Genomic DNA, 288,358 nt, shown 5'->3' with positions numbered 1-288,358 from the left:
TTGATTTCTGACCAAAATCTAGTGTTGTATCTGGTTTTTCCTTGATTTCTGACCAAAGCGCTGACTTCTGCAAGGGACTGCGGCCACAATTTTCCATGTAGAAAGAGAAGAGTGGTGTCTCTGAATAGCTGAAGGTGTGCACTTTTCGTAAATATATAGATTGTGGGGGTATCTCACAGGTAGGGGGGGTTATCACTGAAAAACTGCAGGTAGTGCACATAGAGCACAGCCCCCAAAATTTCAACTGAAATTGCCCTTATGCATTGCCCCTGTTTTGGGGCATTTGGTGGCCACGTCTTTATGTGCACCCATACATATGGGGTATCGTTTTATTCAGGGGAACTTGCAGATTGATGGTTAGTAAGTTTTTGGTAGTTGCCATGGAGATTTTGGGAAGAAATCTAGGTTTGTATCTAGTTTTTCCTTGATTTCTGACCAAAGCGCTGACTTCTGCAAGGGACTGCGGCCACAATTTTCCATGTAGAAAGAGAAGAGTGGTGTCTCTGAATAGCTGAAGGTTTGCACTTTTCGTAAATATATAGATTGTGGGGGTTATCTCACAGGTAGGAGGGGTTAACACTGAAAAACTGCAGGTAGTGCACATAGAGCGCAGCCCCCAAAATTTCAACTGAAATTGCCCTTATGCATTGCCCCTGTTTTGGGGCATTTGGTGGCCACGTCTTTATGTGCACCCATACATATGGGGTATCGTTTTATTCAGGGGAACTTGCAGATTGATGGTTAGTAAGTTTTGGTAGTTGCCATGGAGATTTTGGGGAGAAATCTAGGTTTTTTATCTGGTTTTTCCTTGATTTCTGACCAAAATCTAGTGTTGTATCTGGTTTTTCCTTGATTTCTGACCAAAGCGCTGACTTCTGCAAGGGACTGCGGCCACAATTTTCCATGTAGAAAGAGAAGAGTGGTGTCTCTGAATAGCTGAAGGTGTGCACTTTTCGTAAATATATAGATTGTGGGGGTATCTCACAGGTAGGGGGGGTTATCACTGAAAAACTGCAGGTAGTGCACATAGAGCGCAGCCCCCAAAATTTCAACTGAAATTCCCCTTATGCATTGCCCCTGTTTTGGGGCATTTGGTGGCCACGTCTTTATGTGCACCCATACATATGGGGTATCGTTTTATTCAGGGGAACTTGCAGATTGATGGTTAGTAAGTTTTTGGTAGTTGCCATGGAGATTTTGGGGAGAAATCTAGGTTTGTATCTGGTTTTTCCTTGATTTCTGACCAAAGCGCTAACTTCTGCAAGGGACTGCGGCCACAATTTTCCATGTAGAAAGAGGAGAGTGGCGTCTCTGAATAGCTGAAGGTGTGCACTTTTCAGAAATATATAGTTTGCGGGGGTTATTTCACAGGTATGGGGGTGTTTAGACTAAATAACTGCAGATAGAGCACAGCCCCCCCTTATGCATTGCCCCTGTTTGGGGGCATTTGGTGGCCACGTCTTTATGTGCACCCATACATATGGGGTATCGTTTTATTCAGGGGAACTTGCAGATTGATGGTTAGTAAGTTTTTGGTAGTTGCCATGGAGATTTTGGGGAGAAATTTAGGTTTGTATCTAGTTTTTCCTTGATTTCTGACCAAAGCGCTGACTTCTGCAAGGGACTGCGGCCACAATTTTCCATGTAGAAAGAGAAGAGTGGTGTCTCTGAATAGCTGAAGGTTTGCACTTTTCGTAAATATATAGATTGTGGGGGTATCTCACAGGTAGGGGGGGTTATCACTGAAAAACTGCAGGTAGTGCACATAGAGCGCAGCCCCCAAAATTTCAACTGAAATTCCCCTTATGCATTGCCCCTGTTTTGGGGCATTTGGTGGCCACGTCTTTATGTGCACCCATACATATGGGGTATCGTTTTATTCAGGGGAACTTGCAGATTGATGGTTAGTAAGTTTTTGGTAGTTGCCATGGAGATTTTGGGGAGAAATCTAGGTTTGTATCTGGTTTTTCCTTGATTTCTGACCAAAGCGCTAACTTCTGCAAGGGACTGCGGCCACAATTTTCCATGTAGAAAGAGGAGAGTGGCGTCTCTGAATAGCTGAAGGTGTGCACTTTTCAGAAATATATAGTTTGCGGGGGTTATTTCACAGGTAGGGGGGGTTAACACTGAAAAACTGCAGGTAGTGCACATAGAGCGCAGCCCCCAAAATTTCAACTGAAATTGCCCTTATGCATTGCCCCTGTTTTGGGGCATTTGGTGGCCACGTCTTTATGTGCACCCATACATATGGGGTATCGTTTTATTCAGGGGAACTTGCAGATTGATGGTTAGTAAGTTTTTGGTAGTTGCCATGGAGATTTTGGGGAGAAATCTAGGTTTGTATCTAGTTTTTCCTTGATTTCTGACCAAAGCGCTGACTTCTGCAAGGGACTGCGGCCACAATTTTCCATGTAGAAAGAGAAGAGTGGTGTCTCTGAATAGCTGAAGGTTTGCACTTTTCGTAAATATATAGATTGTGGGGGTTATCTCACAGGTAGGGGGGGTTAACACTGAAAAACTGCAGGTAGTGCACATAGAGCGCAGCCCCCAAAATTTCAACTGAAATTGCCCTTATGCATTGCCCCTGTTTTGGGGCATTTGGTGGCCACGTCTTTATGTGCACCCATACATATGGGGTATCGTTTTATTCAGGGGAACTTGCAGATTGATGGTTAGTAAGTTTTTGGTAGTTGCCATGGAGATTTTGGGGAGAAATCTAGGTTTTTTATCTGGTTTTTCCTTGATTTCTGACCAAAGCGCTGACTTCTGCAAGGGACTGCGGCCACAATTTTCCATGTAGAAAGAGAAGAGTGGTGTCTCTGAATAGCTGAAGGTGTGCACTTTTCAGAAATATATAGTTTGTGGGGGTTATTTCACAGGTAGGGGGGGTTAACACTGAAAAACTGCAGGAAGTGCACATAGAGCGCAGCCCCCACATTTTTAGCTGTAATTGCCCTTGTGCATTGCCCCTGCTTTGGAGTGTTTGGTGCCCATGTCTTTATGTGCACCCATACATATGGGGCATCATTTTATTCAGGAGAAGTTTGTCTTTCAAATATGCCTTTGTTAGAAAATTTTTATGAGATTTTTTTTTGTCAAATCCACATTTGATCATGCGTCCAAGTTTACGTTTTAGAAAAAAAAAAAAAATGTCATAAAAAGTTCCAAATTTCACAATGCACTGACAAAAGGTATTTGGCTTTTGAGTGAAAACTACATTGCACCTAGAAACCTGAAGGTCTGTAGTTTCTAAAGATACCAAACATGAGGGGATATTTTAGATTTACATATAAGTTATGCTGCATTAACTGTTACAAGCGCTTTTCTGCTTTGTTCTGGTGTGATATTGTACTAAGTATTGCCTTAGTTTGGGGGTTACTTCTGGACAGGAACTGTGGGGTACCACCACATATTTGGTATCGTTGGAATTGGGAGTATCAGGGCTTTTACAAACAATAAAAAAAAGTGAGTAAAATTAACTTTTCTATGGAAAAAAACCTCAAAATATACAGAAATTTTTCATAATTTTATTTTTTTTTTACATATTTCACCCAAAATACACATCATATCTCCAGAAAAGTTATAAAATTTGGTATGTATGTCGAAGCCCAATTAGTGACGAAAAAAACGATATATAATTTCCCTAGTTTCGTGGAGGTTTTCCTACCAAAAAACATTGTTAAAGTGAATGAGTACAAAATGCTTAAAAAACGTCTGGCACTGGGGGGAACCGAAATGACGAATTCGGCTGGCACTTAAAGGGTTAATATAAATGAATGAATATACAGCTCCAAGCAAGCCGGCACTCAGTCAGTTCTCCCCTACAGTCGCCGGTGACGTAAAGTGCTCGAGTATTAAGGCAATTGAGGGAAAACGGTTTTGTTCTAGTTAAGGAGGCGAGCCACTTACTTTATGAAACCAACGGGAAATATATTGGATTTTTCCTTTTCGTTTACGCTAAGGCCTCTCTGGGGCTTAACCAGAAATGGGACATTGCTCATAAGGTTAAATATAGTATGTTTTGCAGTGTGTTGTTAATGAAAGCATTTATATGTATTTTATAAGCTTTTAGTTAAGTGACAATAAAGACTATTGTTTGTTGTGTTTGTTTCTGTAACTCAGACCGACAGGTTTCTGTGCTGATTAGATTTCGTGATGGAAAGTGCACAATGGGATTGTGATTAAGGGTTTCAAGGGGATTTATTTAACAGTCAAAGAGCTAAAATAGGAACAAGAAGTAGTCTATATGCAATCTGCCTTATTCTGGTATCTAGCACATGTCTATCCCTAAGGATAAAATATTATTAATATAAGTGTATACGGCAAGCAGGAACTCAGTGAGGCCAGAATGAAAGGAATATAAACATGGGCCTGTCCCTGGGCAAACTGCCAGGCTTACTGCAAAAACATTCGGCCCAACTGGGACTGGTGGCAAAGTGCAAACACACTGGCATTCACTTTGGTGAATTGGATGCAGTAGCGCCAGATGCAGCACTGTTGAGCTAAGGTCCCGAGACCACAATGGCAATGGAATTCTGGGGGAAAATGCTGCATTGTGGGGAAAAAACTTGGCTATTATCTCTGATATTGTTGCCTCTAAAAGCAAGGGCCTGACCAGTAATCCCATATTAGGGGCTCCGGGTGGCCCGAAGTGCAGAGAGGAGGGCAGTGACAGGGCTAGGAGGAAGTAGGAAGTGACGTCAGAGGTAGGGAGAGGAGACACAAGCACAGCGCACAGGAGAAGCGGTGCCATTTTGGAGACTGGCACAGGGTCCCTCTTATCCGTCCTATAGGAGAGGTCCTAATAGTGACAATAGTGACGCTCACTTAGGTTCAGTGATTTTTTGTATGTCACAGTGGGTGGTGGAATACTTATCCTGGGGGCCTATGGCCATGGATTGTTACAGCTGAATAGCCGACTGGTGCAGATCCAGGCTCTTGTCAGGCATGGGTCCCGCAAGAGGGGTGAAAAGTTGGTTACCAGGTTCTCACTTGCCCATCTGTCTCCCTATGGGGTTGGGTGGCCGGCATGCCAGGTAGCCCAGGAAGGAGTATAGCTGTGGTTTTTGGGTAAGCATTCCTTGGATATGCTCTTTTCTCAAAGCTGAAAAAACATATTGGTTGATAAGTTAATACACTGATGATGTTAATGTACATGTATTTTAATCTGTAATTAAAGCTGTGACCTTCTCTATCCCAAAACTGGGGTGTCATTATTTGTGTCTTGGGGGAAAGGGTTCCAGAAATGCGGTAAGTGTAAGGGTAAGTTGGTGGTTATCCTTCCTGCGGAGACTTGACGCTGCCCTTGTCAATATATATACTGTATAGGCACCCCTTCAGGTTCCTGTGTATAGGGTGGTGGCCCTCGAGTGCCTATATAATCAATAGTTTAAAAAAAAAAAAATAGAAACCCACCCCAGGCCCCGCCAGATGTCCCTGGTCACATGCAGCAGCGGAGCTTGGGGGGTGAGGGTTCCCAATGTCATTGCTGGATCGTGGAAGTGACATCTTGCACATAGGAAGTGATGTCATGTGTGAACGTACGTGTGATGTCACTTCCGCAACCTAGAGAGAGCATTTAAGTCCAGTGGCTAGGGTGGCACCGGACCTGAATACAGCACTGCTGCCCAGTAAGTGCCCCAGCACAGCCCAGGTGAATACTATTATAGCCAATCGAGAGGCAGTACTTGGCAGGCAGCAAGATAATGCAAATGTCCACATACAAGGGGGTCATTTATTAGCTCCAAGGAAGTGTGCCTTTCCCTGTACCTTCTTCAACACAGCGCTGTGTAAATTCGGCAGTACTCTAATCAAAAGGGGCAGGTAGGGGAAGGCAAGTAGGTGTCTGCCCTTCCATTCCCTACCCATCCAGTAACTTGTGAGTCCTTCAGTTCCCTTTCTGCTTAATGAAACATCTAAAAGTCTCCATACAGACCAAGATGTAGAGCCATATGGCCTCTTAAGGTCCCCAGACACATGCCAATTCTAGCTGCCGATATGGGTCCCTTAGACCGATTCGGCAGCTAATCAGCCCGTGTATGGGCTCTACCGAGGGGCTTGCCCGACCTGAAATCAGCCAGATATCGATCGGCTCATTGATGTGGTCCCTGAACCGACTTTGCCTATACCCGTCGTTATAATTCCATTGTTTGGCCCCAGGGTCAAACGATCGAATTAGCCTGGATTCTCCCGATATCGCCCACCCGTAGGTGGGGGATATCGGGAGAAGATCCGCTCGCTTGGCAACATCGCCAAGCGAGCGGTTCTGAAGGTGTATGGGGACCTTTAGGCCTTAGCAGAACAAGATATGGGAAACATGTCAAATACTGAATCCACCACAAAAGATTGACCTGAACCCCAAACCTCTACCCTGATATGCAAGAAAATTGCCAACTTCCAGATTAAAGTCACAGGGTTCAGATTCGGTCCCAGCCAGTCGCTCAAATTCAGCTAATTGAAAATCATTTAAAAAAAATTAAAGCTCAGAAGTGGCCGAACCCTCAACTGAAACTCAGATTTGGTTCATCCCTACTTTAAATCCCATCTTGAATTAGGGAAATTCTCATTGAAACATTTAGATTTCAAGTATTAATGAATGATAAAAGGATCTGCTCACTGGGTGAGGGACAAGTTCTATTAGAACCTGGTAAAACTGAAGCGAATACCAGAGAAACAATAAATTACCTTGAGAGCCCTATTTCTAAAGCATCAAAGCTGGAATATTTACGACTTCAATGAACTTCGCCGCTTTCTGTTGATGTTGGAACTGACTAATTACTAAACTTCAAAGAGTTTCCGGCAATGCCGTAGGTATTTTTTGAAGTTCCATTATTTCAGTTGCATTTTAATGACTTCCACCGGAGTATCGAGGGAAACTAAAGTACCGTGACATCTCCCCTCGCTCTGCCAAAGAGACGTTCTTCCTCCTGTCATAGGAAATACAGTTATGGCATCTTGCTGGCTTCCCAGATGTCCCCCTTGTCTATACAGTAAGCTTGATCAGTGCTACCTACTTCCAAGAGGAGATCATGGGGAGGGAAAAGGTCCCCATACACGGGCAGATCCGCTCACTTGGCAATGTTTTCAACCTTTTTTGGGCAAAGGTACACTTGTTTCATGAAAAAAATCACGAGGCACACCACCATTAGAAAATGTTAAAAAATTTAACTCTGTGCCCAGCAGCAGTGCCCCCCTAGTACACTGGTGCCCAGCAGCAGTGCCCCCCTAGTACATTGGTGCCAAGAGCAGTGCCCCCCTAGTACACTGGTGCCCAGCAGCAGTGCCCCCCTAGTACATTGGTGCCAAGAGCAGTGCCCCCCTAGTACATTGGTGCCCAGCAGCAGTGCCCCCCTAGTACATTGGTGCCAAGAGCAGTGCCCCCCTAGTACATTGGTGCCAAGAGCAGTGCCCCCTAGTACATTGGTGCCAAGAGCAGTGCCCCCTAGTACATTGGTGCCCAGCAGCAGTGCCCCCCTAGTACATTGGTGCCCAGCAGCAGTGCCCCCCTAGTACATTGGTGCCCAGCAGCAGTGCCCCCCTAGTACATTGGTGCCAAGAGCAGTGCCCCCCTAGTACATTGGTGCCCAGCAGCAGTGCCCCCCAGTACATTGGTGCCAAGAGCCAGCCCCCCTAGTACATTGGTGCCCAGCAGCAGTGCCCCCATAAGTCAGTGTGCCCCGTGGCCCCCCCTAATACATTGGTGCCCAGCAGCATTTTACTCTTCGGCGGCTTCAGCAGCATCTTCCCCTCACGTGTGCCGCCTCTGCACTTCTGCCTACACGCGACCGCACACAGGCCCTTTTATAACGTTGCGCCCCGTGCGTACTGACGTCACCTGTACACACGGGGCGCAACCAATGACAGGGCCCGGATTTTTTTTTTAAAGTAAAAATTGCGGCCCTGCCTACGGCACACCAGGCAGTGTGCCGCGGAACAGCGGTTGAAAAACACTGGTCTAAGGGACCCATATCGGCAGTTAGAATCGGCCCGTGTATGGGGACCTAAAGCCCCATCCAATGTACAGCAGTATTTCTCTTTACATAGAACAGGTAGGGAAATCTAGCTAACTTTGTAGGGATAGTATGACTATGAAGATTGTCATTCATGCAGGTCATGGTATATCTAGTATAAATAAATCTAAAGCAACTGGACTTGTTTGGTAATCATTGAAGATGTTTCACTACTAGTGATGAGTGAATCTGTCCCATTTCGCTTCGTCAAAAAATTTGCGAATCTTTCAAAAGATTTGTGAAACAGCGAAAATATTGCGTGTAAACAAATAATTGTCACCCACGACTATTCTTTTGACACGCGACTATTTATTTTGATGCCGCGACTATTTATTTTGATGCCGCGACTATTTATTTTGACGCCACGACTATTTATTTTGATGCCGCGACTATTTATTTTGATGCCGCGACTATTTATTTTGACGCCACGACTATTTATTTTGATGCCCGACTATTCTTTGACACCAGCGACTATTCTTTTGAGGCGCGACTATTCTTTTGACGCCGCAACTATTTATTTTGACGCCGCGACTATTTATTTTGATGCCGCGACTATTCTTTTGACGCCGCAACTATTTATTTTGACGCCACAACTATTTATTTTGATGCCGCGACTATTTATTTTGACGCCACGACTATTTATTTTGACGCCGCAACTATTTATTTTGACGCCACGACTATTTATTTTGACACCGCAACTATTTATTTTGACGCCGCGACTATTTATTTTGATGCCGCGACTATTCTTTTGACGCCGCAACTATTTATTTTGACGCCACAACTATTTATTTTGATGCTGCGACTATTCTTTTGACGCTGCGACTATTTATTTTGATGCTGCGACTATTCTTTTGTAGGGATGTAGCGAACCTCAAAAAAAAAGTTCGCGAACCTGTTCGCGAACTTCCGCCGAAAATTGCGAATATTCGCGAACTTTGCGAACCCCATAGACTTCAATGGGAAGGCGAACTTTAAAACCTATAAAAACCATTTCTGCCCAGAAAAGTGATTTTAAAGTTGTTTAAAGGGTGCCACGACCTGGGCAGTGACATGCAGGAGGGGGATCAAGGGCAAAAACCTCTGAAAAATTGACACACGCCGTTTTTCGAAATGATCGGTAATTTTGCGACTTTTTCGTATTTTCCGGCGCTTTCGTAAAGTTATCGTAAGTTTTGCGACTTTTTCGGAGCTTTCGTACCGTTATCGTAAGTTTTGCGACTTTTTCGGATCTTTCGTAACGTTATCGTAAGTTTTGCGACTTTTTCGGAGCTTTCGTAACGTTATCGTAAGTTTTGCGACTTTTTCGGAGCATTCGTACCGTTATCGTAAGTTTTGCGACTTTTTCGGAGCATTCGTACCGTTATCGTAAGTTTTGCGACTTTTTCGGAGCTTTCGTAACGTTATCGTAAGTTTTGCGACTTTTTCGGAGCTTTCGGAACGTTATCGTAAGTTTTGCGACTTTTTCGGAGCATTCGTACCGTTATCGTAAGTTTTGCGATTTTTTCGGTGCCGGCGAACCCAAATTGCGAACATCACGAAAAGTTCGCGAATTTGCGGACTTGCGAACACCCGATGTTCGCGCGAATTAGTTCGCCGGCGAACAGTTCGCTACATCTCTATTCTTTTGACGCTGCGACTATTTATTTTGATGCTGCGACTATTCTTTTGACGCTGCGACTATTTATTTTGATGCTGCGACTATTCTTTTGATGACTATTTATTTTGATGCACGACTATTTATTTTGATGCCACGACTATTCTTTTGACGCCGCGACTATTTATTTTGACGCCACAACTATTTATTTTGATGCTGCGACTTTTCTTTTGACGCTGCGACTATTTATTTTGATGCGCGACTATTCTTTTGACACCTGCGACTATTTATTTTGACGCACAACTATTCTTTTAACACCCGCAACAATTTTTGGATGCGCGGCGAATTTTTCCGCGGCAAATTTTTTCATCCATTCCACAAAACAATCTGCTAATGGCGAAACACGGAAATTTTCCGCAAATCCATGTCTGTCGAAACATTCCGCCCATCACTATTCACTACTGAAGACATCTTTGGTGCATTAGGGATATGTAAGATGTTCTCAAAGCCTGCATTCGGCCGACCGATTCGGTGCATCCCTAGATATGAGTGAAACAGGGCAATAGGGAAAGTGAAACTACTCTACATTTTCAACTTCCTGGTTCTTGCCATGCAAATAGATGATCTATGCACAGATAAATCCCCTGCATGATGGACTTCTGTTTTTTGTAAGCCAAAACAGGAACAAAAATGGGTAATGGGAGTGGGTTGTTTATACAGAGGTCAATGCATCTCTTTAACTGTGATAAGTGTCAAAGCTAAACAATTCTCTGTTATAGGCAGAATTTATTTTCTGCCTAAGTTAATCTTTAGTGATGAGCGAATATGTCCCATTTTGCTTCGCCATAAAATTCGCAAAACAGCAAGAAAATTCAGGAAACCTGCGTCTTTTTTGTCGGCCGTGTTTTTTTTTTTACACAACCGCACCCAATATTGACGCGACCGCGCATTTTTTTGACACGACACGAGTCCCTTTTTTTGGCGCGACCGTGCCCAATTTGCCGTGACCACACCCAATTTGACGAACTACAAAAAAAGAATTCTGGAAACGCATTTGTTGCACAATTTTTTTGTCGCCCGCATCTTTTTTGTCGCCCTCGCTTTTTTTGATGCAACCTCACCTCCTTTTTTGGCGCGACTGCGTCCAATTTGACGCAACCATGCCCAATTTGACGCAACCATGCCCAATTTGACGCGTGACAAAACAAAATTTCCACGAGCCCAATTTTTTGGCACCAAGTTTTTTAGCCAATTAAGAAATGCGGAAATTCGCTGCGAATCCATGCCTGCCGTCATCACTATTCATCTTGAAAGAAGTTGTATAGAGGTGTCTATCTCCCCTTTCGTAACGAAGGCGCTCATTGCAGCAGTTATCCATAGCAACCAATCAGATATTTGCTTTCCCAACTTGTAGCAGACTGCTCAAAACTAATTGCTGATTGGCAGGTAGGGCCCCTCATTGAAGCACCAATCAAAATCAGTCAAATACATTGTATTTGTCCAACAAGTTCAACAAGATCTGTAGAACTTGAGGCGTCCGTTGTCAGTTTTATACGGTTCCTTCTCAATTTGCGCTTCGAGATACATCAGAACATAGCGGGGAGAGAACTTATTAAACTCCCAGAACCTGTGGGCTTTAAGCTAAAGGTCAGCATGACAACTGCTTAGAGACGAGCTCTGAAGGAGTAGAGAGATAATGTTACACCGGCCATTAGGAATGGCAATAAATCCACAAGCGCAGGGGTACTATGTACTAAATAATATTCGTTAATAGCTCATAGGCAATCCTCTGATGAATGTACCCATCAGATATGTCTCTCTACCTGACAGCCGTCGGGAAATGGAAGGAGAATGCCTTGTGAGAGGTAATCATTCAGTCGGGGTGATTGGTTACTTGGAAATGATATTCTTACTGCAGAGGAATTACCCGTGACCCCTAGATCCCATCATCGGCTCAAGGTCTGCAATTTCCCAGTGAACCCAAAGGGCAGGTCTGTTCCCATTCACACTCTTTCCCTTAATGAGCTGCCGGAGCATTAGGGCAGCTCGGTGCCTACAGCTACTGGGATTGGGGGGGGGGCTGCATTCACATCAAGTAGAGATACTGTGGGTCACTATGGCAGAGGGATCTTCCTATTGAAATAGTTGATAGATAATATAGATAATAATAGATGATAATAATGAGTGCGTCAGTGCCACATTTATTTTTTATTAAAGAGATTTTGGCATGTGGTTTCTGCAAGTCCTTTACAATGTATTATATCGTTCCAGTTACTCATGTTTTACTATTGCAAAGCATTCTGGGTAATGGACATGCTGCTGGATCATCAGATCGTAAACTAATGAGCCTATTTTTTTTAGAAACACCATTAGCAGGTTCTCCAGCTTGGGATCCATGCCGGGTGTGCACCCAATGACACTGGGGGGACATTTTGACGCTGCCGTGTAATTACCTGGGGTCCATTAGGTTGGTACTGTGTGAGTTGAAAACCTTCTTTGAACATTGCACTAGTAATGGGCAAATTTCCGTGTTTCGCCATTGCAGATTGTTTCGCAAAATGGGTGACAAAATTCGGCCTGCATAGAAATTTTTTTTTTCACACGCAACATTTTTGCCGTTTTGAGAATTTTCCGCTGTTTTGCAAATCTTACAAGATGGGACAGATTCGCTCATCACTACATTGTACAGGTATAGGAACAGTTATCCAGAATGCTCGAGACCAAGGGTATTCCGGATAAGGGGTCTTTCTGTAATTCGGATCTCCATACCTTATGTCTACTAAAAAATCAATAAAACATTAAATAAACCCAATAGGGCTGTTCTGCCCCCAATAAGGGGTCATTATATCTTAGTTGGGATCAAGTACAGGTACTGTTTTATTATTACAGAGAAAAGGGAATCATTTAACCATTAAATAAACCCAATAGGGCTGTTCTGCCCCCAATAAGGGGTAATTATATCTTAGTTGGGATCAAGTACAGGTACTGTTTTATTATTACAGAGAAAAGGGAATCATTTAACCATTAAATAAACCCAATAGGGCTGTTCTGCTCCAATAAGGGGTAATTATATCTTAGTTGGGATCAAGTACAGGTACTGTTTTATTATTACAGAGAAAAGGGAATCAGTTTTAAAATTCTGAATTATTTTATTAACATGGAGTCTATGGGAGACAGGCTTTCCGTAATTCGGAACTTTCTGGACAATGGGTTCCCGGATAAGGGATCCCATACCTGTACCATTGGCCAAGGTGAATTCTGTTAATCAGATTCAAAGCCTTGATTTCTTTACTCTGCGTTCCCTGTATTTGGCCACACTGTTTGCTGCCTGCCCTGACCTCTTGCCTGTTCTACTTTATGAGCTTTTTTTCTTATCTGTACCTGCCTAGTGTCCCCCCACCATTGCTCCCTAGGCAGCTGCCTACTCCGTACTTTTGGCCCTGATAAGACTAAATCAATAGATTTTCCAATCATTTTATACTGCTTGTTACTTACCCCCTTACATACAAACCAGTTTATATTCTATTGATTGCTTGCAGTATGTGATCCTCCTTCCCTCTTTCCCTCTAGTGATCCCTGGGGTGCCCATGAAATAGTGCTATCCGTCATGGCGTTATTAACCTTAATGGGGCAAGATGCAGCTACAATTCCGCTCATGTGTAAGACGTATAGCCAAAATTGTTGATTCAGAATGAATGAAATGTAAATAAGAGAAGGGCTGGGATGAACATGGATGACTGATGCGCCCCTGCCTTTGTACCAAGGACACATACTGAAACAATTCATTACAGAACTTGCATCCAAATACACTCCGGCACGTTTGCCGGTGCACCTACCCTGTTCTTTTAATGAATGAATCAACTGAACCTCTACCCCAGACCTGGCAGGACTTCCTGGGTTCTCACAGCAGGTACTATCAATAGACAAACCATTTTAACATGTCCCTTCTCATACGCATTAGACTTGGAGCATGTAAGTGACCAGTGACCCGTAGCAACGTGTAGGGAAGAAGAGGCATGACAGCCGTAGGGGTTGTAAAGCCACTCCCAGTGGGGTTGGTGGGCTTAGATGTTGCAAGCAAGGGGGGTATAAAAGGTGACTTTGAGTTTCCCGCTTCCTATTCCATCTTAGGCAGTACAGGAAAATGCCCACCTTCCCTCCCTATACAGGTGCGTTGGTATTGAAGTTTTGTTGGCGGGGTGGTTGAGTCCGGGATCCAATGGTTATGGTAGGAAGGGAGTTGCAAGGTTATTGGTCCCTGGCACGCCTGGCACCTCAGGGGTAAGGAGGTGTATCAGCAAGTGAATTTTTGTTGAGGTGTAGGTGGTTCCAGGCTAGGATGGCAGCTGGCAGCGCTAGTGGCGCAGTTATTGGATTGTTACGGTACATGGTTGTTTGTTGTACAAATGTTCAAGTTATGTTTATCATATGTTCATGATATGTTTAGTATATGTTCATGATATGTTTGATATGTTTATGTTATGCCCTTTGTTCTTTAAATTAAAACTTCAGTTGTTAATAGATGTTCTGCAGCCCTTTTCATCCGAAACTCGTGTCTGTGTATTTTCTGGGATTGGAGGATAAGAGGGTGGGGTCGTATGTTGGTAAGAGGCGGAGCAAGTCCCAACGATGCTCCTGTCAGATGGAGGGGCAATGGCATTTGGAATACTATTAAAATACAGGTATGGGATCCCTTATCCGGAAACTTGTTATCCAGAAAGCTCCAAATTACGGAAAGCCCGTCTCCCATAGACTCCATTTAAATCAAATAATTCCGAATTTTAAAACTGATTTCCCTCTTTTCTGTAATAACAAAACAGTACCTGTACTTGATCCCAACTAAGATATAATTACCCCTTATTGGGGGCAGAACAGCCCTATTGGGTTTATTTAATGGTTAAATGATTCCCTTTTCTCTGTAATAATAAAACAGTACCTTGTACTTGATCCCAACTAAGATATAATTACCCCTTATTGGGGCAGAACAGCCCTATTGGGGTTATTTAATGGTTAAATGATTCCCTTTTCTCTGTAATAATAAAACAGTACCTTGTACTTGATCCCAACTAAGATATAATTACCCCTTATTGGGGCAGAACAGCCCTATTGGGTTTATTTAATGGTTAAATGATTCCCTTTTCTCTGTAATAATAAAACAGTACCTTGTACTTGATCCCAACTAAGATATAATTACCCCTTATTGGGGGCAGAACAGCCCTATTGGGTTTATTTAATGGTTAAATGATTCCCTTTTCTCTGTAATAATAAAACAGTACCTGTACTTGATCCCAACTAAGATATAATTACCCCTTATTGGGGGCAGAACAGCCCTATTGGGTTTATTTAATGGTTAAATGATTCCCTTTTCTCTGTAATAATAAAACAGTACCTTGTACTTGATCCCAACTAAGATATAATTACCCCTTATTGGGGGCAGAACAGCCCTATTGGGTTTATTTAATGGTTAAATGATTCCCTTTTCTCTGTAATAATAAAACAGTACCTGTACTTGATCCCAACTAAGATATAATTACCCCTTATTGGGGTAGAACAGCCCTATTGGGTTTATTTAATGGTTAAATGATTCCCTTTTCTCTGTAATAATAAAACAGTACCTGTACTTGATCCCAACTAAGATATAATTACCCCTTATTGGGGGCAGAACAGCCCTATTGGGTTTATTTAATGGTTAAATGATTCCCTTTTCTCTGTAATAATAAAACAGTACCTTGTACTTGATCCCAACTAAGATATAATTACCCCTTATTGGGGGCAGAACAGCCCTATTGGGTTTATTTAATGGTTAAATGATTCCCTTTTCTCTGTAATAATAAAACAGTACCTGTACTTGATCCCAACTAAGATATAATTACCCCTTATTGGGGGCAGAACAGCCCTATTGGGTTTATTTCATGGTTAAATGATTCCCTTTTCTCTGTAATAATAAAACAGTACCTGTACTTGATCCCAACTAAGATATAATTACCCCTTATTGGGGGCAAAACAGCCCTATTGGGTTTATTTAATGGTTAAATGATTCCCTTTTCTCTGTAATAATAAAACAGTACCTGTACTTGATCCCAACTAAGATATAATTACCCCTTATTGGAGGCAGAACAGCCCTATTGGGTTTAATTAATGTTTTATTGATTTTTTTTAGTAGACTTAAGGTATGGACATCCAAATATATGGAATACCCTTGGTCCCGAACATTCTGGATAATGGGTCCTATACCTGTACTGCAAAACCAGACTTATCCCATGCCTTCCAGAAATATACATTCCCCTATTATATTAGGAAAATCAATGTCAGGTAAAACTGCTGACAGCTGCTAAGCATCCAAGGCGAGTTCTTAAGGGTATTACGTCTCCGAGTTAGAAGGAATGGCTCTGCTGAGGACAAACAAGCTTTAGATTTGAGCAGCCATGCTTTTCATAGAGATTATCCAAAATAATTTGTTGAATAAGCTGATTTAGGGGCACGTTCCCAGAAGCAATATATACTGCTGGAAGGCATTCCAAAAAAATTCACTGCACATATTATTTAATGACTGCCAGCTTGAGCACAACGTATATTTACTTGTAAATGGGATTTATTTTCCATTTATTTTCTATTAAACATATGTGAATGGTGTAAAGCTTATTCTCTGGTGTTCCCAGAATGCTCTTTATCTGCACGTTTGTGTTTATTCATTCCAGAGACCTGCCAGGCTGCTTGCCAAACAGGTATTCCCCATCATTTTCACATTAACGTGAGTGGATTCAAACAATTTGCCGGTGTCTGATACAATCCCACATTTGCTGAGGTTGATAACATGAGGCATATCTGTCTCTCCCTAAGCCAAAATTGAAATTAGACCAATCTATGTTCTTCCAAAGGACCAGAACGTAACTGGATATTCAGGTGGCTTCTTCCGTGAGAACATCTGCAAATGGAGACTTCTAATCCCCCAGCAATGTTTAACTTTTTAGAGACAAAGCAGATTCTATTCACCCCAGCAGAGCTCTCCAGACCCCTATTGCCTTGTACTTAATACTCACAGTTCGTAATATTGGAAAGCTGGCTGTTCCTTTTATTATATGAATCATATGAATCGGTGGTAGTGATGAGCGAATCTGTCCCAACGCAAGAAAATATGCGAAACGGCGAAGAATTTGCGAAACGCATTTGTTTCCCGTGTCTTTTTTGTTGCCCGTGTCTATTTTTTGGTTGCCCGTGTTTTTTTTAACGCGACCGCGCCGTTTTTTGCCGCAACTGCACCCAATTTGACGCGCAATACTCCAGCTAGCTTCTCCAGTGAGAAGAATATTTCAGCATTTTTGGGCACTTTATCCATCTGTACTGTACAGGTCGGCCCATATATGGCTAACTGAATATTCAAAATTGGTTATTGGTGATATCATTGGTCGAAAATCTTATCTGAACTTCCGTTCTCCTTTGGTTTATCTTCTCCTGTCACCATACACCTAAAGGTCCATTTGTTTGTTTGTAGGTATCTACACAGACCACATTTATGGCCCAATGTGATCCTTGCTTGATGTATTTTCATATATAAGAGAAACATCTTAGAATCAAAGACTGGCCACCAAAGTTCTCATACTTTCCTGATCTTGAAGGAGTTGCAGTGCGTGCCTGCATAGTATAGGAGTTACATAGTTACATAGTTAGTTACATAGTTACATAGGGTTGAAAAAAGACCATTGTCCATCAAGTTCAACCCATCCGAGTAAACCCAGCACACAACCTATACTAACCTACTATACACTCACATACATAAACTATATATACAACCACTAGTACTAACTGTAGATATTAGTATCACAATAGCCTTGGATATTCTGCTTGTTCAAAAACTCATCCAGGCCCCTCTTAAAGGCATTAACAGAATCTGCCATTACAACATCACTAGGAAGGGCATTCCCCAACCTCACTGCCCTCACCGTGAAAAACCCCCTACGCTGCTTCAAATGGAAGCTCCTTTCCTCTAATCTCAAGGGGTGACCTCTGGTGCGCTGATTGCAGTGAGTGCCTGCATAGTATAGGAGTTGCAGTGAGTACCTGCATAGTATAGGAGTTGCAGTTTGTGCCTGCATAGTATAGGAGTTGCAGTGAGTGCCTGCATAGTATAGGAGTTGCAGTGAGTGCCTGCATAGTATAGGAGTTGCAGTGAGTACCTGCATAGTATAGGAGTTGCAGTTTGTGCCTGCATAGTATAGGAGTTGCAGTGAGTGCCTGCATAGTATAGGAGTTGCAGTGAGTACCTGCATAGTATAGGAGTTGCAGTGAGTGCCTGCATAGTATAGGAGTTGCAGTGAGTGCCTGCATAGTATAGGAGTTGCAGTTTGTGCCTGCATAGTATAGGAGTTGCAGTGAGTGCCTGCATAGTATAGGAGTTGCAGTGAGTACCTGCATAGTATAGGAGTTGCAGTTTGTGCCTGCATAGTATAGGAGTTGCAGTGAGTGCCTGCATAGTATAGGAGTTGCAGTGAGTACCTGCATAGTATAGGAGTTGCTGTGAGTGCCTGCATAGTATAGGAGTTGCAGTTTGTGCCTGCATAGTATAGGAGTTGCAGTGAGTACCTGCATAGTATAGGAGTTGCAGTGAGTACCTGCATAGTATAGGAGTTGCTGTGAGTACCTGCATAGTATAGGAGTTGCAGTGAGTACCTGCATAGTATAGGAGTTGCTGTGAGTGCCTGCATAGTATAGGAGTTGCAGTGAGTGCCTGCATAGTATAGGAGTTGCAGTGAGTGCCTGCATAGTATAGGAGTTGCAGTGAGTGCCTGCATAGTATAGGAGTTGCAGTGAGTGCCTGCATAGTATAGGAGTTGCAGTGAGTACCTGCATAGTATAGGAGTTGCAGTTTGTGCCTGCATAGTATAGGAGTTGCAGTGAGTGCCTGCATAGTATAGGAGTTGCAGTGAGTACCTGCATAGTATAGGAGTTGCAGTGAGTGCCTGCATAGTATAGGAGTTGCAGTGAGTGCCTGCATAGTATAGGAGTTGCAGTTTGTGCCTGCATAGTATAGGAGTTGCAGTGAGTGCCTGCATAGTATAGGAGTTGCAGTGAGTACCTGCATAGTATAGGAGTTGCAGTTTGTGCCTGCATAGTATAGGAGTTGCAGTGAGTGCCTGCATAGTATAGGAGTTGCAGTGAGTACCTGCATAGTATAGGAGTTGCTGTGAGTGCCTGCATAGTATAGGAGTTGCAGTTTGTGCCTGCATAGTATAGGAGTTGCAGTGAGTACCTGCATAGTATAGGAGTTGCAGTGAGTACCTGCATAGTATAGGAGTTGCTGTGAGTACCTGCATAGTATAGGAGTTGCAGTGAGTACCTGCATAGTATAGGAGTTGCTGTGAGTACCTGCATAGTATAGGAGTTGCAGTGAGTGCCTGCATAGTATAGGAGTTGCAGTGAGTACCTGCATAGTATAGGAGTTGCAGTGAGTGCCTGCATAGTATAGGAGTTGCTGTGAGTACCTGCATAGTATAGGAGTTGCTGTGAGTACCTGCATAGTATAGGAGTTGCAGTGAGTGCCTGCATAGTATAGGAGTTGCAGTGAGTGCCTGCATAGTATAGGAGTTGCAGTGAGTGCCTGCATAGTATAGAAGTTGCTGTGAGTGCCTGCATAGTATAGAAGTTGCTGTGAGTGCCTGCATAGTATAGGAGTTGCTGTGAGTGCCTGCATAGTATAGGAGTTGCTGTGAGTGCCTGCATAGTATAGAAGTTGCTGTGAGTGCCTGCATAGTATAGGAGTTGCAGTGAGTGCCTGCATAGTATAGGAGTTGCAGTGAGTGCCTGCATAGTATAGAAGTTGCTGTGAGTGCCTGCATAGTATAGGAGTTGCAGTGAGTACCTGCATAGTATAGGAGTTGCTGTGAGTGCCTGCATAGTATAGAAGTTGCTGTGAGTGCCTGCATAGTATAGGAGTTGCAGTGAGTACCTGCATAGTATAGGAGTTGCAGTGAGTGCCTGCATAGTATAGGAGTTGCAGTGAGTGCCTGCATAGTATAGGAGTTGCAGTGAGTACCTGCATAGTATAGGAGTTGCAGTGAGTGCCTGCATAGTATAGGAGTTGCAGTGAGTACCTGCATAGTATAGGAGTTGCTGTGAGTGCCTGCATAGTATAGAAGTTGCTGTGAGTGCCTGCATAGTATAGGAGTTGCTGTGAGTGCCTGCATAGTATAGAAGTTGCTGTGAGTGCCTGCATAGTATAGGAGTTGCAGTGAGTACCTGCATAGTATAGGAGTTGCAGTGAGTGCCTGCATAGTATAGGAGTTGCAGTGAGTACCTGCATAGTATAGGAGTTGCAGTGAGTACCTGCATAGTATAGGAGTTGCTGTGAGTGCCTGCATAGTATAGGAGTTGCTGTGAGTGCCTGCATAGTATAGAAGTTGCTGTGAGTGCCTGCATAGTATAGGAGTTGCTGTGAGTGCCTGCATAGTATAGAAGTTGCAGTGAGTACCTGCATAGTATAGGAGTTGCAGTGAGTGCCTGCATAGTATAGGAGTTGCTGTGAGTGCCTGCATAGTATAGGAGTTGCTGTGAGTGCCTGCATAGTATAGGAGTTGCTGTGAGTGCCTGCATAGTATAGAAGTTGCTGTGAGTGCCTGCATAGTATAGGAGTTGCAGTGAGTGCCTGCATAGTATAGGAGTTGCAGTGAGTGCCTGCATAGTATAGGAGTTGCAGTGAGTGCCTGCATAGTATAGAAGTTGCTGTGAGTGCCTGCATAGTATAGGAGTTGCAGTGAGTGCCTGCATAGTATAGGAGTTGCAGTGAGTACCTGCATAGTATAGGAGTTGCAGTGAGTGCCTGCATAGTATAATTCATATTGTGCATTAATAGAGATTTCTGAAAGCATCTGACTAGGGGTGGGGATTTCGGATGTTCTTCATAGTCCAGCAAAAGCAAAAATAAAATAAAAAAAAAATCAAAACATCCCTACTCTAGCAAAACTGTGTAGGGAAAATGTGAAGTATGATGATCTTTTAGATTTATCATGTTTGAAAAGATTCCTAATAAGACTGATGTTGGGTCAGGTGTCCTTTCCTGTAAACAACATAGTAAAATGCTGCTATTCCAGATATAATATCCTCAATAATGAACAGTCAGTGTGACAGGAAGGCAAGAAAAGAAAGAAGGACCGTGTCTGTGTGGGTCCTCCAGGTACACCGGTTTCTTCCTTCACTCCAAAAACATACAGGCAGGTTAATTGACTTTTGACTAAATTGACCATAGTGCGTGGGAATGTGATAGGGACCTTAGATTGTAAGCTCCACTGGGGCAGGGGCTGATGGGAATGTGATAGGGACCTTAGATTGTAAGCTCCACTGGGGCAGGGACTGATGGGAATGTGATAGGGACCTTAGATTGTAAGCTCACTGGGGCAGGGACTGATGGGAATGTGATAGGGACCTTAGATTGTAAGCTCACTGGGGCAGGGACTGATGGGAATGTGATAGGGACCTTAGATTGTAAGCTCACTGGGGCAGGGACTGATGGGAATGTGATAGGGACCTTAGATTGTAAGCTCCACTGGGGCAGGGACTGATGGGAATGTGATAGGGACCTTAGATTGTAAGCTCCACTGGGGCAGGGACTGATGGGAATGTGATAGGGACCTTAGATTGTAAGCTCCACTGGGGCAGGGACTGATGTGAATGATTAATTATTTCTGTAATGCGCTGCGGAATTGTGTTGGTGCTATATATATATAACAGGAAATAAGTAAAATAAAAAATGATTGTCCACCTCTGATTTAAGATTATTTAGTAGTTTTTTTTTATCATTTTTTTATCTACCATTTGTTGTATGGGGTAGGTTATTTGAATGCCTAGATATGGTACAGTGGCCCATTTATAAGAAAATCAATGGATATTGTTTTTTAAGTTTTGTCAGATCTAGCAATTCCCACATTAAGGATTTAGTATTTATTTTTTTTTATTTTTTAGCATGAGATTTGAGCAACATGTGGGGATAGAGGGTATCCTTGCCTTGTACCATTAGTGGTATTAAATGTCCTAGATGGAAACCTGTGACTCTGGCTGAAGGAGCTGAGAAATGGGCCATTAGAACATAATAAACAAACTTATGAAATCTAAAGTTGTATAGAAACTTGGAGAAATATGCCCAGTAGACTCTTGTCAAAAGCCTTCTCTGCAACCAAAGATAGAAGCAAAGAAGGCTTTGACTGTTTGGATTTAATGTAATTTACTTGTATGACTTCAAGTGGTTAAAACTTTTGTGTAAATTTTAACATTTGAATTAAGGAGTGAAATGGGTCTGGAATTTGCTGAGGTGTCCATAGATTTGCTTGGTTTGGGTATAGTTACTACAGTACCTTGCAACATTTTTTTTAGGGAAATGTCTTTGGGAGCTGGGTCACATGTCCATTTAGCTGATATGCTTTTTCCAATAAGTCCCCATTGTTTGGTTAGGAATTGCAAGTTGCCTTCCAGATTAATCAAAGAACTGAACATAGTGAACCTTAATGGCTTATTAATGATTTTATTGACATTTGTGATTTCCCAGATGGCTGTACCACTGGAGTTCAAATAATTCTCTCATTTTGTGGTATCCAGATATGCAGGGATATCTATACTAACAGATGTGTATCTGAGACTTACCAAGATATGGAAGATTTTGGCCCCATAAACCAGTCATTAAGCTGTGACTAGAAATGTAGAGTCAACCGCTATAGTTGGCCTGTATATGATATATATAGTCGGCCATTGTATGGGGCCTTCAGATGGGCCAGTCCAACTAATATCTGACCAAAAATTGGATGTCGATCAGCAGCTTTTAAAAACTCGCCGGGTGAGGAGCAAATCTTGCCCATTGATGAGGTCCATGACCTGATTGCCCTGCATCCCATCATTGAGATTCGATATTGCCCACTTTAAGATGGGATATACTGTATTGGTGAAAGATCCACAACCTCAACAAGCAGTTGGATCTTCTTGTGTATGGCCACCTTTAGATACACAGTCTCTACCAACATAAGCTCTCCTATATTCTTATATAACCAACCGCATCTTTTTTTAGCATAAAAAAAAATATTTGCAGCTCTTCATATTTTGATTTTCTTGTATGAAGCTTGAGATGAGAATGATCTGTAACTTGTACAAATTACCTTCCCAGAAGATAAAACTGAAGAGACCTGATTGCCCACTTCACAGCGGAATATTTCATCTATTATTAAATCATTTTTCTTTCTTAGGATTAATTTCTGACTCAGATACTAAGCTGTTCCTTTTATATTATGAATCAGTGGAGGACGTCTCCCAGCACTGCCACCGCCATCCCACCGATGTTACCTTACTGTTTGAAAACTAATTTTGAAGCCACCATTTCACTAAGGTATTGCCATGCCATGAATATATTGATTTTCTGATGAGGGGCTAGTGTATTGTTACGAATAGGGGGTGGGAAGGTGAGTCCTTGAGGCAGGGGCTGTTACAGGATAGAGCGGGCATAGACTGGACAAGACAGGACGGAGCGGGTGTAGACTTGACACGACAGGACGGAGCGGGCGTAGACTTTACACGACAGGACGGAGCGGGCATAGAATTGACACGACAGGACGGAGCGGGCGTAGACTTGACATGACAGGACGGAGCGGGCATAGACTTGACACGACAGGACGGAGCGGGCATAGACTTGACAAGACAGGACAGAGGGGGCATAGACTTAACAAGACAGGATAGAGCGGGCGTAGACTTGACACGACAGGACGGAGCGGCCGTAGACTTTACACGACAGGACGGAGCGGGCATAGACTTGACACGTCAGGATGGAGCGGGCGTAGACTTGACAAAACAGGACAGAGGGGGCATAGACTTATCAAGACAGGATAGAGCGGGCGTAGACTTTACACGACAGGACAGAGCGGGCGTAGACTTTACACGACAGGACGGAGCGGGCATAGACTTTACACGACAGGACGGAGCAATCGTAGACTTTACACGACAGGACTGAGTGGCCGTAGACTTTACACGACAGGATGGAGCGGGCGTAGACTTTACACGACAGGACGGAGCAATCGTAGACTTGACATGACAGGACTGGGCAGGACAGAGCGGGCGTAGACTTGACATGACAGGACTGGACAGGTGAAGCCAGGAGCGAATGAACTCCCTGGGCTCCCACATACGTAAATGTCTTTGAAAGGTGATTGGAGAAGGAGGTCTCCAATCATCTGCTGCTCTATAATTCCTGCCCTTTTTCCAGAACATGCCCTATCGCTTCCTGACCCATTAGTACAATAGTAATTATATTGGCAAACAATTTGGTTAATTCTAGGCTAATATATTAGAGCTTATATTCAAGAGTATGTAGAGCAGTGGTTCTCAACCTTCCTAATGCCCCAACCCTTTAATACAGTTCCTCATGTTGTGGTGACCCCAACCATAAAATTATTCCTAAGACCATAGGAAATATGTGTTTTCTGATGGTTTTAGGCGACCCCTGTGAAAGGGTTGTTCGACCCCAAAAGGGGTCCAGACCCAGAGGTTGAGAACCGCTGATGTGGAAGGATATTTCACTGGGCGTAGAACAGGTTATTGAGTCCTGAAGATGGTCGGTTATGTAATGTTTTATTTAGATTTGGTGGTTTTCACCCAAAAAATCATGGCCACCGAAGTTGCACAAGCTCTCTAATATAAATGCAATTTATTTGTCAGTGCATCCCAATGGATGTGAAGAAAGGAAAAGGCATTAATTAGTAGTGGCAGAGGAGCCAAATTTGGGCAGATATCAATATGAGCAATCAGTAAATACACTACCCGCTCCACTTTCATAGGCTTATGCTCAGTGAAATTTAAAAAAATCTATACTTACCATATTCAGCTTTCCAAGCCAACGTCAGAATAAATCAAACACAAATATCATAGTCCAGTGGGTTAAACGGGAAGTGAAATATCTTAGACAGACATCGCCACATCTCAATTGCAACAAATTAAATGGTTTCTTGTTTTACAGAGTCTGAAAGCCTGGGGGATCAATTTAAGTGCAATAGTTGGCAATGTCCAAGTAAAAATACATGACTTACAGTGCCTCGTATAAGTACTGTTTGATTTATACGCCATGCTTTCAAGGTGCAAAAGCTAAATCAGACCTTTGTTGGTTGCATACATATTTATATATGTCATTACTTGGTAAAACTATTTTGGCTGCAGTTATAGCTCAAAGTCCTTTGGGGGTAAGTCTCTACCAGTTTTGCCCAACTGGATTCTGCAGTTCTTCTTGGATAAATAGCAAGTTTTGATGTGAACTGTCAATCTTCCCATATTAGACTGAGGTCTGGGCAGGGTCGGGCTGGGGGGGGGTGCAAGGCCCTACCGGTGCCCCCGCCGGCCACGTCCCCTAACCACCCCCCTGCAGGGGCCTCCCTAACCCCCCGCAGGGTGCCTCACCCAATGTCCTCCCCTGAGTGCGCGTAAGTTTAAAGCGGCAGGGGAGGAACGGTTGGGCAGGGGGATCGCCAGAAAGGGTCGGGTCTGGGCTGCCGGGGCCCACTAGGGCTGGGCTCAGTCTGACCCAGTCTCGGGCTTGGCTGGTCTGTTGTAAGATTTTTCCTTTGTAGTTGTTGTGTCCTGCTGGAAGGTGAACCTCCAAACCAGTGTTGGGTATCTTGCAGACTGAAACAAGTTTGCTTTAGAATTGCCCATTGGGCTCCATCATTCTTGCCTGAAATCCCAACTAGTTTCTAGTGATGAGCGATATTTTTCAGCAGGCAGGTCATTGGCGAATTGTTTCGCGAACCTTCTGTGAAATTTAGCCACGGAAAAATTTGTTGCACATCAAAAAAAGTCGCAGTCACTTCAAATTGAGAGCGGTCGCATCAAAACTGGGCACAGTTACATAAAAATGGACAAAAAAGTTGTGCGACAAATGCGTTTCGCGGATTTTTTGCCATTTTGCGAATTTTTTTGTTGTTTCATGAATTTTATGGCAGAGTGAAATGGGACAGATTCGCTCATCACTACTAGTTTCTAGTGATGGGCGAAATGTTTCGCCAGGCATGGATTCGTGGTGAATTTCCGCATTTCGCCATTGGCGGATTGTTTCGCGAAACGGATGAAAATATTTGCCATGGAAAAATTCTCCGCACGTCCAAAAATTGTCGCCGGCATCAAAAAAGAATAGTCGCAGGCGTCAAAAGAATAGCCGCGCAACAAAATAATAGCCGCGGGCGATAAAAGAATAGCCGTGCGACAAAATAATAGCCACGGGCGCCAAAAGAATAGCTGTGCAACAAAATAATAGCTGCGAGTGACAAAAGAATAGTCACGGGCGACAAAATAATATCCCCGCGAAAAAATAATAGCCACGGGCGCCAAAAGAATAGCCGTGCGACAAAATAATAGCTGTGTGACAAAATAATAGCCGAGCGACAAAATAATAGCCACGGGCGACAAAAGAATGGCCGCGGGTGACAAAGTAATAGCCGCGGGCGACAAAAGAATAGTCGTGGGCAACAAAATAATAGCCGCGCGACAAAAGAATAGCCGTGCGACAAAATAATAGCCGCGGGGACAAAATAATAGCAGCGGGCGACAAAAGAATAGCCACGGGTGACAAAAGAATAGTCGTGGGTGACAATTTTTTTTGCCGCACAACATTTTCCCCGATTCGCGAATTTTCCGGCGAAGCGAAACGGAACAGATTCGCTCATCACTACTAGTTTGCAGTACCTGCCAATGAAAAGCATCCCCACGACATGGTGCTATTACCAGTATGCTTCACTGTGGGAGATGGTCTCATCATTGTGATAAGCACTGTTGTTCTTTCTAACACACATAGATTTTTTTTTACTAAATCTGGCCATACGCGCAACGATATGATAGGTCGGATAAAGATAAAATCTGCCCATGTACTTTGTATCTGACGTATCCTTGGAGGACCTACAGTGCATTACTGGGACGTCACTTTCATACAGTTGGCGTCTGCCAACTATTTCATGTTCAGAACCTCCTCCCATTTGTTATCTTTAGGGTTTTATCCTACAATTTCAGGCTGAATGTTAGTTTAAGATTGTCGCATTTAAACAACTGATATCCGAATGTTCCTCGGAAGAAGAATGAAATCTCAAGGCACATTGCCACCTTAAGGCTCAGGTTTGGTGTCAGACCATTTCTTCACCTGCTTGTTGCGCTTGCCTGCATGACTTTTTGTGAATTTCTAAATGGCCTGTGACATGTGTTTTGATCTTAACACTCTTCTATAAATCCTTGGTTTTTGATGTCCCTTTATAAGTTTTTTCCATCGTATGTGTCTCTCCAACTCATTCACAGTAACCATTGGCCTCTTGACTTCTTCTGAATTTTGGTGGATTCAGTGGTTCAGTGGTGGGGATTGGGAAGTGTTTAAAACTTGGGATATTTTTTATAACTCACCCTTGAAGAGTGTTCCTCCAGAACTTAACTTTATCCCTTGATCCCTTGCTTAGTTTTACAGGTCCTAGGACTTCATGATGTTGTTTGTTTAGATATGTTTTCTAACAAACTCTGAGGTCTTCCAGAAACAGGTGTACAGTAGTGATGGGCGAATGGATGGCATGGATTTGCAGCGAATTTCTGTGTTTCACCATTGGTGGATTGTTTCACAAAACGGATGAAAAAATTTGCTGTGTGTCCAAAAATTGTCATGGGTGTCAAAAGAATAGTCGCGCATCAAAATAAATAGTTGTGGGCATCAAAAGAATAGTTGGTTGCACCAAAGCTTATTTAGGGGGTTTACGGCAAAGAGGTTTCCAGCTAGCCAGCACAGGCCATTTTTTTGTAGATCAGTGGGGGGTACTTTATTATAACATACAAGTTTCAGGGAGTCATGTGACAGAAATTACATCACTAATTTCTGTCACATGACTCACTGAAACTTGTATGTTATAATAAAGTACCCCCTGAAGAAAAATATGGATCAGCACTGAATAGTGAATAGTAGTGATGAGCGAATCTGTCCCGCTTCACTTTGCGAAACGCCGAAAATGTCACACATCAAGAAAAAATTGTCGCCTGCGGCGAATTTTTACGCAGCAAATTTTTTCATCCGCGAATCCATGCCTGGCGAAACATTTCGCCCATCACTAGTGAATAGTGAATCTGTCCCGTTACGCTTCGCCGAAAATGTCGCATTTCAAAAAAAATTGTTGCCCGAGGCTATTCTTTTGTCGCCCGCAGCTATTCTTTTGTTGCCTGTGGCTATTCTTTTGTCGCCCGCAGCTATTCTTTTGTTGCCCGTGGCTATTCCTTTGTCGCCCGCAGCTATTCTTTTGTCACGCGGATATTCTTTTGACGCCCGAGAATTTTTCCGTGGCAAAATTTTTCATCCGTTTCGCTAAACAATCGGCCAATGGCGAAACGAAGAAATTTGACGCAAATCCATGCCTGGTGAAACATTTCACCCATCACTAGCACTGAACCATTGAGGCAAAAATTGGTTGACTTTTTGGGAGTTCCATGACTTTTGGCCTCCTGCTTTTATTATAGCCCAGGAACTCCTTGGTGACATAATATCCTTATATTTTACAATAGGGGATACTTTATTCCCTATATCATTTTAGGCAGGCTAAAATATGGCAAAATCTAATGGATGAAAATTTACTCAAGGAACTGTATATTCAACACAATTTTTAATTAGATCTATAAAATTACAGTAATGCCCACAAATAAAACATATTGCATGATGGTAGAAAAATCAACCATTCTTCGGTGCAGATAATCAGCTTTGAATATAAACAAATGGTGCCGAATGCTAAAATGAGGCATTTTGGGCCATTATCTTCATCCATCCCGGTCACCTTGGGACGTTCATGATTTCAGACAATCCCACCTATGGGATTATGGGGCTATGTGATAATATTGATTATACTAACTTTATTTTTTAAGCCCATCAACCAGCAGACACTAAGATTTCCAGTCGGCTTTACCCTGTTGGGTTTGCCGTTGATTTGCGAGGATGTTGTAGACAAGGACAGCTTTTAATGGACTGACATATACAGGAAGGAAAATGCTCCGTTGCACAAGTGGAGAAAGCCACAGAGGGGTCTTCACATGATCATAAATAAAGATAGAGTCAAGCAACGGGTAATAAAATACACTTGTATCAAAACGTCAGGAGTCCTCCGAGCTTATAGCAACCATTACAGGCTCCGAGTCCCTCATGTCTGTCTGTGCCATTTTATCACCAGATATATATCTTTATCCAAACAAAAAGGCTGAAAAAAAAATATCAAACTATCTGAAATATATTGTAAGCTGCTATAAATATATGGGCGCAGAGGTGGCCGGGTAGCCTGGGAATCGTGCAGTAGGTTTGGCTGATGAAGTTATTCCAACCACACTGAAACAGCTCTCGGTCATGATAATCCGACTGTACTGTCCGCTCCGCGAGAAAATGATGATTAAAAGTCGCACCAAGGGAGCGCATGTAGAAGATCAGGCCTGATAGATAGCGCAATGCCTTATATCGAGCAGACAGTAAAAGACACATTGGTGTTTCTGCTTTTTTACTTTAGTTTTTCAGTCCCCAGGACACCGAGCAGTTTAAAGTTATATATGATCAGAGCATATTTAGTCTTCAAGTCCTTGAGTTTATTTTGTTTTTACATTACGGATTTGGGATGTGGAACAACTGCTTCAGCAACACACTGAAACTCCTGAGAGTGTTTAGTTACATAGCTCTGCTCTGGTGAGAACAAAGGCGTGTCCATCATGCTGAACGGTTTGGTCAGATAAGTCACTTCTAACTTCTAGGTTATCCAGGGATAGGCAGGAAGATACTTCCTGACTTCCTTCTGCTTCCTGACTTCCTTCTACTTCCTGACTTCCTTCTGCTTCCTTCTACTTCCTGACTTCCTTCTATTTCCTGACTTCCTTCTGCTTCCTGACTTCCTTCTACTTCCTGACTTCCTTCTGCTTCCTTCTACTTCCTGACTTCCTTCTACTTCCTGACTTCCTTCTACTTCTTTCTGCTTCCTGACTTCCTTCTACTTCCTGACTTCCTTCTACTTCCTGACTTCTTTCTGCTTCCTGACTTCCTTCTCCTTCCTTCTACTTCCTGACTTCCTTCTACTTCCTGACTTCCTTCTACTTCTTTCTGCTTCCTGACTTCCTTCTACTTCCTGACTTCCTTCTACTTCCTGACTTCTTTCTGCTTCCTGACTTCCTTCTCCTTCCTTCTACTTCCTGACTTCCTTCTACTTCCTGACTTCCTTCTACTTCCTGACTTCCTTCTACTTCTTTCTGCTTCCTGACTTCCTTCTACTTCCTGACTTCCTTCTACTTCCTGACTTCTTTCTACTTCCTGACTTCTTTCTTCTTCCTTCTGCTTCCTGACTTCTTTCTGCTTCCTGACTTCCTGACTTCCTTCTACATCCTGACTTCCATCTACGTCCTTCTACTTCCTGACTTCTTTCTGCTTCCTGACTTCCTTCTACTTCCTGACTTCCTTCTGCTTCCTGACTTCCTTCTGCTTCCTGACTTCCTTCTACTTCCTGACTTCTTTCTGCTTCCTGACTTCCTTCTACAACTGCATCTTGATCTGTCCCTGGTTAAAAATTGTACTTAGAATTTGTACTTTCTCCCTTGCTAAAGAGGCTAACAACACTATCTTGGAACTATCTGTTGTATCTGCCATACTGCATACCTCCCAACATTTGAAAAGAGGGACAAAAAGATTTGGCGCGCGCAGCGCGGCAAATTTTTTTGATCACGCCCCCTTTTGTGGCCACGCCCCAATTACCACACCCCATTTAAAAAAAATACCCCTTTTATATAGATCAAATGGCGGGTGCAGACGAAAATGTGCTATACCCTCATACTGAACGACCTAAGGAAAACAATATAGCAGCTCCTACATTAAAATACAAGTATAGAGAGAAGGCAGTCAGTTATAACTAAGTACCAGTTTTGCCCCCCCATACACAGTACCCCCATATACAGTAGCCCCCCCATACACAGTGCCCCCCATACACAGTAGCCTCCCATACACAGTAGCCCCCTATACACAGTAGTCTCCCATACACAGTAGCCCCCAATACACAGTAGTCTCCCATACACAGTAGCCCCCAATACACAGTGCCCCCAATACACAGTAGCCCCCAATACACAGTAGCCCCAAATACACAGTAGCCCCCAATACACAGTAGCCCCCAATACACAGTAGCCCCTAATACACAGTATCCCCCAATACACAGTAGCCCCCAATACACAGTAGCCCCCAATACACAGTAGCCCCCAATACACAGTGCCCCTATACACAGTATCCCCCAATACACAGTAGCCCACAATACACAGTAGCCCCCAATACACAGTGCCCCTATACACAGTAGCCCCCAATACACAGTAGCCCCCAATACACAGTAGCCCCCAATACACAGTGCCCCTATACACAGTAGCCCCCAATACACAGTAGCCCCCCATACACAGTAGCCCCCCCATACACAGTACCTCCCATAGGCGCTTCGTCGGCTGCTTCGTTATGCCTCTCCTTGCGCTGCGCGACAGGCCCTTTTATAAGGTTGCGCCCCGTGCGTAATGACGTCACACCCACAGGCGCAACCTTATAAAAGGGCCTGTCGCGCAGCGCAAGGAGAGGCATAACGAAGCAGCCGACGAAGCAAGAACTTCCGGCTACAGCAAGCGCATCCCGCTGTGCCGGATAGTTCCATGAATGTCCCGCAATGTGGGACATTCATGGAACTATCCGGGACAGCGGGACGCGCCATAAAAAGCGGGACTGTCCCGCGAAAAGCGGGACAGTTGGGGGGTATGATACTGTACATCCTCTTTGGGGCAAGAAATAATAATTACTTTCATGTACCTTAAAGGGGAACTCTGGCTTCCAAACCAAAATTTGTTAAAGAGCCCCACACAACACAGAAACCCCTCATATCCCTATCACTGTAATCTGTTCCTTCAAAAAGTATGAATAAATATAATTTTTATATGCTGCAATCCAGCTGCAAAACAGTTCTTCTCTTTCTGCATCATTTAAAATCCTGGCAGGGGAGGAGGGACTAAAACACTGATGTTACAAATTGTAACAACTTCCCCACAGCTGACAGACAGCATGCAGGAACTACATAACCCACAATGCATTGCACCGTGTTGCTCCTTTCCTTAATGACATCACATGTGCAGGGAATTGTGGGATTGGGAGGATGCAGGCTGAGGACAGGCGACTACTGTTACATTTTATTTGAGTCTCAAAGTAGTCAGCCAGATCAGCAGGGGAACAGGGGGCGGGGCTTAGGGAACTGTTCCAACTCATATTACATTGAAAATCATGAAAAGGGTATTGTTCCATATACCCTTTCCTAAAAACGGACTGCCTACATTTTTGTAATTATCTATCTATCTATCATCTATCTATCTATCTATCTATCTATCTACCTATCACCTATCTATCTATCTATCTATCTATCTATCTACCTATCACCTATCTATCTATGTATCTATCTATCTATCTATCTATCATCTATCTATCTATCTACCTATCTATCTATCTATCTATCATCTATCTATCTATCTATCATTCATCTATCTATCTACCTATCACCTATCACCTATCATCTATCTATCTATCTATCTATGTATCTATCTATCTATCATCTATCTATCTATCATCTATCTATCTATCTATCTATCTATCATCTATCTATCTATCTACCTATAATCTATCTATCTATCTATCTATCTATCATCTATCTATCTATCTATCTATCTATGTATCTATCTATCTATCTATCATCTATCTATCTATCTATCTATGTATCTATCTATCTATCTATCATCTATCTATCTATCTATCTACCTATAATCTATCTATCTATCTATCTATCTATCTATCTATCTATCTATCATCTATCTATCTATCTATCTTTCTATCTATCATTCATCTATCATATTTTTTTCTAAACCTATGACAAATTAAGTCCCATTTTGACATTGTGCACACTTCAACAGGCTTATACAGTATATATATATTTTTTTAGAACTAAATAGCATTAGTTAGAAAGTATAGGCTGCTGAAGTACCATGCACCGGTGAGGAGATTTCTGCTGAAAGCCAGCAAAGTACTGGTTGTTATGGAAACAAAGAAAAATGTCCAGCAATCATACAATAGTGGGGTTTGGGGTTACAAACTTACTGCGCTAGTTAAAAAGCCCGGCGCTGGTAATGAGATATAGAGAGATACCGGGTCCCTCCATTTGTTCCGCGCCACTCAGAGTCCCTTGTCCAACTACTGATGTGGCTGCTCATTTTTTTGCAAATGTACTTAGTTATAATATTTTAGCTTAAATTTGCACCTATACTAACCTGAGCCTAATATATATATATATGCCTATAAACAGGACCAGCACACCATTTCACAGCAATGGGAACGCACGGTGAATGAATAAATAGAAGAATTGCTGTGAAATGGTGTGCTGGTCCTGTTTATAGGTATATACATATTTTGACTTCAGCACCCATCTGTTAAACTGGTGCGGACACACAGCTTGACGTTATATATATATATATATATAAAAGAAAAATATATGCAGGATTTATTATCGGCTCTGATATAAGAAAACCCAGAATTTCCATCTCAAAATCATTAGTGATGAGTGAATTTTTTTGCAAGGCACGGATTTGCAGCGAATTTCCGCATTAGCAAATTGTTTTGCGAAACTTCCACAAAGGTTTGCCATGGAAAAATTTGTCGCAGCAAAATAAGAGTGGTCGTGGGAACTGGGCGTGGCTGCGTGAAAATGGGTGCGGTCATGTAAAAATAGGTTTGGCCACGTCAAAAAAGTCGTGCGACAAAAAATGTCACGTGACAAACTACGTTTGTTCTTGATGTGACCGCTGCTTTTATGATGTGACAGCGACTTTTTTTGATGCGACTGTGACTATTTTGAAGCGACTGTGAATTTTGAATTTTCCATGGCAAGATTTTGCTCCTTGCACAGTGGCTCATAAGCAACATGTTGCTCCCCAACCCCTTGGATGTTGCTCTCAGTGCCCCCAAACCAGGGAGTTATTTTTGAATTACTGGATTGGAGGCAAATTTTGGTTGCATGAAAACTGCCTTCTGTAGGCTGCCAGTCCACATAGGGGCTACCAAATAGCCAATCATAGACCTTATTTGGCACCTCTTGCTTGTGTTGCTCCCCAACTCTTTTTACGTTTGAGCGTGGCTCCCAGGTTGCCGTAGATTAATACTTTAACCTACATATCTCTCTTGGTCCTTGTGTTATGGGACAGAATCAATGCGCAAGTGTCTTATAACATTAGCGGCTTCAACCTGCTTCCTAATCCCCTTTCCATTTAAGAATGTTTCCCTGTAAGAGGGCTTTTCATTGAAAAGAGGCTTAGAGCTGCCCATCTTGATTTACTGTGTCAGTCAGCTGTCATTAAAATGGATTGCAGCTGGCGAAGCTCGACTTCTATGTTTGGCCAGAATGAGTGAGCAGGCAACGTTCTGACTCACCGGCTCCTACTCGCCCGCTGCCCCTTCCGTGTAAGCAGAGACTAATATTGTACATACATCACTACGGACAGAATGCCATAGTGAAAAAAACATTATGTTAGACAATAACAACGTATTCTATTATGTACAGTGACCTTCATACCTGGGAGAATGAAAGAGCTTGCAATGGAAAATGAATATTTCCAATCTTGTAGTCTAATGTCTATGGCCAGGATACATCTCACTTTGCCACCATCATCCTACCCTCATTATAAGGAGGGGTTATACAGTATAGAAGGAGTTTTGGGGCTATAATAATAAGAGGTAGAAGTGACAGCTGTAGGGACGTATTTCATTAGAACCCTAAGGCTGATGACTATTTTTCTTACAACTGCTGAGGAACAACCACACCTTCACCGATATCTTTTTGAGGTCCATGGGCTTCTGTTGTACCAGTGAGCAAATCCACGGTACCTAAGGATTCCCAGGATCTTGGGAATGTAACAATACAATGTAAATTTCTGAATAGTCGGAGGAGTAAGAATCTGGGTAGGCAATGATGGACCTAAGGTAAATGGGATTGTTCTGCCCCCAATAAGGGGTAATTATATCTTAGTTGGGATCAAGTACAGGTACTGTTTTATTATTACAGAGAAAAGGGAATCATTTAACCATTAAATAAACCCAATAGGGCTGTTCTGCCCCAATAAGGGGTAATTATATCTTAGTTGGGATCAAGTACAGGTACTGTTTTATTATTACAGAGAAAAGGGAATCATTTAACCATTAAATAAACCCAATAGGGCTGTTCTGCCCCAATAAGGGGTAATTATATCTTAGTTGGGATCAAGTACAGGTACTGTTTTATTATTACAGAGAAAAGGGAATCATTTAACCATTAAATAACCCAATAGGGCTGTTCTGCCCCCAATAAGGGGTAATTATATCTTAGTTGGGATCAAGTACAGGTACTGTTTTATTATTACAGAGAAAAAGGGAATCATTTAACCATTAAATAAACCCAATAGGGCTGTTCTGCCCCCAATAAGGGGTAATTATATCTTAGTTGGGATCAAGTACAGGTACTGTTTTATTATTACAGAGAAAAAGGGAATCATTTAACCATGAAATAAACCCAATAGGACTGTTCTGCCCCAATAAGGGGTAATTATATCTTAGTTGGGATCAAGTACAGGTACTGTTTTATTATTACAGAGAAAAGGGAATCATTTAACCATTAAATAAACCCAATAGGGCTGTTCTGCCCCCAATAAGGGGTAATTATATCTTAGTTGGGATCAAGTACAGGTACTGTTTTATTATTACGTCTTGATTCAGGACCTGATTATTGTATTGCACTAATTGACATTATATATATATATATATATATATACATACAGGTATAGGACCCGTTATCCCGAATGTTAGGGACCAAGGGTATTCTGCATAAGGGGTCTTTCTGTAATTTGGATCTCCATACCTTAAGTCTACTAAAAAAATCAATAAAACATTAATTAACCCCAATAGGATTGTTTTGCGTCCAATAAGGATTATTTATATCTTAGTTGGGATCAAGTACAGGTACTGTTTTATTATTACAGAGAAAAGGGAATCATTTAACCATTAAATAAACCCAATAGGGCTGTTCTGCCCCCAATAAGGGGTAATTATATCTTAGTTGGGATCAAGTACAGGTACTGTTTTATTATTACAGAGAAAAGGGAATCATTTAACCATTAAATAAACCCAATAGGGCTGTTCTGCCCCCAATAAGGGGTAATTATATCTTAGTTGGGATCAAGTACAGGTACTGTTTTATTATTACAGAGAAAAAGAAAATCATTTGTAAAAATTATTTGCTTATAATGGAGTCTATGGGAGATGACCTTTCTAGATAATGAGTTTCCGGATAAAGGATCCCATACCTGTACAAGAATAAACACAGTAAACAGACACCAGACTTGGATGCTGAACCCCTTTCAATGCTTAAATGATGTAAAAACAATAAGGCACCAAATGCGTAATGTTATAATGAACAATGCGGGAGTTATTGGTAGATATAACCAATAATAATAAAAATGCCAACAATCTATCCAGTATTCTTACCATTCTATCCTAAACGTTCCAACCATTTCATCCCCAATATTTCAACCATATGGACCTGCCTTGTTTTCTATACATTTTCTCCTCATACAATCATCCATTCTACACTGTATCACTATCAGCGCATTCCAGTCAATCAATTGGGAGCTTTAAATCACCCCACCCTGAGCATTTCTAATCACCCCATCCAATTAATTCACCCCACACACTATTCTGTAGATTAAATATTGTCTATTGTACAGTCTAACCATTTTACGTATATTGTGGTAGACACCTACAGCTTTTAAATTGGTTTAAAAGCTATAAAATTTGTGTGCCACATGTACCAGGAGGTAATACGGAGACAGTAGATGGACAACACATAAATGAAGACGGGGACTGTAGTAGATAAGTTCAGTAATCAGAGTTTTGCTTTGATTTTGATTTGTAATATGGCAACCAATCAAAGTGTTGCATTCATTGTTCTACCTGTAGCTCAATGGAAAAAGCAAATTGCTGATTGGTTGCTATGGGTTACTGCCCACGTGCAAATTTGCCCAGTGCTGATTAATGAGCCCCATTATCCTTAATTAAACTTAGTCTAGGCTCAGTGGAACAAGTATAATCTTCATTCCATATACAGCACATTGTAAATTTGGAGGTAGGGAATTAGAACGTTCCAGATTGAGGCTATGGTTGGTAAACTGAAACCTGTGCTTCAGCAAACAGTTGCCCTACGGCTGCCATCTTGCTTTAGTGAATCTGCTATTATATCTTCATCCTGCTAACTGCTGGGTTCTGTCGACTCTCTAACGACTGACCCTGGATCTATTTGAAGGGCTTCTGAGCCATTTTATTGCACATAGTAAACGTATTCGCCTTAATGTAACTGCAGTCCATTCCCAGGTGCATCAGTTCAGTCACAATAGTAATGATTGTTATCAATCTAGATATTAATATTTAGGGCCGGAACTAGGAGGGAGGGAGCAGAGGAACCTGCCTAGGGTGCAACCTGTTGTGATTTATTGCAGTTTTAATGTTCAGATCCATACTTCTAATCCTACCTACCCCTGAACCCTGTGTGTTCCCTAGCAGCCTGGACACTCCTCTCTTAAAGGAGAAGGAAAGGCTAATAAAGAGTTAATCCCAAGCTGCAGGCATACCTTCAGTTCTCTCAATAGTGCCCTTAAGTCTCCCCATATTTCTCCTGTTCAGATGATCAGAAGCCAAACAGGAAGACGCTGAGCAGTGTAAAGAAAGTTCCCATAATGCCTCACTCCTGCACCGAGACCCAGACCAAGGAGCACATTTACAAAAGCACAAACGCTCCGAGCGTATTTTCGCCGAATTTTTCAGGCATCCACATGACTTTTTCGTACACCGCACGACTTTTTCGCACGCCGCACGACGGAAAGGTTTTACTGCTGTTTACAATGGTTCGGTACGAAAATTTCATGACTTTCGGATCACCAATACGATATTATTGTGACTAATACGATTTTTTCGTAAGCATTTTCGGGATATTTGCGATCTTCAGAAATTTTCGTTTCCAATCCGAATTTTTCCCATTCGGGATTCGAATTCGTGGATTAGTAAATCTGCCCCCAAGTGTACATGCTCAGTTAGTAAGACTATGAGTCAGCTTCCTGCTGATTGGCTCAGATCCACATTCCTAAGGGGGGGGTGAGTTCTTAGCATTCTTGAGGGAGGAGGGAGCAGGAGAGGGGAGAGAGCTGTGTGTCTCTGGCAGGGTCGGGCCAAGCCGACCGGGCGCCCTAGGCAACCGGGTCGGCCACCTCGCCCCTGCACCTTCCCGGCACCTTCCCTGCACCTTCCGGTGGCTACGCAATAGTTCATTGCCCCCCACCGCGTATTGACAAACGGCGGGGGCAATGAAAAAGGAGCTAGGGGTAGGCAGGAGAGGTTCCTGCCTGGCGCCCCCCAGTGTTTGCGCCCTAGGCAGCTGCCTCTTCTGCCTACCCCTAGTTCCGGCCCTGGTCTCTGGCACATGAATTACAGACACAAGAAATCTTTTGACAGAGGACTCAGTGCAGTGTTTCTGTGAGTGCTTATGGCTGTATTCACATAGACCTTTCTGATAAAGCTTACTGAGTTTTTACCTTTCTTTCTCCTTTAATAATAATAATAATAATCTTATTTAGCCAACGAACGTTGGTCACCTCTCCCCCCACTTCCCACGTCACCGGATCTGGTTCTTCTCCTCGGTGCCAAGCCTATGCTGCTAGAAAGTTCTCAGAAACATCTCCAGATCTTCCTGAACATTTGATTTGTGCCGAAGCCGTATGTTGCCTCTCTGTGCGCCGAATACGATTCCGCCTGCTCGGTGTCTCGCCTTTTGCTCGGCTCAAAATACCTGAAATACAAGCCTCTTTAATCAATGCTTCTTTTGACACTTTTACTTACCAGTGATTAAATATTTATACCCCAGCTGCTTTCTCCAGTCTTGGTTTAAAGTCAAGGCTGTGAGGAGGATTAATCACACTTTTCCCATGTGAATTTATCAGCTCTGCAATGTTATCAGGATAAGGGGGATGTTTGGTCTTGTTCAGGGCATATGTGTTTATTTGTGTATATATGGGTATGTATATATCTATTTATATATGTACGGTATATATATATATACCCGTTATCCAGAAAGCTCCGAATTACGGAAAGCCTGTCTCCCATAGACTCCATTTTAATCAAATAATTCAGAATTTTAAACTGATTTCCTTTTTCTCTGTAATAATAAAACAGTACCTGTACTTGATCCCAACTAAGATATAATTACCCCTTATTGGGGGCAGAACAGCCCTATTGGGTTTATTTAATGGTTAAATGATTCCCTTTTCTCTGTAATAATAAAACAGTACCTGTACTTGATCCCAACTAAGATATAATTACCCCTTATTGGGGGCAGAACAGCCCTATTGGGTTTATTTCATGGTTAAATGATTCCCTTTTCTCTCTAATAATAAAACAGTACCTGTACTTGATCCCAACTAAGATATAATTACCCCTTATTGGGGGCAGAACAGCCCTATTGGGTTTATTTCATGGTTAAATGATTCCCTTTTCTCTGTAATAATAAAACAGTACCTGTACTTGATCCCAACTAAGATATAATTACCCCTTATTGGGGGCAGAACAGCCCTATTGGGTTTATTTAATGGTTAAATGATTCCCTTTTCTCTGTAATAATAAAACAGTACCTGTACTTGATCCCAACTAAGATATAAATAATCCTTATTGGACGCAAAACAATCCTATTGGGGTTAATTAATGTTTTATTGATTTTTTTAGTAGACTTAAGGTATGGAGATCCAAATTACAGAAAGACCCCTTATGCAGAATACCCTTGGTTCCGAGCATTCTGGATAACGGGTCCTATACCTGTATATATATATAATGTCAATTTGTGCATTCTGATCCAATACAATAATCAGGTCCTGAATCAAGACACGTAAATACCTATAAGAGGGATCAGCACACCCTATCACATCAATTAATTACTTTATTCACCGTGCTGTGTGTATATAATATATATATAGTTCAACAAATAACACAAGCACAGTCACGCAAGGAGAGAACCTTGCCTCGGGCAGATGCACCACACAAGGTACCGGGGGGGCAAAAAGCAGCTCCTAGTCATTTCCATTTATTGCATTCTCTGCACAAGCAATGCTGTCCCCCCTCCCCCCCTCGGACCACCTCTGGCGCTGGAAAGGTAAGAGCAGGGGGGGGGGGCGGCATCGTGAAAGATCAAATGTTTAGCAAGATAAAAGTTTTTATATTCTGCAAGACATCAGAAAAAATAAGTATAACGTTATGGCAGTTTTTTGCACAAAATGCGTTGAAGTCAATGGGCATTTTTATGTTCAGGTTTTCTCCAATATGTTTTGTTGGTGGGGAGGTTGCAGTGAAAATGTTAATATTTTACATATCTCCCAATGTAAAGAGGGACAAAAAGAAGTGTGGCCACACTCATTTTGTGACAACACCCCCTAACACATTTTGTAAAACACTCCCACTCCTGTTTTACAAAATGTATCAGGTTATGTAAAGTTTGAACACATTTCTCTGGGTTTTAGGGTCTTGTTTTATGTGTTATTACAGTTTTGCTATTATTAGTTACAATTGTATCTCAGTGCAGGGGGTGAGTATTCTGAGTTGTGGCTAAAGTTACTTATCTAATTAAGTTTGAGAAACTTTGTATCTTTTTCAGCACTCAGTGCAGGAGATCAAAGGGAAATGAAGGACTTTTCAATAAGAATATGGGACTGTGGGCTGAGCTGTTAAAATCGGGACTGTCCTGCGGAAATCAGGACTGTTGGGAGGTATGTATATATCCTAATAAGTGACCTATTAAAGAATCTATAAAACTGAAAAATAGATATCAGTAAATATTGTCCTTTTACATCTTTCCCCTTGAGCCGCCATTTTGTGATGGGCTGTGTGCTCCCTCAGAGATCAGCTGACAGGAAGTAACTGTAACAGGAAGTAGTGTGGGAGTAAAAGACACCGCTCTGTCCATTCATTGGCTGATGTAACCTAGCATCTATGTGGGCCATTTGTTTGGGCCCTTACAACTTAATAAGGATTTTTTCTATTTAGGATTATCCAATGGCACATACTACCTGAAAAAAATATTTTTTATGAAACATTTTTATGAATTTTAGAAGAAGCACAGTCTCACTTATTGGCTGTTTTATGCAATAATTGTATAGAGAGCTGCAATGTTCAGGGTTATAGTCTTCCTTTTATGTCCATTTATGACCCAAAAAGTTTCTTTCTTTTTCAGATATTCCCTATCACCACCATTTCATTCAATAGAAACAAAAGAACGTGCCTGTGTATACAGGTCTTGGCAATTTGGGGCCAGTAGGCCGAAGTAGAAAAAAAGTAAATATTCTGATAATGTGACTCTTTCCATATACACTAATATAATATATCTAACTATAAAGCGTAGGAACTAAGTCTCATTCCTCCTGGCTCAAGAGAAAGATCAAATAAAGCAAAGCTGCTGGTTCCTATCAATTAGTACGTTAGCCAGAATGTTTATCTTACTATAAATTCCCTCACATCATCCTATCCACCAGAGTCATCTCATTCTATCCATTTAATGTATATTCTATCCCTCAGGTACCGCAGCTGGAGAATCAGAAGGGATAGGGCTGAACCATGGGACATTATGTAGCATCATGGGCAAAGTTTGGCTTTGTGAAGTAGGCAAGCATTCCCACATTTACTATAAATGCACCAATGGGCTCATTTACTGGGTTCAAAAACCAGAAGGAACGTGCTATGTTTCTGCAGTTCCCATTCTGCCCTATTCTGCCCCTAAAGGTGCAGCTCTTTGCACTTCTAAAATGCTGAAGCTTTTCCTTCTCTGGAACACATTGCTGGCCAGTGTGCCCCCATAACACATTGCTGGCCAGTGTGCCCCCATAACACATTGCTGGCCAGTGTGCCCCCATAACACATTGCTGGCCAGTGTGCCCCCATAACACATTGCTGGCCAGTGTGCCCCCATAACACATTGCTGGCCAGTGTGCCCCCATAACACATTGCTGACCAGTGTGCCCCCATAACACATTGCTGGCCAGTGTGCCCCCATAACACATTGCTGGCCAGTGTGCCCCCTTAACACATTGCTGGCCAGTGTGCCCCCTTAACACATTGCTGGCCAGTGTGCCCCCATAACACATTGCTGGCCAGTGTGCCCCCATAACACATTGCTGGCCAGTGTGCCCCCTTAACACATTGCTGGCCAGTGTGCCCCCATAACACATTGCTGGCCAGTGTGCCCCCATAACACATTGCTGGTCAGTGTGCCCCCCCAAACACATTGCTGGCCAGTGTGCCCCCCCAAACACATTGCTGGCCAGTGTGCCCCCATAACACATTGCTGGCCAGTGTGCCCCCATAACACATTGCTGGCCAGTGTGCCCCCCCAAACACATTGCTGGCCAGTGTGCCCCCATAACACATTGCTGGCCAGTGTGCCCCCCCAAACACATTGCTGGCCAGTGTGCCCCCATAACACATTGCTGGCCAGTGTGCCCCCCCAAACACATTGCTGACCAGTGTGCCCCCATAACACATTGCTGGCCAGTGTGCCCCCCAAACACATTGCTGGCCAGTGTGCCCCCAAACACATTGCTGGCCAGTGTGCCCCCCAAACACATTGCTGGCCAGTGTGCCCCCAAACACATTGCTGGCCAGTGTGCCCCCAAACACATTGCTGGCCAGTGTGCCCCCATAACACATTGCTGGCCAGTGTGCCCCCCAAACACATTGCTGGCCAGTGTGCCCCCAAACACATTGCTGGCCAATGTGCCCCCAAACACATTGCTGGCCAGTGTGCCCCCATAACACATTGCTGGCCAGTGTGCCCCCCCAAACACATTGCTGGCCAGTGTGCCCCCAAACACATTGCTGGCCAGTGTGCCCCCCCAAACACATTGCTGACCAGTGTGCCCCCAAACACATTGCTGACCAGTGTGCCCCCATAACACATTGCTGACCAGTGTGCCCCCAAACACATTGCTGACCAGTGTGCCCCCAAACACATTGCTGACCAGTGTGCCCCCATAACACATTGCTGGCCAGTGTGCCCCCATAACACATTGCTGGCCAGTGTGCCCCCCCAAACACATTGCTGGCCAGTGTGCCCCCAAACACATTGCTGGCCAGTGTGCCCCCCCCAAACACATTGCTGACCAGTGTGCCCCCAAACACATTGCTGACCAGTGTGCCCCCATAACACATTGCTGGCCAGTGTGCCCCCCCCAAACACATTGCTGACCAGTGTGCCCCCAAACACATTGCTGACCAGTGTGCCCCCATAACACATTGCTGGCCAGTGTGCCCCCCCATAACACATTGCTGGCCAGTGTGCCCCCCAAACACATTGCTGGCCAGTGTGCCCCCAAACACATTGCTGGCCAGTGTGCCCCCCAAACACATTGCTGGCCAGTGTGCCCCCAAACACATTGCTGGCCAGTGGACTTACCATTAAACTTTTTCCTTCTTTGTAGTCTTCTTTCTTCTCCTCCAGGGTCTTCTTTTGCTTCTCCGGCGGCTTCGGGCCCCTCCGGCGGGATTCTTCCTTAAAGACGCCTTCTCAGTTCTGTCTCCACGCGAAGGGGACAAGGCCCTCTAATATGGCTGCGCCCCGTACTGACATCACACGTACGCACGGGGCGCAACTACCCAGATTATGCCCAATCTTGAGGGGGACAGGGCCTGTAATCGATAAAAGGGGGCCCGAGCTAATAAGTGGGGATCCCAGTGGGTAGGGAATGAGGATAGAGAATTCCCTGAGGAGATCCTGGCCACTAGGGGGTGTTGTCCGCAGGGGACACTGGCCTCTGAGAGCTGTATTGTGAGTAACCCTGTTTCTGTTTTGTTATTCGCAAGAACCCCTGGCGCCCCCTGTCTTTATTTTTCTATACAGCAGCAAATGAGATGCAGTTGGACAAGACCTTCCTCTTCCTCTTCCACTTAGCGAAGGCCCATTCTGGGTAAGAGAGTCCTGTGTAACCCAAGTTCTACTGGTACTAGCCCGGGAAGGCAGATACTGAACAGAAATACAGGTTATGTGTGTACGCAATGCACCAACACGACTTCTAAGTCTACTATGTGACAGCACAGAAGTACATTTTGTACCGATTCACAACCACAAACGACAAAAACCAGGGGATAAAAAAAAAAAAAAAAAAATAGGAGTAGAGAAAATAAAGGAGAAATTGCAGCTGGGTAATTGACGGGTTGTACAGTGTAATCTCTGGATATGACAGGAGGGCTTGTCTCACAGATAAAAACTATCATTCCCAGTGATGTACGACTCCTGTCACTGGCGCTCGGGGGGGTTTGACGGCTGCATCACTGTCTCTTCTGTTTCTATTGGAAAACTTTCTTGGGAGTTACAGAGTATAATAACATGGGAAACTCTGCCCTGATTGGGAAACTTGTACCTTTTGCTTTTTCCTCACTGAACAAAATCGATAATTTTAAGATGTTTAAATAATGGGGTAGACTTCCCCTTTAATCCTAAGTAACTTTCTTATATACACTAAAAAGTTTTTCATTGTTTTTGAATTTCCATGTAAATGTAATCATCTGTCCCTTGCTAGTCTGGCTCAATTTAGCCTTTGGGAGAACTCACCTACATAAAGTAAAGGGCCCAGGTGCACAACCCTAAGGGTGAAGACACACAGAGCTACTAGTAGCAGCTACTTGTCATGGCTACTAAAATAGACAATGCTGATCATTTACTGATAATTGTCTCTACGTGTGTTTTAGCAGAGGCAATTCTCAGTATTGTCTATGGCAGGGGAGTTCAGTAGCCTTGAAAAAGTAGCTGCTACTAAGTAGCTCAGTGTGTCTTCGCCCTAAACACCCTTCAGCTTACAGGAAAAAACTCAGGCCAAATTATTTCGTAATGAGAATAGGGCTGGCACAAAACTGGACCAAAAAACAGATTATTTAAAGAAAAAATATAGGGGCCTGGCGCGTTTTGTGCTTAGAAAAGGGGCACTGAGTGAGAAAAAAGTTGTGGTTGCTTCAAATAAGTCGTGGTTGTGTCAAATAAAAAGGCGCAGTTGCTAGTGATGAGCGAATCTGTCCCGTTTCACTTCGCCATAAAATCCGTGAAACGACAAGAAAATTTGCGTAATGTTGAAAAATCCACAAAACAAATTTGTCACCCGACTTTTTTGTCCCCCGTGTCTTTTTTGACACGACTGCACCCATTTTGCCATGACCCAGCCCGATTTGACGCAAGTGGGCCCATTTTGGTGCGAGTACGGGCATTTTGATGCGAGTATGCCCCATTTTGACGTGAGCACTCCCATTTTAATGTGACCGCACTAATAATGAGAGAATTTTTTCGGCAGTCATGAATTCGCAGCGAATTTCCGCATTTCGCCATTGGCAAATTGTTTCGCAAAACTTCAGTGAAAGTTTGCCACGGGAAAATTCGCTGCACATATAAAAAATGTAGATGTGCGTCAAATTGGGCACGGTCGCTGTAAAAAAGGGTGCAGTTTTGGAAAAAAAAACGCTGGTGACAAAAAAAAAGATGCAGGCGACAAAAATGTGCGAAATGGCGAATATTTTTTTGCCATTTCGTGCATTTTCTTGCTGTGTTGCACATTTTATGCCGAAAAAACGGCACAGATTCGCTCATCACTAGACCACACCCAATTTGCCACAGCCGCAACTTTTTTGGCGCGTGCCGAATTTTTCACAAAACAATGGTGAAATGTGCACATTTGCTGCGAAGCCATGTCTGCCGAAAAAATTCACTCATCACTGGCGCTTGCACAAAAAGAATCTTGGTAGCCGCATTTTGTGAATTTTTTGCTGTTTTTCAAAGCTTAATGGGGCATAATGGGGCATAAAGGGGCATAATGGGGCATAAAGGGGCATAATGGGGCATAAAGGGGCATAATGGGGCATAATGGGGCATAAAGGGGCAGATTCGCTCATCACTAACCACTAAAGCAATATAAAAGTCACCTCTCTCCAGCCATGACTCCAGTTCCCATAATGCATTGCACAGTGTTTTTGATTCTCCTTCTTTATGGATCTGCTGATCAGAAAACATGCAGTGGAATCGTATTTTTGCTTGGAGGGGAGCCCCTACTTCTGCCTTGTTTCAGTTGTATCTGCAGTCAGAATCAGCAGTGAAGAGAAAAGCAAAATTCACATCATTGTTTGGAATGGCGGGGGGGGATGTAGGTTCTGCCAGGTTTGCTAGTGGGTTGCCGGACCCCCATCCTACCCCAGTGTCCCAGGTTTCTGGATGCTGGGATGTCAGATAAGGGGTCTTATAATGGTACTGACCCAGCAGCAAAGTAATAAACAATCTGTGGCGTTGCATACTGGCCGGTATAGAGGTGATTGAGGGCTCAGGGCTGTACATTACAGTATGCGGAAGCCTGACAGGGGCTATAAATCATGGCTGGACTTGGTGTTTGGATGGAGATACAGTGACAGGAATACCGGGAATTCTGCGCTACACGCATGCAGTAAGGCTGAGCCCAGCATCAGTATATGTGCAGCCAGGGGATTGGCTCGGGGAAGCAGAGAAATCATTCTCTATATTTCTCTATATTTGACCTGACAATAGGGTTGATTTACTAAAGTGCGTGACGCACGATTCACTAAAAGTATATTTGCATTAATTTAGACGCGATGCTGTGTGCGTTTTTTAAGTTGCGAAGACTATTTTTGTGCGGTATTCGACGCAACTCGCGCTAATTTACGCGTGTGTGCTACCTGTTGCGCACGCTAATTAGCGAAGCCAAGTGAGCAGATTTTCTCCCGATATCCCCACCTACAGGTGGGCAATATTGGGTGAATTTAGACTAATTTGGTCATTTGGCCCTGGGGCCAAACGATCGATCAAAACAACGGTTATGGGCACCGTCAGTTCCAACTAAATTTTTTAACCTGGCCAATTGATATTAAGGCCAGATGTCGGTCGGGCAGGCCCGTCGTTTGTGCTCCTACATGGGCCAAATCGTTCTAAGGGACTGATATCGGCAGCTACAACCGGCCCCTGTATGGGCACCTTAACTTCCGTTGGCACCTTTCCAATTGTAAATACAATCCATGGCTTGATGGGGGTGGGCTAATGATGTGCGGGGGCAGGGTAGTAAAGACAATAAGCAGAGCGATGTGTGCAGGGCAGATTCAAAGGGATTGGAATGGTAAGATTTTAGAAGGCTTTGGGGCAGATTAAGGGGAGATTGGGCAGAACAAGAGGGTAAAGGTGCCCACACATGTGAAGATCCGCTCGCTTGGCAAGGTCACCAATTCGAACCTGAACGCCGGAATAGGCGCAGTCACTTCGGGGACCACATCAACGAGCCAATGCGGGGACCAACTAAATTTTTTAACCTGCCCCATCGATATCTGGCCAATTTCAGGCCAGATGTCGGTCAGGCAGGCCTGTCGTTTGTGCCCCTACACGGGCGGATTAGCTGCTGAATTGGTCTAAAGGCCCCCATACACGGGCCGATAGAAGCTGCTGATATGGGTCCCTTGTACCGATTCAATTCGATTTACACAAAACTCTGCAGACCAGTCAATTCTATCCAGGATGTGACATCCCTGCAGCAGGATCTTGACCAACTGGCAATCTGGGCAGCTAAGTGGCAGATGAGATTTAATGTGGATAAATGTAAGGTCATGCACCTGGGATGTAAAAATATGCAAGCCCCGTATACCCTTAATGGGACTGCACTAGGCAAATCCCTAATGGAGAAGGACCTTGGAGTCCTTGTAGATAATAAACTTGGCTGTAGCAAGCAATGCCAGGCAGCAGCTGCAAGGGCAAACAAGGTTTTGAGCTGTTTTAAAAGGGGTATAGATTCACGGGAGGAGGGGGTTATTCTTCCCCTTTACAGAGCGCTGGTAAGGCCCCATCTAGAATATGCTGTTCAGTTTTGGTCTCCAGTGCTCAAACGGGACATTACTGAGTTAGAGAGGGTCCAGAGAAGGGCAACTAAGCTGGTAAAGGGTATGGAAAGTCTCAGTTATGAAGAAAGACTGGCCAAGTTGGGTCTGTTTACACTGGAGAAGAGGCGCTTAAGAGGTGACATGATAACTATGTATAAATATATAAAGGGATCATATAATAACCTTTCTAATGTTTTATTTACCAGTAGGTCCTTCCAACGGGCACGAGGGCACCCACTCCGTTTAGAAGAAGGGAGGTTCCATTTAAACATTCGGAAAGGATTTTTTACAGTGAGAGCTGTGAGGTTCTGGAATTCCCTCCCCGAATCAGTCGTGCTGGCTGATACATTATATAGCTTTAAGAAGGGGCTGGATGGATTCTTAGCAAGTGAGGGAATACAGGGGTATGGGAGATAGCTCTCAGTACAAGTGAGGGAATACAGGGGTAGGGGAGATAGCTCTCAGTACAAGTGAGGGAATACAGGGGTAGGGGAGATAGCTCTCAGTACAAGTGAGGGAATACAGGGGTATGGGAGATAGCTCTCAGTACAAGTGAGGGAATACAGGGGTAGGGGAGATAGCTCTCAGTACAAGTGAGGGAATACAGGGGTATGGGAGATAGCTCTCAGTACAAGTGAGGGAATACAGGGGTAGGGGAGATAGCTCTCAGTACAAGTGAGGGAATACAGGGGTATGGGAGATAGCTCTCAGTACAAGTGAGGGAATACAGGGGTAGGGGAGATAGCTCTCAGTACAAGTGAGGGAATACAGGGGTAGGGGAGATAGCTCTCAGTACAAGTGAGGGAATACAGGGGTATGGGAGATAGCTCTCAGTACAAGTGAGGGAATACAGGGGTAGGGGAGATAGCTCTCAGTACAAGTGAGGGAATACAGGGGTATGGGAGATAGCTCTCAGTACAAGTGAGGGAATACAGGGGTAGGGGAGATAGCTCTCAGTACAAGTGAGGGAATACAGGGGTAGGGGAGATAGCTCTCAGTACAAGTGAGGGAATACAGGGGTAGGGGAGATAGCTCTCAGTACAAGTGAGGGAATACAGGGTTAGGGGAGATAGCTCTCAGTACAAGTGAGGGAATACAGGGGTAGGGGGGATAGCTCTCAGTACAAGTGAGGGAATACAGGGGTAGGGGAGATAGCTCTCAGTACAAGTGAGGGAATACAGGGGTATGGGGGATAGCTCTCAGTACAAGTGAGGGAATACAGGGGTAGGGGAGATAGCTCTCAGTACAAGTGAGGGAATACAGGGGTAGGGGAGATAGCTCTCAGTACAAGTGAGGGAATACAGGGGTAGGGGGGATAGCTCTCAGTACAAGTGAGGGAATACAGGGGTATGGGGGATAGCTCTCAGTACAAGTGAGGGAATACAGGGGTAGGGGGGATAGCTCTCAGTACAAGTGAGGGAATACAGGGGTATGGGCGATAGCTCTCAGTACAAGTGAGGGAATACAGGGGTAGGGGAGATAGCTCTCAGTACAAGTGAGGGAATACAGGGGTAGGGGAGATAGCTCTCAGTACAAGTGAGGGAATACAGGGGTAGGGGAGATAGCTCTCAGTACAAGTGAGGGAATACAGGGGTAGGGGAGATAGCTCTCAGTACAAGTGAGGGAATACAGGGGTAGGGGGGATAGCTCTCAGTACAAGTGAGGGAATACAGGGGTAGGGGAGATAGCTCTCAGTACAAGTGAGGGAATACAGGGGTATGGGAGATAGCTCTTAGTACAAGTGAGGGAATACAGGGGTATGGGAGATAGCTCTCAGTACAAGTGAGGGAATACAGGGGTATGGGAGATAGCTCTTAGTACAAGTGAGGGAATACAGGGGTATGGGAGATAGCTCTCAGTACAAGTGAGGGAATACAGGGGTATGGGAGATAGCTCTTAGTACAAGTGAGGGAATACAGGGGTATGGGAGATAGCTCTTAGTACAAGTGAGGGAATACAGGGGTAGGGGGGATAGCTCTCAGTACAAGTGAGGGAATACAGGGGTAGGGGAGATAGCTCTCAGTACAAGTGAGGGAATACAGGGGTATGGGAGATAGCTCTCAGTACAAGTGAGGGAATACAGGGGTATGGGAGATAGCTCTCAGTACAAGTGAGGGAATACAGGGGTATGGGAGATAGCTCTCAGTACAAGTGAGGGAATACAGGGGTATGGGGAGATAGCTCTCAGTACAAGTGAGGGAATACAGGGGTAGGGGAGATAGCTCTCAGTACAAGTGAGGGAATACAGGGGTATGGGAGATAGCTCTTAGTACAAGTGAGGGAATACAGGGTTATGGGAGATAGCTCTCAGTACAAGTGAGGGAATACAGGGTTATGGGAGATAGCTCTTAGTACAAGTGAGGGAATACAGGGGTATGGGAGATAGCTCTCAGTACAAGTGAGGGAATACAGGGGTATGGGAGATAGCTCTCAGTACAAGTGAGGGAATACAGGGGTATGGGAGATAGCTCTCAGTACAAGTGAGGGAATACAGGGGTATGGGGAGATAGCTCTCAGTACAAGTGAGGGAATACAGGGGTAGGGGAGATAGCTCTCAGTACAAGTGAGGGAATACAGGGGTATGGGAGATAGCTCTTAGTACAAGTGAGGGAATACAGGGTTATGGGAGATAGCTCTCAGTACAAGTGAGGGAATACAGGGTTATGGGAGATAGCTCTCAGTACAAGTGAGGGAATACAGGGGTATGGGAGATAGCTCTTAGTACAAGTGAGGGAATACAGGGGTTATGGGAGATAGCTCTCAGTACAAGTGAGGGAATACAGGGGTTATGGGAGATAGCTCTCAGTACAAGTGAGGGAATACAGGGTTATGGGAGATAGCTCTCAGTACAAGTGAGGGAATACAGGGGTAGGGGAGATAGCTCTCAGTACAAGTGAGGGAATACAGGGGTATGGGAGATAGCTCTCAGTACAAGTGAGGGAATACAGGGGTATGGGAGATAGCTCTCAGTACAAGTGAGGGAATACAGGGGTATGGGAGATAGCTCTCAGTACAAGTGAGGGAATACAGGGGTAGGGGGGATAGCTCTCAGTACAAGTGAGGGAATACAGGGGTAGGGGAGATAGCTCTCAGTACAAGTGAGGGAATACAGGGGTAGGGGAGATAGCTCTTAGTACAAGTGAGGGAATACAGGGGTAGGGGAGATAGCTCTCAGTACAAGTGAGGGAATACAGGGGTAGGGGAGATAGCTCTTAGTACTAGTTGATCCAGGGACTGGTCCGATTGCCATCTTTGAGTCAGGAAGGAATTTTTTCCCCTCTGTGGCAAATTAGAGAGGCTTCAGATGGGGTTTTTTGCCTTCCTCTTGATCAACTAGCAGTTAGGCAGGTTATATATAGGCATTATGGTTGAACTTGATGGACGTATGTCTTTTTTCAACCCAACTTACTATGTTACTATGTCACTATGTTACTATGATTCGGCAGCTAATCGGCCCGTGTATGGGCAGAAACGAGCGGCCTGGCCGACCGATATCTGGCCTGAAATTGGACAGATATCGATCGGCCAGGTTAGAAAATCCGGTCGGATCGGGGACCGCATCGGCTCGTTGATGCGGTCCCCGAACCGACTGCCCATGGCCGCAAATGTTTTTTTTTAATGTTTTTTTTAAAGCAACTTCCTACCTGATATCGCCCACCCGTAGGTGGGGATATCGGGTAAAGATACGATGTCGCCAAGCGAGCGGATCTTATAGTGTATGGGAACCTTAAGGGATACAATCGGCCCGTGTATGGGCGCCTTTAGTTTGCAATACTAGCCCCAGGCTATTTTTCTGGCAAGCTCAGGGCAGAGCAAAGGTTAGCCAACATGGGCCAACAGACATCCGCTGCCAAGCATAGGCCACAGCCATGGCCATCTTAAACCCCACATTCACCCAGTTAGATGCCAAGAAACAAGATGGGCATTTCAGCTGATTTATGATTTCGTATGTAGGGAGGGGGATGTAAATTTATTGACATTTCCTGCAATCCGGTACAATTTATCTTGATCTATATTCAAATAAGGAGAGAAAAAATCATCAGACTGATCCGGCAGACAGTAAAAAAGTAATGAATGGCAGTGCAAATGCGGTTTTGATACATGTATTTTATCATTGCCTGCTTGGGAAAATATTGGAAGTGGAAATTAAATATGCACATAAAAGGGCAGAGACGTAATAAAGGCAGCGGGGAAATTCATCATTGACTGCGCTCAGTATGTTACAGGAGAATAATAAGCATGTGCTAAATATATTATAGGTGCCGGGGCCACAGTAAATCATGTGTACATTATTATTATCATCTCGTATGGGGCTTTGAAAGGCTCTGCTGCAAATGAGGTTTTCCAGGCGCCATTCCTGTATTGAGACGCTGGCAGTTTTATATCCAAGGGCCGCGGCATGATGAAAAACAGTTTTTTCCCAATAAAATAAATCCTGCTGTAGATTGCAATGTTATATGCCGGAATTTACTGGGGCCTGAAAGCTGAATGCTCTGCTGAGAATATGCCCTTTACAGGGCTACTATAAACTAAAATGTGCGAGCCATGATGCGCTTAGGACAAGGGTATACCTGTGGTGGAATGGTTCCTACTTACCTCCCTGTGTTGGCTTTTAGGAAATTTAGGGAAATGTGTCTATGGCAGAATGACCAATTTACAGCCATATTTAGCAGGCCACTCCCCCAGTAATATCAGGCCACACACCCCCGGCCAAAAAGTCAATTCCTACTGCTAACATATTGTAAGAACATTATACCAAAGGTTAACAAATAAAATGAGACAAAAACACTCAATAGAACATATAAACAAGACAAAAGAATGACTGACATAGTTGCTTGGGGCGCACTGAGCATGTGCAGTGCCACTGACACTCAAAAGGTAGGGAACTACTATGGACAAACGTGAAAGCCTGGATCATTACTGTAATGAGGCTGGTCAACTGGTTCAGTTTTATTAAATACAGCATTTGGTTTTGGTTTTTAGGCTTTAGCTCTCCTAAGTGCCAGATCGTCAACTGTCAGCTAATAAACACACTGAGCAACTGTTGCAAGGTGCTCTGCCAGTTTAAATCTAGACTGAAAATCAAAAGAGGCCCTGGGGTTTCAAGTAAAGAGAGGGGCCAAAGAGGCTCCCACAGACCCAATAAATAGTGTCTGGCTGTGGCATTTTACAGCAACTCCTATGGTATTTGCCAGTCTGAGCCTCCCCCCACCCATGGTGCATGAAATAGCCTTTGCCCTAAGGGTGACGGTACATGGAGTAATGGAGGTAACAATAGTTGAAAAGTAAATCAGCAGCAGCTTTACCCCTTTTCATGGGTCATGGTTCTTGTTGAGCCAATTCCCTTGGCCAGTAAACTAGAGCCAATGGGTAGGAAAGGAATACTGTCAAGGGAAAACATTTTTAAATGCATGAGTTAATAGGGATGTTCCTGCAGAATTTTGCACTAAAATCTGTCTTTTAAAAGAAAAAAAAAATTTGATATGGTGCTAGATATATTTTTAGTTTCTCAGATGCCCTCAGTCATGTGATTTGTGCTCTGACAAACTTTAGTCACTCTTTTCTGCTGTGATGCAAGTTGGATAGCAAAATAGGTGCTCCCTGACAGCGGCATTGCTACAAATGCCCCCATGCCCCACCTAGTGGTCGATGGTGATAAACTTCAGTCACACGTTGCTGCTGCCCTGCAAGTTGGAGTGATATCCCCCCCCTCCCCCGCAGCCGATCAGCAGAACAATGGGAAGGGAGCAAGATAGCAGCTCCCAGTAGGTATCAGAATAGCACTCAATAGTAAGAAATCCAAGTCTGGCTTGGGACTCCTCCAGTTACATGGGAGTAGGAGAAACAATAGGTTAGCTGAAAGCAGTTCTAATGTGTAGCACTGGCTCCTTCTGAAAGCTTAGACTCAGGCACACTTTACTGCTGCGCTGCAAGTTGGAGTCATATCCCCCCCTCACCCCCAGCAGCCGATCAGCAGAACAATGGGAAGGGAGCAAGATAGCAGCTCCCAGTAGGTATCAGAATAGCACTCAGTAGTAAGAAATCCAAGTCCGGCTTGGGACTCCTCCAGTTACATGGGAGTAGGAGAAACAATAGGTTAGCTGAAAGCAGTTCTAATGTGTAGCGCTGGCTCCTTCTGAAAGCTCAGACTCAGGCACACTTTACTGCTGCGCTGCAAGTTGGAGTGATATCCCCCCCTCCCCCCCCAGCAGCCGATCAGCAGAACAATGGGAAGGGAGCAAGATAGCAGCTCCCAGTAGGTATCAGAATAGCACTCAATAGTAAGAAATCCAAGTCCGGCTTGGGACTCCTCCAGTTACATGGGAGTAGGAGAAACAATAGGTTAGCTGAAAGCAGTTCTAATGTGTAGCGCTGGCTGAAAGCTCAGACTCAGGCACAATGCACTGAGATGGCGCCTACACACCAATATTACAGCTACAAATACATTTGTTGGTTCAAGAATAAAAGTTTAAATGGCAGAGTGAATTATTTTCTATGTAACAGTGTCATTAATAAATAAAAAATAAACCATAAAAATCATGACAGAATCCCTGTCCCTGAGGGTTGTGGGTAATTTAAGCATATTCGTGGCAATCAGAATTCCATGCCCCACACCCTATGCACCCGTGCCCACTCGCTGCAGCAGCAGATAGGAGTGTAACAGCTGCCTAAGACTATACTGCAATCCCAATAGCAGATACTGTGGGGACAATGCAGGACTGTAATCACTGTTGCTACTGTAGATTAAACCAAAGTGGTAATTCATTAATTTCTTAAAGGGATCACAATGCCCCGTTTCAAAAATAAATGCCCTCGTTGAAGTCTAATTAATACATCGTATAATAAGTTTAATCCTGAATATAATGCACTGGGGACAAATTCAGGATTCAGTGCTTCCTCTCGCTGGCTCTCTAACGCTGAATGTTTTTAATTAAAACTCTAATACCCGGCGGTGCTGTATTTGCTACTAAGTCCGCTGAAATATGTCTTCTAAGCCTGACGCACTGGTATTATCACTTGTGTAGGGAAAGGACAGGAAGGTGAGCATTACATACAGTTCAGATGCTGATAGAATAAGGAGCTGTACCATGATTAAACCTTAAATACTACTGTGCTGAATAAATCATAGGAACCGGGGCTCTGGGTTCCAAAGTGCGAGTCTGAGCTTTCAGAAGGAGCCAGAACTACACAATAGAACTGCTTTCAGATAACCTATTGTTTCTCCTACTCACTTGGAGTTTTACTATTGAGTGCTATTCTAATATCTACCACTAGGTGGGGCATGGGAGTATTTTTAGCAATACAGGTGTCAGGGAGCTGCTATCTTGCTACCTTCCTGTTGTTTTGCTGATCAGCTGCTGGTGGGAGGGGAGGTAGCTTCACTTTGCAGCTCAGCAGTAAAATGAGACTGAAGTTTACCATGTAGAGTTTCAAATAGTGATGGGGCAAATTTTTCACCAGACGTGGATTTGCGGCGAATTTCCACATTTCGCCATTGGCCCTTCTTTTTGCTAAACGGGCAACAGTGATGAGCGAATCTGTCCCGTTTCACTTCGCTTCTTGCGAAACGGCAAGAAAATTTGTGAAATGGCGAAAAATTCGCGAAACGCATCTGTTGTACAGTTTTTTTGTCACCTGTGTCTTTTTTTACACGACCGTGCCGTTTTTGGACGCAACCGCACCCAATTTTGACGCGACTGCGCCCAATTTGATGCACAACCAAAAAATTCTGCACCAAGAATTTCCCCCGGCGAATTTTCACGGAAATTTCGCAAACCAATTAGCCATTGCCGAAATGTGGAAATTCGCTGCGAATCCATGCCTGCCGAAAAAATTCGCTCATCACTAATGACCAAAAATTGCTGTCTGCATCAGAACAATTGTCAAACATGGCAAAAAAAATTGTCGCGTGCCTCATTTTTTGACACGCATGACAAATTTGTGACACGCACACCAAAAAAATGGATGCGGGCGACAATTATTGGTCATGCTGTGAACATTTCGCGAGTTTTCCGTCGTTTCGTAAAGCTTTTGAAAGATTCGCTAAGTTTTCGGCAAAACAACACGGGACAGATTCGCTCATTTGTTGCCCGCGTATATTTTTTTTTTGTCACCCACGTCTTTTTGACACAACCGCGCCTTTTTTGATGCGACCGCACCCTTTTTTTGACGCGCCCTTTTTTACGCTGTGAATTTTGCCGCCAGTTTCATGAAAAAATCCACCAATGGCAAAGCGCGTAAATTCGATGCCAAATTATTTCGCCCATCACTGCTCAGGATAGCTATTCCCTTTTTACCCTGTGCAGCCCACCCTTCTAGGGTAGTTAAATCCTCCTTCCCTTCATGATGCCCTAGTTGTTGTATCCAATCAATGAGGGTCAGGCCAGGGTACCCCATTATCCTCGCAATTATCTTTTCCATGGGCAGCAGGACAATACTGGTGACAAATAGTGATGAGCGAATTTTTTTTGACAGGCATGGATTCGCAGCGAATTTCCACATTGGTGAATTGTTTTGCGAAACTTCCGTGAAAATTCGCCGTGGAAAAAATCGTTGCACAGATTTTTTTTTGATGCACGTCAAAAAATTGGGCATCAAAAAAGGCGCGGTCACGACAAAAATTGGGTGCGGTTGCATCAAAAAAAGTGTGGGCGACAAATTAATAGACACGGGCGACAAAAAAGAAGCAGGCGACAGAAAAATCGTGGAACAAGTACGTTTCGCGAATTTTTTGCTATTTCGTGAATTTACTTGCTGTTTCGCGAATTTTATGGCAAAGCAAAACGGGACAGATTTGCTCATCACTAGTGACAAAGGCAGAACAGGTTCCAATAGCCATGATAGGAAAAGGCAGGAGCATTAATCAGCTGTAGAACAAAGACAGTAGAGCAGATAGAAAACCAAAAGATGGAGCTGATGGAGAGAATCTCGTATTTTTGGAGAAGGAATCGAAAGGGTTAAATTCGACATAAGTGGATTCTCAAAGGAATAAACAATGAGATCAGTCTTTGACGTGTAGACTTTGTGTTTCATGTATGAAATAAGCGGGCGACAGTTGGGGACCTGAGGCTGAACCGCCAGTGCGCGGCGTATAATGTGCATCCGAATACGATTCATGTGAAAGAGAAGGCAACGGGCACATTGTCTGTCAGTTTGGAATCAGATTCATATTCTTATAGTCTCTGGTTTGAATACAAATCAGGGGAAGATGCACGCGTATTTATATATATATAGAATTGCACTTAATAATAAATGTTGGTTAATTCTAGGTTTCTGCCTTGGGGAGTCTATAAATAATACATAGGGTGTTGTATTAAATAATCAAATATTGAATAGTCCCAGGATATATATGAAAAGGTGGGTGCGGACATTGCGAGGTTTCATTTGGCATATTTCTTATTAAATAAAATGGCCCCACAATTCCCTTTCCATGTACTGTGCCTGGAGCTCTCACTCACGGGCCGGCGTCTCTCACGTCCATTTGATTGGCTGGGGGCTAAAAAGCTGAATACTATAGAGCACTTAGGGCATTATATGAAATGGGGCCCATTTCCCGTTCTGGATTTCCTTCCATGAGCAGCTGAAGTCATTGGCTGTCTTGGTTTTCTAATTCAAATTATCATCATTAGTTCTGCTACAATGTTAATTATCTGTTTCGTGTATGGACTGATAACAGGTTGGACCTATATGTGAAAATGAGGCCCATTCAGTTCCAGCTTTTCTTCTATGAGAAGCTGAAGTCATTGACTGTCTTGGTTTTCCAGTTCAAATTATCAAACATGAGAGCTGTTACGATGGTAGTTATTGGTCTCATGTATGGACTGATGACAGGTTGGACCTACTGTATATGTGAAAATAAGGCCCATAGAGTTCCAGCTTTCTTTCCATGAGCAGATAAAGTCATTGGCTATCTTGGTTTTTTAGTTGAAATTATGAACATTAGTTCTGCTATATTGTTAATTTGTGGGCCCCATGCATGGACTGATGACAGGTTGGACCTACTGTAAAACGAGGCCCATAGAGTTCCAGCTTTCCTTCCATGAGCAGCTGAAGTCATTGGCTGTCTTGGTTTTCTAATTCAAATTATCAATCATAGTTCTGCTACAATGTTAATTATCTGTCTCATGTATGGACTGATGACAGGTTGGACCTATATGTGAAAATGAGGCCCATTCAGCTTTGGTTCAGGCAATAGCCCCTTCCATGAGCAGATAAAGTCATCAGTTGCCTTGGATTTCCATTTTTAATAATCAATTTTAGTTTAACAACACCAAAGTGGGTTCATGAAATTGTTCATTAGAGGCCCCATGAAGGTACCAATGGTCTTACAGTCTAGTCACTAATGAACAGATTGTAAGACAAGATTGGACCCCGAGAGGCTAGCTTGGCCAGTTCCACCTATGGCTGTTACAGCCACAGACCCCTACCTGATTAAGACATATCTAGATACAACCATCACCTTCAAACCTGCCAGTGCTGAACCCTATCCCATAATATTCTTGCAGAAACAATGTGATTGTACACAATGAGGTTGTGTTGATTTTCTCACCCCCCCTGACTTTTAGGGTGTTAACTTCTTACTAACTGGGAAAACATCCTGAAGACGAATGCACTGTAATGACTGGGTGCAGCAGGAAGCAAAGTGTGGGACCCAGTGGGTACTTGGGAGTTTCCTACTTATTTCAACCCTTCGGGCAGTATTACATGGTTATTACTCCAAATCAGGCACGGAGCAGCTTCCATGCAGGGGTAGAGAAGGCAGTGTGTAGGCTTTTTGAGCCATTTTATACCCCATGGTCCATCAGTGGCTTGGGGTATAGAAGTGTGAATCATACTCTTTCTCATACGCTTTAAACCATCAGTAGTAATATTTCTATGGAATATTCTACCTTCTGTTCCTTCCTCAGGCCGATGGGTATATTCATGTTCTTGGTCCGTGTTCTATAAATATCAGACTCCCGCCACCCTCCCAACACATTTCTTGTTGTTGATGATGGAAAGACATTGTCCAGATCATTCATCCGACACTTTCCTATTCGCCTGAGATATTCCCTGGCACGGAGATTGATGTCTGATCCTAGAGCCTTTATCCAAACATCCACAGCCATGCATTACCCCTAGAAATAAATTTAGTTTTTGGTTCCAGTTTGTTCCAGTCATGCAACCTGGTACCAAATATCTTAGGGGGGGCATTTGTTAACATTCAGATTTTTGTGCTTTTATAATTTATTAAAGCCACAACTAAACTCATTTCCACAACTGTCAGTTATTTATTATCAAAGTTGAAAAAGCATGAATGAAAAAAGATGCCAAAAAACGTGAAAACCGTAATTTCATATAAAAGCCAACGTCAAAAAAACCCCAAAACCATGAAGTAACCATTGAGTGCTATTCTGATACCTACTGGGAGCTGCTATCTTGCTCCCTTCCCATTGTTCTGCTGATCGGCTGCTGGGAGGGGGGGGATATCACTCCAACTTGCAGCGCAGCAGTAAAGTGTGCCTGAGTCTGAGCTTTCAGCCAGCGCTACACATTAGAACTGCTTTCAGCTAACCTATTGTTTCTCCTACTCCCATGTAACTGGAGGAGTCCCAAGCCGGACTTGGATTTCTTACTATTGAGTGCTATTCTGATACCTACTGGGAGCTGCTATCTTGCTCCCTTCCCATTGTTCTGCTGATCGGCTGCTGGGGGTGAGGGGGGGGATATCACTCCAACTTCCAGCACAGCAGTAAAGTGTGCCTGAGTCTGAGCTTTCAGAAGGAGCCAGCGCTACACATTAGAACTGCTTTCAGCTAACCTATTATTTCTCCTACTCCCATGTAACTGGAGGAGTCCCAAGCCGGACTTGGATTTCTTACTATTGAGTGCTATTATGATACCTACTGGGAGCTGCTATCTTGCTCCCTTCCCATTGTTCTGCTGATCGGCTGCTGGGGGGGGGGGGGGATATCACTCCAACTTGCAGCGCAGCAGTAAAGTGTGCCTGAGTCTGAGCTTTCAGAAGGAGTCAGCACTACACATTAGAACTGCTTTCAGCTAACCTATTGTTTCTCCTACTCCCATGTAACTGGAGGAGTCCCAAGCCAGACTTGGATTTCTTACTACTGAGTGCTATTCTGATACCTACTGGGAGCGGCTATCTTGCTCCCTTCCCATTGTTCTGCTGATCAGCTCCTGGGAGGAGGGATATCACTCCAACTTGCAGCACAGCAGTAAAGTGTGCCTGAGTCTGAGCTTTCAGAAGGAGCCAGCGCTACACATTAGAACTGCTTTCAGCTAACCTATTGTTTCTCCTACTCCCATGTAACTGGAGGAGTCCCAAGCCAGACTTGGATTTCTTACTACTGAGTGCTATTCTGATACCTACTGGGAGCGGCTATCTTGCTCCCTTCCCATTGTTCTGCTGATCAGCTCCTGGGAGGAGGGATATCACTCCAACTTGCAGCACAGCAGTAAAGTGTGCCTGAGTCTGAGCTTTCAGAAGGAGCCAGCGCTACACATTAGAACTGCTTTCAGCTAACCTATTGTTTCTCCTACTCCCATGTAACTGGAGGAGTCCCAAGCCGGACTTGGATTTCTTACTATTGAGTGATATTCTGCTGCTATCTTGCTCCCTTCCCATTGTTCTTCTGATTGGCTGCTGGGAGGGAGGGGGGGTTATCACTCCAACTTGCAGCACAGCAGTAAAGTGTGACTGAAGTTTATCAGGGCACAGGTCACATGGCTGTGGCACCCAGGGAAATGAAGAATATGGCTAGCCCCATGTAAAAATTTCAAAAATCTGTTTGTGTTTTTGAAAAACAGATTACAATGCAGGATTCTGCTGGAGAAGCTCTATTAACTGTTTTGAAATAACATGTTTTCCCATGACGTGTTGCTTTAAGGCAGAATCAACAGAAAGAGATCGAAGGCTCTAACTGAGGCTGAGGGCTATAAATAAAATAGAAGGATTAAATCAATGCAAAGCCAGCATTTGTTTTTGGGCATTTCCAACATGGCTGAGTGCCTGGGGGGATCCAGTACTTTATGCTAAGAGCATGTATACATGGGGCGAAAGCTCTGTGTAATTAGGGTTGCCATCTTTTTCTGTTACTGGAGCTGAGGGGCAGGATGTGACCTTCTTTGGAGGTGGGGTATGAGTATATATATATATGGGGTATATAAGGGGCGGGGAAATTGTGGCCTGGGTGGGGTTTTAGGCGGAGCAGAGGGCCCATAGTTATAAATATTGATGAGCAAATCTGTCCCATTTTGCTTCGCCATAAATTTCACGAAATGGCAAGAAAATTCGCGAAACGGTAAAAAATTCACCAAACGCATTTGTTGCATGTTTTTTTTTGTCGCCCCCGTCTATTTTTTGACACTTGCGTCTATTTTTGTCGCCCATGTCTATTTTTTGTCGCCCGTGTCTATTTTTTCTGCCGCCCGCGTTTATTTTTTTTGTTGCCCACGCTTTTTTTGACGTGACCGCGCTTTTTTTATACGACCGTGCCCAATTTGACGCGTCTGCTCCCCTTTTTTTTACACGACCCCGCCAAAATAATATTTCCTGTGACAATTTTTCGCTGTGAATTTTCACGGAAGTCTCGCGAAACAATTCGTCACTGGCAAAATGCACGTGTCTGTTTTTTGTCGCCCGCGTCCATTTTTTTTCTGTCGCCCGCGTCCATTTTTTTTCTGTTGCCTGAGTCTATTTTTTGTCGTCCGTATCTACTTTTTTTACACCTGCGTCTATTTTTTGTTGCCCACGTCTATTTTTTGTCGCCCGAGTCTATTTTTTGTCGCCTGAGTCTATTTTTTGTCGCCCGTATCTACTTTTTTTACGCCTGCGTCTATTTTTTTTCGCCCGCGTCTATTTTTTGTCGCCCGAGTCTATTTTTTGTCACCTGTGTCTTTTTTTTTTCGCCCGTGTTTATTTTTTGTGTCGCCTGCGTTTATTGCTTTTGCCTCCCGCGCTTTTTTTGACACGACCGCACCTTTTTGTTATGCGACCGAGCCCATTTTTTGACACGACCACGCCAAAAAAAATTCCGCCCGACAATTTTTAGCTGCAAATTTTCACGGAAGTCACAAAACAATTCGCCACTTGTGAAATTGAGAAATTCGCTGCAAATCCATGCCTTCGCTCCTCACTAGTTATAATGAGTGATTGGCAGCGGAGAGGGTCAGGGAAGGAGGGCATTACAAATTTAATGGGAAGTACAATACTGGTAAATATGTAGCACTGGTGTCGGCAATAGCTGGGGATTTACTGGTTCGACTGGTCAATCTGGCAACCCTACGCGTAATCTCCGTAGCCTCATTTCCATTCCCCCCACAGCCCCTTTACCACTGCTCTTTGCCCGGCCAAGGAATTCACTATTAGAAGCTGAGCCCCTACTTCATTATAAAGCTTTATGTCGGTGAAGGGGTTAATAAACCTTGGTAACAACAACACCGCATGCAGATTCCTTCCCTCGGATTCCGGTTATTTATCCGTCAGACTCGATGCTCTAAAAATACTATAAATCAAAGGCATTTTCCTGCGGAGAGTATGATGTTTTAATGAACTTCCCCATCTGTTTTGCTTTTATCCCGACTAGGGAGGATTATAAAAGCCGGGGAAGAGGATACAGTGCGCCAGATACTTATACTGCCGCTTTATACGAGGAGCTATCGGAATAAAAAAAAATAAAAAAGTTGCAGAATGCCGTAGGGGCTGTTACGGGGAACAGACTCTGCAGATCAGAAGGAGTTTAAAGGAAAAATGTTATACTGAATAATAGAAAAGTGATAGTGGCGGCGGCGGCGTTATAGGCAGAGATTTACTGCTTATTTACACGTCATTATTGACACCAATTACTTTAGCAGCATAAAGTGCCAGTTTGGTAAACGGCAATATGGGGAATACTGGCATTTAGCAGACTTTTGCACCTGTATAATAGATATTACTGAGCTAATGAGAATGTATAATGTAGATGAATGGTTCGATATTTCCTTGTTGTAAATGCTATACTAGGCGCGGGCTGGCACCTTGTGGGCAAACCACTTGAGCCATGGAGGCCCCGCCCCTCAACAGATAACTTCTCCCATAACCATGTATGTCCGCCAGGGGCGGGCCAAGCCGACCGGGCGCCCTAGGCAACCCGGTCGGCCAACTCCGCCCACCTCCCCGCCCCCCGAACGGCGCGTGCGCGCCAAAGCACAAGAGGCGGTGCAGGGGGGGCGGTGCGATTAGACCGGTCATTGCCTCCGCCGTTAATGACAAGCGGCGGAGGCAATGACGAAGTAGCACTAGGGGTAGGCAGGAGAGGCTCCTACCTGGAGCCCCTCAATCGTTGCGCCCTAGGCAACTGCCTCTTCTGCCTACCCCTAGTTCCGGCCCTGATGTCCGCTTCCTTCCCGCTGCCTCCATAATGTCCCCCCAGGGCAGGCAGCGGGTCTAGGGGTGACCAACAGGTATTCTCTAAGGGGTATATTTATAATGCTGTGTAAAAAGTGGAGTAAAACATCACCATTGATGTTGTTTATAGCAGCCAATCAGATGCTTTGCTTTGATTTTCTAACTGCTGAAATCTAATTGCTGATTGGCTGCCCTGGGCAACATGACCAGTATTGCTTCACTTCACTTTTTACACAGCATGATATATATACCCCTATGTGTCCCCCTAGGCCAGTCCGAGGTTGCGCCCCACATTTCTGGTGAATGACCACTAATTCCCTGTGGGAGACCCAAGGGATCCATTAATGGTTCAGGAAGTCCCAGTCCTGTTTGCTATTCCCTTGGGGAGAGAGATTTCCGAAATTGGTCCATGGATCTGTGATTGCTGTTTCTGTCCATAGATTTATATATATTTATATCCATAAAGCAATTTTGTGTAACGCACTTACCGCACCACAGCGTGCATTCTGGGACACAATCAACATGTTTTTTACCCACAATGCAGAGGTTTTTTTTTATAATGCCAGTGTCATTGCGGTTTCCAGGGGGAGATGTGCCTGATACAATTATGGCTGATGCATCAAATTTGCAGCCAGGGTCGGACCCAATAGGACTGCTGCCCCAGAGGCCCCCACACCCCCCTAGGAGCCCCCACCATGGACAAGCATGACCATGACAATTGTAAATGAGCCATAAAGTCTCCCAAGATGACGTTAAATAAGCTCAGGGTCGGACTGGGGGGGGGGGTGCAGGGGCCCTGCAGGTGTCCCCGCGTCCCCTAACCCCACCCCCACGGGGGCCCCCCTAACCCCCCGCAGGGTCCCCCACTCGACGTCCTCCCCTGAGTGAGCGTAAATTTAACGTGTCAGGGGAGGAACGGTCGGGCAGGGGAAGCTTATACAGGGTCGGGTCTGGGCCGCCGGGGCCCACCGGGATTTTTCCCAAACTCCCAATGGGCCCAGTAGGGCACTGACCAGGTTAAGTCTATGACCCAGTTGAAAGATTTTAGTGTTTTTGTGTTTAAACTCTCACAGAACTCAAGCAACTGCTACAATAAAGCGAGAAGCATGTATCGGACTCTCGCGCCTATTTAAGGGCCAATGTTGGAAGAATTTCAGGCAAGTTTTATAAACAGGACATTTATGGATTGCCTGGGAGCCCAACAGCACAAATGAAGGCCGGAAAGCATATATCGTCTGAAATAAGAGGCCCCAGGGTGCATCACGAGAGAATGTTTCCTGGCACCATTGTTTGTCAAAATTAATAGCAAAATTTTCAGTTTCGTTGCTCATTGTGCTTCCAGCAGTAGCGGCTGCAGAAAAAGCCTCTAATATGAATTAAAGGAATACTGTCACGGGAAACATGTTTATTCAAAGCCCATCAGTTAATAGAGCTTCTCCCGCAGAATCCTGCACTGTAATCTGTTTTTCCCATGGGGCTAGCCATATTCTTCATTTCCCAGGGTGCCACAGCCATGTGACCTGTGCTCTGATAAACTTCAGGCACACTTTACTGCTGCGCTGCAAGTTGGAGTGATATCCCCCCCTCCCCCCCAGCAGCCGATCAGCAGAACAATGGGAAGGGAGCAAGATAGCAGCTCCCAGTAGGTATCAGAATAGCACTCAATAGTAAGAAATCCAAGTCCGGCTTGGGACTCCTCCAGTTACATGGGAGTAGGAGAAACAATAGGTTAGCTGAAAGCAGTTCTAATGTGTAGCGCTGGCTCCTTCTGAAAGCTCAGACTCAGGCACACTTTACTGCTGCGCTGCAAGTTGGAGTGATATCCCCCACTCTCCCAGCAGCCAATCAGCAGAACAATGGGAAGGGAGCCATAAATATACTTTGAAGGCCACATCTGGTCCACCAGTTGGACAATGGCCCTGGCCTACAGCATGAACCCTCTCTGGCTTGGGAATGACAACGTATATGACAATTATTAAGAGGGGCAAATAGATTGCCTGGTGCCTCAATAATGAGATTTAAGCCCAAGGAGTAGGATAATATTTTTTATTTTAGCCCATAGAAAATAAAAACAAGGGTTGCTGAGAATGGTCATGGCATAAGCTTTACCACAAGGAAGGGATCAGCTGGACTCCATGGCATTTTTTACCTTTTAAATTCAGCTATTTCATTAGCATAAGGATTAGTGATTGGTGAAATAATTCACCAGGCATGGATTTGCGGCGACTTTCCGCGTTTTGCCATTGGTGTATTACTTAGTGAAATGGACATCAAAATTGGAAGTGTAAAAATTCGCCACAAGACCAGAAATTGTACATGTAAAAAAAATGACGCATCAAAAAGATTGTCTACGTGCACATTCTTTTTTTTGGGCGTGATATTTTTTGCTGTTTTGCGGATTTTTTCTTCAGGGCAGGGGGAGGAGTCTGCGCAGTTTGCTCCTCTCTCCCCCTCCCTTCTCTTCCTCCCATCTCTCCTCTTTTCCCCTTCCTTCTCCTCCTCCCCCTCCCATCTCTTCCTTCTCCTCCTCCCATCTCTCCTCTTTCCCCCTCCCTTCTCTTTCTCCCAACTGTGCTGTGTAATCTGAGTTACCAGCGGCTAGAGCTGCAGCACAGAAAATACTGAGACCAAGCTAAAATGGCAGCTGCTATCTTAAACAAACAGAGAGAGCTTCTAGGGCTGTTTACTCAGATATGGTAAAGTTTTCTGTAGAATAAATACAGCGTTCTAGGTGGCACTAATGTGGCGAATCTATTGGCAGTAAAATGCCAAAATGCCTTTCCTTCTTCTTTAAGACCCGACCAATTAATACTCCATTACTATCTTTCTTTATCTTTCCACATTATGGAATCCCACATATGTTTATAATTGAATGTATATATATTATTTGACAGAGGCAGACCACTTTGGGTTCCATATACAGTAAAGGCTGCAGGTCCCAGCACTGTATATATATACTGTATATGAAAAACCCAAACGCTAGAAAGTCATTTCACCCATAATATAGAGATGTTTATTATTTGTATGAAAAATTCTTCGTCTTTTCGTGGGGACCAGCAAAATGGCCTTTTAATGCGAAAGTAATGATATTTCTAACTGATGGTATTTCTAAGTGATATCCCATTAAAGTGTTGACAGGTCCGCAGTTAAAATTGCTGGAGAATAAAATTAAAAAATAAAAAATAAAAAAGAACATTCTTGTTTTTTTTTTCTTTTTCTAACTGCTTTCCCTGCAGTTAACTGGAAACAGATGGGCTTGAATAGGCTCAGGGAGGCTGTGTTTCTATGGCAACAAGACCGAAGCATCACTGCAGGCCTCACACTCTTCCACCTCTGATGTGTTAGAAGGCAAAGGGGGGGTTTAAAATGATAAGGTCACGTTACATGGTATCAAAGAAGCTTGTGGATATCAGATACAGTGCTCATGGGGCTAAAATAGCCTCCAAAAAAATAAAATATTGAGTAAGAATGTCATTTTCCAGCCTATATATGTGTATGGCCTATAGGAAACACACATGTTGCTTCTATGTAAAACCCCTCCCACCACTAGATTATATATGCTCCTACCTTGCCTTAATATAGGAACTCCTTTATGGACCTTAGCAGAGTTGGACCGGAGCCCCAGTGGGCCCTGCACCCCCCAGTCTGACCCTGGACCTTAGGATACCAAGGGGGTACAAGGGTGGGGTCCTATGATGACAAGGCTGTTCCAATATACAGGTGTAGAGGGATCTACCATCTGCCAGGATTTACCCCTTGTGTGATCAGTCTAAATTATCAATCCCATAATACAATATGCATCAAGGATTAATGATCTGGAGATGTGTTAGTGTTCCCTGCTGCTACTGGACTCTAGCATCCAGTGAGTTTTTTTTTAAAACCCATCAGTTAATAGAGCTTCTCCAGCAGAATCCTGCATTGTAATCTGTTTTTTAAAAACCCACGGGACTAGCCATATTCTTCATTTCCCAGGGTGCCACAGCCATGTGACCTGTGCTCTGATAAACTTCAGTCCCACTTTACTGCTGCGCTGCAAGTTGGAGTGATATCCCCCCCCTCCCAGCAGCCAATCAGCAGAACAATGGGAAGGGAGCAAGATAGCAGCTCCCAGTAGGTATCAGAATAGCACTCAATAGTAAGAAATCCAAGTCCGGCTTGGGACTCCTCCAGTTACATGGGAGTAGGAGAAACAATAGGTTAGCTGAAAGCAGTTCTAATGTGTAGCGCTGGCTGAAAGCTCAGACTCAGGCACAATGCACTGAGATGGCGCCTACACACCAATATTACAGCTACAAATACATTTGTTGGTTCAAGAATAAAAGTTTAAATGGCAGAGGGAATTATTTGCTATGTAACAGTGTCATTTAGAAATAAAAAGTACCCCATAAAAATCATGACAGAATCCCTTTAAGCCATGATTGTTCCAAGTTACTTGATGCCAGTAAGTTATTCTCAGTCCTGACTTGGGCAGTGCCAGGTTGGCATAACTAAAACACCCAACATACTTCCCATTACTTTCTTTTAAACCACTAATAGCTATGTGGGATAGACTGGTTTTGGCATTGATGAAGGCCACGACTTTAATTAACAATTTACAGTATAAACATGAACAAAATCCATAATAATTTCTTTTAGCCAAATAAGTTTTAGAAACAATATCCAAAACACTTGTCATACCTATCATACCTATCATGTCAGCCATCCAACCCCGTGGGGGCCAATGGGCACGTTAAAATGGGCAACTGATTCACCACATAGGGGACCTGTGCCCACAGAGCATATAACCCATCCCAGTCAGCCACACAGCCGTAATAAACCCGGGCATAAACCCCCAAATGGCGAGCATCCCCCCACTAGCCGTGACACTTAAATACAACACATAATGGCTTATCATTGTATATACAGAGGGGGATTGTGGGATATTGCTTGCAGAGAGCCGCTACCCTACCTGCAGCTCTGTTCCCCTTATGTCACCAGTACACTCCGCCCCTTCCTGCCCATCTGATGATGTCAGAGCTGCTCTGCATCCCCCTAGCCCTGTCAGTGCCACCCTAGGCTTCCATGTCCTGTGCCCTGAGTGCCCAATTCCACCAACTCAGAGCTGCACTCTATAACTTGGCATCTCCTCAACCTTCTTCACTGGGACTTATGTTGAAGGCTGTCTGCTATGACTAAACTGAAAATTGTGATTGGGCAGTCAGTATGGGGTTAGAGAGAACCCTTATTTCTAATCTGGCAGTAGGTACGTAGCCCAACCAGACCCTGGGTGCAGGTAATGAGCAATAAGGAGTTTACTCCTCCAGTTGGCATCATTCAGTTCAGTATGAGTGACCCGTGCACCGTATACTATTGGTACAACTATGTTGGGGGTGAGTAGTGCGGCCACTGTGGGACCCCCGGAGCCGTTCCTGGGAAGGCAACTGCACTATATGGAGGTGCAAGGGGCAGATATTGATGCAACTATGTTAGTGGTCATAAAGGGGAGTCAGTCCCCCAAGGTTCCTTTCAGGGATTTGCCAATGTTTCTTGGAAGACTCTAATCCTGAGTGTTTATCTAGAATCCCTGCCATAAAGCACAAACGTACTGCTGGTCTTTTCCAGAAAGGGAACAGAGACACCAATGTACCAGGATATAAACTCTTCAACACTGACACAAAAGGTGAATATAAATCTTTTTTTTTCCAATACACAAAATGACAAATTATTTTCCGACAACATCATCCCATTCGGTGCATCTAAATGCAGAGGGTGAGCGAGTCCATTCAGAGTGGGTACATTCTGTACTGAATAGGTCACAAGGGTTCTCTGTCTCTGCAGGAATAAATACGGCCCTTTATACTGTATATCCCCCATGTCTTCAGATTAATCACTCAATGTGCTAAATAACCTCTTACAAAACAGCTAGTTAAATATTATCAATGGTACAGTCTGTGGTTCAATGGATAATGGTGTCTTCTTCTTCAAATGGTACTTTTGGGCAGCTTATATAGACTCCTCCAGCCTGACTGCCCACAGCCTTCCTGTAGTGCCATGTAGGCATCCAGCAGGGGGACTGGCCAGACTGTAGGATATTTTAGTGCATGGTTAGTTAGACCATGTGGGGTATTCAGTAACCAGATCAAACCTACACTGAAGTGTTGCAGATCACTGAGTCCTCTTATAGCTCCATTCTAGATAAATATTGTCTTTGACCAGAATATATACAGACTGATGGGGACCATACATGTCCATATTTGGCAAATTTTGACCATATGTTCCAAATGTCTTGGCATATATAGTGTCTCTTGGGGGGGGGGGGCAATATCTGTTATAAAAGCCATATGTTTGGCCTATGGTCGGAAAACTGTAGGTTTTGCAGTGGTGTAACTATAGAGGTAGTAGGCCCCGTGGTTGTGGACAGAGAGGGGTCTGGACCGTGGATTCTGCTTCCTCTATAGCTTTAGTGAACCCCCTTTCCCACAGCTCTCCAACCTGAGAGCTAGCTAGGGATGGGGGGCTTGAGGGAGGAATGGGGGTGTGAGGGAAGGATGGGGGTGTGAGGGAGGGATGGGGGGTGTGAGAGAGGGATGCGGGGCAAGAGGGAGGGATGGGGGCAAGAGGGAGGGATGGGGGGCTTGAGGGAGGGATGGGGTGTGAGGGAGAGATGGGGGGCAAGAGGGAGGGATGGGGGCTTGAGGGAGGGATGGGGGTGTGAGGGAGGGATGGGGGATGTGAGGAAGGGATGGGGGTGTGAAGAAGACAAGGGGGACAAGAGGGAGGGATGGGAGCAAGTGGGAGGGATGGGAGGGGCTGGTAGTTCTTGCATTGCATGCTGGGCTCCTCCCAAGATTTTCTGCAGGGGGGCTCGGCACAGTATTGGAATGCCAACGAGGCTTTGCCAACTTGAACCTGACCTGATGGAGCCAAAGGCAAGATCTGATTAATCTAATAAGACAGACCAAGTAGATAACTAGGCTACTGGGAAGATACCCCATTACCTCCCAAGCAGGACACACACAGCCAATAGAAACATTATATGTATATATTTATTGTAACTTGTACATATGTCTTTTATTTTAACAAATGCATCGGCCTCCCTTTACAGCAGATGTCCTCCTCCCACCAGCAGTTCCCCCAAGAGACACAGACAATATATTGTATTGATACTCCTTGCATATATGTATTTGTTGGATCCCAAACACCTGCTCCTTCCCAGCCTGTTCTACCAACAATAATGCCGCTCCCTGTACCCGGGCGGAGGCCGGAAAGCTTTCAGCCGTCTCCTCTATTCATCCTCGTCGTGCCTAATGTATGCCTTAGCGTATGCCGCAGATGGCCCTATCTCTCCCGAGCAGGAGTTTGTTTATTTCTTATTACCGAGATAGTGTTTTTGTCTGCAGCCAGAACAGCCAGTTTAATTGCTCTCCCCTGTATTTAGCCGAGCCCATAAAATGCATTTGTAGCACATATGTCAGGGGGGGGGGGTTCTCTGCAAATCCCAGTCCCAATTATAATAATCAGGTACATCACCCTGGGAAATTACACCGCCTGCGGCGCGGCACTGTCCCCTTTGATTGAAAGAGTTGAACCAGTATATATGCAAATCATAGCTGGGGCACTAACAACACCGGGGGGGGGGGGGGGGGGGGGTAAAGTCTACGGAGGCGCCCAATAGTTTGTGGGGACATGATGTTTTATACACACAGGGAGTCCATGCAGAAGGTGGGGGTTTAGGAGAGCAGAAGGGTAGAACCAGGGCAGAGGGCCCTATAACCATCTATACCAATATGTCTTTAATATTTTTAAAGGAGAACTAAACCTCCATATGAGGTTTTAACGTTCGGTGCCATTGGGCAGTCCCTCCTGGCCCCTCCAGAACTGCACCATAATTGCTCCTAAAAGACCACCTTCCTCCACTCTACCCCCTACTCCACCATACCTCCTACTCCACTATACCCCCTACTCCACCATACCCCCTACTCCGCCATACCCCCTACTCCGCTATACCCCCTACTCCACCATACCCTCTACTCCACTATACCCCCCACTCCACCATACCCCCTACTCCACTATACCCCCTACTCCACCATACCCCCTACTCCGCTATACCCCCTACTCCGCTATACCCCCTACTCCACTATACCCCCTAATCCGCCATACCCCCTACTCCACTATACCCCCTACTCCGCCATACCCCCTACTCCACTATACCCCCTACTCCACTATACCCCCTACTCCACCATACCCCCTACTCCGCCATACCCCCTACTCCACCATACCCCCTACTCCACTATACCCCCTACTCCACCATACCCCCTACTCCGCTATACCCCCTACTCCGCTATACCCCCTACTCTGCTATACCCCCTACTCCACTATACCCCCTACTCCGCCATACCCCCTACTCCACTATACCCCCTACTCCGCCATACCCCCTACTCCACTATACCCCCTACTCCACCATACCCCCTACTCCGCTATACCCCCTACTCCACCATACCCCCTACTCCACTATACCCCCTACTCCACTATACCCCCTACTCCGCCATACCCCCTACTCCACTATACCCCCTACTCCACTATACCCCCTACTCCGCCATACCCCCTACTCCACTATACCCCCTACTCCACCATACCCCCTACTCCGCTATACTCCCTACTTCACCATACCCCCTACTCCGCTATACCCCCTACTCCGCTATACCCCCTACTCCGCTATACCCCCTACTCCGCTATACCCCCTACTCCACCATACCCCCTACTCCACTATACTCCCTACTCCACCATACCCCCTACTCCACCATACTCCCTACTCCACTATACTCCTTACTCCACCATACTACCTACTCCACCATACTCCCTACTCCACCATACCCCCTACTCCACTATACCCCCTACTCCGCCATACCCCCTACTCCACCATACCCCCTACTCCACCATACCCCCTACTCCACCATACCTGACTTCTTAAACCAGAGCTGAACTGCTGAGGAAGGCTGAACAGGGCCATATAGGAGGATTCTCCTTTATAATATATTTGTTTCTGCTCAGATTAGAGTCCTGCACAAAACCAATTTTTGAGAGCTGGGCCCAACCCGGACCTGCGACCTGCAACCTCCGACCCGGACCAGCAACCCACATTTTTTATTTGCTTTGATTTGCTACCCAACTCGACCCGCTACTGCCTTATCTGCAACCTGATCCATGAACCGGGTCAGAAGTGAGATTTAAAAATATGTTTAAAGAAAAAAAATATAGATAATATAAGATAAGAAATATGAATAAGACCTGAGACCCACTGACCCACATCTATACCCGGAGCCATAAATCCTACACACGACCCGCAGGGTATGCACTTTTCTTGCAAGTAACCCATGGGTACCTGACAGGACTCAGACACCCAACTATTGCACCCATTGTTAAAGACTTAAGGTGCCCATACACCTTCAGATCCGCTCGCTTGGCGATGTCGCCAAGCGAGCGGATCTTCTCCTGATATCCCCCACCTACAGGTGGGTGATATCGGGAGAATCCAGGCTAATTCGATCGTTTGGCCCTAGGGTAAAGGCAAAGTCGGTCCGGGAACCGCATCAATGAGCGGTCCCTGATCCGACTAGATTTTTTAACCTGCCTGATCGATATCTGCCCGATTTCAGGCCAGATATTAGTTGGGCAGGCCCGTCGGTAGTGCCCATACACGATTAGCTGCCGAATTGGTCTAAGGGACCGATATCGCCAGCTAGAATCGGCCCGTGTATGGGGACCTTAACGTGTATTGAGGCCATAGGAGGGAGGGCTGTAAGTTCAATACTCTGCTATGGGGGCTACTATGATCCTGGCTTCCTTTATCTAACATTTATTTTGCTGTTTTTTTCTCTCTACGTCGTTGCGCTTTGGCTCGGGTATGTGCTCGACACTGAGCCGCTGCTGACTCGACTCTTCCCTCAGACAATGGGCTTGCGTCAGAGCACCAAGGGAACGTTCCCTAAAGTTTCCATTTGGGCATTTTTTGCAGACTTGAGTATTTTCTATGTTCCTTTCCGGGCCCCGTGCAGTGGGATACCCATAGGTACGTGCAGCTGGCGGCCATCAAACCCACATCAGGCTTTATTGTGTTTGCCAGAAACAGCATCCAGAATTGCTAATGTCTTTGTCATCGTGTAAGCTCTGTCGCCCGGCTGTGCCTCGCTTGTTATGGATAATGGCACAGCCTGCAAGTGCCGCCAATGATTAATGTTAAGTGGATGCCGGCAAAGCAAGACACATCTCATTGGCAGCTGCCTCGCTCAGTGCAATAGAATTCCTGCTTTCCCGGTGCCATTGCCTGAAATAAACAATTAACATCAGAATTGTGCTGAGTACAGGGGAATACTGGCCGCGTCACGGGATCTTTCTGTATGAGCAAACGTAGGGGGTTGTTCCTGTCCGACTACCCCAAAGTACATGGAAATAGCGAAGGAGACATAGTTGAATTACTCAGTAGTGATGAGTGAATCTGTCCCATTTCGCCATTAAAATTCTCTAAACAACAAGAAAATACGCAAAACAGCAAAAAATCATCGAAGCTCGTTTGTCGGACAACTTTTTTGTCACCCGCATCTTATTTTTGTCGCCCGCCCATTCTGAAGTGACCGCGCACATTTGACGCAACAACGCCCATTAGCGGCGGGACCACACCCTTTTTTTACTCCAATGCACCCAACTTGACGTGTCGGCAAATCAATGCGAATTATACCTTATATGTGAAACTCGTAAAGGGGAACTCCGGCTTCCGAACCAAAATGTGTTAAAGAGCCCCCCACAACAGAAACCCCTAATATCCATATCACTGTAATCTGTTCCTTCAAACAGTAGGAATAAATACAATTTTATATGCTGAAATCCAGCTGCAAAACAGTTCTTCTCTTTTTGCTTCATTTTATATCCTGGCAGGGGAGGAGGGACTAAAACATTGATGCTACAAATTGTAACAACTTCTCCACAGCTTACAGACAGCATGCAGGAACTACATAACCCACAATGCATTGCACTGTAATGTTCCTTTATTGACATCATGTGTGCAGCAGGGAATTGTGGGATTGGGAGGATGCAGGCTGAAGGCAGGCTGAGGACAGGCGAATACTGTTACATTTTATTTGAGTCACAAAGTAGTCAGCCAGATCAGCAGGGGAACAGGGGGCGGGGCTTAGGGAACTGTTCCAAACCAGATTATTACATTATATATCATAAAATGGCTGCATATTTTTTAATTCATGTATATTGCACAGTTTCTGGAAATTGTGTTTACTTTTTAAAAAGTTGTGTTTGGGTGGAGTTCCCCTTTAACATTTTCATCAGATTAATACAAAGGTGAATATGTATAGTTGTTATTTCAGCCTCCGGGTGCAGCTGGCGCCACAGTTTTCCCATTTCTGGAAAGGGAATAGCTTATAAATAAATGTCACTATTTATTGGGCCTTTGGGGGGGACTGTTTGGCAATCTGTGGTTCAGGCAAATGCCAGAGGGGCTGCTGTAAGATGCCATAGACACTCACAATATATTGGGCTGCTGGGGGGGTGTTTGGGCCTATTTTGAATCTCTGTCCAGACCTGCTATTGACCATAAATCAAGTAACATCCCTCATTTATGGTCCCCTGAAAATGTAAAATTGCGGGCTAATTTAACCTAAGCTCCCCTTGGGACTCCACTTAGCACGTGCTCCCAAGGGATTTGCTACACTGTTAAATATTCCTGAATGCTGTATGCAAGGCCAGAACTAGGGGTAGGCAGAAGAGGTACCTGAGGGCACAACAGACCAGGGGTGCTAGGCAGGTCACGTTTTGGGGGGGGGGGGGTAGGGGTGAGATGAGGCTGGGGTACTTAGCTCACCTGGCCATTTTGGCCCACTGTTGCTTGGATGATAAGGAACTTTGTACTTAGTAGCTGTAATGAGTAGGTGGTAAACCCTCTACTAATGCTGCACAGGAGGTTGCCGACAGGTGAAGATCTGGACTCTGCCCCTCCCTGCTTGCAACTCCAGCCTGTCCTTGTTCCCCCATCAGTTACCTGCTGTCACTCATTTGTTTACTTGCCCCCCCCAGTGTCGGACTGGCCCACCAGGATACCAGGAAAACTCCCGGTGGGCCCAGGGGTCAGTGAGCCCTCCTGCTCCTGACCATTTGGCCTGTTTCATGGCCATTCCCTAATTCTGAATGGGAATAAAGTGATGGAAGGATAGATGCTAGCATGTAAATAAAAGAGACTAGGAGAATAAAGAGGTTGGGTGAGGAAAGAAGGAAAAATATTTTGGAAAGCAGGCCTATGGTCTAAGGTTTTCTGGTAGACCCCTGGGTTCCCAATCCGACACTGCCCCCCATGCCCTTCTGGTGGCGTCAGAGTTGGGTAGATCAGGCATGGGTATATAAGTAACGATGGCTTGGGAGAGGCTGACATTCCTGTTGGTTAGACATGTAAGCTAGGACAGGTCCAATAAGATGCCCAAATGCCACCCCGACCCACCTCTCATATATACAGTATTCCTTTACCTGTGTTTTTACATTTTGCCCCCTTCCCCACCACTAGTAAATTAACCCCTTATGTTTTAATAATGACACAGAACACTATTCCATTCATGTTGTCATTTATATATATATAACTATGCAAAATGGTGTTGAGTGCCTCTGGCAACAAATATGGGTTAGATGGTACCGTCACCTGTAGAGGTGAGCAAAATGGCCATACTCCTTGTGCCTAATATTCCATCTACTTTAAGATTGTGAGCTTTTTTGGGTTATCCATATCACTCATGATAATATGATATAATAAGCTATTTGGCTTGTTGATGCCTTTAGCCTCCAGATTCTTTGGAGATCCACTCATTTGATCCATAACCCCAGAGGCTAGTGACACATAAAATACTAATAGTAGTGTGACCAATAGAAGGTCATGTTGGACACTATCCGTGTAAGAAAAAATAAATCTGAGACAATATCAATGTCAAATACTGTCTTTATTTGCCACCAGAAAAAAAGTATATTTTATACCATGCTCACTCAACCACGTGATAGTCTTTTTTGTTTTCTGTGCGTTTCATAGAAATAACGAGATCAGACTGTAAAAAAAAATGAAACCAAGAAATAAAAAAACAAAACAAAAATTAGGTGGGATGATTGTCCATACAGTCAACATCATTCCCCAGAAGTCTTTATCACATGGAACAAAGTGACATTATAGAGGACTTGGTGACCATTATTCCAAGTGTAAAGGACTCTCTCGCGCGGGTTGTAGTCCAGCATGGATATGTGTGAATACTGGTTATGGAATGGGATATCTGTATACTCATACGTAGAAGAATTTGTATAATACGCAAAGTAGATTTTGGCTCCCGCCAAATGAGAATTAGTTACATAGAGGGTGCCGCAAATCATAAACGACTCTCCAGCACTGCGCTTTGGGTAACCCGTGTCCCACGTCTGCAGGATCTCCAAGGTCTGAGGGTCCATCTTGCTGACAACAATGTTCCCAGCATTCTGGTTGGTCGTGTAGACTGCCCAGAGTCCATTTTCGTCTACCATGAAATCAATGTCAGAAAAGCCGCCCCAGGAGTATGGGAATGTGTTGTTATAGCCGGCGTTGCTAAGGCTTCTCTGGACGGAGACGCTTCGTGACCGGAAGTGGTACTTCACCACGATGTTGCTCTGGTACTTGTTGTAGTACAGGGAACCGTTGTAGACGACGTGGCCAGTGCCAGCCCAAGGGTGTGGAAGAAGATGTTGGACAAAGTTCTGGCCTTTGATGAAGTCATTTAGGCTTCGGTATTCTAGGACCCTGCGGCCTTTGTAGTAGCCGTCCATGTACCAAACCTGGAAAAGAAAACAGAAAGGGTCAATGAGTATAAAATGTTTGTGGCCAAATACTCCAGACAGCTTGGAACATCCCAGAATGCCCATGACTTTGCTTTGATTGTGGGATTTTAGTTCTGTTTTCAATTACTTGGATATTGTACAATACACAGACTATGGAATATTATGGTTATGTAGTCAGGCTAGCTGATGGGTAGTCCATTTGACTCAAAAGTTGCCAGATGACCTGCTTGTTGTACTTAAGACCAGTTTCAAGACCAGATTTTGGTGGTTATTTGAGTACCATGATGCTCAGTATTGTCTTAGTCAATAAGGGCTCATTGGGCAGAATTCGAAAATCAGATGCAATATACCATTGGAGATGTAGCCCATAGCCACCAATAAACAGGAACTTCTAGCCTGATGGCCTTCAGCCAAGACCAAATACCAATTTTGCTGGATAAATGCTTAACTTGTTCTTTTTCTAAGGCACATCACACCCTCAACTGGGATGGAACATGGCCACCGTAACAAAGGTTTGGGCCTTCCCTTTAGCTTTAATATTACATTAAACACAATGATCATTTGTAAATGACCTCTACTGGAACCCTCTACTGGAGGTAAAGTTTTTGTATGGGATGGCCAACTGATGGTTTTCCATAGGAGAGCTTTTAACCATATACTTACTGTATATATGGCAGATGGTATCTTTTTGTGGAGGCTAAAGGCTGCCATAAACGGGCCGATTGTAGCTGCTGATATCGATCCCTTGGACCGATTAGGCAGCTTATCGGCCCGTGTAGGGACAGGAATGAGGGGCCTGCCTGACCAACATCTGGCCTGAAATTGGGCAGATATCGATCGGGCAGGTTAAAAGATTTAGTCGGATCAGGGCTCGTTGATGCGGTCCCCGAACAGACTGCCCCAATGGTGCCAATATAAGTCGATTGTTTGGCCCCAGGGGTCTACATTTTCCCCAATATCGCCCACCTGTAGGTGGGATATCGGGAGAAGATCCGCTCACTTGGCGACCTTGCCAAGTGAGCGGATCTTCATGTGTATGGCCACCTTTAGCCTCCCTAAACTTCACCTATGACTCCACCTATAACTCCGGCAAGGAAACCTGGCATGGATTGTCTATGAAGATTCTCATTCATCCAGGCCATGATATACAGTATCTAGTAGAACTAAGTCTAAAACAACTGGAGTTTTTTTCTTGAAAACATTATCTGGATCATATCTTCTTACACCTGTCAGTTTCAGCCAACACCTAACTGAATAAGTTCAATGGAAGCATTGTGATTGGATGTCTGTGACTCTACTACCATCAAGAGTTTAAATACCGGTGAATTCCCTACCAGTCATTTGAACTGAAGAAGCCACTCGGATGAGCGTTGAAACGTTTTCAAGAAAAACTCGAAAAAGTCCAGTTGTTTTAGACTTAATTTCTACTAAATACTGGCATGGATTATATATAGAAGAGCCAAGACAGGATCCAATGGCTATTTTCAAATAATAACTCTAATACAAACCCAAGATGCTCTACCTGATGCCTACAAGAGTTTCACTTATTCCTAAGACACAAGGAAGGTAAATATGTTCTTAATGGTGTCAATCTGAAGGAAACAAATGCCTTTTGCTCAGTTAGAAACCCTCACACAAAGAGAGGTCAGTTTACAATAAGTACCGGAGACTTGAGCATTAATACTACTTAAGATCTTTTGGCTCGACGAGAAGAACATATTGCGCTACGGCGCAGAGCAGTGTCACGGATAATTGTGCCCTGGCATTTAGCTGTAATAGGATTTTCCCCAATATTCAATCCCGTTATCGCTTAGAATTCAGGTTGTTGCAGCCGCAGTATCAGCGGATTTGAACTTGCGCTCGGGACCGATGACATAACAACGAGGAATGAATTGTATTACAGGCTCCGATCGATACTCTTACTGCTTAGAACTGATGGTGCCATCTCTTTCAATGGATTGTGCCCAGCCAAGAATCAATACACTCACACTGGTACTTAGTAATAAGAGTATTGCGTCTGGGTTGACTGGTATAAGGGTGACTGGTATAAGATCTAAGTCGTCTCAGCAGAGAGTTAATAGCAACAAAACATGGGGGCTTTGTTAAAAAACTATGGCAACTGATAAAAGACTTCAATTGACTCCATGACACAATATTATTAATGACTGAGTTATTAATATTAATGGAACAGTCTAAATAAAAGTATTCCCTACCCTCTGTAATGTTTTATTATTACAGAGAAAAGGGAATCATTTAACCATTAAATAAACCCAATAGGGCTGTTCTGCCCCCAATAAGGGGTAATTATATCTTAGTTGGGATCAAGTACAGGTACTGTTTTATTATTACAGAGAAAAGGGAATCATTTAACCATGAAATAAACCCAATAGGGCTGTTCTGCCCCCAATAAGGGGTAATTATATCTTAGTTGGGATCAAGTACAGGTACTGTTTTATTATTACAGAGAAAAGGGAATCATTTAACCATGAAATAAACCCAATAGGGCTGTTCTGCCCCCAATAAGGGGTAATTATATCTTAGTTGGGATCAAGTACAGGTACTGTTTTATTATTACAGAGAAAAGGGAATCATTTAACCATGAAATAAACCCAATAGGGCTGTTCTGCCCCCAATAAGGGGTAATTATATCTTAGTTGGGATCAAGTACAGGTACTGTTTTATTATTACAGAGAAAAGGGAATCATTTAACCATTAAATAAACCCAATAGGGCTGTTCTGCCCCCAATAAGGGGTAATTATATCTTAGTTGGGATCAAGTACAGGTACTGTTTTATTATTACAGAGAAAAGGGAATCATTTAACCATGAAATAAACCCAATAGGGCTGTTCTGCCCCCAATAAGGGGTAATTATATCTTAGTTGGGATCAAGTACAGGTACTGTTTTATTATTACAGAGAAAAGGGAATCATTTAACCATGAAATAAACCCAATAGGGCTGTTCTGCCCCCAATAAGGGGTAATTATATCTTAGTTGGGATCAAGTACAGGTACTGTTTTATTATTACAGAGAAAAGGGAATCATTTAACCATTAAATAAACCCAATAGGACTGTTCTGCCCCCAATAAGGGGTAATTATATCTTAGTTGGGATCAAGTACAGGTACTGTTTTATTATTACAGAGAAAAGGGAATCATTTAACCATGAAATAAACCCAATAGGGCTGTTCTGCCCCAATAAGGGGTAATTATATCTTAGTTGGGATCAAGTACAGGTACTGTTTTATTATTACAGAGAAAAGGGAATCATTTAACCATTAAATAAACCCAATAGGGCTGTTCTGCCCCCAATAAGGGGAAATTATATCTTAGTTGGGATCAAGTACAGGTACTGTTTTATTATTACAGAGTAAAAATCTGAATTATTTGATTAAAAAGGAGTCTATGGGAGAAAGGCTTTCAGTAATTCGGAGCTTTCTGGATAATGGGTTTCCGGATAACGGATCCCAGGGGCCCTGCAGGTGCCCGTGCCCCCCCCCCAAGTGTGTAAATTTAACGCATCAGGGCAGGAGCGGTTGGGCAGGGGGGGCGGGTCTGGGCCATAGGGGCCCACTAGTGCCAGCGCCCACCGGGATTTTTCCCAGTGTCGTGGCCGCCCAATCCAACCCTGATGCCAACCAGCCAATAGGAAGACCTGACAAGGAACTGTTGTTGATATTTGTGACCATTAGAATGTGTCTATTACTCATTTGTAACCCAAGAAGGAACAACGATCATTGAGTTACTAAGTTGAGCTAGCCATACACGAGCCAATAACAGCTGCCAACTTGGCCTCTTCAGACTCTTCAGTCCTAAAGTTCCCAACTACTAAGCACATTGGCTTTAGCCTTTTTATCTGCTCTTAGTGATGAGCGAATTTTTTCGCCAGGCATAGATTCACACCGAATTTCTGCATTTTGCCATTGGCGAATTGTTTCAGGAAACTTCAGCGGAAATTCACTGTGGAAAAATTAGCCGTGCGGAATTTTTTTTTGCCGCGCATCAAATTGGGCGCAGTCATGGCAAAAGGGCATGGTTGTGTCAAATCGGGCGCGGTCGCTACAAAAAAGCACATGTGTCAAAAATTTAGACGCGGGCAACACAAAAAAAATGTGCAAATGCGTTTTGAGAATTTTTTGGTGTTTTGCGACTTTTCCAAAAAGCCGTGGTCGCATCAAAATTGGGTGCGGTTGTGGCAAAAAAGCGTGGGCGCAAAATAGAAGGCAGCGGATGACAAAAATATAGACGCGGGCAACAAAAAAGACGCGGACGACACAAAAAATTGCGCGTTTTGCAGTTTTTTTGCCGTTTTGCAAATTTTATTGCCGTTTCACGAATTTTCTTCCAGTTTTTTTATGGCGAACGCGAAACGGGACAGATTCGCTCATGACTATCTGCTTTACCATAGATTTGGAAGCCCATATACACAAGTCATTAAAATAGTGTGGTGAATGGGTATAACGCTTGCCCGGACATGAGATTAAACCCACTCTAATTGCCAATAATACAATAAACTGAAACATTCAATTCCAAGGAGGAACTTCATTAGGCAACATCAATAAGCTCATAACATCAATTCTATGGCTGCCATTGGACAGTTCCCTAGAAGAACATAATAGGAATAGAGCATCAAACGAGCGGCTTCTGAGGGACACTTCCAATTATTACATTTTCTAAACACAATGTTACTCTGTAATTATTAATCTTGCTAATTGGGACTGGAAATACAAGTGGTCTCTCAAGCTCTTCAAGGGAAACTGTAGCTTTAACCGAGATGCAAGAACATCAAGGCATAAAATCTTCTACTGCGGATTGGAAGATGAACGCGTTCTCTGATGGCGTAATGCTCGTTAGCATATCATTAGGCAGAAATGGCGATAAGGCAAAACAGGGGGAAGATAATTAATGTTCAAGAAGGTGTAATGAATATCTCAGGCAAGAGAAATCTTTCCAATGTCAAAGCTCTTCAGCAGAACTGCCAATGATTCTATATTAGCATGGCAGGTCTAAGATTGGATTTCTGCTTTATATTAATCTATTCCGTGGTTTTTTTCTGGTTATTACTTTTTTCTGCGGAGGAAGTATAACAAAGGGTACATAAATGATGTTTGTAGATACCTTTAGCCCTAATTGTAATTTCCCCATTGGTGCTTGTGTGAACCCTTGGTTATGACTATGAAAGGCTTTTGTGATGTAAAAAAATAGCTGTGAACCATTGATACTGATGGAGCATGGTGGTTCCATCTGTTTATGCACGCGTATTTCTCACAACAGGTGTCCATATGCCTCAAGTATTAACCAATCATTGGCCCTGAATTCTCAAGCGCAGCTTCAGAATCCAGAAGAACAATGAAGTTCTTGATGTCCTTCAGAAACTCATAATTTCTGAATTATTCCATTTGAAATCTAGTTCAAAGGGAACTCAAATGAACTCAAATGAATAAAAAAAAAAACAGTTAATGGATTGATTAGTCTAGTCTCGCAGTTAGAATCATACAGAGGATAACTAGCATGGACAGTGGCGTAATAAATCTTCAAAGGGGCCAGGCTCAGAGTAAAAAACTTACCAGGCCCTCTGCCCTGACGCTTCCCCCACCCTTCCCCCACTCACATATAAATCCCAGCACTCCGCCCACTCTCCTACCTAGGAGCCGGTGTGGAGCGGGGATTTATATGTAAAATGGAGGAACAGACCTTGTGGTCCAAGCCCCCGTGTCTGCTTCCTCTCTTGTTACCACAAGAGTCCCAACATACTAAAGGGCCAAGAGGTTGTTCATACTTACATACTACGTCATAAATAACACCAAATTATAAAACAGATGGATAGAAATGTGGTATAAAATATCAACTTCAGTCATAGCTGTGAACCATTGATACTGATTAGTAGGAACCAGTGAGCATGGTGGTTCCATCTGTTTATGCACTTTGATGCGTATTTCTCACAACAGGTTTCCATATGCCCCAAGTATTATCCAATCATTGGGCCCGAAGTCATACAACTAGAACGTCCCAATTTGGCCCAACGCATTGGTAACCAGATTGTGTAAAGATCAGTGCTTGGCAACCTTGCCAACAAGCAAATCTTGCTGTGTATGCGCAGCTTCAGAACCCAGTAGAACAATGAAGTTCTTGACGTCCTTCAGAAACTCATCATTTTTGAATTATTCCGTTTGAAATCTAGTTGTTACGGCACTCAAATGAATTAAAAAGAAAAACAGTTAATGGATTTATTAGTCTAGTCTCGCAATTAGAATCAAACAGAGGATAACTAGCATAGACAGTGGTGTAACTACTCTGCTCCGAGCCCCCCTGCAAAATAAATCTTCAAAGGGGCCAGGCTCAGAGTAGAAAACTTACCAGGCCCTCTGCCCTGACGCTCCCCCCCCCCTCTCCACCCACTCACATATAAATCCCAGCACCCCGCCCGTTCTCCTACCTAGGAGCCGGTGTGGAGCAGGGATTTATATGTAAAATGGAGGAACAGACCTTGTGGTCTGAGCCCCCATGTCTGCTTCCTCTCCTGTTACCACAACAGTCCCAACATAATAAAGGGCCAAGAGGTTGTTCATACTTACATACTAGTGATGGGCGAAATGTTTTGCAAGGCATGGATTCGCGTCGAATGTCCGCGTTTCGCCATTGGCGGATAGTTTCGCGAAACGAACGGAAAAATTTGCCGTGGAAAAATTCGCCGGACGTCCAAAAATTGTCGCCGGTGTCAAAAAAGAATAGTCGCGTGCGACAAAATAATAGCGTGCGACAAAATAATAGCCGCGCGACAAAATAATAGCCACGGGCGACGAAACAATAGCCGGGCGACAATTTTTTTTGTCGCACAACATTTTCGCCGTTTCGCAAATTTTTCGCCATTTCGTGGATCTTTTGAAAGATTCGCTAATTTTTCGGCCAAGCGAAACAGAACAGATTCGCTCATCACTATTACATACTACATCATAAATAACACCAAAATATAAATCAGATATGGATAGAAATGTGGTAGAAAATATCAACTTCAGTCATAGCTGTGAACATTTGATACTGATTAGTAGGAACCAGATAGCATGGTGGTTCCATCTGTTTATGCACTTTGATGCGTATTTCTCACAACAGGTTTCCATATGCCCCAAGTATTATCCAATCATTGGGCCCGAAGTCACACAACTAGAACATCCCAATGTGGCCCAACGCATTGGTAACCAGATTGTGTAAAGATCAGTGCTTGGCAACCTTGTATGCGCAGCTTCAGAACCCAGTAGAACAATGAAGTTCTTGACGTCCTTCAGAAACTCATCATTTTTGAATTATTCCGTTTGAAATCTAGTTGTTACGGCACTCAAATGAATTTAAAAAAAACCCGTTAATGGAGTCTAGTCTCGCAATTAGTCTGCTTGACCCTCGCAACCACTGAGTATTTAAAAGTATTCATTAATATTAATATCTATTTGTTCTGCCTCGGCAGTATCCTAGTTGGCTGAAACACAATAGCTTATCAGCATTCTCCTGCCATAGACTCCTTCAAGTGTGATTCAGACCTTAAGAAGTCTACAATTTCAATCTGTTGGCGGCGTTCTGGCTTATCTAGAGGGAAACGATAAGAATGCTGAGAGAGCTGATTTCACCGATACCAGCCACTATTGTAGCCATGACACTTTCCTAGACAACTTACTCTGCTGGTAGCGTGCACGTAGCGGCATAATAAACCCTCGGATAACAAATAGGAATATTTAACACTTGGGGTGAAAATATATAAATTCTCAAAAAAGAAAAAAAATGACAACAAAAAAAAAACCCAAGAGGGATTATGTTATTATGATTTTTGGGCAGCGAGGCAGAAAGGAACAGCAAATAATTCAGTGATTAGAATTCAGTAATTCAATGTATTTTACATGTCTGGAATAGGTTTATTTTAAGTCGAAATCCCTCTTTAAATCCTAAAATGAAATCCTTGACAATGCAACTGAAGGGATTAGCCACTATTCTATTCCATAAGGTAGTTTTACCAGTGACAAAAAGCAGCCCCTTTCCTTGCTGAAAGCTCCTCTTTCATATTATGCACCTTCAGGTTTCATGTAATGAACAATGAACTTTTGGGCTCTTCAGTTTTAAGAGCCCAAATGTATGTTCCCAGCTCAGTGGCCCCACAGCAAATATAATTAAGGGCCCCCAAACATGAGTAAGTTGGTCTATTCTACTAAAACATGCCCATTAATTAAGGCTTTCTACATTCCTGACCACCCTTGCAACCGCAGGGTCTGCTTCCTCTGTCTTAATGCCCCTGTCCTAGCTGAAGAGTCAGTTTAAACAGATATTCTGGCCTTAGGCCTATAAAAGGCATTCTGGCAAATATGTTATCATCTACCTTGGAGGTGGAGATACATAGAATCATACAGAGGATAAATAGCATAGACAGTGGTGTAACTACTCTGCTCCGAGCCCCTCTGCAAAATAAATCTTCAAAGGGGCCAGGCCCAGAGTAGAAACTTACCAGGCCCTCTGCCCTGATGCTTCCCCTGACTCCACCCATTCACGTATAAATCCCAGCATCCTGCCCCCTCTCCTAAGTAGGAGCCGGTGTGAAGCGGGGATTTATATGTAAAATGGAGGAACAGACCTTGTGGTCTGGGCCCCCCGTGTCTGCTTCCTCTCTTGATTTATGGGTAGAACTGAGTTTTAAAAGCCAAAATGTATGTTCCCAGCTCAGTGGCCCCACAGCAAATATAATTAAGGGCCCCCAAACATGAGTAAGTTGCCCTATTCTACTAAAACATGCCCATTAATTAAGGCTTTCTACATTCCTGACCACCCTTGCAACCGCAGGGTCTGCTTCCTCTGTCATTACGCCCCTGCCCTAACCTGACTCCACCCATTCACGTATAAATCCCAGCACCCCGTCCCCTCTCCTAAGTAGGAGCCGGTGTGAAGCGGGGATTTATATGTAAAATGGAGGAACAGACCTTGTGGTCCGAGCCCCCCCGAGTCTGCTTCCTCTCTTGTTATGCCCCTGAGCATAGAGTCCCAATATAATAACTGAAGGGCCAAGAGGTTGTTCATACTTACATACTATGTCATAAACCACACCAAAATATAAACCAGATATGGATAGAAATGTGCTTCAGTCACAAAATCTCATACAAATTGTGGCCAACCTTCCTAAGGATGAGAAACCCACAAACACAGAAGAAGGAATCAGGGAATAGAGGAAGGTTCCAAACCCCCAGATAAGTGTGGGGGAAATTGCAATAATTCTTTCTTAATAAGAGGACACTTGATCCTATTGAATTGCTATATTTGTTGGGAAATTGCTGATTTTTCTAACTGGAAATCACTTGTTGTTCAACATTTTAGTGGCCATATTGGATCTGCCATGCGGTTGATTACGTGTGGCCAACCTTGTCATCAGCTCAAGGAGATTTTGGTGCTTGTTAAGTGAAAAACAATTATTTTATGCAGGCAATGTGTCCAAGCCCAAGCCAGGGAAGCTACTAGTGACCTCCTCCATCAGGATACTAAAGTTTCACATTTGTGGTTTACGTGTCCTTTACCGAAAAAAATTATTGGAGGGAATGAAGAAACATAAGAGGTACTTTGATCAGCACCTGGATAACTGGAATAGGAAGCAAGTTCTAAAGATGAACAACAGTCAGACATGGATAGTTATGCCCCAGTGAGGCTAATCAATCAATCTACTGTACAGCGCATCAACCTGCCGTTCCTTTCTTGGTCAACAACTACTGGTATCGTATCAAAGAGAAAAGAAGGTATAAAGATCCATGAATACAGTCACTGAGTTACATCTTTATGTGTAGGAAACCTTCAAAGGCCCTATTGGCCACATACGGGACATCAGAGACTCAACTGTGCACCGTGCCGAGACGTCTGAAGTCTACACAAGTTTCCAGTCCACAGCAGAGCGCTGAAAGGCTTTTTTTCTAAAGGGAACCTAAACCCACTGCAGATATTCACAAGTACTATTCAAGTATGTAATAAATAAATGTATTATTAATAGATTTTGTGGAGACTGGGATGGATATCGATCATAGATACATTCTGTAGGAACACAAATTGCCCTAAATGAGTGTTTTTTTTCCCGTGGACTGTTCCTTTCTTGGCCAACAACTACTGGTATCGTATCAAAGAGAAAGAAAGGTTTAAAGATCCATGAATACAGTCACTGAGTTACATCTTTATATGTAGGAAACCTTCAAAGGCCCTATTGGCCACATCCGGGACATCAGAGACTCAACTGTGCACGGTGCAGAGATGTCTGAAGTCTACACAGGTTTCCAGCCCTTTGGTCACACAGCAGAGCGCTGAAAGGCTTTTTTTTCTAAAGGAAACCTAGACCCACTGCAGATATTCAAGTATTTAATAAATAAATGTATTATTAATAGATTTTGTGGAGACTGGGATAGATACCAATCATAGATACATTCTGTAGGAAATCAAATTGCCCTAACTGTTTTTTTTACGCGAGGGACTTTTTTGTTTAAGAGACTTTTTCCTCACTCACCGAATTTTGGTCAGGGCAAATTTTTGCAGCAAATCTATGCCTGGCAAACACTTTCGCTCATCGCTAATCAAGACCATGCCATGGCACTTTTTTGAAAAGAAGCAATGGCAGGCAAATCTTTTTTTGGGGTGGTGGCACCAAACTGCCTGAAATAGTGCCCCCTTCTATGTCAGGAGCACTTGTTTTGAGCCGTGACAATCGCTTGGCAAACAGTTCCATGAGCACTTGAAGAAAATTGACATAGTGGAACGGGGAATGATTTCAGGCTTTATGGCACATCAACCTGCCGTTCCTTTCTTGGCCAACAACTACTGGTATCGTATCAAAGAGAAAAGAAGGTTTAAAGATCCATGAATACAGTCACTGAGTTACATCTTTATGTGTAGGAAACCTTCAAAGGCCCTATTGGCCACATACGGGACATCAGAGACTCAACTGTGCGCCATGCCGAGACGTCTGAAGTCTACACAGGTTTCCAGCCCTTTGGTCACACAACAGAGCGCTGAAAGGCTTTTTTTCTAAAGGGAACCTAAACCCACTGCAGATATTCACAAGTACTATTCAAGTATGTAATAAATAAATTTATTAATAGATTTTGTGGAGACTGGATGGATATTGATCATAAATACATTCTGTAGGAACTCAAATTGCCCTAAACGAGTGTTTTTTTTTTCCCGTGGAATGAGGAATTATTTCAGGTTTTATGGCGCATCAACCTACCGTTCCTTTCTTGGTCAACAACTACTGGTATTGTATCAAAGAGAAAAGAAGGTTTAAAGATCCATGAATACAGTCACTGAGTTACATCTTTATGTGTAGGAAACCTTCAAAGGCCCTATTGGCCACATACGGGACAACAGAGACTCAACTGTGCCGAGACGCCACAGTGTCTGAAGTCTACACAGGTTTCCAGCCCTTTAGTCACAAAGCAGAGCGCTGAAAGGCCTTTTTTCTAAAGGGAACCTAAACCCACTGCAGATATTCAAGTATTGACAGGCAGGCAAATCATTTTTTGGGGCAGTGGCACCTAATTGCCTGAAATATTGCCCCCTTCTATGTCAGGAGCACTTGTTTCGAACAGTGACAATCGCTTGGCAGACAGTTCCATGAGCGCTTGAAGATAATTGACATAGTGGAACAGGGAATTATTTCCGGCTTTATGGCAGCACCTCCTGAGAGGCTAAAGATGGCTGCCCCATGTGTCACTGCCCAAAGTTCCCATTTCCCAAAGCCCTATTTGGGCTGCTGACAAACCCAATCTGTCTAATTACAAATCTATAACACTCACATATATATTTTATACATCACAAATCACGCGTTTCTGTCTGAATCCCTCAGTCTCATTCCCTATGTCCTGCAAGACTGTAATGGGGACACGCGTGGAGATATTTGCTCCGTCGCGCCATTTAGACCGAATCCTTTAATGACATTAGTTACGCCTGACTTCTCCCACAGGTGATAATGCTGATTAAATAAAAGCAGTCTAAATATTCCCGTCCAGATGCATTTGCGCAGTTAAATGGAGCAGAGTAGATAGGTCGTGGCTGGAATTAAGAATATTTAGTTTCATGGATAATGGAGACATAATTATATGTAAAAATAATGAGCCGGGACTGGCAGCGTGAATGTGTATGGAGGATACGCATTGGGGGGCCTAGTTAGGGTTTTTTTTTCCAACTAGAATAACCTCAAAATATTACCAAATGTTCACTTATTGATTAAAACTATTGAATCTAAAAAATCCCAGTAAAATAAAACCATCAGATGTGTATAGTTCTCATTATTTTCAACAAACTCACTTCAATTTTGTCCAGGCAAACTGCCATATAGATTGTAAGCTCTACGGGGCAGGGACCTCCACCCTCTTGTGTTTTTGACTCTTAACTTATTGCAACTGTACCTTCTATTTATTTGTATTTATTCTTATACTGTGTATTTATCTATTATTATCTTAATAACCCCCTGTTTGTATTAATGGATTCTACTGTACAGCGCTGCGTACATAAGTAGCACTTTATAAATAAAGATAAACATACATATATACATTAACTTCTACAGGAACTCACAAGTTTTTCAAGTTTTGTTTCTGCACATTATATCTACGTATGACTTCTGAAAACCTTGATTTGAATTTGTGGGTTTTAGCTCCAAAAAAATTTGAAAGTGGCAAAATGTTGAACATTAATTAATGAGCCCCATACTGTCTGGTCTATTCCTATGTTTCATTAAGAGTGTCCTCTAGGTGCTTCAGTTAAAGACATTGGGCCTGATTCACTAAAGTTTATCGCACGCTTTTTTGCGGTAAAAAAGACGCGACAATTAGCGCGCGATTCATTACAGCATTACCGCATGCGATAAGTCGCATTTTCGCATGCGGTATTTCTCGCGCTAGTTTTACCGCATACGTTCATTTCCGTGCTGAAAAGAATATGATCGCATGATTCACTATAACTTTTGCGCGCTAAATATCGCATTCGGCTATGCGAAAATTAACACCTACTACAGGCAGGCGAAAAATTATACAAAAGTACAGTAAATGATTTTTTGCAATAAAATATGGACTTACAGTGTTATTTATTCAAGTCTGTGTTTCCCCTAGAGTGACGCAGCCGCCAGTTTGCAGGGAAATGGTCATTTTTAATACAGTAATTTTCTGCAAGTATTGGCGTGTATGGCTAACATGGCGTGCGTTCATTTGCGCGACTATTTATATTTGGCTACAAGCGATGAAATGTTTTGCCAGGCATGGATTCGCAGCGAATTTTTGGACGTGCATTGAATTTTTTTGTGGCGGATTTTTTCATGCGTTTCGCAAAACAATCCGCCAATGGCGAAACGCCTGAAAAAATTTGCCACGCAAAAATTCACCGCACATACAAAATTTTATACAAGCGTCAAAAAATAATAGTCACAGCAACAATTTTTTTGCCCGCACAACATTTTTGCCGTTTCGTGGATCTTTCGAAAGATTTGCTAATTTTCACTAAAGAAACCAGAACACATTTGCTCATCACTAGTGGCTACTATTTATAAGCATCTACTATTTATATGCTACCATTTATATGCTACCATTTATATGCTACCATTTATATGTGGCTAATATTTATATACACCATTTATATGCTACCATTTATATGTGGCTAATATTTATATACACCATTTATATGCGGCGACAATTTTTATACACTATTTCTAAGCTACCATTCATATGCGGCGACTATTCGCGTGCGTAATTTAGCACATATACCAGCAAATACCGCATTGAAATAGTCTTCGCGAGTTAAATAACGCATGCAATATCGCGCGTAAAAAAGCGTGAGTATGCTTATAGTGAATCGTGCGAAAAATCGCCAAAATTAAGACGCGGTAAAAAATTTAACGCACGCTATAAATAGCGCACGTTAAATCGCACTTTAGTGAATCAGGCCCATTAGGTGAAAAGAGAATGGGTCTTCCCTGAAAAGTAAATATACATTCATATTTATCTGTAATACGAAAAGCACAAATTATAGGCATGAGATTCCTAATCTGGAACCCATTATCCAGGAAGATCCAAATTACTGGAAGGTGATCTCCCATATCATTTCCTGTACTTGATCCCAACTAAGATATAATTACCCCTTATTGGGGGCAGAACAGCCCTATTGGGTTTATTTAATGGTTAAATGATTCCCTTTTCTCTGTAATAATAAAACAGTACCTGTACTTGATCCCAACTAAGATATAATTACCCCTTATTGGGGGCAGAACAGCCCTATTGGGTTTATTTAATGGTTAAATGATTCCCTTTTCTCTGTAATAATAAAACAGTACCTGTACTTGATCCCAACTAAGATATAATTACCCCTTATTGGGGCAGAACAGCCCTATTGGGTTTATTTCATGGTTAAATGATTCCCTTTTCTCTGTAATAATAAAACACCTCAGTGACTGCTAATATCCTTATCATTTACAGTAGGGGGTACATTATCCCTTATAATACATGAGTGATACTCAGAGTTCCCTGTATAACTCAGCCTGCAGCCTTGTGCCTTTATATGGGCACAGAACCCCTCAGTGACTGCTAATATCCTTATCATTTACAGTAGGGGGTACATTATCCCTTATAATACATGAGTGATACTCAGAGTTCCCTGTATAACTCAGCCTGCAGCCTTGTGCCTTTATATGGGCACAGAACCCCTCAGTGACTGCTAATATCCTTATCATTTACAGTAGGGGGTACATTATCCCTTATAATACATGAGTGATACTCAGAGTTCCCTGTATAACTCAGCAGCCTTGTGCCTTTATATGGGCACAGAACCCCTCAGTGACTGCTAATATCCTTATCATTTACAGTAGGGGGTACATTATCCCTTATAATACATGAGTGATACTCAGAGTTCCCACATTTATATAACTAAGTCTCCTGCCTTTAGTTATTGCTCCCTGGTGACTACTAATATGTTTGTCATTATGGAGAGTTAATTCCATATAATATTGGCTCTACGTACACCTTCATATACTGAAGCATAACATCACACTTTTATCATGTCAGCGAATACTGCGGGTGTATAATGTCAGCAACCAATCAGCAGTTTGTTTTTAGTATTCTATGTGCAGCACACAGATGAAAGCTGATGCCTGATAGGTGGCTATGGGGTGAGACAGTTATGCTGAATGGTAGGAAATGGGGGGAAAGTTGTTCTGGAAGCTGAGAGGCTGTAAGTCCTTTTCTTGAGTATTTGAGCTGTGTTTTTGTTGACACCATTTCCCATAATGATGTAGAAGTGCCGGCGGTGCCAGTGATACTGCTCCCTCAGTAACTGGGCCGCTTCCATCTCTCTGTCCTGTCATGGGCTTCCGGGGGGCACAGGCACCCATAGAGAGAGACGGATCTAATGAATGAACCCGGGGCAATGCCTATTGGATTAAGCACAACACTGGCTCTGTGCAGCTCGGCTGGGAAAACACCAGATGAAGGAGTCAGGCATTAAAGGGCCAGTAAATACAAAATGACAATTCTTACTTTGCCTTCACGCGCTATTTATCCCCATCCTGCAAGTGTAGAAAATCTGCTCTCAACTCTGCTTTGTTCAGCCTGAAAAACTTAAGGGCATTGTATTCTCTGGTGTAATCGGCTCTTCAGCGTGGCCTTCAGCGCTTCCTGAAAGCCTTTCTGTCCCATTAGTGATAATATTTGCTTTTCTTTCCTTCCCCAGAATATCCTTTCCCCTCTCTCCCTATATTTCTCCATTTCCATTATCCAGTACCACTGTCTCTTCTCACTCCATTAGGTCCCATCAATCCCTTCCTATCTATCTATCATCTATCTGTCTATCATCTATCTGTCTATCATCTATCTATCTATCTATCTATCTATCTATCTATCTATCTATCTATCATCTATCTATCTATCTATCTATCTATCTATCTGTTGTCTACTTATATCCTATATCCCTAGCACTCTCTATGTATCTATCTATCTATCTATCTAGCTTTCTTTCTATCTAGCTTTCTTTCTATCTATCTATCTATCATCTATCTATCTATCTATCTATCTATCTATCTATCTATCTATCTATCTGTTGTCTACTTATATCCTATATCCCTAGCACTCTCTATGTATCTATCTATCTATCTATCTATCTATCTATCTATCTATCTATCTATCTATCTATCATCTATCATCTATCTATCTATCTATCTATCTATCTGTTGTCTACTTATATCCTATATCCCTAGCACTCTCTATGTATCTATCTATCTAGCTTTCTTTCTATCTAGCTTTCTTTCTATCTATCTATCTATCATCTATCTATCTATCTATCTATCTATCTATCTATCTATCTATCTATCTATCTATCTATCTGTTGTCTACTTATATCCTATATCCCTAGCACTCTCTATGTATCTATCTATCTATCTATCTATCTATCTATCTATCTATCTATCTATCATCTATCATCTATCTATCTATCTATCTATCTATCTATCTATCTGTTGTCTACTTATATCCTATATCCCTAGCACTCTCTATGTATCTATCTATCTATCTATCTATCTATCTATCTATCTATCTATCTATCTGTTGTCTACTTATATCCTATATCCCTAGCACTCTCTATGTATCTATCTATCTATCTATCTATCTATCTTTCTATCTATCTTTCTATCTATCTATCTTTCTATCTATCTTTCTATCTATCTATCTATCTATCTATCTAGCTTTCTTTCTATCTATCTATCTATCTATCTATCTATCTATCATCTATCTATCTATCTATCTATCTATCTATCTATCTATCTATCTACCTATCTGTTGTCTACTTATATCCTATATCCCTAGCACTCTCTATCTATCTATCTATCTATCTATCTATCTATCTATCTATCTTTCTATCTATCTATCTATCTATCTATCTATCTATCTATCTATCATCTATCTATCTATCTATCTATCATCTATCTATCATCTATCTATCTATCTATCTATCTATCTATCTATCTATCTATCTGTTGTCCTATATCCCTAGCACTCTCTATGTATCTATCTATCTATCTATCTATCTTTCTATCTATCTTTCTATCTTTCTATCTATCTATCTCTATCTATCTATCTATCTATCTATCTATCTTTCTATCTGTCTATCATCTATCTATCATCCTGTTTTCTCATTTTCACTCTCATACTTATTTTCATACTCTTTCTACATTTCATTCTCTATCTCTCTCTATGTTGACCTTACCCCACCCATTTGCTTGAATGTCTTCCCTTGCCCCCTGTGGTTTCTCACTCTCCCTCCCTAGCAGTTACTGCCAGAGCCAAAGGCCACTGATATTTGCCAATAGTAATAGGTCAATAATATCTGGAGGGCTACAGGTTGTCCATTTCTGGTCCAAAAAATGTTGTTTTTAAGGACACACCTGTCTTGTTGCTCCCAGAAGAAGTTATATCTAAAGCGCAATAAACCCATGGTCCATATCCTCCAATAGTGTGCTTGGCAATTATACTGAATTTTTTCTACTGATTATTTTTGGCACAAGTACAATATAGCAGAATCCTGTTATGTATAACTCACCCTGTTATCAGCACTTGGAGCCATGGTGTCGGTCATCCAAGACCCAAATCTGGACCCTGAGGCACGTACTGTGATTGGGTTACTGACGCCTGTGAGCTTTCCGCAACCTGTATTTAATAGAAACACAAGTGATTAAGCATATCAAAGCCCACGCACGAGAGAAAGGTGACTAAGCTAGGTCTCAAATTTGGTCATTTAGCAGATTGGTCTTGACAAACCTAGTAGACCATTGGCTTGTGTATGCTGGAAAAATCCAGCCAGAAGAGGACTTGGCCCTGCACATAGACAAAGGGTTTGCATTGGCCCCCAATATCGTACTTTCATTAGTCTGGGAAGCAAACACATGGTTCAGCATTATTTGACCCACCAAACTTTGATGCCACATTGTGCAGATTCTTGGCCAACCTAGATCTCCCTGTATAAGCCCACCTTTATGCAACACCTTAATAATACAAAATGGAGAAAAGCAAGTATAAATATATTTCACTTGTAGCTGAATCAAAAAGGCTTTGAACCCTGAAAATGTGAAAAGAGTGAGCAGGTAGATCACCACTTCACATCCATCTTCTTCTCTAATTTCCTTCCAAGTTCATGGCCGTGGTGTAACAACTGGGGCACAAGGGGTGCAACTAGAGTATCTCTGAATTAGGAAACCATCTCTGTGGGGTGGTGCATGGCATGGGGTGTGGCAGGATTTGGGATGGGTGTGGTGGGGTCTGGGTTGGGATGTGGTGGGGTCTGGGATGGGGTGTGGTCTGGGATGGGGTGTGGTGGGGTCTAGGATGGGATGTGGTGGGGTCTGGGATGGGGTGTGGTGGGGTCTGGGATGGGGTGTGGTGGGGTCTGGGATGGGGTGTGATGGGTCTGGCATGGGGCGTGATGGGGTCTGGGATGGGGCATGGTGGGATCTGGGATGGGGCGTGGTGGGGTCTGGGATGGGGCGTGGTGGAGTCTGGGATGGGGTGGGGTCTGGGATGGGGTGTGGTGGGTCTGGGATGGGGTGTGGTGGGTCTGGGATGGGGTGTGTTGGGGTCTGGGATGGGGTGTGGTGGGTCTGAGATGGGGTGTGATGGGGTCTGGGATGGGGCGTGGTGGGATCTGGGATGGGGCGTGGTGGGGTCTGGGATGGGGTGTGGTGGGTCTGAGATGGGGTGTGGTGTGGTCTGGGATGGGGTGTGGTGGGTCTGGGATGGGGTGTGGTGGGTCTGGGATGGGGTGTGGTGGGTCTGAGATGGGGTGTGGTGGGGTCTGGGATGGGGTGTGGTGGGATCTGGGATGGGGCGTGGTGGGGTCTGGGATGGGGTGTGGTGGGTCTGAGATGGGGTGTGGTGTGGTCTGGGATGGGGTGTGGTGGGTCTGGGATGGGGTGTGGTGGGTCTGGGATGGGGTGTGATGGAGTCTGGGATAGGGAGTGGGGTTGTGCATGGCATGGGGTGTGGTGGTGTCTGGGATGGGGTGGAGCCTGGAGTACCAGGGCACATAGGTCTCCAGTGATGCCAAAATCTCATGGGTCATGTAGTTCCCTGGTACTGGGTTCAGGCATTATATGGAAATACTGTGAGTATCACCACCATATTATTAAGCACAGTAAGTACCCAGTTCAGACCTTTATACATTTATACATTTCAAAGCAGTGAATTCATATGTCTTTTATTATCCTTTAACTAATCATTCAGGGGGGGGGCAGTAACAATTATACAGACGTTATTATAGATACAAATGTTGGGTGTCTTGTTACAAAAGAAAATCCATCCTTCTTGCAACAAATCTAAAACTCATCAATATCTCGCCCTTTGAATCAAACATGTAAATAAATAAAGCCCGGCGGCTCGTCGGTTTTGGGGAAAGAAAAATGATTGGGTTGACCCTTGATGTCAACGAGATTTTAGTCAATGGAAGCGCTGTGGAGATTCATCCCGAATGGATCTATATGAAATAGCATGAGCCGATACTTCCAACATGAAAGGCAATAACAAGGCGGAGGGGGGGTGGGAGAAATGTGCCAAGGAACAGACAAAGAGAAATTGTTTGACACAAAGAAATGAGCTGCGAGACGGGCCCTGCATAGCAAACACTCGTATTAATTTCAAATACTGGATCATGTGTTTGTTACATCTTTCCAACACGCTCAGAAGGGAATTAATGACTAGCGAGATCACCGGGGCTTGACCTCATTAGCTTTATCGACAGGGCCGCCATATTAATAATTCCATATTGAAGTAATTAATCATCGGTTGGCTCACCTAGCTTCTGCATGCAGGCGTGTAGCCTGGCCTCCAGGATCATCACCCTTTGCTGTAGCTCCTCGTAATCGTAGGCCCCCATTTCTTCCTGTATCAGTAGGAGGACGTTGGAGAGGTTCCTCACCTCCTCTTTCAGCTGGACGATCATCTTGGTGTCTGACTTATATTGGTCAAGAACTGGAATTAACGGCAAGAGCTGTTTCATCTTATCCTTCAGCTCCTGAGATAAAGAGAATAAAGTTGGCCCAGAGTTATAAGATCCTCAGATTACGGTGTTGCATAAAGAGTGATGGCACATCATTAGTATTGCATTAATTATACATTACCAACAGTAACATAAACAGTGTGGGGCACGGAATAGTGGTGCCTATAAGGTAGATAGGAAATCTAGATGGTGACCATTATATCCCAGCAGCAAACTCAACCACTTTCTTAGGTTCTTTTGGTAATTTAGTTACCAGGGTAAGTTCTGCTCATCAAAAAAAGTAAAATATGGGTCATTTAGTATAACAAAGGCAGAATGCACATAGGTGCCCCCTTCCTGCAGACCTTCAGGGCCCATTATATCTTGTATGTACCAGCTGCTGATTGGTTACTTGACTAGCAAATATATTTTCTCTATGTTTTAGTATGCATTTATACCCAAGTAAAACCTGAGGCAGTGTTAATGGTTATGGTTAAAATGGCCATACACATGGACATTGGCTGCTGACTTGACCAATCCAGAGTGTCTTGTCAGCTTATTGGCCTGGGTATAGGGCCAAAACTTTGGTTTGCCCGACAGATATTTGATCAGGGATTGTTCAGATATCAGTCTATTTTACTTGAAAGATAGAACCAAACAAATCAGGGGAAAGATCTGCTAATGTAGATACCTTGCCAGGTTAGTAGAACTAGTAGCAAACTTTTGCAGTCTAGTTTTGAAGGGCACCTGTCTAAAGGTGGCCATGCACTATAAGATCCGCCCATTTGGCATGGTCACCAATGGATCTTTCCACCATTATGCTCACCCAAGGTGGGAGATATCAGAGTAATCCAGCGGTTCTCAGCCTGTGGGTCGGGACCCCTTTGGGGGTCGAATGACCCTTTCACAGGGGTCGCCTAAGACCATCGGAAAACACATATTTCCGATGGTCTTAGGAATAATTTTATGGTTGGGGGTCACCACAACATGAGGAACTGTATTAAAGGGTCACGGCATTAGGAATTGAGAACCACTGGAGTAATATGATCATTTGGACCTTTTACAACGATGGGAATAGGACCCATCGGAGCCACCCCTGATCCAACGGGAAAATCAAACCTGCCCAATCGAAATCTGCCCAACCAGTGTATGGCCACCTTAATTTGGGGGACAAAGAGGCGTAAGGGAAGTTAGGGAACAGTGGTGGGAGACCCAAGGGTGGCCAAACACATTTCATTGCTTGAGATGCGCTACGTGATGTTAGGGATCATGTTGTGCCTTTCCTGTGGCAGCAACTTAATCACATTCATTTTATTTCCAACCCAAATACCAGTCCCTACGCGGAACCCACGGCACGAGGACGAAGAGACGGGCCATAAAGATATTATATACGACTCCATTAGTATAACGGCTCATAATGTGCAGTGTTCTGGGTAATAAAGGGAAAATCCAAATTTCTTTCCATTACAAAGCCAACAGCTTGTGACTCCAGTGTTATCGGTGCAGATGTTACCGGGGGAGCACGCAAAGTGACAGTCATCTCTTCCCACTCCTGACAAGCTCCGGTTACAAATGCACAAGCGCCGGCCGTACATTCCCCTTCCCTATAATCCCACATTAATGTTATTATTCATTCATATTATTGAGTTACAAAAAAGGCACAAAATGTTGCACTGTTATATTCATTGCATCTATTTCTAATGGAGAATTATCAAAATGGATTTTTCACTTACATGCTTATTATCATCATTTGGTCTGATTATTCATTCAATGAGGAGCCCTGGTTATAATCGTTTATATGCTGCAGAGGAATTGGCTGGCTGACTACTTTGAGACTCAACTAAAATGTAACAGTAGTCGACTGCCCTCAGCCTGCCTTCAGCCTGCATCCTCCCAATCCCACAATTCCCTGCACACGTGATGTCAATAAGGAAAGGAACATCACGGTGCAATGCATTGTGGGTTATGTAGTTCCTGCATGCTGTCTGTCAGCTGTGGAGAATTTGTTACAATTTGTAATATCACTGTTTTAGTCCCTCCTCCCCTGCCAGGATTTCAAATGATGCAGAAAGAGAAGAACTGTTTTGCAGCTGGATTTCAGCATATAAAAATGGTATTTATTCAGACTTTTTGAAGGAACAGATTACAGTGATAGGGATATTAGGGGTTTCTGTGTTGCGTGGGGCTCTTTAACGCATTTTGGTTCATAGCTGGAGTTCCCCATTAAAGAGTGCTACTATGTTCAATGGGAAACATTGCAGGCAAATTTCTCCAAGCGAGGGACAAATCATGGTGCTAATGGTCATTGCCATTAAACATATGAGTGGCAGGCTGCACGGTGGTACTTAATGTAAATTAAGAATGTACCAGTGCATTATACTCTTCTAAATACAGAAGGATCCCCCCAAAACTCTACTAGTCCTGCCCATCTGTTCCACTTCCTGCTGGCTGAATTCTCTGGATGTGCAGGGGGGCTGGCGGCACTCAGCACACTGCACTGTAGGTTAGGAACCAATCAGCAGCTAGGCTAACCTGATAGGGAACTGAAGTCTGTCTTTGCTTGTGTTACTGCAGGGCTGTCATCAGGGTCAGACTGGGGGTGCAGAGCACAATGGGGGTACCGCCCCAGGGGACCCTGCTAAGCCTCCATAACCGCCCGCAGTGGCCCTTGCCCCAAGTCCTTCCCTGAGCGTGATTAAGTTTAACGCATCAGGGGAGGAACACCGTCAGCCGCAGGAGCACCGGCAAGGGTCGGGTCTGGGCTGCTGGGGCCCACTAGGGCCAGGGCCCACCGGGTTTTTTTCCGGTGTCCCGGCGGCCCAGTCCAACCCTGGTTGTGACTGGCTATCCCCCTCCTACTGTGCTACTGGCAGGGACCATTAGGACACCCACCCCTCATTTGAAACATAGACAGTGACCTGAAAGGATCTATAGGGAGCTCCAATAAAGGGGCCATTTTACATATAGTATTCATTTTTAGCCCAAAGTGAAACCAGCACTATATATTATTCATAACTGCCTACAATATTAGAGTGAATTTTTTTTTAATTTATCCATTAAAACTGAAAATGATGACTTGTTAAAGTCATAATTATGAGACAAAAAGTCATAATTGTGTCTTGTTATAGTCATAATTATGAGCTTAAAAGTCATAATTCATCAGATTTTCTTTTGCTGGCCCCAGTGCTCGTCAGTAGGGTTTAACATGGGGTAGAAGTGTGCAGTAGGTGCATAGGGACTCCCATAGGTCGGTCTATAGGGCACGTTGGAATGGAACTGACTTCCTGCTCTCTATGGGGATAACTTGACTGCAGGACAATAGAGGTTACTTTGTCCCCCCAGAAGCCCCTCCCCGAGAGCAAGTAGAGGCCACTCATTTCCAACCCTGAGAAGGAGACATAATTAATGTTGCGCGTATCGCAGTTATAGATTCCTTCCTGTTCCTGTCACATACTCAGTGGCTGCCGGAGTTGAGCTGGGTCCTTAGGGAAAGATGTCTTCCCTTGTAATGTTTATGGCATAATGTCCTGGCCCTCGGAGAAAGAACTCCATGATTATTTAATTCACTTTGCCCGGCATTAGAACAAGCAAATGAATGAAAAAGACACTGTTTAACTTTAAAACTCTAAGCATTGTAATCACCTTTACATTTTATAGACACCCTTTCTCCAAAAGGTAGGTCACAAAAGTGTCATTTCTGACCATCCAATCGGCAGATTCGTGTTTCAGGGAGAACCAATAATTATTCTATCTGTACAATATTAGCTCTAAAGTGGCATTTAGTTTCCTGTAGCATCTGATGTCTAATGAGGTTGAAGGTAGCCTCATTGTTCAATATTTATGGTCAAAGTCATCCCTACACTCACTCCTACACTCACTTTCATGTGATTCACTATACATTTCACACAGGGACTGAGTTTTACCCGCAACTTGCTTGATATCAAGGTTAAAAGTCCCAAATGGTTGCCCTTTTATTGGCCCTCACTGGGATCACTTGGATGACTTGAATGTCTTAATGCCCTATATCAGTGCTGTCCAACTTCTGTGGTGCCAAGGGCCGGAATTTCTCTATCATACATAGTGGAGGGCCGCTAATGGAAGACAGTTTTGACCACTCCCCTTTTTTAAGCCGCAGCCACTTCAAAGCACACCCATCTTATCACAAGAGTTTATAAGACCATACCCACATTAATGGTGGTAGCGCAGCAAGAAACCCAAATGGTTGGTGCTCACTGCGGGGATTTCAACCATCATTCATATGTGTAACAATTATATTATGTCATATTAAGACATACCCTTAAATCCATATGGCTCCTCCTCCCTTGTGGGTAGCACAGTTGGACAGCACTGCCCTATATATATTGAGAATGGGTGTCCTTGTCTATATGCGTTTTATGGACACAGCCGCATTGCAACCCTCCTTCTAATGGTTTAAAATGAAGTGGTGAGCTCAACTTTCCCTTTTTTTGCAATGTTTATGGTCACACTAACTTGTATTTATCTGCTTTGTGGCTTCAGATGACAAAGTTGAGAGTCTCAAAAAGATCAGTATAACGGAACTGCCACTGCCTTGTATGCCTCCCACATCAGTAGAGGAATAGGTCTCATTGGATTGGCATCAAGACCCTTGTTGTTGCCTTAAGACAGGGGTCCTCAAACTACGGCCTGTGAGCCGGATCTGGCCCCCCAGGTTAATATACCCGGCCCCCAGCTGCATCCTCACCCCTGGCAGCAGAGAGAGAGGAGTCAGCGGGGAGCGGGACAGGGAAGCCGAGAGGGAGGATGAACACTTATAGAAACAGGACTAGATAGATGGAAGACTGGGGGGAGCTGGAAGAGGTAGGACTCAGCCGGAGGGTGGACCGATGGAGTGCAGGAGGGTAGACGGATGGACAGAGCACGCAGGGGGGGCAGGTTAGTGGGGGGTGCTAGAAGAGAATGCAGGAGCGGGGGAGCAGGTCATAGTTTGACGACGGGCGGTCCAGCCCTCCAACTGTCTGAGGGACCATGATCTGGCCCCTTGCCTAAGAAGTTTGAGGACCCCTGACTTAAGATATATCTGCTGCAGATCTTCTGCAATCCAGTAGCTGTTCCACTGGGGTTATTTATCAAAGTAGAACTATGCACAGATAGGCATCATTGTCTTGGCTTAAACAGGTAGGCGTAATTGTGTAGGCCATCTGTCTTACATGACTCCTACTGAGCAATGAATAAAGAGTTTCCACTGGTTTTGAGACTGAGGCTCTTAATTACGTTGGGTTTATTTTGCTTTGTATGCTCCACTGGGTTATTGAGTCCTATCTGGAGAAAAGGTCTACATTTATACTTATAACTGAACATATGTTCAATGACATTAGGACACACCTTCTTTATAATAAGGCCATGCCCATTGATTGGAATGTAAAAGGCCTAAGGAAGCTGGTGAAGAAGGGTGTGACCAGGCAATCTAAAGACAATGGAAACTGAAGGAAAACAACACCAAAACGAATAGTGGAAAATTAGTAGACAAAGGAACTGAATTTTTTTAATTTAATGGGGAAGGGATACCATCCTTACTAAGCTGGTCTCCTAAGGAAGGCCATCCAAATACAGAACTATACTTTTCACAATTTCCAAAATTGCAGACTTCTATTAGAAGATGTTATAAAACTGATCTTACATTGCCCAGAACCTTGAGGGCTTCAGCATAAATAATCTTATTTTAGAGTGCTATTTGCAATACAGTGAATTTGCCCTTGCTGTAGCAATAATATATGCAGCGTTTCAGTGGCTGCGTGGGAAGGAGTCTCTGATAATGCCATAAACAAACTGGCACACTGCGCTGCCAGCCTAGGAGTGGCGAGAAATATTGAAAGCAATGTTAATATACAGGGTGCATAATGTTCGCAGATATGGGCATAAATTGAATAGAATGTTTTCCGTCTGGCTGGGAGAAACTGTGACTACGTGGTAAATCTGTAAGCAATTTCATTTTAATAGCAGATACAGCGGAAAGTTTGGTAATGTAACCCATAGCATGAATCATTTAGGGAGCTTCAGTTTGAAAGCAAACGTCTGATTGGTTGCTGTGGAGTAGAGCGTGAGCAGCCTTTGCACCAATTACTACCCCACTAGTGTTTTAATATTTTATGTTATACTTCTTTTCTTTATAATAGTATAATACTATTGTTATCTACTGCAGAAGTAAGGGCAGTGCAGCAGTGATGGGTGGCTTGTCCTGATACAGCAGTGATGGGTGGGTTGACCTGTCCTGATACACCAACATATTGTAATGTATTAGTAAGCTGGAACCAAGAAGTAAAGGTGCCCATACACGGGCCGATTCTAGCTGCTGATATCGGTCCTTTAGACCGATTTGGCAACTTATCGGCCCGTGTATGGGCACTAACGATGGGCCTGCCCAAATGACATCTGGCCTGAAATCGTGCAGATTTAGATTGGGCAGGTTTGATTTTTAGTTGGACTGGGGACCACATTGGCTCGTTGATGCAGCCCCCGAACCGACGGACACCTATACCTGTTGTAGGTAGGGGATATAGGGAGAAGATCCGCTCACTTGGGGAGGTCACCAAGCGAGCGGATCTTAGCGTGTAGGGCACCTTTAGGCTGCTGGCGGTAGTCTGATCCTCCATAAAGAAGGGAACCCCAACTAGTCCTGGTCTTGGTCGATGCCCTTTTGGGGCCCTGTAGCTTTCTCCTGCGGTTCTAGTTGAGAATCTTCTAACTTTAGAGCACGGATAACCAATTACGCGATACAGGCAGGGATCAAACAAAATGGAGTCAAAACCAATCTAAAGTCAAAGGCAGGCTGCAAGGATTGTGGTTGGAAAAACAGGCAGAGGTCAAAACCATAAACACACACACAAAGAGGGCTTAGCAGGATGTGAGACAATCAAAAGCCAGCTTGGGCAAAGGAGGTTGAGAGCAGAGGTTCAAATAAGGTGTTTTGGCACCAAGACATAGAAGAAAGTGAGCAAAAAGTAAGTAAACAAACAACCCTAACCAAGATGGCGCCTAAGGCTTCAAATACACAACGACACATGTCATGAAGGACCCGAGACCTACCAGCTGGCCTGTGCTTTACACATATGTATAAGCTGCTAATCCAAGTATGAAACTTAAGCCTAAAGTAGTGAAAGTGTAGGGCAGCGGTTCTCAACCTGTGGGTTGGGGCCCCTTTGGTGGTCGAACGACCCTTTCACGGGGGTCACCTAAGACCATCGGAAAACACATATTTCCGATGGTCTTAAGAATAATTTTATGGTTGGGGGTCACCACAACATGAGGAACTGTATTAGGAAGGCTGAGAACCACTGTTCTAGGGTTCCCCCTTCCCCACCACTATACAGAAATGCCTTTATATGGGACAAGTATTGTTTTCAGACCCTGTTTATGTCCTAGGTAGAGCCTGTAGAGCATTATAAAAGTATAAAAGTTCTACATGACACTTTTTGGGTTCATGCTTCACTTTATGGTCCAGCAAATGTTCTATCATTCATCCATATATGGTTCCAACAATATCTAGAACAGGAAATAAGTATACACCCCCCCCAATCTCACTTTAAGACCTCCATGAATATACTAGTTGCCAAAAAAGTGGCCTTCAGCCTGGGCACCATTGCTTTGATCCCTCTGTAAGGCTCATCTCAAAGTGGGAACTCTATCTGTAAATTGCTTCTGGGCGAGAAGGCCACAATAACATTTAGCTGAGATCTCTAGCCTACATCTGTCATTTAACTGCCTTCACTGAGCCGTCAAGAGACGCTGGGTATTTGACTTGAGGCCTACGGGCTGGTCAGCCATGGTCCAATAAATGATTGGGTATTATATAGGCTGCTTTCTCTGCACCCTTGCCAGCAGACCGGGACATCAGGACCTCAAAGATGGTGATCAAAAGGGAAAGATGACAAATTGTGATTAAAGAGCAAAATTAATGTCTCCTTATATTAGTCTAGAAGCAAAGAACCCCTCGGGCACAGCTGCCGCCATATAAGAAGCAGAAAGATCAGGCTTCGTACTTTTTTTTTTTGGCTTTACAGAAATCTGTCCCAGAGGACACGACTAATTAAAGTCATGCAACGTAAAGTGACACAGAATGACACCTATTACAAATCTTCTCCAAGCCGCTAATCTTTCCATTCCAACGACCACAAAAGCTCCTACATAAATTAATAACGTGGAGGTGTTGCTGGGACTTCAAGGGCAATGGCAGTGGCACAAGGACGGGTAGGATCACGAGCTACAAACCGGGGAATAATCAAGGCTCTTAGGCGCTAATGGGCAGATAAAGTATTTCCCCCTAGTAATTACTATATTGCACAGGGCTGGTGTATCTTCTCTTCTTGTCTCTTAATGCCCCCAAGAAACAGAGGATAGCCTCAGGAATTTTAATTCTATTACTGATACAGGTATGGGATCCCTTATCCAGAAACCCGTTATCCAGAAAGCTCAGAATTACGGAAAGCCTGTCTCCCATAGACTCCATTTTAATCAAATAATTCAGAATTTTAAAACTGATTTCCTTTTTCTCTGTAGTAATAAAACAGTACCTTGTAATTGATCCCAACTAAGATATAATTACCCCTTATTGGGGGCAGAACAGCCCTATTGGGTTTATTTAATGGTTAAATGATTCCCTTTTCTCTGTAATAATAAAACAGTACCTGTACTTGATCCCAACTAAGATATAATTACCCCTTATTGGGGCAGAACAGCCCTATTGGGTTTATTTCATGGTTAAATGATCCCCTTTTCTCTGTAATAATAAAACAGTACCTGTACTTGATCCCAACTAAGATATAATTACCCCTTATTGGGGCAGAACAGCCCTATTGGGTTTATTTAATGGTTAAATGATTCCCTTTTCTCTGTAATAATAAAACAGTACCTGTACTTGATCCCAACTAAGATATAATTACCCCTTATTGGGGACAAAAAATCCTGTTGGGTTTATTTAATGTTTAAATGCTTTTTTAGTAGACTCAAGGTATAGAGATTCAAAATTTGGAAAGATCCCTTATCTGGAAAGCCCCAGATCCCAAGCACTGTGGATAACAGGTCCCATAGCTGTATAATAAAATAATAAAATTATGTTGTTTCCCAAAGGGGTAAATGGACAATAAATGGAGGTAAATGGGAAGGCCCCCAATATATATGTAGGCAATGTAGACTGATGCATACAGTGGTATTCTAAGTGGTTTTAGAATAGCAATTGGTTGGATTTCTATATCTAGATTTCTATATCAGGTTGCTAGGGTCACAGTTTCACTAGCAACCAGGCAATAGTCTTAAATTCAAAGCAAAAATGAATAGGAGATGGCTTCCATAGAAACATACACCATTAAAAAATAACAATAACAATGAGCATTACAGATCATCAGCTTTTATATTTTGGTTGCTGGGGTCACTAACCCCAACATATCATGTTAAAATTAAGAATGTACCAGTGCATTATGCTTCCCTAAATACTGAAGGGGAATTGATTTATGAAGACATTCCCCCAAAACCCAACTAGCCCCACCCATCTCTGCTGCCTCCTTTCCCAGCCTGGACAGGGGGTCCGGCGGCACTCAGCACACGGCGCCCTAGGCAACCCGGTTGGCTACCTCGCCCCTGCACCGCTACTTCACACCCCCCCCCCGTGTGTTCTGACGCGCATGCGTAGTTTGAGCGGGGGGTGGGGGGGTCGCGGCGCGGTGTGCGATTCAAAGCGGCGCGACGCAAAACTTAACTAGGGGTAGGCAGGAGAGGCTCCTGCCTGGCCCCCCCTCAATCGTTGCGCCCTAGGCAGCTGCCTCTTCTGCCTACCCCTAGTTCCGGCCCTGACTGTTGGATAGGAACCAATCAGCAGCTAGGCTGACCTGAAGCCTGTCTTTGCTTGTGTGACTGCAGGGCTGTGATTGGCTACTCCCCTCCTACTGTCCTTCTGGCAAGGACACGCCCACCTCTCATTTGAAACAGGGACAGGGACCTGAGAGGATCTATAGGGAGCTCCAATAAAGGGGCCTTTTTTTCAAGATAATAATAATTTTCAACCCAAAAGTAAATCCAGCACCATTTATTATTTATTATTGCCTACAGGATTGGAGGGGTTTTTAGTTCTCCCCCGTTATGCCCTGTTGTGCCCCCTGCTCTATCCAAGCCCAGGGTATAAATTCAGCAGATTCCTAGAAAATACAGGCCGGCTGACATCTCTGGGACTTGACTTTACCCAAACTGTGAGACAGTTCTTGCGTCGCTGGGTAGAAAGATGAGACTCTGAGCTTTATGGATGAATGGATATATTTATAGGCCTTTTTTCCCCATCTGTTCCCTCTCTGCCCTCTCTGCAGGCTCCTATCCTTTGCTCACAGTTTACTTCTTTCTATTATACCTGGTTCCATTTTATTATTGTGCTTTCTCCCTCTCTGGGGTTCCGGCTGCATCTCTGATGGTTCTAGTTTGGGGCACCCACTGTTTCTATGAAAGACTGGTACAGCATGACCCGCGGAACAGAGCCGGGCCGCTGAAAGCCGCTTCCATAATGGGAATTATTATCCCAGATACAAAAAGGCATCACTGAATAAGTGAAGTACTCGCTGCTTTTCTGCACTGCTGAGTCTGAGTTAATTCAGCGACTGCCGCCGGAACAGAAAGTACCGAGTGCGTTGCTGGTGAATACCAGTCGTGTGTTGAAGTCGGAACTTCAAGGCTCTGAATGGGGGGGGCGCCATGCTGCGCTAATGTACTGCTTTTGCCTCTGAAATGGCAATATTATAGCGCAGCCATGGGGGCAGCCAGTAGATTTGGGACATGAAACAGAATCTATCCAATGGCGCCAGTCTGGCCTGTAAATGACTTGCTAAAGCTGGGCTGCCATTGTGACTTGGCTGTACTTGTAAATTTGTATATCTGTGACCTGCACCCCTGGTCATTTATGCCCCTGTTCATTTATGCTTTTGATACAACCAGGGTCGGACTGGGGGTGTGTGGGCCCACCGGGGCTGTCAGGATCCCCACACACACCTCCAGGAGACCCCGCCACATGCGCATGACCTCTGCAGGGGCCCCATCTCTCCCCCAAGCCGCATAAGTAGATGTGATTGGGGAGGGAGGCCAGTTGGGATGGGGTCTGGGCCGGCAGGGCCTGTGGGGGTTAGAGGGCCCACCTTTTTTTCCCAGTGTCCCATTGGCCCAGCCCGGCCTTGGATACAACCAAATCCCTGTTCCTGCCCCTATGACACCACCTCCTAACCCTGTTATGTCACCCCCCCATCACATAATGGCTACCCCCCATCCATCCCATAATGGCTACCCCTCATCCATCCCATAATGGATACCCCCTATCCATCACATAATGGCTACCCCCCATCACATAATGGCTACCCCTCATCCATCCCATAATGGCTACCCCCCATCCATCACATAATGGCTACCCCCCATCACATAATGGCTACCCCCCATCCATCACATAATGGCTACCCCCCCAATATATCACATAATGGCTACCCCCCCATATATCACATAATGGCTACCCCTCATCCATCACATAATGGCTACCCCCCATCACATAATGGCTACACCCCATCCATCACATAATGGCTACCCCCCATCCATCACATAATGGCTACCCCTCATCCATCACATAATGGCTACCCCTCATCCATCACATAATGGTTACCCCCCATCCATCACATAATGGCTACCACCTATCACATAATGGGTACCCCCCATCCATCACATAATGGCTACCCCCCATCCATCACATAATGGCTACCCCTCATCCATCACATAATGGCTACCCCCCATCCATCACATAATGGCTACCCCCATCCATCACATAATGGCTACCCCCCATCCATCACATAATGGCTACCCCTCATCCATCACATAATGGCTACCCCCATCCATCACATAATGGCTACCCCTCATCCATCACATAATGGCTACCCCCATCCATCACATAATGGCTACCCCTCATCCATCACATAATGGCTACCCCCCATCCATCACATAATGGCTACCCCCATCCATCACATAATGGCTACCCCCCCGCCATCACATAATGGAAACCCCCTATCACATAATGGAAACCCAAAGTTGTTTGAAATTATGTTTACTTTTCAAAAAGCTTAACTAGTGTTACAAAAAAAGGGAGTGTAAAACCAAGGGAAAGTCCAGCCATTGTAATAATAGAACAAAAACAGTACAACTGTGATATACCCCCAGGCATGCTGGGAAACGGTATAGGCTACAGTATATAATGAAAGAAGCGGGTATTTCCCAAATGAGCCTCATGGTGTTGTTTTTGCAGGATTTTCCGATGAGACGCCCGTCTGTCTCCCTATATAATGCAAATACTCGTAAAACCATCTTCCGTTTTATCTCGTTTTAATTAAAGCTGCATAGGAACGCACTGTACGCCGGCACTTAGCAAATCAATAAAAATAATATGTAATTAGAAGTACAGGAAGCAGAATATAGGAGAAGCGGCAGCACCGCCCCCAGCCCTGGGATACGCGGTATCAGTTTACTGCCTAGGCAATTACTTTGCTCCTTACGGGGCATTAACAGAGACAGGAAGGCACAAAGCTGACAAACGAGCGCAACGCTAAAAAGTAACGAGCTACATGATTATTAGACGCGGCCTGACTTGTCTCATTCTCTCTCCTTCGCTAACTGAGCGCAGCGGGACCGCAGCCTCCTACCCAATGTCTGGCTTTCTTTTTATTGTGTGGCCTCAGCTATTACTGCAAAGTGTCAGCTCTTGTGACAAGGATGAGCACTAGACCTCCGAACAGTAGAAATTTTGGGCAATACCACTTACAGTTATGCTCTGCCACCCCTCACCCCTCCATCTTGACTCTTGATTTGGATCTTCATACCTTTAGTCTACTAAATAATTTAAACATGAAATAAACCCAATAGGGCTGTTCTGCCCCAATAAGGGGTAATTATATCTTAGTTGGGATCAAGTACAGGTACTGTTTTATTATTACAGAGAAAAGGGAATCATTTAACCATTAAATAAACCCAATAGGGCTGTTCTGCCCCAATAAGGGGTAATTATATCTTAGTTGGGATCAAGTACAGGTACTGTTTTATTATTACAGAGAAAAGGGAATCATTTAACCATTAAATAAACCCAATAGAGCTGTTCTGCCCCCAATAAGGGGTAATTATATCTTAGTTGGGATCAAGTACAGGTACTGTTTTATTATTACAGAGACAAGGGAATCATTTAACCATTAAATAAACCCAATAGGGCTGTTCTGCCCCCAATAAGGGGTAATTATATCTTAGTTGGGATCAAGTACAGGTACTGTTTTATTATTACAGAGAAAAGGGAATCATTTAACCATTAAATAAACCCAATAGGGCTGTTCTGCCCCCAATAAGGGGTAATTATATCTTAGTTGGGATCAAGTACAGGTACTGTTTTATTATTACAGAGAAAAAGGGAATCATTTTTAAAAATTAGAATTATCTGCTTAAAATAGAGTCTATGGGAGATGGCCTTTCTGTAATTCGGAACTTTCTGGATAATTGATCCCATAACTGTATTTCTATACTAAACTTACTATCCCAGCCCAGAGGTTCAACAGCCCTATAAAAGTTGTGATCCAGCCATTTAAAGTTTTCCACAGGATTTTCCCATCTTCTGATCTGCTTATGCCATCTTTTGTGTGTCAGTGACACCACACATGCTCAGTGAACTCTGAGCTGTTGAGACATTAAGCTTGGAGTCACCAAAAATCATCAGAACAACATAAGGTGACACCCTGTAATAAGTCCTGTAATGCTACAGGACTTATTAATACTATATGGCAGAATGCACCGAGCTGCAATGTCTTTTAAATTTGAATTAAAATCTTTGTTTCAAGAATTCAGTATTGTGTATATATATATACAGTATATTGTGCGTTAGTCCCTAAACTCAGGTACGTGACAGCAGCACAATATGCAGGGAATCAGCAGAAAAGAAGATGGGGGGCTACTGGGGCATTAAAAAGAAGCTCACAAGATAATGCGTTGCATATGTGAAGGTTTTGGTCTCCTTTGAGTGTTCATGTTTAGATAGAAACAGTCCAGAATTATGGATCTAAAAATAAGGCAGGGCTTACTACAAAATGGGTGGAGCTTGAAGCAAATTGGGGAATGTCTGTCTATAAGGTCCAGACTTTTACAAATAGAAGTCTAATTTAAATTAAGAAGCTAAGATGTTCATGCATGCTCTCATCCTCTCCCAACTAGACTATTGTAACCTGCTACTACCTGGCCTCCCTGAATCCCATCTCTCCCCTCTACAGTCTGTATTAAATACTGCTCCCAGAATTCTCCTTCTCTCATCCAAGAGAGTACAGGCCCCTCCCTTACTGAAGTCCATATCATGGCTTCCCCTAAAGCAAAGAATCATTTCTCCTCATAACCTTTTCACTTCTCACTGCATCTCTCCTCTCGTGTCTCCGTACGCTCCTGGCCGACTCCTCTGTTCCTCACATAGCAACCGCTTGGTTGCGCCCCCAACTACTACTGCCGTTTCCCACCTTGAACCTTTCTGCCACTTATATATCCCAGTGTCACCCACTATAACCTATAGCACTAATACCCTCCTATTTGTGTCCGTAGTTACTCACCCACATAGAGTGTAAGCTCTTTGGGTCAGGAATCTCCTTTCTATTGTCTCTTTTTAATACTTTGTACTTAAAAGTAACTGTGCCAGTTTGGAATTTCAACAGCTATTTGGTTGCTCGGGTCTTGTTTACATTAGCAACCAGGCAGTGGTTTGAATGAGAGAATAGGATATGAATAGAGAGGGACTAAATAGAAAGATAAGAAATAATATTGTAGTCTCACAGAGGAATCGTTTTTTAGTTGCTGGGGGTCAGTGACCCCCATTTGAAAGCTGGAAAGATGTAAAAGATGAAGGCAAATAATTTAAAAACTATAAAAAAAAAATCATGAAGACCAGTTGCAAAGTTGCTGGGAATAGGATTTTCCACCCACATATAACAAAATCTAGAAACATTTCCACATTTAGTGATTAAAGTGAAAGGCTTTACTGAGCCGCTAGGACCAGACGCAATGTCTGTAAGAGAAGAGATTGTTTAAAGCCTGCAACGCGCCGGTTTCATTATAAAACAGTGGGGCTTCCAAAAATAATCCGACGTGTAAAAACTGAAAATTACAGAGAGAGAGGAGAGAATAACCCGGGGCCGTAAGGAGAAGATGGAGAGGAAGCTCTCGCAGAGATAGTTCTAAGTATCCTGAAGAACAGTAATGTCGGAGAGCTGTCAAAGCAAATGTTATATAAAGCAACGGAGACAATGTAGCCCCGAGGAGCATCAGTCTTATTACTTCCATAGGATTGTTATGGAGATACCCCCCCCCCCCAGCCTGCGGAACATTATGTATACGGATAGGGAGCTTCTGAGTGACACGCGAGGCTTATCACTTGTACTTTCTACTTATGTTTCTCTTTCCTTAAGTCTTTCTGTCCTCTCTGATGGTTTTATATCAGCCGGGAGCAGATGTAAGAGTAACGCTGGCTCCCTATCACTATTGCCGGAATCCAGTATGGGGATTTTCAGTTAAAACTGGGTGATACTGAAAACTGAGGGGATTAACTTCTCCTTGAAGCTGGGTGAAACTGAAAACAATGAGGGATTTCTATTGCCGGAATCCTGTATGGGGGCTTCTTATTCTTTTGGGTTTTTTTCTGTCGTTTGTTTGTTGAGGTCACCAAAATATCCAAAATACCGGGATCCCTTTAGGGGTTGAACGACTCTTTCACAGGGGTCGCCTAAGACCATCGGAAAACACATATTTCTGATGGTCTTAGGACTAATTTTATGATTGGGGGTCACCATAACATGAAGAACTGTATTAAAGGGTTGTGGCATTAGGAAGGTTGAGAACCACTGCATTAAGGTGAGTGATATCAGGCCAATTCAGGGTCAAACTGGGCGGAAGTGGCGGAACTACCGGGGGTGCAGAGGGTGCGATAGCACCAAGGCCCGCTCCAGCAGCCATTTTAGGAGCATTGGCACTTATTCTTGGAAAACAATACTATGTTTAAGTTTCAATTAAAACTGGGTGATACTGAAAACAATGAGGGGATTAACTTCCACTTGAAAGGTGTGAAACCGAAAACAATGAGGAGGGTTAACTTTCCCTTGAAGCTGGGTGAAACTGAAAACAATGAGGGGATTAAGTTTCCCTTGAACTGGGTGAAACTGAAAACAATGAGGGGATTAACCTCCCCATGAAGCTGGGTGAAACTGAAAACAATGAGGGGATTAACTTCCACTTGAATGGTGTGAAACCAAAAAACAATAAGAGGATTAACTTCCCCATGAAGCTGGGTGAAACTGAAAACAATGAGGGGATTAACTTCCACTTGAATTGTGTGAAACCAAAAACAATGAGGGGATTAACTTCCACTTGAATGGTGTGAAACCAAAAAACAATAAGAGGATTAACTTCCCCATGAAGCTGGGTGAAACTGAAAACAATGAGGGGATTAACTTCCACTTGAATTGTGTGAAACCAAAAACAATAAGAGGATTAACTTCCCCATGAAGCTGGGTGAAACTGAAAACAATGAGGGGATTAACTTCCACTTGAATTGTGTGAAACCAAAAACAATGAGGGGATTAACTTCCCCTTGAAGCTGGGTGAAAATGAAAACAATAATGTGAATTAACTTCCCCTTGAACTGTGTGAAACTGAAAACAATGAGGGGATTAACTTCCGCTTGAAACTGGGTGAAACTGAAAACAATGAGGGGATTAACTTCCCCTTGAAGCTGGGTGAAACTGAAAACAATGAGGGGATTAACTTCCCCTTGAAGCTGGGTGAAACTGAAAACAATGAGGGAATTAAGTTCCCCTTGAACTTGAAAATGTGCCAAGGACAGGCTGACTATTCTATTCCTCTACTATTCTAAGCCTCCATAGGACTCAATGGTACTCAACAAATCAAACCTGCCAAATTTTTATTTTATAAAAAAAATGTTAACTAAACATTAATAAATCATAAATTATTTTCGAAAAACTTGAATTTTTCTGGGAATAATAACGAAAAATCGCATTCTGGTTAAAACCCATTAGTAAATCTCGAAATTATCTAGAAGTAAGAAAAAATCTGACTCAAAATTGCTTAGTAAATGTGCCCCTTAATCATAGGCTTCATTTCGATACAATTTCAAAAATTTTGCTTACAAAAATGTTTTGATAAATGGGGTATTTTCAACATTCAAGCTATTTTATTACCATTTTTATTTATTTTTCTTCAAATTATTTGATTTAGTTTTTAATATGTAAATAGGAACGACACAAAGCAATTTGGATTGCAATCAAGTTTTTTCTTATAACTTCATGTGATATTATATTTCCAATATGAAAATGTGCCAGCAATGGTGAAATAAAAATATTTTCATTTATGATTCCATTTTAAAAAATATTTAACCAAAGGAAAACTATACCCCCAAACAATGTAGGTCTCTATAAAAATATATTGTTTAAAAAAATATATTGTAAGAAAAATTCGCGAAATGGTGAAAATGTCGTGCGACCAAAAAAATTGTCGCCCACGACGAATCTTTTGTCGCCCGTGGCTATTATTTTGTCGCACGGCTATTGTTTCGTTGCCCGCGGCTATTATTTTGTCGCGCGGCTATTGTTTCATCGCCCGCGGCTATTATTTTGTCGCGCGGCTATTGTTTCATCGCCCGCGGCTATTATTTTGTCGCGCGGCTATTGTTTTGTCGCACGGCTATTATTTCATTTCCCGCGGCTATTATTTTGTCGCGTAGCTATTATTTCGTCGCACAGCTATTATTTTGTCGCGCGGCTATTCTTTTGACGCTGGCGACGATTCTTTTTTGACGCCGGCGACAATTTTTGGACGTGCGGCAAATTGTTCCTCAGCAAATTTTTTCAGTCGTTTTGCGAAACAATCCGCCAATGGCGAAACACGGAAATTCGCCGCGAATCCATGCCTGGCGAAACATTTCGCCCATCACTAGCCATTACTAGTGATGAGCGAATCTGTCCCGTTTCACTTCGCCAATAAATTCATGAATCTTTCAAAAGATTCACGAAACGTCAAAAATGTAGAGCGGAAAAAAAATTGTTGCCCGCGTGCGTCTATTCTTTTGATGCCCACGACTATTCCTGCGACAAATTTTGAAAGGCGCGACTATTCTTGCGACAATTTAGACGTACGACTATTCTTTTGACGCCCGCGACAATTCTTGCAACAAATCTTGGACACGGACTATTCTTGCAACAATTTTTGGACGCACGGCGAATTTTTCCACTGCAAATTTTTTCATCTGTTTCACGAAACAATCTGCCAATGGCGAAACTCGTAAATTCGCAGCGAATCCATGCCTGGCTAAACATCACTAAATGGCGGCTCAAGGGAAAGGATGTAAAAGGCCCATATTTACTGATATATACATTCCAGTTTGGGGAGATTCTTTAATAGGTCACTTAATATGAAATATACTATCTGTTGGTTACGTATTCATTCTGGGGGTGTAGTTTCCCTTTAATAAATCACCTTCCATGTATCCAGTAAGATAAGATGGAAAATGAATAAGAAACCTTATAAAGTCTCCTGGCACTAGCGACAGGTATTGTCAAGTCCAATTCAAGTTTTTTTATAATTATTCTAGTGATGAAGGAAAAAACATAACAATCTCGAACAAAACGGGATTGTTTTGTAATGATTTTTTTTTACCAAGTTTAGAAAAAAGCTCACATTTAAAAAAATCTATACATTTTTTAATTTACCAGTACGTAGCAAGAATTTTTTTTCCATCAAATTTCAAAAAAACTCAAATTAAAAAAATGTATAAATCTGTTTTTTTTTGTTTTTTTAAAAAAAATTTACCCCCATGTAGCACAGGGAGATTGTGTGAATGTTCAAAGTATTTTGAAATATGTAAATACATAAAGAGAAAATATTTGATGGAATATACAATAAAATAAAGGTCTGGGTTTTTATCCAGCTACTGCGTTTGGTGTATTTGCAGTTCTATCAACGCCTATCTATACTGTATGTATATGATAAATATGTATGAACATCTATAAGTACATCAAAGGAGAAGGAAAGTCATTTAGGCATTTTACTGCCAATAGATTCGCCACATTAGTGCCACCTAGAACACCTAGAAAGCTTTACCATACCTGAGTAAAGAGCACTAGAAGCTTTCTCTGTTTGTTTAAGATAGCAGCTGCCATTTTAGCTTGGTCTCAGTAGCTTCCTGCTGCAGCTCTAGCTGTAATAGCTTGGACTATACTTTCCTAAGGGTGAGTTTTATGAATTCTTATGGGAGGGGGAGCAGGAGAGGGGAGAGCGGAGAGAGCTGCGCAGACTCTGGCCCTGGGAATGAAGGATTTTTCTGAGAGAGGAAGTCTGATACCCTAAGAACATGTTTACAAAAAAGGAGACAAGAAATCCTGTGTTTCTTTTGATAGAGGACTCAGTGCAGCGTTTCTGTGAGTGCTTATAGCTGTATTTACAGCTTTCTTACATAGTTTTTACCTTTCCCTCTCCTTTAAAACAAGCAAATCTTTTTTTCCTATTTCCTCTCTGCCGGGTAAGGTTTTCACATGAATAAATCGGTATTTAACGTAGCAGCTGCCTTCTTTCTTACTCAAATTCATGGAACACGGGCAGTTCCCGCTTTCCCTTTAGCTGCATAAATGTAATAATCCTGCAAACTGATGAAGTATTTGAGCGGTGGCAGCTTTACTGCGTGGGAGTAGGGACACCGGGAGGTCAGGACTGAGTTCTGAGAATCCAGTTCCGGAACATGAAATATACAGCAGGTACCGAAACAAAGAGACACATGGTAAAAAGCACAGAGGCTAAAATAAATTGGATGTTGCAAAATATGTATATCATTTATTATTAACAAACTCTCTGTAAATTGGCAATTATTTGTACCTGGAAGCTTTTGGCATTAATATTTCTCTGGCTGTCCGTGGCCCTCAGCTTGGTGTCCAAAACTTTCATTAATGACTCAGTGTTCCGTAAATACTGAAGATCTCTAAATGTCCTCAGGTCCAGAACCTCCATAGACTGAGAAATATTCTGTACCTATTAGGACAAAAAAAAGAAAAACCAAAGACAATTAGAGCTTAAGCTTCAGAGGAACTGTTTGACATGTCACACTGGGAGATTAGTAGCTGCTATTTGTATATGGCTAGAGAGGTTTTCATCATTGTTTTAATCCCCCAGAGAAAACAAATGCTGGAAATTCAGTTTTTTTCCAGTCTTCTGGTCTGACCTCTTCTGTAAGCACAAAAAACCAAATCCAATTGTAGACAAATAAGGTCTAAGGCAGGGGTCCCCAACCTTTCTCACTCATGAGCCACAGTCAAATGTAAAAAGACTTGGAGAGCAACACAAGCATCATAAAAGTTCATGGAGGTGCCAAATAAGGGCTGTGATTGGCTATTAGGCAGCCTCTATGCACCCTATCAGCTTACAGGGGGCTTTATTTGGTAGGAAATATTGTTTTTATTCAACCAAAACTTGCCCCCAAGTCAGGAATTCAAAAATAACTCCCTGGTTTGGGGGCACTGAGAGCAACATCCAAGGGGTTGGGGAGAAACATGTTGCCCCCGAGCCACTGGTTGGGGATCACTGGTCTAAGGTAACCACTCCCAAGGGGGCCAAAGTAATAGGGGCTAAAGGTGGCCATAAGCTATAAGATCCACTTATTTGGTGAGGTCGATCTGAAGGACCCCAATCAGCAGCTTAAATCTGCCCGAGTATGGCCACCTTAACTTTGAACGCCAGTATGGGTGAAATGGTTGGTCAGCTGCTTATATGATCTAGTAAGTATTTTGGAAGCCCAACGTAGCTGACAATTACAGTGACATTTGGGGCGGAACTGTATTTACTTTCTTAGATAATGAAAGATAACTGATAACCAGGGACTGGTCCGATTGCCATCTTGGGGTCAGGAAGGATTTTTTTCCCATCAAATTAGAGAGGCTTCAGATGGGGTTTTTGCCTTCCTCTGGATCAACTAGCAGTTAGGCAGGTTATATATAGGCATTATGGTTGAACGTGATGGACGTATGTCTTTTTTCAACCCAACTTACTGTGTTACTATGATATGGCAATGTTCAATTCAATTTCAATTCAAAATTGAAGGGGTCTTGATCAAATGTTGGATAAGAAATGGAGAGGCTGAAACCTACTGCTATAAAGAGCGAGTGATTGTTGGTGTTACTGGGTGTGTTGAAACAAACGTGAAGTGTGTGAACAGCTTGTGACCCTGAGAATCTCAACTGAACCAGAACCATGGGATTTTGATCTAATGATAGATCAGCATCTGACTGGTTAGTTTAAATTCAATACTGGCAGTCAGGCCTTAGGATAAACTTTGCCATTTTCAAAATTAGATTGAATTCAATTAATGGACAATCCATGATTGATATTGGTCCCACCTCCTTCTCCTCCATATCAACATGCACCTTGGGTAATACCAAGTAGCAATGGACCAAATCCAGGATCCGGTTCAGCATTTGGCCAAGATTTTGCCTTTTTCCTCAAGATTCGGTTTCAGCGAATCCATGATCCCGGCTGAACCAAATCCGAATCCTAAAAATCATGTAACTTTTTGTCACGTAAACACGGAAGTTGAAAATTTCTCGCCACGTGCAGCGCGCACAACAACATTTAACCCTTCCAAAACCTTAGGATTCGGTTCAGTATTCGCCGGAATCCTTTACAAAATCCTTTACAGAATCTGAAAAAGTGCATTTGGTGCATCCCTAATACCAAAAAACAAAAAGAGCAGAGTCTTCCCATACTCCATGCACAATTGCCTCCCTTACTGCTATACAACCTATTATATTGGATATTTCAAAGTGTTTCTCCTCATTTCCCTCTCCTACTAATTTCTTTTACTCTTCCTTTCTTTATTTCTTGCATTTGAAATTGTATGTGGATCTTATTGACCTCATTTGCTACCTAAAATCAAATCATTATTTTTTTTCAAATAAATAAAGATTGAATGGCATGAGTGTACATAATGGTCTGCGGATTTTTCCCAAACATTGCGGCTGTTCCCTTAGGGTGGGCTCAAAGCAGTGAAGAGGGGTCAACCTGAAGGTTCATTAGGGTCAGATTTGGGGTATAGTCTGTTTACTCTTCTTGGGAGCCAAGAACCATAAATAGCCTCTGATGCCCATTTATCTTCCTATGTATGAACTAAAACCATTGTATTCCACATGTCATATATGTTATCTGCTGTTTGAACCGGCCCCCTATTGCATTATTTAACTTAAATGGCCACCACCGTGGCTACATGGCAGCTTATTTATATAAATTATAGTAGCCTTTCTAAAGCAAACACAAATATTTACCAATGTAGAGTAGAGTGCAGTTATCCCTGTGCTCCAGGAGTTCAGAACATCTAGACAAATAATGCATAACTTTGGTATATTTGTATATATTAGTAGGAACCCCAAAAGGACACAAACCCATACCTTGACACAGTGTGCAAAATTTCAAGCACAATGTTTATTTTCCCACAATGCAGGGTTTTTTTGCACCATCATTGCGGATGCGATTGCGCTGTGCCAAAATGGATTAGTCACAAATCAGGTGATTCAATTTACCTAAATAATTTCCATGTCTGCCTGGTACCATTTCTGGTTTACGCTGGGGTAATTGCTGATGTTTAGTGTGCGAATCACGTCTGTGCCCAAATCTTTAGGCACAAGTGCTGCACCTACTGACACGGGGGGCTGAGGTAACCCTGGGGCTACAGTCCGGCCAGGAGGTGGCGGTAACTCCAGGGTGCCCCTGCATCATTGGTGCTATAGCGCCTGGTAGGGAAAGACCAAGCAGAAAGTACAGTATGTCTAATAAAAGCTGTTTTAGGCGCAACTACCTCCGATGAAAGCGTAAGTCACCCGCTGCTCTTTATATCTTCTTCAGCATTCGTTGGCACTACAAAGAGTTTGCTGTGGGTCCCGTAATGTCTATTTCCTCCTGCAGATGCTATGAATTGTTAGCATTTTGTCTGATCTAACTTAAAAGGGCCTCTTCCAACAACTGCACTTTATCAATAAAACTTAACAATACCAGCAGCCATCCACAAAATATGCCGTTCACATTCAATACATTCATTTTGTTTAGCCCCGCCATTTCTTTCTTTCAAAGTACATATTACTCCCTGAGTTTTCTCATAAGCCGAGCTAAAATCTTCTCTTTGAAACCATGGCTGATTCTCTCTGCCCTGCTGCCCGGCCAACTGTACCATTTTAGATAAATCTAACACATTGTTTATGTGTTCCAGCAATCTCGTTAAACACAACACTTCTCTAAAAATCTTGTCACCCATAAAATTGCAAAAAGGCGCAGTGTGTGATCATTCTGATTGCTGCCATTTATTAAAGAAACCAAAGCCGCGCCGTATCGGGAAGCCAAATAGATAGCGGGTAAATGACTGCTGCTCAATTCCAGTTTTCTATTTACAGGGGGAAAGCTTTGTAATACAATGTGTGCCGAGATCCTTCATTTCTTTTCTTCTACTGTTGCAGTGATAAAAAAAAAAAAAAAAGTCAAAGAAATGCCATTATCTGCTATAGTGATGGGAAATAGCTGAGAAGGGAATCCAGACACTACTCCTCTACTAGGGGTCAAGAGAGGGAAAGGGGATCGGCAGAACGGACTCTTTAACAGTTAAAAAATTTTTATCAAAGAAGATTTTCAGTGCACCCGACATTATATCAAAGTGCAAAACTGGGTTCCACTATTGCCGTCTAAAGGGGAACTCCACCCAAACACAACTTTTTTAAAAAAAATAAAATAATTGCAGCCTTTTCATGATGTTTAATGCAATAATTAGAGATGCACCGAACCCAACCCACCCCAATGGATTCAGCTGTATACCAAACCAAATCCTAATTAGTATATGCTAGTTAGGATCAGGAAGGGTAAAAAATCGGCGCGCTGCGCACGCAACTATTTCCCCCCCCCCGACATTTAATCATTCCATTTGGCCGAAACCGAACCCTGCCAAAAAAAACTGAATCCTGGTGGAATACCGAACCAAATCCTGGATTTGGTGCATCCCTAGCAATAATCTGGTTTGGAACAGTTCCCTAAGCCCCACCCCCTGTTCCCCTGTTGATCTGGCCTCAGCCTGCCTTCAGCCTGCATCCTCCCAATCCCACAATTCCCTGCTCACATGATGTCAATAAGGAACATAAACATCACAGTGCACGGCCGTCAAAAGAATAGTCGCACGTCCAAATTGTCGCAAGAATAGTCACAGACATCAAAAGAATAGTTGCACGTAGTGATGAGCGAATCTGTCCCGTTTTGCTTCGCCGAAAAATTCGCGAATCTTTCAAAAGACTCGCAAAACGCCGAAAAATTCACGAAACGGCGAAAATGGCGCACGTGAAAAAAAAATAGTCGCCAGTGGCTATTCTTTTGTCGCGCTGCTATTCTTTTGTCGCCCACGGCTATTCTTTCGTCGTGCGGCTATTATTTTGTCGCCCGCGGCTATTATTTTGTTGCGCAGCTATTATTTCGTCGCGCGCGGCTATTATATCATCGCGCAGCTATTATTTCGCCGCCCGCAGCTATTATTTTGTCGCCCGGGCAACAATTTTTGGACGTGCAGCGAATTTTTTCATCCTTTTCGCGAAACAATCCGCCAATGGCGAAACGCGGAAATTCACTGCGAATCCATGCCTGGTGAAACATTTCGCCCATCACTAGTCGCACGTCCAAATTGTAGCAAGAAAAGTCGCAGGCATCAAAAGAATAGTCGCACTCAAATTGTTGCAAGAATAGTCGCAGGCATCAAAAGAATAGTCGCACTCAAATTGTTGCAAGAATAGTCGCAGGCATCAAAAGAATAGTTGCATGTCCAGTTTGTCGCAAGAATAGACGCAGGCATCAAAAGAATAGTCACAGGCGACAATTTTTTTCCGCGTGTCATTTTCGTTGTTTCGCAAATTTTTCGCCGTTTCGCGAATCTTTTGAAAGATTCGCAAATTTATTGGCGAAACGGGACAGATTCGCTCATCACTAATTGTGGGTTATGTAGTTTACTTTGCCAAAAGATTCGCAAAATGGTGAAAAATCTGCGAAACGCCAATAACGTGGAAATCCATGCCTGCAGAATTATTTCGCCCATCAGTAGTTATTTGACGTTTGTTTCATGTTTCTGCTCAGACTGGGGATTATAGGCCCCTATAATTGCCCCCTGTGTTTGCCTAGGAATGTTCCATTTTAACTCCTTGCTGTAGGGTGGAGCAGCGAGCGGGAAGCCAATAGGTGCTCTGCAGATTCTGGATCTACAGCAGGTAGGGGGGTGACATTAAAGATGAGGGTTGAGTTGTTTGTCATGATTTGTTCAGGTCGGATAAACCTCCATTCCTGTATTTGCCTTCTAACCTTCTAATTCTTCTTTGGGGGGCAGGTAACGAGTCAAGCAGTGGGTTTAGTGTGTGTGTACAGGCCCGGATTTGTGGCGAGGCCACAAAGGCCCAGGCCTAGGGCGGCACAAGCATAGGGGCGGCATGCCGCCCCACCGCAGGCAAATTTTAACATTTTGCTCCCATACGGAGCAATGGGGACTCTCCCCACTGCTCCGTATGGGAGCTTCAACTTTGGCGCTTGCGCATGCTCGTTCGCTCGGCGGGGGAAGGGGGGGTTCATGAATGCGTATTGGCGCGGCGGGGGGGGATAGGGGGCGCCAAATGGGGGCGGCCTCGGGGCGTCCCCACTACAAATCTGGCGCTGTGTGTGTACAGGGTCGGACTGGGCCGCCGGGACACCGGGAAAAATCCGACCTTTGCCGGCGCTCCCCCTACTGACTGTTCCTCCCCGACGCGTTCAATTTATACGCGCTCGGGGAGGACGTCAGGCGGGGGCCCTGCGGGGGGGTTAGGGGGGCCCCTGGGGGGGGTTAGGGGACGCGGCTGGGGCACCTGCAGGGCCCCTGGGGCGGGAGCCCCGGTGGGCCCTCCACCCCCCAGTCCGACCCTGTGTGTGTAGTTGGTTTAAGTCTGCAGAACATGGCTTCCAGTTGTAGCTATCACTAAGCTGTTAAGTACCCCCCTCCACCCCTAAACTCTAAGGGGCCCATTTATCAAAGTCCGAATTTTGGACATTCCAAAAATTTGGATTAAATCTGATAATGTCGAAAATTTTGCAATGTGGTCATATGAAAATATTGTGGTACGATCCGAAAGTTCTGAAATTTTCGTATCTGAATGATCACAAACAGCGTGAAAAACTTTCGGACTTTCAGTGTGTGATTTTGGAAGCCTCCCACAGGACTCAATGGCACTCTGTTAGTAATGAGCGAATCTGTCCCGCTTTGTTTCGCCGAAAAATGTGCAAATCTTTCGAAAGATTCGCACAACAATTCTTTTGACATGCGACTATTCTTTTGATGGCCTCGACAATTATCATGATGCAAATTTTTGGAGGCGCAGTGATTTTTTTAATCCGTTTCGCAAAAGAGTCCGCCAATGGCGAAATGCAGAAAAACGCAGTGAATCCATGCCTGGCGAAACATTTCGCCCATCATTGCACTCTGCAGCTTCAACCTGGCCAAAGGAAAGTCACGATACCGAAGCTTGAATGAATTCCGAAACTTTTGTACTCGTTTCATACTCGTCGCAAAGTACAAAAAAGTTGCGGAAATTAACGAAAAAATTGTAGAAAATACACACAGTTCTAAAACTTAGAAAAAATATGAATTTTTAATAATCGGACCCAATTGTGCTTTGATGAATCGGCCCCTAAGGTACTCCCTCTCTTTTCCTTGGTTTTCCGATAGTGCTGCACAAGAATACAAACCGATTTACCTGATGCCAACCTGAATGTTACAACTCTGCATCAAACCCCATAGAAATGAATCCGTAGGGAAGCCGGAGCTATGGAAGTAATGGAAACTGAAAGACACCGACCCAAGAGAAGCAGAGAAAGGCCTCATTAGCCGACGCCATGCTGAGCGCGTTGGGCTGATAGACAAAGCTCTCGGCAACTAATAGCTGCCACATGAATGGGGGTTGAAGCCGCCGTAGACAAACACTCTCATGATCTGTATTCATGGAGACCCGAGCCATTGCCCTGTGCGCACAATAAGCCCTGTCTCTGTGTTTTACTAACAAATTAGAAGATAAACATTTCTAATTAATAAGCCATCTGTTTCCTTAGTTGGCTGTAAGCAATAGATTATGTTTTATCTGCATTTCTGAAGACACCTCTCATGTTGGGTCCTATGTGGGGTATTGAGTACTTTGTTTTCTCTTAATTGTGGGACCAAGCCTAAATGCATTATCCTACTCCATCCATTCTAATGCTAAGGCTAATGTCCCACAGGGAGATTTACACAAAGGAGCGATTCTATTTCCCACAAATCCAGGTGCCATATTCCCTGCCCACAATTAGAAATTCACATTACATTCAGTGCAATGGGGAAATTGCAGCGACTTCCCACTCAGTGGGTTTTACCTTCAGCGAATAAAGGCTTGGGACCTGTTATCCAGAATGCTTGGGACCTGGGGTTTTCTGGATAAGGATTGTTCTGCCCAATAAGGGGTAATTATATGTTAGTTGGGATCAAGTACAGGTACTGTTTTATTATTACAGAGAAAAGGGAATCATTTAACCATGAAATAAACCCAATAGGGCTGTTCTGCCCCCAATAAGGGGAAATTATATCTTAGTTGGGATCAAGTACAGGTACTGTTTTATTATTACAGAGAAAAGGGAATCATTTAACCATGAAATAAACCCAATAGGGCTGTTCTGCCCCCAATAAGGGGTAATTATATCTTAGTTGGGATCAAGTACAGGTACTGTTTTATTATTACAGAGAAAAGGGAATCATTTAACCATTAAATAAACCCAATAGGGCTGTTCTGCCCCCAATAAGGGGTAATTATATCTTAGTTGGGATCAAGTACAAGAACTGTTTTATTATTACAGAGAAAAGGGAATCATTTAACCATTAAATAAACCCAATAGGGCTGTTCTGCCCCCAATAAGGGGTAATTATATCTTAGTTGGGATCAAGTACAAGTACTGTTTTATTATTACAGAGAAAAGGGAATCATTTAACCATTAAATAAACCCAATAGGGCTGTTCTGCCCCCAATAAGGGGTAATTATATCTTAGTTGGGATCAAGTACAAGTACTGTTTTATTATTACAGAGAAAAGGGAATCATTTAACCATTAAATAAACCCAATAGGGCTGTTCTGCCCCCAATAAGGGGTAATTATATCTTAGTTGGGATCAAGTACAGGTACTGTTTTATTATTACAGAGAAAAGGGAATCATTTAACCATGAAATAAACCCAATAGGGCTGTTCTGCCCCAATAAGGGGTAATTATATCTTAGTTGGGATCAAGTACAGGTACTGTTTTATTATTACAGAGAAAAGGGAATCATTTAACCATTAAATAAACCCAATAGGGCTGTTCTGCCCCCAATAAGGGGTAATTATATCTTAGTTGGGATCAAGTACAAGTACTGTTTTATTATTACAGAGAAAAGGGAATCATTTAACCATTAAATAAACCCAATAGGGCTGTTCTGCCCCCAATAAGGGGTAATTATATCTTAGTTGGGATCAAGTACAAGTACTGTTTTATTATTACAGAGAAAAAGGAAACCATTTTAAAAAATGTGAATTATTTGATTAAAATGGAGTCTAGGGGAGATGGTCTTTCCGTAATTTGGAACTTTCTGGATAATGGGTTTCCGGATAAGGGGTCCGATACCTGTACAAGGTTTAGTTTAGAAAGTTAAATATAAAATAGCTTTTTCCCAGCTGCTGAAGGATGTCAAAGGTGGCAATATATACAGATGTATAATAGAAAACACAGAAATATTTTGGCTACAGAGGGGAAGGATCATGAATCATTCATTGATTTCCCTGGACAGGAGTTACATACCGACTCACTATAAGTCAGTGATCCCGCCATGCCCAGCTACAAAATGAATTCTTTAATGCAGACAGAACAAGTCAGCTGGCTGCTCCGGGAATAAACTGTTACACAGAGAGCGAAAGATCAAATATAAAACAGGGCGTGCTCCCATCGGGGAGATCTGATATAAAGTGTCCCCCCCGTACCCAATACCTACACCTTCAGTTTGCATCTTTTTGAACTGGAATCAGTGGCCTATCCCTTTCATTTCTTTTGTTCTGTATGTACAACTGAGGAGCCAGTGTGGAAAGACTTACACTGTAGTAATACAGAAAGCTTAGCGCCAACGAGTTGTCATTGGGTGAATCGGTATATAATCCAATAACACTCTGTGTAAAGGCCCCCATACAGGGGCCGATAGAAGCTGCCGATATCGGTCCTTTGGACCGATTCGGCAGCTAATCGGCCCATGTATGCGCAGAAACAAGCGGCCTGGCCGACCGATATCTGGCCTGAAATTGGGCAGATATCGATCGGCCAGGTTAGAAAATCCGGACGGATCGGGGACCGCATCGGCTCGTTGATGCGGTCCCGGTCCCCGAACCGACTGCCCATGGCCGCAAATGTAATCCGATCGTTTGGCCCCAGGGCCAAACGATCAGATTATTTTTTTTTAAAGCAACTTCCTACCCAATATCGCCCACCCGTAGGTGGGGATATCGGGTAAAGATCCGCTCGCTTGGCGACATCGCCAACCCACTGTTACATTCAGATCTTAGTTCAGTTGTAGTGATGAGAGAATCTGTTCCGTTTCGCTTCTCAGAAAAATTCGTGAATCTTTCAAAAGATCCGCAAAATGGCAAAAAAAAATTCGTGAAACAACGAAAATGTCGTGCAGCAAAAAAAATTGACGCCCGCAGCTATTCTTTTGTCACGCGGCTATTTTTTCTCGCCTGCGGCTATTATTTTGTTGCCCGCGCCTATTATTTTGTCGCCCACGGCTATTCTTTTGTCACGCGGCTATTATTTTGTCGCCTGCGGCTATTATTTTGTCGCCTGCGGCTATTATTTTGTTGCCCACGCCTATTATTTTGTTGCCTGCGGCTATTATTTTGTTGCCCACGGCGAATTTTTCCGTTTCGCGAAACAATCCGCCAATGCCGAAACGCGGAAATTCACCACGAATCCATGCCTGGTGAAACATTTCGCCCCTCACTATTCAGTTGTAGCCAATTCAATAGTTTCCAAGCTTTTAGTCTCATATATTGTTGGAGACATATAGTTGGGAAAACATCATTTGTCGGTGTATACCAGATGCATGGTCAGTTTTGAAGACAGTTTATAGACAGGACTAGCTCTTTAGGGGAGCTCAGCAGCAATGGGGCAGAATCCTTTTTGGAGAAGGTTTCCCTTAATGGCTATACATTTTCTAGTGGAAATAGGTCAGAATAAACCTAATATGGAGGTTTTTCTGGAAATAGGAATTTCCCTTGCTGTGGGAACTAAGTGGGATCCCCATTCCCCAAACCTTGATCTGTTTTGCTCACATACAGTATATTGAAGATAAGCTTTAGGCAGGACCTCCCCAGCCCATCAGTGCAACTGGGACCATTATAGCTCTTGTCTCTGCCCTGCAGTTGATGGATATTGTAGATAAATGAATGTTCTGCAGTCCTCCAGGGCTTTCAGCAAAAGAACAGTTTTGGGTGCCACAAGCTTATTGCCCAATAAGGATTGCCAACCTATCAGAGCTTGCCTATCTCTGCATGGTCAAAAAAAACCTGTCTGAAGATTTAAGCTGCCGGTTCGAGTCTTCAGACTGATTCGGCAGCTTATCTGCCTGTGTATGGGCACCCCCGACAGGCCCCCTGACCAATATCTGGCCGAAAATCGACCATATGTCATATGCAACCATTTGACCACATTCGGATCGAGGTCCTCATTGGCTCATTGATGCAGTCCTCAATCCTCTAGGGCCAAGGCTGGAACTAGGGGTAGGTAGAAGAGGCACGTGCCTAGGGCGTAACACTTGGCTGGCGCAGGGTACAAATCTCTTCTGCCTACTTACCCCTAGTTCTGCGCCCTACCAGAGAAAGGTGGAGGCAGGACAAGACAGCTTTCTTGAACTCTCCCGAACTCTCGCAAACTCTCGCGAGAGTTTGGGAAAGCTGTCATGCCCTGCCTCTACCTGTTGCCTGTGGGGCACAGTGAATCAATTGCCTTGCCTAGGGCGCAATAATGATTAGTCCCACCCCTGCCTAGGGCGCAATAGTGATTAGTCCCGCCCCTGCCTAGGGCACAATAGTGATTAGTCCCGCCTCTTCCTAGGGCGCAATAGTGATTAGTCCCGCCCCTGCCTAGGGCGCAATAGGGATTAGTCCCACCCCTGCCTAGGGCGCAATAGTGATTAGTCCCACCCCTGCCTAGGGCGCAATAGTGATTAGTCCCGCCCCTGCCTAGGGCTCAATAGTGATTAGTCCCACCCCTGCCTAGGGCGCAATAGTGATTAGTCCCACCCCAGCCTAGGGCGCTATAGTGATTAGTCCCACCCCAGCCTAGGGTGCAAAAGTGATTATTGCCGCCCCTGCCTAGGGCTAAACGATCCCATTAGCACAATATCGCCCACCCAAGGTGGGCATGTCGGGGGGAACGATTCTCTTGTGCCAACCTCGCCAAACGAGTGAATCTTAATGGGTTTTTCATCTTCTGTGGGCCAAAAGGCTATTATTAAAAAAATACATAAAAGAGCTGCCTCTATTCCTTGGAGACCTCTCTGAAAACATGTAGACCACATAGAAAATTAAATGTGCAAGTATCTGGGCCAGACTATGATAAAAGGAATTATCACTTTTAGCGAGAGGAAGGCATTTCACACCCGCATCATATTGTTGTGCCTGAGCTGCAAAGTGACTCAGCCTCCCCACGTCACAAAGGAACAAATTGTGCTTTTATCCGACATTTATTCCAGCATTTCCATGGGGTCCAACTAATGGGAATTCATTAAGCCCACATTAAATACATCTTTTAGCAAGGCTTAATTAGCAGAATTACAGATGCCAACCTGGTAATTAGAATTGTCTGAAAACATTCCCAACCCGGTGCAATAAACAGACTGCACTGTATAATTACGCCGGGTATGTGTGTCCCACGGTAATGAGCGCTTTGTATCACCCTACGCGTAAATATGTGCTGTACTGCGTCCTTCTAATGAGCAACACCATACACCGATAATAAACAAGGCGCGCAATTCCGTTCTGCTTATTCCAACGGAAGGATAATGAACAACCTGCAATATGCTGTAATGATAACGGGAATAGGCAGAAATAATCAGGGCAGATTAATACATAATACAGTGTACACCCGGGGTTGGAAATCAGGAAAACCAGCTGGCTGCTAAAAATGGTTTTCAGCAGCTCAAAAATAATACAATAGGAAATTAGTAGAATGCATGCTGGGCAAACTGAATAATTAACCTAGAGAAATCCCGGTACATTGCTCGCTTGCTTTAAATGGATTGGATCTCTTCATACGCTCAGGGTCAGATTGGGCCGGCGAGACACCGGGATAAAACCCTGTGGGCCCTTGTAAGCCCCCGACCCAGTCTCTCACCCCCCTAGGAATGCATGGGGGTGGAGGAGGCGCACCCATGTTCGGACTGGGCAGCCATGACACCGGGAAAATACCCAGGGGGGCCCAGCAGCCGACCCTGTTGGCAATTCGCTTGCTGCCAAAGTCCTCCCCTGATGCACTCATAAATGCCCATTCAGGGGAGTAAAGTCCAGCAGGGGCCCCTGTGGGAGGGGTTTAGGGGTGCGCAGCGGGGGCTGGGTGCACCTATGGGTTGGGAGGTTTGCCATTGGGGTGGGGTGCTCCCCGAAATGGGCCTGGGACACCCCAGTCCAACACTGTATATACTAGCAAGAAGCCTAATGCAGGGCCAGACTGGGTGAAGTAGAGCCCACCGGGGCTTCTACCTCAGGAACCCCTGCACCCCCCAATGGCTCCCGCCACAGCCTTCACACACCTCCCCAGACCCCTTGACACCCCTCCGAACCCCCCAGGCCCGGATTTGTGAAGAGGCAACAAAGGCCCGGGCCTAGGGCGGCAGAAACCTGAGGGCGGCATGCCGCCCCGCTGCACCAAAATGTTACAATATGTGTTTGGCTTACGGTGCAGGCCTGCTTGCATCCCCCCCGCTCCCCTGCTGTTCGCGCAACCCCCCGTTCTTGCAACCCCCCCCCCCGTTCTCGCATGCGCACCCCCGCTTGTGACGAGCGCACGCATGCGCCTCGGGGGGGGGGCGTGTGACCGGGGGTGGCCCTGCCCCCCCCGAGCGCATGTAAATGAAACTTACCTGCAGCACGTTGGGGGGAGGGAGACAGGAGGATCGTTATAGTTATAGTACATGACATATTTATACACAAGGTATATTTCAGTTAATTATTCCTTAAAAAAAATTATAAAGGGTAAACGAGTAAAAAAAAGAGTAAATGGCTCACAGCTTGCCGAAACATTTACCCTGGAACTGGGGACCCCTGCTCTACGGGATGAAGTGGAACATTGCCTGTGATTCAGGCCTCAATCCCAACATCAGTGTCCAACCAAACTAATGCCCTTGTGGTTAATAGAAATCAAATCCCACCAACAATACTGCAATATCCAGTGTAGTGATCCCCAACCAGTGACTAGTGACTCCTTGGATGTTGTTCCCAGTGGCCTCAAAACAGGTGCTTATTTTTCTTGGGGGCAAGTTTTGGTAGTGCCAGGTGTATTGCCAAACAGAACCTCCTGTAGGCTGCCAGTCCACATAGGGGCTACCAAACAGCCAACCACAGCCCATATTTTGCCCCCCTATGCTTGTGTTGCTCCCCAACTCAACACATTTGAATGTGGCTCACAGGTTAGAAAGGTTTGAGGACCCCAATTCTAGTGAGCACCATCCCATAAAAGTAGGGGCTTTTGCAACTTCAAATGAGATGGAGATAAGAGGAGAAGATGAGATGTTGGACAGGCAGGTGTCCATGTACTTTGTTTGACCATTTAGTGTATAAGGAGCATCTTGCTCATCTCATTTCTATATTTCTATATCTATATATTTCAGAAAAGATTAATAACATTAGGATCGCCTTCCCCCAGTATCTCTCCAATGACCATTTAAACCTCTCTTTGTGGCCATTGGGCCAATCACTTGCATCTGTGTACTCTTAGGGGGTTATGTAATAAAAGGTACAGGTATCGGACCCCTTATCCAGCATCCCATTATCCAGAAAGTTCCGAATTATGGAAAGGTCATCTCCCATAGACTCCATTTTAATCAAATAATTCACATTTTTAAAAACGGTTTCCGTTTTCTCTGTAATAATAAAACAGTACCTGTACTTGATCCCAACTAAGATATAATTACCCCTTATTGGGGGCAGAACAGCCCTATTGGGTTTATTTAATGGTTAAATGATTCCCTTTTCTCTGTAATAATAAAACAGTACCTGTACTTGATCCCAACTAAGATATAATTACCCCTTATTGGGGGCAGAACAGCCCTATTGGGTTTATTTAATGGTTAAATGATTCCCTTTTCTCTGTAATAATAAAACAGTACCTGTACTTGATCCCAACTAAGATATAATTACCCCTTATTGGGGGCAAGAGATCCAAATTCTGGATAATGGGTCCCATATCTGTAATAAGTTTGCCCAGGAGCAGCAACCCATAGCAACCAATCAGCAGGTAGAAATTACTAGTCACCTATTTAAAAGCAAAAGTCTTATTGGTTGCTGTGGGTTACTGGGCACACTTATATTACATATGGGGTAAGTCCCCTCCAATCATGACCTAAAATGTCTCAATTTAGAAGCTTTTCATCAGGTTCAGCACCAAAAGTGCATTTGTTTCATAAATAGAATTTCTGAGTCCTTGGGAATATCTAATAGCTTAAGCCTGAAACAAGTCCTTAGCGCTTCATACGTATATATGGCCTCTCGGGCCTATAATTAAGTGATCCGCTCATTCAGCATGTATAACTGGCATAATATATAACGCATTTATGTCTCTTTTCAAAACAAAAATGGCATATTTCATCTTATTAAAGCTTCAATTATTAATAGCAACTTACAGTTGTAACTTCATAGAAACCACAGTCCTAAATGGTCTATGAAATTATCTTAACGAGATGTAGAAGCATATTCCTGCATCTTCCTATCAAACATCTTTATCTATAGTAGGCAGTATACTCTGATTAATCAAAGCAAACATGGCAAAAAAAAGAGACACCAAATTCAAATAATAATAACATTAGCTGTACTACTCAGTAGGGGGAAACGCATTATAAAAAGAAAAATACAGGGAATAAATATATTTTTATGGATAATGTACCAGCTGCTGTAATTAATGATATCAGAAGTCCAAGGTGACGTCTAATACCCTTATGTCCTACATGAGAGGGGTACATTACCCCCTACAATACACACTGTAGGTTCCTCGGACTTTATCCAGTGACTGCAATAGCTGCAGGTCTGTGTGTGGAAATAAATACATGTTGTCGTGCTCTTGAAGTCCATTGAGAATCCTGCAGCCATCATTCAGCATGACGGCTTTTATTGCTATGCATAGTTTGAATAATGCGACAGAGCGGGATTCTGAACTCATCCTGAACTTTACCTTTGGCCAAATGAGCCCCACCAGCGAGCGCAGCACTATAGGCTCATTAGAAAATCATTTGGATCTTGGCTAACATTTAACATTTCCTCTCTGTGGGGTCTTGCTGGGATTCGTGGGGTTAAAATAAGCTCAAATGGAATAAAAACTATTCTTTATAGCCACAGTCTCATGGTTACTGCACGGTCAACACTCAGGGCTACTAAATCTATCGATTGATCTATCTATCTATCTATCTATCATCTGTCTATCTATCTATTTATCTATATCTATCTATCATCTGTCTATCTATCTATCTATCTATCTATCTATCTATCTATCTATCTTTCTCTCTCTCTATCTATCATCTCTCTATAATCAGTTGTGTTTTATTGACTGCATTATAAACGAATGGTTATTTCATGGTTAAATGATTCCCTTTTCTCTGTAATAATAAAACAGTACCTGTACTTGATTCCAACTAAGATATAATTACCCCTTATTGGGGGCAGAACAGCCCTATTGGGTTTATTTAATGGTTAAATGATTCCCTTTTCTCTGTAATAATAAAACAGTACCTGTACTTGATCCCAACTAAGATATAATTACCCCTTATTGGGGGCAGAACAGCCCTATTGGGTTTATTTAATGGTTAAATGATTCCCTTTTCTCTGTAATAATAAAACAGTACCTGTACTTGATCCCAACTAAGATATAATTACCCCTTATTGGGGGCAGAACAGCCCTATTGGGTTTATTTCATGATTAAATGATTCCCTTTTCTCTGTAATAATAAAACAGTACCTGTATTTGATCCCAACTAAGAAATAATTACCCCTTATTGGGGGCAGAACAGCCCTATTGGGTTTATTTCATGGTTAAATGATTCCCTTTTCTCTGTAATAATAAAACAGTACCTGTACTTGATCCCAACTAAGATATAATTACCCCTTATTGGGGCAGAACAGCCCTATTGGGTTTATTTAATGGTTAAATGATTCCCTTTTCTCTGTAATAATAAAACAGTACCTGTACTTGATCCCAACTAAGACATAATTACCCCTTATTGGGGGCAGAACAGTCCTATTGGTTTAATTAAAAAAAATATTTTTCAGGTTATTTTTTGTTATAGAGATCCAAATTACAGAAAGACCTTTTACCCTGAAAACCCCAGATCCCGAGCATTCTGGGTAACAGGTCCTATACCTGAATGTTTTCCTTCTCTACCTAGGCAGCACTCATGTCATGCTTTGTGTTCAATCTGAAACCTGTTGCTTTTATTCCTACAATCTTCTGAGCTACTAACAAATGCCATTCCCAAGGTATCCCCGTGTATCATTGCCCTAAACAGGGAAAAATCCAAAATAGTTATGTAATTTAATAATAACTGGACCCCAAGAACTAAATGAGTGGGTTGGGACAAGGCAACAAGACTGTTAAAGAGTTAAGGGAGACGTCGGCCCTATGTAAATAACAATAACAATGTTAAAAGCCAATGCCATGGGATGCTCTGAGCAAATAAACAGAAGGCAAACATTATGCCAAATACGCTCCATTAACATTTAACACTGATGCTGAATTAAAAGAGATTATAATGGCTTTTTTTTCTCATGGTCATAGCAGGAATTCTGCCTTAGGCCTCTGCGCAAATAATTATAAAGCCAAAAAAAGTCATTTTCTTGGCATTCCAGTTTCAGATATGTGCCCTATAATACCAGTCTGTCCAACATAAGAGCGACTAAGGGCTTAAGAAATGCCTCACCCCCATTACAAAAATTTATTTTTAGTTTTATTACCTTCTCCATCAACTGACGCAGCTGCCGACTCCGCGGGTCCCTGGAACAGGTGGTTTGTGCCGGGGCCACCACTGTACATATACACTTGCCATCTGGGGCTTGAGCTGATGTGTAAATTTGCCACCCATCTTCAGGACTGGGGAAGAGAGTCTGTCCAAGGAAGATATAGGCAATGATTAAACATGTCAGCCAATGAAAATAAAACACATCCAAAAGGTCATACAATCCCCTATATAGAGAGAGCATCAATATTGAGAAAAATATGTTTCAAAGTTATCCACATGATTCACATTCATAGATTTATCATAGAACATTTAACAATTTTATTCTTGAACCAACAAATGTATTTGTAGCTGTAATATTGGTGTGTAGGCGCCATCTCAGTGCATTGTGCCTGAGTCTGAGCTTTCAGCCAGCGCTACACATTAGAACTGCTTTCAGCTAACCTATTGTTTCTCCTACTCCCATGTAACTGGGGGAGTCCCAAGCCGGACTTGGATTTCTTACTATTGAGTGCTATTCTGATACCTACTGGGAGCTGCTATCTTGCTCCCTTCCCATTGTTCTGCTGATCGGCTGCTGGGAGGGGGGGGGGGGATATCACTCCAACTTGCAGCGCAGCAGTAAAGTGTGACTGAGTCTGAGCTTTCAGAAGGAGCCAGCGCTACACATTAGAACTGCTTTCAGCTAACCTATTGTTTCTCCTACTCCCATGTAACTGGAGGAGTCCCAAGCCGGACTTGGATTTCTTACTATTGAGTGCTATTCTGATACCTACTGGGAGCTGCTATCTTGCTCCCTTCCCATTGTTCTGCTGATCGGCTGCTGGGGGTTTCTTACTATTGAGTGCTATTCTAATATCTACCACTAGGTGGGTGTCAGGGAGCTGTTATCCTGTTACCTTCCCATTGTTCTGTTGATAGGCTGCTGGGGGGGAGGGTAGGGGGTAATATCACTCCAACTTGCAGTGCAGCAGTAAAGAGAGACTTAAGTTTATTATTATGAGTAGGGATGTAGCGAACATCGCCAAAAATGTTCGCGGACCCGTTCGCGGACTTTCGGCAAAACTCGCGAATATTCGCGAACTTTGCGAACCCCATAGACTTCAATGGGAAGGCGAACTTTAAAACCTAGAAAAGCCATTTCTGGCCAGAAAACTGATTTTAAAGTTGTTTAAAGGGTGCCACGACCTGGACAGTGGCATGCAGGAGGGGGATCAAGCAAAAATTTCTCTGAAAAATACTTTGTAAAAAAACCGCCAAAAAATAACGCCAAAAAAAACCGCCAAAAAATAATGAAAAAAAAAACCGCCAAAAAATAATGCCAAAAAAAAAAACGCCAAAAAAAAACGCGGCGAACCCAAAATGGCGAACATCGCCGAAAGTTCGCGAATTTGTGGACTTGCGAACACCCGATGTTCGCGCGAATTAGTTCGCCGGCGAACAGTTCGCTACATCTCTAATTATGAGGCATGGCTGTGGGCACCTGGGAGACCAAGAACATGTCTAGCCCCACATCAAAGGTAAAAAATAAGGATTTCAGTGCAGAATTCTACTGGAGCATCACTCTTAATTGGTGGAAAATATGTTTATTTTCATAACAGAATTTATATCCAATATCCATATCTTGTTTACCCCAACAACACACAAACCATCACTGCCACCAACACACAAACAGAACCACATGGACAGCATTGGATTCATCAGATTTTAGGCCAAAAATACAATCTTCTACTCTCATCTCTGATACAAACAGTTAGATGTTCAACGTGGCCTCCTCCAAACCTTTGATCCCTAGTTCTGCACTTGGGACAATGCCTACAAAGTCCTACATCTATTGGCCACTAATTCCTTTCACTTTCCGGCTGATGACACTCAGTAGGTGAAGTGATTACAAGTCTACCCCTATCAGTTCCAGATTTCCCCATAGAGTACAGTGACCTTTCCATGAGATCACATTTTCTCGCTGTATTGAATCAGGTTAAATATTTACAACCCTGCTTTCTTTCCGTTACACTTTATCTTCCTTTGTTTTACTCGGGTTCAGATTCGCATTTACGCTCGGATTCACCCTACAGCTCAACACTTAACACATTTCATCTTGAGATGTTCATCTAAAAGCCATTTCTGATTTACTCCTCTCTCTGTGTATGCGCCTCGCCAACTGTGAGAGTCAGAGATCCGTCCTCCCAACCGCCCTGCTCTGGGCCCCGTATGGAGAGCAAATGGCTGACGGGGCACTATTTCCCCTCTTCCTCCCATTAGCAGGATTGGAAAGGAGAAAGACCAGTAAAACAACTGAAGATAACTTGAATTACATTGGTGATCAAAAAGTGCATTTTTTTAATGGTTGAGTTTCCAGTCTCTATAATAATGGCTTCTACAGAGAGATGTAACTCTTTCTGGGTCCAAAATGAGAGCAGTTAATGGAATGGGAATGGATAAGCGGCAAATCTTCATCACTGAGACATTGATTTAGTGAATACTTCTTTGTATAAGGGCCATAAAATCTCTAAGTTGGTTGTATAGGATCATAATACAGTCATGATTGTGAATTTTCATTTCTCACTCTGGACATCGGGTCTTAAACCCTACTAACAAAGCAGGCCCAGTCTTGTGCTGCCGGCCAATAGACATATGACTTTACTATTCTTCTGTGGTGGGAGCTGACCCACACTCAACTCCCTCTGCTACATGATGGGCCGGACTCCAAAGTCTATATAATCAAATTATCATCATACTTTGAGACTCAAATAAAATGTAACAGTAGTCGCCTGCCTTCAGCCTGCATCCTCCCAATCCCACAATCCCCTGCACACGTGATTTCAACAAGGAAAGGAACATCCCAGTACGATGCATTGTGGGTTATGTAGTTCCTGCATGCCGTCTGTAAGCTGTGGGGGAGTTGTTACAATTTGTAACATCAATGTTTTAGTCCCTCCTCCCCTGCCAGGATTTTAAATGATGCAGCTGGATTTCAGCATATAAACATGGTATTTATTCCGACTTTTTGAAGGAACAAATTACAAGTATATTAGGGGGTTTTGTGTTGTGTGGGGCTCTTTAACAATTTTTACTTCAGAAGCCGAAGTCTCCCTTTAATAAATTAATGGAGGCCAACAGCACACAGTAAAAAGAGAACAATGTTATATTGTTACCAGTCCCTGTTCCATAGGGCAATATTTCCATTACTTCCATTACTTTCCATTACCCCTTAACTCTGCTCCAGTTCTCATCCCCACTTTGTCCCAGTGTTTCAACCTCTCTCTGTTACCATTTGATTCTGTGCAGAGCTTGACACTCTCCATTTCCATACAATGGTCTATAGCTCAAAGGGAAAGGAGTGTCCACTGAATCTAATGTGATCATGTGATGAATTCCTGCATTCTCATTTTGAGTTTGTGGCACATTTTCTATCTATCTGTAGATTAGCTAACATAGAGTTGGAAAGGCAACACAAAATGCTTGCTTCACCACTTGTGAATACTGCTGTCTTGTGAATACTGCTGTCTTGTGAATACTGCTGGTTTATGAATACTGCTGGCTTGTGAATACTGCTTCACCGCTTGTGAATACTGCTGGTTTTTTAATACTGCTTCACCGCTAGTGAATACTGCTGGCTTGTGAATACTGCTGGCTTGTGAATACTGCTGGTTTATGAATACTGCTGGCTTGTCAATACTGCTTCACCGCTTGTGAATACTGCTGGTTTTTGAATACTGCTTCACCGCTAGTGAATACTGCTGGCTTGTGAATACTGCTGGCTTGTGAATACTGCTGGTTTATGAATACTGCTGGCTTGTGAATACTGCTTCACCGCTTGTGAATACTGCTGGTTTTTGAATACTGCTTCACCGCTAGTGAATACTGCTGGCTTGTGAATACTGCTTCACCGCTTGTGAATACTGCTGGTTTTTGAATACTGCTTCACCGCTAGTGAATACTGCTGGCTTGTGAATACTGCTGGCTTATGAATACTGCTGGCTTGTGAATACTGCTTCACCGCTTGTGAATACTGCTGGTTTTTGAATACTGCTTCACCGCTAGTGAATACTGCTGGCTTGTGAATACTGCTGGCTTGTGAGGTAGCACCCTATCTCCATAGCAGACCATACTACATGGAAACACATAAAGGTGAAATAGAAGCACTTTTACTTTATCTGTGTGAACTTTTAAATTTTCTTTCTCCTCTTGGTCACTATATATTGTAGACTCAACAGCAACCATACTCTGGGGCTATAACAGCTTCAGTGACAGTGACCTTCATTTACAGCCATGTCACAATGGTCCAGGTAAGACATGATGTGTCAGTATTACATCCCAGAGCACTCTGTTAATGCACAGTACAGCTGAATCACACTTGTAAACACAATGTAGGCTTCGCTGAAGTACAACTACACACTTTTCCACCCCCTCTAATGCATTAGAGGGTACAAAGGGATACCTATGCCCATATTGTTTATGGTGTCTGTCTTGGTTCCTGCAAATGCCATGGCTATGAATAATTCCCTATTTGGCTGGGAGATAAAGCCGAGGAATGGTTGCAAAGCCGCCATTTAGCTGCCTGTGTTCCCTTGAATCATTGCTACAGTGCAGTGTAATCCCTCTCCAATACTGTTTTGGATGCCCGCTATCCATTTCTCTCTCATTATCAGCGGATCTGAGGCCTGCAGGCAGAGCAGTCTATGAGGACTGGCGGGTAACAAGACTAGCAGGATCACATGAATGGAATGAGGCCCAGAGGGCAACCAATTAGCGAGTCCCTGAGCTCTGAGCGATGCTTTTCCCATCCGGACACAAGTCCCCTGAGAGCGACAGTAAAGCAACACCAATCTCTGTTCTTCTGTACTACAGCAAGTTGCTATGGAATCCATTTCCTGTCAATCATGTCTGTCCCATTGCTATTCAGATCTGCTGCTTTCCCTACACGCCCCATTGCCCAGGCTGCTTTTTTGCATATGCTCAAAGTTCCCACTTTATCCCACTTTCTGCCTCTATATCTCCACTTCATTTAATCCTTTTTTTTTCTCATATTTTCAATGAATCCCCTCTCCAACATTTAGGTTCTATCATGAGGTACCATTAGGAATCTCCCCGCAGTACTATTCGCAGTTACTACTTTATAATAACAATAGTGCACTACATCAGTCTATAATTGCCTCTATTCAAATATCCAGTGTGGTTCACCTCATTTCCCCTAAATGCCGTCTCTGTCTGCATTCACTGTGCGTATTCTGCTAAACTGCCTATTTTTAACCATGATCTTTTTCCCATTCTCTGCTGCATTTCCTGCACAGTACCCCCACCCGTCCCCATAGGGGACTTCCATATGTCCTGTGTCTGCTCTTCCAAACTGAGAGAGACTGCCAGCTAGACTATTAGATTGTAACCATGGCGACAGCCAGACTGGGGACCAAAGGGACAGAGCCAGACCTTAGTCGGGGTAAGTAGTTTGGGAAAAGGTGGATATAAACTCACAGAGGGAAGGCTGGCAGGGAAGAGGGATAACTAAAGCGGCTAGATTGACAAATAAAGACATTTATGCACACTAATTAGATGGAGAATCATGATTGGATACACAGCAATCTGTTATTATCCTTCTCAGCTGTACCAATGCTCCTCTCTTACTGTCAGCACTAATGACACACAGCGACCAATCAAATATTTGCTTTCATTAGCATGTCTGCACCAGACTGTTAAAAATTAATGTTAATTGGTTGGAAACACCTATGTAGTCAGGGTCGGACTGGGGGGTGCAGGGGCCCTGCAGGTGCGGGCCGCGTCCCCTAACCCCCCCTGCAGGGGCCCCCTAACCCCGCGCAGGGTCCCCCACCCAATTTCCTCCCTAAATTTGACGCATCAGGGGAGGAACGGTCGGCCGGGGGAACGCCTGCAAGGGTCTGGTCTGGGCCGCCGGGCCCACCAGGATCTTTCCCAGTGTCCTGCCGGCCCAGTCCGACCCTGCATGCAGTAGTGAGACACAAGCTTATTGATTATTGCTAGGTGCAGTGTTAGGCACAAAAAAGAGGCATAATTGCACCTATTAAAGGGAAATATACACCTAAAAATTGCAGGTATCAATAAAGATATATACATGATATAAAACATGTTCATATAAATGGAGCCTTTTCGTGAAATATATACTTTTTTATTAGTGTGTACCATTACGAAAAACTGAAAAAAACGACCAACCAGGGGTCACCACACAAGTTGGTTAAATCAGCCAATGAATGGACAGAGCTGTGTTTTTACTCTTATGGTAGTTCCTGTTTCAGTTAATACCTGCACTATTTCCTGTCAAGTGATCTTTGAGGAAGAACATAGAATGTAACAAGATGGCTGCTCAAACCAAGGACATACCTCCCAATGGAAAGAGGGACAAAAATAAATGCGGTGTGCAACTTGGCAATTTTTTACCACGCCCATTTTTGCAACCACACCCCCTAAATACCACTCCCATTTGACTACATTTGGCAGGTTATTTAAAGTTTGAACACATTTCTGGGAGATTTGGTTTCCTGTTTTATGTGTTATTACAGTTTTTCTGAAAAAGGTGAAGTTGGCCCTTTAAGCTGTGAGTCTCTGTTCCCCCAAGAGACCTGTTTAGCTTATTAGTTACAGTTGTACGTCAGTGCAGGGGGGAACTTTTTAAATTTCTGGGCTCTCTGCCAAAAGCTACTTATTTAATTAAATGTGAGAAACAATGTATCTAAGTGCAGGTGACGCTCGTTAAGATTTCTGGGCTCTGCCAAAAGCTATTTTTTAATTAAGTTTAAGAAACATTGTATCTTTTTTAGTTTCAGTGCAGGCAATCAAAGGGAAATGAGGGACTTTTCAGTAAGAATCCAGGACTGCGGTTCAGCTGTCAAAAGAGGGACTGTCCTGCAAAAATCGGGACAGTTGGGAGGTAAGCAAGGGTCACCATACAAATTTGGTTACATCAGCCAATGAACAGACAGAGCGGTGTTTTTACTCCTACACTACTTCCTGTTTAATTAGAACCTGCATTATTTCCTGTCAGGTGATCTTTGAGAGAGAACACAGAATGCAACAAAATGGTGGCTGAAGGTAAAAGATATAAAAGGAAAATATTTACTGACATTTTAGTGTATAAGTAACCTATTAAAGGAGAAGGAAAGGCTAATAAAGAGTTAATCTCAAGCTGCAGGCATGCCTTCAGTTCTCTCAATAGTGCCCTTAAGTCTCCCCATATTTCACCCGTTCAGATGGAAAAAAACCCGCTGAGCTCTGTAAAGAAAGTTCCCATAATGCCTCACTCCTGCACCAAGACCAAGGCTGGTGTACATGCTCAGTTTGTAAGACTGTGAGTCAGCTTCCTGCTGATTGGCTCAGATCCACATTCCTAACGGGGGGAGGGAGTTCTTAGCATTCTTGAGGGAGGGGGAGCAGGAGAGAGGAGAGAGCTTTGTGTCTCTGGCACAGGAAAACAAAGAGACAACAAATCCTGTTTCTTTTGACAGAGGACTCTGTGAGTGCTTATGGCTGTATTTACACAGAACGTTCTGATAAAGCTTACTGAGTTTTTACCTTTCCTTCTCCTTTACCAAAGTTATTCTACATGTTTGCAGTGTAAGCAATGAAGTTGGAATTATGGGAAATAATGTTACACTGTAGAAAAAAAGCACCAGAAGTTCCCTCCGACCGTTTTTCACTTTGCACCTGTTTTGCAAATGAGCCCTATTCTGTATGAGACACACAAAGCTGCCTGTCTCTTCTGCCTAAAACATACATATCGATCACCGTGACACACACGCAGCAATCTGTCGGCTGCTCTCCCTTTCCATGATAAATGCTTCCGTACTAATGAGTGCTGCTGATGATTTCAGTTCCGCAGCCTGAAGAAGATTTAACTTCTAATGAGATAACGAGTTTGGAATCCCAATGGCTCCTCTATGCAGCTCCCTCCCTCGTTAATACTCACCTCATCTATCACTGCAGGCACTTGGCTATGGGGCAGTCAGCAGGATTCATATCTCATGGAGGAACAGCAAATAGGGACGGGGGTGTTTGTGCAGTAGTTTAGTAGGACTTTGCCCCGGCTTAAAGCCCAATGATCTGAATGACAAGCGCATTCAATACAAATGGCCCATACTGTAACCCCTGCCCCCAACACATCCCTTATTTGAAAAATAATTAACATTTTTATTGCAATGATTCCATCTCATTGGGGAACTCATTATTTGGTGTACTTTTTTCCCTATGCTATGTCCCATTTTCTCCTCCTACCCCAATAACCCCTCCCATTGCTTCATATAACCCCTTCATATAACTCCTCCTATTGCTCCATATAACCCCTCCCTATAACTCCTCCTATTGCTCCATATAACCCCTCCCTATAACTCCTCCTATTGCTCCATATAACCCTACCTATAACTCCTCCTATTGCTCCATATAACCCCTCCCTATAACTCCTCCTATTGCTTCATATAACCCCTCCCTATAACTCCTCCTATTGCTCCACATAACCCTCCCTATAACTCCTCCTATTGCTCCATATAACGCTCCCTATAACTCCTCCTATTGCTCCATATAACCCCTCCCTATAACTCCTCCTATTGCTCAATATAACCCCTCCCTATAACTCCTCCTATTGCTCCATATAACCCTCCCTATAACCCCTCCTATTGCTCCATATAACCCTCCCTACAACTCCTCCTATTGCTTCATATAACCCCTCCCTATAACTCCTCCTATTGCTCCATATAACCCCTCCCTATAACTCCTCCTATTGCTCCATATAACCCCTCCCTATAACTCCTCCTATTGCTCCATATAACCCCGCCCTATAACTCCTCCTATTGCTCCATATAACCCCTCCCTATAACTCCTCCTATTGCTTCTCATAACCCTCCCTATAACTCCTCCTATTGCTCCATATAACTCCTCCTATTGCTCCATATAACCCCTTCCTATACCTCCTCCTATTGCTCCATATAACTCCTCCCTATGACTCCTCCTATTGCTCCATATAACTCCTCCTATTGCTCCATATAACCCTCCCTATAACTCCTCCTATTGCTCCATATAACCCCTCCCTATAACTCCTCCTATTGCTCCATATAACCCCTCCCTATAACTCCTCCTATTGCTCCATATAACCCTTCCATATAACTCCACCTATTTGCGCAATATAATTTATCCCATACTTCAGCAGTAATTGTAGCTCTATATAATATCTCCATATAACCCTTTCCCTGCACCCCCCCTGAGCATTCCATTAAAGATAAGCAATAAATAGGGAGTTTATTTATGCACTGTTGTTCTGTTTTTACAAGTGGCGTGAGTTACTGCTCATAAAATAAAGAATAAGAAGCTTTCTGTGTTGGTACCAATTCATAGCTATGCGGAAAATCATTTGTATAAATTTGAAAAGCTCCAATAGTGGGCAATTTTTATTACATTTATAACAATGCTCTTTCATATCCTGGCACTTTGGGGTGTTAGAAATCTGCGTGCTGAACTGAATGGTTCTCCTTGACACAAATGATACTATATTATATAAAGATGAATAATATCCCTTTCAGAAGGTATCATATGAATGCTTAACTTAAGTGACGGCAACTATCTATGTATTTATATAAACTATACGGATTAATCGGGTTTAAATAATGGACCAGAATGCTCTGGACTGGCTGCTGAGCACTGAGAAAAATCTTGCATCATATTTATGTCTAAATCTCCATTACTCCAGTCAACATAAAATCCAAATGAGGCCACTTTCTCTTCAATGTGTTATGAATTTATTTCTGTATTTAAGATTTTCAAAAAGCTTAAATTGTATTCGGGTAAAGTTCCCCTTTAAATTCAGTTGCTAGAAGTATGGGCACAAATATGGCCCCGCGCAGCCGTGTAAAGCCTTCATGTTGTACAATAAAGAGCAGTGTTTTTGTAATAAGCCTTAGACAGTCATAAAGGATAAAGGTCTGGAGAATCCAGTACAATAATCCCCATTTACTGTAATCCCTGGCATTATTTTTCATTTTCTCTCCAGCTATAGACAGACCCTCCAAGGCGTTCCGCCCACTAGGTACCTGATAACCGATACAGCAATTGTCAATAAATAGAATCCCATTAATCTTCAGAGCGAGTTCAGCAACCTCTGACACGATCAGTAAGGCTTCCTTTCTATTTCCCAACATGAAATCATTTAGAGTGCTAGCTGTGTGTCTATTCTTTCATTTATATAAATAAATATCATGTGAATGTAGGGAAAAACATGCACAGAAATCCTAATGCTGGGTACGGAATAGATGAAATGTAACATAGAAATGTCATATGTCAGAGCTGGAAGCCAATCAGATACAAGGCTGTATGTATAAAGGTCTCAGTAGCAGAGAGAGAAAGGTTATATTCCCCATTAAAGGTCTCAGGGGAGACCTCACCTTAAATACTGTGTTCAGTTATTAATAAAAAACTGTGCAAATTAAAAATCAGTAAAAAAAAAAGCTTCAAGATCTTAAGAAGGTTAGAGGGGTTATGAAAGAAATGTTTCATTTTATCAAGGGGGTTGACAGGGTTCAAGTATTTTCTATCAGCAAATCGAGGTTAGATACAGAGCGCACCAAATGGAGCTGAAGGGAGGAACGACTGAAATAGACCGTAAGTAAAAACTTGTTTTATAGAAAGAGTAAAAAATATATGGAAAAGCCTTCCGGTAGGTACGGTGAGGACTAATTCATTCAACATGCAGGGGATAAATAGAAGGCGAGATTATGGACTTAAATCAGAATTAAGCATTTAATGGACCAGCTGGATTTTTTGCTGCCATTGAATTCTGTGTTCTGTGCCAATAAAGGCATGATGGGAGTTACACAGCAACGGGGGGTAAAGTGCCGAAATCAGGATGAGCATTTAAGACATTGGACATGCAAAGAGACCCATTATGATGACATGAGCATTTTAATAATCAGCATTTACTTATTCTTGTTGTCAACAAACAGTAGGAAAGTGTCCTGAAACACCACTTATCTATTTCTTTTATGTGCAGGTAATGCAGGAGAGCCTAAAGCAAAATTAGAGATAATAGCCTCTGGGAAGGGACTGGGGCTGTGGGATAGCAGGTATAGTAGGGAGAGATGGTGCCTATAGTAGCAGTGGGGGGATAATAGCCTCTGGGAAGGGACTGGGGCTGTGGGATAGCAGGTATAGTAGGGAGAGATGGTGCCTATAGTAGCAGTGGGGGATAATAGCCTCTGGGAAGGGACTGGGGCTGTGGGATAGCAGGTATAGTAGGGAGAGATGGTGCCTATAGTAGCAGTGGGATAATAGCCTCTGGGAAGGGACTGGGGCTGTGGGATAGCAGGTATAGTAGGGAGAGATGGTGCCTATAGTAGCAGTGGGGGGATAATAGCCTCTGGGAAGGGACTGGGGCTGTGGGATAGCAGGTATAGTAGGGAGAGATGGTGCCTATAGTAGCAGTGGGGGGATAATAGCCTCTGGGAAGGGACTGGGGCTGTGGGATAGCAGGTATAGTAGGGAGAGATGGTGCCTATAGTAGCAGTGGGGGGATAATAGCCTCTGGGAAGGGACTGGGGCTGTGGGATAGCAGGTATAGTAGGGAGAGATGGTGCCTATAGTAGCAGTGGGGGATAATAGCCTCTGGGAAGGGACTGGGGCTGTGGGATAGCAGGTATAGTAGGGAGAGATGGTGCCTATAGTAGCAGTGGGGGGATAATAGCCTCTGGGAAGGGACTGGGGCTGTGGGATAGCAGGTATAGTAGGGAGAGATGGTGCCTATAGTAGCAGTGGGGGGATAATAGCCTCTGGGAAGGGACTGGGGCTGTGGGATAGCAGGTATAGTAGGGAGAGATGGTGCCTATAGCAGCAGTGGGGGGATAATAGCCTCTGGGAAGGGACTGGGGCTGTGGGATAGCAGGTATAGTAGGGAGAGATGGTGCCTATAGTAGCAGTGGGGGGATAATAGCCTCTGGGAAGGGACTGGGGCTGTGGGATAGCAGGTATAATAGGGAGAGATGGTGCCTATAGTAGCAGTGGGGGATAATAGCCTCTGGGAAGGGACTGGGGCTGTGGGATAGCAGGTATAGTAGGGAGAGATGGTGCCTATAGTAGCAGTGAGGATAATAGCCTCTGGGAAGGGACTGGGGCTGTGGGATAGCAGGTATAGTAGGGAGAGATGGTGCCTATAGTAGCAGTGGGGGGACAATAGCCTCTGGGAAGGGACTGGGGCTGTGGGATAGCAGGTATAGTAGGGAGAGATGGTGCCTATAGTAGCAGTGGGGGGATAATAGCCTCTGGGAAGGGACTGGGGCTGTGGGATAGCAGGTATAGTAGGGAGAGATGGTGCCTATAGTAGCAGTGGGGGGGATAATAGCCTCTGGGAAGGGACTGGGGCTGTGGGATAGCAGGTATAGTAGGGAGAGATGGTGCCTATAGTAGCAGTGGGGGGATAATAGCCTCTGGGAAGGGACTGGGGCTGTGGGATAGCAGGTATAATAGGGAGAGATGGTGCCTATAGTAGCAGTGGGGGGATAATAGCCTCTGGGAAGGGACTGTGGCTGTGGGATAGCAGGTATAGTAGGGAGAGATGGTGCCTATAGTAGCAGTGGGATAATAGCCTCTGGGAAGGGACTGGGGCTGTGGGATAGCAGGTATAGTAGGGAGAGATGGTGCCTATAGTAGCAGTGGGATAATAGCCTCTGGGAAGGGACTGGGGCTGTGGGATAGCAGGTATAGTAGGGAGAGATGGTGCCTATAGTAGCAGTGGGGGGATAATAGCCTCTGGGAAGGGACTGGGGCTGTGGGATAGCAGGTATAATAGGGAGAGATGGTGCCTATAGTAGCAGAGGCCCTGTACTACCAAAGATGGTACTGCATTGTACACTGTCCACCTCCAGTAGTTCTTAAAACAATATTCATTATTGATTCCATTTTTATATATTTGTCTTGTCCATTTCCTTCTACAACAGAATTTATGTTTCTCATTTTCATTCCCCAATAATCTTTCTCCATTGACATGCCCATTAGGCAACTTGCTGCTGAATGGATACAGCCCAGTAGGGCTATTGCTGACAATGCGAAAGCAGCCAGAGATATAAGAGTATCCTGAAAACCTTGGAGCAGCTTTATATTCCCGTTCGTTAATGCAGCTTTCTTGCCCATAGGAGACTTGCCCTTGCCCAGATGCCCATAGGGCACAAAATTTTTTATAAACTTCCCAAACACTTATGGTCCCCTTTTTGGAAAGCAGAGCCAACATGTCCATACGTCCAGTTCTATCTGCCCTGCGGGTGCATTTCTTATTAAGGTGCTGCTACAATGTTCCGCCAATCAGCAAAGCTTCTCGTGATTTTCAATATAAAATATAGCCTATCATGCTATGGCCCATATCCCACGCAGATTCCTGTTGCCGCTGAAGTAGTTAATGGCGACGCCTGCCCTCCCCTCTTTTCACAGCTCCTATAAAAGTGGAGATAGGGCTAGCAGCCAAAGATATTTATAGAGCCAGCTTGTGCTGTGCGGGGCGCTGGATAAAACCTTACCGCTCGCTTTCTCTCAGACAGTCACTATTGAGCTAAATACCAAGACTACCCAGAATCCTTTGTGCTTCGAGAACTTTTTGCTGAATATAGCCAATATTTATTTAATGGAGGGTGCAAACTCAACCAACCTCACAGTTCCTGCTTAATGGCACTGAATCCCAATGTCGATCCCCACAAAAAGCTTTAGAACCCATTGGTTGAGTGCTAGCTTATAAGGTTTCTTCCATAAACAGTTGCAAGCCTTACCACAGACAGCTACTGCTCTATAATGTAGTAAGAACCTACTATAAGTGAGTCTCATTCATGAACTAGATGCACCCAACAGGAGATAATGTGCCTATGGTGGACAAAAGAGGTGCCAACCTGTATTAGGACAGTGGCCCAGTTGCCCCCATGTGAAAAAGCCAGCAGAGGAGATTGTCTGGCTATTCGCTTCTGAAATGTGGCCAGTGTTGCATTTCTACATGATTACTATAGGGGGTGGTAACTGGCAAAATGCTAGAAATTGCCCAACAGTGATCCCCAACCAGCGGATCAGGAGTAACATGTTGCTCCCCAACCCCTTGGATGTTTCTCCCAGTGGCCTCAAAGCAGGAGCTTATTTCTGAATTCCTGGCTTGGAGGCAAGTTTTGATTGCATAATAAACAGTAGTACTGCCAAACAGAGCCTCCTGTAGGCTGCCAGTCCCCATAGGGGCTACCATATAGCCAATCACAGCCCTTATTTGGTAACTCTAGGAACCTTTTTTATGCTTGTGTTGCTTCCCAACTCTTTTTAGATTTGGTAGTGGCTCCTAGGCAAAAAAAAGTTGGGGACCCATACCTTGGGTTCTCCATGTCAAGAAAACATGGATAATCCAGATTATTTTTTCTTTCCTTGTCCCAAATTTGACCAAAAACCAAGAAGAATGTCACCTTGGGCCCTGTTTCCCTAAGAATCCAATGAATTGCTAGACAGATCCATAATCTGAGTCACAGGAACCCTGTTTAACCTCAGAAGGATAAGATCTACCATTCCAATATTGAGAGCATATCACTTAATGAGAGTTAGCCCCGCTCTGTATTCATGAGTCTCACACGCATTAGAATTAGAGCTAACTAATTAAATGGAGGTTTGGGGTTTTTCATATCGAAGATACAGCCAAAAATCTGCCTCATTCAGCCAGACAGAATTACTCGTTAGTAAGAGTCTTAATTACTGCAAGTTAAGAGTTCATTGAAGGCCATCTCGTGGTTATGCCTAGAGAGAAGGGGGTGAGTGGCTGGGCAGTGAGAGGGGGCACGTGTAGATAGAAGGGTAATGTGGGGAAACATATTGGGTAATGGAAAGTACAAACAAAAGGGACAATAAGGGATAATAAAAAAGAGAATAAATAATAGAGTAAGGTCACAGTGTATAGTAGGGAACCATTGGCTACAGAAGAACTAAACCAATGAAGGACCCTTATCCTGTTGGTCCTTCTACTCCAACTGTAATGTGGGGAAACATATTGGGTAATGGAAAGTACAAAAGAAAAGGGAGAATAAGGGATAATAAAAAAGAGAATAAATAATAGAGTAAGGTCACAGTGTATAGTAGGGAACCATTGGCTACAGAAGAACTAAACCAATGAAGGACCCTTATCCTGTTGGTCCTTCTACTCCAACTGTAATGTGGGGAAACATATTGGGTAATGGAAAGTACAAAAGAAAAGGGAGAATAAGGGATAATAAAAAAGAGAATAAATAATAGAGTAAGGTCACAGTGTATAGTAGGGAACCATTGGCTACAGAAGAACTAAACCAATGAAGGACCCTTATCCTGTTGGTCCTTCTACTCCAACTGTAATGTGGGGAAACATATTGGGTAATGGAAAGTACAAAAGAAAAGGGAGAATAAGGGATAATAAAAAAGAGAATAAATAATAGAGTAAGGTCACAGTGTATAGTAGGGAACCATTGGCTACAGAAGAACTAAACCAATGAAGGACCCTTATCTTGCTGGTCTTTCTACTCCAACTGTCCACAGTGTTGGTTTCAGTGTAGTAACTATCTGCCCTTCATCCCCTGGATATCTGCCCTTCATCCCCTGGATATCTGCCCTTCATCCCCTGGGCTAAAGCACCCCTTAAGATACTATGAAATTGTGTAACATGATAGATATCTGTAGGATCTTCTCCTACCCTACAGGTACCCTACAGGTATTGCCCAGCAACTTGCAGTCCAACAGCTTCTATTTGGTTGAAGGTTGGCCGCCCCTGGTCATTGTTCTTCAAGCTAATCCCCAACTCTGGCAATAAATGTCCATGAATAAAAAAAAATAAACCCAGGGGCTCATTCTAATTTGGCATGGACGTTACTGCTGGATTCCTGCTGAAGCTGGTCAGCCCCAAGAGACTGGCTTTTATACTTAATCCTAATTATATTTATATTATTTATAATTATTTATATATATATATATATAATTATATTTATTTATGAATGTTTATTACATTGGGAAGCCTCTATGACACCTGTAGGAACCTGAGGAGCATCAAAGGGCTTGGTCTATTGGCCGGCTCATTGCCTGTAGTGCAGTAGTAATCTCCTTACCTATCCGCCAGTTAGGCTTACTCACAGTTTAGCCTGTAAACTGATTTTTATTGAAACAAATTTATTTGAATATCAATACAGATTTGGTACAACAAAAATACTATTTACTCCCAAGCACAATATGCCCTTTAAAAGCTTCCCACCTGCTGCTGCTGCTGCCTATAGACAGAGCCAGGGGCTGCCCTCCCTGCATCCGACATCCAGCCTGGCAGATGCGGCTCAGCCGACAGTTTAACCATTAGTTTGATTGCGATGCTGAGATCAATACACAGCCAGCAATTTAACCCTTCCTTTGTCCAAGGGATTATATATAGAAAGCACTTAACCTTTTTCATCACCCAATGGTCCTTCCATAAAAAAACACCTAAAACGTAACTGCCCCTATAAACATATAAATGGGATCCAATCAGCAAATCCAGGGGAAAGAAAGGGGAAAAGAAAGGGGATAAGATTTCCCATTTCCCCCAAAATAGTGCAAACATAGGATAAGGATTTCATTCCTCAGATCTTACGTTTATACAGGGATTTCCATCCAGCAGGGAAAGCCTAAATTGCATCTCTTTGCAGAGATGTAATACATATACACTATAAAGGAAGGGGAGTCAAGGTAACAACTTCATTGGTCCTGCAGAGCTTGCACTCTAACATACAGATTACACAGATACAATACAGGGAGAGGGAACCATTGGGAGAAGGGAATCCTGCCCTGCAGAGCTTACACTCTAATATACAGAGGGGCACAGATACAATACAGGGAGAGGGAACCATTGGGAGAAGGGAATCCTGCCCTGCAGAGCTTACACTCTAATATACAGAGGGGCACAGATACAATACAGGGAGAGGGAACCATTGGGAGAAGGGAATCCTGCCCTGCAGAGCTTACACTCTAATATACAGAGGGGCACTGATACAATACAGGGAGAGGGAACCATTGGGAGAAGGGAATCCTGCCCTGCAGAGCTTACACTCTAATATACAGAGGGACACAGATACAATACAGGGAGAGGGAACCATTGGGAGAAGGGAATCCTGCCCTGCAGAGCTTATACACTAATATACAGAGGGACACAGATACAATACAGGGAGAGGGAACCATTGGGAGAAGGGAATCCTGCCCTGCAGAGCTTACACTCTAATATACAGATTACACAGATACAATACAGGGAGAGGGAACCATTGGGAGAAGGGAATCCTGCCCTGCAGAGCTTACACTCTAATATACAGAGGGACACAGATACAATACAGGGAGAGGGAACCATTGGGAGAAGGGAATCCTGCCCTGCAGAGCTTACACTCTAATATACAGAGGGACACAGATACAATAAAGGGAGAGGGAACCATTGGGAGAAGGGAATCCTGCCCTGCAGAGCTTACACTCTAATATACAGAGGGACACAGATACAATACAGGGAGAGGGAACCATTTGGAGAAGGGAATCCTGCCCTGCAGAGCTAACACTCTAATATACAGAGGGACACAGATACAATACAGGGAGAGGGAACCATTGGGAGAAGGGAATCCTGCCCTGCAGAGCTTACACTCTAATATACAGAGGGACACAGATACAATACAGGGAGAGGGAACCATTGGGAGAAGGGAATCCTGCCCTGCAGAGCTTACACTCTAATATACAGAGGGACACAGATACAATACAGGGAGAGGGAACCATTGGGAGAAGGGAATCCTGCCCTGCAGAGCTTACACTCTAATATACAGAGGGACACAGATACAATACAGGGTGAGTGAACTATTGGGAGAAGGGAATCCTGCCCTGCAGAGCTTGCGCTTTAATATATAGAAGGGCACAGATACATTAAAGAGAGAAGATGAACGGTTGATTATAGAGAAGCTTGCCCTCCAAAGCTAACCTTCTTACAGACAAGCAGGTGAATAAATGGTAGAAGGGAATCCTGTCCTGATAAGCTCACACTTTAATATAGACAGTGGCACAAATAAAAAAAAAAGTCCTATTATACCATAACACACCAAGGAACCCAGTAATAACTCCTGCAGAGCTTGCAATCTATAATCTAAGGAGAAACAAAAATCACTAGGAACATAATCCTCTCCAAGACTGAGAGAGAGTGTGAAGCATAGGCAGGTAGAACCCTGTCCTGTTAATTAACGGAGCACTGGAAGGGAGGATTTGCTCTGCAGAGCTTACACTCTAAAATATATCAACAGTGGGAATCATGTTACAATAATAATTCTAATAATTATTATCACTATATTGCATATATATATATAAAATACTAGGTGCTAGGGAGCTGCACACCAAAAGCACTGATGATACCTGGGTGCCTGTGCAAAAGATAATACATATGCCTGTATATATATATATATATATATGTGTATATACCGTATGTATGTGTATATAGGTGTGAGTATATATGTGCAGGGAAAAAACCTTTACACATGATTTGCCTACACTGCATGTTCTTATCCAGCCCATAAATACCAATATTAGGGCAGACTTATCATTATAATGATCCCAGAGTTCCCTGGAGTTTCCATTAGCCAACATCATACAATGGGGGGGGGGGGGGGGGGGGGGGACAGTTTATCACACACATATGTTTCCTTTAGGTGTGTCTGGGTGTATATACCTACACATCTATCTATATACTTCCCTGAACTCTATATCTATCTATCTATCTATCTATCTATCTATCTATCTCTCATCTATGTATCTATCTATCTTTCATCTATCTATTAGACACACAAATACTTACAGAAATGCCCCTGGAGCTCACACAAATACACATGGCTTAGTTCTATTTCTACAGGCGGGAAGTTCCAGACCCCCAAGAACTTGCAATCTAAACTTGAGGTACTCCCCTGCAGCTATCGCTATGAAGGATCTTCCCACTGGAATGGAAACAAATGGAAGAAGGAAAAGAAGACTCACAATTTTCTCCGAAGTGCCAGCTCTGGTGCCGTTGAGACCGACGAGGGAGGGCAATGTCTGTGACATCCAGTTGGTGACCATTGCCATAGTGCTGAGCACGGCCCCGATTTTCAATAAAGGGACCGTCATTGTGCCAGGAGGGCCACCATGCTCATGGGGTGGGCATCGTCACTGCCACCACCCCCCCTGTGTGTCCCTGGGCACCTGTGTGTGTGAGTGCCAAACACCGGCAGGCATTAAGGTGCCCCGGGGAGAGAGAGCTCGGCTGCACTGCAGCTACTGTAGCCTGAGTCAGACCTGGGCATGGAGTGAGGGGAGGATGAGAGAGGGAGACGAGAGAGCCTGTTACTCCCCTCCTTCTGTCTCTCTCTCTCTCTGTTCTCTTCCTCCTTTCTCCCCCTCCCTCTCTCTGTCCCTGCCTGAGACTCTTCTATGTGTGTGTGTAGCCAGGCAAACTGGTTATCTATCTATCTATCTATCTATCCATTTATCTATCTATCTGTCTACCCGTCATCCTATCTATCTCTCAATCATCTATCTATCCATTTATCTATCTATCTGTCTACCCGTCATCCTATCTATCTCTCAATCATCTATCTATCAATCTACCTATCTGTCATCTATCTTTCTATCATCTATAATTATCCATATCTATCCATTTATCTATCATCGATCATATCTATCTATCTATCATCTATCTAGCTATCATCATATCTTCCTATATCTATCTGTCTATCTGTCATTCTATCTATCTCTCAATCATCTACCTATCAGTCATCTATATCTATCTTTCTATCATCTATATTTATCTATATCTATCCATTTTTCTATCAATCATATCTATCTTTCTATCTATTATCATCTATCCATCCATCATGGATGTATATCCATCTATCATCTGTAATCTATCTATCTATCCATTATCTATCCTTACACTACCTCTTCTGTCTAATCATTTGGCCATTAATGTTCCAATCCATCACTGACTCTGGCTGGTAACACTCCCTATCTATCTATCTATCTATCTATCTATCTATCTATCTATCTATCTATCTATCTATCTATCTATCATCTATTATCTATCTATCTATATATCATCTATCTATCTATATATCATCTATCTATCTATCTATCTATCTATCTATCTATCTATCTATCATCTATCTATCTATATATCTAGATATCATCTATCTGTCTATCTATCTATCTATCTATCTATCTATATATCATCTATCTATCTATCTATCTATCATCGATCTATCTATCTATCTATCTATCTATCTATATATCTATCTATATATCATCTATCTATATATCTATCTATCTATCTATCATCTATCTATCTATCTATCTATCTATATTTATATCTATATATCATCTATCTATCTATCTATCTATATATCATCTATCTATCTATCTATCATCTATCTATCTATCTATCTATCTATCTATCTATATATCTATCTATCATCTATCAATCTATCTATCTATCTACTATATATCACTTTATACTAAAATACCTGATGCATGTAACTGTATAAGCACCTGTGGCTTCTTGTTGTGGAAGAACATTTAAGTCGTCATTTCTCTACCTCTCACTGACCTACAACTTTTAGCCTCATTAAGGCTGACAGAGGATGCTGGGAATGGTAGTTCAATAACAGCTGGGGAACACTGAGGGCTCTTTTCCCATAAGCCATGCAGTCTGATTAATCTACATTCATTCCAATGATGTCTATCCATCTGCAGGGGCTGCCAGTTTAGGGCCCCCTTTGAGTACTAAAGTATTGAACCGCGGAGGGGGCTTCTCATTACTTGTGCCCCCCCCCCCCACTCTATCTGGTTGTGCCGCTCCCTCCATCACTCTTCTGTCCATACATGATCACAGCGACTGTTATGGACAGAGGCAAAGCCATGAATATGTATGTTATTCCCCAGAGGAGCAATAGAAGAATGAGTTTGCTGCAGATATGAGCAGGGTGTTAGCCGGGGGCCTTCCCTATATTAATATCACAGGGGAGAGTGGGATTGGATTGAAATTCCTTACATACATACATATATAGGGTGTGAAATATATTTCATTCTCTGCCAATGTTTTCTTCCATCAGAGCCTCCAACTTGTTGACCATTTGTTTGCTAATCACTCGCCTGAGCTCATAGTAACACAGAACTCTACAAACAGAACCATAAGGAGGAAATAAACCAGCGGCAAATCAGTGATCCATTCAGCCTCTCATGGGGAAAAATTCCTTCCTAACCCATAAATGACAATCAGGAGTCTCCCTGGATAAGTTATTACTGTATATGGTTATATTTACCCTTTCTTTTTAGTAACAGCGCCAACAATGAATTGTTCATTACCAGTTCCCCAGATAACCAGATAACCCGACTGCCCCTAGTAACACCTTGTCACCTACATAGCTCTTTCATATCACTTTTCAGTCTCAGAAGCTGCCATAATGCTTGTTATTTTTAGCTGTATTGCTTTGTGCTTACCACTAGATGGAACCCACACTCCACCAAAGTGCTCTCAGTTCTCTAAGCAGATTTATAGACTGTCCCGGCAGCCTTCTACATTGTCATGTCACCCTCAATAAATACCCTTAGTGAGTGGGTCTGTATGGAGGTGCTTGGGCCAAACCCGTGTCTATAGCAGTTGGCATAATGAAATGAAATGTCTAATTGGTTGTTATGGGTTATTGTACATGTGGGAATATGCCTGTGTTACTAAATGAGAGCAATTTTCTCCTATACTCCTATGCCACAATAACAAACCACCTAATTTAGCAGAATGGCGCCCCCTGGGAACAGTGAGTGGCAGTGAGCTTAGAACTCTATGGGCATGTTATGGAATTAAGCCAGGGCGATTATAATGTGGATTTAATTCCTTTACTGAATGGCTGCCAATATAGGGGCATCCTCAAATGATAAAAATACAATATGATTTTAGTTACTCTTTGCTTTTACTTCTTTCTTCCCATGCTTTAAAGCAATAATCATTTAGATAATGATTTCCCCCTATACATTTATAAAACCTTAGAAATGCATAAACAAAATGCATATATCTATATATCTATATATCTTTATATATATATATATATATATATACAGTGGAGGAAATAATTATTTGACCCCTCACTGATTTTGTAAGTTTGTCCAATGACAAAGAAATGAAAAGTCTCAGAACAGTATCATTTCAATGGTAGGTTTATTTTAACAGTGGCAGATAGCACATCAAAAGGAAAATCGAAAAAACAACTTTAAATAAAAGATAGCAACTGATTTGCATTTCATTGAGTGAAATAAGTTTTTGAACCCCTACCAACCATTAAGAGTTCTGGCTCCCACAGAGTGGTTAGACACTTCTACTCAATTAGTCAACCTCATTAAGGACACCTGTCTTAACTAGTCACCTGTATAAAAGACACCTGTCCACAGAATCAATCAATCAAGCAGACTCCAAACTCTCCAACATGGGAAAGACCAAAGAGCTGTCCAAGGATGTCAGAGACAAAATTGTAGACCTGCACAAGGCTGGAATGGGCTACAAAACCATTAGCAAGAAGCTGGGAGAGAAGGTGACAACTGTTGGTGCGATTGTTCGAAAATGGAAGGAGCACAAAATGACCATCAATCGACCTCGCTCTGGGGCTCCACGCAAGATCTCATCTCGTGGGGTGTCAATGATTCTGAGAAAGGTGAAAAAGCATCCTAGAACTACACGGGAGGAGTTAGTTAATGACCTCAAATTAGCAGGGACCACAGTCACCAAGAAAACCATTGGAAACACATTACACCGCAATGGATTAAAATCCTGCAGGGCTCGCAAGGTCCCCCTGCTCAAGAAGGCACATGTGCAGGCCCGTCTGAAGTTTGCCAATGAACACCTGAATGATTCTGTGAGTGACTGGGAGAAGGTGCTGTGGTCTGATGAGACCAAAATAGAGCTCTTTGGCATTAACTCAACTCGCTGTGTTTGGAGGAAGAAAAATGCTGCCTATGACCCCCAAAACACCGTCCCCCCCGTCAAGCATGGGGTGGAAACATTTTGCTTTGGGGGTGTTTTTCTGCTAAGGGCACAGGACAACTTATTCGCATTAACGGGAAAATGGACGGAGCCATGTATCGTGAAATCCTGAACGACAACCTCCTTCCCTCTGCCAGGAAACTGAAAATGGGTCGTGGATGGGTGTTCCAGCACGACAATGACCCAAAACATACAGCAAAGGCAACAAAGGAGTGGCTCAAGAAGAAGCACATTAAGGTCATGGAGTGGCCTAGTCAGTCTCCGGACCTTAATCCAATAGAAAACCTATGGAGGGAGCTCAAGCTCAGAGTTGCACAGAGACAGCCTCGAAACCTTAGGGATTTAGAGAGGATCTGCAAAGAGGAGTGGGACCAACATTCCTCCTAAAATGTGCGCAAACTTGGTCATCAATTACAAGAAACGTTTGACCTCTGTGCTTGCAAACAAGGGTTTTTCCACTAAGTATTAAGTCTTTTTTTGTTAGAGGGTTCAAAAACTTATTTCACTCAATGAAATTCAAATCAGTTGCTATCTTTTATTTAAAGTTATTTTTTCGATTTTCCTTTTGATGTGCTATCTGCCACTGTTAAAATAAACCTACCATTGAAATGATACTGTTCTGAGACTTTTCATTTCTTTGTCATTGGACAAACTTACAAAATCAGTGAGGGGTCAAATAATTATTTCCTCCACTGTATATATATATATATATATATATATATATATCTATATATATATATATATATATATATATATATATATATATATATATATATATATATATATATATATATATATATATATATATATAAATATATATATACAGGTATCGGACCCCTTATCCGGAAACCCCTTATCCAGAAAGCTCCGAATTACGTAATGCCCGTTTCCCATAGACTCCATTTTAATCAAATAATTCAGAATTTTAAAACTGATTTCCTTTTTCTATGTAGAAATAAAACAGAACCTTGTAATTGATCCCAACTAAGATATAATTACCCCTTATTGGGGGCAGAACAGCCCTATTGGGTTTATTTAATGTTTTATTGATTTTTTAGTAGACTTAAGGTATTGAGATCCAAATTACGGAAAGACCCCTTATCCGGAATACGTTTGGTCCCAAGCATTCTGGATAATGGGTCCTATACCTGTATATGTTTGTATATGTAATATAAATAATTCAGAACACTAATCTGACATTGTTTTAGTGTGCAATAATTATTAAATAACAAATAGGATTTAGATATAAATAATTATAATAAATACAACAATAATAGGAAAATATACCCTAGGAATGGGAGCTGCCATACTAGTTGCTCCAATGAGCATAACACTTTACGAACGCGCGGCCCGCAGCCCAGTTTAGTTGAGGATTGTGAGATGGGAATAGGAATGGCAACAATGCCAATGTTTGGGAAATGCCAGTGTGGCAGGGAAGCCATTTTACCCAAAGAGATACCCACTACCACTCACTATGCAGCATTTACTGGCCCGCTGTTGGAAAGCCAGCAGCTCAATGTGGGCGGCTCAGCAGAACTGGAAAAAACATCGAAACTATTTTACATTCCCTTTTTTGTGTGTAAATATATAGGGCAGGTATGTCCAAGTGGTAACCCGCAGAGGCACCTTCCCCGACCCACAGCCCTGAGGGGGGCAGGAACATCAAACAGCTGTCAAGCTAAATTCATACGGCAACTGTCAGAATCTTCCCCTCTGCCTGCCCCGACCCCACGCAGCTTCTTTCATCATTTAAAGTATAGAGAAGAGGGGGGAATCCATGTGGGGCAGAGGATTGGAGAAACGGAAGGGGGAAGACAATGCAAAAAAATAGAAATATAAGGGGAGCACTGGAGACAAATCAAATGGAAAGAAGAAAAGATGTTTACAAAGGCTGGAAAGGAAGGTGGCAGGGATGGAAACTGGGAAAATGGGGTGGCAGAAAATGTAAGGAGGGAAAGGGGAGAAGGAAAAAGACTGGGGAAATGATTCCCTTTTCCCTGTAATAATAAAACAGTACCTGTACTTGATCCCAACTAAGATATAATTACCCCTTATTGGGGGAAGAACAGCCCTATTGGATTTATTTAATGGTTAAATGATTCCCTTTTCTCTGTAATAATAAAACAGTACCTGTACTTGATCCCAACTAAGATATAATTACCCCTTATTGGGGCAGAACAGCCCTATTGGGTTTATTTAATGGTTAAATGATTCCCTTTTCTCTGTAATAATAAAACAGTACCTGTACTTGATCCCAACTAAGATATAATTACCCCTTATTGGGGGCAGAACAGCCCTATTGGGTTTATTTCATGGTTAAATGATTCCCTTTTCTCTGTAATAATAAAACAGTACCTGTACTTGATCCCAACTAAGATATAATTACCCCTTATTGGGGGCAGAACAGCCCTATTGGGTTTATTTAATGGTTAAATGATTCCCTTTTCTCTGTAATAATAAAACAGTACCTGTACTTGATCCCAACTAAGATATAATTACCCCTTATTGGGGGCAGAACAGCCCTATTGGGTTTATTTCATGGTTAAATGATTCCCTTTTCTCTGTAATAATAAAACAGTACCTGTACTTGATCCCAACTAAGATATAATTACCCCTTATTGGGGGCAGAACAGCCCTATTGGGTTTATTTAATGGTTAAATGATTCCCTTTTCTCTGTAATAATAAAACAGTACCTGTACTTGATCCCAACTAAGATATAATTACCCCTTATTGGGGGCAGAACAGCCCTTTTGGGTTTATTTAATGGTTAAATGATTCCCTTTTCTCTGTAATAATAAAACAGAACCTGTACTTGATCCCAACTAAGATATAATTACCCCTTATTGGGGGCAGAACAGCCCTATTGGGTTTATTTAATGGTTAAATGATTCCCTTTTCTCTGTAATAATAAAACAGAACCTGTACTTGATCCCAACTAAGATATAATTACCCCTTATTGGGGGCAGAACAGCCCTATTGGGTTTATTTCATGGTTAAATGATTCCCTTTTCTCTGTAATAATAAAACAGTACCTGTACTTGATCCCAACTAAGATATAATTACCCCTTATTGGGGGCAGAACAGCCCTATTGGGTTTATTTAATGGTTAAATGATTCCCTTTTCTCTGTAATAATAAAACAGTCCAGAACAGAACAGCAGGGGGAGCTCCTGTTACACGATCAGAATACTGACAGTATAAAACTGCTACTATTATGAAAATGAAAAGAAAACAAATATTAATCATTATTCCAATAAGTGTGGGTTGTTGTGTGAGTGGGTTTACGTCCCCTTGCAATAGAATTAGCTAAACGTGGGTATATTTGTAACAATTAATCTCCACCACCCCACAGGAATTATTTAAACGCTATGGAAACCTGCATAGGAAAAATATTAAGAAAAAAATGTTGTCACCAGCACTAAATCTCTCCAAAGCTATTAAGGTCCCAATCCTGCATAAATAAACCCAAATCTAAATGTTTTACGGTACATTAGAGTATGAAATATTTATATATATGTGACTGATTCTTTCCCTTTCTCAGTCTGTCTCCCCGGGCAACGTCCCAAGGGTGTGATTGAAGGAGCAGTAATGGTTGTCTGAAAGTCAAGTTCTGACTTTAACGAATGTAAATTCCTAAAGTAACTAAAGGAGCCCACACTTCTGAGTGGAACATAAGGCTGAGCCCCCCAGGAGAGTCAGCCGCTGAGTCTGGGAGTAACTGATCTACAGGGAGGCCATAAGGATAATGACAGGACTGGTTACACAGATACCTGGTAACAGGGTTGGACTGGGGGGTATAGAGCCCACTGGGGGTATAACTTCAGGGCTCCCCCACCCCGGTCACAATCTCAAGTACCAATCCCAACACCCCCGCCCCCAGGGTCGGACTGGGGGGTGCAGGGCCCACCGGGCTAACGCCCCAGGGGCCCTTCAGGTGCCCCCACCAGGCGTGTCCTCCACACCCCATAGGGGCCCCCGATGAGCCTCCCTAACCCCCCCACAGGGGCCCCCGGCCAACGTCCTCCCCTGAGCACGCTTAAGCTTAACGTGTCAGGGGAGGAACACCGTCGGTGGGGAGAGCACCAGCAAGGGTCGGGTCTGGGCCGTCGGGGCCCACTGGGTTTTTTCCCGGTGTCCCAGTGGCCCAGTCCCACCCTGGGTGCACCCACAGTTGAAGAGGAGCGGCTCTGGGTTGGCAGGGCCCACCAGGTTTTTTCCCTATTGTCCCACTGGCCCAGGCCAAAACTGTCTGGTGACTCTTCAGCAATGCCAGAAACTGAGTTTTCTCTGTTGTCACTTTTGGCTACTTGTGCCACCTAGTGGCAGACTGTAGACTCTGTTTATAAATGTGTTAAAGGAAAAGTAACACTAAAATTTTTAAAGTGAAAAAGCTATTCTACCCTGCACCAATAACTGCCCTATCATGCAAACCCCTTAGTATTTTGAATGCTTTAAAAGAAAATGCCCGTTAAAACTTGGCTTTTAGCACCTCTCAGCCCTCCCTGCTTCCCGATTTGAACCCAACACATTTGCCCGTATTTGCCCCAAAGCAGGCAATAGCTCCGGGGTTCCCCAAACACCCCGCATCAGCATTCTAATATTCTAAATATATGGCCCCTACATCGCTTGCACATTTAACTGCGGAAGTGCTATCAACCGGACTTCAGTGCAATTGTATCCTATTTGGGCACTTGCATCAGAAGCAACGACTGGCTGCAATTCTGGGAAAACATGCTGCATTGTGGGACTAAAACATGGACATTGTACTTGAAATTAGCGCTTTGCTCACTGCCCTTGTGTGCTGGACCATCCCAATTCACAGCCAAAGCAAGTAGTGCAGGCACTAGTATATATATATATATATAAACAGCTATCTCTTCTTCTATCTCTGAATCAATGGCTCTGAATTACAGGGTTGTATGTGTGCCATTAAACCTATCTATCTATCTATCTATCTATCTATCTATCTATCTATCTATCTATCTATCTATCTATCTATCTATCATCTATCTATCATCTATCTATCCATTTATCTATCTAGCTATCTATCCATCCAATATATCAGCACTATAGAAAGAAGAATATTACTAATAACAATAATAATAAATGCCCTCCATGCACACCCTTACTCCCTCAATCCCAGCACCACTCCTGCTCCCCTCCGGCTCCATCTTGCCTCCCCATTCCCCAGGTGACGTCACACACAGGTTCCAGGCAGGAGAGGGCTAGCGGGTCAGGCTCCTATTCTCATACATGGGCTGTGGTTACTGTATCCCAGGCGCTGGGCAGTGAGTGCTGCAGGCAGTGCTAATGAGAGCTAATGGGAGCGCACAGGGCTGGGGAAGGAATAACAGTTGCACGGTGCCCCCAGAATGTACAGGTGAGAGAGAGACACTGTGTGACTGTGCGCTCCCCCCATACAGAGCTACCCTGAGGGTCTTCAACCGCATATACACATATATATATATATACATATATAGAGAGAGAGAGAGAGAGTAATACAAACACTAAAAAAATATAAAGCGCAATATGTGATTGGTTGGAGGAATGAGATATCCAACTCCCAGAAACTAACCATTACTAACCAGTCACTGGGGAGGGAATACAAACTGGAAAGGCTACAGAAGCACAAATAGAAACAGATCCTGTACAGACTGAGTGCCCACAGCTTGGAGATCAAACCAGGACGGCACTGACAGACCTACATACCCAGGGTTGGTACCCACAGAATACCCGCCAGGGTTTCATCCCCCAAATTTGGCTCCCTAGTGACATCATTTCCTGTGACATCTGTCCAACCAGACCCATGCAGGACTCTCCCCAGGTAGAGCAGACTGTGCCACCTATATCACAGTGCCCCAAATACACCACACTGGGGGGCACCCATTTCCAGAGACTCTTCCATCACATCCTGGACTTCACTTCCATAGAAGAAGAGAAGAAACTCTTCAAAGGGGAGAAAAGGCACCGACAGTAACAATGTTACCCATCATCAGTGTATGATACCCATACACTGATCCCCTATCCCCACCCATTACACCCCCAATACCCATATACTGACCCCCTAACCCCACCCATTACACCCCCCAATACCCATATACTGACCCCCTAACCCCACCCATTACACCCCCAATACCCATATACTGACCCCCTAACCCCACCCATTACACACACCCCAATTCCCATATACTGCTTCCTAACCACGCTCATTACACCCCCTCAATTCCCATATACTGGCCCCTTATCCCCACCCATTACACCCTCCCCTATTCCCAAATACTGACTCCCTAACCCCACCTATTACACCCCCCATTTCCATATACTGACCCCCTAACCCCACCCATTACACTCTTCCCCACTTGCTTTGGCCTTGCTAAATGTATTCTATCCTGCCAATAAAGCTCATTTAATTTGATTTGAGAGAGAGACAGAAAGACAGAACTTATAACTGGGTTTCCATAGAGAGCAGAATATGCTTCCTTTGTCTTGGGCAAAGCAGTAACATGAGGTTTGTTAGCAAAATGCCTTGAGGTCCCCTGATGCCGACATTTAACCCCACCCCTGTCAAAACCAGTGAGCTGTTCTTAAAGAGCAGGTTGTAATTGCTTTAGGACAAGTTCATTTATATGATTGGGGGGGGAGTATATGCCTTGTGCCAAGATGACTGGAGCTCAGCCATGCGTAGGAAAACCAGTGTATACTCACCTCTAACAATGCACTGCCACGCTATGATGCCATGAATATAACATGGGCATTGCTATTAGGCCACGTTGTGCCCATAACTAGGGGGTCAGTGCATGGGCGTCCACAGAAGGGGGCAAGAGGGGGCACTTGCCCCCCCCTGGAAAAGTAGCAAAAAAAACCTCAGTCGGACTTCTGACTTGCCGGCTGCAGCATCTCCCCGGCACTTCCCACTCGTGACGTCAGAGGCAGCGCCACCTGATAGCAGCGCCACCTACAGCCGGCAGACAGTCCAGCGGCAGCTGTCTGAGGAGGGTCCATAGGCGCTTACATGGCACAGGGTTATGTTGGCTTTGAGTGCAGCTGCTCAACCCTCATAAAATAAACCACTGTCTCCTGTGAATGTTTCCCACACCGATGTTGTTTCCATACAGGTTGGAACTGGCCAGTGAGTCCAAACACAGGACTGTAATTTTAGAGGCGATCCCGGGATATTATTAGTTATATTACATATGTGCAACACTATATACTGTTCTACTCCAGTTGCCCTCTGTCTACATGTACATGTGCAGCACTATCGCTGCTCCTATCCAGTTGCCCCGCTAAGAGAGAGCCTGCCCACCCCAAGCATTCCTACACATACACACTCCCATGCCTCCCCCCCAAATCCCAAACAAATGAAAGGGTGCCCCGCCTCCGGCCGCACAACTGGACGCATCACACCGGCCGCTCCCTGAAGCCCTTTCTGTAGCTCCTGTAGCCGCTCGGTACGACCCTCACACCCACCCCAGTTCCATAAGCGCAGCTCCACTCGCAGCCCCTCTATCTGTACACATCTGCACCGTCCATGCCCCCTATTACTACAACCTTCAACTCCTCTCCCCGTTTCTCATGTGGCACTGTGAGGAGGCGGGCTTTTCCCTAGCAGGTACAGGCGCTGGACACGCCTCTAAGTGACTTCAAACTGTCCCCGCCCACATTCTGGTCACGTGACTGTGACATCACAACCTCCTGAAAGCCGCTCCAGTCTGGCACCCAGTGAGAGTTTACATCAGGGGGCTTAAACTCAATTTACCTGGGGGCCGCAGGAGGCAAAGTCAGGATGAGGCTGGGCCGCATAAGGGATTTCACAAAAAATTGGCTTTCAAGGGATAATGCAAGGCACGGCGGGCGGGAGCTGCTGATTGCGGAAATGACGTTATGCCATCATAACAGTTATTATGGGAAGACGTTCTGTGTGCACAATTAGCTCCTTACGTCTTCCCATAATAACCGTTATGATGGCATAACGTAATTTCCGCAATCAGCAGCTCCTGCCCGCCGTGCCTTGCATTATCCCTTGAATCGCAATAAAAATCGCGATCCATTCATTGCTTTTGAGAAGGCGTTGGTGCGGGCCACAAAATATTGTACCGAGGGCCGCAAATGGCCCGCGGGCCGCCAGTTTGAGACCCCTGGTTTACATCATGTATATGTATATATATATATATATTTGTCTGTTGCAGGATGATGCTAGCTTACTTGCCCCCCCTTGGAAAATTTTCTGCGGACGCCCATGGGTCAGTGTAGCCTTAGGAGCTCTACAGGCAGCAGTGGAGCATTGAGCTACGGACTCCGGCCCCGGGGGAGCTGCCCTTTCCCACAATGTGACATTTAGTTATTAACGGCTCCCGTATCCACAGCAAATTCGTGTGAGTGAGGGGGACTGTATTGCGGAGACACCCAATACTCTCCATCTATACATGTGCTTGTCTGAAGCAACTGAATTCCCATTTCCTCTGCAATAAACCCCACCTCCACTTGCTCAAAGCTTTGGACATTTTTAGGGTATAAGTCTCTGCGGTAGTAGTCTTGGGGCTACTACCGCAGGGGCCCCGCACCCCCTAAAGATAGCTTTATACTTGGATCTGCCCTATCAGTGCTCAGCGATCCACTGGCCGCGCTCGTTACGGTTGAATTAACAGAAATTAAAGCTAAAGGAAGGCTCCTTTCCCTTTAAAGATAATTTGCTCTCCACTAAAGGTCACGCTGTAACATGTAACATTTTCCATGTTTCAATAAAACTTGAGACTTTCCGCAATGGCAAAACCGAGCCGAGAACGATAAGGTCAAACGCAACTGCTTCTCCGGCAGCGCGGAAACTCGCAAAGTGCAGCACGAAACGATCTCAGCCTCCATCACTGAGTCATTTTAAATGTTATTCGTATTGGTCCTTTCAAATGTAACTAGGTCACCCTGTGGTTCTAGGGGTACCCACAAATAAGCACTCACCCCGAATCTCCCCCTAACTGGCCTTCAGGCTGGGCCCCCTTAGCCCATAACAAGGTTACAGATATATAGAAACATTGGGGTAACAGTCACCCTGCTATAGTTCCAGGGGTACCCAGGGCACAAATAAGCACTCACCCCGAATCTCCCCCTAACTGGCCTTCAGGCTGGGCCCCCTTAGCCCATAACAAGGTTACAGATATATAGAAACATTGGGGTAACAGTCACCCTGCTATAGTTCCAGGGGTACCCAGGGCACAAATAAGCACTCACCCCGAATCTCCCCCTAACTGGCCTTCAGGCTGGGCCCCCTTAGCCCATAACAAGGTTACAGATATATAGAAACATTGGGGTAACAGTCACCCTACTATAGTTCCAGGGGTACCCAGGGCACAAATAAGCACTCACCCCAAATCCCCCCCTAACTGGCCTTCAGGCTGGGCCCCCTTAGCCCATAACAAGGTTACAGATATATAGAAACATTGGGGTAACAGTCACCCTGCTATAGTTCCAGGGGTACCCAGGGCACAAATAAGCACTCACCCCAAATCCCCCCCTAACTGGCCTTCAGGCTGAGCCCCCTTAGCTCATAACAAGGTTACAGATATATAGAAATATTGGGGTAACAGTCACCCTGCTATAGTTCCAGGGGTACCCAGGGCACAAATAAGCACTCACCCCAAATCCCCCCCTAACTGGCCTTCAGGCTGGGCCCCCTTAGCCCATAACAAGGTTACAGATATATAGAAACATTGGGGTAACAGTCACCCTACTATAGTTCCAGGGGTACCCAGGGCACAAATAAGCACTCACCCCAAATTTTTAAGTAGATAGACAATAGATAGATTTATGTACGTTTGTATTAAACTGTTTGTTTTCAAATTTTCCTTAGAAAATAACCCCCACTTTAACCCCTAAATGCCAGGTGCTGCTACTGATCACTCTTGTGTGCAAACAGTTAATCTCTCTGTCAGTTCGGTTTCCCTATCAAAGCAGGCTATTGGTGTCTGTGACAGATAATTCTATAGATAATTCCTCATCAAGTCTCCGGCATGAATCAGTAAATGGCTGCAGGTGTCTGCGCGGCTGAATATATAATCTATAATAATAATTACGCCGCTGCCAGAAAAGGTACAAGAAAACCAGGAGCTGGAAGCGAAATGTGCAGCTCCCATTGTCAGCACCTTGCTATCATTTTGCCAAGCTCCCTGTAAGAGACTACTTGTGGCGTGATGCGAGAATGGGGTGAATAAGGGGGACCCTGCAATGGGCTGCTGGAGAAAGTGCTGGTATTGCCTGCCACCTAGTGGTAACATTTGCAAGCGCATCTGCATTTACTGAACAGGGGTTGAAAGGTTTGGTGGGAAGAATTCCAGTATAATAAAATAAAAATAATAAAATAATTAGTAAAATATATTAGTAAAATATATATTTAATGTATTATATACTGTATATACACCTTTATAGTGCAAACTAGGGATGCTGGTTTGCAGCTTTGGCTAAAAAAGTCAACATGATGAGTGGTAAACGCTTTCCCTATTGTTCCAGTGTATAGGTCTCATTAGATTGTAATTGAAATGTAAAAGCAAAAGGTGTAAGTGCAGTGCAAGAGCAGAATGGTTACAGGTTGTATTATACACAGGAGCTAGGAATAGTCTGTAAAATATATAGTGGATATTATACCCCCTGCTATCATTTATAAGGCTCTGAATTCTACAACCTGTCCCAGACAATCTTAGGGTTGCCACCTTTTTATTCTTGTAATACCAGCCTTTGGAGTAGGCAGAAATATAAAATAGGGTGGGGCAATGATGTCACAGGGCGGGGATGTGGGTGGAGTGGGTGGGTAAATGGACAGGATAGGTGGTTGGGGTATAGGCGGGTCTGTACTTATAAGTCAGATTGCACCAATTAGATTTCCTAATGAGAAACCACAAGAATGTGCCAAAAAAGCAGCACGAAATATGTGCAATTCTGTGCCTAGGGTAGTAACTGGGCCACTAAATCCAAAACTCACTTAATAAACAACACCCCCCCCCCCCCCCCAGTTCAGTCTCTATTCCAGGCATATGCACATCATGTCAGTGGGTTGCTATGGGGGCTGAATTCTCTGATATTTAAATGAATCTCATTCTCATAAAGCATTATGGCTTCTGTTACTTATTGGGGGCTTGTGTGGGCTACGGCACCGCGCGGCGCTGTGCAGATGGGCTGTGATAAAGTCTGTTCCTGCGCTTGTTGGTGCCGCGCGTCTAACTGTACGAAATGTCCCTGGCACAAAAAATGTTTCAATGTTGCCAATATATAAATGTCAACCCACAACCAACCTGCTTCTGATTTAAGAGAAGATAATGATGGGCATCGAGAATATTCCTGGGAGAAATGAGTTGTTTTTTCAACTTTGGGCTGTGGGATAGCAGGTATAGTAGGGAGAGATGGTGCCTATAGTAGCAGTGGGGGGGATAATAGCCTCTGGGAAGGGACTGGGGTTGTGGGATAGCAGGTATAGTAGGGAGAGATGGTGCCTATAGTAGCAGTGGGGGGATAATAGCCTCTGGGAAGGGACTGGGGCTGTGGGATAGCAGGTATAGTAGGGAGAGATGGTGCCTATAGTAGCAGTGGGATAATAGCCTCTGGGAAGGGACTGGGGCTGTGGGATAGCAGGTATAGTAGGGGGAGATGGTGCCTATAGTAGCAGTGGGGGGATAATAGCCTCTGGGAAGGGACTGGGGCTGTGGGATAGCAGGTATAGTAGGGAGAGATGGTGCCTATAGTAGCAGTGGGATAATAGCCTCTGGGAAGGGACTGGGGCTGTGGGATAGCAGGTATAGTAGGGGGAGATGGTGCCTATAGTAGCAGTGGGGGGATAATAGCCTCTGGGAAGGGACTGGGGCTGTGGGATAGCAGGTATAGTAGGGAGAGATGGTGCCTATAGTAGCAGTGGGGGGATAATAGCCTCTGGGAAGGGACTGGGGTTGTGGGATAGCAGGTATTGTAGGGAGAGATGGTGCCTATAGTAGCAGTGGGGGGATAATAGCCTCTGGGAAGGGACTGGGGTTGTGGGATAGCAGGTATAGTAGGGAGAGATGGTGCCTATAGTAGCAGTGGGATAATAGCCTCTGGGAAGGGACTGGGGCTGTGGGATAGCAGGTATAGTAGGGAGAGATGGTGCCTATAGTAGCAGTGGGGGGATAATAGCCTCTGGGAAGGGACTGGGGCTGGGGGATAGCAGGTATAGTAGGGAGAGATGGTGCCTATAGTAGCAGTGGGGGGATAATAGCCTCTGGGAAGGGGGGGCTGTGGGATAGCAGGTATAGTAGGGAGAGATGGTGCCTATAGTAGCAGTGGGGGGATAATAGCCTCTGGGAAGGGGGGGCTGTGGGATAGCAGGTATAGTAGGGAGAGATGGTGCCTATAGTAGCAGTGGGGGGATAATAGCCTCTGGGAAGGGACTGGGGCTGTGGGATAGCAGGTATAGTAGGGAGAGATGGTGCCTATAGTAGCAGTGGGGGGATAATAGCCTCTGGGAAGGGACTGGGGCTGTGGGATAGCAGGTATAGTAGGGAAAGATGGTGCCTATAGTAGCAGTGGGGGGATAATAGCCTCTGGGAAGGGACTGGGGCTGTGGGATAGCAGGTATAGTAGGGAGAGATGGTGCCTATAGTAGCAGTGGGGGGATAATAGCCTCTGGGAAGGGACTGGGGCTGTGGGATAGCAGGTATAGTAGGGAAAGATGGTGCCTATAGTAGCAGTGGGGGGATAATAGCCTCTGGGAAGGGACTGGGGCTGTGGGATAGCAGGTATAGTAGGGAGAGATGGTGCCTATAGTAGCAGTGGGGGGGATAATAGCCTCTGGGAAGGGACTGGGGCTGTGGGATAGCAGGTATAGTAGGGAAAGATGGTGCCTATAGTAGCAGTGGGGGGATAATAGCCTCTGGGAAGGGACTGGGGCTGTGGGATAGCAGGTATAGTAGGGAGAGATGGTGCCTATAGTAGCAGTGGGGGGGATAATAGCCTCTGGGAAGGGACTGTGGCTGTGGGATAGCAGGTATAGTAGGGAAAGATGGTGCCTATAGTAGCAGTGGGGGGATAATAGCCTCTGGGAAGGGACTGGGGCTGTGGGATAGCAGGTATAGTAGGGAAAGATGGTGCCTATAGTAGCAGTGGGGGGATAATAGCCTCTGGGAAGGGACTGGGGCTGTGGGATAGCAGGTATAGTAGGGAGAGATGGTGGCCTATAGTAGCAGTGGGGGGGGGATAATAGCCTCTGGGAAGGGACTGGGGCTGTGGGATAGCAGGTATAGTAGGGAGAGATGGTGCCTATAGTAGCAGTGGGGGGATAATAGCCTCTGGGAAGGGGGGGCTGTGGGATAGCAGGTATAGTAGGGAGAGATGGTGCCTATAGTAGCAGTGGGGGGATAATAGCCTCTGGGAAGGGACTGGGGCTGTGGGATAGCAGGTATAGTAGGGAGAGATGGTGCCTATAGTAGCAGTGGGGGGATAATAGCCTCTGGGAAGGGACTGGGGCTGTGGGATAGCAGGTATAGTAGGGAAAGATGGTGCCTATAGTAGCAGTGGGGGGATAATAGCCTCTGGGAAGGGACTGGGGCTGTGGGATAGCAGGTATAGTAGGGAGAGATGGTGCCTATAGTAGCAGTGGGGGGATAATAGCCTCTGGGAAGGGACTGGGGCTGTGGGATAGCAGGTATAGTAGGGAAAGATGGTGCCTATAGTAGCAGTGGGGGGATAATAGCCTCTGGGAAGGGACTGGGGCTGTGGGATAGCAGGTATAGTAGGGAGAGATGGTGCCTATAGTAGCAGTGGGGGGATAATAGCCTCTGGGAAGGGACTGGGGCTGTGGGATAGCAGGTATAGTAGGGAGAGATGGTGCCTATAGTAGCAGTGGGGGATAATAGCCTCTGGGAAGGGACTGGGGCTGTGGGATAGCAGGTATAGTAGGGAGAGATGGTGCCTATAGTAGCAGTGGGGATAATAGCCTCTGGGAAGGGACTGGGGCTGTGGGATAGCAGGTATAGTAGGGAGAGATGGTGCCTATAGTAGCAGTGGGGGGATAATAGCCTCTGGGAAGGGACTGGGGCTGTGGGATAGCAGGTATAGTAGGGAGAGATGGTGCCTATAGTAGCAGTGGGGGGATAATAGCCTCTGGGAAGGGACTGTGGCTGTGGGATAGCAGGTATAGTAGGGAGAGATGGTGCCTATAGTAGCAGTGGGGAGATAATAGCCTCTGGGAAGGGACTGGGGCTGTGGGATAGCAGGTATAGTAGGGAGAGATGGTGCCTATAGTAGCAGTGGGGGGATAATAGCCTCTGGGAAGGGACTGGTTATAGTGGGTACAGTAGGTATAGCAGGTATAGTAGGAGAAACTCAGCAACAGTAACAGTGTAACCCAATATTTGGTCCTCGGGTGATGTTGAATTATAACTACCAGCAGCCATACACAGGAAAGGAGTACAGAGCCCTATAGACAGAACAGTTTTCCTTTATTTATTTAACAAGATCCCCTGAATTCCCCTCTATATCAGTTATTTTGACCCTTTCTGTGACTGTCAGTCCCTGATTGCTGCTGTCGGTGTTTATACATAGATATTTCCAGGGTAAAGAGGCAGCGGAAAAACCCAGATTTGGCAGCAGTAGAAAAGTTCAGCTGCAGAAAACCTACGGCCAAATACAAATCTGTTTGGAGGAACTTTATCCACAGTAAGCGCCTATTGTAGTCACATGGTGTGAGCGACTGCCCAATCCTGCTGGGATACTAATCAATCATTAGGGATCATTATTACTCATCTGTGTCATCACTGTCTGTGGATCAATACAAACTGTGCAGCCAACAGATTTATAGACATTAATCTTGTCTCTTATATCTCATAGTGTAATTTTGTTATAGTGAATTGTTATTGGTACTTAGTATTATTTATAGCACAACACTGCGGGCTGAGTTATACAGGGATCTCTGAGTGTATTATAAGGGATAATGTACCCCCTACTGTAAATGATAAGGATATTAGAAGTCACTGAGGGGTTCTGTGCCCCCCATATAAAGGCACAAGGCTGCAGGCTGAGTTATACAGGGAACTCTGAGTATCACTCATGTATTATAAGGGATAATGTACCCCCTACTGTAAATGATAAGGATATTAGCAGTCACTGAGGGGTTCTGTGCCCATATAAAGGCACAAGGCTGCAGGCTGAGTTATACAGGGAACTCTGAGTATCACTCATGTATTATAAGGGATAATGTACCCCCTACTGTAAATGATAAGGATATTAGCAGTCACTGAGGGGTTCTGTGCCCATATAAAGGCACAAGGCTGCAGGCTGAGTTATACAGGGAACTCTGAGTATCACTCATGTATTATAAGGGATAATGTACCCCCTACTGTAAATGATAAGGATATTAGCAGTCACTGAGGGGTTCTGTGCCCATATAAAGGCACAAGGCTGCAGGCTGAGTTATACAGGGAACTCTGAGTATCACTCATGTATTATAAGGGATAATGTACCCCCTACTGTAAATGATAAGGATATTAGCAGTCACTGAGGGGTTCTGTGCCCATATAAAGGCACAAGGATACAGGCTGAGTTATACAGGGAACTCTGAGTATCACTCAGTGGCGTAGCGAGGGGGGTGCCGAGGGGGCCATGGCCCCGGGCGGCGTATCAGAAGGGGCGGCGGCGGCTCCTTCTCTCTTACAGGTAACAGGCGCTTTTATAAGGTTGCGCCCGTGCGTATGACGTCACACGTCAGCGACGAGGCGCAACCTTATAGAAGCGCCTGTTACCTGTAAGAGAAAAGGAGCCGCCGCCGATGGTCTGTTGGGGGTATGTACTATGGGGGAAATTGGGGGCACTGTGTGGGGGCTACTGTCTATGGGGAAATTGGGGCACTTTCCATGGGGGGGGGGGGGCCAGGTCTTTGTGGGGTATTGTGTATGGGGGGCACTTCCTATTGGGGGCACTGTGTATGGGGCAATTGGGGCTCTGTGTATGAGGGCACTTTCTATTGGGGGGCAAGGTCTTTGGGGGGTATTGTCTATGGGGACACTGTGTATGGGGCAATTGGGGCACTGTGTATGGGGTCACTTCCTATTGGGGGCACTTTGTATGGGGCAATTGGGGGCACTGTTTATGGGGGCACTGTGTATGGGGGCACTTTCTATTGGGGGAACTGTGTATGGGGCAATTGGGGCACTGTGTATGGGGACACTTTCTGTGGGGGGGGCAAGGTCTTTGGGGGGTACTGTCTATGGGGGAACTGTGTATGGGGAAATTGGGGCACTGTGTATGGGGGCACTTCCTATTGGGGGCACTGTCTAAGGGCAATTGGGGGCACTGTGTGGAGGGGGCTGTCTATGGGGACACTGTGTATGGGGCAATTGGAGGCACTGTCTATGGGGAAATTGGGGCACTTTCTATGGGCAATTGGAGGCAATGTGTGTGGGGGGCACTGTGTATGGGGCAATTGGGGGCACTGTGTATGGGGGTACTGTCTATGGGGCAGTTGTATGGGGGGACCGTGGCCAGAATAGTGTTAGGGGGCACTGTGGTAGGGTGACCCTAATACTTTTTATGTCTGTGTGTCCTGTACTGATGGGAGGGGCCCCGTGATTTCTGATGGCGGCCCTGCCACCATGGGCAGCCACGGACGCACAGCTGAATCCACTTTTGACAATTATGACATGCGCACCGCATTTCAAATTCAATAAAAAAAAAAAAAAAATTTAATGCTGCTTTTTTTATTTTGTCTATTTTTTTTAAGAATAACTAAATAGAGGGGCGGCAAATTTCCGGTCGGCCCCAGGCGACGAAAGCCCATGCTACGCCACTGGTATCACTCATGTATTATAAGGGATAATGTACCCCCTACTGTAAATGATAAGGATATTAGCAGTCACTGAGGGGTTCTGTGCCCATATAAAGGCACAAGGCTGCAGGCTGAGTTATACAGGGAACTCTGAGTATCACTCATGTATTATAAGGGATAATGTACCCCCTACTGTAAATGATAAGGATATTAGCAGTCACTGAGGGGTTCTGTGCCCATATAAAGGCACAAGGCTGCAGGCTGAGTTATACAGGGAACTCTGAGTATCACTCATGTATTATAAGGGATAATGTACCCCCTACTGTAAATGATAAGGATATTAGCAGTCACTGGGGGGTTCTGTGCCCATATAAAGGCACAAGGCTGCAGGCCGAGTTATACAGGGAACTCTGAGTATCACTCATGTATTATAAGGGATAATGTACCCCCTACTGTAAATGATAAGGATATTAGCAGTTACTGAGGGGTTCTGTGCCCATATAAAGGCACAAGGCTGCAGGCTGAGTTATACAGGGAACAACCCCAACCCTGACAGTCTCACCTCATAGTTTAACCCTTCCATCCCCTTTACCAGTTTAGTTGCAGTCTCTGCACTCTCTCCAGCTCATTAATATCCTTCTTAAGGACTGGAGCCCAAAACTGCACTGCATACTCAAGGTGAGGCCTTACCAGGGACCTATAAAGGGGCAAAAATATGTTCTCATCCCTTGACTCAATGCCCTTTTTTATACAAGACAGCACTTTATTTGCTTTAGTAGCCACAGAATGACACTGCCTGGAATTAGACAACTTGTTATCTACAAAAACCCCTAGATCCTTCTCCATTAAGGATCCCCCCAACACACTACCATTCAGTAGATAGTTTGCGTTTATATTATTTCTACCAAAGTGCATAACTTTGCACTTATCAACATTGAACCTCATTTTCCAGTTTGCTGCCCAGTTTTCCAATTTCATCAAATCTCTCTGCAAAGCGGCAGCATCCTGCATGGAACTTATAGTTTTGCACAATTTTGTGTCATCAGCAAAAATAGAAACAGTACTGTCTATGCCCACCTCCAGGTCATTAATAAACAAGTTAAAAAGCAAAGGCCCAAGGACTGACCCCTGCGGTACTCCACTAACCACACTGGCCCAATTAGAAAATGTTCCATTTACCCCACTCTTTGTACTCTATCCTTCAGCCAGTTCTCTATCCAATTACAAATATTATGTTCTAGGCCAATATTCCTTAATTTGATCATTAACCTTCTGTGAGGTACTGTATCAAACGCTTTAGCAAAGTCCAAGTAGATCCCATCCACTGCCATTCCAGCATCAAGGTTCCTACTCACCTCCTCATAAAAGGCAATTAAATTAAATTATGATTAGTACTATTACTGTTTAGAATGTATGTATGTATGTATATCTTTATTTATAAAGCGCTACTTATGTACGCAGCGCTGTACAGTAGAATCCATTAATACAAACAGGGGGTTAATAAGATAATAATGGATAAATACAAAGTATAACAATAAATACAAATAAATACAACATACAGTTGCAATAATTTAAGAGTCAAAGACACAAGAAGATGGAGGTCCCTGCCCCGTAGAGCTTACAATCTATTTGGTATCTATAATGCAATTTAGTTTAAAATCATCAGTTTGTGCATCGTGTAACTTCCTTGTTTGTTTTATATTTGTGCGTCTTTAAATATGAATAATAAATTGTGTAAATAAAACTAACATTTATATTTGGATAGTGATTTCAGCCGGACGCCATGCAGACGTGGCGGTTACTAAGCAACTTGATCAAAATACGTTAGAGAAAATGCAACTGTAGTTCATGGCAGTAAGCATTAGAGGGCACTATTGCTCCATGACTGGCACCATAAGGCATAGAATTCCTGCTCAACCAATAGGAGTGTCAGTATAAAGAGCTGCAATTAGCCTGTGAGGCCAGTATCTATGTAATAACCGGCCAAATGAATGTAGCCATGAGTTCTCTTTCTAATTAAAGCCAATAAACCAATGTGAAGCAGCCCTAAATCTTTCCCCTGCAGCTCCTGATCATTAACAGGGCAATGGCCGCACAAAAAAGCACCATGTCTCTCAGGGGTTAATATAGGAAAATGTGGAAAGGTCGCTCCATCTCTGGTAACCCTAGCAACCCAACATTAACCCAAACCAACAACCTCATTGCATGGCTCTGCACTTGGATAGGAACTACAGGGGATCTGTAGACTTTAGGGTGATGTGGATGGGGAGGGCCATGGTTGGACTGGGGGGTGAAGGGCCCACCGGGGCTCCCGCCCCAGAGGCCCTGCAGGTGTCCGCACTAGCCCCCCCCAGGGGCACCCCTGACCCCCCTTGCAGGGCCCCCCACCTGACATCCTACCCCGAGCACGCGTCAGGGGAGGAGCGGCTTGGCAGGGGGAGGCCGGCAAGGGTCGGGTCTGGGCCGCTGGGGCCCACTAGAGCTGAGGCCCACCGGGATTTTTCCAGTCCGACCCTGGGGAGAGCTAGGCAGGGTCGGACTGAGGGGTGCAGGGCCCACCGGGGCTCCCGCCCCAGGAGCCCTGCAGGTGCCCCCATCATCCGCATCCTGCGCACCCCTAACCCCCCCCCGCAGAGCCCCCCTAACCCCCCCGACGTCCTCCCCTGAGCGGCCCAGTCCAACCCTGGGGGTATGTTGTTAATGGAGCGGGTTTAGTTCCCCTTTAAATTGGTGACCTAAGTATTAAAAAAAAAAAAAGCTGTCACTTGTGGAAAATATTAGGGAAACGCCACACAAAATGTTCAACTTCCATGTTTATGTGACAAAAATATATCTAGAAGGCTGATACTGTATTTAGTAGAACTGTCCCTAATCTGTTAAACCTTTAACCTGTCATTCGCATTAGCCCCATTGCTTATGAGAGATTTTGGGGCTTATTTACTAGCATCGGGCAAATTTGCACAGAAACCAATCAGAGCTTGACATTCATTATTCTGTTGCTGATTGGTTGCTACGGGTTGCCACACTGCTGGAAATGTGCCCGCTGTTAGTAAATGAACCCCCTTATCTGCTGATGCCCAGACTGATCATAGCGCTCAAGCCAAGGGCTCCTGGGGCTCATTAGATATTCCTGCGCCTCTCCTCTCTCCGACGCACAAATACTTGAAAATTCTCTCTTGCCGGTGGGGGTTGGGGAAGGGGAAATTATTGCCCAGACGTTAGTCAATGATTTGTCATTAGTCGCAGACCTTGAGGGACATGAGAGAGACCCCGGGATGTGGGCACTAGAGGTGCATGTGTAGCTAATGGATAAAGGGATAACACTAGAAATATCTATGATTCCGACTGCCTTTGCCATGACAACAGTCGTGTCTGTGCGGCACAGAAAGTATCTCGGACTCCATGGAATATTTATTTGCCGAGAGCCATTAATCACTATGCAGGAGGTGCTCCCGGGGGGGGACATTATTCCTCATACCCTCTCCCCCCGCAGGGCACAAGGAACATATCAATTCTGCAGGGTCTCATTCCGACACCTTCCAGCGCCATGGTGACCAATATGGAACGGTTCTTTTTTGGTACCGGGATGATTGAGGAGCATAAGGGATGGCACTGATAGAGGCCAAGGGACGGGTCTAACTCCTTGTCGTATATCCAAGCTGCAGATCCATACATCATACATTTAATGCTATTGCCCGGCGGCAGGATATTCACCTACGTCGGCACTACTTTGTCTTTTTACAGCAGGGCTGTGATATTACCTTCAAGTTGGGTGTCTTCAACATGGACTGGATGAGCCCCACAGCAAATTCAATTTAGGGCCCCAAAACACTGAAAAGTTGACATATTCTATAGTGATGAGCAAATCTGTTCCGTTTCGCTTCGCCGAAAAATTTGCGAATCTTTCAAAAGATCAGCGAAAAGGCGAAAAAAATTTGTCGCCCGCGGATATTATTTTGTTGCACGGCTATTGTTTAGTCGCCCGCGGCTTTTATTTCGTCGCGCGGCTATTGTTTCGTTGCCCGCGGCTATTATTTCGTCGCGCGGCTATTGTTTTGTCGCCCGCGGCTATTATTTCATCGCGCGGCTATTGTTTCGTCGCCCGTGGCTATTATTTCGTCGCGCGGCTATTGTTTTGTCGCCCGCGGCTATTATTTTGTCGCACGGCTATTGTTTCGTCGCCCGCGACTATTATTTCATCGCGCGGCTATTGTTTTGTCCCCCGCGACTATTATTTCATTGCGCGGCTATTGTTTCGCCGCCCACGGCTATTCTTTTGTTGCGCGGCTATTGTTTCGTCGCCTGCGGCTATTATTTCGCCGCACGGCTATTGTTTCGTCGCCCGCAGCTATTCTTTTGTCGCACGGCTATTGTTTCGTCGCCCGCGGCTATTATTTCGTCGCAAATTTTTTCGCGCCGTTTTTTTTTCATCCGTTTCGCGAAAACAATCAGCCAATGGAGGTGTGTTATGCTGAGGCTGTACACAGTAATTCTAGGTGATTAAAAACAATGGACTCACTTACGGCATATTGGTACTATGACCCCTTCTTTCATCTAATCAGTCATCCCATTTACAAATGAAGTGCAATGTGCAATTCTAGCATCATTGTGTTGCCCGCAATTGTTTTCGATGCATCAAAACAAATGCAGTTGCTGTCGCGCACGTTCAGAATTGGCAAAGTAGGGACTGCGTCATTTCTGGAGCTCATCGTTATACTAATGTGTGATTCGTTCTTCTGGAGTCGGTACCAGCCAAGGTGGGGGCTTCAGGGTTCCCCTGCGTCAATAGGCGCACTTGGGTGGGATGCAGAAGAGGAGACAGAACCAATGAAACTTTTGGGCAGTGCAAGGAGTGTCTTTGGACCTTTAAAGAATGGTGTCAGTGCACACAAGCACTACATTTAGGATAATGGTTGACTTTATCATCTCAAGCCTCCCCATAGAGGTTCAACCTTTGCTTAGAGACCCCTGTAGCTAATAGTAAGGTTACAGATATAGAAAAACATCAGTGTGTAAGTCATTTAGTTTTCAACCCTTAAGGTCCCCATACACGTTAAGATTCTTACGAGTGGGCGATATCAGGGAACGTTTAGGCTAAATTCAATTGTTTGGCCCTGGGGCCAAATGATCAAATTATATAGGCGGCAATGGGGCAGTCGGTTCGGAGACCGCATCAACAAGCCATGCGGTCCCCGATCCGACTGAATCATTTATCCTGGCCGATCGATATCTGCCCAATTTCAGGCCAGATATCGGTCGGACAGGCCACTCGTTTCTGCAACTTCATGGGCCGATAAGCTGATGAAGGGACTGATATCGGCAGCTACTATCGGCCCATGTATGGGGACCTTTATTCTTACTCAAACAGAACTTTAAGCTGGGCTTTCAAGAGGAAAGCAAATAGGAATTGTCCCAAAATTCTCACCCTAACTGGTCTTCAGACTAAGTCCCCCGCCCCCCACCCACCCACAGCCACTGCTCCCAGCACCCCAAGTGGGGCAGCGCCATAGTTTGGGAATACTGGTCTAGGACCAGAGGAATGTAGGCAAGGCCAGATTGATGGGGTCTGCTGGACCCAAGCACAAAGAAATGACTGCTTTAAATGGGGTTTAGCTGTTTTTTAAACTTCTTGTATTATTCAGTATATGTAAGTAAATAAAAGCTGGGCTCACTCGCTGTATAAAACCCACATCTTGGTTCGCTGAGCAGAATCAGATGAGACATCTCAGGGCACAGCTGCCTCTTTCATAATGTGACATCGGATCAGCCGCAAAACTGCCCTATAATTATGGCTAAGTGACTGCCACGTAAATATGCAGTTTGATGGCAGAAAATCACCAACCGGTCCCTCTGCTCCGCCCATTTAACTGTACGTTTGCTTGGTGCTTTTTTTTTTTTGGCTTTTCGTTTGTTTGTTGCATTTTATTAATTCCTAAGTTTGCTGACTATATTTCCCTGCTTGTACATGGCCTTTACTCACTGCCCTCACAGCTTTATAAGGCACAGCCATGGCTCCTTATTGGGCAGAATCAAGCGCCTATGTTAGTCGGTGGCACCCTAAAGACTAAATGCTGCCTACATTGCTAAAACCTGTGCAAAAAGATTGTAAAATCACAACTAGGGACTTGCACAGGTCTAATAAGGTAGACACACAGGTAGACACACAGCCAACCCAGCCTGCAGACATTTGGATCAGCAACCTGTATTTTAACTTGATCAGATCCATTACTAGATACTAGTTATGCCACCTAAACCCCTACCCACAGGCCACCATAAACCAGGAGTAATGTCACTGTGGACCATAAGGGACAACAGATAATTCAGTGAAAATAAAACCACATTTTAATGGCTCAAAGATTCTTTCAAAACATAACACATAACAAATTCAGATATATACTATACCAAACAGTGGCAAGGTGCATCCTAGGGCCTCTCCTAACGCGTTTCGCACATAGTGCTTCATCAGAGGAGGTCAGTGGAGGGACCAGTGCAAACAATCCCTTCTCTCCTGCCCCCCCCCCCGGCCCACTTACATTGCACCTCCCATAAATGTAGGCGTATGTTTCTCGCTAAAGGGGGAACACCCTGCATACTTATTCTATGGGATTCTTCTCAAGCACAATAGCTAATTATACCTCTAGGAGACTAGTTCCCAAATTAGGGGGCCGCCCAAAAGCAAGTGACTGGGAAAGCACAGCCTGAATGCCATTTTACATGAGATTTGGAGATAATGCCCATTTGTTCTCTTTGATACACACGAAAGCCCAGTTTAAATGGTGGTTATGGTGAGATTTAGGGTTACAGCCTAATTGCTGTTCTAGATATTTGTGGAACTGTGCCTGTACAACTGATACTCCAATGATTCCTATAGCTGTCATCTTGTTATGTGCTGAGGGGGTGTCCGGAATTTGGATCTTCAAAGGGGTCTTGAACTGAAAAAATCCAACAACTGCTCTTGGGTTGGTCGCACTAGACTTTGGGAGTTGTCGCCTGTTTTACAAACACAGGAGTGGAGAGCTAAAACCTCTAGATAAAAACATTTTTTTGTGGTATCAGATGCTAGAGGACCCCTGTCTTCCACTTTCAAAAAAAAACCCGTAAACGTTGTAGTGTTGCAAACAGGGTTGGCCGATGGGCACCGGGTACCCTGTGGGCCCTTTTGACCCAGACTCGATCGCCTCCAGCCCCTCCCCCCGCTGATCTCCCTACCCTGATTATAATGAAGATAAGTATAATGAAGATAAGTATAATGTACGTGTGGTCGGGGGCAAGTGGGTTGGCTGGGGGGTGTGGGCGCCACAGCAAGGGGTCCCCTTGGGTGGCAAAAATGTATTCAGTCCAAAACCATACAAGAAAGAGGCAATGTTTCAGGGGCCTTATGGGCATTTATCAAGGCAGTCCAACTGTAGGAAGCTTAGTCATTTTTGAGACCCCAAAAAACCAATATTTAGTCATTTTTAGTATGATATACAGAACCCAAATGTTGCACATATTGTGCCCCAGTGGAAACAGTGGGTTCCCAGAAAATGAAGCTGCTTACAGAGAGTTTTTATGAGCCCAAGCAACAAAAACACTTGAGCAAAGGCAGCAAAGTAGATTTCCAGAAAACACTGCTAGTTTCCTAGTCCTAGCTAACTAGCAGTTAGGCAGATTATATATAGGCATTATGGTTGAACGTGATGGACGTACGTCTTTTTTCAACCTAATTTACTATGTTACTATATTACTATGTTACTGGGATGTAGGTAGGGATGTGAGCCCTTTTAATAGTGGTAAAAAAGACTTTGGGAAACTGATAATGTGAATACTGTGCCCTCCAGGGCCCGTCTGAACTCCTAGGGTTGGATAATCATCCCTGGCCATTTCACATAATTCATTACATCAATACATTAATGTCATTAATAACATTATATATTCACATTGTAGATATTCACATACTTAATAAGTCCAGTGATTTTGTTTACAGCCTAGATAGCAATGCAGTGAATGGTAAAGAGAAAATATACTTTCCTTTGGACGTGAACTTATTCAGTTGGGCTTATTTAGAAAAGGTGAATAAACAATTATGTAGAGGACGGGACAGTGTTGCTCATCACTAGTAAGGGCTGTGACAGACGGGGAGATTAGTCATGGCAACTAAACTCCCCGAAACGCCATCCAACTGGCTAGAATGTAAATCGCCAGTGGGATGGCATAAGGCATAAGCGGCGTGGCTATTTGCCAAAATGACCGAAGTTGCCTTGAGAGGAAAATTTGGCAATTTCGGCACCGCGTATGCCATCCCACCGGCGATTTACATTCTAGCCAATGGGATGGCATTTCGGGGAGTTTATTTGCCCATGACAAGGATGTGCCGACTAATCTCCCCGTCTGTCACAGCCCTAAAAATTGTTGGTGGCTGAGCCACACAAGCATGAAAAAAGTTCTTTGGGGGCCAAATAAGGGTTGTGATTGGTTATTTGGTAGCCCCATGTGGCCTGCTGGCCTGCAGGAAGCTCTGCTTGGGGTAAAACTGTGCTTCCAAAAGCCAGAAATGCAAAATTGGGCACCTAATTTGAGGCCACTGGGGGCAACATGAAAGGGGTTGATGAGTAAAATGTTGCTTAGGAGCCACTGGTTGGGGGGTCACTGTATTACTACAGCAGAGCCAAACAAACACAATTTATGGATTCTATTGACTCGTTGAGGCTAGATCTCTCTAATCTTGTTTCTTCTGCAATTTAACAACAGCTGGGCAGCTAGAAGTAACCCCTCCGCAGTTATTGTACTGCTAAAGTCATTCTCCAAATGCTTATTTAATGCTCTCGGGGGCCGCGCCGCTTCTTGTCCTGAATATTCTTTCTTTCTTTTTTTTACACTTTGGATACATTGCACTTGTCAAAATTCACAAAGATGTCTTTGTCCTCTACAAATTCGAGAGAGATTTTCTTACGACGAACAAATGTTTTCCGAAGTAAGCAAGAGGATTCTGATTGTCTTTGCAACATCAGAGGGAAAAGAGAAAAAGGAATAAAACATACTTCTGGATTCGCTCCCGGTGGCATTTTCTGAGGAAAATAAAACGCTTGAACAGATGCCACAAAGTTTCTAAGCTAAAAGCAACATGACAATAACAAAATCCCGACAACAAACGCAGCACAGTATAAAGAATGAATACGGGGGTGAGAACAGAGAGACCCTTTGCTCGGGGTGAAGCTTCTCCTGAAAGAGATACCACCTGCAAAGGCGCAAAGGAAACAAAATATGTAGTGGGGAAATGATGAACATACTAAAGGCAAACTAGATATTTTGGTCTAGATCTGGTTTCCAAATAGTGTGGATTGCCCTACCCCCAGGGAACCAGCAGCAATGGTTATTGGGGCTCATCCTTAACGTTGAGATTAGAGATAATGCCTATTTATTCTTTGAGATGCTCCTGGAAGTGTAATAGGGTGGAATTTTGTGGTAAAGACTTAAGGTCCCCATACACGGGCCAATTCTAGCTGCCGATATCTGTCCCTTAGACCAATTCAGCAGCTAATAGCCTGTGTATGGGCACTACCAATATCTGGCCTGAAATTGGGCAGATCTCGATCGGGCAGGTTAAAAAATCTAGTCGGATCGGGGACAACATCGGCTCGTTGATGCGGTCCCCGGACCGACTTTTCCTATACCCGGTTGGTTAGGAAGACATCTGAGAAGAACTTGCACTCCTAAAACATGAAAGCCCAGCTTGAAGGCCATTTAGGGTGAAATCTGGGTAAATATGTATTTGCTACCCTAGATATTCCTGCAACTGTGGCTGAATTAATGGTACTTTATTCCCATATAACTAATTACATCATGGGCTAAAGATGGCCCTGACCAAAGGTTTGACCTACAAGAGGGGCTAGAACCAAAATAAATCAGACAGCAAGATAATGAGGCCACTATGATTTTTACTTAAGGGTAATGGCACACAGGGTTATATTTTGGGCACTTTCCCCAGAGTATTTTTGGCAACTCTTGGATAGAAAAGCAGTGCTTCTCATCACTATTTAGTTTTAAGAGTGCCTGTGTGTATGTAATGCTGCCCAATACCTTCTAACTAACTGTTTTCAACAGTTTCTTCATAACCCAAATCTCCTTTTTGCCAAGGAAAGGAATGACCGGATCTAAAAAACCCAATTTGGTTGAGACAAGATGGTGTGTATCCTTGGCGGCAATGCTTTGACACCCACCATACCTGAGCCTTTAGGTTTCATAGGGTTGGACTGGGCTGGCAGGGCATTGGGAGAAAACCAGCCCTTTTTATTATTATTAACATTTATTTATAAAGCACCAACATATCCCGCAGCGCTGTACAATAAGTGGGTTTCATACATTGGACATACAGAGTAACATATAAAGCAATCAATAACCAATACAAGAGGTTAAGGGAGCCCTGCCCAAAAGGGCTTACAATCTACAGGGAGGGCCCCACAACCCAGGACCACTGCCATGGCTGAGATCTTAGGGTCTGGGGGAGAGGGAGGGTACAAGTGGGGGAGTTTATGAAGGGCATCAGGGTGGTGGGTGCCTAAAGTGGTGGCTCTGGTGGGCCCTGGACACCCCAGTCCAACACTGACGTCTTACTAATAGGTCATGATTATAGGTCAATAATTAGAGCTTTACAGAATTAACAAACAACTTATTGCCCACCTCTTTGAAACAAAACATCTGGACGGTTGCTATAGGTTACAAGACCTGCTTCAATCTTTGTGGTATTTATTACACTACCCCAGTCCCAATGAGTATATCCTAGTATGACACCTCAAGGGCAAGTAAGTGTAAGAGAAATTAATGGAATGAATTCCCTTATTCCCAGCTATGGAACCACATCTAAAATAAACAGTTGCTCCCCTATATTACATGGGAGATCAATTCTTTATGCCCTTTCAGACCAGCGCAGACGAGCAGATGCACCAACCCGTTAACAATGTCAACAATATCTCTTAAAAGAGCAATGCAGGTTTGAATCAAATTAAGGAGTCTATCCCATATGTCAATTAAGGAGCATAAAGAGAGGCAACGCCGCAATTGACATGGACAGCTGTTTTTTATTCGAGCACCATGACAACCATTAACAAAAGAAATCGTTATAACATCATCGTTAGAGAAACAAAAAGCACCGGTGAATTCATGCATCATTTTAATGGAGATGGAGGACATGGCTATAAGCCACGGTATTGAGCTTAACCTCTCATATCCCCAAAATCCCCCAGTGGGTCCATAAAAAAAACAAAAAAAGACACCATGGATGGACCAGGAGTACACATGGATTATCTGTCAGTAATGGGGGGTTGCAAATATAAGATCCAAACCAACATACATAGGGGGTACTGTATAGGGGGATCTGATACAAGCCCTTCACTATAAATATAGAACAGAACATCGAACCATTAGGCACCCCCTGGGCAGTAAGGAGGGCAACATGGATGAGTAGGGCAGGATCAACTGATTTTCTTTATAAGAGAAGTAGATACAGGTAAATCCATCTTACTGTTACCAGGGTCGGAATGGCCTCCCAGAATGCCATTAGATATCCCAATATGCCCCATTCTTGGGCAGTTCTCATCAGCCCCTTCTTATTCCGCTATAGACCAACATTAGCATTCAACACAATCTATAACTCACTGAGTTTGGGCCTCTGATTTCAGGTTTCCTGGTGAGTCCTAGAAGGACCAGTCCAACACTGTCTAAGTTCTAAACATCAAACACTGGGACCCACAGTTCTGATTCTGAGTGGGGCAATGCTAAAGTCTATAGTCTGCCTACTGCAGATACCAATTACAGCAGCAGAACCGCATTGACAAAAGGGAAATCGGATAGGGACGGAGGCTATATCCAATTGGCAGCATATACTGTACCTAATGAAAATTATACACCAAAAATGAGTTCCTAACAAACATTTAGTTTATACCATATTGAGTGGCCTATTCTTACCAAACTTGGATATATATATCAGTAAATATTGCCCTTTTACATATTGAGACACCATTTTGTGATGGGCTGTGCGCTCCCTCAGAGATCAGCTGACAGGAAGTAATGCAGCTCTAACTGTAACAGGAAGTAGTGTGGGAGCAATTGGCAGAACTCTGTCCATTCATTGGCTGATGTTTGTTTGTGTGCATCGTGAATCATGTGATCCCAGGGGGGCGGCCCTTAGTACTTAGTAAGAATTACCCAATGGCACATACTACTAAATTGGTATAGTTTTATGAAAATGGTTTATTTAGATGAAGCAGGGGTTTACATATGAGCTGTGTTTATGCTATATATTTTATATATATGTTTGAGGGTATAGTTTTTCTAAAATTATCTTTCACAAAAGGCAACAGACATTTACAAATGTAAATATATATACAACAGATGCCCTCACATACAGAGTACTATACACAAAGTTCCACACACAAAACAACTGGTATTTTATATATACAGTACATACATCTATATATATATATATATATACAAGCCACAACCTCATGACTCACTGAAACCTGTATATTGTGACTAATAATGTGCCCCCATAGCAGCACAAAGCCCAGCAAGGGATACATTATCCCCTCTATAAACCAAACTGAGCATTGGTAACAATATCCTGTAATAAAGGAACAATATGGGATAGTTATAATAAGACAAATTTCTATAAATAAGCCAGCTCCATTGCAGAATGTATTGATTCGGAGCCGCAGCGATGATACGGAGGAAGAATAATAGTCTAAATGAAGACTTGAATGACATGAACTCAATGACTTCTGTGCCATGGCGTTTAGACAGATGCTCGCACTGCTTGAAAAGAATAGGAACCGACTATAAATAAAGCTTGTCTAATCCCAAAGCAGCTTCATATCTGATACACAACCTCCTGGTGAGTGAATGTTGATTCTGTTTTCCAATATTGGATAGGGAGTACATATACAGTGGAGTTGTAGCTTACTTGGTGTGGCCTGGGTATAATGTTGGGTGTCTTGGGTCTAAACCACATGATTTTCCATCAGTAATTTGGGGATTAATGCTCAGTATAGCACAGACTATCAGATCCAGAAAAGCCATTTATTAATAGCCTGGCTTATCAAAACGGAAGTGAGTGTTGCTACAAACAGCAGATTCTAATTCAGAAGGCAGTAAGGACTGGGCGCCACAGAGCACAACAGTGGGGAAGTGCAAATAATGCATTTTAATGCAAGTACCCTTAATAAAGTGGCTTTAGGCGCAACTCACTGCAGGATAAAGGAAAACGTTCCCCTTTGCGCTTCTGGACAACAATGCGCCCTATTGCCCTGCCTTACCAGGAATAATGGAGAATAAGGCATTGCTTTTCTACCCCTTGCCCCAAGGCCTAAAATTGAATACTCCCTAGAGCAGTCCTGGCAGCGCCCTACCCGCCAATGGCAGCAGGGTTGAACTGGGGGGGGGTGCAGGGCCCACCAAATCTACTGCCCCAGGGGCCCCACACCCTCGAGGTGTTCCATGCCACTTCCCCTGCACGTCCCCTGCACACCCCACATTGGCCCATGCCCCCACCACCCACCCGACTTCCAAGAGCGAAATTTACTTTCAATGTGTCAGAGTAGGGACACCGGTGGCTGGGGGAGCGACAACAGGTATTGGGTCTGGGCCGCTGGAGCCCATCGGGTTTTTTCCCAGTGCCCTGCCAGCCCAGTCTGACCCTGAATAGCAGGGTTCATTCACAAAAGCTATTTGCAAAGCACACAACTGGACACAAACCTTGAGCACACACTGATACTACTCATATACTATGTCCACAGTGGGCAACTGTAATGATGCTGATATTCTGGAAACAGACTCTTTGGGTAAAATACATGGCAAATGGCATACCAGTTGCAAATCATTGAGTTTGTGAATGAACCCTGGCAGCCCAGGTTTTGACATAGTGGTACAATTAGCTTATTATGGATTAAAACACCTAGCGATTCTATTTAAGATAAGGCCCCGTTTACCAGCAATGCTGTACCATATTGCAAAAGGGACAGTATACACCTAAACATTCTAACATTCTGCCTATTTTTTTAATTGTAAAAAATCCATATTTTTCTAGTTTTGCCTTTTAACAGCTCATTATTAGGGACGTCCCCATGGACTGGTAATTACTTTTATTAGCTCTTCTGAAGTTCTGTGAGATCAGGAAGTGACAAGTCAAACTGGGGTTAGATATTTCTTTATTAAACCAAAGGGGAAAATGGATGTTTAGTACAGGCCCTATTCATGGAGCTAAAAGGGGGTGCGTACTGTTTCTTTAACAATGGGAAAATAATCAATTATTTCTAACGTCAGATCCCAGCAGCCCCGGCCTGGAGTTTAGCACTGATTGAACTTAGTGTTTACATGAGTGCACTCTGCATTTATTCTGATTTGGAATATAATGATATAACTGTAAAGCAATTTCCCAAAATGGCACAGAATTTGAAAAAGCCATGATATGTGCATCAGCCTGCCATCTGCTCTCATCTTATAGGAAAATGATAGGATTCGCGCGCTGAATACCAACTCCCCTAAGAGATATAACACAGTGATGTAGTTTATGGAAAGAGACACACACACACAGCAAGGCGCACCCATCACCCATGTTTTTGCTAAGGGAGTTCTTCTAAATATATATCCAACATTTTTTGCAATTTTTTTTTTTCATCAAAACACATCTGAACTGTGCTGGGATTCTAAAGGTTGTCATACACTGATTTAAGCTGCCAGTTCAGGTCCTTTTGCTCATGTATGTGCCCTCCAATGGGCCGTCCCTACCAAAAACCACCCTGATGTCTATTGGGCAGGTTGGATTTTACCAGTCCGGATCAAGGACTGCATTGGCTCATTGATGCTCTGAGGCTCGTATTTTCCCTGGGGCCAAACGATTGGATTAGCATGATATTCAGGTCCTTCTGCTCATGTATGTGCCACTCAATAGTAAAAAGTTTGGCTTAACCAAGTCATGACTCCTCAAGCTATACAATAGCTTATCTGAAAGCAGTTGTGTAGCACTGGCTCCCTCTGAAAGCTCCCCCCAGCAGCCGATCAGCAGAACAATGGGAAGGGAGCAAGATAGCAGCTCCCAGTAGGTATCAGAATAGCACTCAATAGTAAGAAATCCAAGTCCGGCTTGGGACTCCTTCAGTTACATGGGAGTAGGAGAAACAATAGGTTAGCTGAAAGCAGTTCTAATGTGTAGCGCTGGCTCCTTCTGAAAGCTCAGACTCAGGCACACTTTACTGCTGCGCTGCAAGTTGGAGTCATATCCCCCCCCTCACCCCCAGCAGCCGATCAGCAGAACAATGGGAAGGGAGCAAGATAGCAGCTCCCAGTAGGTATCAGAATAGCACTCAATAGTAAGAAATCCAAGTCCGGCTTGGGACTCCTCCAATTACATGGGAGTAGGAGAAACAATAGGTTAACTGAAAGCAGTTCTAATGTGTAGCACTGGCTCCTTCTGAAAGCTCAGACTCAGATTTAGAATAATATATATTATTAAGTACTTTCTAAACTCTTCATATTGTACTAATTGGGAAGTCTTCTACTGAAAAGCAAAGCTGACCTGACGTAGGAATCTCTTCTCCATCGAGGTTGATAGTGATAGAAAAATCCACGGCCCATGGGAACAAGCCCTGATTAGATGTGTATCAGAGTGTCCACATACAGTACATAGGATAATAAGCTGCCCATTCAGATCAACACTCCGATTGGCATCTAATCAGAACTTGTTCACATGGGCCAAACATTTTATCAGGCCTTTCCCCCATGTTATATAATCATTGATCCAGAGTGACTGGTGCACAATGTGGATCTTCTATCAACCTCAACAGAGGAGAAAAGCTTCCAAAAAGTCCAAAAATTCTGCTTGTCCCATGGCTACCTTTAGTGTAATGGAGCTTCAGACAGCACTGAAGCATAGTAAGCATCAAACCGGCCAAACATGCCTTGGTGCCAAAGGATAGGGAAGAGACTAGATTGTTTATCAAAAAAGCACTATACATATTAATATTTATGATTCACAGGATCCAAGGAATTATGTACTTAGTACGGGAGGATTATGTCAAGCCAATTGAGTGTAAAATTTTTGACATGGTAACTAAACTGCTGGATGGGCATGACGAAGTCAGATGTGTATTTTCTCACCATGCCTCCCCGGGGTCAGAAGGAGTTGCAGAACCTCCATTATGAATGCAAATCCTCTTTACATTGAGTTCCATGGGGCAAGTTAGACCTGAAATAACTACTATAAATATGGACGGTGTGTATATATATATATATTTTTTTTTTCCGATGAAAATGGCAACCAAATGAGTTGCATCAAATTGTTGAATAATCATGTGTCACAGCCAGTGGGATGCAATTTTACACTTGACCAATCAGACCCGAGCAGATGGAGCGGAGGCTGCATTATGCAGAAGACCGTAAGCTGATTAGCAAGCCGCACGGTACTGGAATGAACTCAAAGGCAGGGGAAAGGGTTGGACAAAAGGGGCAGGTGAGGCCTAGATAATGGTGTATATTCCAAGGAAGGGCTATTCAGTTTCTAAACTACGGGTACGGGCAGCCTTTTACCAACCCCATGGGTGCAAATGCTGGAGGCAAAGTGATTGGTGATGCAAGGTGCAGAGGACAAGACTTTAACACACCAGGGAGGCCTGAGACAGTCGCTGGGTGTTGAGTAGAGGGCTCCCCAGCAGGTCTGGACTGAGAATCAAAATAGCCCTGGCATTCCAACTACACAGAAGCCCAAACAGCCCCCCACCAGCCCAATAAATAGTGAGTGTCTATGGCACCTTACAGCAGCCCCTCTGGCATTTGCCTGAACCCACAGATTGCCAGTCCGGGCCTGATTTTCAGTACACAGAGGCCCAAACAGCCCCCCATAGGCCCAATAAATAGTGAGTGTCTATGGCACCTTACAGCAGCCCCTCTGGCATTTGCCTGAACCCACAGATTGCCAGTCCGGGCCTGATTTTCAGTACACAGAGGCCCAAACAGCCCCCCATAGGCCCAATAAATAGTGAGTGTCTATGGCACCTTACAGCAGCCCCTCTGGCATTTGCCTGAACCCACAGATTGCCAGTCCGGGCCTGATTTTCAGTACACAGAGGCCCAAACAGCCCCCCCATAGGCCCAATAAATAGTGAGTGTCTATGGCACATTACAGCAGCCCCTCTGGCATTTGCCTGAACCCACAGATTGCCAGTCTGGGCCTGATTTTCAGTACACAGAGGCCCAAACAGCCCCCCATAGGCCCAATAAATAGTGAGTGTCTATGGCACCTTACAGCAGCCCCTCTGGCATTTGCCTGAACCCACAGATTGCCAGTCTGGGCCTGATTTTCAGTACACAGAGGCCCAAACAGCCCCCCATAGGCCCAATAAATAGTGAGTGTCTATGGCACCTTACAGCAGCCCCTCTGGCATTTGCCTGAACCCACAGATTGCCAGTCCGGGCCTTGTGGCCTCTGGTGCTCTCTATCAGTTGGGGATGTTCCTATGAGCTGCAGATATAATGCAGATATCATTCTTTCCTCAAGGAACCCTGATTTCTTGGAAGCCCAGGGCAATCTCTTCTCTACCCAAAAACCAGTCCTGCTTATAGCATCCACAAATAGGAAAAAAAAAGAGTGACAGCTTGCCGTTGGATTCCTCGGCTAACTAGAAGAGTGCGAGGTGAGGGCCGATGCGGAACGCGTTTCCAGACAGTCAATCCACTACTGGCAGATATCATAAAACCCTTTCTTGGCAGCCTCCGCTAAAGTAAATCTGTAGTTCGTCAGATTGCTATTGACTTTGTATATCCATTGTTGCGTGGAGAAGTGGAAGGTTTCCAGGTCCGTGTGTAGAGCAATGCAAATGTGCAGGGCATCTGCGCGGGTGGGAACTCGGAACCGACTCCATGAAGGCAAGATTCCCTGAGCATCTCAGGAGGGTGTATTTCTCTTTATAGTCATATTTGTATGTGTTGAAAGAGTATATTGGTTTCTAGGCATCTCCAGGCAGCAGTGCAATAAATGTACAATAAAGAATAAAAAGCAATGGATCCTGCCCTGTGTGTTGCGAATATATATCTACATCTGTGCAGGTAAGCAAGGACTGCTGCTATTAGCCAGGAAGCAGAGGCGGTCAAGTGAGTACCAGGAAATACATTCCCCCGACAAGCACAAAACCTCTGCACTTTCTATTGCTTTCAGGTGTAAAGTTTTTTTTATATTAAAAGCGTCTTGTCTGTGACTGGACTGTTACTGTAGGTGAATGGGGTGGGGGTTAGATGTAAATAGGGCAAGCCTGAAAAATGGGTTTGAGTTGACATGTTTGGTAACTGCACTGGGGCACTTTGGCGCCTGTAGGGAAACCATGGGGTTAAATTCCGCAGGAAGTTCTAGTTCTGTCACCATTGGCCGTGGGGGTTGGACAAATTTCCCTTATTGGCCTAGGGATTTTGTGACTATTTTTTCCTGCCTTTGGTCAATATAATGGGAGGTAACACATGGATCTTGCTCTTCCTGGACTCCATCCTAGCAGGAGGTGGATCTGCCATAGGCCCTGACATGGAGGTGGGTCTTAGTGAGTCCATGTCAAGCCCAAGGTAACCCAAGCCTTAGATAAACTAGGTAAAGGGCACCCTGTGAACGGGGTATAGACAGTGGATAGTAGATTCCATCTTAGCACACTTCTAGGAGTTGTGAATTAGACAGAGGGTACGGGCAGGATCTGGTCCACCAAGGAGAAGAACTGTGGTGGTGGGACTCTTAGGTGATACCCTGTCTAAGTGAAGGGACACTCAACTGGAAAGGGACTATATCTAATTCCACTGAAGTAGGTCCATTTCACTAAAAGTGTCTCTCTACTTCTGATACTTCTCTCCAACATACCTATACCCATAAATCAACCCCATTTGCACACAAGGTGCACAGTATAGGGTACAGGAGAACAATGAAAGTATGGGGGATCTAGAGCAAAAATAATGAATTGATGTAAATTACTGAAAGTGATCCTCTGAGCACTTTAATTCTCAATTTTTAGTGGTTTCTAAGATATTTGCCATTTTACACTACTAATACCAGGCTTTCTGCTCAGCATCTTTCTGTGAGGGTCAGACACCCTATCTGTCTATGCACTTCCAGTACAGTCAGTTAACCCTAGGATTGCAGACTCTCTCTTTCAGAGACAGCTGTTGAACCAAAATCCTGGCATTAGCGGTATAAAACTGCTAATATCTCAGAAACGGCTACAAATAAAAAAAATTAATGCCAATTGCAAAAGTGCTTAGCACAGTTTACTGCATGGTGGTTAATAAAAAACAAGGCTGTCTCAGCTATAGTGTCCTTGTTTAGCACAGAAATGAGATTAGCAAGTCCCCAGCCAAAAAGGGCAAGTCCCCAGCTTAAAGTGGCATAGCGCTACATAGGCTTTTCAATCATTGTATGAGAGCAAAAAAGCCTGTCCGCGGTCAGATCGATCGCACGGAAACCACATTGCCTGAACTTTCAACAGGGTTAATGTGGGCTCAGAGCGCTGACGGAATCTGCTGTGTTGTCATTTTATTTCTCGAAATAGGCGCTTATAGATGAGGAATGAGCAGCACTTTGTAGTTTAATGTGGGTTATTTGTTCAGTTAACCCCCAATCCCGCCGCTTAGAATCCAAACCTGCCCTGGAATAACCTGATATAATGAGCGGTGCTGGGAAAATCCATTGGATGAAGTCTGAGCGGAAAGTTAGGTAACACTCAAACACTGAAATTCCTAACACAATCTAAATGCTACCTTGTTGCTAGGGTTGTTGACCCTGGCAACAATTGTTTTATTAGTAATCACCAGTGCAGAAGTGAGCTCAATACCAGCTCCCCCAATACATTATTATTTTTATTTGCAGGTTTATAAATCTAAGTAAAAGCCGCAGGGGTCACTCAGAGGGACTTGCCAATCTATATTAATATACTAGGTTTATATTGTGCTTACAGCAGCATTACTTTTAGCCAGTATCCTGATTTAAGCTGTACTGGAAATGAGTCTTGGTGACAATGGTGTCAAATCAGGTCCTTCACAGAACCCCTCAGTGACTTCTAATATCCTTATCATTTACAGTAGGGGGTACATTATCCCTTATAATACATGAGTGATACTCAGAGTTCCCTGTATAACTCAGCCTGCAGCCTTGTGCCTTTATATGGGCACAGAACCCCTCAGTGACTGCTAATATCCTTATCATTTACAGTAGGGGGTACATTACCCCTTATAATACATGAGTGATACTCAGAGTTCCCTGTATAACTCAGCCTTTTGCCTTTTGCCTTTATATGGGCACAGAACCCCTCAGTGACTGCTAATATCCTTATCATTTACAGTAGGGGGTACATTATCCCTTATAATACATGAGTGATACTCAGAGTTCCCTGTATAACTCAGCCTGCAGCCTTGTGCCTTTATATGGTCACAGAACCCCTCAGTGACTGCTAATATCCTTATCATTTACAGTAGGGGGTACATCATCTCTTATAATACATGAGTGATACTCAGAGTTCCCTGTATAACTCAGCCTGCAGCCTTGTGCCTTTATATGGGCACAGAACCCCTCAGTGACTGCTAATATCCTTATCATTTACAGTAGGGGGTACATTATCCCTTATAATACATGAGTGATACTCAGAGTTCCCTGTATAACTCAGCCTGCAGCCTTGTGCCTTTATATGGTCACAGAACCCCTCAGTGACTGCTAATATCCTTATCATTTACAGTAGGGGGTACATCATCTCTTATAATACATGAGTGATACTCAGAGTTCCCTGTATAACTCAGCCTGCAGCCTTGTGCCTTTATATGGGCACAGAACCCCTCAGTGACTGCTAATATCCTTATCATTTACAGTAGGGGGTACATTATCCCTTATAATACATGAGTGATACTCAGAGTTCCCTGTATAACTCAGCCTGCAGCCTTGTGCCTTTATATGGGCACAGAACCCCTCAGTGACTGCTAATATCCTTATCATTTACAGTACGGGGGTACATTATCTCTTCCATACCCCTGTATGGACTTCTAATTGCCTTACATTTTACAGCAGGGGGTACATTCTACTCCAGCCTTATGCCTTTCTCAGGTCACAGAACTCCTCCATAACTTATATCCTTATATTTTCCAGCATGAGGCTCATTGTGACTTATATATAAATAATGCAGAGAGAAGATACAATGCTTGATAGTAACACAGACCCCTTACAGTGACAGAATACATAGAAATCTCCTTATAGTGTTACAGTGACGATGGTAAGTGCTCTGTGACCCCCATCTCCCACATGGCAGATACATGCTATTTATCAACACGGCTTTGCCTTCCTTTTATTTATCCCTGAAGCAGACAGTGAAGTATGAGGGCAATGCTTATTGTAAGTACAAGGCCAGCCCTGGGTAAACTGGCCCCCCTGGAGGAAAATGAAAATGACTCTACTAACCAACACAAAAGACAAGAATAGAATATAGATATTCCGCAGGTGAGCATATGTGTACTCTTCCCGCATTCGTTTTCTTTATCGTTATCGTATCATTGTATAGTAAGAACTCAATATGAGGATTGTGTGGGAATAATCAAGATCGTGACTTTGCTGGGGAATTATTCACACTAATACGTATTTGCATGGGAATTGGGGTTTGGCCTTCCCCCATACATTTTAATAGCCATAGCTAGAGGCCACAAGAAATGACCCCCCTACAAGGTTAACCATGGCCTATAGGTGCTAGAGAGGTTCTCATACGTTCAGGGTGGTCTTGCAATTAGTATAAAAGGCAAAATCATAGCCTTGTTAGTTCTCTAGGACTCCTCTGCAGGTCTGGACTGGGATTCAATAGGCCCTGGCATTTCAAGCACACAGAGGCCCAAACAGTCCCCCACTGACCCAATAAATAGTGAGTGTCTATGGCACCTTACAGCAGCCCCTCTGGCATTTGCCTGAACCCACAGATTGCCAGTCTGGGCCTGATTTTCAGTACCCAGAGGCCCAAACAGCCCCCCATAGGCCCAATAAATAGTGAGTGTCTATGGCACCTTACAGCAGCCCCTCTGGCATTTGCCTGAACCCACAGATTGCCAGTCTGGGCCTGATTTTCAGTACCCAGAGGCCCAAACAGCCCCCCATAGGCCCAATAAATAGTGACTGTCTATGGCATCTTACAGCAGCCCCTCTGGCATTTGCCTGAACCCACAGATTGCCAGTCCGGGCCTGATTTTCAGTACACAGAGACCCAAACAGCCCCCCATAGGCCCAATAAATAGTGAGTGTCTATGGCACCTTACAGCAGCCCCTCTGGCATTTGCCTGAACCCACAGATTGCCAGTCCGGGCCTGATTTTCAGTACACAGAGGCCCAAACAGCCCCCCCATAGGCCCAATAAATAGTGAGTGTCTATGGCACCTTACAGCAGCCCCTCTGGCATTTGCCTGAACCCACAGATTGCCAGTCCGGGCCTGATTTTCAGTACACAGAGGCCCAAACAGCCCCCATAGGCCCAATAAGTAGTGACTGTCTATGGCATCTTACAGCAGCCCCTCTGGCATTTGCCTGAACCCACAGATTGCCAGTCTGGGCCTGATTTTCAGTACACAGAGGCCCAAACAGCCCCCATAGGCCCAATAAGTAGTGACTGTCTATGGCATCTTACAGCAGCCCCTCTGGCATTTGCCTGAACCCACAGATTGCCAGTCCGGGCCTGATTTTCAGTACACAGAGGCCCAAACAGCCCCCCCATAGGCCCAATAAATAGTGAGTGTCTATGGCACCTTACAGCAGCCCCTCTGGCATTTGCCTGAACCCACAGATTGCCAGTCTGGGCCTGATTTTCAGTACACAGAGGCCCAAACAGACCCCCATAGGCCCAATAAATAGTGAGTGTCTATGGCATCTTACAGCAGCCCCTCTGGCATTTGCCTGAACCCAAAGCCCTCACCGTGAGGAACCCCCTGAGCTGCTTCAAATGAAAGTTCTGTTTCCACCAGTATAGAAACCAAAATGCATAGGCTCAAGGCAGAGGAGAATCCAATGGAAGCTCCACCTTGGGAAGTTTGTACCTGAACTAATAGCTCTGCATTATAACAAACTGAAGAAAGGAAAGGGCTTTATTTTAATTGCATCACAGACTCAAAGTCATTAGACAGTGTAGGACTCACGTACAATGAGGGGCCTTGACGTGGCACGTGAGCTTACATATTTTGGCCAAAGTGTGGTACTAACACCTCATTTTTTGTAAAAATTATTTTTAAAGGCAAACTAAGCGCTGGCAAACTTTCTTTCTCTTTGTGTATAATTAATGGCTTTTTATCGTTTCTAGCAGCTGGTCAACTCCAGATTGTGGGTTAGACCGAGCGCTGGTGATTTCTTTCTGTGTTTTGTGAAGAAAGGAAATATATGTCTCAGCCCATGATATACACTACCCGGTAGCCATAATTCTTAATCAACTGAAGGATTCTTGAAAGTGTTCCAACACATCTGATGGATTTCCAGGGGCATTTCTTACCCCAGAACTGCCCTAAGGCGGTTCTTGTGATGCCACCCCCCCCCAGCACTCATGTTTCATGTGCCAGAGGGTGTCCGGGGGCAATTGCGCTACCTGCACTAGCAGAGCCGAATTTCCGGTATATAAATCACCTGAGGCAAGTGTCTCAACCCGCCTTATGGCAGCAGCGCCCCTGGTGGCTCCTTCAGTTTAGTTGAGCTCCTCAGGAGTGGATTAAGATACCCAGAAATTCCCTACTTCTCATGACAACAACCCCCTCGGCTGCAGGACTAAGAGTGGAACAGCAATCATAACACACAGACATGTCTTCTGTTCCTGCCAAAAGCCCCCCTGCTTAACAAAAAGGTTACACTCATTTCTGCACACACACAGGTAGTTGTACTAGCTTGCACACTCACACACACAGTCACACAACATGCAGAAGTGTATACACATGTATACACTCTTTCCAGCTTTCAAATGGGGGTCACTGACCCCACCAAAATACTATTGCTCTGCAAGGCTAAAATTTTATAATTATTGTTACTTTTTATTGCTTATCTTTCTGTTCAGGTCCTCTCTTATTGAAATACCAGTCTCTTATTCAAACCAATCCCTGGTTGCTAAAGTAATTTTGAACCCTAGCAACCAGATAACTGTTGAAATTCCAAACTGGAACAAATACAAACAAAAAATGAAAAGCAATTGCATATTGTGTTAGAATATTTCTCTCTACATGAGTGATCCCCAACCAGTGACTCAAGAACATGTTGCTCTCCGACCCCTTGGATGTTGCTCCCAGTGGCCACAAAGCAAATGCTTAATTTTGAATTTCTGTCTCGAAGACAAGTTTTGGTTGCATAAAAACCAAATGTATGGCAAACAGAACCTTCTGTGGGCTGCCAGTCCATACAGGGACTAATTAATAGCCAATCATAGCTCTTATTTGGAACCCCAGGAATATTTTTATGCTTGTGTTGCTCTCCAACTCCTTTTATATTTGAGTGTGGCTCACGGGAAGAGAAGGTTGGGGACCGCTGCTCTACAATATAATAAAAATTAACTCAAAGGTGAACATCCCCTTTAAATGCAAGTTCAGGTCTTTGCTTAGAGAGAGTAGCAGACACGTTGCAGTGAGCCAGAACATTTCTCTTTATAGCGGCACTTCTTCACTCATGGAACCCTTGGTTCAGCCTCCACTAATGGCTAGTGATGAGCGAATCTGTCCCGTTTCGCTTTGCCGAAAAATTCTTTCAAAAGATTCTCAAAACAGTGAAAATGTTGCACGTAAAAAAAATTTGTCGCCCGCGACTATACTTTTGACGCACGACTATTCTTTTGACGCGGGACTATTTATTTTGACACCGCAACTATTTATTTTAACGCTGCGACTATTTATTTTGACGCACAACTATTAATTTTGACGCCGCGACTATTCTTTGACACCCACGACTATTTTTTTTTGACGAGTGACTATTTATTTTGACGCCGCAACTATTTATTTTGACGCCGCGACTATTCTTTTGATGCACGATTATTCTTTTGACGCCCGCAACAATTTTTGGACGCGCAGCAAATGTTTCCACTGCGTATTTTTTCATACGTTTCGTGAAACAATCCGCCAATGGCTAAACACAGAAATTCGCCGAAATCCATGCCTGGAAAAACATTTCGCCCATCACTACTAATGGCTCCTAGTTATCATGCATTTCAATTCACTAACTAACTAATCTCATCACAGATCCAGTCTCTAGCTAGTCCTACAGGCCAACCAGTACCTAATGGACCTTAGCAACAGAAGCACCTTCTAATGTTTCCCTCAAAGATGTTATGTTTGGGTAAGAAGCCCCTTGCCATTACCAGACCCATTCAGGCCTTTGGACTGCAAAAGATGCTATTTTCCAATATTTTATGCTGTACAAGACACGTCGTTTACCAATTAACAGAATAATACATTACAACAATGCAACAATGCCAGCATAGAAAGAGGTGAAATATATATACTAAGTTAAGTATACGAGTCGGAACGGATATAAATGGCCAGATCGAATCCAGACTGACTGTAGATAAAGGTGAGGTGAGATAAGAAAGGGAGAAACAACAAAAGCTTTCCATTCTCCCAGTCAGAAGGGCGGATGCATTATTCAGAAGCCAACGAGTGCCACAAATCATACAAAGGCTTCATCAAATGAGCCTGGCTGGGCTGAATGCACAGAGAACAGGACAAATCCAGAACAAGCAAACGTGTTGGGCAGAATATATATATGGGTTTCCTGGGGTGTGAAATAAGCAGGTCATTGCTTGGAATTCATTAATTGCTTCTTGAGAGCCAGTTAAAAAGGAATGAGGAGTAGGAGCCATAGCTTTTGCCTTGTTACTGCCATTGTTGCAGCTGTCTCTCCAGCCTCCAGTCTCTCCTAAAAGCCAATTCCTGACCTACTTATACATATCCCACTATAGCACATCTGTTGTGCCCAACAGCAAATTCTTTTACTGGCTCCTGCAATGCACGGGATGGGATTTGGCCATTAAATCCAGCAATAATCCAATTTTCCCTTTCTACGTCTATGCAAACTTCTCCGCAACTCTACAGTCTGCTTAAATCCTACAGTTAGGGCTGCTTCCTCCAGGCACACATTAAACCCCCAAATGGCTAACTAACAGTTAATTTTAATAGATGCTGAAGCCTGTGTTGGTTTCATACAGCGAGCATTTCAATTAGCTGCTGGTTAGCCATTCAGAAAGCAGGTTTCATACGGAGCAGGTTTTGAGTGGGACAGAGGCCACTTTTTTTATCGTCTAGAAGTTTTTCCTCTTGTCACCTGGATTTTTAAAATGTTACTCAATGATTAAAAGAGAAGTTGGAATTAGATAAACATTTACAGTAGTATGATGTAGACATTTATGATCTAAGACACGTTGTGGGTAATTTAACATTTTCCCGGGCAGAAGTGCGAGTGCACGTCCCATAGCATTCATACACAGAGTCTGCCATAGGGTGGTAAGGACAGGGACCCATTGCGGCCTATGTCTTCTGCCACCAGGCCCGGATTTGTGGAATGGCCACAAAGGCCCGGGCCTAGGGCGGGCCAAATGGGGGGTTGGCATGCACACATCCCATCCCTTAATTCAGCCCCTCCCTTAGTCTAGAGTAGCCACAGGTCTCTGCACTAGTGATGAGCGAAACTGTTTTGTTACACCAAAAAATTTGCAAAATCTTCCAAAAGATTCGCAAAATGGGGATAAGTCAAAAGTTTGACTGGTGGCAATTCTTTTGACGAGTGAGACAATTCTTTTTGACACTCAACAATTCTTTTGACGCTCACGACAATGATGCAGGCGACAATTTTTGGCCGCGCAAAGAATTTTGTTACCCGTTTCGCAAAAAAACCCCACAAATCCATGCCTGGCGAATTTTTCTGCCCATCACTACTCTGCACTCTAAAGCAAAGAGATGTACATTACAGATATGTACATTGTACAGCAGGGGTCCCCAACCTTTTCTTCACCACGGGCCAGTTGCAAGGCGAAATTTTTTTTCACTGACCGGCAGGGGGTGGGGGGGGGGGCGGTGTTGCGCGTGCGCATGGCGTTCATTTGCCTTTTATCTGTGCTTCTACGGGCACCTTTATTGGCGCGACGCGTAACTTTGAACGCACGGCACATCATTTCGTGCCTTTATATGTGCGCCGCCTCCATTTTTACTGCGGGCAGGAACAGAGGTGGCCCACTTGAAAGCTGCCCATGGACCGGCACTGGTCCGTGGCCCGGCGGTTGGGGACCCCTGTTGTACAGGGGTATAGTTTTCCTTTAAGAACACTAAGTAACTGTTGTCGGTTACACTGACAAATCCAATACATAAAAGTGCCTCTTGGAACAACAATTCAACACTAAAGCCACATAATGAAATACTGATAACATGTTGGGCTTTAGAAGAACAAATGGCAGCTCCCAGTCACATGTACCGGCAGTAATTACGCACTATAAGCTCGGCTGATTGGTCTGTGGGGAGCAACGGGTCTCATAGGGTTTGGCATTGTGCAAGTGAGCAGTTTCTATACAAGCGAGTTATGTATAATGGCAGGAGTAACGAGGGAAGCTGCCCTACTATACACAAGGAATGAATAGAGACATAAAAGAGTTAAAGGAAGGAATATGTTGAAAAAAGAAATCCAGAAGGCCAGAGCTGTATTGGGCCAAGAGACTTGCACAGAACAAAGCCCCCCGAGGAGGAATTAATAACCTGTCTGTTCCAGACTAAGCGCTTGAGCGCACAGGTACCCGCCATGCGTGCACTTTGCAAGAATGGATTCCATGGGCAACTAATGATTCCTATAGCACAAATATCTGGAGTATTGCCATCATAACAGATGATACTCTTGTGTCCTCCCAAAGTTCCTTTCTCTCCAAGATCTGAAGTGATTTGCTGAGAATCTGATAAATGCTTGGTTTTATTTTCAAGGAAAGTATGGGGAGAAATATGTTTATATCTATCATATATTAGGGATGCACTGAACCCACTTTTTTGGTTTTAGCCGAACCCACCCTGACGGATTCTGGGGTCATGGAAACTATAATTCAGAATAAATCCTTAACCAACAGATAGTATACTTCATATTAAGTGACCTATTAAAAAATCTTACCAAACTGGAATATATATATTAATAAATATTGCAATTTTACATCTATTGCCTTGAGCCACCATTTTGTGATGGGCTGTGTGCTCCCTCAGAGATCAGCTGATCAGAAATATGCAGCTCTGACAGGAAGTACCTCTAACAGGAAGTAGTGTGGGAGCAAAAGACAGAATGTAGTCCATTAATTGGCTGGGGAATTAACGTGTATGTGTGCCTTTGGTTTCTTTGTGTGCACCATAAATCATATGAACAGGGCCGGGCCGGCCTCGGGGCACCCTGATAACAAATCCGGTGCGGCTGGGGCAGCATGTCGCCCCTAAATTTGTGCTGCCCTAGGCGCGGGCCTATGTGGCCTCACCACCAATCCTGGCCTGCGTATGAACCCAGGGGGCGGCCATTTGTACTGGCAGTTTTCTATTAAGGATTGGCCAATAGGACATACTACTAAAAAAGTAAATTTTTGTGAAAACGGTTTCTCAATTGGGGGCCAGTTTTGCTCTAGTTTTGGCCGCGCCGGCTGATAAAAGATCTAGAATAAGGCACAGAGCAGCTGAAATGTAGTGCAGGGACCTACAGCAATATAACTGGTGCAAAAACAGCAATATGCACACAAAGTTTTGTACTTTGCCTTGTCATGAATGATCTGGTATCTGGACAAGTGAGTTCCTATAGGACATAAAATATCCCAAATTAGGGGTTTATCAAAAGAATATTAGATGCAGCGGGGTTGTTACTGGTATTAGGGACATTAAAGCCTTAAGCTGCCCATACAAGTTAAGATTTTTCTCTCCCTAACAACCAATTTCAGTGCGATCCGACAAATCCGCCAAATTATCATAAGGTTAGTGGGGATTTTTCATCCGACGTTGGTCAGAAAATCGATCGGGCAGGATTGAAAATGTTTATCATTTAGCAATGAAATGTGCCCATTGTCCAATTGTTTGCAGGACCAATCAGGTAGATTTCCGTGCTTCAGCCAGACGATATCACTTGAAATGGTTGTTTTCGTTAATGGACAAATTGTACAAATTAACCGGTCATTTCAAGCTGATCCTACGATAATGAAAAGATCTTTTAAAAATCTGAAGGTGTATGGGCAGCTATAGAGACAGGGGCATGGAATGTCAGAAGAGAATGTGTGTGGCAGCCAAGCAGGGCAGGTATCGATGAAACATGAAGGAGGTCAAGGAGATCGGTATATGATAGGAATACAAAGAGGTGGGAGAATTAGATTGAAATTCAAAGGAAGAACATGGAAGGGAGGGAGGAAAGTGTCAAAAATGAAATGTGCAACATTGGAGTAATGGTGCCTTCTTTCACTCTTCCTTCCTCTGCTTTTTATCTTCTCTCCTTTATTGAAAGTGTCATCTTTAGCCGCCAACTGCACCTTAGTCCTCATGCCCCCCCCCATCACTGTGTCCCTCGTGTGTCTCTTCCACTAATCTATTTTATGTTCTAAAGAGGGGGCCACTGGTATCAGTGTTTGTATGTATTCTTGTGTATTCCCTATACTTACTGCACAGTGCCACCAATAGCTTGGTGCTTTATTAAACATTTTTTGTGGAAGTTACGCAAATTGCGTAGGTTTTGCCGTAACTTCATATGTAACTTATGCAATTTGTGGAATTTTTGCAACACGGCCGGGCCCCCTTCAGAGGTACCAGTACCCCATCTTCCCCCCTGGTAGCGGCCCTGGCCCCGCCCGTAATAGTTACATTATTGGGCAGGGGCGGCTGGGGGGTGCAGGGCCCACCAGTGCTGCTGCCCCAGGGGCCCTACAGATTACATAGTTACGTAGGGTTGAAAAAAGACCAGAGTCCATCAAGTTCAACCCATCCAAGTAAACCTAGCACACACAACCCACACCTACCAATATATACACTCACATACATAAACTATAAATACAACCACTAGTACTAACTGTAGATATTAGTATCACAATAGCCTTGGATATTCTGATTGTTCAAGAACTCATCCAGGCCCCTCTTATAGGCATTAACAGAATCTGCCATTACCCCATCACTAGGAAGGGAATTCCCCAACCTCACTGCCCTCGCCGTGAGGAACCCCCTACCCAACATCCCCCGGCAGGGCATTCCCCAACCTCACTGCCCTCACCGTGAGGAACCCCCTACGCTGCTTCAAATGGAAGCTCTGTTCCTCTAATCTAAAGGGGTGACCTCTGGTGCGCTGATTGTTTTTATGGGAAAAAAGAACATCCCCCAACTGCCTATAATCCCCTCTAATGTACTTGTACAGAGTAATCATGTCCCCTCGCAAGCGCCTCTTTTCCAGAGAAAACAACCCCAACCCTGACAGTCTAACCTCATAGTTTAACCCTTCCATCCCCTTTACCAGTTTAGTTGCAGTCTCTGCACTCTCTCCAGCTCATTAATATCCTTCTTAAGGACTGGAGCCCAAAACTGCCCCCCATACTCAAGGTGAGGCCTTACCAGGGACCTATAAAGGGGCAAAATTATGTTTTCATCCCTTGAGTCAATGCCCTTTTTTATACAAGACAGCACTTTATTTGCTTTAGTAGCCACAGAATGACACTGCCTGGAATTAGACAACTTGTTATCAACAAAAACCCCTAGATCCTTCTCCATTAAGGATACCCCCAACAGACTACCATTCAGTAGATAGTTCCCGTGTCCCCCGCACCCCTTACCCCCGCAGGGACCCCCGTTGAGCCTCCCTAACCCCACCACAGGGTCCTACACCCAACGTCCTCCCCTGAGCATGCATAACTTTAACACATCATGGGAGGAACGGTCGGCCGGGGGAGCGCCGGCAAGGGTCGGGTCTGGGCCACCAGAGCCCACTAGGGCCAGGGCCCACCGGGTTTTTTCCCAGTGGCCCAGTCCGACCCTGTTATTGGGAGTTAGGATGAAAAGTGTCTATATTTAATAAACAAAACTAATGCACAAAACTATAGATTTATTTCAATCAAAACAAAAGAGCACAAAGAACATATTTAGAACCCATTTATGGGACAGATGCAGAACATATTTATATTGCCTCTTTAATCTTAAATTCCCAGTTCACAGCTTTATTCCCAGTGAAAGTTCAGGGGGTTAGTGGGTCAATTAAGTACAGCAAGAGACTGTATGGTGCAGTTGCCTGAACCTTAATAGCCTCAATCCGGCATAAGCTCCGGGGATCATTCTCTGAAAGGCAAATTACACGTAAGAGCATTTGGGTAGATTAAACGATCAAATTGCCTGTGTAATGAATGGCAGGGCGGAAAGGATATACAAGATAATGTGGAATTAAATCCTGCAGTAAAGATTCAACAGACTTTGTGTCCTTCCGCCTTCATCCTAAGGATCCTTACGCCTCCGTTCCAGCCAACATATCTGTTCATAAGAATCATTCTGCCCCTTCTATTCTAATGTTTGTAAATCTAATCAGACATAGCCTTGTATTCTCTGCAGGCTGCTGACTCCTGATAGAGTTCATTTATTGGCCAATTAACTGGACTAAATCTATGCCTCTATATTCAGTTGATGATATGACATTTTTAAATTAACTTGTAGAATGATGTAGAGTTATATTTTAGACAACTTGCAATTGGTCTTCATTTTTTTTATTACGTGTGGTTTTTAAATTATTTAGCTTTTTGTTCAGCAGCTCTCTAGTTAGGAAATTTAGCAGCTATGTGGTCGCTAGGGTCCAAGGTACCCTAGCAACCAAGCAGTGGTGTAAGTGAGCCTGAATATAATTGGGAGAAGGCCTGAATAGAAAGATAATGAATCAAAAATAACAGTTCTTTGGCTGCAAGGGACATTGATCGCCCCCCTACTACGAATTGCTCATTTTATAACACACTAAGGGGGAGATTTACTAATCCACGAACGGTCCGAAGGCGTCCGAATGCGTTTTTTTCATAATGATCGGTATTTTTGCGACTATTTAGTCGCCGTAGCGACTTTTTCATATGTTCCGTGACTTTTTCGTCGCCGTCACGACTTTTTCGTATATTTTCCGCGACTTTTGCGTCGCCGTCGCGAAAAAAATCGGATTCGTTTTTCCGCCGTTTACAACCGCTCAATACGAAAAAAATCGCGACGGCGACGAAATAGTCACACAAAATATGATAAAGTCACGGCGGCGAAGAAAAAGACGCGACAAATACGAAAAATCGCGATGGCGCCGAAAAAGTCGCAAAATTTTCGTTTCCAATGTGATTTTTTCCCTTTCGGGATTCGGATTCGTGGATTAGTAAATCTGCCCCTAAATGTTATACAGAGACAATGGTGACCTTGGCTTAGGTCAAATACAGTTTCATAAAAGCCAGGGTTAAAAGCTAGAAAATGCTTTAATTCTTTATACTTCCATAGAAAACCAAATCAAATGTACAAATAAAGGTTTAGTGGCCCTTTAAACCCATGCCTACTGATTCTCTACAGGGTACGGAATCTAATTCCATATTATACCCATGTTGCCCATTTTATGGGTATAGTGTAACAATTCTATAACTCTATGCTCCTGATTCTAACTATATTCTATCCCGCTGATTCTAACTATTCTATCCCACTGTCACCAACTATTCTCTCCCGCTGATCCTTACTGTTCTATCCAACTGATTCTAGCCAATTTATCCTGCTGATTCCAACTATTCTATCAACCTAATGCAGACGGCTCTGTCTATAAGCCATAAAGAACCTCGCCCATTATTGTAACTGTTTCAATCCTACATATTGTCACTGTCTTAGCCTTCTCATTTATTCTGCATTGCAGTATGTAGGCTAATTATTTTATCCTCCCTGTGTATATATATATATATTTACCTTAAATTCTGCTTGGGTGCACAAGCAAAAGTACAGAACATTTATTACATTATACAGACATGCCGCCTTGGGCTTGCCACAAAGAAGAAACAATCTATCAATAACCTTGCTACATTATTTGGTATAAAATAGGTAGGGCTCATTTAAGCCCAATTCCCCCATCCCTTCCTGCCCAGGCGATAGCTCCAGGGTTCCCTCGGGGCCCACTTCAGTAGACGCATTGCACTTGTGCCTATAGAATCAGTCATATATACTCCAAACACTGGAACGGATGTACCAATTGGAATTACAATGGCAACTGTCAGATAGGCCTGATCTCCAACAGCAATGACCGGCCTCAGTAATGCTCTTGTGCCTTAATGGAAGCAAATCCTACACAGAGTGGAAAGCCTGCCCAGAAGAGTAGAAGCTATTATTGCATCAAAACGTGGCCAACTTCTTGGGCCCTCAATTCTACAAAGGTAGAACAAATAACAACAGTGAAGGATTTCTGTGTTGTATGGACTAGTGGTAATTCTGTACTGAACAGCCCTCTGCACTACCATGGGGGTACACAGAGTGGACCCCAGTAGCCTCAATCCCCAATTAATGGAACTAAGCTTACTTTGTGTAGGTACAGTTGATTTGACAGTATCCTATCCTATAACCTATACTATCCTACTGAACATATAGGAACTTTTAGCACCATGTAATGGAACATTCTGCACCTTATTTCCTGTTCTCAGCACCCCTGGACCTATAGCAGCTTGGTAGTTACTCTGGTATTAGCTAAGGGGGCCCAGCCTAGAGGCCAGTTAGGGGGAGATTTGGGGTGAGTGCTTATTTGTGCCCTGGGTACCCCTGGAACTATAGCAGGGTGACTGTTACCCCAATGTTTCTATATATCTGTAACCTTGTTATGGGCTAAGGGGGCCCAGCCTGAAGGCCAGTTAGGGGGAGATTTGGGGTGAGTTCTTATTTGTGCCCTGGGTACCCCTGGAACTATAGCAGGGTGACTGTTACCCCAATGTTTCTATATATCTGTAACCTTGTTATGGGCTAATGGGGCCCAGCCTGAAGGCCAGTTAGGGGGGGATTTGGGGTGAGTGCTTATTTGTGCCCCGGGTACCCCTGGAACTATAGCAGGGTGACTGTTACCCCAATATTTCTATATATCTGTAACCTTGTTATGGGCTAAGGGGGCCCAGCCTGAAGTCCAGTTAGGGGGAGATTTGGGGTGAGTGCTTATTTGTACCCTGGGTACCCCTGGAACTATAGCAGGGTGACTGTTACCCCAGTGTTTCTATATATCTGTAACCTTGTTATGGGCTAAGGGGGCCCAGCCTGAAGGCCAGTTAGGGGGGGATTTGGGGTGAGTACTTATTTGTGCCCTGGGTACCCCTGGAACTATAGCAGGGTGACTGTTACCCCAATGTTTCTATATATCTGTAACCTTGTTATGGGCTAAGGGGGCCCAGCCTGAAGGCCAGTTAGGGGGGGATTTGGGGTGAGTGCTTATTTGTACCCTGGGTACCCCTGGAACTATAGCAGGGTGACTGTTACCCCAATGTTTCTATATATCTGTAACCTTGTTATGGGCTAAGGGGGCCCAGCCTGAAGGCCAGTTAGGGGGGGATTTGGGGTGAGTGCTTATTTGTGCCCTGGGTACCCCTGGAACTATAGCAGGGTGACTGTTACCCCAATGTTTCTATATATCTGTAACCTTGTTATGGGCTAAGGGGGCCCAGCCTGAAGGCCAGTTAGGGGGGGATTTGGGGTGAGTGCTTATTTGTGCCCTGGGTACCCCTGGAACTATAGCAGGGTGACTGTTACCCCAATGTTTCTATATATCTGTAACCTTATTATGGGCTAAGGGGGCCCAGCCTGAAGGCCAGTTAGGGGGAGATTTGGGGTGAGTGCTTATTTGTGCCCTGGGTACCCCTGGAACTATAGCGGGGTGATTGTTACCCCAATGTTTCTATATATCTGTAACCTTGTTATGGGCTAAGGGGGCCCAGCCTGAAGGCCAGTTAGGGGGGGATTTGGGGTGTTTATTTGTGCCCTGGGTACCCCTGGAACTATAGCTGGGTGACTGTTACCCCAATGTTTCTATATATCTGTAACCTTGTTATGGGCTAAGGGGGCCCAGCCTGAAGGCCAGTTAGGGGGAGATTTGGGGTGAGTGCTTATTTGTGCCCTGGGTACCCCTGGAACTATAGCGGGGTGACTGTTACCCCAATGTTTCTATATATCTGTAACCTTGTTATGAGCTAAGGGGGCCCAGCCTGAAGGCCAGTTAGGGGGAGATTTGGGGTGAGTGCTTATTTGTGCCCTGGGTACCCCTGGAACTATAGCAGGGTTACACCAATATTTTAATATATCTGTAAGACTGTTATGAGCTAAAGGGGCCAGACTGAAGAGTGACACTTGATCTAAATAATTATTGCTATTCTGCTGTTTGTAAAATTCTGCCCTTATTTATTTATGGTGATAAATGTTGCTTAGTGTATTTAGTAACAAGCTGTATATGCTGGTACCGAGGGGCTACAGGAAAAAGTCATAGGGCTTCAGAGTACCTGAAACACCAGGGTCTAGTTTGCATCTCACTTATTTGCACAAAACCCACTGACATCAGATGAGGACTATGGTAGGAGATTTGTGGGGGGATATATATAGTGTGGGAATTGTCACATCTGCCCTAAGCTTTAGTGTAAATCCCTTTCTGTAAAATCAAATCAGAAAACCAGTCAAGGCCCGCTGCACTAATACATAATGCTGTGCATAATATAAAGCAACTGGGCTGTAGGAAACTAATCTGGCGTGGAGCTGCATTTCCCCGGCGCAGTTACTGAGGTTAAAAAGACAACAGTCTGTGAAGTTCAACCCATCGCTCAAACAATTTCTAATAAGCTTTTAGTTGATCCAGAGGAAGGCAATGAAAAACCCTCCGTGCGATGCTGAAATCTCTCACTTGCTGAAGGCATCTGACCCTTTCTGGAAACCATCTATTGGCTCTGCCATTATAACTGCTCTTGTGAGAGAAATCCCCAACTTTGGCGTATACTCTGTACAAAACCGTTTATGCATTTGAAGATGAAACCTTCTTTTTTTCTATTATTAAGGGCTGCCCTTGTGTCCTCTGCATAGATCTACTGGAAAATAATCATCGGGAGAGTTTAGCGTTGCATTCCCTTGTGTATTTATACAAAGCGATGGTATCTTATTCCTGCTATTTACTGCAGTCAGCAGCTGCATGGCTAAGGGCTCAGGGGGCACATATCAGGTTGTTAAGGTAGCCGCACATGGGCAGATTTCATCTCTTTAAGGCCAACTTGCCAACGTATCTGCCCGTGTATGGGGCCCTCTGACAAGCCTTCTTGACCCTTATCTGTACAAAAATTGCAGAGATGTTGATTGGACAGGCTTGATTTTTCGTTGGATCAGGGACTGCATCTGCTCATTGATGTGGTCCTTGCTCTGACTTTACCTATCCCCTTTATTGGCCCTAGGACCAAACGATCGCATTAGCACCATATCGCCCACCCAATAGGGATGTAGCGAACCTAAAAAAAAAAGTTTGCGAACATGTTCGCGAACTTACGCCAAAACCCACGAACATTCGTGAACTTTGCGAACCCCATAGACTTCAATGGGAAGGCGAACTTTAAAACCTAGAAAAGCCATTTCTGGCCAGAAAACTGATTTTAAAGTTGTTTAAAGGGTGCCACGACCTGGAGAGTGACATGCAGGAGGGGGATCAAGGGCAAAAATTTCTCTGAAAAATACTTTGTTGGCACAGCGTTGCACAAAAAACGCAGCTTTTTTGCTATGTCGTGCTAAACACCATGAAAACGGGATTTGCGGAAAAACGCCATGTGGGACTTGTGCGGCGTATTGTACAATACTTTTGCGATGATAAAAAATGTGGTGGAAAACGCCGCGCGAACCCAAACTGCAAACATACGCGTTCGCGAACACCTGATGTTCACGTGAATTTGTTCGCCGGCGACCAGTTCGCTACATCTCTACCACCCAAGTTGGGAATATAGGGGGAAAGATTTTACCGTGTATGGCCACCTTTACTGTAGTGGTTCCCTTTTTATTTCAGACCTTTAGCCTGGGCCCCTCTTTCTCATGAGATTCATACAGATATAGGGAATTATTGGTGTATCAGCCATAGTTCCAAGGATACCTAGGACATTAAATACCGTATATACTCGAGTATAAGCCGATCCGAATATAAGGCGAGGTACCTAATTTTACCTAAGAAAACTGGAAAAACTTATTGACTCGAGTATAAGCCTAGGGTGGGAAATGCAGCCGCTACTGCTAAGTTTCAATAATCAAAATAAATACCAATAAAATAACATTAAATGAGGCATCAGTGGGGTATATGTTTCTAAACATTTTTTACAAAGAAAAACAGTAAACTAGCTCTGTAAGTGGAGACGGTCAACAAAAACAATATGGTATCAACAATGATAACTTAATAGTACTCCCCCCTTAGCTCAATCAGTAACCAAGCTAAAACACAAAGAGTTGAAATCCTTCAAAACTATGGTTTATATAGAATATAAAGTGCAATGTATAGTGCAGAATGGGACAGGTGAGGATGGTAGATGAATTTGGGAGTGGGCCAGGGCACTGGAGGGTCTGGTTGCGGTTGGCCTAATTGGAGGGACCCATGGCACCCGACTCGTGTATAAGCTGAGGGTGACTTTTTCAGCACATTTTGGGTGCTGAAAAACTAGGCTTATACTCGAGTATATACATTACATATTCACCCCAAATTTCACACAAACCATATACATGCTAGGCCCCATCAGCCAATGAATGGACAGAGTTCTGCCTTTTGCTCCCACACTACTTCCCGTTACAGTTAGAGCTGCATCACTTCCTGTCAGCTGATCTCTGAGGGAGCACACAGCCCATCCCAAAATGGCGGCTCAAGGGAAAAGATTTAAAAGGGGCAATACTTACTATTTACAATATGCTGGTTAGGTATTCATTCTTTGTACACTGCCCTGAGGGTGAAATTTGTAACAAGTAGCAGCAGCCAACATATCTCTAAAGAGGAAAACATCACATACACTCAATTAAATAGCTCCCTCTGATGGTCAATATAATAACATTATTCTCATGGCCCATTATATCTAGTTCAGTCCAATTACATTTTGTAAATTAGTTCAAGGGAACTTTTGTGATCATTTTTCTGTTTCAAAAATGTGTTCTAAGTTTATTATTAAATATAATAGAAAAGTAAACATTACTTGGGGTGGGGGGGGACGTTGTCATTAACCTCTGTTTTACCATATGTCCGATTTTTGTAAATAGTTACACGTACAAACATAGTTTATGAGGTTTTCAGCTCATCTACTACACATACTATATATTTTTATTTATCTTTTATTTTCTGCTATTTATTTAGCCCCAACACATTTCCACAGTGCAGGGCTGGAACTAGGCGTAGGCAGAAGAGGCAGCTGCCTAGGGCACAATGATTGGGGGGGGGGCCAGGTAGGAGCCTCTCCTGCCTACCCCTAGTCCGTTCTCTTTAGTCATTGCCGCTGCCGCTTGTCATTACGCGGTGGGGGCAATGATTCATTGAATCCTATCGCGAACACCCCTCCGTGACTGCGCATGCGCGCCAAAGCACACGCAGCAGGGAAGGGGGGGTGAGGTGGTTGACCGGGTTGCCTAGGGCGCCCGGTTGCCCCAATGCATTGTGGGTTATATAGTGCCTGCATACTGTCTGTAAGCTGTGGAGAAATTGTTACAATTAGTAACATCAGTGTTTTAGTCCCTCCTCCCTGCCAGGATTTCAAATGATGCAGAAAGAGAAGAACTGCTTTGCAGCTGGATTTCAGCATATAAAAACGATATTTATTTATACTTTTTATTCAGTTTACAGTGATAGGGATATTAGGGGTTTCTGTATTGTGTGGGGCTCTTGACCAAATTTTGGTTTAGAAGCCCGAGTTCCCCTTTAAATTAGACCTGTGAATAACAAACAAACCTTCCTATCTTTATCATCTTTCCTCTCAGTTAATAACAACAGAAAACAATAAAATACCAGCCAGGTGGCCACCCAGTTCTAACATATGGCAGAGTATTTCTCTGTAGTTCTAGTTTATTGGTTCATATATTGGTGCCAATTTGTAGCCATTTAGGAAGCGGCATCCTGCAGTGTGGCTGCGCGAGACATTTTCCCTCAAGCAAACCCTGCCATGTTACTGGAGATAAGGCCTGCCATAAAGCATCACGGAGTGTTGGCTTCCAAAACCCGATGAGACAGAAATGGACCATGTCTCTCGACGGACTGAAATTAGCCAAATGCAATGGATCTTCCCCTTAATGGCTGCCGTGTATATGACAAGCCGCTAAGTATGGCGGAGGTTCCAAAAGTCGCTGCCTGGGAGTCGGTATGAGCAGCAGGTGCCAGCTTTAGGAGCATACAGAAGGCTTTGAATGGTGCGTCTGTGTCACCGGGCCTCGCAGCCCATTCATCTTCCCACAGCAGGCATTGATTTCACAGCGTAGCTATAATTACACAGCAAAGTGTACAGGGGTTGGATGGGGCTCTGCGGATAATAACAGGGCCCAGCTGACAGGCAAGGGAAATAACAGCCTAATTGTTCTGCTGAGCGGAGTAGTGTAATCCTGACTCTGATTTATTGCAGGCCCGGTAAATAACACTGGAACGGGCAGGGAGGGAGCGGGTGAGAGACAATAGATGGAGGGATGATTGAGGGTTAGGCATGAAAACAATATACATTTATATGTTACGCTGCCAAAATACCGGAAGGAATGTTGTTTTCTATTAGAGTTCATGGGATGTTAGTAATACATTCAAAGTTTGGCTCCTTACAAGTAGGGTTGCTACCTGGACTACCAGCCAAGGCCGGGACCGGTATTACAAATTTACCGCCAATGTACTTGTCATACCGTCACGGCCCCACCCACTCTACATCACAACTCCAACTACTTGACATCATGGCCCCACCCACTCTACATCACAACTCCAACTACTTGACATCACGGCCCCACCCACTCTACATCACAACTCCAACTACTTGACATCACGGCCCCACCCACTCTACATCACAACTCCAACTACTTGACATCATGGCCCCACCCACTCTACATCACAACTCCAACTACTTGACATCACGGCCCCACCCACTCTACATCACAACTCCAACTACTTGACATCACGGCCCCACCCACTCTACATCACAACTCCAACTACTTGACATCACGGCCCCACCCACTCTACGTCACTACTCCAATTACTTGACATCACAGCCCCACCCACTCTACATCACAACTCCAACTACTTGACATCACGGCCCCACCCACTCTACATCACAACTCCAACTACTTGACATCACGGCCCCACCCACTCTACATGACAACTCCAACTACTTGACATCACGGCCCCACCCACTCTACGTCACTACTCCAATTACTTGACATCACGGCCCCACCCACTCTACATCACAACTCCAATTACGTGACATCACGGCCCCACCCACTCTACATCGCAACTCCAATTACTTGACATCACGGCCCCACCCACTCTACATCACAACTCCAATTACTTGACATCACGGCCCCACCCACTCTACATCACAACTCCAATTACTTGACATCACGGCCCCACCCACTCTACATCACAACTCCAATTACTTGACACCACATCCCGTTCCCCTTCTATAAACAGGGTCGGACTGGGTTAAGAGGACACTGGGAAAAAACTCACAAGTCTCCTGCTCCCACGTGCTTAAGTATGCGTTTAGGGGAAGGGGTTATGTGAGCAGCAGGGGCCTAAGGGGGTGAGTGTGGGGTCCATGGCGGGGGTTCCTTTGGGGGGGTGCAGGGGCCCTGCACCCCCCAGTCTGACCCTGTCTATAAAAGAAAAACAAATGACCATTTAATCCACCTTTTCAACTTCCTTTTACCAGCTGGCTGGGGGTGGTGATGAAAGGGTGCAGGCCATGATGTAAATGGATGCTTGACAAGTGGGTGGGTCACTTAAAAAGGGGTGGGGCTTCAACACAATACTTCAAAGTAATACTGGCCCAGGCTTTGGTGGGTGTTTTACCAGCCAGGTGGCAACCTTACTCTTCTCCCGACTTAGCCAGCCTTCTTCATCATTCCCTTTATTGCCTTAATCTCTACACATTCTAGCCTTAATGTATTTTGTGCACATAATGGAACTAGAACTAAGTGTTTGGCTCTGCATCTCTTATTTTTTTCATGGGGAGAAGAAATGCATTAAATTCTTGGAAGGGGAAATAACTATAAAATAGTCAAAGGTTTAGAACTGTAAGTAAAATATACATTTATTCCTAAATAAGTAACAAGGTTACAGATATATAGAAACATTGGGGTAACAGTCACCCTGCTATAGTTCCAGGGGTACCCAGGGCACAAATAAGCACTCACCCCAAATCCCCCCCTAACTGGCCTTCAGGCTGGGCCCCCTTAGCCCATAACAAGGTTACAGATATATAGAAACATTGGGGTAACAGTCACCCTGCTATAGTTCCAGGGGTACCCAGGGCACAAATAAGCACTCACCCCAAATCCCCCCCTAACTGGCCTTCAGGCTGGGCCCCCTTAGCCCATAACAAGGTTACAGATATATAGAAACATTGGGGTAACAGTCACCCTGCTATAGTTCCAGGGGTACCCAGGGCACAAATAAGCACTCACCCCAAATCTCCCCCTAACTGGCCTTCAGGCTGGGCCCCCTTAGCCCATAACAAGGTTACAGATATATAGAAACATTGGGGTAACAGTCACCCTGCTATAGTTCCAGGGGTACCCAGGGCACAAATAAGCACTCACCCCAAATCCCCCCCTAACTGGCCTTCAGGCTGGGCCCCCTTAGCCCATAACAAGGTTACAGATATATAGAAACATTGGGGTAACAGTCACCCTGCTATAGTTCCAGGGGTACCCAGGGCACAAATAAGCACTCACCCCAAATCTCCCCCTAACTGGCCTTCAGGCTGGGCCCCCTTAGCTCATAACAAGGTTACAGATATATAGAAACATTGGGGTAACAGTCACCCTGCTATAGTTCCAGGGGTACCCAGGGCACAAATAAGCACTCACCCCAAATCCCCCCCTAACTGGCCTTCAGGCTGGGCCCCCTTAGCCCATAACAAGGTTACAGATATATAGAAACATTGGGGTAACAGTCACCCTGCTATAGTTCCAGGGGTACCCAGGGCACAAATAAGCACTCACCCCAAATCCCCCCCTAACTGGCCTTCAGGCTGGGCCCCCTTAGCCCATAACAAGGTTACAGATATATAAAACCAGACATTTTCCAGCTGCAATCAGCGGCAGAGGAGTTACAGTTGCGGGTAGGTACCGGTGCCGTGGGTGAGATATTTACACAGATTATAAGAATGCTGTAGGGCTCATCAGTCTGTCAGTAGGTCGGGTACGTGACCTCTCTCGCCTCTCCCTGATAGAAATGTAGCACAAATGCTCCTTGTACTTCAGCTGTAATTGCAATTATCTCTAGTGGAGGATTTGTCTCTGGTTCCAATGAGCTGTAGGTATAGGCTATAAGGCTTATTAAACAATCGGTACATTTACGGTGCTTCCATATATAAACCAGCATTTCTGCCTCTCTTGATAAACTGCTGTGTTGCTTCTAATAACCTCTGCCTGGACTTGCTATCTCTCCATATAACTGTCTCCTTTTATAAATCTTATCTTTTACTGATCAGCCACTAAAATGTCTGCCTGCATTGTACATATGGGCTATAATAAACCTGAAATTTATGGGGGAGAGATATAAATCTACTCGAGGGTCTGAAGCAGTTGTGTAGAGGCTGCAGGACAGTAACTGTCCAAGCAGAACTTCTATCATCCTTATCCAGCAAGTACTAGCTGAGCATTCTGGGAGTTTTAGGTCAATGAGATTCAGAAGCTCATAGCTTGGATGTTCTAGGACAATGTTCTCCAACCAGTGACTCAGGAGCAACATGTTGCTTACCAACCCCTTGGATGTTGCTCCCAGTGGCCTCAAAGCAGGTGATTATTTTTCAATTTCTGGTAAGAAGGCAAGTTTTGGTTGTATAAATACCAAGTATAATGTCAAACAGAGCCTTCTCTAGGCTGCCAGTCCACTTACTGTAGGGGCTATTAAGTAGCCAATTATAACTCTTATTGCTACCCCCCTGCTATAGTTCCAGGGGTACCCAGGGCACAAATAAGCACTCACCCCAAATCCCCCCCTAACTGGCCTTCAGGCTGGGCCCCCTTAGCCCATAACAAGGTTACAGATATATAGAAACATTGGGGTAACAGTCACCCTGCTATAGTTCCAGGGGTACCCAGGGCACAAATAAGCACTCACCCCAAATCCCCCCCTAACTGGCCTTCAGGCTGGGCCCCCTTAGCCCATAACAAGGTTACAGATATATAGAAACATTGGGGTAACAGTCACCCCGCTATAGTTCCAGGGGTACCCAGGGCACAAATAAGCACTTACCCCAAATCCCCCCCTAACTGGCCTTCAGGCTGGGCCCCCTTAGCCCATAACAAGGTTACAGATATATAGAAACATTGGGGTAACAGTCACCCTGCTATAGTTCCAGGGGTACCCAGGGCACAAATAAGCACTCACCCCAAATCCCCCCCTAACTGGCCTTCAGGCTGGGCCCCCTTAGCCCATAACAAGGTTACAGATATATAGAAACATTGGGGTAACAGTCACCCTGCTATAGTTCCAGGGGTACCCAGGGCACAAATAAGCACTTACCCCAAATCCCCCCCTAACTGGCCTTCAGGCTGGGCCCCCTTAGCCCATAACAAGGTTACAGATATATAGAAACACAACATCATAATATTAAAGCAAAATGGATTGAAACTCCCATGCACAAATTGCCATCAAGGAGACCTCCGGCTGTTTGAAGAATATATAACAGTTTACAAGCAACAGTAACACGGAATAAGGTCTTTTAATATCAGGATTGGACCATGATCTCTCAGGCGATGTCCAGCTGGATGTTTACTGTCCATTTCATAAACTAGAATTTAGCCTGAGGTTTAAAGCAGAGGTGGAACTGAGTGTGTGGGTGAGGGTGTGGCTGCAATATAACTGCCCATTCCTTACGCTTCCACTGCTACAATCCTTCTCACCCAGGAGAGAGCAGGACCCTCAGCTCTTGAAACCCTCATCCTGCCAAGTCATTAAGAAAAGAATGACTAATAAACTCCTTCATTCTTCTGCACCTCAATCCATCTCTTCTCTTGTGTATCCAGCCCATACACTCCTGGCCGCCTCCTCCACTCCTGCTTCTCCGCCCACTTCTACTGTACTTTCCCGCCTCGCTGCTCCTTCAGCAGCTATCCAGTTGCTAGGGTCTTGTTTACCATAGCAAGGTGGCGGAGGTGGCAGCCCTGGTGAACCCTGGACACCCCAGACCCCGACAGGGTTGGACTGGCCCACTGGAACACCAGGAAAAAACCCGGGCCTAATGGGTCTCGACGGCCCAGACCCGACCCTTGCCGGTACTCCCCCGGCCGACAGTTCCTCCCCTAACGCATTAAACTTATGCACGCTCACGGGAGGACGTCGGGTGGGAAACCTGGAGGGGGGCTAGGGAGGCTCAGCGGGGGCCCCTGCGGGGGGGGGGTAAGGGAGGCTCACCGAGGAGGTAAGGGAGGCTCTGCAGGGGGATAAGGGAGACTCAGCAGGGGCCCCTGCGGGGGGGAGAGGGAGGCTCAGCAAGGGGGTAAGGGAGGCTCTGCAAGGGAATAAGGGAAACTCAGCAGGGGGTAAGGGAGGCTCAGCGAGGGGGTAAGGGAGGCTCTGCAGGGGGATAAGGGAGACTCAGCGGGGGCCCCTGCGGGGGGGTAAGGGAGGCTCAGCGAGGGGGTAAGGGAAGCTCTGCAGGAGGAGAAGGGAGGCTCAGCGAGGGGGTAAGGGAAGTTCTGCAGGAGGAGAAGGGAGACTCAGTGGGGGGGTAAGGGAGGCTCAGCGAGGGGGTAAGGGAGGCTCTGCAGGGGGATAAGGGAGACTCAGCGGGGGCCCCTGTGGGGGGTAAGGGAGGCTCAGCGAGGGGGTAAGGGAAGCTCTGCAGGAGGAGAAGGGAGACTCAGCGGGGGGGTAAGGGAGGCTCTGCAGGGGGATAAGGGAGACTTAGCAGGGGGGTAAAAGAGGCTCTGCGGGGGATTAGGGAGGCTCAGTGGGGGACCCTGCGGGGGGGTAAGGGAGGCTCTGCGGGGGAAGTAAGGAAGGTTCTGCGGGGGGGGTTAGGGGGTGTTGGGGGGACGCGGCCGGCGGGTGCACCTGCAGGGCCCCTGGGGCAGGAACCCCAGTGGGCCCTGCACCACCCAGTCCGACCCTGCACCCCGACACTTAAGTGCAACATCTGTCTCCAGTTTAGCGCGACCACACTTAAAGCTGCGTTTATGATTGGCTGGCACAACACCTCATTCAGCCTTGCCGCTGCTTCCATTTATGCCCTTATTACCCTCTTGTTTGTTTCTGCAAGTGTGTTCTGTTTTTCTTTACAGTGTATATAAAGCATTTATATAAATAAAAATATGAATTCGTACATATGCAACACCAAACTAAATGACGAGCCCTGTTACCTGTTGTGGTCATGTGATCATTACTGCTTTATTGCTTTATTTCCCCCTCGCTATTCTCTCCTAGTGCCTGGTACAACCATCCTAACTCCCACTCAAGGGTTAACAACACATCCACATCTGCCCCCCCCCCCCCACCTGGAACTACAGAGGAGACACTTTAAATAAGAGAGACATGACAAGCTTATAAAGTGAGCGTTCAAATACGTGCGACGATGATCCGTGCATATTGAAACTCTGCGCCGCTTATAGTAATTTTTGACCTGAATGCAAATGTTTTCTTTCAAGGGCAATTTAACTCACACAGGTATTTTAATTAGGCCCCGTGCCGCATTGACACCTTTAAACCGTAAGCCCACGTGACGCCCCGGGCGCCGGCACAGCCGAAAGGCGGCTTTGGGAGATCTTACGAAGGTGCATTTTGTAGTATAAAATATTAACAAGTGAAAAACAAAAATAATGAGTATGAACGGGGAGCATTAGCAAGTGTTCTGCTTCTGCCGCGTTTGATGGGCGACATAAAAAGGATCCGCGCTAAATCTCGCAGCGGCAATGGCGCCTTCATTTTGTTGGAAAACAAATCTGCCGAACGATCTAATGTTACTTTTTGAAAGTATAACAATATATTTACTTATCTTAGCCTGGTTGTTTTTTTTGGTGGTTGGTACGAATGACGGAAAGTTCCGGAAGAATGTATTATTATCTAAAGAATTCTTTTATTATTAACATTAAAAAGATGTATTGGATTGGTACTTTATCCGGACAAACGGAAGGACGGTAAGAAGTGGTCAGTTTCTGTAAAGAGGTAGAGTATTTTGTTCTGGATCTCACAGGGGCACAAGGAGAAAGAGCAATATTTATATATATATAGGTACGGAATCCGTTATCTGGAAACCTGTTATCCAGAAAGTTCATAATTATGGGAAGGCCATATAAAAAAAGGCTAAATAACATGGCCATGGTGCGAATGTCCACGCGCCGGTGGGGGCAGTTTTTGGGGGGAAACAATGTCATTGTGATAGGTGCGAAGATCCAAATTACAGAAAGACTCTTTATCCGGAAAACCCCAGGTCCCAAGCATTCTGGATAACAGGTCCTATACCTGTATATTATTCTTCAAACAAATCATAGCAATGGGTATTTAGGGTACTCTGTTGCCTATGGAAGGAAAACCAACCAATGTTGGATTCTCTCTGGATTCTACTCCTATGTCCTTTTTATGGAGGCCTCTCTGCCCCAGAAGGAGACCAACTTCCATTTATAAGTATAGAGTTATAAGCTCTTCCATGGGAAGCTATCTATAAGTGAAGGTCTAGCTCAGTGGTCCCCAAACCTTTTTTGCACCATGGACCGATCTCAACAAGACAATTTTTCCAAGGACCGGTTGAGGGGGGTGGTGTCCCCTTGCTCTTCTTACTTCCACCTAAGTGGTGACATCCCCTGCCCCTTTGTATGGAGCTTTAAGTACTTTGGTCCTTGTCGCAATCAGTAGAAAGCTTCCTGGGCTACGCATAGCTGTTGTCATGGCTCTGTAACACAACAGGGAGTTGGGATCACAGGTAATTACATAGTTACATAGTTACATAGTTACATAGGGTTGAAAAAAGACCTGTGTCCATCAAGTTCAACCCATCCAAGTAAACCCAGCACACCTAACCCACACCTACCAATCTATACTCACATACATAAACTATAAATACAACCACTAGTACTAACTGTAGATATTAGTATCACAATAGCCTTGGATATTCTGATTGATCAAGAACTCATCCAGGCCCCTCTTAAAGGCATTAACAGAATCTGCCATTACCCCATCACTAGGAAGGGCATTCCATAACCTCACTGCCCTCACCGTGAAAAACCACCTACGCTGCTTCAAATGGAAGCTCCGTTCCTCTAATCTAAAGGGGTGACCTCTGGTGCGTTGATTGTTTTTATGGGAAAAAAGAACATCCCCCAACTGCCTATAATCCCCTCTAATGTACTTGTACAGAGTAATCATGTCCCCTCGCAAGCGCCTCTTTTCCAGAGAAAACAACCCCAACCTCGACAGTCTAACCTCATAGTTTAAATCTTCCATCCCCTTAACCAGTTTAGTTGCACGTCTCTGCACTCTCTCCAGCTCATTAATATCCTTCTTAAGGACTGGAGCCCAAAACTGCACTGCATACTCAAGGTGAGGCCTTACCAGGGACCTATAAAGGGGCAAAATTATGTTCTCATCCCTTGAGTCAATGCCCTTTTTTATACAAGACAGCACTTTATTTGCTTTAGTAGCCACAGAGGGGGACCAGAGGTGGCCCAGTTCAGCACAGCCTACAGCCCGGCACTGGTCCCCGGCCCGGTTGTTGGGGACCCCTGGTCTAGCTCACCCTGTCAACTTTAGATGTTACATTAACAGCAGAAAAGACATTTACAACTACTTTGTTCTATTTGGACCCTCCTGCCTGTTACTCCACTGCCAACCTTGTGCCTCCTCCCCTACCCCCAGAACCTTCTTCAGGTGCCCTCATAGTATATTCTAGGTACCACACGCTTGAGGTCTATGCCAGAAGATGTTTCTAATGGTCTGGCCTTAGGGCCTGTCTCTGAATGCTCTGATGCTGTACTGAAGGGGTGCCCACTGGGGTACAGACCCTACCATCATCCTCGGTGTAACCATAGCTGCTCAGCCAGCTGCCTTAGTTCTCCCTCTTGTAAGAGGAGCTCCACACTATAGTCATACTAGCTGGACTAGCTATACAGCGGTACTACAGGACTTCTGGATCTCACTTAGGGACCACCATTGATGTGTTTTTCCTGAGGCTTTAAAATTATTCTCCTCCCTTGATCACCTTAGCCTTCCCACCCTCCCAATTCGCTGTATGCCTTCAGGCTATCTCCATACTTTGATGGATCTGAGTGACTTCCCACCGGGGCATTTCTTGCTGTTGGCAATTCTCTTTACCAAACACTAAGTATAAAGTGCATAATCTGTGTGCCTTTAGCCCCACTTACAAGTTTGCTATATAAATATACAACCATTTACCTCAGTCCAATGGACATGAACAGAGGTACTGAAGAAGGTTTAAGAGTAGGTCCAGCCCCTGAGATAAAGGGTTCATTGGGATGTTTTTATAGGGTATGCATTTAAATTCCCATAACTCAGGTTCAATACTGTGAAAATATATTTTCGTGGTCACTAAACCTTTATTACACCTGTCAGTATTGCTGTCAGTTTATGGGGGAGCCGCAGAAACAGGCGACCAATAAGGCAGCTGTCACTATTCAGTGTATAGTCATGGAGAGAATGTTCTGCACAATCTATCTAGATTATAGTCTAATATAGTCTATTAAATTCTACTATTAATCTATTATTAAACAATAAATATAGATGAACAGTGGCCAAGGCCAATGGGAATGTAGAACAACAAAACACAAAATCTCCCTGAATTTCTGCTGGTCTTTCCAATGGTGCCATTCCAAAGTGGGGTCTAAAGCAATGGATAGAGGGGGATCCTGAAGGCACAGTTACAGTGAGGTTTGAAGGAAATGCCTATTGCAGTGCATTAGCATGTAGAGAAGCCCAGTGCTTGGGGACTACAGAGTGAGGACTGAGCAGATATATAAGTTCCTTTTGGACCTTCTCTTCCAAGGTCACTTTTCAATACTTTGATGCTCTCCAACTATTTTAGTGGGCCAATTACTTGTTGTTAAGGGGCCACATTATATTAAAATGTATCCAAAAAGACTATGAAGCTCTTGAGTAGCCATGAAGAATCATGGGAATCTAGGAAGGCTGTGGGAAGCCCAGTACATTTTGGGACTGGGGGGACAAGACAGCAAACATCTTTTTATACAGCAAGATCTGGGCCCGTAAGTTGGCCATACATTGAAAGATCTGCTTGTTTGAAGGCCGAATTTGTTATTAGGGTGCCCAAATCCCGCCCCTTGGCCGGGGCCTTTGTGGCCTCGCCACAAATCTGGGCCTGCCTTTTTGGCAAGATTGCCAAATGATGTGCTCACATTTATGGTTTAGCTTTAAGAAGGGGCTGGATGGCTTCTTAGTAAGTGAGGGAATACAGGGGTAGGGGGGATAGCTCTCAGTACAAGTGAGGGAATACAGGGGTAGGGGAGATAGCTCTCAGTACAAGTGAGGGAATACAGGGGTAGGGGGGATAGCTCTCAGTACAAGTGAGGGAATACAGGGGTAGGGGAGATAGCTCTCAGTACAAGTGAGGGAATACAGGGGTAAGGGAGATAGCTCTCAGTACAAGTGAGGGAATACAGGGGTAGGGGAGATAGCTCTCAGTACAAGTGAGGGAATACAGGGTTATGGGAGATAGCTCTCAGTACATGTGAGGGAATACAGGGGTAGGGGAGATAGCTCTCAGTACAAGTGAGGGAATACAGGGGTAAGGGAGATAGCTCTCAGTACAAGTGAGGGAATACAGGGGTAGGGGAGATAGCTCTCAGTACAAGTGAGGGAATACAGGGGTAGGGGAGATAGCTCTCAGTACAAGTGAGGGAATACAGGGGTATGGGAGATAGCTCTCAGTACAAGTGAGGGAATACAGGGGTAGGGGAGATAGCTCTCAGTACAAGTGAGGGAATACAGGGGTAAGGGAGATAGCTCTCAGTACAAGTGAGGGAATACAGGGGTATGGGAGATAGCTCTCAGTACAAGTGAGGGAATACAGGGGTAGGGGAGATAGCTCTCAGTACAAGTGAGGGAATACAGGGGTAAGGGAGATAGCTCTCAGTACAAGTGAGGGAATACAGGGGTAGGGGAGATAGCTCTCAGTACAAGTGAGGGAATACAGGGGTAGGGGAGATAGCTCTCAGTACAAGTGAGGGAATACAGGGGTAGGGGAGATAGCTCTCAGTACAAGTGAGGGAATACAGGGGTAGGGGGATAGCTCTCAGTACAAGTGAGGGAATACAGGGGTAGGGGAGATAGCTCTCAGTACAAGTGAGGGAATACAGGGGTAGGGGAGATAGCTCTCAGTACAAGTGAGGGAATACAGGGGTAGGGGAGATAGCTCTCAGTACAAGTGAGGGAATACAGGGGTAGGGGGATAGCTCTCAGTACAAGTGAGGGAATACAGGGGTAAGGGAGATAGCTCTCAGTACAAGTGAGGGAATACAGGGGTATGGGAGATAGCTCTCAGTACAAGTGAGGGAATACAGGGGTAGGGGGGATAGCTCTCAGTACAAGTGAGGGAATACAGGGGTAGGGGAGATAGCTCTCAGTACAAGTGAGGGAATACAGGGGTAAGGGAGATAGCTCTCAGTACAAGTGAGGGAATACAGGGGTATGGGAGATAGCTCTCAGTACAAGTGAGGGAATACAGGGGTAGGGAGATAGCTCTCAGTACAAGTGAGGGAATACAGGGGTAGGGAGATAGCTCTCAGTACAAGTGAGGGAATACAGGGGTAGGGGAGATAGCTCTCAGTACAAGTGAGGGAATACAGGGTTATGGGAGATAGCTCTCAGTACAAGTGAGGGAATACAGGGGTAGGGAGATAGCTCTCAGTACAAGTGAGGGAATACAGGGGTAGGGAGATAGCTCTCAGTACAAGTGAGGGAATACAGGGGTAGGGGAAATAGCTCTCAGTACAAGTGAGGGAATACAGGGTTATGGGAGATAGCTCTCAGTACAAGTGAGGGAATACAGGGGTAGGGGGGATAGCTCTCAGTACAAGTGAGGGAATACAGGGGTAGGGGGGATAGCTCTCAGTACAAGTGAGGGAATACAGGGGTAGGGGAGATAGCTCTCAGTACAAGTGAGGGAATACAGGGGTAGGGGAGATAGCTCTCAGTACAAGTGAGGGAATACAGGGGTAGGGGAGATAGCTCTCAGTACAAGTGAGGGAATACAGGGGTAGGGGGGATAGCTCTCAGTACAAGTGAGGGAATACAGGGGTAGGGGGGATAGCTCTCAGTACAAGTGAGGGAATACAGGGGTAGGGGGATAGCTCTCAGTACAAGTGAGGGAATACAGGGGTAAGGGAGATAGCTCTCAGTACAAGTGAGGGAATACAGGGGTATGGGAGATAGCTCTCAGTACAAGTGAGGGAATACAGGGGTAGGGGGGATAGCTCTCAGTACAAGTGAGGGAATACAGGGGTATGGAGATAGCTCTCAGTACAAGTGAGGGAATACAGGGGTATGGGAGATAGCTCTCAGTACAAGTGAGGGAATACAGGGGTAAGGGAGATAGCTCTCAGTACAAGTGAGGGAATACAGGGGTATGGGAGATAGCTCTCAGTACAAGTGAGGGAATACAGGGGTAGGGGGGATAGCTCTCAGTACAAGTGAGGGAATACAGGGGTAGGGGAGATAGCTCTCAGTACAAGTGAGGGAATACAGGGGTAGGGGAGATAGCTCTCAGTACAAGTGAGGGAATACAGGGGTAGGGGGGATAGCTCTCAGTACAAGTGAGGGAATACAGGGGTAGGGGAGATAGCTCTCAGTACAAGTGAGGGAATACAGGGGTAGGGGAGATAGCTCTCAGTACAAGTGAGGGAATACAGGGGTAGGGGAGATAGCTCTCAGTACAAGTGAGGGAATACAGGGGTAGGGGAGATAGCTCTCAGTACAAGTGAGGGAATACAGGGGTAGGGGAGATAGCTCTCAGTACAAGTGAGGGAATACAGGGGTAGGGGGGATAGCTCTCAGTACAAGTGAGGGAATACAGGGGTAGGGGAGATAGCTCTCAGTACAAGTGAGGGAATACAGGGGTAGGGGAGATAGCTCTCAGTACAAGTGAGGGAATACAGGGGTAGGGGGGATAGCTCTCAGTACAAGTGAGGGAATACAGGGGTAGGGGGGATAGCTCTCAGTACAAGTGAGGGAATACAGGGGTAGGGGAGATAGCTCTCAGTACAAGTGAGGGAATACAGGGGTAGGGGGGATAGCTCTCAGTACAAGTGAGGGAATACAGGGGTAGGGGAGATAGCTCTCAGTACAAGTGAGGGAATACAGGGTTATGGGAGATAGCTCTCAGTACAAGTGAGGGAATACAGGGGTAGGGGGGATAGCTCTCAGTACAAGTGAGGGAATACAGGGGTAGGGAGATAGCTCTCAGTACAAGTGAGGGAATACAGGGGTAGGGAGATAGCTCTCAGTACAAGTGAGGGAATACAGGGGTAGGGGAGATAGCTCTCAGTACAAGTGAGGGAATACAGGGTTATGGGAGATAGCTCTCAGTACAAGTGAGGGAATACAGGGGTAGGGGGATAGCTCTCAGTACAAGTGAGGGAATACAGGGGTAGGGGAGATAGCTCTCAGTACAAGTGAGGGAATACAGGGGTAGGGGAGATAGCTCTCAGTACAAGTGAGGGAATACAGGGGTATGGGAGATAGCTCTCAGTACAAGTGAGGGAATACAGGGGTAGGGGAGATAGCTCTCAGTACAAGTGAGGGAATACAGGGGTAGGGAGATAGCTCTCAGTACAAGTGAGGGAATACAGGGTTATGGGAGATAGCTCTCAGTACAAGTGAGGGAAAACAGGGGTAGGGGGGATAGCTCTCAGTACAAGTGAGGGAATACAGGGGTATGGGGGATAGCTCTCAGTACAAGTGAGGGAATACAGGGGTAGGGGAGATAGCTCTCAGTACAAGTGAGGGAATACAGGGGTAGGGGGGATAGCTCTCAGTACAAGTGAGGGAATACAGGGGTATGGGAGATAGCTCTCAGTACAAGTGAGGGAATACAGGGGTAGGGGAGATAGCTCTCAGTACAAGTGAGGGAATACAGGGGTAGGGGAGATAGCTCTCAGTACAAGTGAGGGAATACAGGGGTAGGGGGGATAGCTCTCAGTACAAGTGAGGGAATACAGGGTTATGGGAGATAGCTCTCAGTACAAGTGAGGGAATACAGGGGTATGGGAGATAGCTCTCAGTACAAGTGAGGGAATACAGGGGTATGGGGAGATAGCTCTCAGTACAAGTGAGGGAATACAGGGGTAGGGGAGATAGCTCTCAGTACAAGTGAGGGAATACAGGGGTATGGGAGATAGCTCTCAGTACAAGTGAGGGAATACAGGGGTATGGGAGATAGCTCTCAGTACAAGTGAGGGAATACAGGGGTAGGGGAGATAGCTCTCAGTACAAGTGAGGGAATACAGGGGTAGGGGAGATAGCTCTCAGTACAAGTGAGGGAATACAGGGGTAGGGGAGATAGCTCTCAGTACAAGTGAGGGAATACAGGGGTATGGGAGATAGCTCTCAGTACAAGTGAGGGAATACAGGGGTATGGGAGATAGCTCTCAGTACAAGTGAGGGAATACAGGGGTAGGGGAGATAGCTCTCAGTACAAGTGAGGGAATACAGGGGTAGGGGAGATAGCTCTCAGTACAAGTGAGGGAATACAGGGGTAGGGGAGATAGCTCTTAGTACAAGTGAGGGAATACAGGGGTAGGGGGGATAGCTCTCAGTACAAGTGAGGGAATACAGGGGTATGGGAGATAGCTCTCAGTACAAGTGAGGGAATACAGGGGTAGGGGAGATAGCTCTCAGTACAAGTGAGGGAATACAGGGGTATGGGAGATAGCTCTCAGTACAAGTGAGGGAATACAGGGGTAGGGGAGATAGCTCTCAGTACAAGTGAGGGAATACAGGGGTAGGGGAGATAGCTCTCAGTACAAGTGAGGGAATACAGGGGTATGGGAGATAGCTCTCAGTACAAGTGAGGGAATACAGGGGTATGGGAGATAGCTCTCAGTACAAGTGAGGGAATACAGGGGTAGGGGAGATAGCTCTCAGTACAAGTGAGGGAATACAGGGGTAGGGGAGATAGCTCTCAGTACAAGTGAGGGAATACAGGGGGGTAGGGGAGATAGCTCTCAGTACAAGTGAGGGAATACAGGGGTAGGGGGGATAGCTCTCAGTACAAGTGAGGGAATACAGGGGTAGGGGAGATAGCTCTCAGTACAAGTGAGGGAATACAGGGGTAGGGGGGATAGCTCTCAGTACAAGTGAGGGAATACAGGGGTATGGGAGATAGCTCTCAGTACAAGTGAGGGAATACAGGGGTAGGGGAGATAGCTCTCAGTACAAGTGAGGGAATACAGGGGTAGGGGAGATAGCTCTCAGTACAAGTGAGGGAATACAGGGGTAGGGGAGATAGCTCTCAGTACAAGTGAGGGAATACAGGGGTATGGGAGATAGCTCTCAGTACAAGTGAGGGAATACAGGGGTAGGGGAGATAGCTCTCAGTACAAGTGAGGGAATACAGGGGTAGGGGAGATAGCTCTCAGTACAAGTGAGGGAATACAGGGGTAGGGGAGATAGCTCTCAGTACAAGTGAGGGAATACAGGGGTAGGGGAGATAGCTCTCAGTACAAGTGAGGGAATACAGGGGTAGGGGAGATAGCTCTCAGTACAAGTGAGGGAATACAGGGGTAGGGGGGATAGCTCTCAGTACAAGTGAGGGAATACAGGGGTAGGGGAGATAGCTCTCAGTACAAGTGAGGGAATACAGGGGTAGGGGAGATAGCTCTCAGTACAAGTGAGGGAATACAGGGGTAGGGGAGATAGCTCTCAGTACAAGTGAGGGAATACAGGGGTAGGGGGGATAGCTCTCAGTACAAGTGAGGGAATACAGGGGTAGGGGAGATAGCTCTCAGTACAAGTGAGGGAATACAGGGGTAGGGGAGATAGCTCTCAGTACAAGTGAGGGAATACAGGGGTAGGGGAGATAGCTCTCAGTACAAGTGAGGGAATACAGGGGTAGGGGAGATAGCTCTCAGTACAAGTGAGGGAATACAGGGGTAGGGGGGATAGCTCTCAGTACAAGTGAGGGAATACAGGGTTATGGGAGATAGCTCTCAGTACAAGTGAGGGAATACAGGGTTATGGGAGATAGCTCTCAGTACAAGTGAGGGAATACAGGGGTAGGGGAGATAGCTCTCAGTACAAGTGAGGGAATACAGGGGTAGGGGAGATAGCTCTCAGTACAAGTGAGGGAATACAGGGGTAGGGGAGATAGCTCTCAGTACAAGTGAGGGAATACAGGGGTAGGGGAGATAGCTCTCAGTACAAGTGAAGGAATACAGGGGTAGGGGGGATAGCTCTCAGTACAAGTGAGGGAATACAGGGGTATGGGAGATAGCTCTCAGTACAAGTGACGGAATACAGGGGTATGGGAGATAGCTCTCAGTACAAGTGAGGGAATACAGGGGTAGGGGAGATAGCTCTCAGTACAAGTGAGGGAATACAGGGGTATGGGAGATAGCTCTCAGTACAAGTGAGGGAATACAGGGGTAGGGGAGATAGCTCTCAGTACAAGTGAGGGAATACAGGGGTAGGGGGGATAGCTCTCAGTACAAGTGAGGGAATACAGGGGTAGGGGGGATAGCTCTCAGTACAAGTGAGGGAATACAGGGGTAGGGGAGATAGCTCTCAGTACAAGTGAGGGAATACAGGGGGTAGGGGAGATAGCTCTCAGTACAAGTGAGGGAATACAGGGGTATGGGAGATAGCTCTCAGTACAAGTGAGGGAATACAGGGGTAGGGGGGATAGCTCTCAGTACAAGTGAGGGAATACAGGGGTAGGGGAGATAGCTCTCAGTACAAGTGAGGGAATACAGGGGTATGGGAGATAGCTCTCAGTACAAGTGAGGGAATACAGGGGTATGGGGGATAGCTCTCAGTACAAGTGAGGGAATACAGGGTTATGGGAGATAGCTCTCAGTACAAGTGAGGGAATACAGGGGTATGGGAGATAGCTCTCAGTACAAGTGAGGGAATACAGGGGTAGGGGAGATAGCTCTCAGTACAAGTGAGGGAATACAGGGGTAGGGGAGATAGCTCTCAGTACAAGTGAGGGAATACAGGGGGTAGGGGAGATAGCTCTCAGTACAAGTGAGGGAATACAGGGGTAGGGGGGATAGCTCTCAGTACAAGTGAGGGAATACAGGGGTATGGGAGATAGCTCTCAGTACAAGTGAGGGAATACAGGGGTATGGGAGATAGCTCTCAGTACAAGTGAGGGAATACAGGGGTATGGGGGATAGCTCTCAGTACAAGTGAGGGAATACAGGGGTATGGGAGATAGCTCTCAGTACAAGTGAGGGAATACAGGGGGTAGGGGAGATAGCTCTCAGTACAAGTGAGGGAATACAGGGGTAGGGGAGATAGCTCTCAGTACAAGTGAGGGAATACAGGGGTAGGGGAGATAGCTCTCAGTACAAGTGAGGGAATACAGGGGTAGGGGAGATAGCTCTCAGTACAAGTGAGGGAATACAGGGGTAGGGGAGATAGCTCTCAGTACAAGTGAGGGAATACAGGGGTAGGGGGGATAGCTCTCAGTACAAGTGAGGGAATACAGGGGTAGGGGGGATAGCTCTCAGTACAAGTGAGGGAATACAGGGGTAGGGGAGATAGCTCTCAGTACAAGTGAGGGAATACAGGGGTAGGGGAGATAGCTCTCAGTACAAGTGAGGGAATACAGGGGTAGGGGAGATAGCTCTCAGTACAAGTGAGGGAATACAGGGGTAGGGGGGATAGCTCTCAGTACAAGTGAGGGAATACAGGGGTAGGGGGGATAGCTCTCAGTACAAGTGAGGGAATACAGGGGTAGGGGAGATAGCTCTCAGTACAAGTGAGGGAATACAGGGGGTAGGGGAGATAGCTCTCAGTACAAGTGAGGGAATACAGGGGTATGGGAGATAGCTCTCAGTACAAGTGAGGGAATACAGGGGTAGGGGGGATAGCTCTCAGTACAAGTGAGGGAATACAGGGGTAGGGGAGATAGCTCTCAGTACAAGTGAGGGAATACAGGGTTATGGGAGATAGCTCTCAGTACAAGTGAGGGAATACAGGGGTATGGGAGATAGCTCTCAGTACAAGTGAGGGAATACAGGGGTAGGGGAGATAGCTCTCAGTACAAGTGAGGGAATACAGGGGGTAGGGGAGATAGCTCTCAGTACAAGTGAGGGAATACAGGGGTAGGGGAGATAGCTCTCAGTACAAGTGAGAGAATACAGGGGTAGGGGAGATAGCTCTCAGTACAAGTGAGGGAATACAGGGGTAGGGGGGATAGCTCTCAGTACAAGTGAGGGAATACAGGGGTAGGGGAGATAGCTCTCAGTACAAGTGAGGGAATACAGGGTTATGGGAGATAGCTCTCAGTACAAGTGAGGGAATACAGGGGTATGGGAGATAGCTCTCAGTACAAGTGAGGGAATACAGGGGTAGGGGAGATAGCTCTCAGTACAAGTGAGGGAATACAGGGGTAGGGGAGATAGCTCTCAGTACAAGTGAGGGAATACAGGGGGTAGGGGAGATAGCTCTCAGTACAAGTGAGGGAATACAGGGGTAGGGGGGATAGCTCTCAGTACAAGTGAGGGAATACAGGGGTATGGGAGATAGCTCTCAGTACAAGTGAGGGAATACAGGGGTATGGGAGATAGCTCTCAGTACAAGTGAGGGAATACAGGGGTATGGGGGATAGCTCTCAGTACAAGTGAGGGAATACAGGGGTATGGGAGATAGCTCTCAGTACAAGTGAGGGAATACAGGGGGTAGGGGAGATAGCTCTCAGTACAAGTGAGGGAATACAGGGGTAGGGGAGATAGCTCTCAGTACAAGTGAGGGAATACAGGGGTAGGGGAGGTAGCTCTCAGTACAAGTGAGGGAATACAGGGGTAGGGGAGGTAGCTCTCAGTACAAGTGAGGGAATACAGGGTACAGGGTACAAGTTGCCCCAGGGACTGGTCCGATTGCCATCTTGGAGTCAGGAAGGAATTTTTTCCCCTCTGCAGCAAATTAGAGAGGCTTCAGATGGGGTTTTTGCCTTCCTCTGGATCAACTAGCAGTTAGGCAGGTTATACAGGTCCTTTTCAAAAAATTAGCATATTGTGATAAAGTTCATTATTTTCTGTAATGTACTGATAAACATTAGACTTTCATATATTTTAGATTCATTACACACAACTGAAGTAGTTCAAGCCTTTTCTTGTTTTAATATTGATGATTGTGGCATACAGCTCATGAAAACCCAAAATTCCTATCTCAAAAAATTAGCATATCATGAAAAGGTTCTCTAAACGAGCTATTAACCTAATCATCTGAATCAACTAATTAACTCTAAAAACCTTAAAAAGATTCCTGAGGCTTTTAGAAACTCCCAGCCTGGTTCATTACTCAAAACCGCAATCATGGGTAAGACTGCCGACCTGACTGCTGTCCAGAAGGCCATCATTGACACCCTCAAGCAAGAGGGTAAGACACAGAAAGAAATTTCTGAACGAATAGGCTGTTCCCAGAGTGCTGTATCAAGGCACCTCAGTGGGAAGTCTGTGGGAAGGAAAAAGTGTGGCAGAAAACGCTGCACAACGAGAAGAGGTGACTGGGTCCTGAGGAAGATTGTGGAGAAGGACCGATTCCTGACCTTGGGGGAGCTGCGGAAGCAGTGGACTGAGTCTGGAGTAGAAACATCCAGAGCCACCGTGTACAGGCGTGTGCAGGAAATGGGCTACAGGTGCTGCATTCCCCAGGTCAAGCCACTTTTGAACCAGAAACAGCGGCAGAAGCGCCTGACCTGGGCTACAGAGAAGCAGCACTGGACTGTTGCTCAGTGGTCCAAAGTATGTCATTCGGAAATCAAGGTGCCAGAGTCTGGAGGAAGACTGGGGAGAGGGAAATACCAAAATGCCTGAAGTCCAGTGTCAAGTACCCACAGTCAGTGATGGTCTGGGGTGCCATGTCAGCTGCTGGTGTTGGTCCACTGTGTTTTATCAAGGGCAGGGTCAATGCAGCTAGCTATCAGGAGATTTTGGAGCACTTCATGCTTCCATCTGCTGAAAAGCTTTATGGAGATGAAGATTTCATTTTTCAGCATGACCTGGCACCTGCTCACAGTGCCAAAACCACTGGTAAATGGTTTACTGACCATGGTATTACTGTGCTCAATTGGCCTGCCAACTCTCCTGACCTGAACCCCATAGAGAATCTGTGGGATATTGTGAAGAGAAAGTTGAGAGACACAAGAGCCAACACTCTGGATGAGCTTAAGGCCGCTATTGAAGCATCCTGGGCCTCCATAACACCTGAGCAGTGCCACAGGCTGATTGCCTCCATGCCACGCCACATTGAAGCAGTCATTTCTGCAAAAGGATTCCCAACCAAGTATTGAGTGCATAACTGAACATAATTATTTGAAGGTTGACTTTTTTTGTATTAAAAACACTTTTCTTTTATTGGTCGGATGAAATATGCTAATTTTTTGAGATAGGAATTTTGGGTTTTCATGAGCTGTATGCCACAATCATCAATATTAAAACAAGAAAAGGCTTGAACTACTTCAGTTGTGTGTAATGAATCTAAAATATATGGAAGTCTAATGTTTATCAGTACATTACAGAAAATAATGAACTTTATCACAATATGCTAATTTTTTGAAAAGGACCTGTATATAGGCATAAAGGTTGAACGTGATGGACGTACGTCTTTTTTCAACCTAACTTACTATGTTACTATGGGATACCGCAAAAGAGCGCTGATTTGTTTCTCTTGACGGGATTTTTAAATCTGCCCAAACTACATAATGTCGATTTTCTGACAGATAATGGTAGGGTTGGCCCATCTGAGGGCCCTATACACAGGCTAATAACCTGAGGAACTGGTCCATCAGCAGCTTTTATTGGCTCGTGTATGGTCACCTTTACACTCCCACAGAGGCAATGCTATATCTATGCCCCAGGTGAGCTTATAAAGAGCTTGTGAAGTTAGAAATCCCAATCATTCACTTGTACTGTACCTGTACTTGACCCCAACTAAGATATAATTACCCCTTATTGGGGGCAGAACAGCCCTATTGGGTTTATTTAATGGTTAAATGATTCCCTTTTCTCTGTAATAATAAAACAGTACCTGTACTTGATCCCAACTAAGATATAATTACCCCTTATTGGGGCAGAACAGCCCTATTGGGTTTATTTAATGGTTAAATGATTCCCTTTTCTCTGTAATAATAAAACAGTACCTGTACTTGATCCCAACTAAGATATAATTACCCCTTATTGGGGGCAGAACAGCCCTATTGGGTTTATTTAATGGTTAAATGTTTCCCTTTTCTCTGTAATAATAAAACAGTACCTGTACTTGATCCCAACTAAGATATAATTACCCCTTATTGGGGGCAGAACAGCCCTATTGGGTTTATTTAATGGTTAAATGATTCCCTTTTCTCTGTAATAATAAAACAGTACCTGTACTTGATCCCAACTAAGATATAATTACCCCTTATTGGGGCAGAACAGCCCTATTGGGTTTATTTCATGGTTAAATGATTCCCTTTTCTCTGTAATAATAAAACAGTACCTGTACTTGATCCCAACTAAGATATAATTACCCCTTATTGGGGCAGAACAGTCCTATTGGGTTTATTTCATGGTTAAATGATTCCCTTTTCTCTGTAATAATAAAACAGTACCTGTACTTGATCCCAACTAAGATATAATTACCCCTTATTGGGGCAGAACAGTCCTATTGGGTTTATTTCATGGTTAAATTATTCCCTTTTCTCTGTAATAATAAAACAGTACCTGTACTTGATCCCAACTAAGATATAATTACCCCTTATTGGATGCAAAACAATCCTATTGGGTTTAATTAATGGTTTATTGATTTTTTAGTAGACATAGGGGCAGATTTATCAAAACACGAGTTCAAATCCCGAATGGGAAAAATTCGGATTGGAAACGAAAATTTCTGAAGATCACAAATATCACGAAAATGCTTACGAAAAAATCGTATTAGTCACGATAATATCGTATTGGCGATACGAAAGTCACGGAATTTTCGTACCGAACCATTGTAAACAGCGGCAGAGCCTTTCCGAATTTGTCGCGCGGACGCTCGAAAATAATCGCACGGCCACGCGGAAAAACGACGAGAATACGCTCGGAGCGTTCGCATGAACACTCCGAGTGTTCAGGTCTTGGTAAATCTCCCCCTTAAGGAATGGAGATCCAAATTATGGAAAGCCCCCTTATCCGGAATACCCTTTGTCCCGAGCATTCTGGAAAAGGTGTCCTATACCTGTACTGGCCCTCAAATCATTATTCAAGTAATAGAAATCAGCTCTTCTCTAGCCATGACTCAGACTCCCAGAATTCCTTGCCTTTCTATTATTTTCCCAAGATGGCCGGGTATGGTGGGAAATGGAGCCTTAGCTGTAGAAGAGCTGATGGTCGATCCCATGTTGCAAAGGGGAAGCAAAGCCACAGACACTGCTTTCAATAGCAATTACACTTACAAATAACATTAAAATAACTGAAAATGTGTAATGAATGCATAATGGAAATCTCTGAAAATTAGATTTTCTTTTATTACGCAGACAAAATAAAAAAACAGTTTTTGGGTTGAAATCCCCTGTAATTGGGAACCTTGTTATCTAGGGAACAGGTATTTTTCAGCCTCAGAGCTTCCCTGAATGGCACGACCGGCGTTTCTAGCAGTAAATGGCAGCTGGCCAGCGGCAGCCATCCCAAACAGGAACATGAGGTTTTAGGACCTAGAACATCTGGAACTGAAATACGGCTAGTTAATTCCCCTCCCCTTGGGTTCCACCGAGAAATATTACATATATTATGGGGCTTATATATTTCTTTTTAGGCTTATATCTAAAGGGTCAGATGCATTAGGGGAAAGGACGTTATGAGATACTCACTCGATACTAGGAAGTCAGACTATTACTGGAGTATCTGAGTCACGTCTGATCTTTACAGACATTAACTCTGTAACAGAATGTCAGTCTCTTTGTGCCGGTAATTGATTACATCAAGAAGGCATTAATTACAGTCTGGGATCCACAATGACTATGCAGAATTCCTACAAACACTTTAATTAAAAAGTAACAATATTAATTATTCCGCCAGGGAAATTTCGGTGCTTCTAATATTTTAATGAGATTTCATATCCGAATGCAGCCTTTGGTGGTTTATCCAGTAGGGCTGGTTGGAAGCCCTATAAGCTTGTAGTAATGGTAGCGAAGGCCGAGTGATATCTCATGGAGCTGACTTTACTAGTGTCCGAGCAAAGTTACCCAGGGCCCTAGAGTTTCTGACGAAAGGGAAAGTAAAGGAACTCCAATGTGTCTCACAGCCGTGGAGGGACCTAGATCATGGGGTCTGCTTACTCTATGGAGGGAAGACACAGGTGGGCAAAAGGTGGCTGTGGGGGGCAGGAATGGGGCTGGCAGGGGGCTGGGAGTGGGTGGTCAAGGGGCCTGATAGGGATCTCTGTGCACTGGGGGCTGCATACATTAGTTACGCTACTGTTTTAATGTTCTACTTGTCCCTCATACTGGTCCATAACAGCTCTGGAGAGCTTCAGGTTCCACCAAACCAGCTTGAAAGACAATCATATCCCATAGGCTTAGCTCTGTTCCCCTGATGTCTGATGATGATGTCATTGTGTAATAATTTCATCATCATGCAACTGCTCATAATAAACAAACTGAACCAAAGAAGCAGTAGAACTAGGAACAAGCAATGGTTCCCAGTAAGGAAAGCTCAGCTGCAATGTGAAGTCCATTGTTCGAAATAAGCTTTTAAAAGAGGCTTGTGATGAATAAAGCCATTGTGGTCCTTTAGATAAATACGTTTTTTTAAGTTTAGTGCTGAATTGGAACCCTCTATTTACATTCTTGTTGTAAAGATTACAATGGATCCCACAAGTAATAGACCTAAAGGTGCCCATACACCGGCCAATTCTAGCTGCTGATATCGGTCCCTTAGACTGATTCGGCAGCTAATCGGCCCATGTATGGGCACTACCGATGGGCCTGCCCGACCAATATCTGGCCTGAAATTGGGCAGATATCGATCGGGCAGGTTAAAAAATCTAGTTGGATCGGGGACTGGCTTGTTGATGCGGTCCCCGAACCGACTTTGCCTATACCCGCCGTTATAATTCGATCATTTGGCCCCAGTGCCAAATGATCGAATTAGCATGGATTCTCCCGATATCGCCCACCCGTAGGTGGGGGATATCGGGAGAAGATCTACTCGCTTGGCGACATCGCCAAGCGAGCAGATCTGACGGTGTATGGCCACCTTTAGGCCTATGGGGAGCCACAAAATAATCTGTTTGGTCACACCCACCCATCATTGCTTGTTCATAGTTCTGCTGATGCCTCATTGGTTCAGTTTGTTTATTATAAACAATGACATGATGATGCAATTATTTACCAATGACATCATCATCAGACATCAGGGAAACAGAGCTAAGTCCATGGGATAAGATTGTCTTTCAAGCTCCAATGGATTTGGGGGAATTAAAATGTGTGGTTGGATCTTCTCCCAAACTGGATCAAAGGGATCTTGAAGGGGGTCCTAGGGCCAAACAATTGAATTACAAAGACAGGTTGTAACGACAGGTTGAAAATAAAACCTTCCCAATTGACACCTGCCCGATTTTCAGCCAGATATTGCTCGGGGAGACCCAATGGGGGGCCCATTCAAGGGCAGAAAAGCTGCCGAATTGGTTCCGTGTATGGCCACATTCTCACAGACAGTTGTTTCTAGGGAATTGGAGCTTCTGTTAGATAGAAGAAATGGTGTGTAAGACATTACTTACATTATTCTTTTGTACTGTGTTAGCCATGAATGTAGAAAAATGAATGGCAGCATTAGGCAGGCTCTCAGGCATGGACATCTATTAGGTCCCTTCTCCTGGCTTGCCTGCCTCCAAGTTCTGCAAGATGCCCCAACTCATTTATCCACAGAATTGCCAGGGACTTTCTTCAATAGCTGCCATTTGCAGTATGTACACAGCATAGCAATGGATCAAATATACATGCAGGGAAACACAGCGGGGGCCCTCTTAACAATTAGTGTTTGTACAATTACGTGGCTAATCCATAATATAAACATAAAGAATGCACCCTCGGCCCCAAAGAGCTCACAGTCTAATTAAAGATAATGAAAGCCACGCTGAGGAGAGGGGAGTGTTTGTACCTAGGCTGAGAGTCGGGGTGCACCTAAGTGCACTAGATCAATGAGTAAGGACTGTTTGGTGGCTGGAACTAGACTGTCTTGAGAAAATATAATATATTGGAAAGAGACTGGAGAATGTTCCTTCCGGATACACAGGACGCTCAGCTCAAAGTCTGCAATGGGAAAAGGGTCTCTTGTTTGGAAATAAGTGTATGAAAGAAATTCAAAAGCATAGAGCCAATAGCAGGACTAGACTGGGATTCAAAATAGGCCCTGGCATTTCAATTACATTGGCATGTCTATGGGGTCTTACGGCAGCCCCTCTGGCATTTGCCAGAATCCACAGCTGGGCAAGCTGTGGATTCTGAAGGATAATACTGGAGTTAAAATAACAGGGCAGGACATGCAAAGCAAGGAAGGCTGGGGCGGGAGTGGAATTACATATACATGTATATACAACACAGCCTGGATATCAGTAATATATACTGCATATACCTAACAAAACATACCTTTATCTATATATTTCACTCTTAGGGCCCCAACTGATTTCATGGCAGGACAATATCCCTCTCCTCCCTTCCCTAAAACCAAACCTGGTGAAAAAGCAGCGACCCGCTCTGAAGCCTGAGGAGATATATCCACAACAATTCCGCTTCTGCTCTTGCCTTCCTAAACATTTCTGCCCCCAAGAAAGATCAGTACTGAATAACTACTTTGTCCTACTATGTATCGGTGAATTCATGTGTGCGAGACACGTACATTGGAACCCTTTGTGCGTAAGTGATGAGAGAAGGAATCTAGAGCTTATGGCAAGCCAGATTAGTGGCCACTTTAGCACATCTTGTAGAGCTGGGTGCGTATCCAACCCATAGTGGTACTAAGTACCTTAAGACACAGGTTCTAGACTACGAGTTTGACTCCTGGGGGTGGGGGAAAGTTAGCAGGGTTGAGGCTTAGCCTTAAGGACAGTAAGGGAGAGATGTTGGTTGAGTTCTTATTTGGAGCCTACAGATTCTGGGAGGACTTCCCATACCAGTCAGTCGAACTGAAGAAGCTTCTCGGATGAGTAGTGAAACGTCTTCAATGATAACGTCAGCAAGTCCATTTGCTTTAGATTTACTTATACTAGCTGTACCGTCCTAAAGACAATGTGTAGCAGATTTGGAAACACAGCAGGACAACCCATACACCAAAGCTTTTTCATTTCCGTTAACTTTTTATATGAAGTAAGAAGCCAAAAAGACTGAAAACCACTGCTGTGTTGTTAGCCACTTTGGAATAGGAAGGTTATACTTGTAGCCCACAGGCAGCACTTTGCAAAGGTGTGGATCTAGCAAGTAAAGGCTACACATATATACATTTACAATTACTGGGATATAAGCATACATTATATACTGTATATAGGGTTAGCAGTGTAGTGATACTCTCATGAATGCACAATGTAGCACCACTACAGTCACACACACGTTCATACAACTGTCATAGATAATTCGTCATCAGTCGTCGCAGGCCAAGAATAAATATTCACTTTTGCAGAGGAGTAGGCACACACTGCACTCCAGCTGTTGTTAAACTACAACTCACAGATATACAGGTAAGAGAGATTGATGGCAGTTGAAGGCTGGAGTTGTAGTGCAACAACATCTGCTATGGAGCCCGGTATGGTCATTATTAATGGACAGAGATCAGTGCATACTCTATACTGCTTTACAGTGCTGTGCATCAATAGGTGTCGTTAGTTTACACTGATATAAACAGGCAATTTATTAATTAAGCTACTTTATCTCCCACTTAATAAGTCAGTTTATATTTACACAGCTCGTACAACAAAAATAATTCCCTTAGAGATGAAATGATGCACAATACACTATACAATACACTATACAATACACTGCCCAGGGCTACACCATTCCGCACAGAGCTCACTTATTGCTTCTGCTGTTCTCTAACAAGCAGTTTTTATGCACGGCCCTTGTAAAGAGACTGCTAGGCATTCCATAGGCATTCGAGCAATGAATTCAGTTGGTGTGAATGCATTTAGACGGAGCTGTCCTGCAGATGGAGAGCGTGCTACGATGGTGGGGGAATATTACACACACACACACACAGACGGAGGAGTTTTTACACATATACACTGAGGGAAGTGTGTGTTTATAGACAGCAGATACAGACACACACCTCCCTGCCTGTCCCTTCCCCAGCCAGGATCTTTTGTCAATGTCAGCATCAGCCCCCCCCCCCTTACCCACCCACCCCTCCCCCGTGGAACAGGCCAGCATCAGCACCAGTGAGCCTGGACAGCTCCATTGGCAGAGCCTGGGCTTACCTGAGTCAGTCTGGCCTGGAACATGAGCAGCAGGAAGATCATGGTGAAGAGGTGCATCCTATGGGGCGCAGGGGGGCTCCTCACACCTCTACATAGACCCCCAGGGCTAATCCTGCCCTCTTCTTCAGACTCCCTCCACATCCGCCTCTTCCTTTCACCCACCCTCCCTTCTTCCTCCTGTCTCTGTTTTTTTGTCCCTTCCTCTCTCTCTCCCTCCCTCCCCTTCATTCTATCTCTCCACCCTTAATCCCCCAGTCCTCTCTTCCCTCCCTCTCTCCTTATTCTCTTTCTTCCTTTCTTTTTTCTCTTCTTGCCCTCTATCCCTCCTTCGTGTCTCTCCCTCACTCCTCTTCTGCCAGTTTGGTGTCTCTCTCTCAGCAATAGCTGTCTGTCTCCTCTCTCCTCTCCTGCTCTCTCAGTCCCATCACTCTCTTCCCTGCCACCTCTCCCACTTTGCCTCTATGCCCAATGTATTTCCCTGCTGCTCTCAGCTTACCCCCATTCTGCTCCGGCTCAGACCTTACATGTATCCCCCCATATGATGATTCTCTCTCCCTTTTATCTCCAGTCACTGACCGTTGTGCCTCTTATCTCTATCCTTCTTCATGTAAGATCTTTCTGCCACTTCCCGGTGTTTGGATATCTAATTTCCCTCTCACCCCCCCTCTCCAGCTCATGTCCCTCCTTTCATTCCCTCTCCCAATCTTCTTTCCTGCGACCGTTACACTTCCCATCCCTACTTTTATCTCCCTGCTGCAAGCTTTCTTGCTTTCTCATGCCCCAAACACACACATTGCTTTAATGCTGGCAGGATTTATTGACATTATCTATCTTTTCCTTTCTTTTATGATTTTTTTTCACTTTTGCTCTGGCAAAGAATCTACATCATTTTCTTTCAAAGCTCGTCTGCCTGTGACTCCCAGAACTGCTTCATAAGGCAAAAATACATTCAAAAAAAGCAAAATTAGCCAAACAGTGCTCCCATGTCTACAGAACTCTCACATTAGAAACACCTTAACTGTTCTTAAGGTATATATACAGTATCAGACACATAAATACAGTATCAGACACATATATACAGTATCAGACACATATATACAGTATCAGACACACATATATACAGTATCAGGCACATATATACAGTATCAGACACACATATATACAGTATCAGGCACATATATACAGTATCAGACACACACATATACAGTATCAGAGACACACATATACAGTATCAGACACATATATACAGTATCAGACACACATATATACAGTATCAGACACACATATATACAGTATCAGGCACATATATACAGTATCAGACACATATATACAGTATCAGACACATATATACAGTATCAGACACACACATATACAGTATCAGACACATATATACAGTATCAGACACATATATACAGTATCAGACATATATACAGTATCAGACACATATATACAGTATCAGACACACATATATACAGTATCAGACACATATATACAGTATCAGACACATATATACAGTATCAGACACATATATACAGTATCAGACACACACATATACAGTATCAGACACATATATACAGTATCAGACACATATATACAGTATCAGACACATATATACAGTATCAGACACACACATATACAGTATCAGACACACATATATACAGTATCAGACATATATACAGTATCAGACACATATATACAGTATCAGACACACATATATACAGTATCAGACACACATAAATACAGTATCAGACATATATACAGTATCAGACACATATATACAGTATCAGACACACATATATACAGTATCAGACACACATATATACAGTATCAGACACACATAAATACAGTATCAGACACATATATACAGTATCAGACACAAATATACAGTATCATACACATATATACAGTATCAGACACATATATACAGTATCAGACACACACATATATACAGTATCAGACACAAATATACAGTATCATACACATATATACAGTATCAGACACATATATACAGTATCAGACACACATATATACAGTATCAGGCACATATTACAGTATCAGACACATATATACAGTATCAGACACACATATATACAGTATCAGACATATATACAGTATCAGACACATATATACAGTATCAGACACACATATATACAGTATCAGACACACATATATACAGTATCAGACACATATATACAGTATCAGACATATATACAGTATCAGACACATATATACAGTATCAGACACACATATATACAGTATCAGACACACATATATACAGTATCAGACACATATATACAGTATCAGACATATATACAGTATCAGACACATATATACAGTATCAGACACACATATATACAGTATCAGACACACATATATACAGTATCAGACACATATATACAGTATCAGACACAAATATACAGTATCAGACACATATATACAGTATCAGACACATATATACAGTATCAGACACATATATACAGTATCAGACACACATATATACAGTATCAGGCACATATATACAGTATCAGACACATATATACAGTATCAGACACACACATATACAGTATCAGACACATATATACAGTATCAGACACATATATACAGTATCAGACACATATATACAGTATCAGACACACATATATACAGTATCAGGCACATATATACAGTATCAGACACATATATACAGTATCAGACACACACATATACAGTATCAGAAACATATATACAGTATCAGACACATATATACAGTATCAGACACATATATACAGTATCAGACACACACATATACAGTATCAGACACATATATACAGTATCAGACACACATATATACAGTATCAGACATATATACAGTATCAGACACATATATACAGTATCAGACACACATATATACAGTATCAGACACACATATATACAGTATCAGACACACATATATACAGTATCAGACACACATATATACAGTATCAGACACACATGTATACAGTATCAGACACATATATACAGTATCAGACACACATATATACAGTATCAGACACATATATACAGTATCAGACACACACATATACAGTATCAGACACATATATACAGTATCAGACACATATATACAGTATCAGACATATATACAGTATCAGACACATATATACAGTATCAGACACACATATATACAGTATCAGACACATATATACAGTATCAGACACATATATACAGTATCAGACACATATATACAGTATCAGACACACACATATACAGTATCAGACACATATATACAGTATCAGACACATATATACAGTATCAGACACATATATACAGTATCAGACACACACATATACAGTATCAGACACACATATATACAGTATCAGACATATATACAGTATCAGACACATATATACAGTATCAGACACACATATATACAGTATCAGACACACATAAATACAGTATCAGACATATATACAGTATCAGACACATATATACAGTATCAGACACACATATATACAGTATCAGACACACATATATACAGTATCAGACACACATAAATACAGTATCAGACACATATATACAGTATCAGACACAAATATACAGTATCATACACATATATACAGTATCAGACACATATATACAGTATCAGACACACACATATATACAGTATCAGACACAAATATACAGTATCATACACATATATACAGTATCAGACACATATATACAGTATCAGACACACATATATACAGTATCAGGCACATATATACAGTATCAGACACATATATACAGTATCAGACACACATATATACAGTATCAGACATATATACAGTATCAGACACATATATACAGTATCAGACACACATATATACAGTATCAGACACACATATATACAGTATCAGACACATATATACAGTATCAGACATATATACAGTATCAGACACATATATACAGTATCAGACACACATATATACAGTATCAGACACACATATATACAGTATCAGACACATATATACAGTATCAGACATATATACAGTATCAGACACATATATACAGTATCAGACACACATATATACAGTATCAGACACACATATATACAGTATCAGACACATATATACAGTATCAGACACAAATATACAGTATCAGACACATATATACAGTATCAGACACATATATACAGTATCAGACACATATATACAGTATCAGACACACATATATACAGTATCAGGCACATATATACAGTATCAGACACATATATACAGTATCAGACACACACATATACAGTATCAGACACATATATACAGTATCAGACACATATATACAGTATCAGACACATATATACAGTATCAGACACACATATATACAGTATCAGGCACATATATACAGTATCAGACACATATATACAGTATCAGACACATATATACAGTATCAGACACACACATATACAGTATCAGACACATATATACAGTATCAGACACATATATACAGTATCAGACACATATATACAGTATCAGACACACACATATACAGTATCAGACACATATATACAGTATCAGACACACATATATACAGTATCAGACATATATACAGTATCAGACACATATATACAGTATCAGACACACATATATACAGTATCAGACACACATATATACAGTATCAGACACACATATATACAGTATCAGACACACATATATACAGTATCAGACACACATGTATACAGTATCAGACACATATATACAGTATCAGACACACATATATACAGTATCAGACACATATATACAGTATCAGACACACATATATACAGTATCAGACACACATGTATACAGTATCAGACATATATATACAGTATCAGACACACATATATACAGTATCAGACATATATACAGTATCAGACACATATATACAGTATCAGACACACATATATACAGTATCAGACACATATATACAGTATCAGACACACATATATACAGTATCAGACATATATACAGTATCAGACACATATATACAGTATCAGACACACATATATACAGTATCAGACACACATATATACAGTATCAGACACACATATATACAGTATCAGACACATCTATACAGTATCAGACACACATATATACAGTATCAGACACACATATATACAGTATCAGACACACATATATACAGTATCAGACACATATATACAGTATCAGACACATCTATACAGTAGCAGACACATCTATACAGTATCAGACACATATATACAGTATCAGACACATATATACAGTATCAGACACATCTATACAGTATCAGACACACATATATACAGTATCAGACACACATATATACAGTATCAGACACATATATACAGTATCAGACACATCTATACAGTATCAGACACATATATACAGTATCAGACACACATATATACAGTATCAGACACATATATACAGTATCAGACACACATATATACAGTATCAGACACACATATATACAGTATCAGACACACATATATACAGTATCAGACACACATATATACAGTATCAGACACATATATACAGTATCAGACACATCTATACAGTATCACACACATCTATACAGTATCACACACATATATACAGTATCAGACACATCTATACAGTAGCAGACACATATATACAGTATCAGACACATATATACAGTATCAGACACACATATATACAGTATCAGACACACATATATACAGTATCAGACACATATATACAGTATCAGACACATCTATACAGTATCAGACACATCTATACAGTATCAGACACACATATATACAGTATCAGACACACATATATACAGTATCAGACACATATATACAGTATCAGACACATATATACAGTATCAGACACACATATATACAGTATCAGACACACATATATACAGTATCAGACACATATATACAGTATCAGACACATCTATACAGTATCAGACACATCTATACAGTATCAGACACATATATACAGTATCAGACACACATATATACAGTATCAGACACATATATACAGTATCAGACACATATATACAGTATCAGACATATATATACAGTATCAGACACATATATACAGTATCAGACATATATATACAGTATCAGACACATATATACAGTATCAGACACATATATACAGTATCAGACACACATATATACAGTATCAGACACATATATACAGTATCAGACACACATATATACAGTATCAGACACACATATATACAGTATCAGACACATATATACAGTATCAGACACACATATATACAGTATCAGACACATATATACAGTATCAGACACACACATATACAGTATCAGACACATATATACAGTATCAGACACATATATACAGTATCAGACACATCTATACAGTATCAGACACATCTATACAGTATCAGACACATCTATACAGTATCAGACACATATATACAGTATCAGACACATCTATACAGTATCAGACACATCTATACAGTATCAGACACATATATACAGTATCAGACATATATACAGTATCAGACACATATATACAGTATCAGACACACACACACATATATACAGTATCAGACACACACATATATACAGTATCAGACACATATATACAGTATCAGACATATATATACAGTATCAGACACATATATACAGTATCAGACATATATATACAGTATCAGACACATATATACAGTATCAGACACACATATATACAGTATCAGACACATATATACAGTATCAGACACATATATACAGTATCAGACACATATATACAGTATCAGACACATATTCACAGTATCAGACATATATATACAGTATCAGACACATATATACAGTATCAGACACACATATATACAGTATCAGACACACATATTTACAGTATCAGACACATATATACAGTATCAGACACATATATACAGTATCAGACACATATATACAGTATCAGGCACATAAATAAAGTATCAGACACATATTTATCTCTCTCTGATGTCATAAGGTAACTAATGTAGGGGTTTACCAAAAACGGGCCCTTAGGACAGGAACCCCTTGGACAGGCCACAGGGTGGTGCTGGGAAACAGGAACACTGGGATGACTGGGTTGTCAATAGTTAATAGGGTGTACACCTGTAGTACGGGTTATGGCCACAGGGTGGTGCATAGGCCCATATAAGGGAAGCAGCCATGTGCTGTGGGAGGATGTTGGTTAGTCCAGGGACTGCTCCAGTAGTGGAGTGAGTGCCCCGGGCATAGTTCTTAGGTAGGAGTTCTGTAATAGATCGCTCTAGGAGTGATATGTAGGACAGCCTAGTTTAGAATGGGCGGACATGGCCCCTCCAGGAGTAGTAGCGAGGTCAAGACCTCCCGGCATTATATCAGCCGGAGTGCAGGGAACTAAGTGGCTAGGTAGGTGGAACAGGTCACCGCTAGTCCAGGAGGCCGGATCTGAGGATGCCCAGTGAGAGTACCGGTGTGGGTCCCTGTGGGGTAACGTCCTAGCGTGAGTACCGGGGGAACTCTATGAGAGAGTCTCTTGCCGTGAGTACCGGGGAGAGCCCCTAGAGGGGAGCACATGTCGGGAGTACCATTGGGTAGGCCAACAGGAGATGGTACTCAATGAGACGTATGGAGATATACCCTGCACTGTATACTATTGATAAGCTGCTCCTGGAGAGGTGTTCGTCCAATAAACCTTTTCATTTACTTTATTCATATTACCGTGTGGTGAGATCTATTAGCCCGGAGGGGCATACCAATCTACGAAGTTCCCAGGGGGTAGGATACAGATCCACACCGCCATCCCTGGGTGGAGGCACGCCATTTAAGGGAGAATCCCTTGTAAACCCCCATAGTAAGCGGGGGCTCAGGACTCCTGTAGCGCCAAGGATAGTGCTCCAGTAGGTAGTGCCACAGTAAATACCAAAGGTGGGCTACACTAATATAAGGACATATCCTATATATATATAGCCTCTCCCCTACACACAGCCTGGCTTAGTTCCGTACCCACAGCAGCCCCCATACCATGGGCAGAGCAGCTATTCTGTAGCCTGTGAGATGTGGGCAGTGATATCCTGCAGCCTACTGATTGCCTGTACAGAACTGCCTGATATATAATATAGGGAATGTGCCCAAGGTGCTGGGTAGATATGAGGAGATCACAGGCTAAACCTGCCAGGAACAGAATGATATGGTATGACCCACTGTATTGTTTTACAATCATTTTTAATGCATAATGTATCCATCCCCAGGAAATGATCATATTTTAAAGATCTTGCATGTAATGCCAGGCTGCTGTCTGATGGAAACCCGACTCTGCCCGTAGGGTCACCTGCAACCAGATACTTGTCATGTTAGAGTTTGTTACAAGGTAATTATCTGTCATCCCATCCATCTTGCTTTCCTAACTGAAACTTTCAAACGTACAGGTACATTATCCCTTATAATACATGAGTGATACTCAGAGTTCCCTGTATAACTCAGCCTGCAGCCTTGTGCCTTTATATGGGCACAGAACCCCTCAGTGACTGCTAATATCCTTATCATTTACAGTAGGGGGTACATTATCCCCTATAATACATGAGTGATACTCAGAGTTCCCTGTATAACTCAGCCTGTAGCCTTGTGCCTTTATATGGGCACAGAACCCCTCAGTGACTGCTAATATCCTTATCATTTACAGTAGGGGGTACATTATCCCTTATAATACATGAGTGATACTCAGAGTTCCCTGTATAACTCAGCCTGTAGCCTTGTGCCTTTATATGGGCACAGAACCCCTCAGTGACTGCTAATATCCTTATCATTTACAGTAGGGGGTACATTATCCCTTATAATACATGAGTGATACTCAGAGTTCCCTGTATAACTCAGCCTGCAGCCTTGTGCCTTTATATGGGCACAGAACCCCTCAGTGACTGCTAATATCCTTATCATTTACAGTAGGGGGTACATTATCCCTTATAATACATGAGTGATACTCAGAGTTCCCTGTATAACTCAGCCTGCAGCCTTGTGCCTTTATATGGGCACAGAACCCCTCAGTGACTGCTAATATCCTTATCATTTACAGTAGGGGGTACATTATCCCTTATAATACATGAGTGATACTCAGAGTTCCCTGTATAACTCAGCCTGCAGCCTTGTGCCTTTATATGGGGGGCACAGAACCCCTCAGTGACTGCTAATATCCTTATCATTTACAGTAGGGGGTACAGTATCCCTTATAATACATGAGTGATACTCAGAGTTCCCTGTATAACTCAGCCTGCAGCCTTGTGCCTTTATATGGGCACAGAACCCCTCAGTGACTGCTAATATCCTTATCATTTACAGTAGGGGGTACATTATCCCTTATAATACATGAGTGATACTCAGAGTTCCCTGTATAACTCAGCCTGCAGCCTTGTGCCTTTATATGGGCACAGAACCCCACAGTGACTGCTAAAATCCTTATCATTTACAGTAGGGGGTACATTATCCCTTATAATACATGAGTGATACTCAGAGTTCCCTGTATAACTCAGCCTGCAGCCTTGTGCCTTTATATGGGCACAGAACCCATCAGTGACTGCTAATATCCTTATCATTTACAGTAGGGGGTACATTATCCCTTATAATACATGAGTGATACTCAGTCACTGAGGGGTTCTGTGCCCCCCATATAAAGGCACAAGGCTGCAGGCCTGCAGCCTTGTGCCTTTATATGGGGGGCACAGAACCCCTCAGTGACTGCTAATATCCTTATCATTTACAGTAGGGGGTACATTATCCCTCATAATACATGAGTGATACTCAGAGTTCCCTGTATAACTCAGCCTGCAGCCTTGTGCCTTTATATGGGGGGCACAGAACCCCTCAGTGACTGCTAATATCCTTATCATTTACAGTAGGGGGTACAGTATCCCTTATAATACATGAGTGATACTCAGAGTTCCCTGTATAACTCAGCCTGCAGCCTTGTGCCTTTATATGGTCACAGAACCCCTCAGTGACTGCTAATATCCTTATCATTTACAGTCGGGGATACATTATCCCTTATAATACATGAGTGATACTCAGAGCTCCCTGTATAACTCAGCCTGCAGCCTTGTGCCTTTATATGGGCACAGAACCCCTCAGTGACTGCTAATATCCTTATCATTTACAGTAGGGGGTACATTATCCCTTATAATACATGAGTGATACTCAGAGTTCCCTGTATAACTCAGCCTGCAGCCTTGTGCCTTTATATGGGCACAGAACCCCTCAGTGACTGCTAATATCCTTATCATTTACAGTAGGGGGTACATTATCCCTTATAATACATGAGTGATACTCAGAGCTCCCTGTATAACTCAGCCTGCAGCCTTGTGCCTTTATATGGGCACAGAACCCCTCAGTGACTGCTAATATCCTTATCATTTACAGTAGGGGGTACATTATCCCTTATAATACATGAGTGATACTCAGAGTTCCCTGTATAACTCAGCCTGCAGCCTTGTGCCTTTATATGGGGGGCACAGAACCCCTCAGTGACTGCTAATATCCTTATCATTTACAGTAGGGGGTACATTATCCCTCATAATACATGAGTGATACTCAGAGTTCCCTGTATAACTCAGCCTGTAGCCTTGTGCCTTTATATGGGCACAGAACCCCTCAGTGACTGCTAATATCCTTATCATTTACAGTAGGGGGTACATTATCCCTTATAATACATGAGTGATACTCAGAGTTCCCTGTATAACTCAGCCTGCAGCCTTGTGCCTTTATATGGGGGGCACAGAACCCCTCAGTGACTGCTAATATCCTTATCATTTACAGTAGGGGGTACAGTATCCCTTATAATACATGAGTGATACTCAGAGTTCCCTGTATAACTCAGCCTGCAGCCTTGTGCCTTTATATGGGCACAGAACCCCTCAGTGACTGCTAATATCCTTATCATTTACAGTAGGGGGTACATTATCCCTTATAATACATGAGTGATACTCAGAGTTCCCTGTATAACTCAGCCTGCAGCCTTGTGCCTTTATATGGGGGGCACAGAACCCCTCAGTGACTGCTAATATCCTTATCATTTACAGTAGGGGGTACAGTATCCCTTATAATACATGAGTGATACTCAGAGTTCCCTGTATAACTCAGCCTGCAGCCTTGTGCCTTTATATGGGGGGCACAGAACCCCTCAGTGACTGCTAATATCCTTATCATTTACAGTAGGGGGTACAGTATCCCTTATAATACATGAGTGATACTCAGAGTTCCCTGTATAACTCAGCCTGCAGCCTTGTGCCTTTATATGGGCACAGAACCCCTCAGTGACTGCTAATATCCTTATCATTTACAGTAGGGGGTACATTATCCCTTATAATACATGAGTGATACTCAGAGTTCCCTGTATAACTCAGCCTGCAGCCTTGTGCCTTTATATGGGGGGCACAGAACCCCTCAGTGACTGCTAATATCCTTATCATTTACAGTAGGGGGTACATTACCCCTTATAATACATGAGTGATACTCAGAGTTCCCTGTATAACTCAGCCTGCAGCCTTGTGCCTTTATATGGGGGGCACAGAACCCCTCAGTGACTGCTAATATCCTTATCATTTACAGTAGGGGGTACATTATCCCTTATAATACATGAGTGATACTCAGAGTTCCCTGTATAACTCAGCCTGCAGCCTTGTGCCTTTATATGGGCACAGAACCCCTCAGTGACTGCTAATATCCTTATCATTTACAGTAGGGGGTACATTATCCCTTATAATACATGAGTGATACTCAGAGTTCCCTGTATAACTCAGCCTGCAGCCTTGTGCCTTTATATGGGCACAGAACCCCTCAGTGACTGCTAATATCCTTATCATTTACAGTAGGGGGTACATTATCCCGTATAATACATGAGTGATACTGAGAGTTCCCTGTATAACTCAGCCTGCAGCCTTGTGCCTTTATATGGGCACAGAACCCCTCAGTGACTGCTAATATCCTTATCATTTACAGTAGGGGGTACATTATCCCGTATAATACATGAGTGATACTCAGAGTTCCCTGTATAACTCAGCCTGCAGCCTTGTGCCTTTATATGGGCACAGAACCCCTCAGTGACTGCTAATATCCTTATCATTTACAGTAGGGGGTACATTATCCCGTATAATACATGAGTGATACTGAGAGTTCCCTGTATAACTCAGCCTGCAGCCTTGTGCCTTTATATGGGCACAGAACCCCTCAGTGACTGCTAATATCCTTATCATTTACAGTAGGGGGTACATTATCCCGTATAATACATGAGTGATACTCAGAGTTCCCTGTATAACTCAGCCTGCAGCCTTGTGCCTTTAACATTTATACAAAGTTCTATAGAGTATTACGGTATCAGAGACAATTCTCTCCCGTAAGGCTAGAAAGTACCCTGTTACCGGAGCCAATTCGGCCACATTAGGATAAGATTTGGGTAACGTCTGGTTGTATAAAAGTCTCGCTCATGTCCCTATGGAAGCCTACCTGTAAAAGGCAGAAGTGTATATATATTCTCTATATTATTACCCGGTATTTGATATAAAGAAGGCATACAAATACTGTTATTGGATTAAGTCTTAAACAGAACCTGTTTCCATGACAACACAATAGACTTTTATTTTCCTGTGGGCTCCTGTCATACACATTGGCAGCCATGCGTGTGGTGCATTGGGCTCGCTGGTGTCTGCCCTGTGCCCTGTATATACTATTATCCCTTGTATTGTGTCAGCGAATGGCCGGTAATGCTGCTGTCTGCTTGGCTCCGGTGCAAATACTGGTACTGTATATATATATATATGTGTGTGTGTGTGTGGCACTATGTGGGCTGTTGCATCCCATTCGTAGCAATAATAGAATTGAATTTGTTAATAAAATAATAACATTCACTTGCACAGAAACTATTGGCACGGGTTATTCTGAATAATGAGAATTATCGGCATATATAAACACATTCATGCCATATATTAAAGGTGCAGTACAGCTTGGTAAGGAGGAAAAAGAAACAAAAGCCCCGCCCCCCCATGTGACCAACAAAACCAAACTGTGCCCGCCCCAAGACTAAGGACCCGCAGAGCGGTTCAGTAACCTGCGACTTTAGTCACGTGCAGTTGCCTGAAGGAGGAAACCTTGTGCCACTTTGGAATACCGAAGCAATGCCAGGGCCTTTTACCGGCGATTCCTATTATTGGCAGTAGACAGCCATTTCGGAGTGGTTAGCCGCCCCGCGATAGCAGAGATCCATCTGCGGCAACAATTTCATTGCTATTTTCACTTTGTATTACAGGTATGAGACCTGTTATCCAGAATGCTCTGGACCTGGGGTTTTCCAGATAAGAGATCTTTCCGTAATGCGGATCTCCATAACTTAAATCTGCTAAAAATCATTTTAATATTGAATAAACCCAATAGGCTGTTCTGCCCCAATAAGGGGTAATTATATCTTAGTTGGGATCAAGTACAGGTACTGTTTTATTATTACAGAGAAAAGGGAATCATTTAACCATTAAATAAACCCAATAGGGCTGTTCTGCCCCCAATAAGGGGTAATTATATCTTAGTTGGGATCAAGTACAGGTACTGTTTTATTATTACAGAGAAAAGGGAATCATTTAACCATTAAATAAACCCAATAGGGCTGTTCTGCCCCCAATAAGGGGTAATTATATCTTAGTTGGGATCAAGTACAGGTACTGTTTTATTATTACAGAGAAAAGGGAATCATTTAACCATTAAATAAACCCAATAGGACTGTTCTGCCCCCAATAAGGGGTAATTATATCTTAGTTGGGATCAAGTACAGGTACTGTTTTATTATTACAGAGAAAAGGGAATCATTTAACCATTAAATAAACCCAATAGGGCTGTTCTGCCCCCAATAAGGGGTAATTATATCTTAGTTGGGATCAAGTACAGGTACTGTTTTATTATTACAGAGAAAAGGGAATCATTTAACCATTAAATAAACCCAATAGGGCTGTTCTGCCCCAATAAGGGGTAATTATATCTTAGTTGGGATCAAGTACAGGTACTGTTTTATTATTACAGAGAAAAGGGAATCATTTAACCATTAAATAAACCCAATAGGGCTGTTCTGCCCCCAATAAGGGGTAATTATATCTTAGTTGGGATCAAGTACAGGTGCTGTTTTATTATTACAGAGAAAAGGAAATAACTTCTTAAAATTAGAATTATTTGCTTATAATGGAGTCTATGGGAGATGGTCTTTCCGTAATTCTGAACTTTCTGGATCACAGGTTTCTGGATAAGGGATCCCATACCTGTACTTATCTTTCTATTCTCCTATACATATTCCAGCCTCTCATTCAAACCAGTCCCTGGTTGCTAAGGTAATTTGGACCCTGGCAACCAGAGAGCTGCTGAAATTCCAAACTAAAGAGTGTAATAATTAAAAAAAATATATAAAGACTAATTGCAATTTGCAATATTAGTCTCTATATCATAATAAAAATTATGATGGAAAGTGAATACCTTCTTTAATAAATGGGCAAAAGGGACATTTGCACAGGGCCCAGCAGCAGAGCCATGTATAAACCTTGACTGGATATTCCTATATAATATATAGTTTGGTCATTTCCCTATGGGACCAAAGTGTAAATTATATCCCTATAAATGGTGCTTAGTGATGTCATTAGTTATAATGATGTAACTTCTGTCACATGACTTGTATATTATAATAAATAATGTACCCCCTGTTGTATAATATGAGGCTATTAGAAGTCACCTCAGAGTTCCGTGACCTGTACAAAAGCACGAGGCCGAAGGGGCACTTTATTCCCTATATAATAACTGTGGGTAGGAGATAAAGGAATGAATACTCCTTAATCAATCGGAATAATAGGTGCAACACAGTCAATTCAGAATTACATTGTTTTTAGTGATTTTGCTTTCTTTTCTCCTTAGCCTCTCTGTAATTTTGTAAAAATAGATTTCCAGCTGACTTTTAATAAAAGTTCCATTTTAGCTATAGGCACAAAACTTTTCAATTCCTAGTAACCCCATATGCTTAGCATTATCTGAATTAGCTCTGAACGCTGTCACTGCTGCTGTTTTCCATTACACTTGCATTAGAGGCAGGCCCGGATTTGTGGAGAGGCCACAAAGGCCCGGGCCTAGGGCGGCAGAAACCTGGGGGCGGCATGCCGCCCCGCCGCACCAAAATCTAAAAAGTTTTTTACCCATACGGAGCAATGGGGGGACTTCTCCCCACTGCTCCATATCCAAGTTTGGCCCACTGCGCATGCGTGCACAAGGCACCCCGCCTTCGTTCGCGCATGCCCACGGAAACCCCTCTCCCCCTGTATCGCGCATGCGCACTCGGTGGGGGGGGCATGCGACCGGGGGCGGCCTCGGGGTGGCCAATTTGGAAATCCGGCCCTGATTAGAGGAGAAGGATACCTGGTACCCATGGGGGAGCACTGCTAGGGGTCCCACCTGACCGGGTTTGGAAAACTGGATGGGGCTCAGCAAGATTGATGCAGCAATCAGGCAATTGTCGATTGCCACATCATAACCCCGCCCATATTATGACATCGCTCCCACCACATGACATCACCCTTCCCCCCCACGTGACACCACGCCCCACCCCCTGCCCAAAGGGACTAGTGATGAGCAAATCTGTCCCATTTCACATCGGTGAAAAATTTGCAAATCTTTCAAAAGATTTGCGAAACGGCAGATAATTTGTGAAAACGGCGCGTGACAATTCTTTTGACACGAGAGAAAATTCTCTTTGGCGAGAGACAAGTCTTTAGACACACAAGACAACTCTGTTGAAGAGAGACAATTCGTTTTGACGCTTGCGCCAATTCTCTGGATGCTCACAGCAATTCTTTTTGACGCGCAGCATTTCTTTCGACACGGGCGACAATTCGTTTGATGCAGCCGCCAATTTTTGGGCGCGCAGCAAATGTTGACGCCCATTTCGGCAAAAAAACCCGCCAATGGTGAAACGCGGAAGTTTGCCACAAATCCACGCCCATCACTATTAGGGACCAATAAAGGTGGCAACCCTAAGCACCTTGTAGGCAGAAACAAGAGCCCTCTGCACTCCCACATTATTAATATATATATAGGCCATTAAAGTGCATTAAGGTACCAAGATTTGTTCCCATCCCCTTTAACCAAAACAGGGATTGTTTGTCCATATTGCGCTGGCCAACTTCATGGGTCGTCCCTGGTCTGGCCAGTCCTACACTCTATTCTTGTTCCATTGCCCCAGGCATCCCTGCCCAACCCTGGGGAATACGTGAACATTAGAGAGATTCTTTACTGGTTGCTATACTTGGGAGGCCTAACAACTTGGCACCCCCCAATGCTTTTGCCTTTTTCCTTTCCTTCTGCTTAATAACATTTGTTTTTTAATTAAGTTTGAGAAACATTGTATGTTTTTTAGGGTTCAGTGCAGGAGATCAAAGGGAAATAAGGGACTTTTGATTAAAAATCCGGGACCGTGGGCTGCGCTGTTAAAATCGGGACAGTTCTGTGAAAATCAGGACAGTTGTGAGGTATGTGATTCCCAGTATAGTGGATTCAGTGCTTTGGCTCCCATTGTCTTCTCCAAAGTTCTGTATTTGAGTATTTCACCGATTTCACACTTGATGAATAACGTAAAATTTGTGTATATATCTAAATACACCATTTTAAACGCTAAAAAGTTTGATTCAGGTTTCACACTCTCTCCACTTTTTCACAGCATTTGTGGTTAATCCGGCGGCTCTTCCTGTTGATGCTGATTTAAAGCAAAAAGAGACCCCTGTTCGACGTGTTATGAGCGCAAGTCGTGAGGACATGGAGACTGCTGGAAGGAACTGACATGAGTAGTTATGATGAGCCGGGGGGCGAGCAAGCTGCCACTTACGCTGTCTTGTACTGAGCAAATAATCATTAGAGTTGGTCTCGGAATGATAAGTTCTTGGGGGACTCAGTTAACAATTAAGTGCAACGTGGTATAAGTAGTCCTTGTACATCAAGCAGTAGAACATTTGTGCAAACTGTGGGATGGTTCCTCCTGGGGGGGCCTAGAACAGGGGCAAGGGAGGCTTAAGGTGGCCATACACATAACAATTACTATCTTTCCTGCAACTGCTGGTCACACAAAAGATCGTTCGCACCCTCCACTGACGTTCAGGGCTGAATGGATAAGATATGGAGGTAGAAACAATCGGGATTTTACCCCTTTCTGACATTTAAGCCCTAAACGCAGCTTTTGCTTGGGCGCCATCAATGGTGCCTGATCAAAATCTTTTGTCCTGCCCAATTCATCCAAGGCTTAAGGTGGCCATCCACGCTAAGATCAGCTCGCTTGGCGAGGTCACCAAGTGAGTGGATCTTCTCCCGATATGCCCACATATGGCGATATCAGGCCAAGTCGGTTGTTTGGCAATGGGGCTAAATGATCAAATTAGAGAGAAGGGAATGGGCGCAGTTGGTTTGGGGACCACATTAACGAGTCGATGCAGATGTTGGTCGGTCAGGCCCGTCATTAGTGCCCATACACGGGCTGATAAGCTACCGAGTCGGTCTAAAAGACGATATCGGCAGCTATAATCGGCCTGTGTATGGCCACCTTTACACGCACCGAATATTGTACAAAACCTTGTTTCATACCTAGGCTAAGATTTGGGGAGAAAGTCTGTTTGTTCTATTAGATAAGCCTGACGTCCAGCTTGAAAGTCAACTTAAGTGAGATTTAGGGTGAGATATTCTAAGAGCTATGAATAAGGGATGATCAATGTTTTTTCCTATCTTGTTATAAGTATAAGCCAAGGGGACACTGAAAAAGGTTGGACCTTCCAGAAAGTCTTGAATTGTATTTATTTTTTACTCTTCTGTGGTGTCCACAGGCAGGCTGGAGTTCAGTTAAGGCCCTAGAAGGCCACATTCAGCCGCAGACCCCTAGTTGGGCAGCCCTGACCAATAAGCCGTAGGTGCCAATAATACACTCAGATTTTAGTTTGTACAAGCATGTGACCTATTTGTTAAATGGGCTCTGGGCTGTGTCGGGCATAGGGCAGCCTACTAACGAGGGTCAGGGCAATGGCACTGAGAGGGGGATGAGTGGTTGGGGGGTTTAAGAATTTAGATATACAGCACTTTGCATTTATTCGGTTTGTGTAAGGCTCTCAGCTTTTCCCATGTTCAACCATAATGGGGGGGGGGGCTGGAATACGGCAGAGGGGTATGAGGGGTTGGCAGCGGGGGGGATACTCACTAATTGCCAGTGCAATAGACAAATACAAGTAGAACATCTGCTCCTAAGAGACAACGAGGGGGTGACTGTTGACGAGCGCTTGTGCAGTAAGCAGAAAGTATCAGGCACAGTTCATCCGTCCAACTAATTAGAAATGTGTCGGTTAATAGAATGCTGGGAGCCTTAGTGAGACCACGGCCATTGCCTTTCCTATTGTTTTTGTCTTGAAACTTCTAACTAATTAAAACAGTATCCCTAGCAACATAGCAAGGGGCTCCAATGATCGGTTTCCGTCTCCAGCCCGAGGTAACTAAATGGCATATGTAACGGGGGGGGGGGGGGGGGCGTTGTTTGTGCTGTGTGTGTAACTAATAAAGGGGAAATCAGAATTCTAAAGCCAAAAGTTGAGTTGGTAGTTATGGAAACCAAAGCAAGAGGCTAATAACTGTGTATTAATCGATTAACGGGGTTGTTCCCCTTTGAATTCCTTTTACAATGGTGTCGAGAGTGATATTCTGAGACAATTTGCAATTGGTCTTCATTTTTTATTATTTGTGATTTTTGAATTATTTAGCTTTTTATGTAGCAGCTTTCCAGTTTGGCATTTCAGCAGCTACCTGGTTGCCAAGGTCCAAATTACCCTAGCAACTAGCCATTGTTTTCAATGAGAAACTGGAAAATGAATAGGAGAGGGCCTGAATAGAAAGGTAAGTAATAAAAAGTAACAACAACCAGGGTCGGACTGGGCCGACCCTTTTTTGCGCTCCCCCTCCCGACTACTCCTCCCCTGACGTGTCAAATTTACGCGTGCGGGGGAGGAGGGGCCCTGCGAGGGGGGTTAGGGGGGCCCCTGTGGGGGGAGTTAGGGGACGTGCCTGGCTGGGGGCACCTGCAGGGCCCCTGGGAGAGGAGTCCTGGTGGGCCCTTCACCCCCCAGTCCGAACCTGACAACAACAATACAATTGTAGCCTCACAGAGCGATCGTTTTTCAGCTGCCGGGGGTCAGCGACCCCCATTTGAATGCTGGAAAAAAAATAATTCAAAAACTATACAAATGAGAAAATAAAGACCAATTGAAACTTTGCTTAGAATGAGCCATTCTATGACATACCAAAAGTTAGCCTAAAGGTGAACCGCCCCTTTATAGGAGTAGTTCACCTTTCAAACACAAATTGTTTTTGAATAGAACATTATAGGGCTGATTCACTAAAGTGCGTTAATTATTATCGCATGCTTTTTTGCGTTAAAATAGACGTGACAGTTAGCGTACGATTCACTATAGTATTACCGCGTGCGTTAATTTGCACGCAAACACATGCATTAATTTTAACGCATGCATTAATTTGTGCGCCAAAATAATACTAACGCATGATTCACAAACACATAGACGCGCTAAATATCGCATTAGTCTGTGCGAAAATTAACCCCTACTTGGGGCAGGCGGTTATTATAGAAAAGTGCAGTTAATGAGCTTTTGGCAACACAATATGGACTTTGCAGCGGGATTTATTCAATCTGTGTTTGCCCCAGAGTGACGCAGCCGCCAGTTTGCAGGGAAATGGGTATTTTCAGTACAGTAATTTTGGGCACGTATTGGCATGTATGGCTAACATGGTGTGCGTTTATTCGCACGACTATTTATCTGCGGCTACTAGTGATGAGCGAAATTTTTCGCCAGGCATGGATTTGCAACGAATTTCCATGTTTCGTCATTGGCGGATTGTTTCGTGAAACAGATGAAAAAATTCGCCGCGGAAAAATTCGCGCACGTCCAAAAATTGGTGCAGGCGTCAAAAAAGAAAAGTCGCAGGCGACACTTTTTATCGACAAATTTATCGCTGTTTCGCGGATCTTTTGAAAGATGCGCAAATTTTTCGGCGAAGCAAAACGGAACAGATTCGCTCATCACTAGCGGCTACTATTTATATGCTACCATTTATATTTTTGAACCATCAAGAATATTTTTATGGCTCCCAGGCTGCCCTATGACCCTATGATAGTTTGTATGACATCATCAAGCTGTTATAATCAACCCCCCCCCCCACATGTGGTATACAGGTATGGGACCCATTATCCAGAATGCTCGGGACCTGGGGTTTTCCAGATAAGGGATCTTTCCGTAATTTGGATCTTCTACCTTAAGTCTACTAATAAAATTATTTAAACACTAAATAAACTCAATAAACCTGTTCTGCCCCAATAAGGGGTAATTATATCTTAGTTGGGATCAAGTACAGGTACTGTTTTATTATTACAGAGAAAAGGGAATCATTTAACCATTAAATAAACCCAATAGGGCTGTTCTGCCCCCAATAAGGGGTAATTATATCTTAGTTGGGATCAATTACAGGTACTGTTTTATTATTACAGAGAAAAGGGAATCATTTAACCATGAAATAAACCCAATAAGGCTGTTCTGCCCCAATAAGGGGTAATTATATCTTAGTTGGGATCAAGTACAGGTACTGTTTTATTATTACAGAGAAAAGGGAATCATTATTTGCTTATAATGGAGTCTATGGGAGATGGCCTTCCCATGATTTGGAGCTTTCTGGATAACGGGTTTCCAGATAACGGATCCCATACCTGTATTGGATAATGAGTGCTCCAGATGCAAACAGCTGGGCAGGGCTGCTCTGTGGGGTGGGAGGGAAGTTGTTAGCAATACAGAAGATGGATTTTATGTACATTATGGTACAGTAGGAGAGAGGTGCACATTAGGGAATCCGTGCTGCACCAATGGGAGCTCAGCATTTCACTGAGACAGAATAAAAGCAAGTCTGAGGCAGTAACAACCCGACTCCATACTGAGCTGGGTGACAGCGAGTGCAGACACCTAATGGCGGATCACAGTGTGCATCAATCTAACGGCTAATCACAGCGCTGCCTGTCAGGCTTGGGGTCTCTGGAACGGCGCCTATAACTCCCACCTCATATCAAGTTACAATAAAAGCAAATAGATCATTAGCTTGCAATAAGTATCAGAGATAAAACTCCAAATGCACTCCCTGGGCTTAAAGGGATTCTGTCATGATCTTTATGGGGTACTTTTTATTTCTAAATGACACTGTTACACAGCAAATAATTCCCTCTGCCATTTAAACTTTTATTCTTGAACCAACAAATGTATTTGTAGCTGTAATATTGGTGTGTAGGCGCCATCTCAGTGCCTTGTGCCTGAGTCTGAGCTTTCAGCCAGCGCTACACATTAGAACTGCTTTCAGCTAACCTATTGTTTCTCCTACTCCCATGTAACTGGAGGAGTCCCAAGCTGGACTTGGATTTCTTACTATTGAGTGCTATTCTGATACCTACTGGGAGCTGCTATCTTGCTCCCTTCCCATTGTTCTGCTGATCGGCTGCTGGGAGGGGGGGGGGGGTATCACTCCAACTTGCAGCGCAGCAGTAAAGTGTGCCTGAGTCTGAGCTTTCAGAAGGAGCCAGCGCTACACATTAGAACTACTTTCAGCTACAAAGCTATTGTTTCTCCTACTCCCATGTAACTGGAGGAGTCCCAAGCCGGACTTGGATTTCTTACTATTCTTACATTTGAACTGAAGAAGCCACTCGGATGAGTGGTGAAACGTTTTCAAGAAAAACTCAGAAAAGTCCAGTTGTTTTAGACTTAATTCTACTAGATACTGTATATTGAGTGCTATTCTGATACCTACTGGGAGCTGCTATCTTGCTCCCTTCCCAATGTTCTGCTGATCGGCTGCTGGGGTTGAGGGGGGGGGGGTATCACTCCAACTTGCAGCGCAGCAGTAAAGTGTGACTGAGTCTGAGCTTTCAGAAGGAGCCAGTGCTACACATTAGAACTGCTTTCAGCTAACCTATTGTTTCTCCTACTCCCATGTAACTGGAGGAGTCCCAAGCCGGACTTGGATTTCTTACTATTGAGTGCTATTCTGATACCTACTGGGAGCTGCTATCTTGCTCCCTTCCCATTGTTCTGCTGATTGGCTGCTGGGAGGGGGGTGGATATCACTCCAACTTGCAGCGCAGCAGTAAAGTGTGACTGAAGTTTATCAGAGCACAGGTCATAGTGTACTGCACACACTATTTATTTAAAGTGCACACATAAGTTTAAAAAGTGCACTGAAAATAAATATTTTGCTCACAAAATATACAACAATGCTTTGTGTCTCTATCGCCAGTTAGCAGCACCCACCTGTAGCGTTGGTACCTACTGCTGGGGGCTTATTTATCCACAATAAGCAAATTAGTACCTGCACAGTAACCCATGGCAACCAATCAGTAATTGCCAATTTATAACCAGCTGCAGGCAGAGCAATGAAATCTCTAATTGCCGTGGTGGCCACAAGCGATAAGCAATGAGCCCCAGAAATTGTTTTCTTGGAGCAGTTCAGCAAGAAACTCTTATTTATAGGGATATACATAATAGTGCAAGGGGCATTAAATGGTTAAACCTTTTAGGTGGGAACAACAGTACAGCTGCACAATATAGAGATACAGGACATGGAGCTTCATTTCCAAACCCTCAGGGGCATTATGAGCGCAGGCCCCCCCCCCGTATATTCCTTTGATAGTGTCAGAGGGAGGGGAATCAGATACCCCCACAATCAGAACTGTGTTTAGGGGGTCTGCCTGCCCCGCGTTCTGCACATGTTGAGGAGCCCACCGAGCACAGATACAGACAGGTAAGGTGAAGCCACAGTGGGTACATTGGTAACAACAGGACAAATGGTAACATGAAGATGTTGCCAGTAAAGAAACTCAGTAAAGGTGCCCAACATGCATTCCTTCAGTTGTTGCTAAATTATAACTTCCAGCACTCACTGATAACATAAGGTCAATGGGGCTTCTGGGTAATGGAGTCCAACAATGACTGAAAGGCCTCAGGTTAGACATCCTGTACGAATACTGGTGCTTCCAAAACCCTGCTTTGCCCATAGTCCCACCTCTGTGCCCATAGTCCCACCTCTGTGCCCATAGTCCCACCTCTGTGCCCATAGTCCCACCTCTGTGCCCATAGTCCCACCTCTGTGCCCATAGTCCCACCCCTGTGCCCATAGTCCCACCTCTGTCCCCATAGTCCCACCTCTGTGCCCATAGTCCCACCTCTGTGCCCATAGTCCCACCTCTGTGCCCATAGTCCCACCTCTGTGCCCATAGTCCCACCTCTGTCCCCATAGTCCCACCTCTGTGCCCATAGTCCCACCTCTGTCCCCATAGTCCCACCTCTGTGCCCATAGTCCCACCTCTGTCCCCATAGTCCCACCTCTGTGCCCATAGTCCCACCTCTGTCCCCATAGTCCCACCTCTGTGCCCATAGTCCCACCCCTGTGCCCATAGTCCCACCTCTGTGCCCATAGTCCCACCTCTGTGCCCATAGTCCCACCTCTGTGCCCATAGTCCCACCTCTGTGCCCATAGTCCCACCTCTTACCCATAATCCCACCTCTGTGCCCATAGTCCCACCTCTGTGCCCATAGTCCCACCTCTGTGCCCATAGTCCCACCTCTGTGCCCATAGTCCCACCTCTGTGCCCATAGTCCCACCTCTGTGCCCATAGTCCCACCTCTGTCCCCATAGTCCCACCTCTGTGCCCATAGTCCCACCTCTGTGCCCATAGTCCCACCTCTGTGCCCATAGTCCCACCTCTGTGCCCATTGTCCCACCTCTGTGCCCATAGTCCCACCTCTGTGCCCATAGTCCCACCTCTTACCCATAATCCCACCTCTGTGCCCATAGTCCCACCTCTGTCCCCATAGTCCCACCTCCGTGCCCATAGTCCCACCTCCGTGCCCATAGTCCCACCTCCGTGCCCATAGTCCCACCTCCGTGCCCATAGTCCCACCTCCGTGACCATTGTCCCACCTCCGTGCCCATAGTCCCACCTCCGTGCCCATAGTCCCACCTCTGTGCCCATAGTCCCACCTCTGTGCCCATAGTCCCACCTCTGTCCCCATTGTCCCACCTCCGTGCCCATAGTCCCACCTTTTACCCATAATCCCACCTCTGTGCCCATAGTCCCACCTCCGTGCCCATAGTCCCACCTCCGTGCCCATTGTCCCACCTCCGTGCCCATAGTCCCACCTCCGTGCCCATTGTCCCACCTCTGTGCCCATTGTCCTACCTCTGTGCCCATAGTCCCACCTCTGTGCCCATAGTCCCACCTCTTACCCATAATCCCACCTCTGTGCCCATAGTCCCACCTCTGTGCCCATAGTCCCACCTCTGTGCCCATAGTCCCACCTCTGTGCCCATAGTCCCACCTCTGTGCCCATAGTCCCACCTCTGTGCCCATAGTCCCACCTCTGTGCCCATAGTCCCACCCCTGTGCCCATAGTCCCACCTCTGTGCCCATAGTCCCACCTCTGTGCCCATAGTCCCACCTCTGTGCCCATAGTCCCACCTCTGTGCCCATAGTCCCACCTCTGTCCCCATAGTCCCACCTCCGTGCCCATAGTCCCACCTCCGTGCCCATAGTCCCACCTCCGTGCCCATAGTCCCACCTCTGTGACCATTGTCCCACCTCCGTGCCCATAGTCCCACCTCCGTGCCCATAGTCCCACCTCCGTGCCCATAGTCCCACCTCCGTGCCCATAGTCCCACCTCCGTGCCCATTGTCCCACCTCCGTGCCCATAGTCCCACCTCTGTGCCCATAGTCCCACCTCTGTGCCATAGTCCCACCTCTGTGCCCATAGTCCCACCTCTGTGCCATAGTCCCACCTCCGTGCCCATTGTCCCACCTCCGTGCCCATAGTCCCACCTCTGTGCCCATTGTCCCCCCTCTGTCCCCCTAGTCCCACCTCTGTGCCCATAGTCCCACCTCCGTGCCATAGTCCCACCTCCGTGCCCATTGTCCCACCTCCGTGCCCATAGTCCCACCTCTGTGCCCATTGTCCCCCCTCTGTCCCCCTAGTCCCACCTCTGTGCCCATAGTCCCACCTCTGTGCCCATAGTCCCACCTCTGTGCCCATAGTCCCACCTCTACTAGGTCATCAATTCTCTTTATCTTCGCAGACCTCAAAAAGTAATTATGTTTTTACCTGTATTTATATGGTTCAAATATTATTATTATTTATATAGCGACATCGTTTCGCGCAGCGCGTTACAGAGTAAAGGGGAACAAACACAAAACCAAACGGGTAACATACACATACAAACAGTTCCCCCAACATGATTCACAGTTACATTTGGATATTGTTACGAGGCAAAATATTATTTTCCCCTATTAAACTAAAAACAGCAGCTATAATTTGTGGATGAAACAGATTTACAGACCAGGCCAAGTAGAATTTGAAACTAATATTCAGCTGCCAATAAAACTTTTCTTTCTGATGATAATTTCCTCGTTAGGCAACTGCGGCTGCTGGAAAGCGAAGTTCATTAGCTGTATGTATCCTTTCGCCATCAATATGTTTGAGCAATATGGAAGGAATTCTGCCGGGTTACAGAATATTTTATCATATTTAATGGCTTCCAGCCCTACAAACAGAAATCTGTCCAAAAAAATCTAATGAAGGCCGTTCCAACCGACACGGAACCCACAGATTCATTCACACGAATCGATGAGAAAATAAGATATTTCATTGATGCTCAAGGGAAACGTCTAAAACCATTAAAAAAGGTAAAATTTGCCAATTTTGTCTGAATAACTTCGGTGCCGGTATTTTCCATATCCCCCTACTGGAACGTCAAACGGATTTCTGGGTTTAGAAGTGCAAAATGGATAAATAAAATGAGATTAATGGAGCATCTGGAACATTTACAAAGATGCGTTGAAAAGGTATTTAAATATAGGATTAACTTGGTTTGACTGGCCATATGGCGGGGGCTGGGAATGGATTTCTGACTCAGTACCAAACAATTACTGTTAGAAGACAATGAAGGTTGCTCTGTTGGGAGGATTGTTTGTTGGTGTTTATTCAGGTTCGGACTGGGGGATGCAGGATCCACCGGGGATACTGCCCCAGGGGCCCCCACTGCACCCCCTAACCCCCCCCGCTGCACCCCACAACCCCCTGCACCCTGCCTAACGCCCCACAGGGGCATCAGGGGAGGGACACTGGCAACTGGGGGAGTGGTGACAGGGATCAGGTCTGGGCCGCCAGGTCCGCAGGGGTCCACCAGGGCCATCCGTTTTTTTCCCAGAACCCCAGTGGCCCAGTCCAACCCTGTGTTTATTGTTGGGGTCTGTTCCTGTTGGGTGAATGAAGCCAGCTTTTTTTTTTTTTTTGGTAACTTCTTTTTATTAAACATAGTCAGTAATGACAGTTTACATAGTTTCAGTCAAAAAAAAAGAGCATATAATATTGCTGTCTTGGGTTCGTATATTATTGATAAAGAGGGATATATAGAGATAGGATAGAGGTATAGGTATGGTTTGTCTTTATTGATAGGTAGGTTTTAGTTAGGTAGGAAAAGGGAATAGAGGGTTTAGTAACGGAGGGGATAAATTGAGATAAGGAGAAAACACCAGGTAAGTCCATTGTCTATACGCCATATTGCCTTATTTTAGGATGAGGTCTTCTTATTCCTTTTTGTTGGTTATTGTTGTTGGCCATCGTGCGGGGCGGGTACTGTAGTTTCACGGTATATGTTCCATTGAGACCATATTTTATTGTATTGCTCCTTTTTGTTAATGTCATTCCAGGCTGCCATTTGTTCCATTGAGGCTCTTACGTCCTTGTTTTGTAGTATTTGTTTAATTTCGAAGGGGGCCTCCTGTTTTCCACCCTTTTGCTATGAGTGTGGTGGTCACATTTATAATGTGGAATAGGAGTTTCCTTTTGTGGTTAGGGATAGTTTCGGGGAAAAGCATTAACAATGATGCTTCTGGTGTTTTTGGTAAGTTTATTTGGAAGTCCTTCGTTATTATTGTAAAGACTTGTTGCCATATGTTACTTACTCTTGGGCAGTGCCACCAAAGTCCCTTGGTGGTCACAGCCTCTCCAGCACGTGGTGGGATATGTTGCTGAGATATGGTGTAATCGATCTGGTATTAAATGCCACCTGTATAAGAGTTTTTTGGCTGACTCTAGGTGGTTCGTGCATCTAGTGAATGTAACCAGTTTTTAACAATATTATAGGTTGTTTGGTCTTAGGGTGAGCCTATGAGCAATTCTATATGTATATCACCTTTTCCGGGGGTAGGTGGGCTCAAAACGTTTAGCCATGAAGCCATGACTCTGTAGATAGGATTGCAACCTTTTTTTGTTTGTAATACCGGCCTTCTGGTTGGGTGCTGGCCATGATGTCATTTGGAGGGTGGAGGTATAATATTTGGGGTGAGAAAATGGGTGGACTGGGTGGGAAAAAGGTGAATGGGGCTGGGAAATGGGTGGGAAATAGGCGGGGCTGAGGTGGGCCTGTGATTAGAAAAGCCGATCTGCAGCAGAGAAGTTGAGTAAAGGGTGGGACCTATGGAGTATTACAAATTTACCAGTAATTATATTGGCAAGTACATTGCCTGTAAATTTGTAATACCAGTGCAGGCCCTAGCTGGTGATTATCTGGCTAGGCAAGTTAAACACTGGCCAGACGGGTATCTGCAAGTTGGTGTTTGCCAGAGGTATTCCTGTATTTCCCAGAGGTATTCCTGGATTTGCCAGAGGTATTCCTGTATTTAGCAGAGGTATTCCTGTATTTACCAGAGGTATTCCTGTATTTAGCAGAGGTATACCTGTATTTGCCAGAGGTATTCCTGTATTTAGCAGAGGTATTCCTGTATTTGCCAGAGGTATTCCTGTATTTGCCAGAGGTATTCCTGTATTTGCCAGAGGTATTCCTGTATTTGCCAGAGGTATTCCTGTATTTAGCAGAGGTATTCCTGTATTTAGCAGAGGTATTCCTGTATTTAGCAGAGGTATTCCTGTATTTAGCAGAGGTATTCCTGTATTTAGCAGAGGTATTCCTGTATTTGCCAGAGGTATTCCTGTATTTAGCAGAGGTATTCCTGTATTTAGCAGAGGTATTCCTGTATTTAGCAGAGGTATTCCTGTATTTAGCAGAGGTATTCCTGTATTTGCCAGAGGTATTCCTGTATTTAGCAGAGGTATTCCTGTATTTGCCAGAGGTATTCCTGTATTTGCCAGAGGTATTCCTGTATTTGCCAGAGGTATTCCTGTATTTAGCAGAGGTATTCCTGTATTTGCCAGAGGTATTCCTGTATTTGCCAGAGGTATTCCTGTATTTGCCAGAGGTATTCCTGTATTTGCCAGAGGTATTCCTGTATTTGCCAGAGGTATACCTGTATTTGCCAGAGGTATTCCTGTATTTGCCAGAGGTATTCCTGTATTTAGCAGAGGTATTCCTGTATTTAGCAGAGGTATTCCTGTATTTGCCAGAGGTATTCCTGTATTTGCCAGAGGTATACCTGTATTTGCCAGAGGTATTCCTGTATTTGCCAGAGGTATTCCTGTATTTAGCAGAGGTATTCCTGTATTTAGCAGAGGTATTCCTGTATTTAGCAGAGGTATTCCTGTATTTAGCAGAGGTATTCCTGTATTTGCCAGAGGTATTCCTGTATTTGCCAGAGGTATACCTGTATTTGCCAGAGGTATTCCTGTATTTAGCAGAGGTATTCCTGTATTTAGCAGAGGTATTCCTGTATTTAGCAGAGGTATTCCTGTATTTAGCAGAGGTATTCCTGTATTTGCCAGAGGTATTCCTGTATTTAGCAGAGGTATTCCTGTATTTAGCAGAGGTATTCCTGTATTTAGCAGAGGTATTCCTGTATTTGCCAGAGGTATTCCTGTATTTAGCAGAGGTATTCCTGTATTTAGCAGAGGTATTCCTGTATTTAGCAGAGGTATTCCTGTATTTGCCAGAGGTATTCCTGTATTTGCCAGTATTCCTGTATTTGCCAGAGGTATTCCTGTATTTAGCAGAGGTATTCCTGTATTTGCCAGAGGTATTCCTGTATTTAGCAGAGGTATTCCTGTATTTAGCAGAGGTATTCCTGTATTTAGCAGAGGTATTCCTGTATTTGCCAGAGGTATTCCTGTATTTAGCAGAGGTATTCCTGTATTTAGCAGAGGTATTCCTGTATTTAGCAGAGGTATTCCTGTATTTGCCAGAGGTATTCCTGTATTTGCCAGTATTCCTGTATTTGCCAGAGGTATTCCTGTATTTGCCAGAGGTATTCCTGTATTTGCCAGTATTCCTGTATTTGCCAGAGGTATTCCTGTATTTGCCAGAGGTATTCCTGTATTTGCCAGTATTCCTGTATTTGCCAGAGGTATTCCTGTATTTGCCAGAGGTATTCCTGTATTTGCCAGAGGTATTCCTGTATTTGCCAGAGGTATTCCTGTATTTGCCAGAGGTATTCCTGTATTTAGCAGAGGTATTCCTGTATTTGCCAGAGGTATTCCTGTATTTAGCAGAGGAGGGGAGATTTGCTGCTTGATAAATATGCCCATGTCACCAGTTGCGTGGAAAATACGAAGCGTTAGAGCATTATTTAGCCCTATTTTCAATGAATAAATATGCCACCGGCACTTAGGCCTTAAGGCTCCTCCAGCATTCGAAACAATAATCAGCTGAGATTTATGGCTCGCACTGGCGCAGGATATTGTATCGGAAAAAGTTTTAATTAAAATGTACAAGATATACTGGCTTTGTGCTTCACTCGGATTCTCCTAGAGCTCAGGCCAAGGTTAGAGAGAGGTGGCCCCGAGAGAAACAGGATGGCCGGGGCCTCAGTCTGAAGGGATACAAGTTATATAAATCATAATGTACCCCCTACTGTAAATGATAAGGATATTAGCAGTCACTGAGGGGTTCTGTGCCCATATAAAGGCACAAGGCTGCAGGCTGAGTTATACAGGGAACTCTGAGTATCACTCATGTATTATAAGGGATAATGTACCCCCTACTGTAAATGATAAGGATATTAGCAGTCACTGAGGGGTTCTGTGCCCATATAAAGGCACAAGGCTGCAGGCTGAGTTATACAGGGAACTCCGAGTATCACTCATGTATTATAAGGGATAATGTACCCCCTACTGTAAATGATAAGGATATTAGTAGTCACTGAGGGGTTCTGTGCCCATATAAAGGCACAAGGCTGCAGGCTGAGTTATACAGGGAACTCTGAGTATCACTCATGTATTATAAGGGATAATGTACCCCCTACTGTAAATGATAAGGATATTAGCAGTCACTGAGGGGTTCTGTGCCCCCCATATAAAGGCACAAGGCTGCAGGCTGAGTTATACAGGGAACTCTGAGTATCACTCATGTATTATAAGGGATAATGTACCCCCTACTGTAAATGATAAGGATATTAGCAGTCACTGAGGGGTTCTGTGCCCATATAAAGGCCCAAGGCTGCAGGCTGAGTTATACAGGGAACTCTGAGTATCACTCATGTATTATAAGGGATAATGTACCCCCTACTGTAAATGATAAGGATATTAGCAGTCACTGAGGGGTTCTGTGCCCATATAAAGGCACAAGGCTGCAGGCTGAGTTATACAGGGAACTCTGAGTATCACTCATGTATTATAAAGGCACAGACGTACCTTTGTGGGTGCTTATTGCTGTTCTATGGCCAGTAATAAGGGCAGGCTCTGTGCCCAATCCGGTGCAGCCAGACCACAGACACAAGTGTGTTTAAATGAGCAGTGAGCGCCCCACAGTCTCTAGCGCTCGTGTCCAGACTCAGAGTAATGAGCCCCTTATATTTTTATCATGCAGATTTTGTACACAATGCATAATCCAAGCCCACCAGTAATTCATTTATACTCCCGGGTCCTTCAGCAGCTGCTGCTCCGGCTTGTAAGGAATTCAGCATTATTATGTATTCCTGCATGTTACTCCTTTGTACCCATTAATGCTGATTTTAGTGTTTGTTTGCTGTACTATTCCAATAAATACACTCCGGCCCTTTTATATAAGGAACTAAGTGGGGAGAAGCACTAGGAGATAGGAAAATGACGCACTTAGCTAAAGTGGCCCACAATGTAAAGTGGCAGTCAGTGTAATGAAGTAGTCGCTAGACTAAATGGCAGAATGCAGAACGCGTGGTACCTGGGTGCCATCATAACTGAAGCAATCGGGTAACTATAGAAACTGAATGAGAAAGTTGTTTTGGGCATTTCCAGGTCCCCAGAACAACAGGAGGAATTAGGCTGCCTTTGAGCAACTGTGTTTTCTTTCCTTTACTCTTTAAACACGCGTTTCGCAGAGGTGGGGAGAATTTGTTCAGCTTTTTTTCAGCTCTGTGCTAAAAATATGATTTATTATTATTATTAACATTTATTTATAAAGAGCCAACATATTCCGCAGTGCTGTACAATAAGTGGGTTTAATACACTGCTTCAGGCATTGGCCAGTGCTAAACCCATGAGAGGGGCGGGGGGATGTAGGGGTAGGGACTGGCCCCCTAAAGTTTAGGGAGAGGATTCAGGCAACAGAAGACCTTACTGCTTGCCCTATGGCCACCTGGAAGGCTATTCGGGGCTCTTTTGTTTTAAATATATATATATGGGACCAAACTGTAAATTATATCCTTATAAACAGTGCATAGTGCATAGTGCACAGTGGGTGTGGGGGCCCCCCGGAGAGGAACTTTGTATTTATTAGGGGTTCTTGCATCCAAACACGCTGCACCTACCGCCAAACATTAGTCCTGCCTCTTCTACTGAAACGTGTGGGAGCACATCTATTGACGCTGTGGAATCCTAGAGCTACTGCTATCCTAAGGGTGAAGACACACAGAGCTACTAGTAGCGGCTACTTGTCACGGCTACAGAAACTGACAATGCTGATCATTTACTGATAATTGTCCCTACGTGTGTTTTAGCAGAGGCAATTCTCAGTATTGTCTATGGCAGGGGATTTTCTTGGGTTTAGTAGCCGTGAAAAAGTAGCTGCTACTAGTTGCTCTGTTGTATAAAGGTGCTGGTAATTCCAAGCTTCCCACAGTTGGTTGTATCAACAGGCAAAAGAATGATATTTTACCATATGCTCATACAATTGCCTCCGTTTCACTTTTAGGTTGAAGACACACAGAGCTACTAGTAGCAGCTACTTTTTCACGGCTACTAAACGCCAGAAAATCCTCTGCCATAGACAGTAGTGATGAATGAATCTGTGCAGTTTCACTTTGCCAGAAAATTTGAGAAACGGCAAGAAGATTTGCGAAACGGCGAAAAATTTGCGAAACGCATTTGTCGCCCGTGTCTATTTTTTGTCGCCCGCGTATAATTTTTTGCCGCCCACGATTTTTGATGCGACCACACCCTGTTTGACGTGACAGCGCCCAACAAACTTTTCCGTGGCGAATTTTCACGAAAGTTTCGCAAAACAATTCCCAATGGCGAAATGCGGAAATTCTCTGCGAATCCATGCCTGGCGAAAAAAATTGCTCATCACTAATAGACAGTACTGAGAATTGCTAAAACGCACGTAGAGACAATTATCAGTAAATGATCAGCATTGTCTGTTTTAGTAGCCACGACAAGTAGCAGCTGCTAGTAGCTCTGTGTGTCTTCAGTCTTAAACCTTCTCTTCCAAACAAAAGCATTATGTGTGCCCGCAAACATCCCTGTTATTTATAGATGCCTATAATAAAAATGCTGTGACCAGGCCCATTGTAAGGAATCCGTAGCAGCAGCAGATATTATTGGCACATACAGTAAGGGCATCAAACATAAATCAACCTCATCAAATTTTCGGGCCGGCATCATGCGTGACACTGGTCTGACAGTTAGAGAAATAGGATCTATAGGGGAGTGAGGAATATGCTGAGTGGTTGGATTCTGTGCTTGGAATTCTGATACCTATCCCTGTATGATCTACCCGGGGGGAGAAGACACAATGTATTAATAAACATTACTGTTTGGCAGTAACTAGATCTTACTGGGCCCCCAGCAAATTACATTTAGGTACCCCAAAACATTAATAAATTGACCAAGATATATTGCAATTACTCATTTATACACTCAAGTCATGGGTTGGAATTAGGGTTGTCACCTTTTCCTGTCAATTATATTTGTCTTTGGGTTGGGAGTGGGTTTTGGCTTCATTTTGGGGTGGGCCTATGACATAAGGGGTGGGGAAATGGGCGGGCTTGGTGAGTGGAAGGTGGGTGGGGCCAGGAAATGGGCAGGGTTATAGGCGGAGCAGAGGGCCAGGGAAGGGAGGGATTTATAGGGCTTTAGATTTCCGGTACTGGCTCTTACTGGTGATTTACCCACTTGGCTGGTCAAATACCAGACAGGCCGCAACCCTAGTTGGAATTAATAAGAAGAATAAATGTAACTTTATATACAGTGTAAAAACTAGTGAATTGTCTCCCTGTAAGGGGGAAGACACACAAAGCTACTTAGTAGCAGCTACTTGTCACAACTACTAAATGCCAGAAAATCCCCTGCCATAGAAAATACTGAGAATTGCCTCTGCAAAAACACACGTGGAGACAATTATCAGTAAATGATCAGCATTGTCTATTTTAGTAGCCACCAACAAGTAGCAGCTACTAGTAGCTCTGTGTGTCTTCACCCTAAGACAGAAGGCCCTATATATAAACCTACAAAATAGGAACTTCAAAATGTTCTTCTTTGCTGGAAATGTTATCAGAGTCAATGAAATATTGTTGTTTCGTTCACATTGCACTGGTTCACTGTATATTGGGATATTGGCCTCAAATCCATGTACAGTATGGAACCATGTATTTCCCTTCTTGTCACTTTGACAGACCATACTTCATAAATAGGCAATTCTATTCCCCCCAAACACCAACCAAGTCCATCAAACAGGGTCCCCAGTGGGTTAGACATAGGCCCGATATTCTGTTATTGTGTAGGGAGGTGATTGACACTTTCCAGGTTGATTGCCCCAGGGCAGATGAATAGCAGAGTGTGGGGGCGGCAGAATAATCACAGGGATATACAGAATAATCACAGGGATACACAGAATAATCACAGGGATACACAGAATAATCACAGGGATACACAGAATAATCACACAGATACACAGAATAATCACACGGATATACAGAATAATCACACGGATATACAGAATAATCACAGGGATATACAGAATAATCACAGGGATATACAGAATGATCACACGGATATACAGAATAATCACACGGATATACAGAATAATCACACAGATATACAGAATAATCACAGGGATATACAGAATAATCACACGGATATACAGAATAATCACACGGATATACAGAATAATCACACAGATATACAGAATAATCACAGGGATATACAGAATAATCACAGGGATATACAGAATGATCACACGGATATACAGAATAATCACAGGGATATACAGAATAATCACAGGGATATACAGAATAATCACACGGATATACAGAATAATCACACGGATATACAGAATAATCACAGGGATATACAGAATAATCACAGGGATATACAGAATAATCACAGGGATATACAGAATAATCACACGGATATACAGAATAATCACACGGATATACAGAATAATCACACGGATATACAGAATAATCACACGGATATACAGAATAATCACAGGGATATACAGAATAATCACAGGGATATACAGAATGATCACACGGATATACAGAATAATCACAGGGATATACAGAATAATCACACGGATATACAGAATAATCACACGGATATACAGAATAATCACACGGATATACAGAATAATCACACGGATATACAGAATAATCACAGGGATATACAGAATAATCACAGGGATATACAGAATAATCACACGGATATACAGAATAATCACACGGATATACAGAATAATCACACGGATATACAGAATAATCACAGGGATATACAGAATAATCACAGGGATATACAGAATGATCACACGGATATACAGAATAATCACAGGGATATACAGAATAATCACAGGGATATACAGAATAATCACACGGATATACAGAATAATCACACGGATATACAGAATAATCACAGGGATATACAGAATAATCACAGGGATATACAGAATAATCACAGGGATATACAGAATAATCACAGGGATATACAGAATAATCACAGGGATATACAGAATAATCACAGGGATATACAGAATAATCACACGGATATACAGAATAATCACACGGATATACAGAATAATCACACGGATATACAGAATAATCACACGGATATACAGAATAATCACACGGATATACAGAATAATCACACGGATATACAGAATAATCACAGGAGCAGTTTTAAATGAGAAATTTGGCTCTTGATGCAGGAGACCATACCTACCAACATGAGAAATGGAGTGCATACGGCGGCAAAAATTTTTTTGACCATGCCCATTTTTGCAACCACTCCCCCTAAATACCACTCCCATTTTACTACATTTTTCAGGTTATTGAACATTGAAGTTTATTGAAGTTATTGAAGTTTGAACATATTTCTGGGGGTTTTGTGGTTGTTTTATGTGTTATTAAAGTTTTGGTAAAAAGGTAAAGTTGCCCTTTAAGCTGTGAGTCTCAGTTCCCCCAATAGACCTGTTTAGCTTATTAGTTACAATTGTATCTAAGTGCAAGTGTAACTTTTTAAGCTTTTTGGGCTCTCTGCCAAAAGCTACCTATTTAATTAAGTTTGAAAAACATTGTATCTAAGTGTGGGTGTAGCCTGTTAAGATTTCTGGGCTCTCTGCCAAAAGCTTCCTATTTAATTAAGTTTGGGAAACATTGTATCTAAGTTTGGGTGTAGCTTGTTAAGATTTCTGGGCTCTCTGCCAAAAGCTTCCTATTTAATTAAGTTTGGGAAACATTGAATCTAAGTGCAGGTGTAGCTTGTTAAGCTTTCTGGGCTCTCTGCCAAAAGTTACCTATTTAATTAAGTTTGAGAAACATTGTATCTAAGTGGGGGTCTAGCTTGTTAAGATTTCTGGGCTCTTTGCCAAAAGCTACTTTTTAATTAAGTTTGAGAAACATTGTATCTCTTTTAGTGTTCAGCGCAGGAGATCAAAGGGAAATGAGGGACTTTTCAGTAGGAATCTGGGACTGTGGGTTGAGCTGTCCCCAGAAGGGGGGTGTCTAGCTGCATTTTTAGCATTATCTCTATATTATACCAACCAGACAGGTCACTTATAGTCTAATCTATAGTTTCAGCTGCCACTTTCTATTTCAGACCAGGCCTTGGTGCCTGTCTATATGATATTTATAATCATATAATCAAACCCACCATTGATTGTGGTCAATTCTGTCAAATTGCTGATAATTTCCTCCATCACCAAGAAGTCGATATTCCCTGCAGAAACTGGGAAATACGGTCAGCCCAGCGCCGATATCTCTGCCGGGGTGTTTCAGTGCTAAGCCTATTGGGCCGGGGGAGAATTCTGAGCAAAGACTTAATCAGTTCCCTTAATGACAGAGTAATATGACTGTGCATGTTTATTCCAGACTCTGCCGCTTAAAGGTACGGGGGGGGGGGGGGGGTTGAAAAGAAAATCAATTTTAAAGAAAGACCTTCAGCAAAATCAAATTAGTTTCAGCTAATATAATTTGAACGCGAATGGTTGGGCCCAGTTTAATTCCTTCTAATTTCTTTAATTGCCGGCCCCGACTGAGCTAACGAGGAAAATAATGGCGCAGTTTGCATACGCCACTTTCCCGGCTCTGCCCTGGGATTTTTATTTTATTTTTTATGAACTTAAGCAGTTCAGTTAATTACTTCCAACTGTGATACAGGCCTGAGATTCCTCCCCGGGCTGATGAATCCCATAGCATCTGCGGCTGGAGAGTCTGCGCCGTACAATAGGAGATGGGAGCGGGGCTTATTTCCATAGCTGGTGTTTGTTGTTTGTAGAATGTTTACAAGGGATTTGGCCAGGCATAGATTTCCGCATTTTGCCATTGGCGAATTGTTTCACAAAACTTCAGAGATAAATCGCCGCTGAAAAATTTGTTGCGTGTCAAAAAAAGTCAGAGTCGTATCCAAAAAAGGGTGCGTTTGCTTCAAAAAAAGACGCGGTCACGTCAAAATGGGTGCGGGCGACATAAAAAAAATGCGGGCAATAAAAAAATCATGCATCAAACACGTTTCGCGAATTTTGCTGTTGTTTCGCCAGTGGCACATTTGGCCATTGGCGAATTGTTTCTCGAAACTTTAGAGAAAATTCACCCATCGAAAAATTAGTTGCACGTCAAAAAAAGTAATGGTCGCGTCAAAAAAAGGGCGCGGTTTTGTCAAAAAAAGACGTGGTCGCGTCAAAATGGGCGCGGGCAACATAAAAATCATGCATCAAACACGTTTCGCAAATTTTGCTGTCATTTAGCCAGTGGCACATTTCGCCATTGGCGAATTGTTTCTCAAAACTTTAGAGAAAATTCACCAGTCGAAAAATTAGTTGCACGACAAAAAAAAAGTCACGGTCGCGTCAAAAAAAATGGCCGCAGGCGACATAAAAAGACACGGGCAACAAAAAAATCATGCATCAAACACGTTTCCCAAATTTTTTTCGCCAGGGCCACATTGCGCCATTGGCAAATTGTTTCACCAAAGTTCAGAGAAAATTTGCCGCCAAAAAATTCATTGCGCATCAAAAAAAGTCATGGCTGAGTCAAAAAAGGGTGCATTTGCGTCAAAAAAAGACGCGTCAAAATGGGCGCGGGTGACATAAAAAGATGCGGGCAACAAAAAAATCATGCGTCAAACACGTTTCGCAAATTTTTTGCCATTTCGCAAATTTTGCTGTCGTTTCGCCAGTGGCACATTGCGCCATTGGCAAATTGTTTCACCAAAGTTCAGAGAAAATTTGCCGCCAAAAAATTAATTGCGCTTCAAAAAAATTCATGGCTGAGTCAAAAAAAAAGACGCGTCAAAATGGGCGCGAGCGACATAAAAAAATCATGCGTCAAACACGTTTCGTGAATTTTTCGCCATTTTGGGACAGATTCGCTCATCACTACTCGGCAGGATTCGCCCGAATCCACGCTCCTGGCCGAACTGAATCGGAATTCTAAAAATCACGGGACTTTTTGTGACATAAACACAGAAGTTGAACATTTTGTGTGTGCACGGTGACATTTAACCCTTCCGAGATTCGGTTCAGTATTCGGCCGAATCCTTTACAAAGGATTCTGGGGGTTCGGCCGAATTCAAAAAAGTGGATTTGGTGCATCCCTAATGATTACCCTGTGCCAGAGGCAATAGAGGAGGCAGGCTGGTTCCCCAAATAGTTGGGGAGCAACACAAGCTTAAAAAAGTTCCTGGGGTGCCAAATAAAGGCTGTGATTGGCTACGGGGAGGCCCAATGGGGACTGGCAGCCTACAGAAGGTTCTGACTGGCAGTACATCTGGTTTATGCAATCATAATGTGTCCCAAAGCCAAGAATTCAAATAGAAGCATCACTTTGACTTCACTGGGAGCAACACCCAAGGGGTTGGGGGGGAACGTGTGCTCCTGAGTCACTGGTTGGGGATCACTGGCCAAAAGCAATTAGACAGGACCCAGTTTGCCATTAGGGGTGCCCAATAGGTAGATCGGGGTCTCCCAGTAGATCACTTCAAAGTTTCTGGTAGACCATGAGGTGGGACATTGGGATACCATTCCACCTCTTCCCCCCCCCCCAACATACCAGAGCATTTGAGTGTGGCTATACTACTATGTTGGCACTCCACTTAGGTGGAGAATTTCACAACTTCACAGCTCTTACTGTTAAAGTAGAACTGAACCCTAAAGATGAATATGGCTAGAAATGGGCTATTTTATATACTTAACTGACTGCATCAGCCTAACGTTTCATTCTCTCTATAGTAGTAAGGGTATAGGAAAAGTCTTAGAAAGTGTCAGTGACACTGCACATGCTCAGTAGCTCGGAGCAGCTGTTGGGAAGCTAAGCTTAGGGGTCACCACAAATTAATAATGAGGTTTATATAAAGTTATCTAATATTAAGCTGGTTAAGCGCCTCTTCTCCAGTGTAAACAGCCCCAGCCTACTTTACGAAAATGCCCCTCTGAGCGCCTTTCTGCTACGTGTTCACTAAACTGTTTCAATGGTTCTCAAGTTATTTGTAAATATAACTGATATCGAAGTCTCTCTCTGTCTCTCTCTGTCTCTCTCTGTCTCTCTGTGTCTCTCTGTCTCTCTCTCTGTCTCTCTCTGTCTCTCTCTGCTGGTTTTGTCTCTCTCTGCTGGTTCTGTCTCTCTCTGTCTCTCTGTGTCTCTCTCTGTCTCTCTCTGCTGGTTCTGTCTCTCTCTGTCTTTCTGTCTCTCTCTGTCTCTCTCTGTCTCTCTCTGCTGGTTCTGTCTGTTAGAACACGGTAGTGACGCGCTTCCTCGCAGGTCTGTTAATCGACTGAGGGCGGCTACGTTGTGAGAGGCACCAGGGCAGCAGAAAGTGACAGACAGAGACTGCTTTCAATAGAAGTTTTATTTACACTTAGGGGCTGATTTACTTACCCACGAACGGGTCGAATGGAGTCCGATTGCGTTTTTTTCGTAATGATCGGTACTCGCGAAAAGTTGCGCATTTTTCGCGTAAGTTTTAACGCTACGCAAAATGCGCAACTTTTTACGCAACTTTCGTAATGGATACGAAAAACTCGCGTTTTTACGCAAAAATCGTATTGGATCCGAAAAATTCGTACAGAATCCGAAAAAATCGCAAAACATACGAAAAAGTCGCAAAATATTCGTTTTCAAGTCGGAACTTTTCCAATTCGGGTCGGATTCGTGGGTTAGTAAATCAGCCCCTTAACCTTGAAAATCACTGAAACCTTCAAAGACTTCCAGGTCTAAAACCTTCTTGAGCAGAACCGTCTGTACTACTACAGTGGGGTCGGGTAGCTCTGGCTCCTCTATTGGATATACTGTTGCCAAAATGTCTACATTTTTTAATTGGACCTCACTACTAACCCACAACTACAGATTTACTCATTACAAAGACAAACCAGAAGATGGGCTTAGTTTTTGCAAGTGAAGCAATCAGTTCATCTTTTCTGTACTAACTTGTTTAATTGCTGCTGTACAATATTTGCTATATATTATATACTATATATTATATAGGCCTGTCTATCACTGAAGTTGCACTTTCCATTATTTCAGTAGTATCCTTTGACTTCATACAGTACATAAAGCAATTTGGAAATGTAGCAAATATTATGTTGCTAGGGTCCAAATTACCCTAGCAACTAAGCAGTTGTGGGAGTGAACCATTAGAACATGAAAAGGGGAGGCCTAAATAGCAAGTTAAGTAATAAAATATAACAATAACATTGTAGCCTCACGGAGCAATTGTTTTCTGGCTTCCGGGGGTCGGTGACCCCCATTTAAAAGCTGGAAAAATAAAGCAAATAATTCAAAAACTATAAAAAATGAAGCCAAATTTTAAAAAGTTGCTTAGAATTGCTCATTATATAACATACTATGGGGCACATTTACTATGGGTCGAATCCGACTCCGAATTGGAAAAATCCGATTTGAAAACGAACATTTTGCGACTTTTTCGTATTTTTTGCGATTTTTTCGGCACCTTTACGACTTTTCGGAAATTATCGCGACTTTTTCGTTACCAATACGATTTTTGCGAAAAAACGCGAGTTTTTCGTAGCCATTCCGAAAGTTGCGCTTTTTTTCGTAGCGTTAAAACTTGCGCGAAAAGTTGCGCTTTTTTCGTAGCGTTAAAACTTAAAAGGCGCGGCGTTTTGCGCAAGTTTTAACACTACGAAAAAATCGCAACTTTTTGCGCAAGTTTTAACGCTACAAAAAAATCGCAACTTTCGGAATGGCTACGAAAAACTCGCGTTTTTTCGCAAAAATCGTATTGGTAACGAAAAAGTTGCGTTAATTTTCCGAAAAAATCGCAAAATACCGATCATTATGAAAAAAACGCAATCGGACGCATTCGGCCCGTTCGTGGCTTAGTAAATGTGCCCCTAAATATTAATTTGAAGGTGAACGACCCCTTAAAACCATACAGGGCAGATGTATCATCCAAGTTGTATCCAAATGAAATATTTTCTTTGAATTTTAACAGACCGGGCAATTTGGGGAAATGGTTAGAGCCTGTCAACCAAAATATTTGCATTTTTTAATAGAGAAACACTGTCTTTTTACTATTAATCTACTGTTTAACCTAAGGAATTATTCTTAGTAAGTAAATCAATCAGTTCCTCGCTTTCTATATTTCACATCTTCATTAGGCACAAAATGGCGGACCCACGCTAAATGTAATTATTATTTCAACTTCAGCTCTTAGATTTATATTTATACTTTCTGCCACACATAGTCCAACCTCTTGCCCACCTTTTTGTTTCTAACTCTCCTGCCTTTTCTTCTACATTCCTCATTGTCCAATCGTATGCCTCCTCTCCCCCTGCTGTCCTGTCTTCATGCTGTTGACTAATGCCGTTGCTAATGGCCTTTTGATTGCAGGAGCTGAAAGTTATTCATTAATTAACACTTGCCAGCTCCCATTTGCCTACCCGTATCGCTGATCAGCCCAAGCGCCTACAGGAAAGTAGGAAGGAGCTACAAAACCCATATTGTAATAAGCTGCAATAGTACAGGTACTGTTTTATTATTACAGAGAAAAGGGAATCATTTAACCATTAAATAAACCCAATAGGGCTGTTCTGCCCCAATAAGGGGTAATTATATCTTAGTTGGGATCAAGTACAGGTACTGTTTTATTATTACAGAGAAAATGGAATCATTTAACCATGAAATAAACCCAATAGGGCTGTTCTGCCCCAATAAGGGGTAATTATATCTTAGTTGGGATCAAGTACAGGTACTGTTTTATTATTACAGAGAAAAGGGAATCATTTAACCATGAAATAAACCCAATAGGGCTGTTCTGCCCCCAATAAGGGGTAATTATATCTTAGTTGGGATCAAGTACAGGTACTGTTTTATTATTACAGAGAAAAGGGAATCATTTAACCATTAAATAAACCCAATAGGGCTGTTCTGCCCCAATAAGGGGTAATTATATCTTAGTTGGGATCAAGTACAGGTACTGTTTTATTATTACAGAGAAAAGGGAATCATTTAACCATTAAATAAACCCAATAGGGCTGTTCTGCCCCCGATAAGGGGTAATTATATCTTAGTTGGGATCAAGTACAGGTACTGTTTTATTATTACAGAGAAAAGGGAATCATTTAACCATTAAATAAACCCAGTAGGGCTGTTCTGTCCCCAATAAGGGGTAATTATATCTTAGTTGGGATCAAGTACAGATACTGTTTTATTATTACAGAGAAAAGGGAATCATTTAACCATTAAATAAACCCAATAGGGCTGTTCTGCCCCCAATAAGGGGTAATTATATCTTAGTTGGGATCAAGTACAGGTACTGTTTTATTATTACAGAGAAAAGGGAATCATTTAACCATTAAATAAACCCAATAGGGCTGTTCTGCCCCCAATAAGGGGTAATTATATCTTAGTTGGGATCAAGTACAGGTACTGTTTTATTATTACAGAGAAAAGGGAATCATTTAACCATGAAATAAACCCAATAGGGCTGTTCTGCCCCCAATAAGGGGTAATTATATCTTAGTTGGGATCAAGTACAGGTACTGTTTTATTATTACAGAGAAAAGGGAATCATTTAACCATTAAATAAACCCAATAGGGCTGTTCTGCCCCCAATAAGGGGTAATTATATCTTAGTTGGGATCAAGTACAGGTACTGTTTTATTATTACAGAGAAAAGGGAATCATTTAACCATTAAATAAACCCAATAGGGCTGTTCTCTTAGAGACAAATCACCCAAACACAAGGCATGATGTTGCACTACAGCTACAGGCTAACGAAAAGAATCATGGTATGTATGTATATCTTTATTTATAAAGCACTACTTATGTACGCAGTGCTGTACAGTAGAATTCATAATTAAGAATGTAATAATAAATAAGCATCATCTGATTATTTTTTTCCTTCTTTTCATATAACTTTAATACATTTGGAATAGAAAATATAAAGTATTATCCCAAGAACCCCCCCTGATAATTCGGAAATGGCGAATAACAACATTATAATGAACTTCAAGCGGCAGGTTGGTGCGTTCAAGGGCAAAATCTCATATATTCCATATGAAAATGAGGCTGATTTTGATCTCATATTCCCAGTGTCTCTCACATTATTTACATTGCAGATGAGTGCGAGATGATCCCGCTGTCAATTCCAGTTAATGCCGCTGATCCCGGGTTATTAGGAGCCGGGAGAGAGAGAAAAATCTACTTCTGAGGGAAAGAGAGGGAAATTCTAAGGACCTCGGCGGCGCAAAAAGGCAACACGTGCCGTAAATACGTTATTAAGCGCCGCGTCCAACCCGGAGCCTCATAAATATTATACAAACGGCTCGGCGTTACAGCGATAAATATACTGATCTGTATTATCAGGGGCTTAATGTTAAAAATGTATAATAACCCGGAGCTCAATGTTATATAAAAAACCCTCATCATTCCAAAGGCCTTAATAAATATTAATAAAAATCTAATTACCGCTACAATTATTATTTTTTTTTAATAACTGCTAGCGTTACCGAGATCACAATGACTAACGGTATTTGCAGTTGGATTGTAGAACATCTTGTGAGAACTGGAGCGGAATATTAAGTATAACGGCTTTACCGGAGCAGGTTCAAAGCTCACAGGGTTTATTGATAACAATGAAATACATTTATTGTTTGGTTGTACAGCTAGAAATATATAAGGAATTTATCGGTAAAATTTGCTTGTATTATTTTTTTTTTATAAAAAAATATTTTTTATTTTGAATGGGTTGTTTCCCCTTTATATTGAGTTTCAGTATGAAGTAGCCAATGACATTCTGAGACCAATTCCAATTGGTTTTCATTATATATTATTTGTGGTTTTCCAATTATTTGGATTTTTGTTCAGCAGCTCTCCAGTTTGGACTCTCAGCAGCTGTCTGGTTGCTAGGGGCTTGCTTATCTTAGCAACCAGGCAGTGGTTTGAATGAGAGACTGGAAAATAAAGGGGGAATATGAATAGGAAGGAGGGCACCTGAATAGAAATTATTATTATTATTATTAACATTTATTTATAAAGCGCCAACATACCCCGCAGCGCTGTACAATAAGTGGGTTTCATACATTGGACATACAGAGTAACATATAAAGCAATCAATAACCGATACAAGAGGTGAAGAGGGCCCTGCCCAAAAGAGCTTACAATCTACAAAAAGAGCTTACAATGTACAAAAAGAGGTTACAATCTACAAAAAGATCTTACAATCTACAAAAAGAGCTTACAATCTACAAAAAGACCTTACAATCTACAAAAAGATCTTACAATCTACAAAAAGATCTTACAATCTACAAAAAGAGCTTACAATCTACAAAAAGATCTTACAATCTACAAAAAGAGTTTACAATCTACAAAAAGAGCTTACAATCTACAAAAAGAGCTTACAATCTACAAAAAGACCTTACAATCTACAAAAAGAGCTTACAATCTACAAAAAGACCTTACAATCTACAAAAAGATCTTACAATCTACCAAAAGAGTTTACAATCTACAAAAAGATCTTACAATCTACAAAAAGATCTTACAATCTACAAAAAGAGGTTACAATCTACAAAAAGAGGTTACAATCTACAAAAAGAGTTTACAATCTACAAAAAGATCTTACAATCTACAAAAAGAGCTTACAATCTACAAAAAGAGCTTACAATCTACAAAAAAGACCTTACAATCTACAAAAAGATCTTACAATCTACCAAAAGAGTTTACAATCTACAAAAAGAGCTCACAATCTACAAAAAAGAGCTTACAATCTACAAAAAGAGTTTACAATCTACAAAAAGAGCTTACAATCTACAAAAAGATTTTACAATCTACAAAAAGAGCTTACAATCTACAAAAAGAGGTTACAATCTACAAAAAGAGCTTACAATCTACCAAAAGAGTTTACAATCTACAAAAAGAGTTTACAATCTACAAAAAGTTTACAATCTACAAGAAATATAAGGAATAAAACGTAAGAATAAAACTAAAGCTCATAGAGTAATAGTTTTTAAGGTGCCGGGGGTCGGTGACCCCCATTTGGAAGCTGGAAAGATGTAGAAGTGGAAGGCAAATGATTCAAAAATGTAAAAAATAAAGACTAATTGCAAAGTTGCTTTTATATTATTTTATTGAGTTTTATTAACCAACAAAATACCAAAAGGGTGTAATAAAAACATAGATGTGACAATAAGAGGTTGGAAGGGGACAGGGGGCAGAAAAAGAAGAGTAAAGGAAGAGAGAGGCAGGGAAGGGGAAATAGTTCCGCCCTTATACAGCAGGGATTATTAGCAGGATATAATGTATGTATAACTTTATTTATAAAGCGCTAGTAGGATACAATGCAATGTTGCAAATCTGTTGTTGTCCACTGTTCCATTACTACATATAGGAAATAAATAATTATTTACCATTATGGCCAATGGAGTACCAGGGATGCCCAGATACAGACCGGTGGGTCACAGAGAAGCATCCAATAAATATGCATGGCCCCTGCCTACCCCTCGAGGTGGTTATAGTCTTTTTATATGGCATTATGATTTTTATCCTTTATAAAATATGGGCAGTAGATATGTGTATATGTATTTTGTATATTGGCAGCCCTCTACTGGGAATAGTTTGAACAGCCCTAACCTGACCCAGACTGGCAATCTGTGGGGTCTGGCTGTACGATGCCAGAGGGGCTGCTGTACGATGCCAGAGGGGCTGCTGTACGGTGCCAGAGGGGCTGCTGTACGGTGCCAGAGGGGCTGCTGTACGGTGCCAGAGGGGCTGCTGTACGGTGCCAGAGGGGCTGCTGTACGGTGCCAGAGGGCCTGCTGTACGGTGCCAGAGGGGCTGCTGTACGATGCCAGAGGGGCTGCTGTACGATGCCAGAGGGGCTGCTGTACGATGCCAGAGGGGCTGCAGTACGATGCCAGAGGGGCTGCTGTACGATGCCAGAGGGGCTGCTGTACAGGGGCTGCTGTACAATGCCATAGACCAGTGATCCCCAACAAGTGACTCAGGAACAACATGTTGCTCCCCAACCCCTCGGATGTTGCTCCCAGTGTCCTCAAAGCAGGGGCTTATAACCAATCACAGCACTTATTTGGTACCTCTAGGAACCTTTTATATGCTTGTGTTGCTTCCCAACTCTTTTTACATTTGGTAGTGGCTCCTAGGTAAAAAAGGTTGGGGACCCATTCCATAGACACTCACTATTGATAGGCTGGTGGGGGCTGTTTGGCTGTGTATGAACCTTGTACCTTGTACTATCAAAGGTACAAAATATATTAATAAAGTCTTTTGAATTTTGGATCGACTGGCTGTTGCTCCATGCTTGGGACTAGCCTTGTACTACCAAAGCCAAAAAATTTTCCCCTCCTACAATTGAAATCATGGCGTTTGGCAACTGGACATTCTGAATGTACGACTCATGGTCCAGGGGGCTTTATTTGGTAGGAAATCTTGTTTGTATTCAACCAAAACTTGCCCCCAAGTCAGGAATTCAAAAATAACTCCCTGGTTTGGGGGCACTGAGAGCAACATCCAAGGGGTTGGGGAGCAACATGTTGCCCCCGAGCCACTGGTTGGGGATCATTGTTCTAGATCTTATATCTTCTCGATAAGTGATTCCCAACCTGTGCTTGACTGGTGCCCATTTTTACATTTCTGGCTTGGAGACAAGTGTTGGAAGCCCAGAGACACAGTTTTACTCCAAGTAGAACCTTCTTCAGGCCTGCAGCCCACATGGGGCTACTAAATAGCCAATCACAGCCCTTATTTGGCCCCCAAAGAACTTTTTTCATGCTTGTGTGGCTCCCCAACATGTTTTACATCCGAGTGAGGATCACAAGTAAAAAACGTTGGGGTTCCCTGTTCTAGATCACACCTACAACCTTACACATTCATGTACTGCCCATTCTGCCCCAATTAGTACTGAAACACAAACACATTTATGTGCAGATACAGCGGGGCTATAACAACCTTATAAAGATCCCAGAGTCCTTTGCTCTGCGCAGATGTTGAGAACGTAGGGAAGTCAGTATTTTTTTGTGATTTCCTAATGGCGCGGCATGTTAATGTCAGAGCAAAGAGGGCCACTTAGTGATCTTATGAAAGTACCGTTCCGTAACCATGGTAACTGCAGACTAAAATCTTGATTGTTCTTCTTGCAGGTTTTTTGAAAAGATCTGGAAAGTATAGTTATCGCTGTAGGATTCCCGATACATTAAAATACTTGAGTTAAAAGAGACTTTCTAGTAGCTGGGAAACGGCCGTTGGCCTGACAGAAGGAATGGTACTGGGATATTGTATTTACTGGGAGGCAGGGCAAATGGAGCAGGGTCGGAACTAAGGGAACGGTCTAGGGAGCAACGATGGGTGGGCAAGTGAGGGGGGGAAGAGGGTGCAGGGTTGAGGTGGCCAATCAGGTTGCCTAGGCCGCCCAGTCGGCTTGGCCCATCTAAAATGGAGCACTGTGCGTTCTACCTGTGCTTCTGCCGCTGCCATTGGATGCCTGGGCTGTCTGACATGTTACTGGGGCACGGGGTG

At 43.9% G+C, this 288,358-nt stretch overlaps 1 protein-coding gene across 2 annotated transcripts; it reads right to left on the bottom strand.

Moving 5' to 3' along the window:
- Positions 1-75,948: 75,948 nt before the first annotated feature.
- Positions 75,949-240,839, bottom strand: olfm2 (olfactomedin 2). 2 transcript variants are annotated; one of them, NM_001102802.1, is given in 6 exon segments: positions 75,949-76,820; positions 94,396-94,502; positions 96,639-96,858; positions 116,761-116,913; positions 134,169-134,318; positions 240,725-240,839. In NM_001102802.1, coding segments are annotated over 6 exon segments (1,347 nt in total). In that variant the 5' UTR covers positions 240,767-240,839; the 3' UTR covers positions 75,949-76,145.
- Positions 240,840-288,358: the final 47,519 nt, after the last annotated feature.

Source organism: Xenopus tropicalis, chromosome 3 (assembly GCF_000004195.4).
Source record: "Xenopus tropicalis strain Nigerian chromosome 3, UCB_Xtro_10.0, whole genome shotgun sequence".
Taxonomy (NCBI): Eukaryota; Metazoa; Chordata; class Amphibia; order Anura; family Pipidae; genus Xenopus; species Xenopus tropicalis.
This window is presented reverse-complemented; position numbering and strand designations above follow the sequence as displayed.

Coding starts and splice junctions, on each gene's coding strand:
- olfm2 (XM_012953000.2), bottom strand. CDS start 153,295: ATGACGGTCCCTTTATTGAAAATCGGGGCCGTGCTCAGCACTATGGCA. Junction 116,914..134,168: donor TGCGTCAGTTGATGGAGAAG/GTAATAAAACTA, acceptor TTGTCCTAATAG/GTACAGAATATTTCTCAGTC. Junction 94,503..96,638: donor CGCCTGCATGCAGAAGCTAG/GTGAGCCAACCG, acceptor TATTAAATACAG/GTTGCGGAAAGCTCACAGGC.